This window comes from Heptranchias perlo, chromosome 1, assembly GCF_035084215.1.
Source record: "Heptranchias perlo isolate sHepPer1 chromosome 1, sHepPer1.hap1, whole genome shotgun sequence".
Lineage (NCBI taxonomy): Eukaryota > Metazoa > Chordata > Chondrichthyes > Hexanchiformes > Hexanchidae > Heptranchias > Heptranchias perlo.
The window spans coordinates 76,044,898-76,326,760 of NC_090325.1; the positions used below are offsets into that span (position 1 = coordinate 76,044,898).

Genomic DNA, 281,863 nt, shown 5'->3' on the forward strand with positions numbered 1-281,863 from the left:
TTTATCGGTATTAGTGTTAGATTAGAATTTTCCAGGTTTTACAGCCGCTACTTTCTAAGAGGGTGATTTCCATCCATTACATCAGAGCACTCAACAATGTGCCACATTGAAAGTTAATTTTGCTATAGACAAATACTGGAGCCAACCTAACCCAGACTTTATGTTTGGAGATGGGAGTTGAAAGTATGACTGTAAGCTGAAGGATCATTCCTTCATTTTGCTCTCATGGCATAAACTGTGAAAAAGTAAATGTAATTATTCCCAGTGAATGATACTTGTGATATTCCACTGGGTGGTAGTGTCTGCAGTATTTAAGCCACTGGCAGAATTTAAGCTACTGCTTATTTTCCGGACTAACAACCCAGAGGTAATGGGGTAAAAATTCATCAGGGTCCGGTTTCGGGCCCAGAATCAGCTTTGCGCAGGCAACACGCACCCCAACCGAGAGATCTGATGTCAGCCCCAAATTGGGCCTCTGATCTCATTTCAATAATTTCGGTGAGCTGCTGGTACTCGTTGCGCCTCCTCCTCTAAGGAAGGATATACTTGCCTTAGAGGGGGTGCAACAAAGGTTCACTAGATTCATTTCTGGGATGAGAGGGTTGTCCTATGAGGAAAGGTTGAATCGAATGCGCCTATAATCTCTGGAGTTTAGAGGAACGAGGGGTGATCTCATTGAAACATATAAGGTTCTGAGGGGGCTTGACAGGATAGATGCTGAGAGGTTGTTTCCCCTGGCTGGAAAGTCGAGAACTACGGGGTATAGTCGCAGGATAAGGGGTCGGCCATTTAAGACTGAGATGAGGAGAAATTTCTTCACTCGGAGGGTTGTGAATCTTTGGAATTCTCTACCCCAGAGGTCTGTGGATGCTGAGTCGTTGAGTATATTCAAGGCTGAGATAGATAGACTTTTGGACTCTAAGGGAATCAAGGGATATGGGGATTGGGCAGGAAAGTGGAGTTGAGGTTGAGGATCAACCATGATCTGATTGAATGGCGGAGCAGGCTTAATGGGCCATATGGCCTACCCCTGCTCCTATTTCTTATGTCTTATGTCACAGGCAGCTCGCCCATCGGTGAAAACAAATTTTGGGCCGCTCGCTTCACTGGCAGCGACACTCGGGTAAGTGCCAAGAGGAGAAAAGGGGTAGGACAGCAGGAGCAGGGCCGATTGTGACTGGCACCAGCTGTCAGGAGCACTTTGGAGCTGGGAGGAGCTTCTGCTCCCACTAGCTCCACATGAATTAAAACATTTTTTAACTTACCAGCAGTTGGTAAGATACATCGGGTCCTAGGTCACAAATTTCCATTGGAATCTCTTTGGGGCAACCGCTTTGTCTGCCCTAAACATGGCCTATGGTTTTGGAGAGGTCAGGGATGCAGGGAAGGAAATTTCACACAAGAATTTCCTCAGCCCTGGTGTCTCTATTTCCGAGTACCCCGCATGCTGGGATAAACCCAGCATACAGACGTTCTCCCTGGTGAACATGGGGCCCAGCTGGAGGTCCTGGGATGGACAAAGTCATTTCTGGGCTATTCGTTTTTAAGGCTACACCAGAGATAGATTTCCCTACGTTACTCTGAAATACAAATTGTCTGCACTAACATTAGTCAGCAAAATAAAATCTGTTTGGTACAATCTTGCACTGTATTTACATATTCTTAATCTAAGTTGATTTTGTGAAATGGTCATTCATTATTTTTTAGTATTCCTGTTTCTTAAACAATTTGTATTTTTCTTTGATTTTTGTAGATGTCACTCTGCTAACTTGAATGGGCATTATTACAATAATGGACCTTTCACATCAAGGACAGATAATGGAATTGTTTGGTACACTTGGCATGGATGGTGGTATTCACTAAAATCCACAGTCATGAAGATCAGACCTTCTGAATTTGTACCAAGCACACAATGAGTGTTCTAATCCTTCATGAAATTTGCCTCAATTTTTATTATTGTATACTATGCTTCCACTATGCAATACCTATTGCAGTATGTCGCCATTGTATGGAATTCTATTCCCCTCACTTTACTGCACAATTGTACCTCTGTCATGTTTTGTGGCGTGAACATAATTGGTAACAAACAATGCAGTCCATTAGCTCTTCCTCATTAGCAGCTGTACATAATGTTTGAATTATATCACAAAGTGAAGGTGAGGGCACCTGACTCACTACCATGACTATTTGATTTGATTTTGAGGGCTGGCTAGTTTCAATGCCTAGATGCATGTTACATTACTCCGTAGCAGGATGCAAATGGTATATTGTCACAATTTATCTGATATATTTTTTCTCAAATGTATTTGCAAACAAAACAGTTTTGGTGCCATTTTGATATTTAAACCGGGGATGAATTTGTATTCAATACTTAGGTTGCTGTTATGCCATTATTGTACTGTGAAGATTGAGGAAATTCTAGCGTGTTACGCCGCTTATACACCGTTATTGCGCTAAACGCAAATTTCCTCAATCTTACATCCATCAAAGCCACTCAGGGCTCATTTGCATAATTGCTATGTTAAAGTACATGAAAGTTTCCTGCCTCTAACCGATCCCCCGAGCACTTCAGACAAGTGTAAGTGAGGCATTGGTCAGCTGATGAGGGCACCAACTTCACGTACATGATTACAGGCTTCCAAGTAAGTTTTTTTTAACCCCTTCCTTTACATTTTTAAATCACTGACTCCTGTACTTCATTTTACTGTAGTGCTTTCCTCTTCTCCCAGAAAAAGATTTTGAGACCCCCCCCGACTTCCACCACTCCCAAACATTCCTCATGGGCATACATAGAAATACATAGAATCAACAGCACAGAAACTGGCCATTTGGCCCAACTTGTCTATGGCGGTTTATGCTCCATACGAGCCTCCTCCCACTCTAATTACCTCTTCCCACTCTATGCCATCATAATGGAGGAGGAGTTGCAGCAGCAGCAGCATGTGGAAGCCAGGAGAATCAAGCAGCGTGGCTGAGGATATAAGCCCACTGAATATGACCCTCCCCAACATGTGTACAGGCCACACAGGTCATACGAGGACCACACCGAGGAACAGTGCATCCAACAGCAGTGCCTCTCCAAGGAAGCCATTGGGCATCTGTCAACTTCATCATGAAGATTTGCAGATTTGTTCCAGTGCAACAATTGCTTTGTCCATGGCAATCAAAGTGACAACAGCCCTTAATTTTTTGCCTCCAGATCCTTCCAAGCTGCCACAGGGGATCTGTGTAACATTAACCAAGAAGCTGTCAGGGCATGCATCTGGCAGGTGACAGACGGACCTCTTTTATAGAGCAGTCAAATTCATCCACTTTGGCATCACCCTCATGAAGCAGAAACTGGATAGCTGGATTTCCCAGGCTGCAGGGTACCATGATGGCACATATGTAGTACTGAAGACACCAACCGAGCAGCTGCTGATGTATGTGAATAGGAAAAGCGGTTCCATTCCCAGGATGTCAAGTTCATCAGTGATGAAAACCAAGCCGTGTCCTCACTCGCCACTGCAGGGGGCATTGGAGGGCATATTCTGAAGGACAGCTTCAATGACTGATCGACCACAGTGGCAGCACCTCAACCACACATTCTGCTATGTACCCTACCAGATGACACCAAAAAGATCTTTTTGGTCCAGAAGGACCTTGCCAGGAATCCTCACTTGCGTGAAGATGTCCAAACCAGCTGAATGGTTTATTTCCTGATTTATTATAATGTTCATAAATAACAAATCACGAGACAAGTGCCTCATGCATTTCAAAGCTCCATCTTCTTGCTACCTTCCCTTTCTCAAATCTTCCAGTCTGAGCAATGCTGGATGCAGGGCTAACGTATACTACTTCTGGGCATCGTTGACAGAGGAAAAAGAGTTGGCAGGCACCATTACATCGCTGCCATCTCATTTACGTGAGTCGAGAGTGCTTGCGCCTGCTCCATGCACAAGCACACTACACCCCCCACCCAACATAGGGGGAATCCCAGGGAAATGCAAAGAGGATGGAGACCTAACATCATGGGTCTCCATCCTATTTTCCACTGCTTTGCACCTGACAACAGCATTTCCCAGGTGTAAAGTGGAGAAAAATCAGCACCAAAAGTCTTTTGACCATGGCACATGAGAGTGTTGACAGAGATATGCTGAAAATAAGTGACAATTGTGTTCAATAATAACTATCTTTAAAAGAAAAATTCAGCTTAGATATAACTTTCCATGATCTCAGCAGCTCAGGAACAATGGTTTGATCATCTTTATCTAGATTTCTTCTTTTAACCTTCAATCCTTTACTAACCTACTGTTTAGCCAGTTGTGTTTTTAAAATATTAATCGATAGAGCATTACATAGATGCCTTTTGGACATGTTCAATATAATTGAGGAAATACACTGTATTTAAGGAGTTATTAATGGTACTTCAGTAGCACAAGGTGTAGTATGGATCACAAAAACTCTTGCATGCAGCTGTCACATTTTTCCTTTATAGGTTATCACAACAATGTCTGTGGTTTTAACATTTCATGCACACACAAGGAAATGGATATACAATAAAAAATAAAAATCAAAAAATAATTCTGAGTGTGAAGATGGTTTTTAAAGAAGAATGCAATAATTTGTCCTTGCTTACATTAGAAGGTTATGCTAAGGTTCAGATAAAAAAATATTTCAGGCAACAGCCAGGAAAATCCCAAATAAAGTTTTGGTCAAGTATTTTTTAAAAAAATCAGAGCAAACAAAAGAAACTTAAGGTGCTTCTTTGGATTGCATAGCACAGATATATATTGGATGCTTTGGAAGTCTGCAGAGTAATTGGAAGGAACAGGCTGCACAGATCCCTGAAGGTAACAGGACAGGTAGATGAGGTGGTTAAGAAGGCATATGGAATAGTTTCCTTTATTAGCCGAGGCACAGAATACAAGAGCAGGGAGGTTATGCTGGAACTGTATAAAACACTAGTTAGGCCACAGCTTGAGCACTGTGTACAGTTCTGGTCACCACATTACAGGAAGGATGTAATTGCACTAGAGAGGGTGCAGAGGAGATTTACGAGGATGTTGCCAGGACTGGAGAATTTTAGCTATGAGGTAAGATTGGATAGGCTGGGGTTGTTTTCTTTGGAACAGAGGAGGCTGAGGGGAGATTTAATTGAGGTGTACAAAATTATGAGGGGCCTAGATAGGGTGGATAGGAAGGACCTATTTCCCTTAGCAGAGAGGTCAATAACCAGGGGACATAGATTTAAAGTGATTGGTAGAAGGATTAGAGGGGAGCTGGGGAGAAATGTTTTCACCCAGAGGGGGTCTGGAACTCACTGCCTGAGAGAATGGTAGAGGGAGAAACCCTCAACTCATTTAAAAAATACCTGGATGTGCACCTGAAGTGCTGGGACCTATAGGGCTATGGACCAAGTGCTGGAAAGTGGAATTAGGCTCATTTTTGGCCGGCGCGGACACGATGGGCCGAATGGTCTCCTGTGCCGTAAATTTTCTATGGATTCTATGATTCACTTTCATTTGGAACGTGTCGAGCAGGTTGTGACTTTATGCAAGATGATGGAACATCATATGGCTTGGTAAACCCACTTAAATTCTTTAATTGATTTTTGTAAGGTCATGCATTCGCCATGAAGAAGCTGGAAGCTATGGGAATTCACAGCCGAATCTTGGCCGAGATTTTCCACTTCTGCATCCGTTAGCCCACAATTTCCTCCCATTCATTTTAATGGGTGGAAAGTCACACACTGGTGAGAACAGAAACGGTGAATTTGAGCCCTTGGCTTTTATCCAGTATCTGTATTGAGACTGCATGCCCTCCAAGGTCCATGTAAGGTTGGAGGGCATGCAGTCTCAATACAGAAATATGTTGGGAGTGTGCTGCCTGGTATTTTTGTGCTGGGCAGCACTGGAGGAACAGGAGGCTGGTGCTGCTTCGGGGCTCAAGGTTATTTCAAATTGAAAAGGTTGTAAAAATTAATGCTGAGTTTTCCTGCCCTGCGTTTTCTGTTGGTTTGTTCCAGTAGTGCAATGCCATCAGTGAAAGCCTATATTAAACCAGGCTCCTAAACAACTAGACTTCAGGTTAAAATTTCTTTCATCTGTAATGTCCTTTGCTGTTACAAATGACAGAGAACCAATAGAAAATTTTTTTTTGCTGTGCTGTTAAGTAAGGATTCTGCAAGCTTCCTTTCAGTAGTTTCAGGCAAAGAAATCTTTTTCTACCCACCCTTCTGTCACAGACTACTTACCATTGGGTTCATTATGGGCATTTCCCTATATGAACATATAATGGTGGCAGAACAGAAACATGAGGAAGAAGAAATGAAAGAGGCGGGCAGGATAAGGCTGCACCAAAGGAGAAGGCCAACAATTAGGAAACACCCTTTCATTAGAGTCTATGGAGGTGAAATTGGCCGTGTAGCCCCCGTTTTTTAGGCCCAATGCGGACAACTAAGCCTCAAAAATGGAGTCCGAAGTGCAAGCACCTCCGATGGGAAGTGCGCAGGACACCATCTTGGTAAAGGGGTTTGCGCCCGCCGCCTAACGACCGCCAGCAGCATGCAGAGTAGGGAGATTATGATGCGAATCGGTGTGCAACACTGATTTGAAGGTACCGCTGTTATTTTGGAACTCCACACTCCAGCTAACACCCTGTCTTAATCTTGCACAGCTGAGCACAATGTTAAATGGCATGAATGACCCCCCCAGCAGGGCTATTTAAAGGGATCATGAAGTACTTAGGTTAGTTGCTGGATTATTTATTCTGGCTGCTGGTGCAATTGTACGTGTTTTTGGAGGTTTCCTATGCTTGGCTAAAGTTTAAGTGAATGGTCTAGCTGGTCTTGCAGTACTTTCAGTGTCATTTAAAATATTGAATAAAGTTGCTTCCAGACATGGGTGGCCTGGCAGGGCTCCCTCTGGGAATTGAACATGATTGGGAGAATGAAGAGAGGCCTCGTAGAGCAGGACAAGCTGCTAGAAGAGGCAGGAGGAGGAGCAGGGCACTCAGCAGGAGGTTATATACATGGAGGGTCTTCAAGGAGCAATTGTCTTACCTCAATTTCAGCGACAACCAGTGCATCAGATGTCTTCAGTTCACTAAAGAGGTCGTGACTGAAATTTGTCACCTGCTGCAGCCACAAAGCAGGGCAAGGACAGCATTGCCTGTGGCTGTCATGGTGACAGTGGCTCTTAATTTTTATGCTTCTGGTTCTTTTCAGACTGCTGCTGGAGATATAAGCAACATCTCAGTTTGCAATGCACTGCAGTATAAGGGAGGTCACTGAGGCTCTCTATACAATTAGAAATACATTCATCTCATTCCCTCTTGCCAGAGAAGAGTGAGCAGGAGGTTTTGCTTGGATTGCAGGCTTCTCATGGTGCAGGGTGCCATTGACTGCACGCATATTGCTATGCATGCTCCTCATCTGAACTCTGTCATATTCATCAACAGAAAGGGATTCTGCTCCCTCAATGTGCAGCTGATGTGCGACCACAGGCAGTGCATCACAAAGGTGAATGCCCGCTATCCTGGCAGCAGTCATGGTTCATTCATCCTGCGGCAGTCCTCTGTTCCACCTGTATTTGAACCAGCATGGCAAGTCAAAGGCTGGCAACTGGATGACAAGGGTTATCCCTTCATGAAATAGCTCATGACTCCGGTCAGGAATCCATGCACACATGCAGAGAAGGCCTACAGTTCGAGCCACGCTGCCACAAGGAACACCGTAGGCATTCTCGAGCAATGCTTCCACTGCCTGGACCGCTCTGGAGGAGCCCTGCAGTACTCATCTGAGCAGATATTGAGATTTGTGGTTGTATGCTGCATGCTGCACAACCTGGCCATCATGAGGGAACAGCACTTGCCACCGCCTATCAGGAGAGAACCTGAGCAAGAGGAGGAGGAGGAGGAGGAAGTGGAGGAGAAAGAAGCACAAGAGGAAGCAGAGGAAGAGGAAGGGAGGCTACAACAATAACAGGCCCATTCTGCCAGGGCTCTGAGTGATCAGATTATTAATGAGCGATACCAGTGTTCAGCAGCTGATGTCTCAGGTTACCTTCTGCAGCCCCTAGCCAACACCAGTAACCTCAACAACACCTCCCCATTCACCAACAGTCCCACACTCCTTACCTTTCTTCTCTCACATGATCATCAAATCGTCCTCTTTATGATTACACATTGCTTCCTCCTTCAGCTCACCTCAGAAATAAAAACCACCATCAAATGCAATTCAAACCCACATTTATAAATTAACTTATGAAATAATTTACACAAAATGAGACTATTCACCCTTGTGCATTCCCTTAGTGCTTGTCTTTACCTATCCTAGTGCTCCAATGAGATGCATCCCCAGTGGCTGCAGCATGGGTGGTGGAATCCTGCTGACCTTCAATTGAGGAGAGTGTAGATGGCCTTGGAGGACAACCTCGAGCAGTTCTGGGCCGAGAGACCCTGGCTTCAAACTGCACCATCTCGGCCTGGGCTGCTGCTGTCTGGGCTGGCTGGCTGATGGGCAACAGCAAGGGCACTGGCGGAGTGGCTGGGATGGGAGCAGGAATGCTGTCATCCTGAGAGAGGACAGCAGGTTTTTCTTCCATGGAGCCACTGCCACTCTCCTGGGGAAGCACCTCAGCAATCCTGGTGATCTGCTGGAGAACAGATTGCTGGACTACTTTGATGTCCTGGAAGCCCCTTTCAACAGTAGTACCCAGAGCCATGATAGCAGCAGTCTGATCTTCCAAGGCAGCAGCCTGAGATTCCAATGCAGCAGTCAGACTTTTGATGGAAGCTATTTGTGCTGCAATGGAAGTTAAGACCTTGGTCATCAGACACTGCATCATGGTGGGTTCTACATGTGTGTTGATGGAGGTGACTACCCGTTCCATGTGGGAAAGGATGGGCTCCAAGTTCTGTGCAAAACCCTGTGCCAAGTTGGAGCTGGACTCCTCCATGCTCCTTGACATTGTGCACAGGCTTTCTGGCAGGCTTTCCAGTGCACCAAGCATTTGGTGGTGTACGCCCATCAGTCTTCTTCGGTAGCCTAGCTCATCGAAGTCATCATCTGAATCCTCTGCAGCAGAACCAGTGTGCGACCTCACCCTCTGGCGAGCTGTCACCTCCAGTATCCTTCCCCCCCCCCCCCCGACTCCTGTGCACTTGTGCCCGGTGTCTCACCATGTGCAGATCCCTCCTCTAACCTAACCTCTAAAGTACGCGCAGAGTCAGTCTCTGAGCTGGTGGCTGCAAGCGTAAGATCAAGTAACGGTGTCTCTTCATCATCATTGTCTTTTTCCTTTTCCTCCTCTGACTGGGAAGATTCCAATTCTTGAGTATCTGAAATGACAAAGGGACACAGTTTGGGTTGTGGTGAGGGGAGAGGAGAAAGTAATAAGTGAGAGCTTATACCATCTGCAGCTTGTGAATCAGAAGGGATTGTGGGATGAGGGAGAAGTGGGAAGAGAGAAGCAGGATTCGGTAAGCAGAGACTCTCATCATCGATCCCTCCAGCGCCGCCAGTGGCCACGGCCTCAATAATGCCCCTTCACATGATGGCCAGCACTCTCTCCTCCATGGGGGTTAAAACGTATAGGCACGCCTGTCCTTCTCCAGTTTTTTGTTGCTGCCACCTGTTATGCGCCATCTTCTCCTGCAAGAAAGGTGGAAGTGTGTCAGTGAGTGACTGCAAATGTTTGGGTGATGTGGCTGTGTGTGTGACCTGTGAGTTTCTTTTTTTTTTAATTCGTTCATGGGATGTGGGCGTCGCTGGCAAGGCCAGTATTTATTGCCCATCCCTAATTGCCCTTGAGAAGGTGGTGGTGAGCCTCCTTCTTGAACCGCTGCAGTCCATGTGGTGAAGGTTCTCCCACAGTGCTGTTAGGAAGGGAGTTCCAGGATTTTGACCCAGCGACGATGAAGGAACGACGATATATTTCCAAGTCGGGATGGTGTGTGACTTGGAGGGGAATGTGCAAGTGGTGTTGTTCCCATGTGCCTGCTGCTCTTGTCCTTCTAGGTGATAGAGGTCGTGGGTTTGGGAGGTGCTGTCGATGCCTGTGCACAATGTCAAGGAGCATGGAGGAGTCCAGCTCAAACTTGGCACAGGGCTTTGCACAGAACTTGGAGCCCATCCTTTGTTGTGGGTTTGAGGCTTGCAACAGTGTGAGGGTGAGGTAAACCATATGAATTGAAGGGTTAAGTACCGATTGATGGAAATCTTTGGTAGGTGAGTGATGGAGGGATAGTGAATTGAGCAGTGGATGAGGCTAATGGTGCAGTTGGTAGGATATGCCACTTGAAAATTGAGCTCACTCACTCACCTTGACAACTCGTGTTGAATCATTGAACTTCTTCCTGCATTGCATCTATGTTCTTGGAGCTGCGCTCCTGGCATTGACTTCCTCCACTATTTCCTGCCGCTGCACCTTCAGCATATGTTCGGAGGGCCTCCCGCATCCCCCTCCCCCCACAGATGCAGGATGTCTGTCCTTCTCTCCACCTCTTGCACCAAGGCCTCCAGTGCATTATCAGAGAACCCTAGGTGCACGCTCTCTCGCAGGCTCAGCCATTCTTCAAAGTATTAGAGCACTGAATCACTTCACAAATTTAATGTACTGCCTGCATCGCCATGAACGGGCGTGGGTTAATCGCGTACCCCGCGATCCCCGCACCCATTTTCGGGGGTTATCCAATTTAACCCCCATTAGATCTTACCGTACCCTCAATGTTGACTCAGAAGAGGTCTGCTTAAGAAGACATCAATTCACTAGGAAGGCATAGAAGGAACTCTATCTTCCAATGCAAACTGACCTCCACACTAATTTCAGAACATTGGACTTCATGTGAGAAAATGGTTTTAGTCTGCACATATATTTTTATGGGTGCTTCTTTTTTCCACTGTGTCTACTCTGGTGCCTCTCTGGGCTGTCCTTAAACCTATCCTAGTACTGCAACGAGGTGATACCTGAGGGTCAGGAACACCAGTGGTACTTGGCTGCACTGTGGTATCCTGAGATTCTTGGGACTGAGATGGCCTTCATCTCAGGGTTTCTGAGTCTAGGGAGCCTGAGTCTAGCCGGCTGCAACACCACTGCAAGTGATGGGGCAGCCTGGTCCTGTATCCTGCCACCAACATGATCAGGCATCAGAAACGTCTGGCTAGAAAAGTCACATGAGCGGTCACCAGGAGAGGGAATGGTGTCATGAAGGTGGACTCCAGCCATGCCCACTTGAGTTGGATCCTATATCTGAGTGCCCACTGATCAGTGGGAGGGCAGATCTGATGGTATCAGTTAGACCCTGCAGATCCTGAGAGATGTCACCTGAAGCTCTCGGGAGCCACTTTCCAAACACAGTATTCAAGAAAACTGAAGGTTTATTTATAAATCATATTTCTATTATTTAACTTATCTGTATTAGGACTATGCACAGAATTGGTGTTGGTGCAGGAGGCTGGTGCATGTAATGGCAAATGCTGCACTCATTTCCATTTACCACTCTCAATCTCAATGGGGTGAATGCCTCCAGCACTTTGGCAGCCTCAGCCAGTGCACAGAACATCTTGCCATTCGTTTAAGGAGTTAAAAACAGATTAAATCTGTACCGTTGCACAAAAAAGCACTTCTTGCAGGTCAATCAGGGACAGGAGGAGCATTGGAAGGAACACAGGAATAGGAGTAGGCCATTCAGCCTCTTGAGCCTGTTCCGCCATTCAGTTAGATCATGGCTGATCTGTATCTTAACTCCATCGACCCACCTTGGTTCCAGAACTCTTAATACCCTTGCCTAACAAAAATCTATCAATCTCAGTTTTGAACATTTCAATTGACCTAGCCTCAACAGCTTTTTGAGGGACAGTATTCCAGATTTCCACTACCCTTTGTGTGGAAAAAATGCTTTCTGACATCACCCCTCAACAACCTAGCTCTAATTTTAAAGTTATGCCCCCTTGTTCTGGACTCTCCCACCAGAGGAAATAGTTTCTCTCTATCTACCCTATCAAATCCTTTAATCATCTTAAACACCTCAATTCGATCACCCCTTCTATATTCAAAGCAGTACAAGCCCTAGTCCATTCAGCCTGTCCTCATAATTTAACCCTTTTAGCCCTGGTATCATTCTGGTGAATCTGCGTTGCACCCTCTCCAAGGCCAATATGTCCTTTCTGTGGTACGGTGCCCAGAACTGAATGTAGTACTCCAGATGGGGTCTAACCAGAGCTCTGTGCAGCTGTAACATAACTTCCACCCCTTTGTATTCCAGCCCCCTTGAAATAAAGGCCAACGTTCTATTAGTCTTTTAAATTATTTTTGTACCTGTCCACTAGCTTTTAGTGATTTCTGTACTTGGACCCCTAAATCCCTCTGCTCATCCACAGTTCCTAGCCTTGCGCCTTTCAGAAAATACTCTGAACTGTCTTTCTTAGGTCCAAAGTGGATGACCTCATACTTTCTCACTTTGAACTCCATCTGCCACAGTTTTGCCCACTCACTTAATCTATCAATGTCCCTCTGCAACTTTCTCCTCCCATCTATAATATTTATTGTGCCACCTACCTTAGTGTCACCTGCAAACTGCTCTCTATTCCTTCATCCAAGTCATTTATAAAGTCATTCCCACTGTCTTCAAATATGTTGATGAGACCCGAGTGTTAAAATGGCCAGGTAAGTTTGTCCCACCCCCATCCCCACTCTGCATTCGTGCCCCAAGATAATATTGAGGTTTTAAATGATTTAGTTTTGTGGAGATTGCTAGTTTGTGACTGGCAGCTTTGCATACCTAGAATCATAGAATCATAGAAGTTTACAACATGGAAACAGACCCTTCGGCCCAACATGTCCATGTCACCCAGTTTATACCACCTATATTTATTTGGGCCAAATATACTTGAGACTTCAGCTGGTGCACTGTCTATAGGCTAAACACCGTACTTGTGATCAATCTCTGCTCTCTGTCCCCACACTCGTACCCCTGTGCATGCTCTGTGTGCTATGCGCCCCCTGTTCCCTCTACCGTGAAATTAAAGTTGAAGTAAACTAAACTAGATAGCTATGTACATACAAAGAGAACTTGATACCCGAGTAATGGTTACAAATTATTATTTGAGATTGTCTATATATTAATTGGTTGAATACCATTTAAAAAATATACTAATAAAACTTATTTTTCAAAGTAAGATTTAAACCCACACATCCTGTAGGAGATCAGAACCAGCTTACTGGTTCATAACCAATGATTTCTATTTTTGTCAAATTAGAAAAGAATGCTGCACATAATATAAAAATATTAAATGCACTGTAGACAGATAAAGGCAGTAACACAGTCTTGGCATTTAGGTGGCCCTCCGACCCTTATGTTATCTGATACCTTTGACTTTGGTTCTACCAACAACTTACTCCACTGGTTCTTCTGAGGCAAGTCAGCAGCGCCATCTGGCGTTTGTGCAAATGAAACATTTGAATTCCAACAGGGCAGTGCTGGTTTATGAAATGAATTTCGAGGGTGAAACTGCTTGAGATGTTGCATAGAAACGTAATCGATAAAATACACTCTCTCACAAATCTGAAGTTTTCTTCCTGTAAATTTTAAGTTAAAATATGTGGATATTTAACATGCAGGCTTTATTCATAAGGTTCCCGTTTGTCTCCCTCACTGGCTCCTGGTGTTTGGAAAGCAGTTAGACCAGTCACACTGTAGGCATTGATTTCTTCTTCCCCCACCAAGCTTGCTTTTTGAAATTTATTTGGACATAATTCTTGAGACCACTGTGCAGTCAAATACGATGAAACCTTGGGTGAAGTTTTCCCACTGGCAGCAATCGCAATTGTTTGCAAACATTCTGTCCTACGATCTAATAATCACACCAGTGATCTGAAATAATCTTCTATCACAGATATGATCAATAAGCAGCTTCTACTTTCCTGTCTCTAGTGCCAGTAACACTGCACAATTTCCGTGGCATTCTCCGTGCCCCGGTGGCCCTGGAGAAGGAGCACGCGGTGTCTGCCGGTACGCTTGAGACTTCCCGCGACCGGTGGGCACCGCAGGGACTGGAGTGCATCCTCCATCAGGAAAATAAAATTATTATTTGACTTTGTTTATTTGGTTCTGATTTGTTTTTTTAAAAATAAAGTTACACCCTAAACCCCCCCTTCTTAAAAACAAACTGCACAATAAAAGGAAAATGCAAATGGTGGGTTAGTATTTGTACCTACTCCCTGCTCCCTTGTGAATCAGATACCCCCAACCCCAGCCCCTGCTGCTCAGAGTCAGAAGCTGCTACCCACTGCCTGGGCTTGGAAAATGGGGAAAACAGCATGTTTGGAAATGCTGACTTTATTTTACCATTAACACCAAATATAAATTTAAGTTGTGATAAAAATAAAAAATATAATAGGCATCTGAAACAAAAAGCAGAAAAGGTCTGGAGGCCCACCAGTATCTGAGAAAGGAAAGATGCGTTAACATTTTGGGTGGAGACTGTTTGTTAGAATGTAAACTTAGGTTGTGATATGGTAATACTGCTGCCAGTGGGAATATTTCACCCCAGGTTTCATAACTATTGACCACATAGAAATCTCAAGAATCATGTCCATATAAGTTTTTGACAACACTTCTTTAAAAATCTTTGATTTTGATAGTCTTTGAAAAAAGAGGCAGTAGCATTGAGTGAGAAATAACTTGCATGGGAAGACTGTTGGTCTCACAAAGATAATAATTGTGCTGTGGAAAGAATCAACTGAATCTAGGTAACCTACAAATAAGGCAGGATGGGAAGGAATGTGAAGAAAGATACTATAGTCTAGTTCCAATAAAAAATACTTTTTTGGTTCTATATAACTATGTTTGTCAAGTGGCACCCTGCAGCAAAGAGGCAGTAGGTTTCATTTACACAATATGCAGACCAGGGGTTTACTGTTTTACCTTTAATTTTTTTCCTTCTCACATTTGTCAAATCCACTTTCCTTTTATAGCCTCGGTTTTGCAAGGCTCTATCGGTAGCATGGGCCTTCACTGGCAGCAGGCAAGGGCTGGAAAATGGGGCACTGGATCTCACGTAACCAATTCATGGGGTGCATGATTTATCCAGTGGCAATTATGGGTCAAAACTGAGGCCGCACTCGAGGGATGTGCAGCTTCATTTTAACATTAGAATCCACTGATTAATGATCCCTGGCTGAATTTCACATCTTCGGGCAAGACTCTACCCACCGTGTGAGTTTCACCCATAAAAATTGAGCGCAGGCGGTCTGAGGTCCTAGCCTGTTCAAGTAGGCCTCTTAAGCGGAGATGGTGATTTCCATTCACAGGTAATTTTTTGGGGGGTTTTGCTTCATTTTGCTGCACAGATTAGTTGGCTTTGCTCAGAAGTCATCCATTATTGCATTTTTATTTTTTCCTGTCAACACTTCTGCTTCATGACTTTTGCTGCTCCACACGTACTGGGATGTATCAGAGGAGAATTGCCTTCACAGCCTCTGCTTCACAAGACAGCCTTTCATAGAGTTGTATCATCTGCTGTCCAGTGACCTGCAGATAACAATTAGGAATGGCATTTTCTGTAGAAGTTAAGGCTAAGAATATGTGCAAAAGGGCAATGCTTTCTCACAATATTTCAAATAGGAATAACCAAAGGCTGACACAGTTCTCAGCTTAGGTTTGTCCCGCGTTTGATGGGCCCAAGAAATATGGGCACAAATGTGTAATTTTCTTCGTCTTGCTCCAGATATGAGAGACCTTTGCAACTGCACTAATTCAGTCATTGACCCCCAACCCTCCCACATTCAGCAGGCACCTGTTCTTTTACTGGAGGGTGGCCTTCTGCCCCAAGTAGCACCACCCTCCTTTGGCGCACTCCCTGCAGCAGAACCTCCAGCTCTTTACCATCTAAGGGAGCAGTGTTGCCCATATATCTCTACTGTGCCATTGTGAGCAATTAGTCCACTTTTCTGCCACCACAATTTCCCCTTTTATAGAATCATAGAAAGGTTACAGCACGGAAGGAGGCCATTCGGCCCATCGAGTCCATGCCGGCTCTATGCGCGAGTAATCCAGCAAGTCCCACTCCCCTGCACCATTCCCATAGCCCTGCACATTTTTTTTTTCACATACTTATCCAGTTCCCTTTTGAAGGCCATGATTGAATCTGCCTCCACCATCCCTGCGGGCAGCGCATTCCAGATCCTAACCACTCGCTGTGTAAAAAGGTTTTTCCTCATGTCACCTTTGGTTCTTTTGCCAATCACCTTAAATCTACGCCCTCTGGTTCTTGACCCTTCTGCCAATGGGAACAGTTTCTCTCTATCTTCTCTGTCTAGACCCTTCATGATCTATCAAATCTCCTCTCAACCTTCTCTGTTCCAAGGAGAACAATCCCAGCTTCTCCAGTCTACCCACGTAATTTAAGTCCCTCATCCCTGGAATCATTCAAGTAAATCTCCCCTGCACCCTCTCTAAGCCTTCACATCCTTCCTAAAGTGCGGTACCCGGAACTGGACACAATACTCCAGTTGTGGTTGAACTAGTGTTTTATAAAGGTTCATCATGACTTCCTTGCTTTTGTACTCTAAGCCTCTATTTATAAAGCCCAGGATCCCATATGCTTTTTTAACTGCTTTCTCAACCTGTCCTGCCACCTTCACCGATTTGTGTACATATACCCCCAGATCCCTCTGTTTCTCTACCCCTTTTAGAATTGTGCCCTCTAATTTATATAGCCTCTCCTCATTTTTCCTGTTGAAATGCATCACCTCGCATTTTTCCACGTTAAACTTCATCTGCCACGTGTCCACCCATGCCATCAGCATGTCGATATCCTCTTGAAGTCTATCACTATCCTCCTCACTGTTCACTACCCTTCCAAGTTTTGTGTCATCTGCAAATTTTGAAATTGTGCCCTGTACTCCCAAGTCCAAGTCATTAATATATATCAAGAAAAGCAATGGTCTCAGCACCAACCCCTGGGGAACACCACTGCACACCTCCCTCCAATCCGAAAAACAACCGTTCACCACTACTCTCTGTTTCCTGTCATTTAGCCAATTCTATATCCATGTTGCTATTGCCCCTTTTATTCCACGGGCCGCAATCTTAATAGCAAGCCTACCATGTGGCACTCTATCAAACGCTTTTTGAAAATCCATATACACCACATCATTTGCATTGCCCTCATCTACCCTCTCTGGTACCTCATCAAAAAACTCTACCAAGTTGGTTAAACACGATTTGCCTTTAACAAATCCATGCTGACTTCCCCTAATCAATCCATCCTCGTTCAAGTGACTGTTAATTCTGTCCCGGATTATCGTTTCCAAAAGTTTCCCCACCACTGAGGTTAAACTGACTGGCCTATAGTTGCTGGGTTTATCCTCACACCCTTTTTTGAACAAGCGTGTAACATTTGCAATTCTCCAGTCCTCTGGTACCACCCCCCTTATCTAAGGATATCTGGAAGATTATGGCCAGTACCTCTGCAATTTCCCCCCTTACTTCCCTCAGCACCATCGGGTGCATCCCATCTGGACCAGGTGACTTATCTATTTTAAGTACAGCTAGCCTTTTTATTACCTCTTCTTTCTCAATTTTTAGCCCATCCGGTATCTTAACTGTATCTTCCTTTACCGAGACTCTGGCAGCATCTTCTTCCTTGGTAAAGTCCGATGCAAAGTAGTCATTTAGTACCTCAGCCATGCCCAATGCTTCCATGAGTAGATTCCATTATAGTCCCTAAATCGATACCACCACCACCCCCCCCCCCCTCTTATTACCTGTTTACTGTTAACATGTCTGTAGAAGACTTTTGGATTTCCTTTTATGTTGTCTGCTGGTCTAGTCTCATACTCTCTCTTTGCCCCTCTTCTTTCCTTTTTCACTTCCCCTCTGAACTTTCTATATTCTCTCTGGTTGGCACTTGTGTTATCAACCTGACACCTGTCATACGCCGCTTTTTATCGCTTCATCTTACTCTTTATCGCCTTTGACATCCATAGAGCTCGGGCTTTAGTGCCCTACCTTTCTCCCTCATTGGAATGTATCTTGTCTGTACCCAAATCATCTCCTCTTTAAAAGCTGCCCACTGTTCAATTTTTGATTCCAATTTACCCGGGCCAGATCTGTTCTCATCCCACTGAAATTGGCCCTCCTCCAATTGAGTACTTTTACTTTAGAGTGGTCAGAGTCCTTTTCCATATCTACACTAAACCTTATGATACTATGATCGCTGCAACCTAAATACTCCCCCACTGACACTTGCTCCACTTGGCCCATTTGATTCCCTAGAGCTAAGTCCAGCAATGCCTCCTTCCTCGTTGGGTAGGAAACATACTGGTCGAGAAAGTTATCTTGAACACATTTCAAAAATTCCTCCCTTTCTTTGCCCCTTATATTATTGTTATTTCAGTCCATATTAGGATAGTTAAAATCCCCCGTTATCACTACTCTATGGCTTTTGCACCTCTCTGTAATTTCCCTGCAAATTTGCTCCTCTATACCTGAACTCTGAACCTTTAAAACTACCTGTCCACAAATACTGCTTTATGGTGCATTGCAGCTCTTGGAAAGTTGCTGACTCATTAGATTGTGTGCTCCCCAGCTAACTGTGCTGCATGTCACGCTCTTTGGGCAAGCTTTGCTTGTGCTATCACAAAATTCAGCACAGCTTGCCCCCTGCCCATGTTATCGTACAGTTGAGCCAGCACCATGGGCCAGTGTAAACCCATTTTTGAATAACTTGCAAAATCAGGGCTTAGGTATAATGAATTCAAAATAAGGGATAGCTATTCTGGTGTAACTAATTCATGCTGATTGTTGTAAGTAAACCAATCTTTAGCCTTTTGTTAAAAAAAAACTTCGGCAACAATGAAAAATAAACTGAGAATGGTCTTATGTTGTCCAATGCAAGTTCATGAAAAATTAAAAGTATAACTTTGCACTTTCCTTGTGAAATAAATTATCATTTGTACCATTACTTTAATAAAAATTTCCATTAAAAATTGTCAAAAGTAGAACAGAGGCCCAAATGTCCAGCTGGAAACCGGGTGCTTGCATTTCAAAATAGCATGCTCAAATTGTTAAGTGTGACATGTATTTAAACTGTTTAAGATAAGGAATTTATTTGTTATTATTATCAGAGACATGTAAAGAATTCAAAATATAGCAAATAGTTTTAAGCAGAAATAAACTAAGAATCAAATATAAAAAAGTATAGGATCATTACTATGCACATACAATGAACACAAACCTGCTGAACTCTGAACCTTTAAAACTACCAGCCCACAAATACTGCTTTTTAAAGATTACCTGTCGCACTATGTTCTTTAACCATGTTTGGGATCACAGGTCCATAAATCAAAGTCCAGGTTTTAAATACCCAATAACTGACTCCTCCCTCCAAATTGTTTATACCCATCCCTTACCTTCCCTCATCCCAATTATGATCTGATTGCTTTCCCTCCCACACGTTTAATAATTAAGCTATATCCCTTTGGCTTATTTAACCAAGCTTTGTTATTGTCTTCAGCAAGAATTCTTTCCCACCAAAGTGCACTGTCAGCTAGGAGTTTCCCATCATTTGATTAAATGGGTATAATATAGTCCACCATAGGGCAAATTGAACGTGGGCTCTGGAGGGAATGGTGTTGTTCAGTTGAAAAGGCTGTGCATCTTTCAAACTCTCTTATATTTTTACCCGACAACTTAAATTTTCCACATTTTCTATTTTATTGCTCCCTGAGTTTAATTGATAATATGTTATTCTCAACTGGGAGCACAGGGGTACCCTGAGCCTGAACTTTAAAATTCTCAGGCACAAACTTATAAATTACTATTAGTGATATTAACTGATGAATGCTCAACAAGCTCAAGTGAAATTCTTATGCCCTCTACTTTAGCAGAGGCATTAGCACATTTAAAATAAATAGGTTAGTGCTTAAATTAAAATAGTGGACAGAAAAATGCCATAAAAACAGGTTAAATACTTGTCTGGTAATGTTTCCATCACTAATTTCAATGCTGAAATGCCAATATAGCAGCTGATGGCAATCATTTGTAAACCTTATACAAAGTCTACCGGGTGAGATTGCTCAGACTAGCTTATGGACACGTTATTTGTTCTCAGTAATTGATGGATAGGTTTCCTTCTTTTCTTGTGACATAGACATTTTCCTAGTATGTTACTGCATGCTATTGTAATGTTATAATTGCCACTAAAGCAAACCACAGTACACTGTATTTATTAATGTAACAAATATTATAGGGATGAAGTATTTATTTAACTTTTCATAAATAGTTACCAATTTTGTTTGAAAAACATCATAATTATACTGTTATAAAAACAGAAAATGCTGGAAATACTCAACAAGTCAGTTAGCATCTGCGGAAAAAGAAACAGAGTTAACGTTTCAGGTCGATGACCTTTCATCAGAACTGGAAGAAGTTAAACATTTAACAGTTTTTAAACAAGTGCAGAGCTAGGGAAAGGGTGGGGGGAGAGAGGGGGGTGGGGGGAGTGGGGGGAGAGAGGGGGGTGGGGGGAGTGGGGGGAGAGGGGGGAGTGGGGGGAGAGGGGGGAGTGGGGGGAGTGGGGGGAGAGGGGGGAGTGGGGGGAGAGGGGGGAGTGGGGGGAGAGAGGGGGGTGGGGGGAGTGGGGGGAGAGAGGGGGGTGGGGGGAGTGGGGGGAGAGAGGGGGGTGGGGGGAGTGGGGGGAGAGAGGGGGGTGGGGGGAGAGGGGGGTGGGGGGAGAGGGGGGAGAGGGAAGGGGGGAAGGGGGGAAGGGGGGGAGGGGGGAAGGGGGGAAGGGGGGGAGGGGGGAAGGGGGGGAGAGAGAGGGAGGGGGGGGGAGAGAGGGAGGGGGGGGGGAGAGGGAGGGGGGGGGGGGGAGAGGGAGGGGGGGGGGGGGAGAGGGAGGGGGGGGGGGAGAGGGAGGGGGGTGGGGAGAGGGAGGGGGGTGGGGAGAGGGAGGGGGGTGGGGGGAGAGAGGGGGAGGGAGGGGGTTGGGGGGAGAGGGGGGGAGGGAGGGGGTTGGGGGGAGAGGGGGGGAGAGAGGGGGAGGGAGGGGGGTGGGGGGAGAGGGGGGGAGAGAGGGGGAGAGGGGGGGAGAGAGGGGGAGGGGAAGAGAGGAGGGGAAGAGAGGACAGGGGAGGGGAGGAGAGGAGAGAGGGAGAGGGGGGAGAGGGAGAGGGGGGAGAGGGAGAGGGGGGAGAGGGAGGGGGGGGAGAGGGGGGAGAGGGAGGGGGGGGAGAGGGAGGGGGGGGAGAGGGAGGGGGGGGAGAGGGAGGGGGGGAGAGGGAGGGGGGGAGAGGGAGGGGGGGGAGAGGGAGGGGGGGGAGAGGGAGGGGGGGGAGAGGGAGGGGGGGGAGGAGAGGGGGGAGAGAGGGGGGAGAGAGGGGGGGGGGGAAAGAGGGGGGGGGGGAAAGAGGGGGGGGGGGAAGAGGAGGGGGGGGGGAAGAGGAGGGGGGGGGAAGAGGAGAGGGGGGGGGGAAAGAGGAGTGGAGGCAAGAACAAAAAGGGAAGGTCTGTGATAGGGTGGAGGGCAGGAGTGATTCAATGACAAAAGGGATGATGGTAATGGGATAGGTTGAGAAACAAAAGATGGGTCTAGAGGGGCTGTAAATGGCAACAGCAGAACTATTACCAGCACCTGCTGTCTGAAAAAATGGGAGCAGTGGTTGTGATCTGAAGTGGAAGGTGGGATCGTCAGACCAGGTGCGACAGAGACGGAGAAACTGGGAGAATGGAATAGAGTTCTTATAGAAATTAGGGTAGGAGGAAGTGTAATCAAGGTCGCTGTGGGAGTTGCCAATAATTATACTGTTATTTGGGTTAAAGATAATGTATGTGTTATTATAATAAAGACTGTCAACATATTTATTGCACTGTTTTGGTAAAAACTTTAAGTTCAAACAATGTTAAGATTAGAAACCAGTTATTAACATATTTTGTTTTGAGACACCAGGTGTATGATATACTTGGATCAGTGACCAGAACATCACTTCCTAGACAATAAACCATTAAAAAAATCCCTGTAGAAAATGCTAGAAGAATATCAACGTTGCCTGCAATTAATGACAACAAGGCATAGGAATAGTACTTGAAAGTGATCTTCTTGTCCATGACTATCTGCTTGCATACTTATTATTCTATAGAGGTCACCTGATATTCCTGACACTATTAATGGCCACATTTACCTAGTTTATAGTGTCAGCTTTGAAAGGTTGAATGTGATCATAGGGACAATGGAAGAGTCTAGCCTAGGGAATGACAAACAAGGTGTCAAATGAAATAAAAACAAAGAAACTTGGAAAAACATAGTGGTTAATGGTAGGGCATTTTATCAAAACTTGCCTAGTGTCACCTACTCAACTAAAAGTCTTCGCCACAAATTTCTTTGAGTTCTACCGGGAGTTCCTGGTCAGCCTTGTAAAGAGCAGAACCTCTACCCATCCCTTACAAAGTCAATGATGTAAAGGTGACACAGCCAGGGGCAGTTCTCAGGATAGTGATTCCCTAGGCTGTGGGTTCCTGCTTCCCCATCACAGACCTGTGCAAGCAGGCCCCGCCGGGGAAGTAGACTAGACCTCAACGATAAAGTGAGAATTTTTAAAAAAAATTGTCTATTAGCCCCTTTGCACAAGGGGCTAAGGGGGTCTCCATGGGTTCTGGGGGGGGGGGGGAAGACAGATGTCTTATTTTCTGCTAATCTGAGACAGATAGGAGCCTGAGATGAGCCATTAGCAGCATGGGTGCCAGCTGGTCCCATGCTAAAGACATGCCCTCCCACTGATCTAACTAAATCCAGCAGGGCCAAGCGATGGGGCACTGGTGGGGGTGCACCCTACTGTAACTAACAGAATCACAACCCGTGGACTTTCAGGCCTATTGTCCAGTGTGCTTCCATTATATCACATCCTTCAAAGTATAGCTTCAGAGGTATCACATCTCAAAAGTGGCGTAATATATTTCAGTATCAGTAAAGTGTATAATTTTTTTACATCAAGTCAGTTGTATAATATGTTACTCAGTAAATGTATCACAGAAATGGATGAACCACTGCAACAGGATAGTAAACATCAGAAACTGCATTCCACATCCCAGCCTACCTGCATAGAAAGTCTACCAATTTATTTTAAAAAGTAACCTATTTTCATGTGCATCCCTCTGAGTTCTGATGACGTGTCCCAACTGAAATGTTGACTTACCTTTTCTCTTACAAACATTAACTAACCTGCAATAAAAACAGAAAATGCTGGAGAAGCTCAGCAATTCAGGCAGCATCTGTGGAGAAAGAAACAGAGTTAATGTTTCAGGTCGATGACTTTTCGTGAGAACTGAAAGATGTTAAAGTTTTTGAGCAAGTACAGAGTCAGGGAGAGGGGAGGGGAGGAAAGGGGGGCCTAATTTGGAGAAAAAAAGAAGAAAAAAGAGGGGAGGGGAGGAAATTACAAAAGGGAAAGTCTGTGATAGGGTAGAGGGCACGAGTGATTAAATGACAAAAGGGATGATGGTGCAAGGTAAGAAAGGTGGTAATGGGACAAGCAAAGAAACAAAAGATTGATCAGTAGCAGCTGATTTTGATTAACTAACCTGCTGTGTATTTCCAGCATTTTCTGTTTTTATTTCAGATTTTCAGCATTCATAATTTTTCTTTTTATCTCATGGTATCAAATGAACTGTGTTTTGAATGAGACTAACTGTTAATTATCTCAGAAAATTAAAAAGCTTAAAGGTATAAAAACAATCTTGGGGAACTCTTTAATGTATTACATGCATGGTAAATGTGGTTTTGGATACAGGCATAGTTATCTTTGAAATAAATGTTTGTTTACATAATTTTATGTTGATATAAGCTTTATGAAATTTTTGAATTACAGTTGGAAAGAGAATAAAGATGTGTGGGAGTGCACTGCCAGGCTGCAACAACTGGGCTGGTATCATAAAGGTGGTGAGCAACGCTGTTGTGGAGCTTTGCGTTTGGAGTTAGTAGTTTGGGTTGGTGTCCTGCATGATTCCATCGCCTTTATCACAATATTTGTAACTGTATTTGTCTTCCATCTGATAACACACCTGTCAACAGCGGGGAATGTTTGCAGTGATGTTTATCAGCAAAAGTTTTCAAATCATTTAAGCATATGGAACTGTGTATATTTTTAAGAGTGACATACATCAAAATAGATCACATTTTCAAACCAAAATAAATGATATCAGAGTTAACGTTTCAGGTCGAAGACTGAACTTCGACTTGAAATCTTAACTCTGTTTCTTTCCCCACAGATGCTGCCTGACTTGCTGAGCTTCTCCAGCATTTTCTGTTTTTAGTTCAGATTGCCAGTATCGGCAGTATTTTGCTTTTGATAAATGATATCACTTCTTTTGAGTGTTTTTAGTATGACCCCCCCCCGCGAAGGCTTATGAAAAAGTACTCTCAACAAATGCACTGCCATCTGAACAAAAACGTTATTGCTAAATTAGATTTTACACAATATTGTTTTTTTTTCATTGTCTTAATTTACTTTAACACTGTGAACAAGGAAGCATTACCGCGTTGGACAAATAAAGGTAGTCATATATGCCTCTTTTAATAACCCGTAAGGAAACATTGGGTTGCCCCAGTGTCACCATCAAAAATAATCGAACAAAAGTGCCCCCTTTTTAGATGGACACAACTAATAAACAAAGCCACGTATATAATTCAGCGTTTTACCAAAGGGAGGGAGGGACTCTCTGGGGCACACGTGAGGCGGTGGCCGCAGCGAGCTTTTATGTGACCGCAGGTGTAACCACTCCCGGGAGTGTCCAGGTTCGCCTTTAATAGGCGCTCTGAGTCGGACTTGGTGTTCGGGCTGAGAGGTTTGTTGGATTATGCTGGTTTCGATGTGCGTACATTTCTAATTGCACGTTCCAATGTGTTTTTAAGTATTGTGAACTTTTGATGTTTTGTATCGGCTTATTTCCTACTGGGTATTTAAACACCTAACATCAACACTAATGTCACTTTTTTTGCCTCCTGCCGTTCTGAGTCCAAATTGTAACCAGGGCGATCGTGGGTTGGGGGTGCTATGATACTTTGTGGATGATGTAGTTTCAGTCTCTGTCTCTTAAACGGGGGGATTGGTTAAAGAACTACAATTCCCAGAGATCACTTTCTTTTAATCGTCAGGTGCTGCTAACAAAGTTCTCTCACCACCAATGAAACGTATTAGAACTGCTATAATCAAAGTAGCCCCCTTTTTTTTGAAGGGGTCAGGACATGGTACTTGGATTTAACTTTCTGTCTACAAGTATACAAGTAGAGTGTAAATCAATTAATTTTGTGAATACTTGTAGTAATCTGGCCGTGCAAAACTTTTTGGAGTGTTCCACTGCTATCAAACGAACTCTTTTTTTTCCCTCCTCTCCTCCCTAACTTCGTATTCTTTTATGCAATTTCACTGAATGTATTTGGGTGAGAATCTAATTTTAAATCGTTGCGTTTCACCCACCAATCAATTTAAATGTTAACTATAAACTTTTTATTATTGTTGTCGGCTAAGCAACTATTTTTGCGTCGCACTTTTGTTTAACGAAGGTGCTGGATGAAACAGGAAGTCGAAGTTTTAAAACGTGAACCGAATGAAGTATTTATATTGCCAGTTTTGAAACTCTCAAGTTTTATGAATATTCTAGTTGTGTCTATAATTATATTATGGAACACGCCTTTTTAGAAGAACAAGAATAGTGATGTCTGGTGGTTAGCTATTAGTTATAGATGTGTATTTAATTGGATCACATTTCCACGAAAGGATTGGTTTTCAAACAGCTGCCAAAATTCCTCGGGGTTAAGGACTGGATGTTACAGGGCAACTGAACTTTGTGCCAGCTACTTATTAGTAAGTTGTCTAATAGGTTTTATTTATTTGGTTTGCCAAGCAATTAACTTTACATTACTAGGTCACCTTGTAACATAAGATTTTGTTTCAGGTCGTTACTGTAGCAACTGGCCTGTACCTATAGTGTAGGGTTGGTTCTGCAGTAATTAAATCACGTAGCAAGAACTGCACGAACACGTGGAATTTGTTACTTAGGGACCACTAACTAGCTTTCCCCAAAGCCGAGGCAAAATGCGTGTAGACTAACATAACTTTTTTTGGAGCGGGTGATTTGGCACATAGTATGGCAAGTTGCTGTGGATTTATACAGCTGTTTAGATGTGTGGGCCAAACTGTGCCCCTTCGTGTGCATTTTGTTTTTTTTCCATTCACTCACTTTTGGTTTGCTGCCTTAAAGCTGTTGGTAGTGATTCACAAACATAGGATTTATGCTGTTTGTGTCAAAATACTAGGAATGGATTGAAGGGAAAGGAGGGCAAACTCTCTTAAATCTTGATGTCAGTTAGGGGGTGGGGACATAGATGTATCAGCACTGACATAGTTGCTTGATGAGTCAACTCCATCTGTATTATGTCTGCAGTGGCTCAGTTGGTAGCACTCTGAACTTTGGTTGTGGGTTCAAGTCCCACTCCAGAGATTTGAGCACAAAATCTAGGCTGACACTCAGGGAACTGCTGCCTTTCAAGAGATGTTAAACTGAGTCCCTATCTGGCCCCTCAGGTGGATGTAAAATATCTTGTGCCACTATTTCAAAGAAGAGCAGGTTTGCCTGGCCAATATTTATCCCTCAACCAACTCCACTAAAACAGATTATCTGGCCATTATCGCATTGCTGTTGTGCTGCTGTGTTTCCTACATTACAACAGTGACTACTACGCTTCAAAAAGTACTTAATTGTTTCCAAAGCACTTTGGGGTGTCCTGAGGTCATGAAAGGTGCTACATAATTGCAAGTTTTTTTCCTTACCCACCGATATGGCTGAGCAGCAATTGATCAGTGCAGGTTAGAATTCTATGCAACATACTATTGCAAGTGTCAATAATTCTTTCAAAAGGCCATTTTGATGGTTGCTTGAGAAACTTGGAATATTACAGGATATGGGAAGTGAGTAAGAGAATGGCAATACCAATAATAGCAGATTATCAAGGGGCAAAGGGGAGGGAGGAATTAAAAATATTGCTTGAGGGGGGAAAAAAGTACTAGGTAAACTAATGGGTCAAAAGGCTGACCAGTCCCCTGGACCAGATGGCTTGCATCTGAGGGTCTTAAAGGAAGTGGCTACAGAGATAGTGGATGCATTGGTTGTAATCTTCCAGAATTCACTAGATTCTGGAAAGGTCCCAGCGGATTGGAAAACTGCAAATGTAACACCCCTATTCAAGAAGGGAGTGAGACAGAAAGCAGGTAACTATAGACCGGTTAGCCTAACATCTGTCATTGGGGAAAATGCTAGAATCCATTATTAAGGAAGCAGCAGCAGGACATTTGGAGACTCATAATACAATCAAGGAGAGTCAACATGGTTTTATGAGGGGGAAATCATGTCTGACAAATTTATTAGAGTTCGTTGAGGAAGTAATGGGCAGGGTGGATAAAGGGGAACCAATGGATGCAGTATATTTGGATTTCTAAAAGGCATTCGATAAGGTACCACATAAAAGATTACTGCACAAGATAAGAGCTCATGGTGTTGGGGGTAATCTATTGGCATGGATAGAGGATTGGCTAACTAACAGAAAGCAAAGAGTTGGGATAAAAGGGTCATTTTCAAAATGGCAATCTGTAACTAGAGGGGTGCCGCAGGGCTCAGTGCTGGGCCCTCAATTCTTTACAATATATATCAATGACTTGGATGAAGGAACAGAGTGTCTTGTGGTCAAATTTGCTGCTGATCAAAGATAGGTGGAAAAGCAAGTTACGATGAGGACAGTGTCTACAAAGGGATATTGACAGGTTAAGCAAATGGGCAAAAATTTGACAGATGGAATATAATGTGGGAAAATGTGAAGTCATCCACTTTGGGAGGAAAAATAAAAAAGCACAATATTATTTGAATGGAGAAATGCTGCAGTACAGAGAGATCTGGGTGTCCTCATACATGAAACACAAAAAGTAAACATACAGGTGCAGCAGGTAATCCGGAAGGCAAACAGAATATTGACCTTTATTTCTAGGGGGATGGAGTATAAAAGCAGGGAAGTCATGCTACAACTGTACAGGGTGCTGGTGAGACCACACCTGGAGTACTGCGTACAGTTCTGGTGCCCTTATTTAAGGAAGGACATACTTGCATTGGAGGCAGTTCAGAGAAGGTTCACTCGGTTGATTCTGGGTATGGAAGGATTGTGTTATGAGGAAAGATTAGACAGGTTGGGTCCATACTCATTGGAGTTTAGAAGAATGAGAGGAGATCTTATTGAAACATACAAGATTCTGAGGGGACTCGATAGGGTAGATGCTGAGAGGATGTTACCCCTCATGGGGGAATCCAAAACTAGGGCGCATAGTTTCAGAATAAGAGGTCGCCTGTTTAAGACGGAAATGAGGAGGAATTTCTTTTCCGAGTGTCGTGAATCTTTGGAATTCTTTACCCCAAAAAGCTGTGGAGGCTGAGTCATTGAATACATTTAAGGCTGAGTTAGACAAATTTTTGATCAGCAAGGGTGTCAAAGGATATGGGGTGGGGGGGGGGGGAGGAAAGTGGGAAAGTTGAGGTAAAAATTAGATCAGCCATGATCTCGTTAAATGGCGGAGCAGGGCCAAATGGCCTACTCCTGCTCCTTTCTCTAACTGTCTTAATAGATTGCGATTTGTAATGGAATAACACTCGTCTAAACTTGATGGGTTAAGTGGCTGGATTGAAAGCATTAAACTACATAGTTTTAAATATTTGCTTAACTTGAGCATAGGTGGATTCAATAAACAGGGCAATTAATGCTAATTGATTAATACACTGGTATTTTTTTGTAATGAGTAACATTTCACATTACCAAGAACAGACACCTCTCTGAATTAAATAGTTGATATGTTGAATATTGTTAGTATCTTGAGAATTAGGTTTCTTTTAGATCTAATTGGTACATATTGGACACTTAATGCAAAATTAACATGAATTTTGATATTTGCTGTGAACATTTGGAAATTTGATTTTTTTATTTTTGACTAAGCATGGGGCTTTTGGAGCTTAACTGTTGGGACTATGTAATAGCTTTTGAAAGTTACATTTCCAATTCCATAAGTAACTTCTTTGTAGTCTTTGCCTCTAATGTCAAAGTTGCTCCTCCCTTGTATGCATTCCACTTGCTGCAAAGAGAGGGTGGGGCAGGTACTGGTGTCCATCAGTGCCATTATTGATCCAAGCTTCTGCCCTTCAATTTATTCAATTTGGTTGGAGTACTGGGCAACAAGCTTTTGGAAAAGGAAGTATTTATGTGGCACGGCAAACTAGATAACTGTTGGCAACAATTTGGTTGACTATGGTGGGCACATAATTTGTTAAGTCTTGTTGAACATCTGTAAACGCTTTTCCATTATGTGTAGGCATAAATATATTCTAACAATTCTTGAGTTTTCTTGATTCACTTCAGTTGTTCATAAACTCAATATATTTCTCTGGACCTTTTTTAAATGTGTGGAGTTTCTTTGCCCCACTCTGTTTCACCCCAAATTCAAGTTTAATGCTAAATGCTGCTGACTTTGTGGTTAGTCATGTGTGTCAACCCACCCCAATCATGCCTTGATGGTTATTAGAAATGGTGAAATTTTATTCCCCAGCAGCTTTTTAGGGTTAAGGGCTTTTTTGTTTTTGGTAATTAGTGGTTAGTGTGATCCTAGACTTCTAAAGTGTCTCAACTGCTTCATTGTAGTTTAAAATTAAATTTATGGTTAGCAGTGCAAACTCTCTGGTCATGAGTATGAGTTTGCTTCTGAAGATTTTCACTTTTTGATATCTGATGAAAGTACTTAGATTTATGCAGCATCTTGCATGTCCTTGGGATGTCCCAAGGTACTTTATAACCAGTGAAATACTTGTGAAGTGTACTCACTGTAGGGAAATGTGACGGCCATTTCTCCAGTCCCACCAACAGCAGTGAGATAAATGATCAGATTTTTTTTTGGTGTTGGTTGGTTGAGGGGTGACTTAATTAGGACACTAGGATAACACTCCTTTGACTGCTGCCATGGGATATTTTACACCAATTTGAAATAGGCAGATGGGGACTCAGTTTAATGTCTTTTTTTATTTGTTTATGGGATGTGGATGTTGCTGGCAAGGCCAGCATTTATTGCCCATCCCTTTAGTGCCTTTTGAGAAGGTGGCGGTGAGCGGCCTTCTTGACCTGCTGCAGTCCATCTCTTGAAAGACACCACCTCTGACCATGGGACACTCCTACTCATCTGGACTGACTTCAGTGCAGTATAGGAGTTCAAATTCTGGAGTGGGACTTGTGACCATGACTTTCTAACCAAGGTGAGCCAAGCTGACTGGAATGTGGCAAATTAACTTGAACTTGTAAACTGCTGTAGCCCAGGTTTAAGATCATTTCAGTTACTGAAATGGCTCCTTTCACTTTGGTTTATAGCCACTTGACCTTTTGAATTTAGTGATTAACTCTAGATGGAAAATTCAATCCTAGATGAACTTGCGCATTCCCTATCCCCTTTGCCCCACCACTGGCAGCTGTACTTCCAGCTGTCTAGGCCCTAAGCTCCAGAATGCCCTTCCTAACAATCCTGCACCTTTTTAAGGACTTCTTTAAAACCTGCCTTTTTGCCCAAGCTTTTAGTCACACTTTTTTTCTAATATCCCTTTGGCATGGTGTCAATTTTTGTCTGATTGCACTTCTGTGAAGTGCCTTGGGACTATGTTCAAGGCACTACATAAATGCAAGTTGTACATTTTAAGACTCAGTAGAAATCCATTAAATTGTTGTGAAGTGTAGACTTGTAGCTGAGGACAGTTAGCGGTGATGCTGCTACTTTCTTTTCTCACCATGCTATTTGCTAATGTGGGGGTGGGTGGAGTAGCTATACTAATTAGTGATAACATAATGGCAGTAGTAAAAAGGGACATGACGTCAAACAGAATCCATATGGATTGAAATAAATGATTGATCACACTGAGGTTTACTCCAGGCCACCTAATTGTGGAAAAAAGGTGGAGGAAGAAATGAGTAAAGGACATAGTTAAAATCTCCCATGATTATTCTATCGCCAAATGAACTGGCAAGAGGCAGGTAAATAGGTACAAGGAATGGAGTTTTATAATGTGTACAGGGCTCTTTTCTCACGCAGTATGTAAAGCCGAACAAGAGAGGAAGCACTGCTGGATCTAGTAATGGGAAATTAACCAGAACAGATAAGAGAAGTAAGTGTAGGGGCTCAGAGTTGTTGAGCTGAAGTCTGAAGTACAGAGATTGTGATGCATCAGGGAGGGGGAGAGTTACCTGAACACTTCGACCCAGGAGGCAGTCACACCTCTTAGTGCTTTAGATTTGGTTCGTGGTCAGGGACGGGAGGAGGAGGCCCTGTTTTAAAAAAAAAAATAAAAAAAAAATCCCCAACAATGATGGCAGAGTCCAGCACGTGAGTGCAAAAGACAAGGCTGAAGCATCTGCGACCATCTTCAGCCAGAAGTGCCAAGTGGATGATCCATCTCTGCCTCCTCCCGATAACCCCACCATCACAGAAGCCAGTCTTCAGCCAATTCAATTCACTCCACGTGATTTCAAAGAAATGGCTGAGTGCACTGGATACAGCAAAGGCTATGGGCCCCAACAACATCCCGGCTGAAGACTTGTGCTCCAGAACTAGCCGCGCCTCTAGCCAAACTGTTCCAGTTCAGCTACAGCTCTGGCATCTACCCAACAATGTGGAAAATTGCCCAGGTATGTCCTGTCCACAAAAAGCAGGACAAACCCAATCCGGCCAATTACCGCCCCATCGTTCCGCTCTCAATCATCATCAAAGTGGTGGAAGGTATTGTCGACAGTGCTATCAAGCGGCACTTACTCACCAATAACCTGCTCGCTGATGCTCAGTTTGGGTTCTGCCAGGACCCAGACCTCATTACAGCCTTGGTCTAAACGTGGACAAGAGCTGACTTCCAGAGGTGAGGTGAGAGTGACTGCCCTTGACATCAAGGCAGCTTTTGACTGAGTGTGGCACCAAGGAGCCCTAGTAAAATTGAAGTCAATGGGAATCAGGGGAAAACTCTCCAGTGGCTGGAGTCATACCTAGCACAAAGGAAGATGGTAGTGGTTGTTGGAGGCCAATCATCTCAGCCCCAGGACATTGCTGCTGGAGTTCCTCAGGGCAGTGTCCTTGGCCCAACCATCTTCAGCTGCTTAATCAATGACCTTCCCTCCATCATAAGGTCAGAAATGGGGATGTTCGCTGATGATTGCACAGTGTTCAGTTCCATTCGCAACCCCTCAAATAATGAAGCAATCCGTGCCCGCATGCAGCAAGACCTGGACAACATCCAGGCTTGGGCTCATAAGTGGCGAGTAACATTCGCACCAGACAAGTGCCAGGCAATGACCATCTCCAACAAGAGAGAGTCTAATCACCTCCCCTTGACATTCAACGGTACTGCCGAATTCCCCCACCATCAACATCCTGGGGGTCACCATTGACCAGACACTTAACTGGACCAGCCATATAAATACTGTGGCTACAAGAGCAGGTCAGAGGCTGGGTATTCTGTGGCGAGTGACTCACCTCCTGACTCCCCAAAAACTTTCCACCATCTACAAGGCACAAGTCAGGAGTGTGATGGAATGCTGCACTCATCCAGGTGACACCATCCAGGACAAAGCAGCCCACTTGATTGGCACCCTAAACATTCACTCCCTTCACCACTGGCGCACTGTGGCTGCAATGTGTACCATCCACAGGATGCACTGCAGCAACTCGCCAAGGCTTCTTCGATAGCACCTCCCAAACCCGTGACCTCTACCACCTAGAAAGACACGAGCAGCAGGCACATGGGAACAACTCCACCTGCACGTTCCCCTCCAAGTCACACACCATCCCGACTTGGAAATATATTGCCGTTCCTTCATTGTCGCTGGGTCAAAATCCTGGAACTCCCTTCCTAACAGCACTGTGGGACAACCTTCACCACACGGACTGCAGTGGTTCAAAAAGGTGACTCACCACCACTTTCTCGAGGGCAATTAGGGATGGGCAATAAATGCTGGCCTCGCCAGTGATGCCCACATCCCATGAATGAATTTTTTTTTAAAAAGTGACTGAGTCAGGCAGGTAAGGCGACCTCAAATGCAGTGGTGGAGGAGCCTCAGCCTTTGCCCTTGTCCAAGTATGGTACTTGCTACTTGTGGATGAGAACAAAGACTGCAGGGACGATGGGCAAATTGACCATGGTACAGGAAGCCATTGAAGTGGAGGGAGTGAAAAAAGCAATGTGGTAAGGGATATCATAGTCGGGGGATAGATACTGTTCTCTGAAGCTGCGACTGGGAGTCCCGAAGGCTGTGTTGTGACTGCCCGATTAACCCAACAGGTTAAGGACATCTGGTGGGGGAGGATCAAGTTGTTTGGTTCCGATGAGGACCACATGATATAAGGTAGAACTAGGAATGAGGTTCTGCTGAGAGTTTGAGGAGCTAGGGTCCAAATTAAAAAGCAGAACCTCAAAGGTGATAATATCTGGGTTACTACCTGAGCCATGTGCAAATTGGCATAGGGACATACCGATTTTGGATGGTTAAATGTGTGGCTGAAAGAGTGGTTTGTGAAGCAAGGGTTTCAATTCATGAGGCACTGGGGTAAGAGGAACTGTTCCGTTGGGACGGGTTCCACTTAAACTGGGCTGGGACCAGTGTCCTGACAAATCGAATAATTAGGGCGGTAGTTACAGCTTTTAAACTGGAGTGTTGTTTGGGGGCGGGAGGGGGCGTGCGGTGGGTATGTCTGGACAAAGGGTTCAAGTAAGGGTAAATTTATATAAAGTCTATTGAGAAAATCAAAGCTGTAGAGCAGAGTAGCAATTTGGGTTTTAAAAAAACAAGCAGTGTCAGGAAGGGAAGAGAGTTTAACAAAGGTAATGGGTCACATTAGGGGAAAAATAGTAAAATTAAAGGTGTAATATCTGTGCACGAAGCATTCGTAACAAGATAGATGAATTAATGGCAGAGATAAATTGTTTTGATCTAGTAGCCATTACTGAGGTGTGGTTGCAGGGTGACCAAATATTCCAGGGTACTTGACTTTTTAGAAAAGATAGGCAAAATGGAAAAGGATAATGATGAGATGAAGCGAATTGGAGCATGTAAGAAGGGTGATGCAATAATTGTGGGGAACTTTAATCTTCATATAGACTAGGCAAATCAAATTGGCAAAAGTAGTTTGGAGGATGAGTTCATAGAATGCATTCAAGACAGTTTTCTAGAACAATATTTTAAGGAACCAACGAGGGAACAAGCTATTTTAGATCTTGTGTAATGACAGGGTTGAGTAGTAATCTTGTAGTTAAGGATCCTCTGGAAGAGTGATCATAATAAGATAGAATTTCATGTTACGTTTGAGTGATTTTTATAGTTGAGTCTGAAACTAGGGTCTTAAATTTAAACGGCAATTAGAGAGGTATGAAGGGTGAGTTGGCTAAAGTAGATTGGGGAAATTTAAATTTAAAAAATAAGATGGTAAACGAGCAATGGTGAACATTTTAAAGAAATAATTCATAATGCTAATGAATATACATTCCTTTTTTTGAGGGATTAAAAGCTCCATAGGAAAAGTGATCCAACTGTGGCTGACTAGAGAAGTTGAGGAGAGTATTAGATTAAAAGAGGCTTACAATCTTGCCTAAAGAATAATACGTCTGAGGATTGGGAGGGTTTTAGAAATCAGCAAAGGATGACTGAGAAAATGGAATGAATTTAATATTCCTACCTCACACAGATTCTAAGAGCTTGTACAGTATGTTAAAGGAAGAGAGTAGCAAAAGTAAACATGGGTCCCTTAGAGGCAGAGACAGGAGAAATTATAATGGGGAATGAGGAAATGGCAGACATGTTAAACAAATATTTTGTATCTGTCTTCACAGTAGAAGACACAAAAAAATACCAGAAATAGTGGGGAACCGAGGGTCTACTGAGTGCCTCACTTAAAGCAATTAATATTAGTCAAGAAAAAGTACTGGAGAAATTAATGGGACCTGATGGCCTACATCCTAGGGTCTGAAAAGAGGTGGCTGCAGAGATAGTGGATGCATTGGTTTTGATCTTCCAGAATTCCCTAGATTCTAGAATGGTCCCTGTGGATGGGAGGGTAGCAAATGTAACCCTGCTGTTCAAGGAAGGAGAGGGGGGGATAAAAACAGGGAACTATAATGCCAGTTAGCCTGACATCAGCAGTAGGGATAATGCTAGAATCTAGTAAGGACCTCGTAACAGGGCACTTAGAAAATCATATTCGGCAGAGTGAACATGGTTTTATGCAAGGGAAATTGTGTTGGACCCTCAAAAAAAAAACTAATAAATTTGTCAAACAAGCAGGGTTGATAAAGGGGAACCAGTGGATGTAGTATATTTGGACTTTCAAAAGGCATTCGATAAGGTGCCACACAAGGTTGTTGCACAAGGTTAGGGCTCATGGGTTTGGGGGTAATTTTTAGGATGGATTGGTGAATGGACAGAAAACTGGGAAATAACCCATTTATTCCTACTGTTGACAGGTTGTAACTAGTGAGGTGCTGCGAAGATCGGTACTTAGGCCTCAGCTGTTTACAATATATATCAATGACTGATTTGGATGAGGGGACCGATTGTAATGTATCCAAGTTTGCTGCTGATCCAAAGCTTGGTGGGAAGGTAAGCTGTGAGGAGGAGGTGACAAAAAGGCCGCAAAGGGATATAGACAGGTTAAAGTGAGTGGGTGAGAAGGTGGTAGATGGAGTATAATGTGGGGAAACATGAAATTATCCACTTTGGTAGGAAGACTAGAAAAGCATTTTTTTTCAAAGTGAAGCTGAGAAATATTGGCATTCAGAAGGATTTGGATGTCCTTCTATACATCACAAAGTAGTGACACACAAGTTAATAAGGCCTTTTTAAAAAAAAAAAGCAAACAAAACATGGGTTCATTTCTCTGGATAGAATTGAAAAGCAGAGGAATTATGTTAAACTTGTATAGGACCTTAGTTAGACCACCCTTGAAGTACTGTGAACTATTTTGGCCTCTTATAAAAAAAGATAGAGGTACTGGAGACAGTGCAACAAAGATTTACTTGGCTGATACCAGAACTGAGGATATACCTATCCGGAGAAGTTGAGATGGCTGAGGCTCTTTTCTCTAGGGGGAGGGAGGGGGGGGGGGGGGGAAGACCAAAGGGTGACCTGATAGAGGTCTTTTTAAGATTATAAAAGTTTGATAGGGTAGATGTAGGGATGATGTTTCCACTTGTGGAGGAGACCAGAACTAGAGGCCTTAAATGAGTTGCTAATAAATCCAACAGGAAATTCAGGAGACTCTTTACCCAGAGAGTGGCTAGAATGTGGAACTCACTACCACAAGGAGTAGTTGAGGCAACAAGTGTAGATGCATTTAAGGGGAAGCTAGACAAACACGAGAGAAAGGAATAGAAGGATATGCTGATAGGATTAGATGAGGGAGGGAGGAGGCTCGTGTGGAGCATAAACACCGGCATAGACCTTTTTGGGCCAAATGGCCTGTTTCTGTGCTGTTCATTCTGGTTAAGCATCTAGTTGAGATTTTTGCTTTCAGTAAGAGTTTCTTGTGTAATTGTTTATCAAGATTATGTACTTGCTGTTGTGTACTGGCCTGCTATAGTTTGACCCTTTTTTCATAATGGTTATAGTCCATGCCACTCCTGGCTTTTGAAATTTTCAGAACAAGTTATTAGGAAGTTTTATCCAGAGCAGTTCTTTTGTGCCTTTTACCACTTGCACAGGCTCAACATCATGTTGTTCCAGTTATCCTTGACATGTATGGCTATGCCACTTCCTTTTCTGTTTGAGCACTCGATAACCCCTGAATATCATTCATTTGCATCCTCTGGGTTTTGCCATGTTTCCTGACTGCTACAAATTCCCCCAGTTCTGTCATTTCTAATGCTTCTTGAGTTCACACCGTTCACCTGACGAAGGAGGAAGCCTCCGAAAGCTTGTGGAATTTAAAATAAATTTGTTGGACTATAACTTGGTGGTGTAAAATTGTTTACAATTGTCAACCCCAGTCCATCACTGGCATCTCCACATCTTGAGTTCATGTATAAGCATCATAATGTAATTTTGTTTTCAGGTCTCTCCAGTGTCAGCCTTTTCTGAGGTCCTATATCGGTCTGTTACTGGGTTCATACCCACCTGAAGACGATATATCCTGTGATTCATTTCCCATCCACCTAGTTTAAATGATCTGCAATTGCAGCTTCTTAATTCCTATTTAAGGCATAGCCTGTCTCTCCTGTACCAGTCCTTTTTTTAATTCTGATTTTTTTTTTAATGAAGGTAGCATTGTTTTGACAGGTTGCCAGCCATTTATTATTGAACTCTTGCTTTCTTGAACACGAAGTATGGTAGAGAACACTACTTTGCAGCCTCAATCTGAGTTTTGAGGCATTTAAGTTTTTAAGGTCCCTACACTGTTTCTCCCAATGTCATTAACCACCATCACAGAGCCTGGTCCTGACCCTTTTGGTATCCCTTCTAACTGTTCCTCAGTGTGTACCATTTGTAACTCTAGGTGGACAGCTTGCCATTCCATCAGTTTATCCTTATGGGACATAAGGCTATCCATCTTACTGAGCAAGAAACCCCCTTTTAGCAGTATTTCCGTGAGCTACAGACTGTATCTTTATCCATGTTGTCCCTTCTAGCTTTCCTTCCAGGGCCTTGTTGCCTTCTGCTGCAACATAACAAAGGAACCTCGTGTGTATAACTGAAAACCACTTTCCAAGTTACTAAGCCTAAATGGACATTGCAACTTCGCCTGTGAACAGGCCAGTGGACTGTTGTAAAATTTAAGTTTTATTTTTCAAAAATAAATTAGTTTTTATTTTCTAAGCAGCATTCTCTTAATCCTAGTGGTAATCCAGTTAAAATAAACTGGTTACTGCTGATAAAATAACATTGGAAAAATTCAGGCATGCTTTTCCACTCTAACCCCACAACCTTATTTCTGAACCCCTGGCAATTCTGCATAAGTAGTGAGAATGAACAAAACATGTTAATGTATTCACACCAAAGAATCTTCTCATTTAAGTAGCTGCAAACAGTGTTCAAGAAAATCTTTCACGTAAGGCAACAGCAAGATATGCCATTGAAAGTTCCTTTTTCTTAAAGCTGCATTTCAGCAGTTTATAGTGGACGGACATTAAATAAATGTGCACTATGCTTCAACTCTAACCCTTAATTAAATTTGGAAGCGGAAAAGTTAATAACCAGCAGTGGGAGAAATTGATGTCTGGTTCTGACTAACTCCGCTCCTGCCTTCCAGCTGATCTGGTTGATACTTCCAATCTCCAGAGGGAGAAAAAACTTAAAAATAATGAAGTGAAGTATGGGTTTTAAAAAAGCTGTGCATGTATGAGGCAGGGCCGTTTCAGGTTTAGTTGCTAACAGCTGCAAATGTAACACTAAACAAGTTAACTTGTGAACTAATACTTAAATGTTGAAAGTTTGCTTTGCAGTTTTAATCCTTTATGTTTTGCCATTGGAGCTTTTGACTTAGACTAGTTCTGTCATGTATTGATTCTGTAGTAATCAGCTTTTTTTCTTGTGTGGCCTAAGTGGTTGAAAGCAGTATACAGGTTTCTATTCATGCTGATCAAACAGATCAGAGGTATTTAGTCTACGGATTTGGAAGCTAATGGGTTATGTTTTTACGCAGTGAGCTGTTAGGATCTGGAATGTACTGCCTGAAAGGGTGGTGGAAGCAGATTTAATTCCAACTTTCTAAAGGAAATTGGATAAATACATGAAGGAAAATTTTGTAGGGCTATGGGGCAAGAGCAGGGGAATGGGACTAATAGGATAGCTCTTTGAAAGAGCAGGCACAATGGGCCCAATGGCTGCCTTCTGTGCTGTATTAGTCTATGTTTTGCCAAACTGGAATTCTTTGGGGGCAACTATTAAACAGTGGACAGGTGCCACCTTGTGGATGTTTTTTTCAGAGGACTTTTGCTATCATGGATTTAATAACAAATTAGCTACCTGGGTTTAAGACTGGGCTGGAAGTTGCTGAAAGGAGTGCTTTGTTGGCAATGGAGTGTCACCATGTGAAAAGCAGGGAATTTACAGCTGACCCTTTTTTCTATTAATAGATTTAAAGTTAAGTGGTCAAGTGACATGTGTAAAGTTGATGAACATCAAAGTTGTATTAGCTAATTTAATGAATGGGGTGTTGGCTGCAAGTTTATTCTTGCCTTACTGCCAAACTTTAAATAGTAACTCCCGTGCTCAGATGCTAGAAGAACAAAAGTAACTGCTTTTAATGCACACTACTGATTTTTTAAAAAAAGGTTTAAGTGCCAGTGAATGTGGGAAATGGTTGCAGATTGACAGAGGTAATCCTGTATTTGCAGGACAAGGCACACTGGATTTAAATATATAGCTTTTTTTCTTCGTTTAAATACGAGCTCCAGTGGAATAGCCCACATATAAACGTTTCTAAGTTTATATAGTTTGATGGCGAGCTCAATCTAAAAGGATAATTCTGAGACTTGGCTCTGAATTATGTGGAGAAATTTGCAGGCCAGCATGTTTCCATTTTTGAGAAAAAGAATACAATCCAGGCATGTACATCAAAAGCAACTCTAATGTATTGCCAGCAGAGATCAGAACAGGTTTGTTGAAGTGAGAACAGTGCTCATGTTTTCCCTTTTCTGAATATGTGCGACAGACTCCTTAGTAAAAGGAGTTGGTGTCATCTGATAGTGTCAGAAAGTAGCTGCCATTTACTAAGACGGTGTGATGAGGGTGTGCTTGTCCCCATCCAGCAAACTGTGGTTGTGCCTCTGGCTGGTTGTAAATCGGAGTTGCAATGCTTGGCATGTGGCTCCTCTGCTGGACTGCATTGGTAGGAGAGCGAGAGATTGTAAGGCATTGTCACCTTTTTGGAGATTTGTGTGTATTAATTCAGATTGAATAGATGGGGTGCATAAATTGTGGATTAATTGGTCTTGATGGGCTGAATGGCTGTTTGTTATTCCAAGGCTACCTGTGTAGCACGTTGAAGTTTTGAGCACACTGTGGATTGAGTTTTATACCTTAATTGACATTGGATGGCCATCTGCAATAGAAAAGCATATCTTGGTCTAGCTTTAGAGATTGTATCAAAGGGCTTTAAGTGCCATCTTTGCCCTGTTATGTTCCATTCTCAAGTTTGATCTCATGTTTTCCCTCCTGTTAAGTATCCTGAATTAATTGAGTTGCATAGCTAAATGACTCAGATTTTTATGTTAATAAAGGTGTTCGTGGCAGTTTGATTTTTCAACCATGTCGCTTTGCTGTCCATTGTTCACAATACTCTATTGCTTTTAATTATGAAAATTGTATATTGTAATCCATGCTCATTTCAAGCTATTCTCTATCTTCATGTGTAAATATGGCACTTGGACAGTGTTTCTTGCATTTCTTGGTTCAATTTTGAAAATTTTGCTTGTGGCTAATTTTTTTTTAATACCTAGTGAAGGTCTAATGGTGTCTGGTCAGTTTCATTTTGGGACTGAACAGGTTGGTAAATTTTAAATATTGAACGAGTGCACAGTAATTTTTTGTTGGCTTTGTTTCATGAAAATGTTCAATTTGTGTTTTGTGGCTAATGGGTGTTGCCTACTGCAGGAGGTTGAAAACTGCAGTGTGTTGCTGGTGTAAGAACAGTTCAAACTGTCACCTTTTTGGATTTCAACATTTGATATCAATCTTCAAGTCAGATTCACTACACAGGGCATTGTGGTAGTCAAGCACATTGGAACCTAGATATGCTTTAACTACCAATAATGGCACAAAGTTGCATCCTGATTTTTAAAAAATATACATGGGGAATCAATTTCAACTAACTGGAGGTCAGGTACCTTTTGCATATCTCTTAGCCGCCAGTGAGCTGTTGGAGGCCTTGACGCAGGTCTGCATCTGATGAAATGCCTTTTTATAGAGGAAGTTCTTTCTACACACGATCCATTGCAAGTATATAAATTGCAATTTCCCACAAATTGAAGAACAATGTTCAATAAAACAGACATGTTTATTTCAAGTGCAAGAAAACCATTGAAGTTAGGTGGATTGTAAGCTCGTACAATAGTGTCTATCTGTCTGTCCCTCCATGTCAGTACATCTTTGCACACAATGTTTGGTTGTTCCGGGCTAACCCCCACACGCTCGTTACATATTTAACGGGAATCTAGATTAAATGTTTGTAGTGTATATCAAGGTTATGCCAAGTTGAGATGAGCTCCGAATCCCTCTGTGGCTTGATTAAGTCCACTAGAATCTTGAATAGCGGGAGTAGGTGGTGGTTCAAGTTTGATTATTCTGACATTTTGGTACTATCGGGATAATAGTCTTAGTTGTTCATTAATACAGTAGTGCAGATATTTTCTGTCAAACAATATAAAATGGTGAGGAAGATTGCAACAGATTTACAGAAAAACAGTACATAATTTTATGCCTTGGAACCAACAGTTCCACAAAATGCATTAACGTGAATACATAATTTTCATGAATCTTGTGTTAATATTATTGTAAACCGCTTAAATCTCCTCATAACTGGGGGGAAAACTTGTCTAAGGGTAGCAGCCTTTCGCTTTAAAATCATTCTGCTGTAGTCTGCATTCTTGCTCATGTTGAAAGTAGACATACTGTGCAACGCTTAATGCTAATTTAGCTTGACAGATCAGACACTCCCATTTTCGTGACGAAAGCAACTAGTTGCTTACTGCTGGTGAATTTTGGCTCAGTTGTTCGATTGGACCTTGAACTGCCGCACAGGAATATTACTACGTTTAGGAAGGATCAGCCTACAGAGAGGTGTCTGCAGATTTTAGTGATGAAGTATTGCCAAGACTTAGCAAATTCCACACTGTCTGAGAAAGTGAATGCTTGCCCTTATTGCTGCATGGCTGAATTAGTCCACAAAAAAAAGAGCAGTCCCATGAGAGCGCCCTTAATGCAAGCTGATGGTTTGGTTTACAGTACACTCCATTTCCAGAATGCCGCAATCGACGGAGCAGCTAAAGTAAAGCTGCAGTATAATGAGTGCATTGAGTAAAGTACTGGCAGGCAAAGCAAGAAGTCAGTCTTTACACTATACATGGTAAGTTGCTTTTTATTCATTCTACCAATGTTGATTCTTCCCGGTTCTAAATTTTATTAGATATGCTGCTCTTGAGTCCGTCCCAGCAACCTTGGTTTTTAACTGCTTCCAGAAAACAGTCAACTGGAGAAACTTGTATATGGTGGATCATAAACTGTGACTGGGATCTTTTTAAGAAGTGCCGGGATATTTGAAGTAATATCATGGTCAGTTTTTTGACAATAGACTGTTGAAACTATTTAAAACCTTTTTTAAAAAAAAAATCAGAAATGGATTGGTGGAAGGGAGTGGTCTGGTTTTTGTAGAATTAATCTTAGATAATCTGAGGCCCCAGCCAGAGGCTAACATTGTTAAAAGAAAACCTTCAATAAACCTGTGTGGCTAGCTTTCTTCTCTCATTAGCAAACTGTTGCCTAAATTCAGCATGAAATGAATGATGGGCTCAGCCATATGTTTTTGTTGCTGTTTACCTTTTTAGCTTTCAGTCTGAAAACAACCATTGAGATGTGCTGCTCTTTTTTTCAGTGTCCTACTTCTAAACCACCTGGTTTATTTTTAGATGACCAGTCTTTCATTGCACTGATCTTGACCATTTAGCAAAGGTAGAATGACCTAATACTTTATGTAGTGGAGAGGAGAATTATTGTGAATTGTTGTTTACCATGCAAGTTGTTCTGTAGAGCCAAGCAACATAATATCCTGAAAGGTGTTCTGGAACATGCTGTAATGGTCAATACAGACTTGCTACTGGTTCATTTACAGCTCCAAGTTGGCAGGCAATGTCTTTTTATAGTATCATAGGTACAGCACAGAAGGAGGCCATTCGGCCCATTGTGCCTGTGCTGGCTCTTTGAAAGAGCTATTCAATTAGTCCCAGTCCCCTGCTCTTTCCCCACAGCCCTGTAAATTTTTTTCCCTTCAAGTATGTATCCATTTCCCTTTAAAAGTTAATATTGAATCTGCTTCCACAACCCTTTCTGGCAGTACATTCCAGATCATTACAACTTGTTGCATTTATAGAAAAAAAATGTTGCCTCTAGCTCTTTTGCCGATCATGTTCAAGCTATGTCCTCTGGTTACTGACCCTTCTACTGGAAATGGTTTCTCATTTACACTCGCTCATGATTTTGAACATCTCTATCAAATTTCCCCTTCTCTGCTCTAAAGAGAACAACTCTAACTGCTCCAGAATCTCCACACAACTGAAGCCCCTCATCCCTGGCACCATTCTAGTAAATCTCTTCTGCACCCTTTCTAAGGCCTTGACATCCTTCCTAAAGTGTGGTACCCAGAATTGAACACAATACTGCAGCTGAGGCCTAACCAGTGATTTTATAAAGGTTCAACATAACTTCCTTGCTTTTGTACTCTATGCCTGTATTAATAAAGCCCCAGATCCCCATGTGCTTTTTTAACAGCCTTCTCAACTTGCCCTGTCACCTTCCAAGATTTTTATGTGCACTGCCAAGTGCCTCTGTTCCTGCATCCCCCTTTAAAATTGTACCATTTAGTTTTATATCATGTCTCCTCATTTTTCCTACCAAAATGCATCACTTCACACTTCTGTTAAATTTCATCTGCTATGTGTCTGCCCATTTCACCAGTCTGTCTGTCCTCCTGAAGTCTGTTACTATCCTCCACATTGTTTACTACATTTGAGTTGTTATTTGTTACACAAAACTTCTTTTTTCTCAAGAACATATTTTAGTAAATGAGCATGACTTCAGTTTTTGGTACATATTTAGGTTAAAATGAATTGCAGCAACCTATCCTTGGTGCTTTTTTTTTGTCTTTTCAGGATGCCACGTGGTATCACCATTCTAATGGTTGCCAGATGCTCTGGTGAAGTATATGGTCTTGTGCTCATTTTAAAAACTGCCAGTGGCGTAAGGGAACCTGAATTTGTGTAAGCAAGGACTTGATGCATAATTGCAAGTACATCCCCGTGTAGAAGTGGATTATCACTCCTTGGGAGGTGTTTTTGACTGGTGCCACGAACTGCTGAGTCCTAGTGAAATATATATAACTATGGACACTGGTAGTGCTAAAGTTGGGTCCATTATTTTAGGTGTAGCTATGTGTGAGCTGAGCTTTTGGCATTGCTAGTTCATAGATCTTCTGTTAACATTGGTAAAGGTCTGAATGCAGATTGGCAAGATTGCAATCATGCTTTCAGAGGAATTGTTTGAACATAATCTGTTGTAGAAATGGTGTAGATTTGACGAATTATGTTATAGGAACAAGCAAAAAACATTTTATTAAGCTGATTTTTTTTTTGGGAACAATAGTGTTTCAAGCAGATTGTTGCAGAAACTTGGCCTGCCCAACATGGTAATTGCTGCCTTATATTCCGTAACAAATACATTTTAAAATTGGTCATTGTGACCTCTGACTCTCATTACAAAGCTTTTCTTGATGTCATTAAATTGTTAAATATATGAAGATAACCCATATGTAATGGGTTTTATTACAATTTATTGGGTTACATGTTACTCACTGTACACAATACATGGTAATAATGGATGGGTTTGTGATCAATAAACGCATTGAATTATGCAGTCCATTTAGTCAATTGCTGCAGAGCCATTAATCAATTAAAATTGCTCTTTATTCTGAGGAATTGAAAGCTTCCTGGTATCCATTGCTTGAGTGGAAGTTGATGTATTTTCCTTCAGCAATGCAGTTGAGTCATGGTTTAATATAATGTACTAAAAGCTCATCTTCAAAACTTAATTACAGCTACATTAAATTATTACAAGGTTGTTAACTGCATAGATTAACTTGGATATCGCTCTAAATGAATTACATAGAATTTACAATACAAAAACAGGCCATTTGGCCCACCTGGTCTTTACCATGTCAAGCTGTTGGAGTATAAACAGAATTGCCCATGAACTTTCTCAACTGCTTTGAAAATGTAATGGGTCTTTCAAATAATCCCATTGGATACTCTTGCAGCTTTTGGTACAAAATGCCTTTTGAGAGGAGCATTTTTATTGCGCCTTGATCTTGTGTAAATGTGAACTTGATACAGGGGAATTAAGACTAAGTGTAACATGACATTTTTATACTAAAATCATGTACAACATGAGATTTGTAGTGATTCATCTTGCTGAGTCGCATTTTGCTACAGTGGATTTCTCAGCACGAGATTTACTGTAGTGAAGTTTATTTAAACCGAGGCATGAAAAGGGAATCTTTCTATCTCAATCCTGAAATTGTCAGAGTTGCACAGGAGTATTGATGGAGCAAAGATTTTAATCTGTCTATACTGCTTTAAATAATTCATTATCTGAATATGGGTGTCACAGGCAAGGCCAGCAGTTATTGCCCATCCTAGTTTCCCTGAGAAAGTGGTGGAGGGCCTGTTTGATAAAGTGGCTTGCTAAGCTATTTGAGGACAGTTGAGTCAAGTATGTTGGTGTGGGACAGAGTCACATAGGATGGCAGGTGTCCTTTCCTAAAGGACATTAGTGTAACAACTGGATTTTTGTGACAATCTGACAGCTTTGTCACTTTTTACTGATACCAGCTTTTTATTTCAAGATTTTCTTAAAACTTAATTCAAAGTCTCAAACTGCCAATGTTGGGATTTGAACTCATGATATCTGGATTAGTAGTCCAGTAACATAATCACTACACTATCATACCCACTAACATGTATTATGTGAAAAGGGCAAATTTGAATTTGCTCTTGTGAAAAGATGCCTGGTTGATATGATGTCTAATGCTGAAAATCATTCCACATGTAGTATAGTTTTTCTTTTTCCTAAACATACTTTCTGACCACAGTTTAGTGATGCTATTAAATTTGTGATGTCACCAGTTGAAGTAATTCCACATTGCTCCTTTCATGCTATATACTGAGTCCACTTGCAGTAAGCCCCTTAAACTGGGGATCTCTTCAGTACCAAACTTGTTTCTAGGCTGCCTCCATTGTTCACTGCCAAAGTGGCATGTTGCTGTGGAGATGCAGGAAAAGCTACATACTAATGCAGACTAGTAAGAACTTTGCCCTGGATTTTGCCCATGCTATATATTAATTCTTGTCAAGTTTTCTTTTTTTCTTTGTTTTTGACCTACAGATGCAAGATACGTTTAGTCCCTTCTTTCAGAAAATGAACTCTTTCGTATGAGTACCATTAGAATGAAGTCCCTTAATCAGGGCTCAATAGAACATCTACATTTGACTTGAAGTAGTAAAGGTTGGTTATGAGCTTTCAAGTAAACACACTCAATCTTCATTGCCAACATATTGACGTGACAATTGTGTGGCAACTTGAAAATGCCAAGCTTTTTTGTTCAACTTCGGTAAAAACACTGATTTCACCCCACTACTGCAATCTGCTGTATGCAAGCTGTTTTTATAACTTTCCTGAATTTTAGCGTTTCAGCCAAACACTCCTTCCAGGTGAAGCAGCAGTTTACTTGTACTTTCAATTTTGTATACTGTATTCACCGCTCAATGCAATCTCCTACATTGGGGAGACCTAACACAGATTGGGTGATTTGCTTTGCTGAACACCTTTGCCCAGTCTGCAAGCATGACCCTGACCTGCCGATTGCTTGCCATTTTAATTCTCTGTCCTCTGCCTCTTTCACTGTTCCAATGAAGCTCGAGGAACAACATCTCTTTTATTTAGGCACTTCACAACCATAACCACTGCTCCCACTTTTTTTGTGTGACTGCAGCTGATGGTAATGGTTCTTCTGTTGCCACTTACAGCTCCCCAGACCCATCTCTTGATTCTTAACTTGTGTTACCACTCTCCTTGCCTTGCATCATCCCTTTTTGGTCGGTCTCTCTCTCTCTCTCTCTCTCTCTCTCTCTCTCTCTCTCTCTCTCTCTCTCTCTCTCTCTCTCTCTCTCTCTCTCTCTACAGACCTGACGTTTTTTTGTTCTTTCCTTTTCTCTTCCTCCCCACTCCCTGGCTCTACACAAGGAAGATGTTTTTGGCCTGGAACATTAACTGTTTGTTTCTTTCTCAACAGATGCTGCCTGACTTGCTAAGCTTCTCCAGCTTTTTCTGTTTTTATTTCAGATTTCCAGCACCTGCATTATTCTGCTTTTGATGTTAGTATTGAGTTAAATTTGAGATTAAATAGGACTTGCTGAAATGTAAAACTGTGAAATTTGTAATACTGACATTCTGTAACGGTGTACAGTTTATTCCGCTTAATGTGTTCAACAAAAATTGACTCGATTTCTCACTTGCACAAAAGTAACAAAAGAATTTCTTTGCTACAATTCTGGATAGCTTGAGATTTACTGCACAAGTCACATACCTTTCCAAAAAAATGCAAAGTATTTCATAAATGTGTAACAAGAAAAGGTCTTTCAACCCATCAAGTCCTCATTTCACAGATTTGTAGTTAACCTCACGTATTTTACCCTTTGTCTCTTTCTTCCCCCGCCCCCCCCACAAGCCCAGAACCCGCATTACATCTCACAACTTTGCCGATCATACCAAATGCAGTCGCAAAAATTTCAGTGTTTGATCTACCAGTTGTATAATATTGTTTAACAAGGATATAAGTTTAGAAGAATGAGAGGTGATCTCATTGAAACATATAAAATTCTGAGGGCTTGACAGGGTAGTTACAGAGAGGCTGTTTCCCCTGGCTGGAGTCCAGAACTAGGGGGCATAGCCTAAGGATAAGAGGTTGTCCATTCAAGACCGATGTGGAATTTCTTCACTGAGAGGGTTGTGAATCTTTGGAATTTTCTACCCCAGAGGGCTGTGGATGCTCAGTCGTTGAGTATATTGAAGGCTGAGACTGATTGATAGATAGATATTTGGAATCTCAGGGAATCCAGAGCTATGGGGATCGGGCAGGAAAGTGGAGTTGAGGTCGAAGATCAGCCATGATATTGACTGGCACAAAAGGCTCAAGGGGTAGTATGGCCTACTCCTGTTTCCATTTCTTATGAGCTATCAGTCTTATTTAAATAGCTAATGGGACGATGCCTGCAGCATCTAAAAACTTGCTAGCTAATAACTGAATTTTATGTAGTGTCTTAATACAGGAAAAATGGCCTTCATAAAATGTCACCCAAGTCAAAGGAGGTTTTAGGAGGGTGTCAGAAGCTTGATCAAATAGTTGACCTTTTAAGAAGGGTCTTGAAGGAGAAGCAAAGATTTAGGGAGGAATTTGAGTGCAGGGTCCCAGCAGTTGAAGGCACAGTTGCCAGTGGTGGGGAAGAAAGGCACAAAAGTCAGGACCAGAGTTTGGGGCTGTAGGAGGTTGGAGATGGGAAGGAGTGAAGCAGGATTTAAATGTGACTGAGAATTTTAAGAGACATTGGGGTTCCAGGAGCCAATGTAGGTTAGTAAGGAAAGGGATGATGGGCGAGCTGAACTTAGTGAGATAGGGTTCGGGCAGCAGTGTTTTGGATGGGAGGCTAGTCAGAGCATTGGAATAGTAGTCTGGCGATGACAAAAGCATGGATGAGGGTTTTGGCAGCAGATCAGCTGTGTTAGAGACAGGAGTGCATGTCATAGAGGTGGAAATAAGAGCATTTGAGGTCAAATGTGATGCCAAAGTTGTGAACAGTCTAGTTTAGCCTGGGGTGAGATTTGAGGTTCGTGGCAAGGCTCGAGTTTGTTGTAAAGGCCAAAGACCATGGCTTTGGTCTCCCCAGTGTTTAGGTAGAGGAAATTGTGGCTCATCCAAGACTGAATCAGATAAGCAGTCAACACTGAAGCAGTACAGTGAGGTGGGTGGAGCTAGCTGTCATCAGTGTACATGTGAAAGCTGACCAAATGTCTGAGGTTGATGGCGCTAAGGGGTAGCACCTAAATGAGGGTTGGTCCAAGAATAGATGTTTTGGGTACTGTCTGGTACAGTAGCATAGTGGTTACATGACTAGACTTGTAACCCAGAGGCCTGGACTAATAATCTTATAATCCAGAGTCATGAGTTCAAATCCTGCCACGGTAGTTGGTGAATTTAAATTCAATTAATTAAATAAAATTCTGGAATAAAAAAAAACTGTGATTGAGGTCATGAAATAACTGGATTGTCATAAAAACCCATTCGGTTCATTAATGTCCTTTTTTTAGGGAAGGAAAGCTGCCGTCCTTACCCGGTCTGGCCTTTGTGACTCCAGACCCACAGCAATGTGGTTGATTCTTAATCGCCCTCTGAAATGGCCTAGCAAGCCACTCAGTTGTAAAGTCTCGCTACGAAAAGTCATAAGAATAAAACCGGACAGACCACCCGGCATTAGACCACGAAGCATCGGACACGACAAAGGCACACCAAGCCCAGTCGACCCTGCAAAGTGATCCTCACTAACATCTGGGGATTTGTGCCAAAATTGGGAGAGCTGTCCCACAGTCTAGTCAAGCAACAATCTGACAGCCATACTCTCAGAATCATACCTTTCAGCCAACATCCCAGACCCTTCCATCCCTGGGTATGTCCTGTCCCACCAGCAGGACAGACCGACCAGAGGTGGCGGTAGTGATATACAGTCAGGAGGAAGTGACCCTGGGAGTCCTCAACATTGACTCTGGATCTCATGGCAACAGGTCAAACATGGGCAAGGAAACCTCCTGCTGATTACCACCTACCGCCCTCCCTCAGCTGATGAATCAGTCCTCCTCCATGTTGAGCACCACTTGGAGGAAGCACTGAGGGTAGCAAGGGCACAAAACGTACTCTGGGTGGGGGACTTCAATGTCCATCACCAAGAGTGGCTTGGTAGCACCACGACTGACCGAGCTGGCCGAGTCCTGAAGGACATAGCTGCTAGACTGGGCCTGCGGCAGGTGGTGAGGGAACCAACACTAAAGGATAAACCTACTTGACCTCGTCCTCACCAATCTACCTGTCGCAAATGCATCTGTCCATGACAGTATTGGTAGGAGTGACCACCGCACAGTCCTTGTGGAGACAAAGTCCTGTCTTTGCACTGAGGACACTATCCAACATGTGTGGCACTATCCCCTTGCTAAAGGGGATCAACCCTGGTTCAATGAGGAGTGTAGAAGAGCATGCCAGGAGCAGCACCAGGCATACCGAAAAACGAGATGCCAACCTGGTGAAGCTACAACACAGGACTACTTGCATGCTAAACAGCCGAAGCAACATGCTATAGACAGGTAAGCGATTCCACAACCAACGGATCAGATCAAATCTCTGTAGCCCTGCCACATCCAGTCGTGAATGGTGGTGGACAATTAAACAACTAACGGGAGGAGGAGGCGCTGCAAACATCCCCATCCTCAATGATGGCAGAGTCCAGCACGTGCATGCAAAAGACAAGGCTGAAGCGTTTGCAACCATCTTCAGCCGGAAGTGCTGAGTGGATTATCCATCTCTGCCTCCTCCCGATATCCCCACCATTACAGAAGCCAGTCTTCATTCCACGTAATATCAAGAAACTGCTGAGTGCACTGGATACAACAAAGGCTATGGGCCCCAACAACATCCCGGCTGTAGTTTGTGTTTATTCGTTCATGGGATGTGGGCGTCACTGGCGAGGCCAGCATTTGTTGCCCATCCCGAATTGCCTTTGAGAAGGTGGTGAGCCGCTGCAGTCCGTGTGGTGAAGGTTCTCTCTGTGCTGTTAGGAAGGGAGTTCCAGGATTTTGACCCAGGAACGGCGATATATTTCCACGTCGGGATGGTGTGTGACTTTGGGGGGAACATGCAGGTGGTGGTCCTATGTGCCTGCTGCCCTTATCCTTCCAGGTGGTAGAGGTGGTAGAGGTCACTGGTTTGGGAGTTGTTGCAGTGCATCCTGTGGATGGTACACACTGCTGAAGAGTTGTGCTCTGGAACTAGCTACGCTAATAGCCAAGCTGTTCCAGTACAGCTACAACACTGGGATCCACCCGACAATGTGGAAAATTGCCCAGGTATGTCCTGTCCACAAAAAGCAGGACAAATCCAATCTGGCCAATTACCGCCCCATCAGTCCACTCTCAATCATCAGCAAAGTGATGGAAGGTGTCGTTGAAAGTGCTATCAAGCAGCACTTACCAATAACCTGCTCACCGATGCTCAATTTGGGTTCTGCCATTACCACTCTGCTCCAGACCTCGTTACAGCCTTGGTCCAAACATGGATAAAAGAGCTGAATCGGTGAGGTGAGAGTGACTGCCCTTGACATCAAGGCAGCATTTGACAGTGTGGCACCAGGGAGTCCTAGTAAAATTGGAGTCAATGGGAATCAGGGGGAAAACTCTCCAGTGGCTGGAGTCATACTTAGCACAAAGGAAGATGGTAGTGGTTGTTGGAGGCCAATCATCTCAGCCCCAGGACATTGCTGCATGAATTCCTCAGGGTAGTGTCCTGGGCCCAACCATCTTCAGCTGCTTCATCATAAGGTCAGAAATGGGGATGTTCGCTGATTGCAGTGTTCCGTTCCATTTGCAACCCCTCTGATAATGAAGCAGTCCGTGCCTGCATGCAGCAAGACCTGGACAGCATCCAGGCTTGGGCTGATGTCTGGCACAAATGTTACTTGCCACCTAAGTGCCAGGCAATGACCATCTCCAACAAGAGAGTCAAACCACCTCTCCTTGACGATTCAACGGCGTTATCATCGCCGAATCCCCCACCATCAACATCCTGGGGGTCACCATTGACCAGAAACTTAACTGGACCAGCCATATAAATACTGTGGCTACAAGAGCAGGTCAGAGGCTGGGTATTCTGTGGCGAGTGACTAACCTCCTGACTCCCCAAAGCCTTTCCACCATCGTTACAGCCTTGGTCCAAACATGGATAAAAGAGCTGAATCGGTGAGGTGAGAGTGACTGCCCTTGACATCAAGTCAGGAGTGTGATGGAATACTCTCCACTTTCCTGGATGAGTGCAGCTCCAACAACACTCAAGAAGCTCGACACCATCCAGGACAAAGCAGCCTGCTTGATTGGCACCCCATCCACCACCCTAAACAGTCTCTCCCTTCACCACCGGCACACAGTGGCTGCAATGTGTACCATCCACAGGATGCACTGCAGTAACTCGCCAAGGCTTCTTCAACAGCACCTCCCAAACCCGTGACCTCTACCACCTAGGTACATGGGAATAACACCACCTGCACGTTCCCCTCCAAGTCACTCCCCATCCCTACTCGGAAATATATTGCCGTTCCTTCATCGTCACTGGGTCAAAATCCTGGCACGCCCTTCCTAACAGCACTGTGGGAGAACCTTCTCCACACGGACTGCAGCGGTTCAAGAAGTCGGCTCACCACCACCTTCTCGAGGGCAATTAGGGATGGGCAATAAATGCCGGCCTCGCCAGTGACGCCCACGTCCCATGAACAATTTTTTTTTTTTAAAAAGCAGATGCTGGTAAACTGAATATTATACATCCTTTAATCAGCCAACAATAAAACTTCTGATGGTGAGGGTGGCTGAGTTTCTTTTGAACATGGCTGGGACTGAGGATGTCTTAATTTCAAGGTGATGGGGTAACTAATGGATGAGATGAAATTTGTCTGTTATAATCTGGTCTAAGAAGTTGGCTGCCTGAGTGATGCGCCCCCCCCCCCCCCCCCCCCCCCCATGCCACCTTGTGTCGGGTTTGGACTCCAAGTGGTGAATGTATCTGAGAATTCCCCATTGAGCTATAATGGGTGGAGGGCTGATAGATATTGACACCGTTCCAGTGGTGCAATGGGCTATTTCTGGACTCCTTTGACCTACCCAGGTAAAAATTGTTGGTGGCATCTTTCTGTAAGATGATTTGAGTTGATTGCGTTGCACATGGTAAATCAAAGAACGTGGTCACTCTCTTGTATGTCTTTGTGTTGCTGTTTGTCTCTCCTGTTGCATTTGGGGGTGAGGGTTGTGGGGAAAATGTGTTCCTCAGCTGTTAGGTTTCCATCCACTTCCCCCAACTGATCATCCTTCATGTCTCCTAACATAATCTATCCCCTTTCCTGTTATAACCTTGCTCCCGTCACTGCCCTTTAATTGCTTCCCTCTTTTTTGTGCTACCCACGCAAAAGATATTTTTTATCTCTTGCACTGCTGTCACTCAACTTTTTATACCCCCACCTTTCCCCTGGGTAGGTAGCAAGAGGCCACCTTACCTCGTAATGTGCCTTATTATCTATTTTCCCTTTTTTTTTGTTTTAAAATTTAACTTTTTAAAAAGATTACAAAGCAAAGGCTACAATAGGTATAATTGGAAGTCTTTTTCTCTTTGCTTGTTTCCTGAAGCAAAAACTGAATTTTACCTTTTGGGTTTTGAAACTTGCTGTCTACCATTTTTACTCAGTAATTATGAAAAATATTTGAGCTGGAAGCTAAAGGATAAAGTATTCTTTGGGAAAGCTAGCTTGTACTGGTGCATCCTGGGAAATTGGGTACACTGCACATGCTCAGCATCTGCATTTCACCTTTAGCTCAGCTCTGGGTAAGTCCAAGCCCAGACTTTTGGAAGTTGATGAGGCCTTTAAGTAAAAATTCTAAATGAAGGCATTACAAGACAATTGTCTTTTTAAATATAAAATATCAATATAAAATGTGTAAGTTTTTCTTAATTTGGTGACCCTAATTTTGGACCTGCAGTTACTGGGGGTGGAGGAGGGGGAGAAATGTTCATAATTGAGAGAATTAAGGCAAATTGTGCAAATCAGTGAGTTTACAGTCATTTTGATTTACAACTTTTAGATACAGTAATATATGAAGGAAAACGTTGACTGTGTCAAAGATACTGGCAAGAAGTGTGCACAGATGCAAGATTTTTAGTATAGATTAGGTGAAGTGCATGGATTATCTGACTTGAAGCAAGATGGTGGCTGATTAAAAAAAATTTCAGTGTTTGGTTTGCTTTTTTTTTGGGTAGGGTTTCCCCCCCACATTTAGTAGTGTATCTGCCTGCTGTGGTTTGTTCAGTGGTAGATAATTTGTTTAATAAGGTATCAGACAATCAATATTTTTAATCAATATGCCAATTAGAAGGAAATATGATTAATTGACTTGTGTGGACATGTGCCAGATGCAAAGTTTTTAATTGGATAGAAGTTTCAAGCCAGTTAAAGCTTGTATAAGGGTGGAGGAGCAGATTTAAATTGGGTTGTTGGATAGAATAAGTTGGCCCAGAACCAAATATATAAGAACACCCCATCAACCTAATGCTACAATAAATGTGGCTTGCACAATTGCCACAGTGTTCCTGAGTTAATTTTTGTACATGACCTCGTGAGAAATTGGAGCCTATTCTTACAGCACAGCTAGCCTGTATCAATGAAATGTGTTGTGTGGTTTAAGTGGAGGGATAAGTAAGCAAATTCAGCCATAGCAATGAAATGTGACCCAAATAAATCAGTTAAATTCTATTGCAGAATTGTGTGCAAAATCTATTTGAGGTAATGGTGTCTGTTAATTCTACAGCTGATTTGCCATTGTCATTTCAAACTGCATTCAAACAACCTTAGTTGGAATTAAATTGAAGTTCATAAAACTATAAGGTCTGCCATACATACTCGTGAACTTTAATGGTACAGTATTAAAGTGTCTGCAGAATTTGGAAATCATAGTCCATGATTTTTTGAATGCCATTTAACATTTTGTCAGCCACATCTTTGTTCAGTGATTAATGTGGGTTTATTCTTGGTTCTCCACTCAAGTATTCCTCAACTTCCCTCATCCTCTGGATGGCAAAGAGGAACACCTGAAATTGGGGAGATAAAATTTGGAGGAGGATGATGATCCTCATTCTACTTGTATGTAGACCAAGAGTGGAATTCACATACTTGAGAGAAAATTAGGTGACTCACTCTAAAATTGTGAATTATTATGTATGTGTGCCTTACAATAAATCAGTGGAGGTGGGGTGTTTGGACTAATTTCCTAAGATGGCAATGGTCTGCTTGTTCCTTCAGGTTTTTGTGAATTAATTAACTTAATATTCTAGGCACAGTGTGACCTTAGGTATCCTGTATGTGCTTAGTAAATACTTGTAAGACAGTCTCCTACAAAGCATGCTTAATTAACCGTGCTGATTTTAAAAGATGGGCATTTTGCTTTGATTTTTTTTCTCTTTTAAAAAGTTTGTTGCTGAAGGGCAAATGTTATAATGCCTACTGTGAAAGTAATCAATTCTATGTGGTTCAGTCTCTAATAGGGTCTGTGACTTGGCTTATGCTTCCTTTTTTTTTATTAAAGGAAGAGTAGAGACCAATAATTGACTTGTGCAGCTTCTGATTTTAACTTTTTTTGTTTAGGATTATGGTTTCTGGAACTTGATAAACCCACTAACTGGTTTGCTGAACTTCAGGCTCACTGAACACTTGTATTCCAGAAGAGTTGAAGTGTACAAATGTGGGGTTTTTTCTTAAAATTTTTATGGGATTAAAGCCATATCTTAAGTGCAGTATTTGACAATCGTACAGCATGTTCCTGCCCTAAAATGCAATCTCCTTGAATGTGGATTCTTGTGCTGGGGTGCAGTTCCATGGGTGTTAGCAGCCCTTGTTATCTTGCCAAAGTGGTTATTAACAAGTCTATAGAGTGCATCTTGGCAAACTATTTGATGGAGGGTGAGAGGGGTATGTCACAGTTAAGCTCCACTATCCCCACTGCAACAACTTGATTTTGTAAAATGTCTTTGACATAGAGCATGTCCTGAAGTGCCTCACAGTAGGGCATTGTGAATAAATGCCAAACAAAGAAGAAATTAAATGAGGTGGAAAATTTTGGTTGAAGTTTTAAGATGCTGAGATAGACAGATGGGATTGAAGGCTTGATCACCAGAAGTGGGTGAAGGGGCATTAATTGGAGGCCAGAATTATGAAGAATGTTCAGTGGGGGTGGTGGAAGAGGGAGAAGAGCCAGTATCCTTTTAACTTCACCCTCAATAGACAGATGAGGAAAATTGAGAGGTTAAAATCACTTGCTGACAGAAGAGGACAAAATCTTGGGAAGGAAGTTGGCACTGGACTGGGGAGGGTAGTAAATGATTTTCACAGAAGGAGGAGATAACCGTGTAAGATGAGGAACCACTAAGACGTGGCAATGATGGCTACACCACCAGCACAGCCACTGAGGCAATGTAATGATGGAAAGTATCATATGGTGGAGAGGCTTGAGTGAGAGGTAAAATTGCTGACCATGAGCAATGTTGAGTGTGCTGATATTAATTGAATCCTCCCCTTAACTGATGAATGGCACGAGCTTCGGTCAATGTTCTGGACGGAAAATGCAGTAATGATTGACGTGGTGAAAAATGCAAAGGGAGCCACAGAAGGAAGCAGTGGGTTTGTTAAGGACTGAGCCTGAGAGGATGGCGGAAGACCAAGTGGGCTGCGGAGGAATAGTTGGGAATGTATTGTGCTGTAAAAATGGGAAGTGAAAGACACAATCAGATGAGTGGACACTTAATTGTCTTGGTTAAATAAACATGATTGCAAAATAGGGGGTTGAGGGATTGGTGAACTTACTTGCATAAACTAGGGTGAACTGTAGTAATTATTTTACGTTTATTTTCTAATTATTCTTACCACCGCCCCCCCTTCCCCCCACACCAAAGAACTTGTTAATGGCCATCAGCTGAAATTGGCTAATTTTTGCAGGGATGAAGGCTGGAATTTTCTTTGTAGTTCAACAACTTGGATTCATATAGCACCTTTTCTTGATGTAGTGAAGTGTACCAAGGTGCTTCACTGGAGCATACAGACAAAAATTGACACAGCCAATAATTTTCTTTTGAAACATGGGACTAAAAGCTTGATCAGAGGTAGGTTTTAAGGGGTTTTGAAAAGTGGTGGGTATTTTGAGAGGCAATTCCAGAGCTTAGCATGTAGACAGCTGAAGAAATGGCTGCCAATGGAGGGGTGAAACAAATTGGGGATGCACAAGAGACCAGAATTGGAGGGACGCAGAGTTCTTGAGGGTTGCAGGGCTGGAGGAGATTAGTGCTAGGTCGGGGTAAGGCAATGAAGGGGTTTCAGCAGAATGAGAATTTTAAAATAAAGATGTTGCTAGACCAGGAGCCAATGTAGGTCAGCGAGCACAAGGGTGATTGGTGAATGGGACTTAGTGCAAGTTAGGATAAAGGCAGCAGAATTTTGGATTCCAGTTTATGGAGGGTGAAAGCTAGGAGGCTGGCCAGGAGCACACTGGAATAGCCAAGTCTGGAGGTAACAAAGGCATGGATGAGGGTTTCAACAATAGATAGGCTGAGGCCAGGGCAATATCACATAAGCAAGAGTAGGCCACGTGGCCTCTTGAGCCTGCTCTGCCGTTCAATAAGATCATGGCTGATCTTTTACTTCAACTCCACTTTCTTGGCCTTTCCCTTAGTGTCCAAATATCCATCAATCTCAGTCTTGAATATACAACGACTGAGCATCCACAGCCCTCTGGGGTAGACTATGCCAAAGAGTCACAACCATCTGAGTGAAGAAATTCCTCCTCATTTTAGTCTTAAATGTCCAACCCCTTATCCTGAGATTATGTCCCCAAGAATCAACAGAATAATGAACGATGCTTGTGGAGTAAATTATGGAGCTAGAAGTAGACGGTCTTGGTGATGGGGAGGATATGGGGTCAGAAGCTCAGCTCTGATCAAATCGGACGCCGAGGTGTGATGTCTGGTTCAACCCGAGACAATAGCGAGTGTGGGGGATGGAATTGATAGCTGGGGAACTGAGTTTGTGCTGGGGGCCAACGACACTGGTTTTGGTCTTCCCAGTATTGGAGGAAATTTCTGCTCCTCTGGTACTGGATGTCAGACAAGCAGTGTGACAAATCGGATGCAGTGGAGAGGTGGTGGTGCAGTAGAGCTGTGTCATCAGCATACATGTGGAATCCGACACTTGTAATCAGAATGGATTTCTGAAACTTAACTAAAACTATCGTTAAATCAAAATAAATTTCACAGTTGCCAACCATTAGACTGTGAGGTCTGTAATGCCCAGTTACTCAATGAACATTGTTCATTATTCTGTTGATTCTCTAAGGAATTGGACTTTTTAATCCCAGGTATTTTCAGGATATCCTCTGACTAGTCTGTCTAACCTTTTCATGAACTGGCATCTAATTAGTGTGGTGGAACAATTTAAATATTTCACTTACACTGTTTGGTGAATAAACTTAATCTACCAGAGTGTCTGGTGTGGCTGTTGGAAGTGACTTGAGACACTACGCCTCAAATCTTCACCGATGGGGCCTTTGTGACGACGTGTCCTTGCGGACAAATACAAACTATGTCCCATGTCCTTGAATTAGATGCTAGCTCAACTATCTGATGGCCTATGCCATTTCATGCTGGTGATCACATCGCTCCAAGTTGGCTGAAATTTTATGCAGAGTCTGCTTACACTTGTGTTGCACATGAGCAAGTATGTGCAGTGAGCTGAAGGTGAAATCTCTGGCCAATTAATGTATAACATAGGTTTTGCCCAGAAGGACATTATCTCTTCCAATAAGCTATTAAAGATGCATCATAGGTACAGCACAGGAGGAGGCCATTTGGCCCATTCTGCCTGTGCCGGCACTCAAAGCGCTATCTAATTAGTCTCTTTCCCCATAGCCCTGTAAGTTTCTTGTCCTTCAAGTATTTATCCAATTCCCTTTTCGAAAGTTACCATTGAATCTGTTTCCACCACCCTTTCAGGCAGTGCATTCCAGATCATTACAACTTGCTGTGTGAAACAAAAGTTTCCTCGCTGCCTCTGGTTCTTTTGCCAATCACCTTAAATCTGTGTCCTTTGGTTACTGACCCTTTAGCCACTGGAAACAGCTTCTCATTTACTCTGTCAAAACTGATGATTTTGAACACCACTATCAAGCCTCCCCTTAACCTTCTCTGATTTAAGGAGAACAACTCCAGCTTCTCCAGAATCTCCACATAACTGAAGTCCCTCATCTGTGGCACCAATCGAGTAAATCTCTTCTGCACCCTCTCCAAGGCCTTGACATCCTTCCTAAAGTACAGTGCCCAGAATTGAACACAATACTCCAGCTGAGGCCAAACCAGTGTTTTATAAAGGTTTAGCATAACTTCCTTGCTTTTGTACTCTCTGCCTCTATTAATAAATGTAAACAATTTTACAACACCAAGTTATAGTCCAATAATTTTATTTGAAATTCACAAGCTTTCGGAGGCTTCCTCCTTCCTCAGGTGAATGTTGTGGAAACATTCACCTGAGGAAGGAGGAAGCCTCTGAAAGCTTGTGAATTTCAAATAAAATTGTTGGACGATAACTTGGTGTTGTAAAATTGTTTACAATTGTCAACCCCAGTCCATCACTGGCATCTCCACATCTATTAATAAAGCCCAGGATCCCATATGCTTTTTCAACATTGTGGCCAGAGTCTCCACAATTTCTACCCTTGCTTCCCTTAGTAACCTAGGATACATCCCATTTGGACCAGGCAACCTTTCTACCTTGAGTATTGCCAACCTTTTTAAGTACCTCCTTTTATCTATTTTTATCCGAACCAATGTTTCTACTACCACCTCCTTTACTGCTACAGTGGCAGCGTCCTCTTCTCTCGTGAAGACCAATGCAAAGTATTCATTTAGTACCTCAGCCATGCCATCTGCCTCCAAGATCTTGTCCCTAATTGGTCCCATCCTTTTTACTTTTATATGTTCTATAAAAGACTTCTGGGTTCCCTTTTATGTTAGCCACTAATCTATTTTCATACCCCTTTGCTACTCTTATTCCCTTTTTTAGATCTCCTCTATACTTTCTGTATTGAGCTTGGTTCTCTACTCTAATGAACCTTACATTTGTCATAAGCCTTTTTTGTTTCATTTTAATCTGTCTTTCGTCATCTAGGGAGGTCTAGCTTTGGATGCTCTTCCTTTTCCCCCTTGTAGGATGTCTACTCTACACCCAAACAATCTCCTCCATGAAGGCCTCCCATTGTTCAATTACTGTTGCCTGTAAATTTTTGATTCTAGCACCACTTCATTCCCCAGAACTAGATCCAGCTCTGTTTCCTTCCACATTGGGCTGGACACACACTGTTCCAGAAAGTTCTCTTGAAAACATTTCAGGAATTCCTCCCCTTTGTCCTTTATACTGTAACTGTCCCAGTCTATATTGGGATAATTGAAGCCCCCTATTATCACTGCTCTATAATTCTTGCATGTTTCTGTAATTTGTTCATCTATCGCCTTGCCACGATTTGGTGGCCTATAGTATACAGCCAGTAGTGTGATGGCTCCTCTTGCGTAGTTCTAACCAAATAGATTGTCTTTTGACCCCTCAACTACATCCCTTTTTCTGTGCTATAATTGTTTCTTCCCTTTTTTTCTTTCCTGAATACCTTGTAGAAAGAATATTTAGTACTCAATCCTTCCCATCTTTGAGCCAGGCCTCAGTTATTGCCACTAGATCATAGTCCCATGTGGCAAGTTGAGCTTGCAGCTCACCAACCTTATTTACTATCCAATGTGCATTTAAACTCATATGCTCTAAACTCATCTTAGACTGCCTCACTTTTGCCTCCTGTCTGATCCCTAAACTATTCTTTACTCCTAGTATTATGTCTATCCCAGTCCTCTGTGCACTTTGTTTCTCCCCTCATGTTTCATACTGGTACCCATCCTCCTGCCAAATTAGTTTAAACCCTCCCCCACAGCACTAGTTACCTGCCTCATTCAAACTGTTTAGGGATGGTAACCTTATTGGGAGGAGGGAGAAGCTGAAGTTTTGGTTTGAGCTGAACGTTCCTATTTTGGGAGGGAAATGTCTAGTTTGAAATGGGTGTCCAATTCACTCTTTTTTTCCTTGGGTAAAACTTGTTTTTAATTTTTTAATTCTATATGGTGACTTAAGATTTTTAAAATTCAGTTTGTTTGAGATTTTTTACACACGTGCTAATCTATTTTTTTCTGAAATGAAAGCTTTATGGAGGTGTTGAGTTTTAACACAGGTGAGCTGCATTAAATGCTGGCTGCTGATGAAAGTGCACTTGTATGTTCTAGCAACTATCTTTAGTGTTCTGCCAAAACATGAACTTTTGGAATTATTGAGTCATCAATTGCAGCTGCTTTTAAAATGCTTCATTCAGCACTAAGCAAAATTTTGTAGTCACTGTTTATGGTCTAGAGTTGACTAGATTGGAAAATGTGTTGAGCTGCATGGGATATTTCAACTGCCATTCTTTGGTTTAGGTGTGCTGGACCTGAAGTAAGTGCAGATGTAAAAGTTGGCTTGATCAGTTGCTGTTTTATTTGAATTTTGTGGTTTACTTTTCCAAAGTAACATCTGTTTGCTTAAATGGAGGAGTCAGGCTGTCCTGTTTATACTGGTTCCAAAGAATTCTGACCAGTACATTTAATTTTGTGATTAGGTGGAGGGCAGGACTGATGAAAGTTATGATGCTGCAAGGCAAATGGCATTAAAAATAATTATAGAAACAAAGATGGGTCCAGAGAATGTGTAAACGGTTACAGCAGGATAGCAGAGGGGGATGGAAGCATGGAAAATCTGGAAGGCTCATTCTGATAATATGAGCAATGCCACAGATCGAGTTACTGTGTTTCTCTCACTGATGGGACTGTGCTGAATTCACAAGGCTTTAAAAACTTAGTAACCAAGATACACTTTGTACCTGATGGGTTTAATTGACCTATGCTTCATATGATTCCAAGGTTTGTTCTTGCAGTGCACTACAATTGGTGTTCATTGTAGTTCCCTCATGGGAATGTTTTGAAATCTACACCAACTCATGCTGCTTGAGTGACTCCAAGCCAAACTACTGAAACCTTTTTTTGAAGAAATTTCTGATTTTGCTTCATGTGAAGTGTGCAGTTTTCTTCCTCTTTGTTGCTCCCCGACCTGCATAAGGTCACAATCCAATTAGTTAAAAACAATTTGGGAGGAGCTAATGCTTGTGGAGGACCAAAATGTGGTGGAAGCTTAACTTACTAAAATAATGCATCTTACTGTAACAGAACACTGGCATTCCTGCTTGTCCAGCCAGGCCCAGTTTACATATTGGGGTAGCCTTCCAGGGTTACCTGAAGCTAAGGTGGGGCAGTATCCCAGGTTCCATCCATGCAACATACTAGCTAATGAATAGTGTGTCCTGGAGTACTGCAGTTGGCAAGGCTTGGGATCTGTGGGTTAGTTAGTTAGTCAGTCAGTTCTAAGCATGACTCTGGTTACCAGGTAACAGCTACTTGGGACAACTGAGCAGAGCAATCATTACCAGAGATCACACTTGCCTCGACCCAGGAGGATTGATTGATTGTTCAAGCAATTTGGGTAGGGTTGTGAGCCTTGTTGGGAGGAAGATGACATGTGCCAGAAACTGTAAGTAGCATGGTCCACAACTTGCTGTAAATGGAAATAAATTGCCACTGTCCTCTGCATAATGTGGAAGCACACATCTATCCATATCTTTAATGAATAGTAGTTACACAAGTTGCAGATGTCAAGCTGCAACTTTTTTTATTCGTTCATGGGATGTGGGTGTCGCTGGCAAGGCCAGCATTTATTGCCCTTGAGAAGGTGGTGGTGAGCCGCCTTCTTGAACCGCCGCAGTCAGTGTGGTGAAGGTTCGCCCACAGTGCTGTTAGGAAGGGAGTTCCAGGACTTTGACCCAGCGACGATGAAGGAACGGCGATATATTTCCAAGTCGAGATGGGGTGTGACTTGGAGGGGAACGTGCAGGTGGTGTTCACATGTGCCTGCTGCTCTTGTCCTTCTAGGTGGTAGAGGTCACGGGTTTGGGAGGTGCTGTCGAAGAAGCCTTGGCGAGTTGCTGCACTGCATCCTGTGGATAGTACACACTGCAGCCACTGTGCGCCGATGGTGAAGGGAGTGAATGTTTAGGGTGGTGGATGGGGTGCCAATCAAGTGGGCTGCTTTGTCCTGGATGGTGTCGAGCTTCTTGAGTGTTGTTGGAGCTGCATTCATCCAGGCAAGTGGAGAGTATTCCATCACAATCCTGACTTGTGCCTTATGGATGGTGGAAAGGCTTTGGGGAGTCGGGAGGTGAGTCACTCGCCACAGAATACCCAGCCTCTGACCTGCTCTTGTAGCCATAGTATTTATATGGCTGGTCCAGTTAAGTTTCTGGTCAATGGTGACCCCCAGGATGTTGATGGTGGGGGTTTCGGCAATGGTAATGCTGTTGAATGTCAAGGGGAGGTGGTTACTCTGTCTTGTTGGAGATGGTTATTGTCTGGCACGAATGTTACTTGCCACTTATGAGCCCAAGCCTGGATATTGTCCAGGTCTTCCTGCATGCGGGCTCAGATTGCTTCATTATTTGAGGGGTTGCGAATGGAACTGATCACACTGTGCAATCATGAGCGAACATGCCCATTTCTGACCTTGTGATGGAGGGATGGTCATTGATGAAGCAGTTGAAGATGGTTGGGCCGAGGACACTGCCCTGAGCAACTCCTGCAGCAATGCCCTGGGGCTGAGATGATTGGCCTCCAACAACCACTACCATCTTCCTTTGTACTAGGTATGACTCCAGCCACTGGAGAGTTTTCCCCCTGATTCCCATTGACTTCAATTTTACAAGGGCTCCTTGGTGCCACACTCGGTCAAATGCTGTCTTGATGTCAAGGGCAGTCACTCTCACCTCACCTCTGGAATTCAGCTCTTTTGTCCATGTTTGGACCAAGGCTGTAATGAGGTCTGGAGCCGAGTGGTCCTGGCGGAACCCAAACTGAGCATCGGTGAGCAGGTTATTGGTGAGTGAGTGCCGTTCGATAGCACTGTCGACGACACCTTCCATCATTTTGCTGATGATTGAGAGTAGACTGATGGGGCGGTAATTGGCCGGATTGGATTGGTCCTGCTTTTTGTGGACAGGACATACCTGGGCAATTTTCCATTGTCTGGTAGATGCCAGTGTTGTAGCTGTACTGGAACAGCTTGGCTAGAGGTGCAGCTAGTTCTGGAGCACAAGCCTTCAGCACGACAGCCGGGATGTTGTCAGGGGCCCATAGCCTTTGCTGTATTTGGTGCACTCAGCCGTTTCTTGATATCACGAGGAGTGAATCGAATTGGCTGAAGACTGGCTTCTGTGATGGTGGGGATATCGGGAGGAGGCAGAGATGGATAATCCACTCGGCACTTCTAGCTGAAGATGGTTGCTAAAGCTTCAGCCTTGTCTTTTGCACTTGCGTGCTGGACTCCGCCATCATTGAGGATGGGTATGTTTGCAGAGCCTCCTCCTCCCGTTAGTTGTTTAATTGTCCACCACCATTCACGACTGGATGTGGCAGTACTGCAGACCTTTGATCTGATCCTTTGGTTGTGGAATCGCTTAGCTCTGTCCATAGCATGTTGCTTCCGATGTTTAGCTTGCATGTAGTCCTGAGTTGTGGATTCACCAGGTTGGCACCTCATTTTAGGTACGCCTGGTGCTGCTCCTGGCATGCTCTTCTGCACGCCTCATTGAACCAGGGTTGATCCCCTGACTTGTTAATGGTCGAGTGAGGAATATGCTGGGCGATGAGGTTAGATTGTGCTGGAATACAGTTCTGCTGCTGCTGATGGCCCACAGCGTCTCATTGATGCCCAGTTTTGAGCTGCTGGATCTGTTCTGAATCTATCCCATTTAGCACGGTGGTAGTGCCACACAACACGTTGGATTGTATCCTCAGTGCGAGGACTGGGCTTCGTCTCCATGAGGACTGTGCGGTGGTCACTCCTACCAATACTGTCATGGACAGATGCATTTGCGACCGGTAGATTGATGAGGACGAGGTCAAGTAGGTTTTTCCCTCGTGTTGGTTCGCTCACCGCCTGCCGCAGGCCCAGTCTGGCAGCTATGTCCTTCAGGGCTCGGTCAGTAGTGGTGCTACCGAGCCACTCTTGGTGATGGACGTTGAAGTCTCCCACCCAGATTACATTTTGTGCCCTTGCTGCCCTCTGTTTCCTCCAAGTGGTGCTCAACATGGAGGAGGACTGATTCATCAGCTGAGGGAGTGCAGTAGGTGGTAATTAGCAGGAGGTTTCCTTTCCCATGTTTGACCTGATGCCATGAGATTTCATGGGGTCCAGAGTCAATGTTGAGGACTCCCAGGGCCACGCCCTCCTGACTATCACTGTGGCACCACCTCTAGTAGGTCTGCCCTGCCGGTGGGACAGGACATACCCAGGGATGGTGATGGAAGAGTCTGGGACGTTGGCTGAAAGGTATGATTCTGTGAGTATGGCTATGTCAGGCTGTTGCTTGACTAGTCTGTAGGACAGCTCTCCCAATTTTGGCACAAGTCCCCAGATGTTAGTGAGGAGCACTTTGCAGGGTCGACTGGGCTTGGTTTGCTGTTGTCGTGTCTGGTGCCTAGTGGTGCGATGCAGGGTGGTCCGTCCGGTTTTATTCTTATGACTTTTCGTAGCGAGATTTTACAACTGAGTGGCTTGCTAGGCCATTTCAGAGGGCAATTAAGAATCAACCACATAGCTTGAATCTCTGCAACCCAGTCAAGGTCTGCACTGAATCCTGTGTATGAGCACGTGGTCCCATAACTGATCTTCAGCAACTGTAGCCCAAAGCAGTCATTATTTGTTTTTAATCTGCTTTCAGAATGGTGGAAGGGCTGATGCAGCACACTGTGATATGGCAGCATTCTTCACGTTCTAGATGTCCACTGTCATGTACCAGGCTTACTTGTCACCAACTGCTTTTAATCCAGGGCCTCATCTATGGCCTTTAGTAAAGAATCATGCCAGCAGTGAGGCTGGCTTTTTATTTATTTTCCTCCCCAAACCCCTTTTTGGGTGGCAGAGAAGGCTTGTGCTGCATGAGGTAGTAGATGGGTATTCCTTGCCTTCAACCTGTGCTATGTTCAAACTTAAACTCTAGATGTATTCTGTATTTGTGTTGCGTTCTGTATTTGAAATACATTAGATCTACAATGGTCACATCCTTGAATTTTAAAACTTAATGCAAAACATGTGGCTGGCTTCATTCACTACAGCATAAGGAACTTGGAGAAACCATGCACCTTGCATGATGGTTTGGGCCATCTTGATTTTGGGGGTGGGGGAAGGGAGAAGGGGGAAGAGGAAGAGGAGAAATATAACATCTCGCATAATCTTGTTTTTTGTTCTGGTGGCTGACAACACGTCTCTGATGCAAATTTGTCAATGTATAGAGCTATTCCCTGTACTAAAGAAACTGATCCAAAGTGTTACTGTTGTACATAAAGAATGACCTTTTGTTAATATCAAACCAGAGTATTCTCAAAATAGAACATGTACCAGTACATTTAGGAATGCAACTGGCAACCTCCTTGAACCTTCTGATATTTAATGAGTAACTTTTTTTGGTTTAATTAAATTGTAATTGAATAGAACACTTGTGAATGGAATTACCCACCTAGTAAATCATCAGTCTTGTTTTCTATGCAGGCCGTAACAAACAGTTGAATTGAGATTATTTCTGGAATCAAATTTTTGATCAAATACAACGTAGCTCAATTTCAGGATGCTGAATTGGAGAAAAATTCAGGATAATAGGCAATAACTTTTTTAACTTTTGGTAAGCCTCACCCTGTGGTCATGTGGTTGTTACTGGACTTGTAATCCAGAGGATGGAAGTTCAAATCATGGCATTTTAAGAATTTGAATTGTTCAAAACAAATCCATGGTCAGTAAAAGTGATTGTGTAGTTGTCTCATTGTCCTAAAAACCCAACTGGCTCACTAATGTCCTATTTGGGAAGGAAACCTGCTGTTATTACCCAGTCTGGCCTTCAATAACATGGTTGACTCAAGTGGTCGGATAAGCCAATTGTATCAAACCACAATGAAGAATACCAGCGTCGCAAGGACTGAAGCAGTTCAAGAAGATAGCCCACCACCATCTATCCAGGGAAACCAGGAATGGGCACTATATGCTGGGCTGAGCAGTGATGCCCACACTGAGATTTTTAGAAAAAAAAATTAGAGTACTGGTAAACCTTCTGACTCATTAGGACTTATAAGAACATAAATAGGAGCAGGAGTAGGCCATTCAGCCCCTCTAGTCTGCTCTGCCACTCAATAAGATCATGGCTGATCTTCGACCTCAATTTCACTTTCTGGCCTGATCCCCATAGCCCTCGACTCCCTTAATGTCTAAAAATCTATCTCTCAGCCTTGAAAATATTCAACGACTCAGCATTCACATCCCTCGGGTAGAGAATTCCAAAGATTCACAACTCTCCAATGAGGAAATTCCTCCTCATCTCAATCTTGAATGACCCCTTTATCCTGAGATTATGCTTCCTAGTTCTAGACTCTCCAGCCAGGGGAAACAAGCTCTCAGCATCTACCCTGTCAAGTCCTCTCCGAATCTTGTATGTTTCAATGGGATCACTTCATTCTTAACCCCAGAGAATATAGGCCCATTCTACTCAGTCTTTTCCTCGTTGGACAACCCTCTCATCCCAGGAATTAATCTCGTAATCTTCCATTGCACCACCTCTAAGGCAAGTATATTCTTGGGTAAGGAGAACAAAACTGTACACAGTATTCCAGATGGAGTCTCTCCATCGCCCTGTATAATTGTAGTAAGACTTCCTTACTCTTGTACTCCAACCCCCTTGCAATAAAGGCCATCATACCATTTGCCTTCCTAATTGCTTGCTGTACCTGCAAGCTAACTGTGTTTCTTGTATGAGGGCACTCAGATCTCTCTATACCAACATTTAATGGTTTCTCACCATTTAAAGAATATTCTGTTTTTCTAGTCTTCCTATCAGTGAATAACCCACATTATACTCCATCTGCTGCCATCTTGCCCACTCACCTAACCTTCTGTCCCTTTGTGGACTGTCCTCCTCACAGCTTACTTTCCCACCTAACTTTTTGTATCATCAGCAAACTTGGATACATTACACCCAGTCCCTTCATCTAAATCATTAATATAGATTGTAAATAGCTGAGGCCCAAGCATTGATCCTTATGGCACTCCACTAGTTACAGCCGGCTAACCTGTTTTATCCCTACTGTTTTTTCTGTCCATTAACCAATCCTCTATCCATGCTAATAGATTACTCCCAACCCTTATCTTGCATAACAACCTTTTTGTGTGGCACCTTATCGAATGCCTTTTTGAAAATCCAAATATACTACATCCACTGGTTCCCCTTTATCCACGACTTAAACGTCAAGGATGATTTGAAGTCAAGTGGCAAGAATCCCACCCCATATTGATCCACCTATTGATCCTTCCAGCTTTGATTATCCAGCCTTGGTCACTAATAAATCACTTAACTGTATCCCGAAGTATTGGGACCTACATGTTTAGTTATTGGATCAAAGAATTTGCTACAGGGGGTTTTTGTTCCAAATTTTGATAATGTATTCTGAAGCCACCTCACCCTTAGTTCTCCTTGATGGATAACGACTTATACAGTCAGTGTCTTTTTAATGTAATATATCCTGAGGTTTCATATTTGAGAACAAACTTAAACAAAGAATTGGAAGTGATCAAAAGCATGATGCAGAAGAATAACTTTACAGGATACTTTTATAAGTGGGAAGGGATGTGGTAAGACCTATTGATGGAGGGTAGGACTTGAATAGCTGAACCTTGCCAACAAGTGAGGATTGCTGAATGTGGATGTGCATTAATGCTGCATATAAACTGACAGCATACATTTCTTCACACAAAGGATCGTTTCTCTTTGGCTCTTTACTTGAGAGTTCCAAATTGAAGCTCAATGGCTGACTTGTTACAATCTGTATTAATGAAGTATGAACAGTGTGTTTCTCTTTCCTCCCTCCCCCATCCCATTGCTTTTGGGAGAATCTTTGGAGGATTTTGTGGTGCATAGTATTGTCTTCTCTATAAAACTTGGTTTTTTGCAAGGTCAATGGAGAAGACAGTATTATGCAAGGGGAGGATCATTTGGCTGTTTTGAGTGGTGAGGAATTTGGTTTCATTCGCAATAAGTCTACTTGTAGCCACCAATGCTCAGACAGTGGACATGCCAACTTTTAAGATGTAACTGCTAATTTAGTACTGTTTGTGGGGGAAAAGCTGTAGTGACTTGATTTTTAGATCAGTAGGAATAGTATATAGATTAATATGTGGCAGCATAAGCTGTCCAGGTCAGCTGTTCTGTCCCCAAGTGTAAGAGAATAAGCTAGTTGTGATTTTTTAAGACACTACATAAACAGACTGGTAACAAAATAAGGGAGTAACTGGTGCACAATACCTTGTCCATAGTAGGATTCTAGTTTTAAGCACATTCCCAAAGAGATGAGACCCATGCTGTGCTTCAGCAGTGGTTTGATTAAGGTTTTTAATTCAAGCTTTGGTTACGAAAGTTGTCTTTCCTTGCTTTTGCAGTGAAGTTTCTTTGGCAAGATCCAAACTTTTTTTTGGTAAATTTGAAGTATGTACTGAAAGATTTCCACAAATTTTGGTACTATTCCAGCTATGAATGTTGCTGAGTGGCTTTGTCCCATCAGATGGACCACCTCCATAATTGCAAAATCAGCCAATCCAACAAGAATACATTTTTTTATATAAAAATTAGAGATGCAATTAACCTAACCTTGTTTTCCTCTTCAGTTCTAGGAAAAAAAAAGTCACATTCAAATCTTGATTCGTCAAGCAAGTAAAGAAGCAAGAATTGCTATTTTGGAAAAATTCATATCATTTTATTATTCTGACTTGGGATTCAAATTCAATTTTCTATGTCCCTTGAAAGTGGTAGGTGCATTGCTTCTTGTCCAAGATCTATGCTTTTGAAGGGTTTTATTTAAATGGAAATCTGTAAAATGAGCTTTCAAGCCAACCACTCCAATGGGATGGAATCTTCAGACAATGAGATAAAAACCAGCTTTCATCTACCTGTTTTGATTGATGACCCAAATGGCAATGAAGTCCCCTGCAGTATAGGAATATCTCCTGAAACAATCAATGCTACAACACCATTGAGTAATGGAAACTGTATGAGCCCAGATGTGCAGATGTTTCCATTTAATATTGGTGTTGATGTCAGGAAAACCACATCAGACCAAGCATCTTGTCGGCTCCAGGGTATATGTGGACCTGAATTGGAAATGGCTAAAGACTATCTTTGTGAACATGCAGCATCTGTTGTCACTGATTCACTAAGTAGCTCTTCAGATGACCAATACATGACAGCAAATTTGAGTTGGAACTCAAAGAGTTCTGTCACAGATCCTGGGCAGTGTATGCTGGAACACAAACAAAACCACACCGTCAAAAGTCAGTTGCCTTGTATTGAAGCCTTAAGTGAGTATGATGCAACAGATGTTGAACACAAGTTGAATATTTCTGTTAAAAATGAAGCACATCTTCAGCAGAAGGTATTGGAACATCATGTTCCAGGTAACAGCTTGAAGCTGGGTATAACTGACCATCCTAATGACAAGGTTATAAGAATTACAACCAATATGGAAAGAAGCCTGGAATACTCAATATTACTTTCTGAATCTGAGTTGGAAATGAAGGGCAGCAATGTAAGCAGTACTGAGCATGAATCTCGTGTGCCTGTTCTTGAATCATCTGAATTTTCTAATAGTTCAAATGATCCAATTGTATTGACTGATCTGTCATCAGAAGCTTTTGAATCCCCAGGTGAGAGTGAACTGATGAATGATACAAAGATGACATATCAACTACCAGTGGCAACCAACTTTAATTCTAAAGAGTGTGCAGTAGGGGTTCCAAATCACAACTTCAGGGAGAGAGTAAGTCACAGTGTAACCACTTCTGCTGATGTTTATGAATGTGTGCCATATCAACCCAAAGAAACGGTAAGAGAGTTACCAATTATAAATGAACAGTGCTATGAAGAAATTGATATTGAAAGACCTAATATAGGAATGGCTGTAGCTGAAGATTACAAAAATTCAATGAATGCCACATTTATAGTGATAAGGGAAGTAGATAATGATTTAAAACCTGGATCTGAAATTATGAACTGGATGACTGAGGCACAGGAACTTGTACCCCAAGCAGGAACACCTATCCAAGGGAATGTGAATGAAACCTTTTTGGTTTCTAGTCCAACAATTCATGAACATTCTCAAACGTCAACTCCTTTGCCAGAGTCCAAAAAAATGGTGTTCAGCTCACCATTTCAAAATCTAACCCACTTACCTGATTGTGAGAGCTGTTCCACACCTGTGGTGGAAGAGTCTCCAACTAACTTGGTGCTGCAGTCAAATACAAGGGACCCTGTCGAGAAACCATGTTTCAAAATAAAATGCAACACTAATATGAAAGCAAAATTGACTAAAGTGGAGATCAAATGTTATCCTAAACCCAATTTTAACAATGTCAAACCAAAAGTTGTATCCAGAGCTCAGCAGATGTCTTCACCAAAAAGCAATCTGGCTCTTTCAGCAGAGGGTTCATCCAAATCCTTTCCAAGGTCCATCAGTTCCATCTCATCTAGCCAGTCTCCATGCTCTCCATCTCCTGCACCAAAACACGTGAAAAAGGAACCACTTTCAAAATCGGCATTGAAACCGAAGTCAGCAATCTTGAAATTCCAGAAGGTTGTATTTAGGAAACCTTTCCCTACAAACAAGCAATCTGCTTCTGCTCTGGCAGAAAACAAAATCTCAAAATTCAGTTGCAATAACAGCCCCCAAACCAGGCCACAGACAACACCAGCCTTTGCAAATGGAGCAGAAAGTCTAGTATGTGGCTCGTTGCACTGCTCCAAATCACCTCTTTCTTCTGTGGAAGCTACTACACGTGAACTTAATAAAACCTTTCACTATGATGGGACAGAGAGAACCAAACCATCAAAGCAGATTATTCCAGTTGTTGAAAAACCAAGGGCCCGATGTAAAAGCTTGGCAGGTGCATTAGATGACCACTGGATCAGTTTTAATCCAGTTTCTGCTACTGCTGCTGCTTTGAAGAAGGTTTACACCACTGAAGAAGTAAGTGTTAACTAATCCGTATGCAACTTGAAATGTACAGCTCCTTGTTTTTACTTGCTGTTGAAGGAAACCATCTCGCTGATTAGGTCAAATTTCTTTGCATTCCTATTATGTTGAGTCAAATCTGCGCCTTACATCCTTTTTAAAGGGTTTGGTATAATTTGGGTTGATCAGGGTGAGCATTTAAGCAGGACAATGTTCATTTTTTTGGGTTAATCACAAACATGTTAAATTTATGATGAGATGCCTGTGATGGACTGGGGTGGACAAATGTAAGGAATCTTACAACACCAGGTTATAGTCCAACAATTTTATTTGAAAATCACAAGCTTTCGGAGGCTTTCTCCTTCGTCAAGTGGGATTCCATGAAAGGTACCGCATATATAGTCAGAACAATGCCTAGTGATTACAGATAATCTTTCCAACTGCCCGTTGTCAAGGCAATCAAAGGAGTCAAATAGTGTTCAGACAGAGAGACATTACATACAGGACTACTAAATATACAAAACAGTCAGGACAGACAGACATCCGAAAGAAAGAGAATGACCAGTTGTATTAAAAACATATAACTTTTTTTCCCGCTGGTGGGGTTACGTGTAGCGTGACGTGAACCCAAGATCCCATTTGAGGCCGTCTTCATGGGTGCGGAACTTGGCTATCAATTTCTGCTCGACGATTTTGCGTTGTCGTGTGTCTCGAAGGCTGCCTTGGAGAACGCTTACCCGAGGCAACGGAACTACGCTGCCTACATGAAAACCAAGAGCAGGAAGCTTGAGAAACTCCATCACCACCATCATCAACCAAGCCTCCCTCGGTACCACGGTTGCAACCACAGGGAAGTCTATCGTCAATTTGTCCGACCACACCCTTCAACCAGACGAAATCGAAGTTCTCAGCCGAGGGCTCAATTTCTGCCCCACCACCAAAATGGACCCCATCGGTCTTGCGGCGGACACAGAGGAATTCATCAGGAGAATGAGACTCCGGGAATTCTTCCACAAATCCCAAGATTTCAGCAGCGAACCCAATGAGACCATCAATGATCCGGAACAGCAGACAGGGATCCACTGTACAGCAACCGAAGAAGAAAGTCAAATTGGACTCCTCCGGAGGGTTGCTGCCCTAAGCTTGACATGTATGCTCAAGCTGTCAGGAGATGCGTCAACGCCAGATTCATCAGCCGCACTCAGAAGACAGTCCAGAATGTCACCCGAGCACAACGCAACGCCATCAACGCTCAAGACCAACCGCAACATCGTCATCAAACCAGCGGACAAAGGAGGAGCCATTGTCAAACGGAACAGAACGGACTATTGCAAAGAAGCATACCGACAACTGGACAACCAGGAACACTACAGACTGTTACCCACAGATCTGACCAAAGAACACACACACCAGCTCAACAAACTGATCCAGACCTTCCATCCAGACCTTCAAAGCATCCTACGTGCTCTCATCCCACGTACTCCCCGTGTGGGAGACTTCTACTGCCTCCCAAAGATACACTAAGCCAACACACCCGGACGTCCTATTGTATCAGGCAACGGAACCCTGTGTGAGAACCTCTCTGGATACGTCGAGGGCATCCTGAAACCCATCATACAGGGAACCCCCAGCTTCTGTCGGGACACTACAGACTTCCTACAAAAACTCAGCACCCACGGACCAGTTGAACCAGGAACACTTCTCACCACGATGGACGTCTCGGCATTCTACACCAGTCTCCCCCACGATGACTGCATCGCTGCAACAGCATCAGTACTCTACACCAACAACAGCCAATCTCCGGACGCCATCCTACAACTCATCCGCTTCATCCTGGATCACAATGTCTTCACCTTCGATAACCAGTTCTTTACCCAAACACACGGGACAGCCATGGGGACCAAATTCGCACCCCAATACGCCAACATTTTCATGCACAAGTTCGAGCAGGACTTCTTCACTGCACAGGACCTCCAACCAACGCTATACACCAGATACATCGACATTTTGTTCCTATGGACCCACGGCGAAGAATCACTGAAGAGACTACACGACAACATCAACAAGTTCCATCCCACCATCAAACTCACCATGGACTACTCCTCAATCGGTTTCTTTCTTGGACGCACGAATCTCCATCAAAGACGGGCACCTCGCTCTACCGCAAGCCCACGGACAACCTCACAATTTTCCAGCTTCTACCCTAACCATGTCAAAGAGGCCATGCCCTATGGACAGGCCCTGCGAATACACAGGGTCTGCTCAGACAAGGAGGAACGCGATGGACACCTACAGACGCTGAAAGACGCCCTCGTAAGAACGGGATATGACGCTCGACTCGTTGATCGACAGTTCCGATGGGCCACAGCGAAAAATCGTATAGAAATCCTCAAGACTAACACGGGACGCAACCAACAGAGTACCCTTTGTCGTCCAGTACTGCCCCGGAGCGGAGAAACTGCGCCATGTTCTCCGCAGCCTTCAACATGTCATCGATGACTACGAGCGCCTCGCTATGGCCATCCCCACACCCCCACTACTCTCCTTCAAACAGACCATCGTTCGCAGCAAATTACCCAGCGCTCAGGAGAACAGCGTCCATGACACCACAAACCCTGCCACGGCAACCTCCAAAACATGCCAGATCATCGACACCGATACCACCATCACACGAGAGGACACCACCCACCAGGTACATGGTTCATACTCCTGTGACTCGGCCAACGTTGTCTACCTCAGACGTTGCAGGAAAGGATGCCCCGGAGCATGGTACATTGGCGAGACCATGCAGGCACTGCGACAACAGATGAACGGACACCGCGCAACAATCGCCAGACAGGAGGGTTCCCTCCCAGTCGGGGAACACTTCAGCAGTCAAGGACATTCAGCCTCCAATCTTCGCGTAAGTGTTCTCCAAGGCGGCCTTCGAGACACACGACAACGCAAAATCGTCGAGCAGAAATTGATAGCCAAGTTCCGCACCCATGAGGACGGCCTCAACCGGGATCTTGGGTTCATGTCACGCTACACGTAACCCCACCAGCGGAAAAAAGTTATGTTTTTAATTCAACGGGTCATTCTCTCTCTTTCTCTTCCTTTTCGGATGTCTGTCTGTCCTGACGACTGTTTTGTATATTCAGTAGTCCTGTCTGTCTGAACACTATTCGACTCCTTTGATTGCCTTGACAACGGGCAGTTGGAAAGATTATCTGTAATCACCAGGCATTGTTCTGACTATATATGCGGTACCTTTCATGGAATCCCACACTCACCTGACGAAGGAGAAAGCCTCTGAAAGCTTGTGATTTTCAAATAAAACTGTTGGACTATAACCTGGTGTTGTAAGATTCCTTATGTTAAATTTAAGGAATGGATCTAATCTTGGTAGTGTGGTTTTAATGCCACTCTCCCCCAGCTTAAATCCTACACAATGGTTACTGTCTAACACTTGATAGTGGAGCAGAAGGGGAAGATTTCAAATAATATGGCAGGGCATGGGGAAAGTCCAGGTTTGGGGTTAGAGAGAAGTGCAGTATTAATGAAGCTGCTGGAATAGAGGCAGAAATTTTAACTTCAGTAGTGAGAAAATATCAGAAGGGGTTAGAAAGATGCCACGAGGTAGTGACAAATGAACCGTTGTGGAAAGGGCAAGAAATATTGCAATTAAATGAGTACTAGAAAGAATATGGATCAAAGTTACCACTGAATCCTGACTGCAATTTTTTTGTATGTCTGAAGCATTAATAACTAAAGGGAATGACAGAGCTATAACTGATTTGGACAGGACTGGGAACTTTTCGAAGGAAGGAGAGAGTGGGTGGGTAGCATTGAAGGTTTCTAGAACAGTGCTCTATCATATGTTTTAGATTGTTAGTAGAATCCATACAGATTGATTGGTTCCATATACCACTGCTGACCCTCGTCAGAGCTAACTTTGGAAAAGCAATTTCTTTTAGAAAAAAGTTGAAACCTGGCAAGTCACTGGGCCCTGATGGCATGCACCCTTGACTATTGAAAGAAGTTGGAGCTTACATAGAAAATAGTAGTAAGAGTAGGCCCTTCGGGCCTGCTCCGCCATTCAAAGTGATCATGGCTGGCCGTCTAACTCAGTACCCTGTTCCTGCTTTTTCCCCATATCCCTTGAGCTCTGGCCGTATCATGCTTTAAGCAAATTGTGCCATGGGGCTGTAGAGTAGGTGCTCACACCCTTTTTATTAAAGTAGGGATAAAGATAAACCAGATAACAAACCATTTGGTCTAATTTCAACTGTGAACAAACCCTTAGAATTCATAATCTGATGACCTTTTTTGTCAAAACTGCATTTCTTTACACTTGGGTTAGAGAATGGAATGCTATGACAGTCTGAAGTAGAGACCATTACTTTTGAGGGAAAATTGGATAATGTTTCAAGTAGAGAAAGATGCAGGGCAATGAAAAGAACATGGAATTTGGGTTGTTTTGATAAAGGTTAGCAGAGACACAGTCCAAATGCCATCTTCTGTGCTATAAATTTCTGTTTCTATTTAGACAAGACCAAGTATTTACTAAAAGTTGTAGGACGCTATGTTTTGGAGCTAATAGCAAAGCCTCTGATTCTCCATTCACTAATTCAACTGGCAGACAATCTATTTAGACGACGACATCTTGCTGAATGCTCTGATCACGTGAAGCTTATTGCCAAGTCCATTTGACTATCAATGCAAAGGTTCAGTATGTGCCTTTTATGCTAAAATTTGTGAGGCTTTGCAATACAATCTTCCAAAATTTGGCTTCTTACCAGATTATCAATATTGGCTTTGGGCTAATGAAAATTGTGGCTTTTTTTTCCCACTGTGACCAAAAAAAATCTAGCTGCTTTTTTGTTGACTTTGTGGACTGCCAGTAAATTATGTGCTTGAGATTAGCAAACTCCAACTGTCTGACAGTAAATGCTACTTGTCATTTCCACGCTGGCTAATGAACTCATGATTTGGAAACTTACAAATGGGTGGGTCAGTTGAGTCAACCTTATCAAAATTCAGGCACGTGATGATTAAATTAAAAGAACGCTTGGCCCATTAACTTAGTTTCTTCCACCTGCTTCTGATACTTAAGAATTCTTGGCCTGAGGGATTTCATGTGCATTTCACCACTTGAGTGCACAGCAATGTTGTGACAGTTAAGACTGAACTGCACTAGTTTTGTTGTACAAGTGTCAGAACTTGGTATCAGGTGGGGCATTGATGCAAGACAGTGGAGCTATTGGTGTTGGAGGATGGATGTTCTTATAAGTTACTCATAATAGGGTTCACAGCATTACACATAGACATGCACAGATTTATTAAGCATATAATTATTGACAGTTAAACATACAAATAACAGCAGCACTTCCAGCAAAACCTTGAGTTTATTGGAGAATTCACACGTTAACAGTGAAGTTGTAGGTTAATCAGGCTTCAATGAATTCTGAGCATTCTATAATAGTTTTTCCCAATCCTGTTATGTTTTAGTATTACCTAATCTTCCTTTCATAGCCCATGTCAATGTCTTCAATTTTACACCATGATTGATCTATCAATCAAATCCTTAAGCTGAAGACCTGTTACAGAAATACATGAATTGTCAAAGGCCTACTAACACTCCCATGTGGGTGTTTATATTTTCTTCTTAGTCCATATTCCTTTTGACAGATGTGGCCTTTACATACAGCCGCTATGTATCAATACAACCGCCTTCAACTTTAGACACCCAACCATCATAAAATTCAGATTTCCTATATCCCTGTGATATTAAAAGACAAATAATCTACAAGATACTGTTCTGTCCAAATACCCATGCTCACAATTACAAGCTTCCCAAGGTCTCTTTGCAGGATCTGTCCGTATTAGAGATAATTAAACTGCTAGTGATCTGTTCCTACTAGAAAGTTAAATCAAAATAAATAGTCCCATTGCCATCAGCGCTCTCATCTGCGTCTTTCTCCCCCCCCCCCCCCCCCCCCCCGGGTTGGCGTCAAGGACGACGCTAATATTTTAGAATCAATCGCGATAAGTACATCTCAAATTTTTACACATTGATTAAAACAAATCATTGTGCATTGAATGGAGAGCAAGGCCTTAAACTCACTTCTCAATTACTCCCATATATCAAAAAGTCATCCCTTGGACTTAAGATCCTCCAGTACACTGACTGTTATCCATGTTATGGGTCATTTCAATTTTGGGGGTTCACCATGAATTGGATTTTCCAATTTTTTTGGCTGTCTCCGATCCTATCCTGATTGTTTCATTAAACAGTCAGTTTCTCTATGAAGCATGTCAGTGTCAGCATGCGTATACATTTTCATAACCGGCCACTGGATTGGGATAGAAACAAACTCTTACCCTTCTTTCTTACTTTTCCTCTTCCCCCATTCTCTGGTCCATGAATGCTGAAGTCAGCTGTAGCACTTATTTTTCTCTCCCTGCCCATTTTTTAATTTTTAAAAACTGTTACACTTGTGGAAATTAGCTAACTTGGTGCAAGCGAAGGATTGACTCTAGTATGGTTCAGTGGCGCACTGTGCCTTAGCATAGTTTTAAGATGTGTTGAGCAGTAGGTTACTTATTCTGATATTAGTTTTAGCATTCAATTATCAGTTGTACTTGCTAAACACCAATAATTTTTATTTTTCTGCTAGGCACACAGGTTTTACTTTTCAAAAATACAATTTCCATTTGCATAATGTAGAAATGAGTGCATTACCCTCGTCCAGTGTATGGCTTACACACAATGTAGAAAGTTACATATGGTTATTATGACTTGTAGGGGAATGCTGGATGTGCTTCAAGCAAAACAGAATCCTTAGTCAGTGGGTGTTTACGTATAAGGGAAGGAAATTGGGAATGTTGCCAATTTCTTAAAGCATAGTTTCACAGCAAAATTCAATAAATATATAATGAAACAAAATCTTAAATGGCTTGTAGTAGGAGAAAACTAGGATTCTCTTTTTGCAGAGAATGTGTTTGTCTTTTTCCCCAAAAATCTCTCTTTTATGCAGACTCCTTTAACTGAAGCCTCAGCACACAGCATCAGTGAAGTTCAAGTTGGACGAAGGCCACCTCTCGGCAATACTAGGAGCCTGACTATACAGTCTCCATCTGCAAAAGTAAGAGTGCCACCTTCCGTGTCTAAATCGCGATTGGGAAGTGCGAACAAAGATGGCCGCACTGGCATTATGCAGTGTCCAAATAAACAGCCTTTGATCCCTGGTAAGGATCTATACCGACTTTTTGTATGCTAATATAAACTTTATTAAATTCATTAAACTTAAAATGAGTGTAATGCTGTACTATTGCTTAAACTAATGATGCGAACATTACTGGCATGGCGCTGTGTAACATTCTTAGTTAAATTATGTGAATCTTTAAGGTAATGTCTCAGAACATCGGTTAAAAACAGTGCTTTCTAGGATTCTGTCACTACTTGACTGGAAGTAAGCCAAATGGGAACTGCAGATAAAGCTTTCAACCTGTAGCAGGCATCCTTCTAAAACAATCTGCTCCTGTACCTTGCAGAAGTCTTGAATCCTCTACACTAATACAGTTGCATCCTCTCCACCAATACTAACACATTCTTTACAACTTTGAATAAGGTGGAGTAGCTTTTATTTTGTTCAAAGCAAGTACAGTTAAGTGAAAGGTAAATGCTGCAAAGGTGGTTTTGAGAGTCTCTCCACTTATACTACAGCTGTGGCACAGGAAAGGACAATAACAAATTGCATTTATGTAGCGCCTTTAATGTAGGAAAACGTCACCAGGCACTTACTGGAGCGTTATTAAACAAAATTTGACACCGAGCCGCATGAGAGATTAAGACTGAGCCATTGTAGGTCAGCAAGCACAAGGGTGATGGGTGAACAGGATTTGGTGTGAGTTAGGATAAGGGCAGCAGAGTTTTGGATGAGCTCCAGTTTATGAAGGGTGGAAGATGGGAAGCTGACCAGGAAAGCATTGGAATAATCAAGTCGAGAAGTAACAAAGGCATGGATGAGGGTTTCAGCAGATGAGTTGAGTCAGGGACAGAGACGGGCAATGTTACGGAGGTGGAAGTAGGCGGCCTTGGTGATCACGTATCCGCTCCGAAAACTCTCTTCCGTCTGATAGGATGCCAAGGTTCAGTCTTGCTGGCCTGGGAGAGGAATGGAATTGATGGCTAAGGAACAGAACAGCAGTTACAATAACAATAGGAAGCCATCTGATTTGCTACAAACAATTGTTGGTGTTGATGTGCTCACTGGCAGTATAATGGTAACAAGATTCAAACAACATTGTTTTCTTAGGATTTGATCAAAAAATGCATTCTATAAATATTCTGTATAGCAATTTCTGAAGCCTAAAATAAGTTTTTTCCTGTTCATTTATAGGAAATTGTCCACTTTCTATGCAACATTTTTTGGAAGATATTTGTTTATTTGAAAGGCCACAAGAAATACAATGGTTACCAAAAATCAATTCTCAAATCCTAGTCATTGCTATTTTACATGCACTTGCATTAATGCATCTGATGTCTTTTTCAAAATAAGTATTAAGCAACTTGATTATTGAAATCTCAAATCTGGAGGGATCCATGAGATGTGCATTTTTTAATATCTGGTATGCAACATGGATATGCTTGCCATACTGTTTCATTGCAAACATTTACCATTTAACTTCATATTTAACATCACTCAGCCGTGACAACTCAACGGTGCACTGCTTTTGCTAAACACAGAAAATGCTGCAAACTCTCAGTAAGTCAGGCAGCATCTGTGGAATGTTGGGGATGCTGTCTGAGCTGCTCTGTTTCTAGCATTTTCTGTTTATTTTTGATTTCCAGCATTAATGTTTTTTGTGTTACTAAAGCATTTTTACGGATGTTTTGTGAGCATTTTATTTTTTTTGCCTTGTCTCCCAAGTTGCTGCATTATGAAGTTATCTAAATGCCTGAACTATTGCCAAGTGTGCTGTTTTTCTTCAATATGTATTTTTTTGGTGTTTGAAGAAATAATTATTAAAATCTTTCAGAAATTGGCTCTGGTGATTGAAACCTGTCTAATTGACACCAACACATGAATTAGGCCTTCTCTAGTAATTATGTTTGATTTATGCAAGTATACTTCTACCTTTTTTGAACAAGATACTGCAGTAACTTAAGCAAAGCTATTCTTCAAGGTATTTTTGGTTTCTGTCCTAGAATTGTTTAACAAAGAAGTTCTTGTCTACTTGGTAATTGAAACCAAATGAAATTCCTTGTTGAGACTGCAGCGCGAGTTACCAGAGCTGTGAGGTATGCGCACTTAAATTGTGACTTCATTTTGGAGAAAGTCTGTGCCTTGTGACTCCATGGTACTGCTGTCACTGTATTGACATACTTGCTGGGATTTTGTAGGAATGCTGTACTTTGTGGGCCAGTCGTTTTTAGATTTTTTTTTAGCTCCGACTGAGGCTGAAAAATTCCCCCTAATAAATGCCAAGGTGTTTTGAAGTATATTTATTAATGTTGCTAAAATCTTTTAAAATAAAAACCCAGCTTTATGCTCCTATGTTCAGTAACCTATTTTACTTTGGTTACAAAACCAAACTTATGAACTGACTGGGTGCTTTTTTAGGTTGGACCGAGCTATATTGGTGGTTAGCCTTCCCTTTTGTGAGCACAAAGCACTAGAGGACGCATTGGCCATGGGTAAGGAGTAATGGAGATCAGTTCCTTTTTTTGGAGCTGACTAAAACTGGAAAACTAGAAATTATGTTGAAAGCATAATTTGTAGTTTTCCATTGACCAGAAGCTTAACTGAACTAGCTAGTTATTATCAACACCATAACTACAACAGCAGGGCAGAGGCTGGTTCTGACGAGTGGCTCACCCCTCAAAACTTCTCCATCTAGAAGACTCCAGTCAGGATTATTCACTTGTATGGGTGCAGCTGCAACAGCACTCGATGCATGACACCATCTAGGTGAGAACAGTCTGCTTGGTCAGCATCCTTTCCCTGGGATTCAATATGCATCCCCTCCACTACTGGTGCACTTCAGCTGCATTATTTAAGAGGCATTGCAGCAACTCGTTGACAGCATTTCTTGCCCTGCGATCCATACCACAGAGGGACAAAAATAGCTATGTTGTATGAACACCTGCCCTGCAGTCATATACTAATTGCGTGTGTCCACCTGCCTGCCCTCTTCCAAGCACACTTAAGTCACCAATGTTGATGTGGGGCAGGGCTGTAGTTAGTTAAGCCAAACCCAGTCAGGACAGCAGATTTCTTTCCTTAAAGGAGATCAGTGTCATTTTAAAAAAAACAAAACTAGTTCAATCTGACAGCGTCAGTCACTTTTTCCTCATAACAGCTTTTTATTCACTGATTTTAAAAGAAAAATTGACATAAAATTCTCAAAACTGCCATGATGGGATTTGAACTCCGATTCTTTGGATTATTCATCTCGGCCTCTGAATTACTAGTCCAGTAATATAACCACTATACCCAATTACTTGGACATACCTTATTTCTTCATAGTCACTGGGTTAATACTTGTAGATAGGGAGTACCAGGAATATCACGGTGCACCCATCAGCACAAAAGGTTGCAGTGGTTCAGAAGAAGGCCTAGCTCCTTGCCAACAAATGATTGAATGAATGTGGCAATGCATTATCCGAAAACCAACAAAAAAGCTGCATGGGTGCAATGCACAGAATTGAGCTGTGACATGAAGTGAAATTAAGCATGTTGGAAGAAAATCTTGAATATGGAGAAATCTTTTAGGATGAGAAATTTAAGATGTCTACATTGTTAAGTGGTAGAGTATAGGATGATGTGTTCTTTTGGAGTCTATCACTTTCAAAAATTGGTTTGGTAGCCTACTGGCTATGGTATTGGGCTAATAACCCTGAAGTTGAGTTCAAATCCCACTTTGGAAGTTGTGAAATTGAGGACCATAAAAGCTGCTAATTACTGTCCACCACCACAACGCACACAACCCAACTAGTTCAATTATTGCCCTCAGGGAAGGCAACCTGCCATTAGCAGGTCTCGTCCACATGTGACTCCAGTCCCACACTACATGGTTGACTCTTGATGCCCTTGGCAACCGGGAATGGGCAATAAATACTTGTTTGCCAGTGTTGCCCACATTCCAAGAACCATTGGTTGGGAGGGTGGGGAGAAACTAGAAATTAGGTTGCATGTTTAAATCCTCATTACAAAATAGAATTGATCTTAGGGTACACATCAAAAGGGCTCCCAATCTGTCCATACATAGTTTTCTTGTAATATAAATTACTCATGCAATGGGGTAGGGAAACTGGTGGTTACACACTGCATTCAGTGGACCTTGATCATTTTGGACTGATCAATTTTACTCCTACCCTGTTTTTTTGTATCTTTCTGAACTAGAATGGAATTGTGTTAATCGACCAATTGTTAGGTTGTGTTCCTTACTTTTAAAACTTGTATTAAATTTTGTGATTCCTGACTTTGCTGATCTTACATAATATGCTCAAGGTGCTGCTCTTAAGTTGAACTAAACTCTGAAGGGGTTAAGATCACAGGTCAGCAGAGCTGGGAAATGTAAATTCTGATTCAGATGGGGTGTCTAAATAACATGCTTAACATGCTTATAATGTAATGGACATTTCAATGCCTCTTGTATTTTGGTTGAGATTTAATTCATTTGAGCCTAACAGGGGTAGTTGCCAGGGTATTCTGAGAATCTGCTTCCTGGGATCACAACTAACAGGTACAGTTTAATTTTTTTAAGTAGCTGTTGCTAGGGTAGGCTTTGGTCAGTCAGGTCCAAATAAAAACTGTTAGGATGCAGGGGAGTAGTTAGAAGTTAATTTGTTTGTCTATTGAGCTGTGGGGATGTCATCTTCATTTTGTATTAAGTGAAGACAGTGTACCAATTTGGATTGTGAGCCAGTCATAACTGCTGTGTATGTTCACTGGCTGTATGAAATAAAGCAGCCACCAATTCATATCCAGCATTGTCTTAGTGTTTTCTGCAGCCTTTAAAAAGGTTAAGAAGCACATGAGGGTATGTCCGAAAGATGAGATCTCCAGTTTCTGTCAAGGGGGGGATTTTTTTTGTATCCCAAAAGAAAGATACTGTACGTGCTAGAAATCTGAAATAAAAACAGAATATGCTGGAAACACTCAGCAGCTCAGGCAACTTCTGTGGAGAGAAATATAAATGTTTTTTGCATTCCTTGGGTAAACCTGTTGTACAATTTGGATATTAGGCAGTGAGTCAACTCCAGCATGTATAGATTCTGCTTATGGGAGTGACTGATACCACAGAGCAAGTGTGGCGTCAATTCCTTTGACCATTCTGGAGACGGGAGGAATTTCTCAGATTTGGTAAAAGCAAGTTCCAAGGCTCTTTTTCAATCAATGGAATGGAGATCCGCATATGCATACTCCTGTCTGAGAACAGTTTAGCAAGAAGCTTCCTTTCTCTTGCCCTACCTTGGAAAAATAAATCTTCACAGCCACTTGCATGTTTCATAAATTAGAAAACAACATTTTACCACAGGAGGCCATTCAGGCCCTTTTTTGCCTGTACTAAATTTAGGCTCTTGGACTGAGACTTAATTCGTACAATTTTTCCTGCTTTTCCCCCGTAACGTTTTGTTTAATTATCTTTTACTTATTTATGTGCTAACATAAAGCAAAAAAACTGCAGATGCCTAAAATCAGAATGTTGTATAAACACAGCAGGTCAGTCAATCTGTGAAGAGAACAGAAGTTCATATTTTAGGTATAGACCCTTTGTCAGAGCTGGAAGAAATTACAGATACACAGGGAAACATCATTTGATTTCAAGTACCTGTGATGTGCTTCAATGGAAAACTCGATGGGGTGGTCAACTCTTAGTATCCACTTTTTTTTCTTCCATGTTCCTGGGCCTCAACTATTCACCCATGCAATAAGTCTTGTGAATGCCTTAATTTCTTGCTTCCTTTTGTGTAATGTTCATAGCACGTCAGCCACTTAACTGTCTCCTGTTTCATATTTAAGCACTTTGCAGGTCACTCAACATCCATATGTATTTCCCCCTTAATGCTAGTGTTGGCTCAAAGATCTATCCATTTCCTACTCCCTTGCCTTTTCTGCATGCCCTACAAAACTGTTCTTCAAGATGTTCAGAACGATTTATCGCAACCTTTTAGTTGCTTGCCTTGTTGCCACACTTTTTTTATACCGGCACCTTTTTAAAATTTTCTTGCAGGATTTCTAATGTCTCACTTGTTCCAATGTATTTTGGATGTCTACATAATTTTCTATTTCCCCCCCCCCCACTCCCAGTTCAAAAATTCAGGTTCACAAATGTGTGGTGACCATCTGATCCGTCCATGTCATTCAAATTTTATCTCTGGTATCATGCAAAAAATGTAGGGCCAACCGTTTCCTGGCATATCGCTTGTGCAGCTTTCAAAAATGGATTACCACCTTCACTGCCCAATCCTCTAAACTTGGCCAGATAACCTGTTCTCACCACCTGGTTGGTTCAACATGCTTTGTGAAATTTTAAGCTGTTCTCATCCTGGCACTTCAGGATGCTGCAGAAGTGTGATCCACCTGGCTTGCCAGTTTACGCTCAGGAGCTTCCTGTGATTTGAAAGACTTAAATGGAACTTCAATCTGGAGGCTATCTGAGGAATGCCTAATGAAGTGAAAAATTGAAGCCTGCAACTGCAGACACTTGATGTATTTTAAACTGCCTTAAATGTCCTCAAACAAGCTGAAAGATCTGACTCCAAAAAAGATTGCTTTACCCAATGCCTGAAATGAAGGATGCTTGCTTGATTTATTTGAAAGCACACATTTTTTTGCAAATTTGGGTGTTTGAACATTTGAGATTTGTAACTCTTGACCTCATTTACCCAATCAGATTAGATACTGACAGGTGTTACACCACCCAAAGAGCTGGTTTCACACTAGTAATGGAGCATGTATTTAAAAAATACTGCTGCTGGTATTGCTAGTCAAAATCAGCCAGTCAGTGTAGATTTCTTGAACAATTCATCAAGACAAACTCCTACAAGGTGAGGCCTGAATAAAGGCATTAGGCAGACAGTCAGCCCCTGCCCAACCTTTCTGTTAGCAAAATTTTAATACAGGAGTCATTTCTTGCTCTTAGGAATCTAGAAGCTGCTTCCAAATTTGCCTGCAGTCAGCCTGTGGCCACAATACGTAACATGTAAATAATTAGGTTGGAGTATTGTGCTGATCTTGTCCAGTGGAGAGGGTTAATGGTTTTCAGTACTCCAAATGTCACTGGCACCCACTAATCAGGGTTCAATGAATGTCTTGGTATGAGAGTTCCTTTGGGGCTGTAATTTTGGGTTGAAGTCCTAAATGGTCAGATGTTCCAAAAAAGGGTATGGATGTGTTACAGTTGAGAAGATAAACAAACAAAAATGATACAAAGTGTGAAGGGATGAGCTGTAAGGAAAGAAGCTCAAACTCTATCTAGAGGTGGTTAATGGGGAAGTAAGTGCATTATCTCATTCAATTATAGGATATTAAATTATGTAGGGTAGGCCCAGATATTCATAGGACCAAAGGAAATAAACTGTTTCAAGAGGTTTAGAATAATTGCCTTTTTCCCCTTAAAGGTGATGTTTGTTTGAAATTTTCTGCGACTCAAGGTAGTGGGAACAGACGGGCATTCAAAATGCTTTTGGATGCTTGGCTAGGGCAGATGATTTATTTAGGGAGAAGAGTTTGGGACACGAACTTTTATAGCCATGAACTGTTAATATACTTCTGTGCCTGTTGTGGAAACATCAATGGGTTCCATTTCACTGAGCTTGAGGCTTGGCTGACCTTTGAGCAATGGGAATAGATGAGGGTTGTGCAGGGATAAGAAAAATACAACCTTGTAGATGCACTTTGTATTTCTGCTGATCAAGTTTAGCAGAGTAGAGTTCTAAACAAAACTGGGCAAAAAGCCAAATTTCCAGTGTATAGAAATGTGTACTTTTGAGTTGAACCTGTTTTCTGCATCCATTTATGTGAATACAAGTGACTGAGCTTTCTGATATATTGTACTAATTTTTGTGTAGCTACCTGGGATTTGGTTGACCTTTGTAGCTACAATTGAGTAAGCAGATGGATTTACATCTGGTGTGCATCATGGATGGACCTATGACTATTAAATTTGTGATGTGCAGTAAAGGAGAATGTGGGCCCATTAAGGATAGCTGCAGGTGAGACTATTATAGACAATAAGGAAATGGCAGAATTGTTACATGGTCACTTTGAAAATGGATACAAAGTAGAGGAAGAGGACAAAATGCAGTACAAGGGAGCCTAAAAATAAGTGGAGGGTATAACTTAGTGGATTTAACTGAAGTGAAAATAAAATGGTAATGGAGAAATTAATGGGACTTAAACAATTCTCCAGGACCTGGTGGTTTTTACCTCAGGGCATTTAAAACAAATAGGTGAAGAAATTACAGATCTTTTTCCAAAACACATTCAGGAATTGTGCTTTTCTGAATTGGAAAATTGCACAGAAACCAGTCAGTTTAGTATCAGCTGTGGGGAAGTTACTGGAAGCTATCATGGGACAGTGACTGAGCACTTTGACATGTGTGAGCTGATCAGTGTTAGCATGGATTTGTGATGGGTAGATCATGCTTGACTGACCTAGTTGAATTTGTTTAAGGCAGTAATGATCGATAGAGGAGTGCTTATGAATGTTGTCTATATGGACTTTCAGAAGGCATTTCATAAAGTTGCGCTCAAGATTATTTGCAAAAATGAAAGCGCATGGAATTAGGAGTGACATTGGTTGACAATTGATTGAAGATAGGAATAAAGGTAATGTTCCCTGGTGGGATGTCACAAGTGGTCCCCAGGGATCTGTACTAGGGCTTCAGCTTTGCACCATATATATCAACAACTTGCATTTATATAGTGCCTTTTAATGTAGTTTAAAAAGGTCCTTGGATGATAATTGTAGATGTGAATGTGCAGATGCAATTCAGTGTAAGGTAGTCCAGTTTGAATCTAAGCAAGACAGAGTATTTTCTAAATGGAGAGAGATCAGGTACTGTGGAGGAGTAAAGGGATTTGGGTATCCATACACACATTTCTAAAAGTTAGGGTATAAGTACAAAAAGTAATCACAAAAACTAATGGAACTTTTGGCCTTTGTCTCAAGGGGGCTAGAATATAAAGTGAAGGTTATGCTTCAGTTGTGCCGAGCATTGATGAGACCCCATCAGGGATACTGCGTTCAGTTCTGGGCACTACACTACGGGAAGGATATATTTGCTTTGGAGGGGGTACAGTGCAGAGTTATCAGAATATCTGGGATTAGTGTTAAATTGAGGGCAGATTACATAAAATTAGGCTTCCTGAGTGTTGAGGGGTGATCTAATCGAGGTGGTTAAAAATGAAAAAGGATTAGATAGAAAAATGATTTTTTTTCTTTGTAACAATGCAGAAGAGGGCTTAATAAAATTAGAGCTAGGCCATTTAGGAGTGAAATCAGGAAGTTTTTTGGACATGTGGAACACTTGCTTTTTCTTACCCCCACCACCACTGCTGGGGAAAAAGTGCTGGAGTCAAATGAAATTTTCAAGATCTATAGATCTTTGTTACTTAAGGGTGTCAAAGGATACAGATAAAAGGTGTGCAGAGCTATGCATCAGCCCTGATATGGCTCAACAGGCGAGAGGGGATAGATAACCTTTTCCTGTTCCTATTACTAAATTGACTGAGGAACTGTTTATCTGCATTGTTTTTGATCAGGTATTGGCCAAACTAGTAAGACAGGGAGGGATGTAATAGAAAAAATCTAGAAAACAAATATAAAAGAATAGTCAGCATAGATTTCAGAGATGGGGAAAGTCCCCAAGCTTGACCAACCTTATTGAATATTTAGAAGTAAGAGTAGACCAGGGTAATGTAGTAGGGGTAATATATTTGGATTTTCAGAAGTCCTTCGATAAGGTACCACATTTTAGACTCCTGTCTAAGGTCAGGGCATGTGGAGTCGGGACAGGTAGCAGAATGGATAGCAAGATGGCTACCAAACAATAAATGAAGAGTAGCAGCGAAGTATAGCTATTCAGACTGGAAAAAGGTGGGCAGTGGTGTTCCACAGGGATCGGTGCTGGGGCCATTACAATTTACATCAACTACTTGGACTCTGGAATCAGAAGTACATTGGACAAAACAAAATTGGGGGGTGTAGTTAATGCGAAGGAAGAATGCATCCAAATGTAAGAAGACATGAATAAACTTGCAGTGAAACAGAAAATGCTGGAAATGCTCTGAGGCAGCATCTGTGGAAGAAGAAACAGTTAATATTTCAGATCGCTGACCTTTCATCAGAACTGGAAGATTAACAGTTGACAAATGGAAATTGGTAAACTTGCAGGATGGGTGTGTATTTGGCAAATGAATTTCAATATAGATTAGTGTGAGGTGGTGCATTTTGGTAGGAAGAATGAGGCCACATATTGCTTGGACAGTAGTCCAAATGGGTTACAGGGGCCAAGGGATCTCTGTGTACAGATACATATCACTAAAAGTAGCGATGCAGGTTAATAAGGCAATCAAAAAAAGGTAAACACAGCACTGGGGTTCACTTCTAGAGGGATAAACTTGTAAAACAGAGAAGTTGTTAAATTTGTTTGGCACCTTGGTTAGACGACACTTGGAGTACTGTGTACAGTTCTAGTCTCCATATTGCAAAAAGGATAGAGGCACTGGAGAGGGTGCAAAAAAAAATTCACAAGGATGATACCAGAACTGAGGATATCTTTATCAGGAAAGACTGAACAGGCTGGGGCTTTTTTCTCTAGAAAAGAGAAGACTGAGGGGTGACCTGATGGAGGCCTTTTTTAAAAAAAATAGGGTTTGAAAGGTTAGATGTAGAGAAAATGTTTCCACTTGTGGGGGGAGTCCAAAACTAGAGGTAATCAATATAAGATGGTCACAAATAAATCCAATAGGAAATTCAGGAGAAACTTCTTTACCCAAAGAGTGGTAAGATTGTGGAACATGCTACCACAAGGAGTAGTTGAGGAAAATAATATAGATGCATTTAAGGGGAAGTTAGATAAATACATGAGAGCGGAAGGAATAGGCTATTGGGGTTAGATGAAGTAGGGAGGGAGGAGGCTCACGTAGAGCATAAACATCAACATAGACCAGTTGAGCAGAACAGCCTCTTTCTGTGCTGTAGACTTTAACTTTAAATTGGCGAGGTGGTGAGTTGGTATGCCAGCTTTCCTCCAATTCTCTACTCCTGAAGGCAGTGACCTGTTGTAAGTACCAATGGCTTTCAAATACCAGTTTTTCATTTGAGCCGAGACAGAGTATAATCTTACTGTAGGGTCATTGCAGCCATATCTGACCACCTCTTCAAACCAACATGTTCTGGTAGGGTTTTCTGGATTGTCAGCAAAAAAAAACTTAAACCTATTTAGAATCCATTCAGTTGTAGCACAGAAGGAGGCCATTTGGCCCATCAAGTCTCTGCCAGCTTTTTGTAACAGCAATCCAGTTAGTCCCTTTCCCCAGCTCTTTGATGTTCAGCTTTTAGTTTCTAGCTGCATGTCTATTCAACTTCTTGGATTCAAAATGCAATACAGTTGCTTACATGTACCAATTGCTTTTTTTTCTTTAGTGAACCACAAACTCTTCAGTAGGTGCTCTTTGAAAACAACTCCAAATGATTGCTTTACAAACCTTTCTCAATCTCTCGTGTGATGAAAGTTGGCAGTTCTGTTGGTGCTGAGGCATCAAAATTCTAGGGTAAACTTTAAAAAAAATCTTACTATATGTGGAGTGACTGCCAATTTTGTTCAGTACAACTGGGTTATAATTTACAAAATTATGATCTGGCAACAGCCTTCAATACTGATTAATGGCACTGTACCTTGCTGAAATGGCACTTGGCCTGTAGTCTGCATTTTGTGCTCAGTGGATAATCTCCCAGCAATTCATTTCTGGAAATTGGCAACTCTAGTTGCCTCTCATTCCTGTTGTTGTAATTTGAGCTCCAGTGACATAATAGCACTAGTTTGGTGACTTAAGCTGAAGATAAGTAGAGGATTTGCCAGGGTATGCAGGTATTTTCATTTGTTTTGATTATTCTTGTCCTGGAATTACCTGTACTGTTCAGGAAGATGAATGGAACTTAGTCCTTGAATGCAGTGTATTTCCACATATAAACCTAAAATACGCCTTTCAAGTAATTTATATTTAGAGCATCAATGCAGTTGGAAGTGTCATTTATAATCTCCCATAACTGAGTTTTGTGTATATGGTCTAAGATGTCAGCTGAACTAAAGGGAAATATTGCAGAGATGAACTGTTTCTGGGATCACAGCATCATAGTGGCAGGTAGGAATGTGTTCAGTTTGACTTGAAACTTAGAATTGGCTTACAAGGCATTTTGATTTTTTTTCCCCCCTCGTGTAATGTTAAGAGGGCAATTAGGGCTAGCTTTTTTGCTGATTGGGCAAATTTTACACAGCACTAAGTAAAAGTGGGACAGAAGAACAGGAACTTCTTTAAAGTTTGAAATTTCAGCTGTACTGGACTGAAATGTTCGGTAACTTGATGCACCAGAAAAAAATGTATCCTGTTGACTCGTATTTGAAGTTCAAGTTCCTATTAGGTTTATTCTGATTTTTATATTGAGAATTTCTTGAAAACCTTATTTACACGCCTGGGATATGTCTTTCAATTAGAGAGTCTTTTTTGCTCAAATTATCCAAACTCTCTTCTGTAATTATTCCATCTCCAAATTTACCTTTTTCTTTTCAGGCCTGGAATGCATTCAGGTATGTGTTCTGCTCTTTTTTCATGCTATGTGCCCAAGGCCATTCCTGAAAGTGAGCCCTTGCTATGCCCTATATCTGGTAATGCAGTGAGCCTGGGCGGGGGCGGGGGCAGGGCCGGTCACAAAAACTCTTCAGCTTGTTGAGTATGTTGTGAATGCTTGGGACCTTGGACATCCAGATGCAGCAGAATGAAGACTGTTTGACCATGGCTTACAAATGAGTGGTTTTATTCATGACAGTTGAACAGTAGCAAAGACAAAGTATATTACAGCATTTTACAGAACAACTTAACCTATCTTTTTTTCATTTATTCTCTGGATGTGGCATTACTGTCATGGCTGCCATTTTTTAAATTCATTCATGGGATGTAGGCGTCGCTGGCAAGGCCAGCATTTATTGCTCATCCCCAATTGCCCTTGAGAAGGTGGTGGTGAGCCGCCTTCTTGAACCGCTGCACTCCGTGTGGTGAAGGTTCTCCCACAGTGCTGTTAGGAAGGGAGTTTCAGGATTTTGACCCAGCAACGATGAAGGAACGGCGATATATTTCCAAGTTGGGATGGTGTGTGACTTGCAGGGGAACGTGCAGGTGGTGGTGTTCTCATGTACCTGCTGCTCTTGTCCTTCTAGGTGGTAGAGGTCGCAGGTTTGGGAGGTGCTGTCAAAGAAGCCTTGGCAAATTGCTGCACTGCATCCTGTGGATGGTACACACTGCAGCCACTGTGCGCCGGTGCTGAATGGAATGAATGTCTAGGGTGGTGGATGGGGTGCCAATCAAGCGGGCTGCTTTGTCCTGGATGGTGTCGAGCTTTTTGAGTAGTGTTGGAGCTGCACTCATCCAGGCAAGTGGAGAGTATTCCATCACACTCCTGACTTGTGCCTTGTAGATGGTGGAAAGGCTTTGGGGAGTCAGGAGGTGAGTCACTCGCTGCAGAATACCCAGCCTCTGACCTGCTCTTGTCGCCACAGTATTTATATGGCTGGTCCAGTTTAGTTTCTGGTCAATGGTGACCCCCAGGATGTTGATGGTGGGCAATTCAGCGATGGTAATGCCGTTGACTGTCAAGGGGAGGTGGTCAGACACACTCTTGTTGGAGATGGTCATTGCCTGGCACTTGCCTGGTATGAATGTTACTTGCCACTTGAGCCCAAGCCTGGATGTTGTCCAGGTCTTGCTGCATGCGGGCTCGGATTGCTTCATTATCTGAGGGTTTGCGAATGGAACTGAACACTCCAATCATCTGCAAACATCCCCATTTCTGATCTTTATGATGGAGGGAAGGTCATTGATGAAGCAGCTGAAGATGGTTGGCCATCCCCAGTTGCCCTGAAGGTGCTATTGAGCCAATGGAGTGGCTTCAAAAAGCTGTTGAGTCAACCATGTTGGTGTGGGACTGAAGGCCAGATTGGGTAAGAACAGCATTAGGAAAGGAATTTCATGGTATTTACCTAGTGATCATAAAGGAACAGTGATCTATAATCCAGGTCAGGATGGAGTGTGACTTGATGTTCTCATGGAGGTACTGCAGAAGACATAACACAAGAAGTAGGAGTAGGCCATTCGGCCCTTTAAGCCTGCTCCGCCATGCAATATGATCATGGCTGATCCTCTCTCTCTCAATACCATATACCTGCTCTCTCCCCATACCCCTTGATGCCTTTTTGTGTCTAGAAATCTATCTAGCTCCTTCTTAAATATATTCAGTGACTTGGCCTCCACAGCCTTCTGTATAGAGAATTTCACAGGTTCACCACCCTCAGTGAAGAAATTTCTCCATCTCAGTCCTAAATGTCCTACCCCATATCCTGAGACTGTGACCCCTCGTTCTGGACCCCCCCCCCCCCCCTTAGCCAGGGGAAACATCCTCCCTGCATCCAGTTTGTCTAGCCCTGTCATTTTTATGTTTCAATTAGATCACCTCTCCAACTCTAGAGAATACAGGCCTAGTCAACCCAATCTCTCCTCACGCAACAGTTACAGCCTGCCAACCTAAAAATGACCTGTTTATCCCTACTGTTTTCTGTCTGTTAACCAATTCTCTATCCATGCTAATGTTACCCCCAACCCCATGAGCCCTTATCTTGTGTAACAACCTCTTATGTGGCACTTATTGAATGCCTTTTGAAAATCCAAATATACTACATCTACGGGTTCCCCTTTATCTACCCTGCTAGTAACATCCTCAAAATTCTAATAGATTTGTCAAACACTATTTCCCTTTCATAAAGCCCTGTTGACTTTGCCTAAACATATTATGATTTTCCACTTCCTTAATAAAGGATTCCAGTATTTTCTCGCCGATTGATGTCTAGCTAACTGGCCTGTAGTTCCATGTTTTCTCTCCCTCCTTTTTCTTGAATAACGGGGTTACATTTGCTACCTTCCAATCTGCTGGGACCATTTTAGAATCTAGAGAATTTTGGAAGATCCTAACCAATGCATCCACTATCTCTGCTGCCACCTCTTTTAGAACCCCAGGATGTAGGTCATCAGGTCCAGGGGATTTGTAGGCTTTTAGTCCTTTTTTTCTCTACTGATAATTACTTTAAGTTCCTCACTCAGCCCCTTGATTCCCCACTATTTCTGGTATGCTTTTTGTGTCTTCTACTGTGAAGACAGATACAAAATATTTGTTTAACACACCTGTCATTTCCTGATTTCCCCATTACAGTTTCTCCTGTCTCAGCCTCTAGGGGACCAACATTTAGTTTTGCTACTCCTTGCTTTTTACATATTTGTAGAAGCTCTTACAATCTGTTTTTATATTTCTTGCTAGTTTACTTTCATATTCAATTTTCTCTCCTCCATTTGTTTTTTGGTCATCCTTTGGTTTCTAAAACTCTCCCAATCCTCAGGCTTACTACTCTTCACAACATTATAGGCTTTTTTTAAACTCATACTATTCTTTAGTTAGCCATGGGTGGATCACTTTTCCCGTGGAGTTTTTATTTCTCAATGGAGTGTATGTTTGTTGAGAATGTTGAAATATTTCTTTAAATCTTGGTGAGTTTCTATAGTGCACCCTGTAGATAGTACATACTGCAGCCCAAGTGTGCCAGTGGTGGAAGGGATATGTATTGACTCCAGTCGAAGGGACACTGACCAAACAATGTCTTAGGTGGTGTTGAGCTGCTTTCGTATTGTGGGTGCGCCCATCCATGTGAGTGAGTGAGTGGGTGTTCCATCGCTCTCCTGAGTTGAGCCTTCTAGATTCTAGAGAAGCTTTTAAATGTCAGGTGATAAGCCACCTCTGAGTACCCAGGATCTGCTGTCCTTTTTGTAACCACAGTGTTGATGTGGCTGGTCCAGCAAATCTTCTGGTTAGTTGTGGCCTCCAAGATGTCTAGGACTTGGTGCTGTTGAAAGTCAAGTGTTGGTGGCTGGGCTTTTTCTCATTCAAGATGGTCATTACCTGGCATGTGCTGTACAACAGTGAGTGAAACTGGTGAACTGGGAGCATACTACGATATATTTCCAGATGCCCTGTGAAGGTCAACCAGGAAGAATGGGATCAAAAATTTATTTTAAAGTTGAAGCTGCTAAATTATAGACACTAGGTGGCTTCCTAGAGTGTTGGCAGATTGCAGCTAATATGTCATCTAGTTCTAAAATTGTATTGGACTTGAACACACAATCTAGGCTGACACTTCAATGCAGCTTTGAGGCAGTGTTGCATTGATGGAGTGTCATATTTCAGAGATGTTAAACTAAGGTTCTGCCTGCCTTCCAGGTGGATATAAGATTCTGTAACACTTTTGAAGAACAGAGGGTTCTCCATGTCCTGGCCAACGTTCCTTGGTAAATGAAAACCACTGGTCATTTTATTTGCTATTTGTCAGACCTTGTTTGAAAATTAGCTGCTGTATTGGTCCAAGTGCCTGCATTTAAGTAATTCATGACTGCAAAGTGCCTTGGTGCATTCAGAGGATGTGAAACATGCTATCTTTTGCGCTCTCTTTCTCTCTTCGCCCTTGCTCTTGCGCTGTCACCCTCAAGTATATTCTCTTATGGCCACTTGGCCTGTTTGGTTGCTGCTTTTTAGAATTGAGATCTCAAGTATTCAGCAGTCACATCATCTCTCCAACCTGGAGGCCTGCGCATGCAGTGGTTGAAGTGGCAATTGACATACAACTGACGACGGATTGTTGTCTCCTCATCCTCTTGGTCTCTGACAGTCATCGTCCTCTATCTCTGCAGTCTATCTCCATGGCATTGTTTGGTTCTGTTTAAACCAGTCTCATTACACAAATTGGGGTTGTATTCTCTAGAGTTTAGAAGGTTAAGGGGTGATCTGATCGAAGTTTATAAGATATTAAGGGGAACGGATAGAGTGGAGAGAGAGAAACTATTTCCCCTGGTTGGGGATTCTAGGAGTGGGGGGGGGGGCACAGGCTAAAAATTAGAGCCAGACCTTTCAGGAGCGAGATTAGAAAACATTTCTACACACAAAGGGTTGTAGAAGTTTGGAACTCTCTTCCGCAAATGGCAATTGATACTAGCTCAATTGCTAAATTTAAATTTGAGATAGATAGCTTTTTGGCAACCAAAGGTATTACGGGATATGGGCCAAAGGCAGGTATATGGAGTTAGATCACAGATCAGCCATGATCTTATCAAATGGCAGAGCAGGCACAAGGGGCTGAATGGCCTACTCATGTCCCTATGTTCCTAAAATTTTCTGCTATGACTATATAGTAACCTCCAGTGTACTCTGAGCTTTATCCTTGGCCCTCCTCAGTTATATGCTAGCCCTTTTTGAAAAATCATTTAAGTTCACAAGGTCAGCTTCCACCTGCTTGCTGCTGATATCCAGCTTTATCTTTTTATTAATCTGAAGGCTGGTACAGACTTTAACTGTTCATCTCATGGAGGAACTGAAATTTCCTTTGTTTGTGGACAAAACCAAAGCCACCACCTATGTGCCTCCAGTCTTAACTCCATCAACCTCCTTACCTTGTCAACAAAACTACATCCAGAGGTACGGAGCCTTGGTGTACTGCTTATCCAGTAAAGCTGAGTTCCTTAACCCATCAGACTAGGTGCGGCAAAACTGCAAGGGTTTCAATTTGATGGGTTTCTGCTTTAAAAAGATGTGCAGGATTGTAATGATTGCTGCAAATTTTATCAACACAAAACCTTTTTATGGAAATGGGCTGAACTGGTTGATGAGGAAACAAAGATCAATCTTGGAGCATAAATATGGAATGTCCAAATTTTTGGAATGATAGAATTATTGGATTGTGTGAGTGAGCCAAAAGCAGGAAGTTTCAACATCCTTTTTACTTCTATTCCTAAAATTTTGTATCTAGCAATGAAAGCATTACATTTTGTTGATTTGGGCATGTTGGGTTTTGCTTGGGTAATTTGGAGTGAGTGAAATGCAAGTTCATGGTCACATGGTATATGCATATAATTGCTGTCTCATTGTAGTACTAGGCAGTTCCATAGGGTGGCATGGAACTATAGTAATAAATTAACATGGAAATGTGTTTTTCTCATGCCTCCCCGAAGGAGCGATTGCTAATGGTTTTGCATTTTCAAGATGTTAATTTTAAATGTGCTGCATTTTTTAAAACTAGTATCCTGCATAATTTAAATTGTGTTTTGAAGCTGCATACATTGTGCACTTAAATTGATTATGCATTAAACCTGTGCTGTGTAGTTGGCTGTAACACCTTTAGATATGATCTCAAACCTAGAGATCATTGCCATGGTTACCGACTTTATTGCTTGTTCCCTATGAATCCCTCAAGGACATAATGGCATCACTGAAAGCAGGGAAAGGCAAAAAACAATTAAAGGGGCACTGCCTTGGAAATGTTTGAATCTTTTGAGAACTAGAAGAGCACTGTCTTTTAAGCATGTCCTATACAAATAGTGGTGTAATTGTATCCTATATTCAAATTTGAATATATTAAACCGAATAATTTCATGTAAATTCCTTGTAAATCTGTCTGGTCTTAAACTACTTGTTCTCCAAGCTGTGCCATTCTGCATGGTCTGGATTGCTCAGAAGAAAGGGAAATCTAGTTTGCCCAACTTCATTTTGAAGTATTTAGAAACTGGCTTCCCTTTTTTGGTGCATTTTCAGAACTGGACACTGTGTTCAAGGTGCAGCCTAACCACAGCACTATAGGGTTTGATTGTTGACTCCCCAACTTGTATTCAACTGTTGCAGCTGTGTGGTTGAATCTAATGGTTTTTTGCTGCTCTACATTGTAGAGACATATTCACTGTAGAGTTGACTGAGCGTCTTAGCCAGGATGAAGTTGAAAAATCTATTTCAACACCATTTTATGGAGTACACATTTTTCCTTTGCACTAAATTTGACCTGCCATTGTTCTGCCCACTTGCATACCTTGTCTAACAACTCCTGTAATTTCTGAGTTGCCTCCTCTGATTCCATGGCCCTTTTGGAGTTTGATATCGTCTGCAAATGCGACCACTTTGTGTTGTGTATCTGAATCCAGGTCATACATGTAAATGAAAAACAGTTCAACTGTGGCAATCTTTCATTTCCTCAAGGAGATTGGTTAGACAAAATTTTCCTCTTAATCCATGCTGATGGCTGTTTGGTTATTGTTGTACAAATTATTCTCGTTGACTTCTGAGAATTAATTCCATTATTTTAGATGGAATGGGAGTAAAGCTGATGGGTTTGTAGTTGCCCCTGTCACTTTTTTTTGAATATGGGTACCACATTCGTCTGTTTCCAATCTAATGGTATTGCCGCAGTGTTCAATGACTCCCTCATAATGATTCAGTGCTTCACAGGTCTCCAAGTTTCTCTCAGCACTCTGGGATGCATACCACCTATTCCTGGGGATTTATTTGTTCAGAGCCATTTAGATTATCTAGAACTTCCATCTTATTTGTAATGTTGTCATGGATTATATTTAGGACATCTTTTTCTGGTGAGGGTGTGTTGCTCATATCTTCCCTTGTGTATACTTGGAGTTTCATGCCCATTTTGTGAGTGATTTTCACTGCTTCTCAGCCTGCCCTCCTGTGGTGCTGAGAATCTTTTTGTTGCTATGATTGGCTTCAGCTGCTATACCTCTTTCAAGGTATCACACTACCTTTAATCACTCTTAACATGTTTATACATTTTCATGTTTATCCCAGTGAATGCCATCTCCTTTCTCCCTGCAGGATTTATAAATGAAAGAACTTGCATTCATACAGTACCTTTTCACTTCCTCTGGCCATAAAGCACTTCACAGCTAATGAAGTCTTTTTTAAAGTTGTCATGGTGTAATGTTGGAAAACGTGACCACCAATTTGCACATAGCAAGGTCCCACAAACTCAAAGGTAAAAGACCAGATAATCTGTTTTAACTGATGTTTAATTTTGGCCAGGACACTGGGAGAAATCCCATTCTCTAAATAGAAATCAGGCAGATTCTCTAACTGGTGGGTAACCTGCACCACTAGATTACTGTGAAAGGCAGGATGAAAATCTACCTAATAATATCTATATTCTGGGGCTATTGTAGATTAAAACTAGCTAAGTCATTTCCTGAGCATGAACTTTGTATTTAAACTCTTTGTACAGTGATAGATGGAAAGAAAGATGCCAAGACAATGATGCCTTATAGACAAAAATCCTTCATTTATCACATAACTCACCCCTTTGAACTCACATGCAGAGTCCCAATGGAGTGCTATTGTGGGGATGAAGGTTATGTGGAAGAAGGCACTATCTTGGGAGTTTTCTGGGTGTACACAATTCTGGCTCTACTTGCAATGTTGTAAGTAATTAAACTGATGCCTTAGCTTACTGATCCGTTAGACTCATACTGATGTAGTTTATCAGAGTTCTAGAAGGCAATATGGGCAAATTTTTGGGCTTCATTTTAAAGGGAAAATGTTCCATCCATGAAGTCAAGCTGTGATTTTTTTTTTTCCCTGTTCTTGGCTTACTGCCAGCAACACTTGACAGAATCAACATTGTGTGCGTGCACTGGCTCAAGTGAGGGCCAAATGATTTTTTATAAAAAAAAAAATTTCCTTACCCTTTCCCTGGCAATGATTGTAAAAACATCGGAGTTATCCATAAGTTTAACATGTATTTTCAATAACAATACATTTTGGCAATTTAATGCAGTTTGGCCCAGGACAAATGCAAAATATTGGTCTAAATACAAAACACATCGCTAACAGGTAATGAATGATGTCACTAACAGTCCATCTGACTGGCAATTTTGACTTTTTTTTGAAGTGTAAGGAAGTTTTGGGGGGGGGAAAAAAGGAATTGGGACTGTTTTTGACAGATTAACCATATCAACCTTAAATAGAAGGATTTCAACTACATGGTGGGTAATGCTCAAAACTGGGAATGGTAATATTTTTCTCAGTATTTAGTACTGATGCAATATGTAAAGCTCACCTGGAACCACCCAACTACAGCAGTATGCACTTGTTAAAGCTTCGTTTGTAGTTAAAACATTGAACAGTATTATGAAAAATCTGCAGGAGCTTTATTGGGTGTGGAAAACTTGATTGCTTTTGGTGTGTACAGTACATGTCGTCTCTCTTTTGGTCACGAACTGGAAGAAAACTTTTCCTAGTTTAACTCCTGCCAGAAGAGCAATTTAAGGTTGAGTTTGCTTTTTAAAACTAAAATGTAATAAAATTGCCTTATTTCTTAGATGAACAAGAAGGAATTTCTATTAAAGCAAAACCAAGGCTTGCGTCAGTCAAAACTGCTTTGAACTTGGGAGTTAATACAGTAAAAAGCACACCCAGGTCCAAACTGCCAGTACCAGCTTTTGGGTTGCAACGAGTCAACAGCTCGTCATCAGTCAGCAGTTGTGTGTCGGTTCAGAGCACTTGCAGTAATAAATGTAAGTGTTCTTATTTGTTAGCCTTCCTGTTGAAAAGCTTTTAATAGAGTATAATTTGTTTAATGTTTAGTGATAACTGTAACTCCAGACATTTATGTTTCAAATCGGTAACATTTTAATGTGTGCCTTAGTCTTGCACTCTGTTTAAAACTTTTTTTTGGGTGCAAAAATTTAAAATGTATGTTTGCTGCCAAAGTGGTTGTGTATTCTGCAGAATTTTTTTTCTCTCAACTATGTCAACTGAGTCAAATACCTTCAAATCTGTTCTGAAACATAGTTTTTTTTTCCAACATGGTTATCACCATGAATTCTAATACATGCTGGCAAAAAATATTTAGTATATAGAACCAGAAATATTGGCCAGTAAAATCCTTACTCATCTAATCTAATTGTGGACAACTGGTGCCCTATTTCTCCTAAACTGGAAAAAGTATGCATTTTCTTTTATTTTCAGAATGTGCACTTGGCTGAGAAGTTAATTCAAATGGTTCCATCTTCACTCTTAATTTATCGCCTCAATGACAGCCATGCAACAGCTGTTATTTCTGATCTGGAATGCGCTGCCTGAAAGGGTGGTGGAAGCAAATTTGCAGGGCTGTGGGGAAAGAACAGAGCAGTGGGACTAACTGGATAGCTCTTTCAAAGAGCCTGCACAGTAACGATGGGCCCAATGTCCTCCTTTTGTACTTGATTATTCTAAGATTCAAGGTAATTTTGCAATAAGCTTGCAATACAGCAATGAATAGGTTAATGTGAATCTTCTACATTAAGCAGAGCCCACTAACCAGCATTTGGTGTTGGCACAGACTTTTACTTGTCTAACAAAACAAACTAGTATGGTTGAAGTGACAGTTTATGTAGTGTACATTGTGAGGTGGTATTTGCTCAAGCTTCACATGTTAAATAGCTTAATAACATCCAGCCAAAAAGAAATTGAAAGAAATGGTTTCATGAATTTGGTTGTGGTTTTTTTTGATGCAACTGTTTTTAATGTCTATCTGTCTCTAGTTTAAATGCTGAAGTGTAATGTGCTCCTAAGAAGAAATGAGCATTCCACAGCAACACCCAGGAACAAAAGCTACCTAGCAATAGGATTGTGTATAAGAATGATCCACTGTTCTGTAACAATAGCAGTGAATAAAAAAGATGTGCATGTAAATAACCATTATAGTAAAAACCCATTCAAAAAATTGAGGGTGTAATTTATACAAATTTGCTACAAATTTTAAAATTCAGGGTGTCTATGCAAATGTCTAAAGGATGCGGCACAAAAATGCCTGTTAATGCAGTTTTTAAATGAAGCTTGGATTCTATATGCTGCTGTTCTGTTCTTTGTTTCCTTTGATTGGCCATCTCTTTGTGCGTGTGTGTAGCTAGAGCACAGCACACATGCATGCCTAGCAAATTAGTTTATTTCCACTCTATTTCACTGAGGGTCAGCGTAGGAAATGGCAGCATGAACAAGGGTGAAATGTTCCGTCTGCGTCTGCTTGATTTTGGACCATTTCAATGACTGTACTAGGAGGACTTCGAAGCTGCACTCACACCACTTTTTCTCCACGTATTTTCTCCAATTCTACACTCGTGCCACCAAACACTTCAGGAAGTCGTAGTGATGTCATGTTTGTGACCTTTCTATTAATTGGATCTTATAGTTTCTGTATTGTTCCTTTGTTAGCAGTCTTCATTGCGCGACCTAAATACCAGCACTTAAAAAGTAAGTTATCAATGGTGTTGAAGCAAAGCTGTTTTCCTTGCAGATGAACTGTTTGTTGTCCTAATTGATTTTTAATAAATGGAAATTTTGTTGAATTATGAATTTTACTTGAGCTTGAAATCTAAAATTAAGGATCTGACATAGTTACAAGATGGGGAATGGCAGTGCAAAGGCAGTTGCATTTTTTTGTGATGGTGAAAAACATTACTACAGAAACAGATGGATTCCTCTGGGACCAGTTTATGCTGTGATCTCAATGGTTATGAATGAATTGTAACCCTAAAGGCAGATGAGCAAATGTACAATTTTATTTCTGATGGTTATTCTGTGCTTTGTATTTAACAAACCAAAGCAAATTGTAAACATGTGTGAAATGGTTATTGCATAGCTGCTTGGAATACAAAACCAAAGGGTAATTACTGCAGGTTAAACAAGATGATGTATTCTTGTTTCATTGGTAAAGCACTTAAGCTTTTTAGAGTAAATCTGTGCGGAGCTTTTGCCAAAAAAAAAATTGTCAAAGGCTAGCTTCAATTTCATGAGCAGGGGGAGGTACTTTGTGCGGCAGATCAATTGATCTGTGAAATTAAGTATGCTGTCAACCAAAACTGACGTCCTGCGGGTAAAACCTTGTCATGTGACTTCTATTCTTGCAATATAACTGCTTCTGTTTGTAGGACGAATACTTCAAATGTACATGACTAAAATGGAAATCTCGTACTTTCGTTTACTGTTCCATTTGTGTAAAGCATATAGCTAGCATAAATTGTTTTATACAAAAGGAGATGTTACTGAAATGAATTTGCATTAGATATAGTTTCGCAGTTGTGGGTTTGTTTGCTTGTTGAATTGGGGTAAACTGTAATGTGCTGTGGTGGACCAACAACACTCATAAATGAGAACACAAATGTGTATTGATCAGATTTTAGAATTAGTTCAGAGACGACTCCTGTTTGGGCAGGGAAGGGAGCAGATGTGCCAAATGTTCAACTGAAAAATTGCTTCCAAATGAGATCTCTTCAGAAATATTTAGGAACAGGTGTAGGCCATTCAGCCCCTCGAGCCTGTTCTGCCATTTGATAACATCATGGCTGATCTGTGCTCTAACTCCATATACCTGCCTTTGGCCCATATCCCTTAATACCTTTGGTTGCCAAAAAGCTATCTATCTCAGATTTAAAATTAGCAATTGAGCTAGTATCAATTGCCGTTTGCAGAAGAGAGTTCCAAACTTCTACCACCCTTTGTGTGTAGAAATGTTTTCTAATTTCGCTCCTGAAAGGTCTGGCTCTAATTTTTAGACTGTGCCCCCTACTCCTAGAATCCCCAACCAGCGGAAATAGACTCTCTATCCACCCTATCTGTTCCCCTTAATGTCTTATAAACTTTGATCAGATCACCCCTTAACCTTCAAAACTCCAGAGAATACAACCCCAATTTGTGTAATCTCTCCTCGTAACTTAACCCTTGAAGTCAGCGTATCATTCTAGTAAACCTACGCTGCACTCCCTCCAAGGCCAATGTGTCCTTCCGAAGGTGCGATGCCCAGAACTGCTCACAGTACTCCAGGTGCGGTCTAACCAGGGTTTTGTATAGCTGCAGCATAACTTCTGCCCCCTTGTACTCCAGTCCTCTAGATATAAAGGCCAGCATTCCATTAGCCTTATTGATTATTTTCTGCACCTGTTCATGACACTTCAATGATCTATGTACCTGAACCCCGAGGTCCCTTTGGACATCTACTGTTTTTAACTTGTTACCATTTGGAAAGTACCCTGTTCTATCCTTTTTTGATTCAAAATGGATGACCTCATATTTGCCTACATTGGATTCCATTTGCCACAGTTTTGCCCATAAGTCTGATTTTTACCCATTTCAATGCAAGGTATCTGGAGCAGCAGGAGATGGGTCACAGTTACATTATGAAGGAGGTAACGGCTGTTAATAGTCCAAAAGTATAATCTGCAAAGCTCGAGTGACTGCTATGGTTTGAAAAGGTTTGAGGCACCCAAAGTTCTGGCTCAGACCATTTCTTTCAGCTTACAGCTTTACTTGACATTATATCTTTTATAACAGTTGACTGGCACAGTATCTGGGGAAAGCACAAAGCCCCCGTATGCATGTCATTGGAGGATGGGCCTCTAATCTGTGTAGTGTACTATATGCCCATCTTCAGTAGATACTTAATGTTGTGTAATTTAAAACCAAGTGACTGGTTGCTATAACTGGAAGTGAAAACCTCTTTTTCCAGCTACAGTTGCTTCAACTAATCGGGGAGGAGATGGCCCTAGGAAATGTGTGCTGTCTGCATGCACTAGCAGTATTCGAACGCAATCCACAAAATCAATCCAGAAAAATAAGTCCGTTTCTGTGAAGACCCCATGCAGAGGTAGGTGTTCAATCAAACTGTGCGAAGAACAATGTGTAAAAACCTATGACTACAAATTTACTGTTCAATTTATATCCAACCAAATTTGTGAATAAAACTAATTTGGAAGATGACAGTTTTAAAACCAAACTATCAAATGGTGAAGCAGCACACTGTTTTTGGTAGTTTTCGACTTTCCTGGAAGACATTTGTATAATTGTGGAAGTGACATCAGTACATTTACTTTTAAGCTTTGTTACTGGAGAGGTTCTGGAACAGCCCTAATCGGCTAAAATGACTCTGCTCTGAGACAGTTATATTGACCATAATCTGACCGTGTCGATTTGCAAACCTGGAGCTCCGCAGATGACTTAGCCTGTGAGGAGTTCAACCTATAGCATAGACCTGGAATGTAACATGGGTCTTTCCTAACCTCACTTGGTTAATAATGTGGACAATGTTGAGTTTGATGCAGATGGTTTATAATGGAGGGGGTAAACATGTCTTTCCTGCGCACCAGTTCAAATTCTTCCACCACCCCCCCCCCCCCCCCCAAACTTTGGGGGCATGGGGCTAGAAATACTAGGGTGTGAACACTGAATACGTAACTAGCGTTGGCTATGATGCCCCTTTTTTCATTTCTCTTGCCCCTCCTCTCTCTGCTCCACCACTCCATTCCCACACACAAGTAGTCCACAGACAATCACTGTCACCTTCATGCATGAAGAATGGCCATTTTGGCGATGTTCTGGAGGATGACCAGCACCTGTCCATCCATAGTCCAACAAGGTCCCAATGCGTACTGGAGATAGGGAGGAAAGAACAGACCCCAACCAATAGATCACTCTTTGCTTTTCACACATTCTGTTGCAGTCACTGCCGACTATGCATTTTATACAAGCCCAAGATTCTGGTAGCCTATTTTCATGGCCACCATAAGGTGAAGCACTACAGCCAGAGCAAACTAATTCCAGGTTGCTATCTAAGTCAAGACAGCAAGTTTGAATTCATAACTTAGTTCTCTGCATCATTTGCAAATGGGCAAGCATTTCTGTTCTATCTGCCAGTTGAGCTTTTACAATGGCACAAGATGCTTTCCCACCTCTCCATATTTTCCCACCGTGGTGGATATTTATGTCTTGGTGGTGGAAGGTAAATCATGAAGCTGTTAGGTCAAATGTAGCTTTGTGTTTGAGAGAATATGATGCTGTTCTGCCCTTTGTGCCACATTATTAAATTGTGTGGCATCTGCAGATTTGGGAGAAATATTGGTCTGGAGTTTCTTTATATCCTGGTTTTCCTATAACAAGTAGGACTTTAAAATGAGAATCCAAGTAGCAAACTGGCCAAGTGCACTGATCAGCACATCTCTATAAATCACTTCTTTTGTATTCACTTTCTTCTAGTTCAAACATCTAGTATTTTAAAGCTATTTAAAATGGGACTGGAGCACAAGAACTCTTGCTTCAGCATTGAAAGGGATAATAAGTTATTCCCTTTTTTAGGTAGGGGAAGATCCCATACAACAGATGTCCAACCTTTTCGGAACAGGGGGCTGAGTACAGGTGCTACATCGTAACTGCGAAACCCCATATACAAACAATCTAAACCTGCCACTCCCATGCCCACCTAAACCCCTGATAAAAAAATTATCTGGCTTGTTGTACCTGTTTATATGGTCTTGCCAACTTGACCTGCTCCACCATCACCTGCTGCTCTGTCCTCCTTGGCTTGGTGTGATCTATCACTGTTTCCATTGTTTGTACTTGCTGCTGCCACCACTTCTGTAACATCCCAGGCCTGGAGGAATGATTTTAATCCTGATTGGTGTATAAAAAAGCCTATTCCATCCCCTTTCCTCCTCCCTCTTTTCCTCCCACCGCCCCCCCCCCCCCTCCTCAACCAAAAAAAAACTGGCCTAAGCCCACCAGGGAGCAGTCTTTTCTAATCCTTGTGGCCTGAGGTTTGAAGAGTTAAGTCAGATTGCCAGTGTACATGGAGAAGAAGAAACTGCAGGTTGGGTGAAGTATTGTGCAGGTTGGGTGAAGTATTGTGCAGGCTGGATTCAGCTTGTGGGTCATCAGATAACAGTATATCTGTTTAATCTGGCTTGGTTTAATAGTTGCACAAAATCAACCTTCCATTGAAGAATCATGTTTGGCCTCGAAGGGTCAGTTATTTTGTAGTTAGTGATCTCATTGGTAGCCATAGTATGCATTCACAGCCAAAAATACCTCATTTATGCTATCTGGCTGCAATTTGGACTGTCTGATCCAGGAGTAAGTTCTCTGCATGCTCTACTCTTAGAAGAAATAGGAGCAGGAGGAGGCCATATGGCCCCTCAAGCCTGCTCCACCATTCAATGGCTGATCTTTGACCTCAACTCCACTTTCCCGCCCGATCCCCATAATCCCTTGATTTCCCCTAGAGTCCAAAAATCTATCGATCTAAGCCTTGAATATATTCAATGACTCAACATCCACAGCCCTCTAGGGTAGAGAATTCCAAGGATTCACAACCCTCTGCATGAAGACATTCCTCCTTTATCCTGCGACTATGCACCCTAGCTCTCGACTCTCCAGCCATGGGAAACAATCCCTCAGCATCTACCTTGTCAAGCCCCCTCATTCTTGTGTTTCAATGAGATCACCTCTCATTCTTCTAAACTCGAGACTATAGGCCCATTTTACTCAACCTCTCTTACCCCAGGAATTAATCTAGTGAACCTTCTTTGGACTGCCTCTAAGGCAAGTATATCCTTCCGAGATAAGGAGACCAAAACAGTACACAGTGCTCCAGGTGAAATCTCACCAAAGCCCTGTACAACTGTAGTAAGACTTACTCTTTCCTAATTGCATGCTGTACCTGCATACTAACTTTTTTGTACAAGGATACCCAAGTCTCTCTGAACACCAACATTTAATAGTTTCTCAATTTAAAGAACATTCTGTTTCTATTCTTACTACTGAAGTGGATCACAATTCCCCCACATTATACTCCATCTGCTGCCACCTTGCCCACTTACTTAATCTGTCTATATCCCTTTGCAGACTGTGTCCTCCTCACAGCTTACCTTCCCACCTAGCTTTGCATGGTTAGCAAACTTGGATACATTATACTCGGTCCCTTCATCTTAGTCATTAATATAGATTGTAAATAGGTGAGGCCCAAGCACCATTCCTTGTGGCACCCAGCTAGAGTTACAGCCTGCCAACCTGAGAGTGGCTGTTAAAATTTGTATGGGAACACTAAGTATTTGTAAACCCAGGTTCACATGACACTAGACTTGTACTCCATGCCATGTCAAAGGATTTCATTTCACATCGTTCACCTGACGAAGGGGGAAGCCTCCGAAAGCTTGTGAATTTAAAATAAAATTGCTGGACTATAACTTGGTGTTGTAAAATTGTTTACAAAGCTCAAGTAGTGTGAGACTTCCTCTTAGTGGGAGGAGCAGTTCAAGACCCCATCAAGTTGAGAATCCAGTGTTTGTATTGCTACAAAGCAGTGTGACTGCATCCTGAAGAGATCAATCTGCACCTTTCAAATTCCAAGTTGTTGTTTGTATGAAAGGGGATTTCCTTACCAGCCCATGATTTTAAGGAATACCTTCCAAATTTTGTTTTCCCTTTTTTTGCCTGCTTGGAGTGGCCATTGTACTTGGAGTAAACTAATGAATACTAAATGCTCTTTGGTCACAGATCATTATTACTGTTCATTTCAAGTAACTTTAAATGTGTGTTTCCTATAAAATGTACAAGTTTTGAATATGGTGTTATTTTAAACAGGATTTCTGATTTTTGTTTTTTTAAGTTAGTGTGTAGAGTTTGAGATTCCAACCAATATTTTCCAGTTTCTGGATTAATCTGTACCAGCCAGGCTAATTTTTGCAAATTTTAATTTTTTAAAAAACAGGAGCATACAGAAATTTCTTATCAACTCCCAGTCAAATCCTTCCAGGATCTGCTTCAAAGTCTGCAAGACAGCTGGGCATTTCGGGTCACAAGTTGAAAGGTAACTGAAATTTGCTAAATTTTTTTTGGTTCAACAGCTAGATTTGGTGGTAGCTGTAAAATTAATTCTGTGTTTCTTCCCAAAACTCGAGCTTTTTGTTTGGGTGGGAAGGAGGCAGAAGAGGGACAAAAATTGGGTTCACAGATGCCACTATGAACTGGATGTGGATTTTAATATTCCCTCTTGCTTGGCTGACTTTGTAGTCAGTGTTTTTGACTACGTGCAGCATTTTAAGCACACATGCAGGTAGATGGGTTGTGATATGAATTATTTGCACAAGTTGATATGAGAATCGTGGCATAATTAATGTGTTGACTATCCAGGTGTGGACCAGTAATTTAATCAACCAGTTATGATTATAAAAATCCTATGGTTATTGCACCTGGAAAATGTTGGCCAAATGTGGAAAGAATTGCTGAGGTAAATTTAACACTTGATGGTTATATTCTACATCTGGAGTGCACATGACTGACAAACGAAAAAAAATTAGTACCGCTATGCTTTTGATATGAATTAATCTGCAACTCCAGCTGTAACATCATCTTCCCCTAATGCAAACATCTGGCATTTTAATATTGTAACGTAGTAACCACTATAAAAGGATTGTTTTTATTTTGCTGTTTTATTCAGCTGCTACCTCCTATTTTCCATTTACCTCCCTTCAATATTTAATGTACAAAAAATCTTTTTGGCAAAAATGACACTGCTTTTTTTCACTAGTGAATGCTAATTTTGCAACCGACATAATCATGTTTTGACTGATTAAAACAAGCTGTAGGGACTTCAACACCTAACCTGTAAAATGGTTGCTGTTTTCTTGTTTTTAAAGGCTGAAAATGTTAAGGACATAATGGATAATATAGGCTGCTAATCTGTTTGGACGAGAGTTTTGATTCCACTTCCTCAATGGCACCTGCCAATGCAACATATTTTGGATCAAAAAAAATGTATTTGAGAACAGTAGTAACTTGAGCTGAATATCTATGCTTGCAATGATTAAAATTATGTAGCATAAATGAAGCGGTTAACGTGCAAACTGACTTTTCAGCAAAGCCCTGATTCCAAGTTGGGATGCATTTATATAAGAAGGGAAGAACTTGCATTTATATAGCATCTTTCGTGACCTCAGGATGTCCCAAAGTGCGTTACCTCCAAACAAGTACTTCTAAAGTGTAGTCACTGATGTCATGTAGGATACGCGGCAGCCAATTTGCACACAGCAAGGTCTCTCAAACAGCAATGAGATAACCAGGTAATCTGTTTTTCAGAACTGTGGCGTCTGTGCCACAAAAAACTGCTTTGTACCAATGGTAGTGAGTGCAGTCTCCTTTCCTGTTTGTTTGCCATTCGAGGGGAATTCCCAAATTCTTCCCTCTACATTGGCCCAAAGTTTTGTCTCCAATGTCTGCCTTGGCTCGGTGGCAGCGCGCTCGCCTCTGAGTCAGAAGTCCCACTCCGAGACATGAGCACATAATCCAGGCTGATATTTCAGTGCAGTACTGAGGGAGTGCTGTACTGTCGGAGGAGCCATCTTCAGGTTGAGACAGTAAACCATCTGCCCCATCAGGTGGATGAAAAAGATCCCATTGCACTATTCGAAGAGCAAGAGAGTCCTCCTGGTGTCCTGGCCAATAGTTATCCTTCAACCAACATCCATTAAACAGATTATCTGGTCATGTATCTCACTGCTGTTTGTGGGACCTTGCTGTCTGCAAATTGGCTGCCACATTAGCTGACATTACAACAGTGACAACATCCTTCTGTCCAGAACAGTTATGAGAGTAGGTGTCTGAAGTGTTCAACTGCTGTGTCAGTGGTGCTGGTTCCATCTGTGGCATAGTGATCCATTTAATAGGTTCAAATACCTGGGTGCCCCAATGATTTCATAGGGACAGAAATAGGCCATTCAGTTTCTTGAGCCTGTTCCACCATTTCAATCCGATCATCGCTGATCTGTAAGTCAACTCCATTTAGGCACCTTTTTGATCCATGTCCCTTGATACCCTCTGAACAAAAATCTACCAATTTCAGTCCTGAAATTTCAATTGATCCAGCATCCACCGCCTTCTGGGGAGGGAAGGAAAGAATTCCAGATTTCCAGTACTGTTTGTGAGATGTTTCTCCTGATTTCACCCCTAAAATGGCCTAGCTTTAATTTGAAGATGATGTGTCCTTGTTCTGGATTCTTCCACTGGAGGAAATAATTGCTCTGTATGGACCCTATCCAATTCCTTTTATCATTTTATACACCTCAATCTTCTAAACTCAAAGGAATACAAGCTAAGTGTATGCAACATGTATTCATAATTTCACCCTTTTAAGACTTGGTATTAATCTGGTGAATCTGTACTGTATCCTCTTCAAGGCCAATATATCCTCCATTGAGGTAAGGTACCCAAAACTGAATGCAGTACTCCAGATGGGGTCTGACCAAGGCAATGTACAAATAAAGCATAACTTCCTCCTGTTTATATTCTAGCCCCATTGAGATAAAGGCCAACGTTCCATTAGCCTTTTTGATTACTTTTATAGCTCTGCATTTGCTTTTAGTGATGTGTACATGGACACCCACATCCCTTTGCTCTTTTACAGTTCCCAGTCTCTTGGCGTTAAGAAAATATTCTGATTTCTGTTTCTGATCTATAGTGGACAACCTCACACTTCCTCCACATTGAACTCCATCTACCGTTGTTTTACCAACTCACTCTGTCAATGTCCCTTTGTAACTTCCTGCTCCCATCTGCACTACTTATTGTGTCTCCTACATTACAACAGTGGCTAAATGTCAAAATACTTCATTGGTTGGAAAGTGCTTTAAGACATCCTGAGGTTGTGAAAGGCACTATCGATGCAAGCTTTTTTTCTTCTGCAAACTCAGACATAGAAATATCTCCTCCTTCGTCCAAATCCTTAATCTATATGGTTGAAAAGCTGAGGCCCCAGTGCAGATCACCGAGGGGCACCACTTGTCACATCCTGCCAATCAGAGAATGTTCCCTTTAACTCTACTTTGAATTTCTTACCGTCCAGTGAATTGCTTACCTGTGTCACAAGGTTACCTTCAATTCCATGAGCTTTTATTTTTGCTACAGCATAAGGTACATTTGCAAGGAAGTTATGCTAAACCTTTTTTATTCATTCATGGGATGTGGGTGTTGCTGGCAAGGCCAGCATTTATTGCCCATCCCATTTATAAATCAGTGGCTAGGCTGCAGCTGGTGCGTGGTGTTCCATTCTGGGCACCACACATTAGAAAGGGTGTTAAAGCTTTGGAGAGGGTGCAGAGATTTACTGAAATGGTACCAGGGACGAGGGGCTTCAGTTATATGGTGCAACTGGCGAAGCTAGGTTTGTTCTCCTTGGAGCAGAGAAGGTTAGTGCAGATTTAATAGAGGTCGTTCAAAATTATGGAAGATTTTTATAAATAAGGAGGAACTGTTTCCATTGGCAGGAGGGTCGATACCAGAAGAGAGATTTAAAATCATTGGTAAAAGAACCAGAGGGGAGATCAGAAAGAGTTATGCTCTGGTGCAAGTCGATTCAATAGTAACTTTCAAAAAGGACTTGGATATAAAATTGAAACGGAAGAATTTGCAGTGCTATGGGGAAAGAGCTAATTGGATAGCTCTTTCAAAGAGTTGGCACAGGCATGATTGGCTGAATGGCCTCCTTCTGTGCTTTATGATTCAATGATATGTTGTGTGGAATCTTATCCAATCCCTTCTGGAAGTCCATATAGGCAATAACACACCCTTCCCTGTCCACCATTGTTAGTCACCTCAAAAGATTGTTACATTAGTCAGACATGACTTACCCTTTGCATCCATGTTGACTCCCTTCAATCAGTTCATACATGTTCAAGTGCTCAGTCACGCTGTCACTGATAGACTAAATGAATAGGATTGTTGAGCAAATGGAGCTTGATGGAGTCAACTGTATATAGCACTGCTGGCTGTGCAAGAACCCTTTTGAAAGAATCTGTGCAGGATGTTGTAACTATTGCACTAGTGCCAAGTAGAACGTCAAGGTGACACCAAGCATGAATAGTCATACACATATGCTGTAATATTGCCTAAACTTAATTGCTGATGAGTGTTCAGCTGAGCTCTGTTTTGGGATTTTGGGCAAATAGGTCCAAGAAATTGAGAGAGGTATTTACCATGCAAGAAGTGTTGCCAAACAAAAGGTGGATTACTTTCAATTTAGTTACAGTAGTCATTCTCCAATTTAAGGTTGGGTTACATGCAGCATTTGCCCTTCTCTTCCCATATAGACTGGTTTGTGAGGTTTAACTAGATGTGAAGTTTTTGTCAGGTGTGGCCACATTTAATTTCAGGCATGCTCACAGGGTGATTATATACTTCATTTATTGTAAGAGATTTTAGACTTTTCAGATCTTGAATCTATGTAGTCTCTGCAAATTTCCAACCAGGAGAATTTTAATTGAGTATTCTAAGGAAGTTTCTTTTAATATGTATGTGGTGAATATCTAAAAGTTGTAATTGTTTGTCTAAATCCTTGGGCTAAGATGTTTTTGTCTGAGGCAAAAATGACTCTGCAAGGAGGAGAAAGAAGCCATTGAAGTTGTACTGAGGGATTGGTCCTATGATTCTTGCTCAAAAACTCTGGGCAAGTATCCCTTTTTTTCTGCTAGTTTTTTTGTCTGCTTATATGCTTGAGCATATCATGTCATAACTGTAGACCAGTACATGGTTACTAATTCTCATTTGAAGATGGCTACAGCATTTGGAGGTAAGTAATGATGTGTTTGTTGTACTTTTGGCTTCATCACTGTGTAATTGACTTTATTCCTGCAGAAATGGCATTGTGATTAAATGGTGTTTTGGATCTGACTAGTTTTGAGCATAGATGGAGAATTTTTCTTCAAAATGCACGACATATTTGTGGCCTTGTCCACGAGAATTAGTTTTGATTTTTAAGCTGAATATTTTTGCTTTTCTTTTTAAAAGAGGTGTTATAATTGAATTTGTCAATTAGCAAGAGTATGTACAAGGAGTAAGTAGTTTAGTTTATTCTACAATGAGCTGACTAGCTAATTATGAAGTTGCAAGTGAGTTATGATTGCAGCCTAAAATGCTATTTTGTATATCTATAGCTCAATCGTTTATTGTGTTCTTAATATACTGAAGGAACTTAAATTGAAATCACTATGGCATGCAGGTTATGGAATGATCTGGTGACATTGTGAACCTTAGTCAATACTTCTTTCTCCCCTATCCATTCTGTTTTAAATTGTGACATCACCTGTAGTTCAAACTGTTATGGAAGTTGATCTTTTTGCTGTGCATGAGGGATTCAATATGTGGATGTTTGGCAACATTCTTTGTCATGTATCATGACTGTTAGATGTTTAGTTTTGGCTGCCTTTGGGAGATTATTTAAGTAAAGTTTTTTTTAAAAAAAATAACTTAAACTTTCAAACCATTTTGCAGCTCTACTTAGTTTGAGATAGTAGTATTTCATTCAAATTTGACAACAAAAACCTGGAGATGCTGGAAATCTGTGAAAACAAAGAAAATGATGGTAATATATAGGTCCTTCATTAAAGAGAAAGTACACAATATTTTGGGCTACACCCCAAACCTTTTTCTCAACAAATGCAGTTGTGTTTTGTATTTCCAGCATATTGTTTCGGAATGCCAGGATCCATATCCACTTCTGTGAAAGTTGATCAGCAATGTACCGATCAAAGAAGTTAGCACAATGACTGTGCCTTATAGCTATGATATCTAATGTCTGTGCCCCAGCAAGCAATACAATTAGTGACAAATTTTGTGACCCTGTATTTGCAACTTTTTTTCTGTGTGCTGAGCACAACTCAGTTACTCAAGTTTCATCACCCAGGTATGTCTTGATATCAAACCAAAATAATATTGTCCATTACTATCTGTTTCTGGACTTGGAGAAATTTGCAGCATTTGTCACAGGATGTTTTTGAGACTTGAGGGAAGTATACAGTGCTGTCCCTCAGGGATCAGTATTAGAATCACTGGTCTTTTTGATAGAGAATTGTTATAGCACAGAAGGAGGCCATTTGAGCCTGTGCCAGCTCTTTGTAAGAGCAAGCCAGTTAGTCCCATTCCCCTGCTCTTTCCCCTTAGCCCTGCAAAATTTTTTTCCCCTCAAATATTTATCAATTACTTTTTAAAAGCCACGATTGAATCTGCTTCCACCACCCTTTCAGGCAGCACATTCCAGGTTTTTCTCATGTTGCTTTTGGTTCTTTTGCCAATCACCTTAAATCTGCTTCCTCTGGTTCTCGACCTTTCCATCAAAGGGAACAGTTACCCTTTATTTACTTTATCTAAACCCTTCATGATTTTGAACACTTCTATCAAATCTCCTCTCTCCACCTCTGCTCTAAGGAGAACAACCCCAGCTTCTTCAGTCTTTCCAAGTAACTGAAGTCCCTCATCCCTGCAACCATTCTAGTAAACCTTTTCTGCACCCTCTCTAAGGCCTTCACATCCTTCCTAAAGTGTGGTGCCCAGAATTGAACACAATACTCCAGTTGTATTCAAGTTGAACCAGTGTTTTATAAAGGTTCAACATAGGTTCCTTGCTTTTGTACTCGATGCCTCTATATTTGTAAAGCCCAGAATCCTGTGTGCTTTTTAACTACTTTCTCAACCTGTCTCGCCACCTTCAAAGATTTGTGCACATATGCACCCCCAGGTCTGTTCCTGCACCCCCTTTAGAATTGTATCCTTTAGTTTATATTGTGTCTCTGCATTCTTCCTGCCAAAATGTATCACTTTGCACTTGTGTTAAATTTCATCTGCAATGTGGCCGTCCATTCCATCAGCCTGTCTGTTCTCTTGAAGTCTATTACTGTCGTCCTCACTGCTACGCTTCCAAGTTTTGAGTCATCTGCATGAGTAGAATCTCCATAGAGTAGAATGTAAAATAAGTTGTGTACAAGGAGTAACAGTATTGTAGGTATATTTCTCAACTGCTTTACAAGGGTGTCGATTCCTTCCATTTTAAGAGGAAAACAAAACTAAAATCTACCCCATGTTGATCTGGACCCCTGAAGTTGATTGCTGAATTGACCAATGGTCACTGTTAACTTTCATTGTAACCTTTCTGTAACACGAGATCTGTTAGGATTCCAGAATTTGGTTGCTAAAATTGCACAAAACAAAATAGGATCTCCAACTCAACTTCTGACTTTTAAATGCCCTGTATTTTAAGGGAAAGTTGAAGGTCCCATTGTAAATTCAGGTTGTGGAAGGATTGGTCTGAAGCACTGACCCAAGTATCCCTCTAACTACAATGAACTTTGTTTCTTGTGCAAATAAGTATACCTCCCCTCATGCTAGAGAATCTTGTGTACAACTCCTTATTGTAACTACTTAAAGGTGCCATCATCTGATGGCGTCCCACCTTTCAGTGGAAAAAGTCATTAGCAAGTCTCCCCTCAGCCCAAATTTGCTTTCTTCAAGAAAGGGACATTACCAAAGTCTTGCTGTACTAGAAAGGGGTACTAATGCTGTCCATTATTAGCAACCACAGAAATTGAGTTCAATTGTGTACAGTTTTTGTAAGAGCGCATAAACTATTTTTGGAGCTTTTAAAATCATGTTTTTTATTGAAATAGTTATTGCTGGTCTCTTAATTACAAATAAGCCAAATGGACCCAGCCTTGTGTTTGGCACACTGAATTATTGTACCTCACTGTCTGCAATCTGGATTTGAATTCAAACTGGAATGGATGAGTTTCACATCTCTACAATCTTTATGGGTCTTATGTGAAATCCCTCTGATCAATTGTGGGAGACTTTGTACAAGTCCCTGGGGAACTGGCTAGATTGGCAAAATGAGATTACAAGAACAGCTGGTGCACAAACAAAAAAAAATTCCAGTACAGTGCTTAAGTGCAAGAACTTCTGAAGCTGTTTGATGCCCAAAATGAAATTGTTCCATTTCCTCAGCAAGAATATGTACTTGGAATTTGTGTAAATTTGCCACTATAAATCCAGTGAATTTAGATTTTTTTTTTATATATAGACTTTCTCAAATTGGAGTTTCCATCACAATGGCTGAACTCTGGAAAAAATTCTCAATGGCAAATTGACATTGCTGTCACTAGTGCTGCTTCTTGTGTTCTTTGTCTAAATTGACATTCGAGGCTTTTGATGGGACTTGAACTTCCCTCTCCTTTTTGACATTAATAAGGAGTGAAGAAAATGCTTGTTTTCTTTTACTAAACCGTGGTTTCTTTGATAATGCCCTGCTCGTCACTATAAATGCTTCATTCCAATGGGGAGGGGTGAATCTGAATGTTCATGGCTCTTTTGAATCGGACCAGACCCTGTATTGAGATTGTATCTTTGTTAATGTTGAAAACAACCTTGGATCAGAGTTTACACTGTGTACTTAATTCTTCAATACAAAAACTATGCCACAAGTGCAAATCCATATTTTATTGTGCAATGCATCAATATGCAAGAGTTATTTTTGAAAAGTTGGAATGTGATGTGAAAGGGAATTAATCTTTTCCAAAGCTACAGTTGTTAAAATATAAGAAAAGTTGAAATTTATAGATGGAAGCAATTTGGTTTCCTTCAAGCTGGCAATGTTGTGTTCAGGCCTGCTGACACACATTGATGTCTGTTGAAGACCATACCCTGTTTTAAGTTTTTAAAAAAAAAAAAATTGGGCATGTCAAACTTTGTGGGCTTGTTACCTTTTGTATTTAAAATAATAAGTTGAGATTACACCCATAAACCAATGGGCAAACATTCAATGTTAACCAGTTTTTGGGACTCAGTTGTTAATCCAAAAAACTTTAATGCAGCTAGGATGTTTATTTCGTCAAAGCTGTGTCATACTGTGTAGGTCTACTCTTAACACTTACTCAGTGTTTTGATGGTGACCTTAGCAACTGCAGTGATGTTGTTTATTGTGCGCAGCCTGTAGCATTCATGTACCTGAAATATATACATGCACTGTGAACAAATAGACTGCAATTTTTATTTATGCTTTAAAATCTGGAAAAAATATTTGGTACTCATCTGTTGCCCCTCTTTCAAAGCAATATAGTAGTTCAGCTTTTTAATTTAAATGTCAACAAAAATTTTAGTTCAACTCTGTGGAATTGAGCATTTTTATACTGCCCTGTTAAGACATTGGTAGTATTACTAGAGTATGGGCTTCCAATGCCATGTCCTCTCCATCACGAAGACCCCTTGCTTCTACCTTCATAATACCTCTCTTTGCCCCTGCCTCAACCGTCTGCTGACACCCTCATCCATGCTTTTGTTACTTCCAGATTCAACTACTCCAATGCTTACCTGGCCAGCCTTGCACCTTCCACCCTCTATAGAGCGCATCCAAAACTCTGGCCGTATCCTAACTCGTACCAAGTCTCATTTGATCCATCATATCTGTCCTCTCTGACCTACATTGGCTCCTGGTCCACCAACACCTTGAAGTTTTGTTCATATCCCTCCATAGCCTCGCCCCTCCCTATCTCAGAACTCTGTGTTCCATCAATTCTCGCCCCTTGTGCATTCCCGAACTCCTTTGCCCCACCATTGGCAGCTGTGCCTTCAGCTGTCTAGGCCCTAAGTTCTGGAATTTCCTCCCTAAAGTTCTGCATGCCTCCACCCCTCACCTTTAAAATGCACCTTTTTAAAACCTACCTCTTTGACCGTGATGTCGCCTCCTTTAGCTCGGTGTTAATTTTTATCTGATTACGCCCCTGCGCAGTGTCTTCGGACGTTTTACCTCATTAAAGGCACTGTATAAATGCAAGTTATTGTTCTCAAGTATCTAATAGAATTAGTAACCTAGTGCTCAATATTGGTTTACTGGAATATGTGGAACTGCATTTATGATTGCGCTTCACAGCCAATGAATTACTTTAAGTGTAGTTACTAATCTGTAGGCAAACATGGCAGCCAATTTGCATACAGCAAGGTGGTACAAATAGCACATAAGATGCACGGACAGTTCGTAATTTAGTTCAGGGCGAAGTGTTGGTCAGGATATCAAATAGTTCCATTGGATCTTTTATGTGCATTTGAAGAAGCTCTTCGTTTAACATCTCGTCTGAAATTACTTCTGAGAATGTAGTACTCCTTCAATACAGGCACTGAAGTGCCAGCTTAGTTTGTGCTATTCCTTCACTTGATTTTTGAATCCACTACCTTCTGATTTAAGCCAAGCTGACTACTTTAAAAGTGGAACAAAAACTGATTATTCTCATAATCTACTAATGACTTGGACTTGGGTATACAGGGCACAATTTCAAAATTTGCAGATGATGCAAAACTTGGAAGGGTGGTAGTGAGATAGTGATAGACTTCAAGAGGATATAGACAGGCTGGTGGCATGGGCAGACACATGGCAGATGAAGTTTAATGCAGAAAAATACGAAATGATACATTTCGGTAGGAAGAATGAGGAGAGGCAATATAAACTAGAAGGCATAACTCTAAAGGGGGACAGGAACAGGGAGATCTGGGGGTATATGTGCACAAATCGTTGAAGGTGGCACGGCAGGTTGAGAAAGGAGTTGAAGCATACATGATCCTGGGCTTTATAAATCGAGGCATAGAGTATGGAAGTATGAAATTAAGGATAGTATCCGACTAAAAACAAGGACATATAAGGTAGCCAAACTTAGTGGGAGGATAGAAGATTGGGAAGTCTTCAAAAGACAGCAAAAAGTAATGAAAGGATTGATTAAGAAAGGGAAGATAGATTATGAAAATAAATTAGCAAAAAATATAAAAACAGATAGCAAGAGTTTCTATAGTTATATAAAAAGAAAAAGGGTGGCTAAGGCAAACGTAGGTCCCTTAGAGGATGAGACCGGGAAATTAATGGTGGGAAACATGGAAATGGCAAAAATGCTGAACAAATATTTTGTTTCAGTCTTTACGGTAGAGGACACTAAGAATATCCCAACACTGGACAAACAGGGGGCTCTCGGGGGGGAGGAGCTAAATACAATTAAAATCACTAAGGAATTGGTACTCAGTAAATTAATGGGACTCGAGGCGGATAAATCCCCTGGACCTGATGGCTTACATCCTAGGGTCTTGAGGGAAGTGGCAGTAGGGATTGTGGATGCTTTGGTAATTTTCCAAAATTCTCTGGACTCAGCAAAGGTCCCGGCAGATTGGAAAACTGCCAATGTAACACCCTTATTTAAAAAGGGTAGTCGGCAGAAGGCTGGAAATTATAGACCAGTTAGCCTAACATCTGTGGTGGGTAAAATTTTGGAGTCTATTATTAAGGAGACAGTAGTGGAACATTTGGATAAACATAATTTAATAGGACAAAGTCAGCAAGGCTTTACGAAGGGGAAGTCATGTCTGACAAATTTGCTTGAGTTCTTTGAGGACATAACGTACAGGGTGGATAAAGGGGAACCAGTGGACATAGTGTATTTAGACTTCCAGAAGGCATTCGACAAGGTGCCACATAAAAGATTATTGCTCAAGATAAAGAATCACTGGATTGGGGGTAATATTCTGGCATGGGTGGAGGATTGGTTATCTAACAGGAAGCAGAGAGTTGGAATAAATGGTACATTCTTGGACTGGCAACCTGTAGCCAGTGGTGTTCCACAGGGGTCGGTGCTGGGTCCCCAACTCTTTCCGATCCATATTAACGATTTGGAGGAGGGGACCGAGTGTAACATATCAGTTTACAGATGATACAAAGATGGGAGGGAAAGTAGAGAGTGAGGAGGACATAAAAAACCTGCAGGGGGATATAGACAGGCTGGGTGAGTGGGCGGAGATTTGGCAGATGCAATACAATATTGGAAAATGTGAGGTTATGCACTTTGGCAGGAAAAATCGGAGAGCAAGTTATTATCTCAATGGCGAGAAACTGGAAAGTACTGCAGTACAAAGGGATCTGGGGGTTCTAGTGCAAGGAAATCAAAAAGTTAGTTTGCAGGTACAGCAGGTGATCAAGAAGGCCAACGGAATGTTGGCTTTTATTGCTCGGGGGATAGAATATAAAAACAAGGAGGTATTGCTGCAGTTATATAAGGTATTGGTGAGACCGCACCTGGAATACTGCATACAGTTTTGGTCTCCATACTTAAGAAAAGACATACTTGCTCTCGAGGCAGTACAAAGAAGGTTCACTCGGTTAATCCCGGGGATGAGGGGGTGGACATATGAGGAGAGGTTGAGTAGATTGGGACTCATTGGAGTTCAGAAGAATGAGAGGCGATCTTATTGAAACATATAAGATTGAGAAGGGGCATGATCGGGTGGATGAGGTAAGGATGTTCCCAAGGATGGGTGAAACTAGAACTAGGGGGCATAATCTTAGAATAAGGGGCTGCTCTTTCAAAACTGAGATGAGGAGAAACTTCTTCACTCAGAGGGTAGTAGGTCTGTGGAATTTGCTGCCCCAGGAAGCTGTGGAAGCTACATCATTAAATAAATTTAAAACAGAAATACAGTTTCCTAGAAGTAAAGGGAATTAGGGGTTACGGGGAGCGGGCAGGAAATTGGACATGAATTTAGATTTGAGGTTAGGATCCGATCAGCCATGATCTTATTGAATGGCGGAGCAGGCTCGAGGGGCCGATTGGCCTACTCCTGCTCCTATTTCTTATGTTCTTTAAGTCATGATAATCCTGTGTTGTTGGACCAGTAATCCAGAGGCCTGGACTAATAATCCAGAGTCATCAGTTCAAATCCTGCCATGGCAGCTGGGGAATTTAATTTCAATTAAGTAAATAAAAATCTGGAATTAAAAAACTAGTATCAGTAATGGTGGCCATGATTGTCGTAAAAACCCATCTGGTTCACTAATGTCCTTTTTAGGGAAGGAAACCTGCTGTCCTTACCCAGTCTGGCCTATGTGACTCCAGACTGACAGCAATGTGGTTGATTCTTAATTGCCCTCTGAAATGGCCTAGCAAGCCACTCAGTTGTACAATCTCGCTTTTTAAAAAAAAAAAGTTAGAATAAAACAGGACGGACCACCCGGCATCAGACCACGAAGCACTGGACACGACAAAGGCAAACCAAGCCCAATCGACCCTGCAAAGTCCTCCTCACTGACATCTGTGGACTTGTGTCAAAATTGGGAGAGCTGTCCCACAGACTAGTCAAGCAACAGCCTGACAGCCATACTCACAGAATCATACCTTTCAGCCAACGTCCCAGAATCTTCCATCACCATCCCTGGGTATGTCCTGTCCCATGACCAGAGGTGGTGATAGTGATATACGGTCAGGAGGGAGTGGCCCTGGGAGTCCTCAACATCGACTCTGGACCCCATGAAATCTCATGGCATCAGGTCAAACATGGGCAAGGAAACCTCCTGCTGATTACTGCCCTCCCTCAGCTGATTAATCTGTCCTCCTCCATGTTGAACACCACTTGGAGGAAGCACTGAGGGTAGCAAGGGCACAGAATGTACTCTGGGCGGGGCACTTCAATATCCATCACCAAGAGTGGCTCGGTAGCACCACGACTGACCGAGCTGGCCGAGTCCTGAAGGACATAGCTGCCAGACTGGGCCAGCGGCAGGTGGTGAGCGAACCAACACAAGGGAAAAACCGACTTGACCTTGTCCTCACCAATCTATCTGTGGCAGATGCATCTGTCCATGACAGTATTGGTAGGAGTGACCACCGCACAGTCCTCATGGAGACTAAGTCCAGTCTTCACACTGAGGACACCATCCAACATGTTGTGTGGTACTACCACAGTGTTAAATGGGATAGATTCAGAACAGATCTAGCAGCTCAAAACTGGGCATCCATGAGGCATTGTGGGCCATCAGCAGCAGCAGAATTGTATTCCAGCACAATCTGTAACCTCATGGACCGGCATATTCCTCACTCTACCATTACCAACAAGCCAGGGGATCAACCCTGGTTCAATGAGGAATGTGGAAGAGCATGCCAGGAGCAGCGTACCTTTATAAAAAAAAAAAAAAAGTGCCCCTGATGAAGCTACAACTCAGGATTACATGCATGCTAAACAGCAGAAGCAACATGCTATGGACAGAGCCAAGCGATTCCACAACCAATGGATCAGATCAAAGCTCTGCAGTCCTGCCATATCCTGTCGTGATGGACAATTAAACAACTAACGGGAGGAGGAGGAGGCTCTGTAAACATCCCCACCCTCAATGATGGCTGAGTCCAGCCGTGAGTGCAAAAGACAAGGCTGAAGCGTTTGCAACCATCTTCAGCCAGAAGTGCCGAGTGGATTATCCATCTCAGCCTCCTCCTGATATCCCCACTGTCACAGGAGCCAGTCTTCAGCCAATTCGATTCACTCCACATGATATCAAGGAACGGCTGAGTGCACTGGATACAGCAAAGGCTATGGGCCCCGACAACAGACTGGCTGTGGTGCTGAAGATGTGCTCTGGAACTAGCCGCGCCTCTAGCCAAACCGTTCCAGTACAGCTACAACACTGGCATCTACCCGACAATGTGGAAAATTGCCCAGGTATGTCCTGTCCACAAAAAGCAAGACAAATCCAATCCGGCCAATGACTGCCCCATCAGTCCACTCTCAATCATCAGCAAAGTGATGATGGAAGGTGTCGATGACACCTTCCATCAAGTGGTGCTTTATCATCAATAACCAACTCACCGATGCTCAGTTTGGGGTCCACCAGGACCACTCTGTTCCAAACCTCAGTACAGCCTTGGTCCAAACATGGACAAAAGAGCGGAATTCCAGAGGTGAGGTGAGAGTGACTGCCCTTGACATCAAGGCAGCATTTGACCGAGTGTGGCACCAAGGAGCCCGAGTAAAATTGAAGTCAATGGGAATCGGGGAAAACTCTCCAGTGGCTGGAGTCATACTTAGCACAAAGGAAGATGGTAGTGGCTGTTGGAGGCTAGTCATCTCAACCCCAGGACATTGCTGCAGGAGTTCCTCAGGGCAGTGTCCTCTGCCCAACCATCTTCAGCTGCTTCATCGAGGACCTTCCTTCCATCATAAGGTCAGAAATGGGGATGTTCGCTGATTGCACGGTGTTCAGTTCCATTCGCAACCCCTCAGATAATGAAGCAGTCCGTGCCCGTGTGCAGCAAGACCTGGACGATATCCAGGCTTGGACTGATAAGTGGCAAATAACATTTGCACCAGGCAATGACCATCTCCAACAAGAGTGAGTCTAACTACCTCCCCTTGACATTCAACTGCATTACCACCGCCGAATCCCCCACTGTTAACATCCTGGGGGTCACCATTGACCCTGGTTAGACCGCACCTGGCGTACTGTGAGCTGTTCTGGGCACCGCACCTTCAGAAGGACATATTGGCCTTGGAGGGAGTGCAGCATAGGTTTACTAGAATGATACCAGGACTTCAAGGGTTAAGATACGAGGAGAGATTACACAAATTGGGGTTGTATTCTCGAGTTTCGAAGGTTAAGGGGTGATCTGATCGAAGTTTATAAGATATTAAGGGGGGTGGATAGAGAAACTATTTCTGCTGGTTGGGGATTTTAGGAGTAGGGGGCACAGTCTAAAAATTAGAGCCAGACCTTTCAGAAGCGAGATTTGAAAACATTTCTACACACAAAGGGTTGTAGAAGTTTGGAACTCTTCTGCAAACGGCAATTGATACTAGCTCAATTGCTAAATTTAAATCTAAGATAGAAAGCTTTTTGGCAACCAAAGGTATTAAGGGATATGGGCCAAAGGCAGGTATATGGAGTTAGATCACAGATCAGCCATGATGTTATCAAATGGCGGAGCAGGCACGAGGGGCTGAATGGCCTACTCCTGTTCCTATGCAGAAACTTAACTGGACCAACCGTATAAATGCTGTGGCTACAAGAGGAGGTCAGAGGCTGGGTATTCTGCAGCGAGTGACTCCTTTCCTGACTTCCCCCAAAGCCTTTCCACCATCTACAAGGCACAAGTCAGGAGTGTGATGGAATACTCTCCACTTGCCTGGGTGAGTGCAGCTCCAACAACACTCAAGAAGCTCAATACCATCCAAGACAAAGCAACCTGCTTGATTGACACCCCATCCACCACCCTAAACATTCACTCCCTTCACCTCCGGAGCACCGTGGCTGCAGTGTGTACCATCCACAGGATGCACTGCAGCAACTCGCCAAGGCTTCTTCAACAGCGTCTCCCAACCTAGAAGGACAAGGGCAGCAGGCACATGGGAACAACACAACCTGTACCTTCCCTTCCAAGTCACACACCATCCTGACTTGGAAATATATCGTCGCTGGGTTAATATCCTAAGCTCCCTACCTAACAGTACTGGTGGGAGAGCCTTCACCGCACGGACTGCAGCGGTTCAAGAAGGTGGCTCACTGCCACCTTCTCGAGGGCCATGAAGGATGGGCAATAAATGCTGGCCTCACCAGCGACGCCCACATCCAATGAATTAATTTTTTTTTAAAAACACTGCTTCGACCACAACTGGAGTATTGTGTCTAGTCCTGGACACTACGGCTTTCACATCTTTCCTAAAGTGCAGAAAAGATTTACTAAAATGGTTCCAGGGATGAGTGATTTTAGTTACGTAGATAGACTGGAGAAGCTGGGGTTGTTCTCCTTGGAACAGAAGTTTGTGAGGAGATTTGATAGAGGTATTCAAAATCTTGAAGCATCTAGACAGAAGATAGAGAAACTGTTCCCATTGGCCGAATGGTCAAGGACCAGAAGACATAGATTTGAGGTGATTGGCAAAAGAACCAAAGGTGATAGGAACAATTTTCTTACAAAGCGAGTGGTTAGGATCTGGAATACACTGCCTGAGGGGGTGGTGGAGGCAGATTCAATGATGGCTTTCAAAAGGGGACTGGATAAGTACTTGAAAGAAAAACGTTTGCAGGCTACAGGCATAGGGCAGAGCAGTGGGACCAGCTGGATTGCTCTTGCATTGAGCTGGTGCGGACTCAATGGCCTCCTTCCTTGCTGGTAATCTCTCTGATTCGAATTGATCCCAGTGTTTTGAACAGGAAGTGTTGTTTCTGTTGGATGATACCTACCCCTGCCATGAGGTTTTGTTTTTGCATTGGCACTGGTCATCTCCAGCAAACATCTCTACAGATAGAAGATAGGTGGGTCATTGGGATTTGTCACTTAGTTATCATAGTCTCCTGGAGCTTGCTTGATTGCCTTCAAGGGTCAGAATGGAATTTACCAGAGCTTTTTCCTAAATTTTCCTAGAGTTTTTTGCCTTTCCTAAGACATTGTGTAATTAGTTGGGAGGAGGAAGAGAATGATGGTGTGTGGAAGTTGCACCATGGCAACAGGCAGCTGGTCTTCTATACCTTTTTGTATACTCACCTGGTACCAAAGTGGATGTTCTTTGTGCGAGCTAAACGGTAAGGCTATTTACTTATTTGCACTTTCAAGTTGGAGTTAGCAGATAGCAAACTGAAGAAAGCAGCTTCACTTCGGTATGTCAAGGTACTAATGCCAGTTCGAACATTGTCCCACATCAGCGAACTTTTTTTTGGTAACCTCTCATTTTTGTTTTTGAAAGAATCTGGAGGAGGCAGTTTATCTCTAGCCACTGAAGGAATATCATGTGGAAGCCTAGCAATTGATGTATTGCAATCTCAGGATGTCACGGCTGAGCCTAATCATGAAGTCCGTGTGCATTTCCCAGCATTGCTGTGAGGAATATGAACCCTGGTTAAAGGCTTGTTTTCCTTCCTAAAAATGGAACCAAAAACTTTCCCAATCGTTCCCTGTATCTGTTGGAACAGCTTACAAGGGAATTTGTTTTGATGGTTGGCCCTTCCCAATAACTAAGGGGAAGAATACTGAGAATTGCAAGGTCAGTATGTACTGCACCCCTTATAGTTTATGCAGCTATACGGAGAGGTATAACTGGTAAATTTCCTTCAGTGCACTTTCCTCAATATAGCATCTATCTGACTGTGTATCGTTCAGACAAATTCTGTCTTAAATCCGAATAGATCTTCTAACAAACAGCCAAAAAATCTTATTACTTAACTTTCATACTAGAACGTTCATGTAGAAGTCCAATAATGCAGACGGTTTTTTGCGTGGCATCAAAGGTTAGGTAGCTGGTAATTTGTACAGTAAGCTTTTGTATGGCAATTGGAAGGATAGCAAGAATTCCATCCCAATTGTTTGAAAAGACTGCATTGTTTTGCACATCCGTCTGCATGAATTATTCCTTTCACAATGAACCTTTTTAAGGATTTCAGTTTCTTGAAGTAACAATGAAAAAAAAACAGCCCATAGAAATGTTCCAAGTTTCTACTTCTATAATGGGCTTTTCTACAAACTGTACACAAATGGACACTTGCATTTCACAACAGTCTCAAATTTTTAAATTTAAATTTTAAAAACTAAATGTCATTGGCCCAGTTACCCAAGATGAAAATATTGTGTGGCCAAGTCCCAATTGAAGGAGCATGATTGGGTTTCTTGTGCTTAGTTGTCAACTGGTGTAGCTCGGAGGGGGAAATATATTCAAGAGCGGAGCAAAAAGTAGAAATGTTGACATCGAATGATTCAGTTATAGGTTTGGAGATCATGCACAAATTTAATTAAGTACTGTGCACAAATTGCAGCTTCACACAGACTTGTTAACCTGTAAGCTTGAAGGTGGAGCATGTACACTGTTAGTGCAATATTTTGCTTTCTGGCATTAAAAATAGTAAGTGTTAAATTTTACAGTTGAACACAAACTGCTTGTCTTCCCTTCCCGATCCATATACTTAATGCAATTCCTCATTCTACCAGTCCTGGCTATTACAGTTTTGCTCATGCAGTCCATGTTTTTAGGTAGATTGAGTCAGTGATTTCATTGTCTTAAGAAGACAAATGTAAAGCTACCAGAAAACTTTAATGTTTCAAAATATAGTAGACAAGTCTATTTGATTACAGTAAACTGTTGAGAAGTGGATAATGGCTTGAGTTCGTATGATTTTATAGAACTATATAACAGAATTGCTTTAAAATAGGCTCATGTTCACTCAGTATAGTTATGGAAAATATCGTTTTTCAAAAGTTAATAGAATATTTTACTAGTAACCACATGGCAGAAGTGCAACCCCTGTTTGTGCAAGTATTTTTATTCATTCATGGGATGTGGGCGTTGCTGGCAAGGCTGGCATTTATTGCCTGTCCCTAGTTGCCCTTGAGAAGGTGGTAGTGAGCCGCCTTGAACCGCTGCAGTCCATGTGAAGATTCTCCCACAGTGCTGTTTGGTAGGGAGTTCCAGGATTTTGACCCAACGACTATGAAGGAACGATGATATATTTCCAAGTCGGGATGGTGTGTGACTTGGAGGGGAATGTGCAGGTGGTGTTGTTCCCATGTGCCTGCTGCTCTTGTCCTTCTAGGTGGTAGAGGTCGTGGGTTTGGGAGGTGCTGTCGAAGCCTTGGCAAGTTGCTACAATGCATCCTGTAGATGGTACACACTGCAGCCACAGTGCACCGGTGGTGAAGGGAGTGAATGTTTAGGGTGGTGGATAGGGTGCCAATTAAGTGGGCTGCTTTGTCCTGGATGGTGTCGAGCTTCTTGTGTTGTTGGAGCTGCACTCATCCAGGCACGTGGAGAGTATTCCATCACACTCCTGACTTGTGCCTTGTAGATGGTGGAAAGACTTTGGGGAGTCAGGTGAGTCACTTGCTGCAGAAAACCCAGCCTCTGACCTGCTCTTGTCGCCACAGTATTTATGTGGCTGGTCCAGTTAAGTTTCTGGTCAATGGTGACCCCCAGGATGTTGATGGTGGGGGATTCGGCGATGGTAATGCCGTTGAATGTCAAGGGGAGGTGGTTAGACTCTCTTGTTGGAGATGGTCATTGCCTGGCACTTGTCTGGTGGAAATGTTACTTGCCACTTATAAGCCCAAGCCTGGATGTTGTCCAGGTCTTGCTGCATGCGGGCATGGACTCCTTCATTATCTGAGGGGTTGCGAATGGCACTGAACACTGTGCAATCAGCGACCATCCCCATTTCTGACCACATGATGGAGGGAAGGTCATTGATGAAGCAGCTGAAGATGGTTGGGCCAAGCACACTGCCCTGAGGAACTCCTGCAGCAATGTTCTGGGGCTTGAGATGATCAGCCTCCAACAATCACTACCATCTTCCTTTGTGCTAGGTATGACATCAGCCACTGGAGTTTTCCCCCTGATGCCCATTGACTTCAATTTTACTACAGCTCCTTGGTGCTACACTCGGGCAAATGCTGCCTTGATGTCAAGGGCAGTCACACTCACCTTTTGGAATTCAGCTGTTTTGTCCAAGTTTGGACTAAGGCTGTAATAAGGTATGGAGCAGAGTGGTCCTGGTGGAACCCAAACTGATTATCGGTGAGCAGGTTATTGGTGAGTAAGTGCTGCTTGATGGCAGTGTCGATGACACCTTCATCACTCTGCTGATGATTGAGAATAGACTGATGGGGTGGTAATTGGCTGGATTGGATTTGTCTGGCATTTTTGTAGACAGGCCGTACCTGGGCAATTTTCCACATTTTCGGGTAGATGCCAGTGTTGTAGCTGTGTTGGAACATAGAAAATAGGAGCAAGAGTAGGCCATTAGGTCCTTTGGGCCTGCTCTGCCATTCAAAATAATTGTGGCTGATCGTCTAACTCAGTACCCTATTCTACTAGTTACATCCTCAAAAAACTCCAGTAGATTTGTTAAGCATGATTTCCCTTTCATAAACCCATGCTTACTCTGTCCAATACTGTTAATGCCTTCCAAATGTTCTGTTATCACATCTTTTATAATACAACTGTAGCATTTTCCCACTACTGATGTTAAGCTGACTGGTCTGTAATTCGATTTTTTTTTTTCTCTTTTTAAATAGTGGGGTTACATTTGCCACCCTCTAATCTGTAGGAACTGTTCCAGACTCTCTAGAATTTTGGAAGATGACCACCAATGCATCCACTATTTCCAAGGCCACTTCCTTTAGTACTCTGGGATGTAGATTATTGGGCCCTGGGGATTTGTCAGCCTTCAGCCCCATTAATTTCCCTAGCACTTTTTGTTTACTAATACTGGTTTCCTTCAGTTCCTCCCTCTCACTAGACCCTTGGTTCCCTAATGTTTCTGGGAGGTTATTTGTGTCCTCCTTTGTGAAGACAGAACCAAAGTATATGTTTAATTGTTCTGCCATTTCTTTGTTCCCCATTATAATTTTCTCCATTTCTGACTGAGGGACCTAAATTTGTCTTCACTAATCTTTTTCTCGACATATTTTACAGTCAGTTTTTATGTTCCCTGCTAGTTTTCTCTCACACTCTCTTTTCCCCCTCTTAATCAATCTCTTTGTCCTCCTTTGCTGAATTCTGAACTGCTCCCAATCCTCAGGCTTGCAGCTTTTTCTGGCAATTTTATGTCTCCTCTTTGGATCTAATACTATCCCTAACTACTTTTGTGAGCCACAGTTGAACCACCTTTCCTGTTTTATTTTTGCACCAGACAGGAATGAATAATTGTTGTAATTCCTGCACACGTTCTTTAAATATTAGCCATTGCCTATCCACTGTCATTCCTTTTTAGTAAAGTTCCCCAATCTATCATAGCCATCTCGCACCTCATACTTTCGTAATTTCCTTTATTTAGATTCAAGACCCTAGTTTCGGATTCAACTACTTCACTCTCCGTCTTAAATGAGGAATTCTATCATGTTATGGTCGCTCTTCCCTAAGGGACCCTGCACAACAAGATTATTAATTAATCCTTTCTCATTGCACAATACCCAGTCTTGGATCACCTGTTCTCTAGTTGGTTCCTCAACGTATTAGTCTCAAACCATTACATACACACTCCGAGTTCCTCCCCCACAGTATTATTACTAATTTGGTTTGACCAATCTATATGTAGATTGAAGTCACCCATGATTATAGTTGTACCCTTGCATGCGTCTCTAATTTCCTGTTTAATGCCCTCCCCTACATCTCCACTACTGTTTGGGGGGCCTATAGACAGCCCCCACCAATGTTTTCTGCCCCTTGTGTTTCTTAGCTCCACCCATACAGATTCCACATAGTGATTTTCTGAGCCAATATCCTTCCTCGCTATTGCATTGATTTCCTCTTTTACTAACAACGCTACCCCACCTCCTTTCCCTTTTTGCCTGTCCTCCCTAAATATTGAATACCTCTGGATGTTCAGTTCGCATCCTTGGTCACCCTGCAGCCATATCTTCATAATCGCAACAATATCATAACCGTTAATATCTATCTGTGCTGTTAATTTATGTACTTTATTGCGAATGTTCCATGCATTAAGACACAATGCCTTTAGACTTGTCTTTTTAAGATTGCTAGTCATCTTAGTTTTATTTTGCACTATGGTCCTATTTGTTTTTCGCCCTTGTTTTCTCTGCCTTCCACTATTGCTTCTTCCCATTCTGTCTTTTGTTTCTATCCTTGTTTCCCCCTCCTTTGTCTCCCTGCTCAGGTTCCCATCCCCCTGCCATTCTAGTTTAAACCTTCCCCAACAGCACTAGCAAACACCCCCGTGAGGACATCGGTCCTGGTCCTGCTCTGGTGTAACCCATCCTGCTTGTACAGGTCCCACCTTCCCTCGAACTGGTCCCAATGTCCCAGGAATCTAAATCCCTGCAGCCACACATTCACCTGGTCTATTCTCCTGTTCCTATACTCATTAGCACGTGGTACTCGTAGTAATCCTGAGATCACTACCTTTTTGAGGTCCTGCTTTTTAATTTATCTCCTAACTCCTTAAGTTCACCTTGCAGGACCTCATCCCTTTTACCTTTATCATTGGTGCCAATATGGACCACGATTACTGGCTGTTCACCCTCCCCCTCCAGAACGCCCTGCAGCCGCCCCATGACATCCTTGACCCTTGCACCAGGGAGGCAACATACCATCCTGGAGTCACGTTTGCGGCCGCAGAAACCGTCTGTTCCATTTTACAATTGAATCCCCTATCAATATAGCCCTGCCACTCTTATTCCTCCCCTCCTGTGCAGCAGAGCCACCCGTGGTGCCACGAACTTGGCTCTTTCTACTTTCCCCTAATGAGCCATCTCCCCCAACGGTATCCAAAGCGGTATATCTGTTTGAGAGGGAGATGGCCCCAGGGGACTCCTGCTCTACCTGCCTAGTCCTTACTCTGCCTGGCGGTCACCCATTTCCTTTCTGCCTGCGTAATCTTTACCTGCGGTGTGACCACCTCACTGAACGTGCTATCCACGATAATCTCAGCATCGCGGATGCTCCACAGTGAATCCACCCGCAGCTCCTGCTCTGAAATGCGGTTCGCCTGTAGCTGCAGCTGGATACACTTCTTGCACACATGGTCGCCATGGACACCTGTAGTGTCTGACTTTCCATATAGTGCAGGAGGAGCATATCATGGGTGCGAACTCTGCTGCCATGACTTGCCATAGATTTACACTGTCTTCCTGCTCTTGGGACTGTCCTCCCGCCTCCAGCCAACAGTTTGACTCGAGGCACGGCTAGTTCTGAAGCACAAGTCTTCACTACAGCCGGGATGTTGTCAGGGCCCAAAGCCTTTGTTGTATCCAGTGCACTGAGCCATTTCTTTATCTCACGGAGTGAATCGAATTGGCTGAAGACTGGCTTCTGTGACAGTGGGGATATTGGGAGGAGGCCAAGATGGATCATCCACTTGGCACTTCTGGTTTGTCTTTTGTACTCAAGTGCTGGACTTTGCCATCATTGAGGATGTCTTTCCTAACTCTTGCAGCCTGGCATCTGTTTTTACTCTGAAGCACCATGGAGCATTTATACTTTCGAGGTTCTGTATAAGAACAAGTTGGCTTCTGAGATGATGTCAGGTATTAAGAGGTGGTCTTGCAGAAAGCTGACCCAAATGATCCTATAATGTGCACAGCAGTGTAGTTTTTGTTTTTCCCTGAAGCACATGTATATTTCAGAAGTCTGATTATAGTTTAGAAATGCAAGTTGTGGCCAATGTTATGGAATGGTTACAGCAAGGAAGGAGGCCATTTGGCCCATTGATTTTTGTGTGGGTTCTCTGCAAGCAACCCAGCTAGCCCCACTCCCACCTGTCCTTTCCCTGTAGTCCAGCAAATTTTTTCCTTTTTTTGAAAGCCACAATTGAGTTTGCTTCCACCACCCCCTCGGGCAGTACGTTCCAGATCATAACCACTTGTTGTGTTTCTTTTAAAAAAAAAGTTGTTCCTCATGTCATCTTTTTTGGTTCTTTTGCCAATCACCTTTAGGTTCTTGACCCTACTGCCAATGGGAATAGTTTCTCTATTGACTCTGTCTAGACCCTTCATCATTTTGAATACCTCCATCAAATCTCCTCTCAACATTATCTCTTCCAAAAACAACCCCAGCTTCTCCAGTCTATGTAACTGAAGTCCTTCATCCCTGGAACAACTGGACACAATACTCAAGTTGTGGCTGAACCAGTGTTCTATAAATGTTCATCATAACTTCCTTGCTTTTGTATTCTGACTCTTTATAAAGCCCAGGATATGTATGCTTTTTTAACTGGTTTCTCAACCTGCACTGCCACCTTCAATGATTTATGCATATATACCCCCAGATCTCTCTGTTCATGCCCCCCTTTTAGAACTGTACCCTTCAGTTTATATTGCCTCTCCCCATTCTTCCTGACAAAATGTATCACTTCACACTTGTGTTAAATTTCATCAATGTGTCTGCCCATTCCACCAGCCTGTCTGTCATCTTGAAGTCTATTACTATCCTCCTCACTGTTCACTACACTTCAAAATTTGAAGATGACAAAACTGGGATATTGTGCCCTCGACATCCAAGTCATTAATATATATCAAAAGCAGTGGCCCTCGTACCGACCCCTGGGGAACACCACTGTACACTTCCCTCCAGTCCGAGAAACAACCATTCACCACTACTCAGTTTCCTGTCACTTAGCCAATTTTGTATCCATGCTGCTGCTGCTCCTTTTATTCCATGGGCTTCAACTTCGACAAGCCTATTACGTGGCACTTTATCAAACCTCCTTTTGGAAGTCCATATACACATACAACCACATTGCCCTCATCAACTGTTTGAATTTTGTGATGAGGTAACAATCAAGTTAGTTAAACACAATTTGCCCTCAACAAATCCATGCTGGTTCTCAATTAATCCACACTTGTCCAGGTGACAGTTAATTTTGTCCTGGATTATCGTTGCTAAAAGTTTCCACACCACTGACGTTAAACTGACCTGGCCTACAGTTGCTAGGTTTATCCTTACACCCTTCAAAATGGGTGTAACATTTGCAGTTCTCCAGCCCTTTGGCACCACCCACGTATCTAAGGATGTTTGGGAGATTATGACCAATACCTCTGCAATTTCCACCCTTCCCTCAGCAACCTGGGATTCATACCATCCGGACCAGGTGACTTAGCTACTTTAAGTATATCTAGCCTTTCTTACCTCCATCAATTTTTAGCCCATCCAGTATCTCAACTACCTCTTTTACTGTGACTTTGGCAGCATCTTCGTAAAGACAGATGCAAAGTACTCATTTAGTACCTCAGCCATGCTCTCTGCCTCTGTGCATGATCTCATTTTTGGTCCCTAATCCGTCCCACCCCTCCTTTTACTACCAGTTTACTATTTATATGCCTGTAGAAGACTTTTGGATTCCCTTTTTATGTTAGCTGCCAGTCTATTCTCATACTCTGTCTTTGCTGTCCTTGTTTCTTTTTTCACTTACCCTCTGAACCTTCTATATTCAGCCTGGTTCTCACTTGTATTATCAACCTGACATCTGTCATACGCCCCCTTTTTCTGTTTTCGTGCTCTCGCGCTAGTCATCCATGGAGCTCTGGCTTTGTTTGCCCTACCTTTTCACCCTCATGGGAATGTACCTAGACTGTACCTGAACCATCTCCTCTTTAAAGGCCGCCCATTGTCTAATTACAGTTCCTCCTGCCAATCATTGATTCCAATTTACCCTCTGTTCTCATCCCACTGAAATTGGCCCTCCAATCGAGTATTTTTACTCGAGATTGCTCCTTGTCCTTTTCCATAATTAATCTAAACCTTTTGATTGTTCCCTAAATGTAGTCCAACTGACACTTGTGCCACCTCATTTCCCAGAACCAGATCCAGCAACGCCTCCTTCCTCATTGGGCCGGAAACGTACTGGTCAAGAAAGTTCTCGTGAACTCACTTCAAAAATTTCTTCCCCTCTTTGCCCTTTACACTATTACAAATTAGCAATGATACTGTGGAGGATGATTTCTTGGAGTGTGTACGAGATGGTTTTTTAGACCAGCACGTTGAGCCAACCAGGGAACAGGCTATCCTGGATTGGATATTGTGCAATAAGGAGGGGTTAATTAATGATCTTTTGCAGAGTCCTTTTAGGGAAGAGTGACCATAACATGATAGAATTCTTCGTGTGGAAAGTGAAGTAGTCCAATCCAAAACTAGGGTCCTAAATCTAAACAAAGGAAACTACGAAAGTATGAGGAGTGAGTTGGTTATGAAAGATTGGGAAGCTTCATTAAAAGGCATGACCGTGGATAGGCAATGGCTAACATTTAAGGAACAAGTGCATGAATTGCAACAATTATACATTCCTGTCTGGTGCAAAAACACAGAAGGAAAAGTGGCCCAACCACGGCTAACAAAATAAATTAAAGATAGTATTCGACCCAAAGAGGAGTCATATAAAGTTGCCAGAAAAAGTAGCAAGTCTGAGGATTGGGAGCAGTTTAGAATTCAGCAAAAAAGGACCAAGAGATTGATTAAGAGGGGGAAAATAGAGTATGAGAGTAAACTTGCAAGGAACATAAAAGTGGATTGTAAAAGCTTCTACAAGTATGTAAAAAGAAAAAGATTAGTGAAGACAAATGTAGGTCCCTTAATCAGAAATGGGAGAATTTATAATGGGGGAACAAGGAAATGGCAGAGCAATTAAACAAATACTTTGGTTCTATCTTCACTGAAGAGGACACAAATAACTTTCCAGAAATGCTAGGGAACCAAGGGACTAGTGAGGAGGAATTAAAGGAAATTAGTATTAGTAAAAAAAAAAGCTGGAGAAATTAATGGGACTGAGAGCAGATAAATCCCCAGGGCCTGATAATCGGCATCCCAGAGTACTAAAAGAGGTAGCCATGGAAATAGTGGATGCATTCGTTGTCATCTTCCAAAATTCTGTAGATTATGGAACAGTTCCTGCAGATTGGAGGGTGGCAAATTTTACCCCACTTTTTTTTTAAAAAAGAGAAAACTGGGTACTACAGACCGGTTAGCTTAACATCAGTCTACTCTCAATCATCAGCAAAGTGATGGAAGGTGTCATCGACAGCGCTATCAAGCGGCACTTACCCACCGATAACCTGCTCACCGATGCTCAGTTTGGGTTCTGCCAGGACCACTCGGCTCCAGACCTCATTACAGCCTTGGTCCAAACATGAGGTGAGAGTGACTGCCCTTGACATCAAGGCAGCATTTGACCGAGTGTGGCACCAAGGAGCCCTTGTAAAATTGAAGTCAATGGGAATCGGGAGGAAAACTCTCCGGTGGCTGGAGTCATACCTAGCGCAAAGGAAGATGGTAGTGGTTGTTGGAGGCCAATCATCTCAGCCCCAGGACATTGCTGCAGGAGTTCCTCAGGGCAGTGTCCTAGGCCCAACCATCTTCAGCTGCTTCATCAATGACCTTCCCTCCATCATAAGGTTCGCTGATGATTGCAGAGCATTCAGTTCCGTTTGCAACCTCTCTGGTAATGAAGCTGTCCGTGCCCGCGTGCAGCAAGACTCGGACAATATCCAGGCTTGGGCTCATAAGTGGCAAGTAACATTCGCGCCAGGCAATGACCATCTCCAACAAGAGAAAGTCTAACCACCGCCCCCCCTTGACATTCAACAGCATTACTATTGCCAAATCCCCCACCACAACATCCTGGGGGTCACCTTTGACCAGAAACTTAACTGGACCAGCCACATAAATACTATGGTTACAAAAGCAGTCAGAGGCTGGGTATTCTGTGGCGAGTGACTCACCTCCTGACTCCCCAAAGCCTTTCCACCATCTATACAAGGCACAAGTCAGGAGTGTGATGGAATACTCTCCACTTGCCTGGATGAGTGCAGCTCCACCAACACCAGAAGCTCAACACCATCCAGGACAAAGCAGCCTGCTTGATTAGCATACCACCCACCACCCTAAACGTTCACTCCCTTCACTGGTGCACTGTGGCTGCAGTGTGCACCATCCACAGGATGCAATGCAGCAACTCACCAAGGCTTCTTCGACAACACCTCCCAAACCGGCAACCTCTTCCACCTAGAAAGACAAGGGTAGCAGGTACATGGGAACAATACCTGCACGTTCCCCTTCAAGTCACACCATCCCGACTTGGAAATATATCGCCGTTCCTTCATTGTGGCTGGGTCAAAATCCTGGAACTCCCTTCCTAACAGCACTGTGGGAGAACCTTCACCACACGGACTGCAGCAGTTCAAGAAGGCGGCTCACCACCTTCTGAAGGGCAATTAAGGATGGGCAACAAATGCTGGCCTCGCCAGCGACTCCCATATCCCATGAACGAATTTTTAAAAAATAGTTGGGAAAATGCTAGAGTCTATTATAAAGGATGTGATAACAGGACACTTAGAAAATATCAGTGGGCTTAGACAAAGTCAACATGGATTTATGAAAGGGAAATCATGTTTGGCAAACCTACTGGAGTTTTTTTGAGGATGTAACTGGTAGAATAGATAAGGGAGCACCAGTGGATGTGGTTTATTTGCATTTTCAGAAGGCCTTTAATAAAGTCCCACACAAGAGGTTAGTGTGCAAAATTAAAGCACATGAGATTGGGGGTAATATACTGGCATGGATTGAAAATTTGTTAACAGACAGGAAACAGTGTAGGAATAAATGGGTCTTTTTCAGGGTTGGCAGGCAGTGACTAGTGGGGTACCGCAGGGATCAGTGCTTAAGCCCCAGCTATTCACTGTATATCAATGATTTGGATGAGGGAACCAAATGTAATATTTCCAAGTTTGCTGATGACACAAAACTAGGAGGGGTTGTGAGGAGGATGCAAAGAGGCTTCAAGGCGATTTAGACAAGTTGAGTGAGTGGACAAATACATGGCAGATGCAGTATAATGTGGATAAATGTGAAGTTATCCACTTTGGAAGGAAAAACAGAAAGGCAGAGTATTATTTAAATAGTGATTGATTGGAAAATGTTGATGTACAAAGGGACCTGGGTGTTCCTTGTACATCAGTCACTGAAACATGCAGGTGCAGCAAGCAGTTAGGAAGGCAAATGTTGGCCTTCATTGCAAGAGGATTTGAGTTTAGGAGCAAGGATGTCTTAGTGCAGTTATACAGGCCCTTGGTGAGACCACACCTGGAGTATTGTGTGCAGTTTTGGTCTCCTAACCTAAGAAAGGATACACTTGCCATACAGGGAGTGCAGCGAAGGTTCACCAGACTAATCCCTGGGATGGCAGGATTGTCGTATGAGGAGAGATTGGGTCGACTAGGCCTGTATTCACTCTAGTTTAGAAGAATGAGAGGGGATCTCATTGAAACATATAAAATTCTGATAGGGATGGAAAGACTGGATGCAGGGAGGATGTTTCCACTGGCTAGGGAGGTTCCAGAACGAGGGGTCATAGTCTCAGGATAAGGGGTAGGACATTTAGGACTGAGATGAGGAGAAATTTCTTCACTGAGAGGATGGTGAACCTGTGGAATTCTCTACCACAGAAGGCTGTGGAGGCCAAGTCACTGAATATATTTAAGAAGGAGCTGGATAGATTTCCAGACACAAAAGGCATCATGGAGTTTGTGGAGAGAGCGGGAATGTGGTATTGACATAGAGGATCAGCCATGATCATATTGAATGGCAGAACCGGCTTAAAGGGCCGAATGGCCTACTCCTGCTCCTATTTTCTTTTGTTTCTATATTACTATCCCGGTCTATTTGGATCGTTGAAGTCCCCTATCATCGCTACTCTGGCTCTTGCACCTCCCTGTAATTTCCCTGCAAATTTGCACCCCTTCTCCCCACTAGTTGGCCTATTGAATACACCCAGTAGTGTAATGGTGCCTCTATTGTTTCTTAACTCTGACCAAAGAGATTCTGTTTTTGGCCCTCCTCAAGGACATCCCTCTCCCGAGCACTGCAATGTTCTCCATCAATACTGTCAACACCCCCTGCCCCCGGCCCCTTCCTGCCACCTTTCTTCCCTACCTTTCCTGAACACCTTGTATCCAGGAATATTTAGTACCCAATCCTGCCCTCTTTTGAGCCTGGTCTGAATTATCGCCACAACATCATATTCGCATGTGGCTAATTGCACCTGCAGCTCACCAACCTCATTTATTACGCTTTGTGTGTTTACACTGAAACCTATTTTGGACCTCCTTGTATTTTTTTAGTATGGTATTAGATGGACTAGACTATTTCTTACTCTAGTGCTATCTGTTGCTCCCAATCCTTTATGCACCTTGCTTCTCCTTTCCAATGCTACCTCCTGGTGCCCACCCCCTTGTCAGATTAGTTGCAGGATAACTTTTAAAAAAAAAAACTAATTTCACCTATGATTAATGTATGCATGAGTAGTTCTGAAATGGTCTCAATTTTTTCTGAATATGCTTCTAACCATCAAGTGCATTAGTTTCTCTGCTGGTAACTCTTGTGTGGAATCCTTTGTTGAATCAGCAGACGGAAAAGCTAACTTACAGCATTTCAGAATGGCTTTCAGAGATGGAATTTGATAGAACAATCTTTATAAAATGGAAAACAGCCCACAAAGTAACTAGTAGAAAAGAAAAACTTAAATGCTGGAGGAGTCTTCACTTTTTTAGGATAATTCTGTAAATAAAATTGGGAAAAGAAACTGACACTTCTGCACCACTGCTCGTTTTGTTTGATTCTGGAGAAACAGCATCTATGAGCCTGCTGCTAAATATAACTCCTTTACCCCATAGGAAAATCGTAGATCCAGTTTTTCTTTAAGATTTTGCTGAGCTAAGGGAACTAAATTTAGTAATGTAAACAAAAGAAGCTAACTTATGAACAGTGATCTCCTGGAATCCTAACTAAACTGAGGGAGTACTGTATTGTCAGACAGAACATTAAAGTGAGGACTTGCCTGCTTATTCAACAACAACTTGTGTTTATATAAGCGCCTTTAACATAGAAAAGGATCCCAATGTGTTTCAGAGGCTTCATAAGTCAGAATATTTAGGTGGACATAAGATCCCATGGCACAGTTTGAGTAGGGAATTTTCCTGGATAATTTGCTGTGACAAATATCAAAAGCAATTAACTGGTCATTCATTTGAATTGCTGACCTGAATCATGCTATCTGCAATTTGGTTGCTGCATTAGTTTACAAAAAGGTGCCATGCAAATGTCATAGCACTTTTTTTCATATAAAAGCATGTTGTGTTTTTAAACTCTTTCAATTGCTTTAAGGTACAGAGAGGTAAAGATCGACCAAGGCTGGAAACTTTTTTCTAAGAAACTGGTTATATTGACATGAAAATATGTTCTACAGATCACGTGCTTACAACTTTAGTCAGTAGCACAACTCAACTCGATCAATTCTTCTGCTTTTGGAGACAGAGGGATTAATTCTTCATTGACAGCCTTCTTGGTCTCCTGGCCTGTCTCCTTGAACTTACTAAAATGGCTGTTTTTATATCGTTCCTGCTGTTGCAAAAGCAGTTTACTAATGTGAATGACAATTCCTCAATCTTCTAAGGTCTCATTTAGGTAGCTGTCTTGAACCTCATCCTTATCTCCACAGCAGTTAGTAAGCAACCATACTGTTCAAACTTGGGAAGGAGAGGATGCAGTTGAGCTGGTGGTCTCCATCTGTCTTTGAGATGAAAAAAATCCATGAAATCCTTTTGATAATTGTGAGGGAAGAAAGGAAGGGAAAGAAGCAGGATCTTGGTGGGGATGGGTGATGGCGAAGGAATTGAAGGAGTTCAAGGCAGGAGCAGGGAGTTGAGGTCATGGCAAGGGAAAATGGAGTTTTGGCCTCCTTACTTAAGGAAGGATATATTTGCCTTTCGAGGGGGTGCAATGAAGGTTCACTAGATTGATCACAGGGATGAGAGGATTGTCCTATGAGGCGAGATGGAGTAGAATGGGCCTATATTCTCTGGAGTTTAGAAGAATGCGAGGTGATCTCTTTGAAACATATATAAACGTTTGAGGGCTTGACAGGGTAGATGCTGAGGCTGTTTCCCCTGGCTGGAGAGTCTCGAACTAGGGGTCATAGCCTCAAGATAACAGGTCAGCATTTAGGACAGAGATAAGGAAGCATTTCTTCACTGATTCTTCTGAATCTTTGGAATTCTCTACCCCAGAGGGCTCTGAATGCTCAGTCATTGATTTCCATCTTCAATATACTCTATGTACTTTTGGACACTAAGGGAATCAAAGGACATGGGAATAGGGCGTTGAGTTAGAAGATCAGCCATGATTTTGAATGGTGGAGCAGGCTTTTGCAGCCATATGGCCTACTCCTATTTCTTATGTTCTAAGCTGGAATTTTATGCCTTATAGTAAAGGCCACATGGAGATAGCTTTTTCCAGGGGCTTTTATAATGCCTGTCCCTAACATGTTGAGGAAGGACAGTGCCTAGGCCGTTGTACAGGAGGGGAGGTCTCAACTAATGTCATGAGTCAAATCTATGCCATGAATGTGTATTTCCATTGTGTCAAAATAAGTAAATACAGCCTAATTCAGTGGAATCCAAATGCTGAATGTAACAAATTTTGAATAATTAAGTGGGAAAAATACAGAATCCTCCTTTGTTAAACCAATGTAGCATTTTCCTAGTACAAAGAAACTTTCATTTAGCCTGCAACCGTTCGCAAGTCGTCTTTGCAGTGATCATGTAATTTTGGAGGCAATAATACCTGCTTTTCAAAATACTGTACTTTGCACTGTAGCAATTGTATTCAGCCATCAGGATTGTAACATTTAGGATTATAGAAATGACAGCACAAGTGGTGGCTATTTGGCCCATTTTGCCTACACTAGCTTTTGGGCTACAGCTGTCCAGTTCCATTTAAAGATCTATGTATCTGCACCCTAAATCTTGCTTCACTCGGTTTTTTTAACCATTTTGGCTATACAGTATGTCCTTTCACTGTTCTTTGCAAAATGTACTGCTTCACATTACTACGTACTGAACAGAAAGTTCTATTAACCTGTATGTCCTCCTGCAGTCGCTTGTCTTCCTGACAGTTTGCCATGGCTCTAATTAGCACCCTTGGCTATATCGTGTCCCTCCATTCTGTGTCTCATGTCCACTAAAATTGAGGAACTAGTTTGTGGGCAATTTTTTTTTTTGCTAAGCAAAAGCATATGTTCAAACAAAAGCTGATTTTATATTAGGCATGCTTTATCAATGGAGTCTGATTTTTATACAAGTGCACACAGCTATTTTTTGGAAGAGGTGTCTCCTGCATCCAACTATTTAATAATGTGTGGTTGTAGTTTTTGTTTACAACGTCCAATAATTCATGCTTGACCATGTACAGAGGACAAGGTTTGACATAGAACTGAATAAGAGGCATGTTATAACCTAGGGTACAAGATTTTTTTCAATTCAATAAATTCCTCACTCTGCTATATTGCCCCTCTTCCCCTGTGAATCACTCCCCAAACATCAGATGAGCTTATGGTTTTTTTTAAATCTCAATGGTAGAGACCACTTGCTGAGCTTCAATTGCTTCCCCTTTCATTGTATGTTCACCCAAATTTTTGCCCTGACTCCAGATCACTTAATAAAGTGTGCGTGTGTCCCCTCACGTCCCCGGAATTACCTATAGCTCCCTCCCTTCAGTCGTATCTCTCTCTTTCTCCTTACCCCAAAATAACCCATCCTTGATCCCTCTGTTCCATCCAACCTCAGCTTCTTTGAGCATGTTGCTGCCAGTTGCTCTCGCTTAGAATCCTTTGAATGTAGTTTTCACACTGGTCAAAGTCACTAACATTCTCTGTGATTGGCTGCTGTCTGTTATCTTATCCTTCCTAATATTTGAATTAATGACATTCTATTCTCCTCCATCTCTTCTGTGCTGATGTCTTAGCTTAGTTCCACTCCTACTTGTCCTAGGCTACCTCGCAAGCAGTGTGAACAGGAGCTGGAAAACATGACCACCTGTGTCAAAAGCGAATAGTTGGCAATCATGTTCATTAACTCATCAATTCATTGAAAGGTTACGTGCTCTAGCAGTTTGCAGCTCTAGCAGTTTGCAACTCTAGGGATGACCTCCTGTGCCTTGTCTAATTTGTTTTTCTTTCCCACCCCGCCTCCAACATTAAAAAACTATGCCTGTTCTTTGTCATTATACTCCAAAAAAGGTGCATACAGGAACAGTGTTGAATGGTAAATAAATCCACAATATTACTAAATGCTTAGTTTGAATCAAGCAAATGGAATCTTTAGTTTCTTGGAGAAGTAATTCCGATTAGCTCAGTCGATAGCACTGTTGCCTCTGAGGCTGAAGATTTTGGGTTCAAATCATCCTGCAGACTTCCTTTTTTGTTTGTGCTTGATGTAGACAATGCTGAAAAGGCTGTATTTGCCTGTTCTTGCACATATCTAGGCTAATGCTTCAGTGTTGATGGCATCCATATTTAGATGAGACAATTCTAAAAGCAGTAAGTTCTTGTTGCCAATCTTCTCCCTCAACCAAAAAAGCATAATCTGTTCACTGCTGTTACAGGGACCTTGCTCTGCACAAATTGGCTGCCATGTTTGCCAACATAAAAGACTTACATTTATATAGGGCTTTTCACAACCTCACGATGTCCAAAAGCACTTTGCAACCAATTAAATTCATTGCTTGTGAAGTGCTTTGGAAGTCCTGCAGGCATAAGATTCTCCATCTTCCACCCCCTCACCCCCAAAGCAAGAAATGAAACTGAATTGCAGTGCAGGATCATAATGGCTGAAGTTGAACAAAGATGTTATGATGCTTTCAAGGTCACTTTGTGAAATTTTAAATGGCATCCGGTATTTAAAACTTTAGGTTGTAACAGCTTAATATATTGTTGACCTTTTACAGCACCATAAGTTTCAAAAGAGATCATTGTAGTTCATTTCTCTGTTGCACACTGGTTTTTATTAAATTTGCCTTGGTAATTATTTTCAGATTGTATGACTAATTCAACAAAAGGTCAGTTAAGTCCGTTTATTCCTCTCGATCTATTCAAATGACTTCTCAAAGGAGAATGGTAATTTGTTGCTCACCATATGACTTCACATAACTTCTCATCCATTGAGAACATGATTCCTGTCTTCCTGTAAAATGTACCCCAAGATTTCAATTCATTTTCTGCTAGAACTTTATTGGAATTAAGGATGCTCTTAATTTTTAATGTCCATTTAATATCATCATCCTCATGAAGATGAAATCAATGCCAGTGGTTAGAAATTTAATTTGGTTGGAGTGGAAGACAGAATGAACCTAGGTGGATGGAATGCACACCCCTGGCTTGCTTAAGTTTCCTATGTGTTTAATCCATACGATTGTAGCATTAACTAATGTAGTTAGTTTTAAAATGTTACGTTAAGCTATAGAATTGCAAGTAGCTATTTTACCTAAATAGATTCTATTAAGGCCTGAAGATACTACTTTTTAAAAAAAGAAATTCCTTAGCGTTTGAGCAGCATGGGCTGCATTCATAATTCATAGAATTATAGGTTACAGCACGGAAGGAGGCCATTTGGCCCAGCGAGTCCGCCCCGGCTCTATGCAAGCGCAATCCAGCTGGTCCTACTCCCCTGCCCTATCCCTGTAGCCCTGTAAATTTTTTTCCTTTTCAAGTACATATCCAGTTCCCTTTTTGAAGGCTGTGATTGAATCTGCCTCCACCACCCCTTTGGGCAGTGCATTCCAGATCCTAACCACTTGCTGTGTTTTTTTTAAAAAAAATTTTCCTCCGGTCACCTTTTTTTGGTTCTTTTGCCAATTGCCTTAAATCTTTGTCCTCTGGTCCTTGATCCTTCTGCCAATGGGAACAGATTCTCTCTCTCTACTCTACTATTGAATCTTCATGATTTTGAATATGTCTATGAAATCTCCTCACAACCATCTCTGTTCCAAGGAGAACAAACCCAGATTTGCTGGTTTATCCACATAACTAAAGTTCCTCATCCCTGGAATCATTTTAGTAAATCTCTTCTGCACCCTCCCTAAGGCCTTCACATCTTTACTAAAGTGTGGTGCCCAGAACTGGACACAACACTCCAGTTGTGGCTGAACCAGTGTTTTATAAATGTTCATCATGACTTCCATACTTTTGTACTCTCTGCCTCTTTTTCACTTCTCTGAACTTTCTATATTCTGCCTGGTTCTCACTTGTGTTATCAACCTGACATCTATCATCTGCCCTTTTTTTCCATTTCATCTTACTCACTCTTTTGTCATCCAGGGCATTCTGGTTTTAGTTGACCTACCTTTCTGCCTAGTGGGAATGTTCCCAGACTGTACCTGAACCATCTCCTTAAAGGCCGCCCACTGTTGAATTATAGTTTTGCCTGCCAATCTTTGATTCCAGTTTACCCGGGCCAGATGTGTTCTCATCCCACTGAAATTGGCCATCCTCCAATTTAGTATTTTTACTTCAGAGTGGTCAGTGTCCTTTCCCTAGCTATTCTAAACCTTTTATGATACTTTGATCGCTGCTCCCTAATACACCCCCACTGACACTTGGCCCGCCTCATTCCCTGGAACCAAGTCCAGCAGTGCTTCCTTCCTCGTTGGGCCAGAAACATACTGTTGTGCATATTTAAGTACATTTTTGGAGTAGTCACTTACACTAATTTCAATAGCTAATAACCAGTTGTAACACAGTTAACAAAGTAAATTGTGCACAAAAATACACATTTTCAATGTTGGAATATTTTCCATAACTCAGAACTTTCCATAGCTCAGAATTTGAGACTGGGCGTGGGACTGAACCTCAGGATTTGCAGCAGGAAACCTGTTTACAGAACAATAAGCTTAGAGGAGCCAGAATTCCTTTGAGGAATATAAGAAATCTCTTCCAAATATTGTGCAGTTATATATAATCCAGAGCCTTGTACTCAGACTAAGTATTTTTATGTAATAAACGGATTTTAGTGTACAAATTTTTAATGCAAAGTTGAAGATTAAATCTTTATTTAAACCCATAATAGATTGCTTTTCTTTCCAGTTTCAGTCCCCACCCCCCACCATGTTTGTTGTAACAGATTAAGCGTGAAACAGCAATGCAATTTAGGGGCTGGCTTGATGCTTTATGAATCAGTAGGAAGGTTTGCTGTCTGCTCGGTCTTTGACTGTCACAACTGTGAAGGAAAGCACTGCTAAATGGATGTTACCTCCTCCTCCTGCTCTGAATAATTCTCAGATTTGAAGAAACATTTTTATTCTGGAGTTGTAATTGCTTTTATTCTTGTGAAATAACATGGTTTGAATGGCTGGGCTATGATGGAACCTATGTTATACAGTACATGATTGTAGATGAGCATGATTTCTTCCTTCAGTCTTCCATTATTATCTTGAAGAAATGTTATGGAGTTCAAGATTCTCCCTAACCAGCATCCATGTGCGACTGACAGTAAAAGGATTACTCCAAAATCTTCAATTTCTATCAGTGTACAGCAACCGCAAGAATAGAATTGTTTTTCAAACAGGTTTGTGTTATGTAGCTGGAGTGGGGGAGGAGAAGGTCTTAATTGCTGCATGTGTATGTACAAATGTATAAATCTATTTCTTACAGCAATTTACATTGGAGTAAATAAGTGAGGGGCCACAGTTGAACATTTTTACCATTTCCTTGGTGCTTCATAAACTTCAACCGGTTTTGTTTCTCATAATTTGTAATGCAATATCGGCATTTTTTTGGTTAAAATTGTATGACTTCAATATACTTGGAGCAACCCAATAGCCTTTGAAAGCTGCAAAGTACTTTTGTATTTTAGCAATTTAGAGAAGTGAAATTTTTTTCACTAGGTAACTGTCCTTTGTATCTGGGTAATTGCTGCATAATGTAATACTCTAATCATATTCTCTAACAAGCATCTGCAGGAATGTATAGAAATGTTCTGTTGAAAACACAATTTGTGTCTACAGATGTGAAAACAGTTCCCCCTTTATAATCCAAAGAGCTAAATATATTGCTGGCAAAGTACCAGTAAATGCTGTTGTAACTTGAGATAAGAGTGATTATACCTGGAATTTTTTAAGCTAAGTTCAGCTCTTGTTTTTTTCTAATGCAGCGAGTGCAACTAAGTACCATTTTAAATTTGGTGCAAGTAGTAGTAATTTTCAGCTGTGATTTAGCAGCTCTAGTGAGCAATGTACTGTTGGAGACATCTTTGTTACCATTTTTAATAATTCTGTCACTTTTTTTCTTGAAATGAACAATGAAGTACAGCGAGCACCCATACCCTTAAGTTTGCCGTAGTACAGGAGTGGCCTTTGTAATTACTGACAGCAGAGTCGCTACTATTGTGACCTATTTAGTCAGTAAAGTAGTGTAATTCAGTGAGCAGATTTCTCCATCTTTTAGCACCAGGTGGCACAGTGTTGTTGCTGTTTGTATTCATAACAGCTGATTGCTTCTAAGTGAAACTGGCTCAGGGTGGCACAATGCAGCATATTGAAGCTTTGCTGTATGCCACAACATGGCATTAAATTTTTAAAATATTTTACGGATTAGCCGCGGCGGGTCTCTCAGCCGCACTGCTTCCCTCTTAAGTTAGCTGGAGTAATGGTGACAATTGTGAACAGTCTGGCTCAGTACTACATGTTGTTGTCTGGGGGATGGAGTCAGCCTTCAGCTGTGGCTTCTCAGCATTGTAAACAACTCTGGCAGGGTGGCCATAGTGCTACTCTAAACAAAAAAAAAAATCTAAATTACAAATAACATCAATTAGTGGCCTTGGCATTATATTAGTCATATCATAAATCCCATTTGAGGCATATTGCTGCTTTTAAAATAGGTCTGGAATGCTGGGTGGGGAGGACGAGAGAAGAAATAGTAAGCCAAGCTTAAAGATAGTGTCTGGTGGTTTGATGCATCAATATATCAATCTGGATCTGTGGTTGGATGTAGGTTTGTACTTGCTGTTGCTTGTTTGGTAATTTGCTGAGATTTTTGGCCAATTGGAGGATGTCATTCATCAGACAAAGACACCTGAGCTGTATTTGTGTGTTTTTTTCTCTCTCTCAATTGGTTAGAGCAACATGTCAGAGGCTCGGGAGTAGTTTTCTTCTCTTATTCTCAGCCAGGGACTGATTTGTAGAAGTGGAAAAATCTGATGCAGGAGAAAATTTTCCTATGTTTTGCATGATAAAACTGAATTCTGTTCATTTATTTACAGTGTTAAAAGGAAAGCTGACTTGTCTCTGGGCTATATCCAATAGCTGTATTAACCAAATTACTTGATATCTTTAATGCCTTTTTACAAGGAACATTGCCCATGAAATGTCAAATGTGTTGTCTTGTTAACTGCATTTGCCTTTGGGTCAGAAGGTGAAGGGTTCAAACTCCATACCAGATGTTGAGCTCATCTAGTCTGTCATTCCATGCAGTAAAGGAGTGTGGCATTGTTGGAAGTGCCCTCCTTCTGGATGGAATGTTAAACCCCAGGTACTATTTGCTTGTCATGTTTCAGGTGGACTTTGAGCATCTCATGATACATGAAAGCTACAGTGTTGTCCAGCGCTCCTCCCCAAGCAATACCAGCACAAAACTAGTCATCCATCTCTTCATACAATCATAGAACTTTACAACATAGGAGGCCATTCAATCCATCGTGCTTGTGCTGGCTCTTTGAGCTATCCAATTAATCCCACTCCCCTGCTATTTCCCCATAGCCCTGCAAATTTTTCTTTTTTCAATTCACTTTTGAAATTTACTATTGAATCTGCTTCCACCACCCTTTTCAGGCAGTGCATTGCAAATCATAACTTGCTATGTTTATTTTTTCTAAAAATTCATCTCCCCTCTGGTTCTCTTACCAATTATCTTTAAATCTGTGTCCTCTGGTTACCAACACTCCTGCCAGTGGATCTAATTTCTCCTTATTTACTCTATCAAAACTTCTCATAATTTTGTTAAATCTGCCCTTAACCTTCTCTGTTCTAAGGACAATCCCAGCTTCTGTAGTCTCCACATAACTGGTCTCTTTTCTCTTCTGCTTGGATGTTGGTGCTGAAAGACTGGCCTTTGCCTGGGAACATTCTGGAGTACCTGTGATACCTTAAAAGATGTAGTCCCCAGCGCTTATAGTGGGCGCATTGGTGCGAACGTGATTTGCCTGGTTTGGGTGCTGGACCATTTACATGATAAAGTTCTGACGCTAATTATATCTTGAAATTGACAAAAAAAATTCCTTTAGAGAACCAGAGCGCCATTGGTACTTCACATAGAAATGGCATACTCGGATTTTCTATATTGCTTGTTTGCTAGAAATGTCATCTTATGCAGGCAATCATTGAGAGAACAGCAGAGGCAGCAGCAGAGGAAATTCAACTCCACTGGAGCTTAGCAGGGGTAGCCAATGACAAACCAATACCATAGATAAAAAAATATCTATTTAAAAAGCTGATTGGATTATTTGTACCTGAATTGCTTGATTGGGGTATTGTCATGTAATTTACTGAACAGCTGTTTCTGCCCGAAATAGCCAGCGTGTGCAACACGCTACAAGTGGCAGCTTAGTAATTGACAGTGATGGTAATGGAAACTGGTTTGCACAATTTAAACCATTGCCTGATTTTAAATATCGGTAGTTCAAGTGGTGGGAACTGTATGCATTAGAGAGGGTTGAGAAGTGACCAGGCATATTTCCCACTTTGAGGACTAATTTATGAAAAGCTAGTGATGAGATCTAAGAAGACTGAGGAAAGATATGATATAAGTCTTTTAATGACTAGGTGCAAAAAAAGTTCAAGAAAGCAAGCTATTTAACTTGGAAAATGAGGTATAGAACTAATGAATACTAGTACAAAATTCATAAGCCTCCAGGTGAAAAGGGACCACTAGTGCAAATAGCTGATTTTGGGTTTTTTATTCTTTTTCCTGGGATGTGGGTGTTGCTGGCGAGGCAGGCATTTATTGCCCATCCCTAGTTTCCCTTGAAAGTGGTGGTGGGCCACCTTCTTGCACCACTGCAGTCCATGTGGTGAAGTTGCTCCCACAATGCTGTTCGATAGGGAATTTCAGAATTCTGACCCAGTGACAATGAAGAAATGACATGTCCAAGTCAGAATGGTCTGTGATTTGAAGGGAAACTTGGAGATGATGGTGTTCCAATGCACCTGCTGCCCTTGTCCTTCTAGGTGATGGAAATTGTGGATTTGAGATACTGCTGAAGACTCCTTTGCATCTTGCTGCAGTGCATCCTATAGATAGGCTACATTGTGGCCATTGTATGCCAGTGGTGGAGCCAGTGGATTGGGTTTTGATCAAGTGGACTACTTTGCCCTGGATAGTAGTGAGCTTTTTAGGTGTTGGTGCTGCATCCATCCAGGCAAGTGGACAGTTTTTCCATAATTGTTGGCATCCATTTGCCACTGGAGGATCGAGGTGCTCAATGGTCTAACCTACGTCGTTAATTGCCAAAAAGGGGGGAAGAGTGATAAACCCTCTAACTATCGGCCAGTCAGCCTTACATCAATGCGGGGGAAACTTTGAGACAATTTGTGACAAAATTAATTCACTTGGAAAAACATGGATTAATTAATGACAGCCAGCGCAGATTTGTTGAAGGTCAATCGTGTCTGACAAACTTGATAGAATGCTTTGAAGTAACGGAAAGGGTTGATGAGGGTAGTATGGCTGATCTTGTGTAAAATGGATTTGCAAAAGGCGTTTGATAAAGTACCACATAATAGATTTGTTGACAAAATGGAAGCCCATGGGATTAAAGGGGAAGTGGCAGCATGGATATGAAATTTGGCTAAGGGACAAAGTAGAGAGTAGTGGTGAATGTAGTCAGAGAATCACCTGCAATGGCTTCTCTTCCCACACAGTTACCTCTGGAGTCCCCCAAGGATGCATTCTTGGCCCTCTCCTATCGCTCATCCACATGCTGCCCCTCAGCAGTATCATACAAAAACATGTCAGGTTCCATGTGTATGCCAATGACACCCAGTTCTGTCTCACCGCCATCTATCGACCCCTTCACGGCTTCTGATTTGTCAGTATTTGACTGACATCCAGTAACAAGTGAGCATTTTCTTCAGTCCCTGCCACAAACTCTGTTCCCTCGCCACCAACCCCATCCCACGCCCTGGCCACTGTCTGAGGCTGAACCAGACTGTTCAAAACCTATTTGACCCTGAGATGACCGACCGACTACATATCTGCTCTGTCACCAAGACTGCGTACTTCCACTTCTAACGTTGCCCTTCTCCTCCCCTGCCTCAGCTCATCTGCTGAAACACTCATCCATGCCTTTGTTGGCTCCAGACTTGACTATTCTAATGCTCTGCTGGCTGGCCTCCCACCTTCCACTCCATAAAGTTGAACTCATCCAAAACACTGCTGCCCTTATCCTAACTTGCATCAAGTCCTGTAAATCCATTGCCCCTGTGCTTGCCTACATTGGTTCCCTGTCTGGCAACGCCTCAATTTTAAAATTCTCATCCTTATTTTCAAATCCCTTCATGGCCTCGCACCTCCCTATCTCTAACCTCCTCCAGGCCTACAACCCTCCACTATCTCTGCGCTCCTATAATTCTGACCTCTTGTGCATCCCCAATTTTAATTGCTCCACCATTGGTGGCCGTGCCGTCAGTGCTAGGCCCTAAGCTCTGGGATGCCCTCCATAAACCTCTCTGCGCCTCTCCTTTTTAAGACTATCCTTAAAACCTACCTCTTTAACCAAGCTTTTGGTCACCTGTTCTAAAATCTCCATGTAGGTCAGTGTCCAATTTTGTTAGCATTCCTATGAAGTGCCTTGGAAGGCACTATATAAACGCAAGTTATTTTTTTCGCCGAGAGGGAAATATACAGTGGTGTCCCCCATTGGTCAGTATTAGGACCACTGCTGTTTTTGATGTATATGACCTGGTCTTGGGTATGCAGGGAATAATTTCAAAGTTTGCAGATGACACCAAACTCTGAAATGTAGTAAACCAGTGAGGAAGATAGTTGCAGACTTCAGGAGGACATGGACAGATTGGAGAAATGGGCAGACACGGCAGTTGAAATCTAATGCAGAGAAATGTGAATCGAAGCATTTTAGTCGGAAGAATCAGACAATATAAACTAAATGGTACAATTTTAAAGGGGGTGCAGGAACAGAGACCTAGGAGTTCACGTACATATTTTTGAAGGTGGCTGGACAAGTTGTTAAGCTGTTAACAAAGCATATGGGATCCTGGGCTTTATTAATAGAGGCACAGGCTACAAAAGCAAGGAAGTTATGCTAAACCTTTATATAACACTGGTTAGACCTCAGCTGGAGTATTGTCCAATTCTGGGCACTTCACTTTCGGAAGCATGTCAAAGCCTTGGAGAGGGTGCAGAGGAAATTTACTAGAATGGTACCATGGATAAGGGACTTCAGTTAAGTGGACAGATGAGAGAAGCTGGGATTGTTCTCAAAGCAAAGAAGGTTAAGGGACAATTTAATAGGTGCTCAAAATTTTGAGGAGTTTTGATAGAGTAAATAGCGAGAAACTGCTCCCATTGGAGGAGGGTAGAGAATCAAAGGACACAGATTTAAGGTGATCGACAAAAGAACCAGAGGGAAGATGAGTTTTTTTACACAGTAAATTATGATCTGGCATGCACTACCTGAAAGGGTGGTGGGGCAGCTTCAGTAGTAACTTTCAAAAGGAAATTGGATAAATACTTGAAGCGGGGGGTGGGGGGGAATTGCAGGGCTGGGGGGAAAGAGCAGGGGTGTGAGATTAGTTGGACAGCTTTCAAAGTGCCAGGACAGATACGATGGGCTCACTGGCCTGCTTCTGTGCTATAAGATTCTAAGCTAGTAAAGCTAATCTTTTGGTTGTAGACTGTGCAAACTATCAAAAGTCCAGTCAGCAAAGATAAATGTTAAATGTGCACAACTTTTAGAAAGATGTGATCTTTAATTTCATGTGTAATTTTTTAATGAATCTTTATGCAAGAACATGCATTTAAGTTACACTGCCTATGGTTTTTGTTTCACAGCTGACAGAACTTTGGTGAAATCGAACACTTTGACTGAAAAGCCAGGTTCCCGAACCCCTCGTGCATCAACCCAGGCTCCACCAGATCTGCTTCCAGTTGAGAAGAAAGCCCCTGGGTTACCTCACTACAGAACAAAATGTGAGAAGCAGATTAAATGGATTGCGTGGCTGAAAGAATTATTGAAAACAAGTAACCAAAGATTTGAAGCTGTTGCAATAGTGGTTCAGTATCTTCAAGCCCAGGTGAGAATTTCTGTTTCTTTGCTTAAGGATGACTTCCTTGGCTTTTCCAACAGTAATGGTAAATAGGACTGCTTGAAAAATTGACTAGCTTTTGTCCTTTAGTTCTGGTCTGACTTGATTTTAATGAATGTGTCTAAATTGTTGAGGTAAAAATCCTGAATTGTACTAAATGGCTTAATTTTAATGTGTCCCACTTCAATACGAATTAATGTGGGTGAGCCTACATTCTCTGGTGCGGAGGGTTTGTGGTGGAATGTGCAGGTTCTGTGAGATTCACCCTTTACATGCACAAAAAATTAATTACTGGCATTTTACAGCATCTGGGACTTTGCACCATCTGTATTCCTACGGGTTAAAAATTAAGTGGAATTTGGTTTCTTAAAATGAACATCTATTATTGGAAGTGGGGGGTGCAAATGTGAGAGATTATCAAAAATTGGTTGGGTATTCAATTTTCTTTTGTTCCATTTGAATGCAAGTAACTTTTTTGGGTAGCTTTGTAATAGACTGCAACAGGACCTTTGCTGTGTATAGATCTGTTTGCATTTCTGGTACACACTTTGGGATTTTGTATCATGCTTACATTCTTCTCACCTTACAACTAAATTTTGTGTAAAACGGATACCTTGGAGGGAAGGTAAGTAGTGACATAGGTTAGCGCACTGGATTTGAATTTGAACCTGGGACCTACAGTTGAAGGACAGACTGATGAGATGGTGTCCTCTCGCCGGTCAGGTGTCACGCTCCAGGTGGAATGTTGCTGCTTATTCAGGTTTAAAGGGTGGTGTTGTGGGAAATGTAGGAAAAACAAAATGTACACCATAGTACTATTTTGGGTATATTGAAGTAGACTAAGAGGGAGGTTCCTCTACATCTGCCCAAAGCTGTACCAAGAGTATAGAAAAAAGATATCCTACTCCTTTGCATTGATGTGCCTCATTTTGGTACAGGTCTTCAGTGAAGTGTAAACTTAAACTGAAAGAAGTCTGACCTGGATGTGTTTATCCTCAACCTTTTTATATTGAGGGCCTAGCATGTTTGCAGCAACTCTTGTGGCTCTCCAATCTTCTGGCATTGCCATTTTCATAATTCTGATCTTCAGGATTTGTTCAGCTGCTTCTGTTAAAATAGGTTGGGGAAAGAGTAGGATGAGTTACAGTATAGGGTTTAATAAGTGGCCATTTTTAATCAATCGCAAACTATAAGGTTTGGATTTAAATGCCCTCGATTGCATATTATGTTATAATGACTACCATTGCATGCACTGAGCTACTAACTGATTGATTGATTGTTTAAAAATGATGCTAATTGTATTACCTTATAATTAGGACACTTAATTCTGTCTTTCCAAAGCAGTCATTTGTGAAATCGGAATCTTGTCCCCTAAATAGCTGTCTGTTCTGCTTCTCCCCAATTGCTCCCGCCTCTTCACTGGCTTGCTAACCCTAACTGCCTCCACCTGCCACGAAAACCTGCATCAGTTTCTCTTAAAGTTCCAACTATAGCAAATTGCATTTATAATTACCTTTAAATCTCTGTCCTCTAGTTATTGACCCTCCTGCCAGTAAAAAACGTTTCTCCCTATTTACTCTATCAAAACCCTTCATAACTTTGAATGCCTCCATTAAATCTCCCTTCTCTATTCTAAGGCGAACAATCCCAGCTCCTCTAGTCTCTCCACATAACTGAAGTCCCTAATCCCTGGAATAATTCTAGTAAATCTTTTTGGCACCCTCTCTAAGGCCTTGACATCCTTTCTAAAGTGTGGTGCCCAGAATTGGACTCAATACTCCAGCTGAGGCCTAACCTGTGCTTTATAAAGGTTTAGCATAACTTCTTTGCTTTTTTACACTCTGCCTCTATTTATAAAACCAAGGATCTTGTATGCCCTCAATAGTACCATTTTAGATTATACTGCCTCCATGTTGTTCCTCCCAAAGTGCATCACTTCACGTTATCCGCATTAATTTGAATCTGCCGTCTGTCTGCCCATTTCACCATCCGATCTAAGTCCTCCTCAAGTCTGCTACTATCCTCCTCACTATTCACTACATTGCCAAGTTTTGTATCATCTGCAAACTTCGAAATTGCATTCCCTATGCTCAAGTCCAAGTCATTTTATATATAACAAGAAAAACAATGGTCCTAATGCCAACTGCTCGGGACCACACTGCATACTTCTCCAGAAAAACATCCGTTCACCACTACTCTCTGCCTCTTATCCCTTAGCCAATTATGTACCCAAGTTACCACCGTCCCTTTAGTCCCATGTGCTTCTATTTTCCGAATACGTTTATTATGTGGTACTGTATCGTGGGCGGGGGGTTGTGGTACACTGGCACAGCGCAATTGGACCACGTGGCCTGGTTATGCTGTAACGTCTGTGGAATTATACTCCATCTGTTCAGTTGTATAACGTGTGCAACCCACCAGTCCTCTGGTACCATATACGGCTGGTAAAGGTTGTAGCGACAGGGTACGGCAAAGCTTTAAATTTTTACAAATTTGTTTTTTTCCATTACTACCCCCCCCACACCCTGGTATCACACGTTCTGCCTTGTACAAATGATCACTTGTTTAAAACTCAATTGTCCATATTCTAACTCCTAACGTCCAACTTTCCTGTCACCCTATCCTTGCTAACCTTCATGGGCTCTCCATCTCCCTGCCCTAAAATACATTTCCATCCATGAAAAACATACAAAAGTGGCAGACATGTTAAGACTAGCTGATTGATCAAGCCTGTTCCATATCCTGATGCACCAGGGTATCATGACCCCCACCCCCCAGCAGTTCCTGGCTCACCAGCTACACTTGCCTGGGACAGGTCAAAAACCCTAGGCCAATTCAGGGGGGGGGGGAGAAAACCTGAGATTGCTTTCTGACCCCAAAGGTGATTCCAAAAAAGTTCCAGGAAACCCATGACCATGATGCACATTGCTCAATGCCCCCCGTACGTTTTGTAAGCTGCGATATCAACCATGGCTAGTAATTTATCAAACTCCTTTTTGAACATTTGCAGTGAATTTGTACTCGCTGCACTAGCCAGCATCTTGTTCCAGAGATAGATGACCCTCTGCAAAAAGAAATAATCCTGCCATCTAACCTAGTACTATGCTTGCACGTGTTCCCTGTTTCTTTCCCCTCGTCCTTTCTCTTCGTTCTTTCTCTCTCCTCACAGTCCACACTTTTCTTAAGTAAAAGGCCCATTTCCCTGAGCCTATTGAGGTAATTAAGGGCCTTTTAAACTAGCAGTTTAGTGAACCCTCCTGATCCGTTCTGTGGTATGTGGGAGTCTGGACAGTGAGACTGTCCTGGATTGCCACATCCGCAAGAAATGTCTCCACCTTGAGTTACTCTGGCTCGGAGTCCTTGAGCTGGAGTACGAGTTAGAGAAACTCTGACACAGTTCAGCAGGGTAAGGGGAAACCAAGGGGAGATGGACAGGACCAGTGTCTGCGGGACCTCCTTCTCTAACAGGTACAATGTACTTCATACCTGTGAGGCTAAGGATGTAGGCTGTGGAGAGGACAGCTAGAATGCCAACCATGGCACCATGGAACAGGAGGCAGGATGTGGGGTAGAGGAACAGAATAGAAAGGTTGCAGTCTATGGGGATTCAATAATTAGGGGGATAGATAGTGCCCTCTGCAATCTCGACAGTGTCCAGGAGAGGGTGTTGCCTACCTGGTACAAGGGTAAAAGATATCGTGAATCAACTGGAGAGGAACTTGGAAAAGGAGGGGGAAGATCAAGTTGTCGTGGTCCATGTTGGGACCAATGACATAAGGAAGAAAAGGGAGGAGGTCCTGCTAAGACGATATCAGAAATTAGGAACTAAATTTTTTTTAAAAAAGGACCTCGCGTGTGGTAATCTCGGATTACGACCTGAGCCACGTGCTGATATGTCTATCCCAATGCCAATCAGGAAGGTGAATGCATGGCTGAAAGACTGGTGTGGGAAGGAGGCGTTCCATTTCATGGGACATTGGCACCAGTACTGGGACAGGAAGGAGCTGTACTGTTGGATGGGCTCCACCTGTCCCGGAATGGGACCAGTGTCCTAGCAGAAAGAATAAATAGGGCTGTCATAGAACTTTAAATCAGTAAGATGGGTGGAGGGATCTGGGGGAGATAAGTCTGAAGAAAGAAATGAGAGTAAAGGACACACCAAGTTAAGGAATATGGGGAACATAAACGGTCAGGGAACAAATACAATTATAGAACATAAGTACGAAATGACTTTTTAAACAAAGGGAGGGGAGGCAATTATTTAAACAAATTAAATTGCCTGTACAGCATCCAAAACTAAAGTAGGGATCTGGAGGCAATAATGCATAGCGGGGAGCCAGATGTAGCAAGGATACTGAAACATGGTTACATAAGGAACAGGACTGGCAGTTAAATATTGCAGAATATAATGTATTTAGAAAGGAGATAGGGAAGGTGGGGGGGGGAGGGGTGGTAGCTGTACTAATTAGAGACCATAATGGGACATAAGTAACATTAAGATAGAAACAGAATCCATATGGATTGAGACAAAGGATAAGGGATCGATCACATTAAGATACATTCTACAGACCACCTAATAGTGGAAGGGAAATGGAGGATGAAATGTGTAGACAAATCTATGAAATGAGTTTTGAAAAACATCAAAGAATAATCATGGGAGATTTCAACTACCCCTAAATAAACTTGCAAGAAGTAGGGAATAGAGTTTTTACAATGTGCACAGGACTCCTTTCTTACCCAGTATGTGAGAAGTCCAACAAGAAGAATCACAACTGGATCTAGTAATGGGAAATGAAACATTAGATGAGAAGTGTAGGGGAACATCTAGGCAATAGCGATCATAGTATAATGTTTAAAATGATTGAGAAAGACATAAGTAAGATAAAGACCAATATCATGGATTGGCAAAAGCTAATTTTGAGGGGGTGAGAATGGAACTAGGGCAGGTAAACTGGAAAAAAAAATTTGACTTAAAGAAATAGAACAGCAGTGAGTAATATTTAAAACGGTAATCAAATTCAGGAGAAATATTCCTCTAAAGCAAGAACAAACTAGCCAATGAAAAACCAATAAAGAGATACGGGTAACATTGATACTCAAGAAAAAGGCATACTCCATAAGTATATACACAATAAAGGAAAGGATGACAAAAGGGAATATGAAGAGGTTCGGAAGGATGTCAACAAAACAATTAGGAAATCAAAGGGGAACTACGAAATTAAATTATCATTTCTACGAACACATAAATAACAAGAAAAATCAGGATAGGGCTACTAAGGCATGCACAAGATAAACTCACAGGTAACAACAGCGAAATGGCAAAACTACTGAATAGTTACTTTGCTTCCGTATTTACCAGGGAGACTAACAAGATGGGCAGGACATTTGAGGCGATTGAAAAAGATATTAAAACATTTAAGATAGAAAGGGAGGAGATAATCAACTAATCAAACTTAAGGAGGATAAGACCCTGGTCTGGTGGATTGCATCCACGAATATTCAAAAAGTTAGGGAAGAGTTAGAGGCACTATCACATATCTATAAAAATTCACTAGAAAAGGGAACAGTGCCAGAGGACTGGCAGAGAACTAACGTTCCTGTATTTTAAAAAGGGAGCTAGACCAAGTCCTGGGAACTATAGACCAAATGGCTTAACATTTATCATAGGAAAGATAATGGAATCTTTACTCCAAGATGTAATAGACATCTAGAGAACAAAAATATAATGAATAGTCAGCACAGATTTCAGAAGGGAAAGCCATGCTAGTTATTGAATTCTTTAAAGAAGTAACAGAGTAGACAAGAGTGATGTAATATATTTGGATTTTCAAAAGGCCTTCAATAAGCTACCGCATTGTAGACTCATGGCTAAGGTCAGAGCATGTGGAGCTGGTGGACGGATAGCAAGTTGGCTACAAAAGAGTAAGGCTTAACGGTAGCTACTTTGGCAAAAAGTGGGAAGTGGTGTTCCACGGGGGTCAGTGTTGGGACCACTTGTTCACAATTTACATTAACAATTTGGATTTGGGAATCGAATACAATTTCAAAATTTGCGGACAACATTAAATTGGGGATGTAGTTAATACAAAGGCAGAATGTCAAAATGCAAGAGGACGTTAATGAACTTGCAGAATGGGTGGGTAATTGGCCAATGAATTTCAATATAGGTAAGTGTGAGATGGTGCATTTTGGTGGGAAGAATAAGGAGGCCACTTCTTCCTTGGATAAGAGTCTAAGCGGGATAGAGGAGCAAAGGGATCTAGGGGTTTAGATACACAAATCACAGTGGTGAAGCAGGCTAATAAGGCCATAAACAAGGGAAATCAAGCACTAGGGTTCATTTCTAGAGGGATAGAATTGAAAAGCAAAAGTTATGTTAAACCTGTATGGAGCCTTGGTTAGACCACACCGAGTATTGTGGACAATTCTGGTTTCCATGTTATAGAAAGGATATAGAGGTATTGGCAATGGTGTGAAAAAGATTCATAAGGATATCCTTTCAGTTCTAGTATCACCTTATCAGGAAAGGCTGAATAGGATGGGGCTCCTTTTTTCTCTGGACAAGAGAAGGCTGAGGGGTGACCTGATAGAGGTCTTTACGATAAGAGTTTGATAGAATAGACGTAGAGAAGATGTTTTCACTTGTGGGGGAGTCCAAAACTGAAGGTCATAAATATAAAATAGATGCTAATAAATCCAATAGGGAATTCAGGCGAAACTTTATTACCCAATGAGTGTTAAGAATGTGGAACCCGCTAACACAAGGAGTAGTTGAGGCAAATAACATAGATGCATTTAAGGGGATGCTAGATAAGCACATGAGGATGAAAGGAATAGAAGGGTTTCCTGATTGGGTTAGCTGAAGTAGGGAGGGAGGAGGCTTGTGCGGCTCATAAACGCCAACACAGACCAGTTGGGCCGAATGGCCTGTTTCTGTGCTGTATTTCGATGTAACTTGATGTTAATGTCTTACAACAAAAATCAAGCTGATGTGCTTGTAATTTTCAAGTTTTGCCTTGTTTTTAAAAAGCCATCAGTGCATGGGCCTCTCTCCAGTCCACGGGAATAATCCCAGACTGTAGCGAGTTATTCAGTATGAGCGAATGGCTCACTGCACAACTCCCATTTCTTTGAGCACTCTTGGGTGAGTGTTGTCAGGAGCAACAGCCCAATCTGTTTTGAGACTTATTCTATTAGCATCCACTTTGACCCTTCCAACTTTAGAGTAACTGTGCATGGCATTATTGGTACTGAAGTGAAGATTGATGCAAAGTAATCATTTAGAACCTCTGCCCTATCCTAGGAGTCCACCTGAATCTGTCCTGAGGATTCCTTCTATGACCTTATGCAATCCTTTGTGCCCTTGTGACTCCTAGCCTAGCTGAAAAAGATTTTACTATTGCTCCCACAATTTTCCATGATCTTCTCTAATGACCTTTTTGATTGCTCTGATGGCAGCTTTTGTTGCCTTTAGCTGAGCTCGATACCTATCCCTGCTCTCCTGAGAACTATTTTCTTTTGGTCTAAATGTTTTGCTCAAGTCTGATTTTGCTCTTGCACATGACTTCCTTTCTCATTAGAATAGTTTTAAAGCAGAGAGGCTTCAGTGAGGAGAAAGGTGATGACACCTGTAAGCCAGGTTTGTCAAAGCAATAATCATGTCAACCCAATCATCCATAATACTGTTGGAGATAGCAAGGACCTTGTTTGAGTGAATGGACATTCTGGAGGGAAATGCGGAGAGGGGTGTGATAGTTGATTTGCTGGCAGAGTCCAAGGGAGCAGCAGTGGGCCAGGTAAGCAGGACTGCAGGGAGTTTGGTAAGATTAACCCCCAGGGATCTGCTGGGTAGCAAGGTCAGTGAGAGGAGGATAGAACAGTTAGGGATCCTGCTTGTAAGGAGGCAGCGATGAGTCCCATCATGGGGCCCTTCAGAGAATGTCGTGAGGCACAGAGGGTAGCAGTGGACTTATGCAAGGGGTATTCAAGCCTGGGATAGCAGAGGAATTGTGAAGGGTTGAGAGATAAGGGTGAAGTTTGGTTGAAATGCTAAGCTGCTTTATTCTGCAGCAAGGTCAAAGAGAGCAACAGTTATGATCAGGAGCCCTCAAACCAATCGGTCGGTGCAACATGTGTTTGCATAATACATAATCACGCATTCCCACAACGGTGGGTCATCTTAACTGGAACAGAATAACTATTTTCTGCTCCTGCCTATAGCCCTAGGCAGAGGTATCTCTATCTGTGGTCTCTTCAACCTTGCACAGAATTTTTCACCACAAGAACAGGTCATTCAGCCAAACTGGTAGGTGCCACTGTTTATGCTCCACACGAGCCTCCTCCCACCTTACTTCATCTCACCCCATCAACATATCCTTCTATTCCTTTCACCCTCATGTACTTACCTAGCTTCCTCTTAAATGCATCTATGCTATTCACCTCAACCACTCCATGTGGTAGCAAATTCCACATTGTCGCAACTGAGAAAGAAGCTTCTCCTGAAATGTTTATGGGACTTATTAGTGACTATCTTATTTTCGTGGCCCTCGCAATACTTTGCGTAACTAACTTTTTTTTAATCTGTTCTGTTTTTTTAAAAGCCCCTTTCTGTCAGACCAGCAAATCAAAGGGTTTTCAACACAATTATTTGCGAATAACCAGACAAGGTAACAAACCTTAGGCAGGGTACCAACTTTTATTTAAGATATTAGCCACCTTTTCATCTTGGTGCCTTTTTTTAAATATATAAAACTAGAGAGTATGAATTGCTTTTAAAACCCCAACATTAAAAGTAATTTTCCAAATCCTTGGGAAAAATGGTCAGACAATCTAGAGATGTGTGACTACCTGACATGAAGGCTAAATCTGGCTAATGAGCATGTCCACATGTTTGGATGCAGCAGCTGAATCTTAAGCAGGGGGCAGGAGGGGTGAGGGAGAAGGACTAATGCCAAACCACGTGGCCAGGTGATGTCCTAAAACAATAGGGACTAATTTAAATGCATAGGCTCAAGAATGGCAGGTGGATTTTAATGCAAGTGAAGTGTTATGCACATTGCCATGTGATGTATTGAAATATACAGTAAGGGATGCCCATTAGCTAAGGTGAAAAAGTATTTAGGAGTCACTTGGAACCTTTAATAGCTTCAAACTGGATACATTATCAGCGAGACTAATTATATATTGGAATGCTGCTTAAGGGCATTTAATTATCATTTTGAAGTTAGTTATAACCTTGTGTAGATCACTGAGGCCATATTTGAAATATGATCACGTTGTAACTACTTTCAAAATACATTTAGATAAAAAGAAAAACTGCACCTTTTGGAAATATGAAATAAAATTAGAAAATGCTGAAATAGAGCAAATTTAGAGTTAACTGAGGTTGGGTTGATATTTCAGTATCGACTCATCAGTACTAGACGAAGGATCGACATGCAAATCCAGAACCTCAACCAATCTTCCCTCTTATGGCGGTTGAGACTGCCTGTATATTTGTAGTATCTTCTGTTTGTATTTGTGTGTAGTCCACTCCTGTTTGAAGATTTTTGATTGTAATAGGTTATACAGTAGTACAAATCAAGTCATTTAAATAAAATAAAGTACCAGGTTTTTTGCGCTCTTTTATTGAAATCAACAGATAATTTAAATTGGCAGCTTTGAATTAAAAGGCATAGACTGCATTGTAGATGTTCCAAGGGAACAAGAGTGTAACTTAGGATGTCCAATGATGAAGTGTTGCCTCAAGTCAAACACAGATCCTTGCTATATTTAGTTTGCTAGCTAGAACACTAGCCTTGATGGCTCAGAATTCAGGAAGTGGTAGAATTAACACTCAGACCACAGCTTAGGCTATAAACTACAGAATAGCTTTATTAAAAGCAGATAAACAGTAACAAATGGTGCTACAGATTACAGTAATTTCCAGGATATAACCATTCCACCATGGGTTTAGAAAATAATAAATACTCAATGCTTCAATAGTTCCTTTTTAAAGTTTGGACCTGCAATAGCTTCCCTTAGCAACTGCTGTATCAAGTCTCTGTCTTTCCTTTTGATTGTTGCCGCCTTGATGAACTGGGAGCACACTGAAGTTTGACCAAGAATAATGAAAATTCAAAATATATCTTCCAAAATCAGGTAAAGCTGCAGTCATACAGAACCTTAGATGCAAAGAAAGGAAAGGGCTTGCATTGATAGATCCTTTTATAACCTCTGTCTTAGTGCTCCCATGCCGATTAAGTACTTTTGATGTGTCGTCGCTGTTATAACGTAAGAAATGCAGCAGCCAATTTGCACGCAGCAAGGGCCCACAGACAGCAATGACATACGTGACGAGATAATCTGTTTGTGAAGTTGGTTGAGGGATGAATATTGGCCAGGATACTTTGAGAACTCCCCTGCTCTTCAAATAGTACCATGGGATCTCTTTTTGGCCACCCGAGGGGGTCGAGAGGGTCTCTGTTTAACGTCTCCTCTGAAAGGCAGCACCTCGGTCAATGCTGCAGTGTCAGCCTAGATTATGTGCTCATGTCTGACGTGGGACCTGAATCTGTGACTTTCTGACTTGGAGGCAAAAGTGCTACCACTATGCCAAGGCTGACGTGTTATGTAGTGGGGTATGAATTCATGACCTCTGACAAGCTAGAATGCCATGAGCCAAGTTGATGGCCATGTTTCAAAGCATCTGGAATAATTTACCTTCATTTGCCCAAAAGCTAAATACAGCTGATGCTGGAAATTTAAAATAAAACAGAAAACGCTGGTAACACTCAGCAGGTCAGGCAGCATCTGTGGAAAGAGAAACTAAGTTAACGTTTCAGGTCAATGAACTACCTTCATTTGTAGTTGCTTCTCCAGTCTTTGTTTTTCCTTAATTCTTTCTCCTCTTCCGCCACTCCCTAGATGCTGGCATTTTAAGCATATTTGATTTAGTACTATAATAGTCATATTACTGTGTGGATAAGATGTGTGAAATTTTTTAAAATTATAGTGCTTCACTGAAAATTCCGCATTGGTTTATTGCAATGGAAGAGAGCCCAAATCAACACTGCATTAGTTTGATATATCTAAATGCCACAAATGTGTGCATGCCTATTCGTGTTACCCAGTCTTATGTGAAGATAATTGTTTGCATATTGACTTTTTTAAAAAAAAGGGTGTTGTAATGGTGAAAGATAAAACTGTTTGAATTGTATATCAGTTTTTAGCTATACCTGTTTCACAGGTTTCTATTGTACTCTTGTGGAAAGTGAAAATATTAATTACCAACATTTTGCTGTGTAGGAAGAGTTTTTTTACCTATAATAGTGTCAGCTTGGCGCACTTTGGCCTGAGTGCATGGAATTGGAGGCAACCTATTGGCTTGGATCAGGAATTGGTTAGTAGGTAGGAGATACAGTAGGGGTAATGGGTATGTACTCAAATAGATGTGACTCCTGGTGTGGACTGGGGCCACAGCTATTCACTATATAAATGACTTAGATGAATAGAGAGCTGTATATCTAAATTTGCTGACAATTAGGTGGCACAGTAAATGGTGTAGATGGGAGCAGGAAGTTGCAAAGGGACATTGAGAGGACAAAACTCTGGCAGGTGAAGTTCAAAGTGGGGAAAATGTGAGGTCATCCACTTTGGACCCAAGAAAAAGAGATCATAGTATTTTCTAAAGTGATGAGAAGCTAGGAACTGTGGATGAGCAGAGATTTAGGGGTCCAAGTACAGAAATCACTAAAAGCTAGTGGACAGGTATAAAAAATAATTTAAAAGGCTAATGGGATGTTGGCCTTTATCTAAGGGCTGTGTTACAAAGGAGTGGAAGTTGTTACAGCTGCACAGAGCTATGGTTAGACCCCACCTGGAGTACTGCATTCAGTTCTGGGCACTGCATCTCAGGAAGGATATATTGGCCTTGGAGTTGGTGCAGCACAGATTCACCAGAATGACACCAGGGCTAAAAGGGTTAAGTTTTGAAGGCAGGTTGCATAGACTGGGCTTGTATTCCCTTCAATTACATCACCCCTTAATCTTCTATATTCAAGTGTTTAAAGATGATTTAAAGGATTTGATAGGGTAGATAGAGATAAACCAATTCCTCTAGTGGGAGAGTCCAGAACAAGGGGGCATAACCTTAAAATTAGAGTTAGGCCATTTAAGGGTGATGTTAGAAAGCAAAGGGTGGTGGCAATCTGGAACTCTCCCAAAAAGCTGTTGAGGCTAGGTAAATTGAAAATTTCAAAACTGAAATTGATAGATTTTTGTTCGGCAAGGGTATTAAGGGATATGGAGCCAAGGCGGGTAGATGGAGTTAAGATACAGATCAGCCATGATCTAACTGAATAGCAGAACAGGCTCGAGGCTGAATGGCCTCCTCCTGTTCCTATGAGTATGATCTTTGATTTGAAGACCCATTCCAGGACTTCAACTTCAATCGAGTGCTAAATTCATGGAGGCACTATTTGAATGAGATGTTCAGTTGATGTTCTATCTGCCTATTCTGGTGGTTCAGATGGACATCATAGATCCCACATAAGAAAAGCTCCCAGTGACTTGGCCAACATTTCTCTCAATTACCACCACTAAAAAAAAGTAACTGCTCATTCATCTTGCTGTTGGTGCAAAATGTGTGCTGTGTTTGCCAACCTGTACTTCAAAAGTAGTTTGAGACATGCTGAAGTGCTATTTAATGGTTGTCTCAAGTAACTGAAATTCATGGTGCAAATTTGAATACAGGTTTGCAGTGTGAAAACTTGACCTGTATTGTCTTCTCATTCTGTAGTTGTCTTTGCAAGTACAATAACAAACTGAGCAATCAATGGAAAAACTTGTTTTTGGCCATGCAAATTTGTTCCTTCATGTTGAAATCTGGAGGGTATAGTGCAATACCTTTTTAACCTAAATGTACAAAGTTGGACCTGGGAAAAATGCAAATGTGGTTGAGGCAGACATCGTATGCACTGATCTTAAGTGCACTTCAAATTTACAACATTTTTAATTATAGTTCAGTTCAGTTTCTCAAGGCTTTTTTTTTGTTTCCATAAATAGTCATTTAGAAGTCTTTCAGCTCATGATCTCTGAGGCACCTTAGATATAATTGCCGCCACTAGAAGTTTTTGTATACCTACATATCAGATATGTTTATCATCTTTGCATTTAAGCAAGGAGCCTCAATGTTTAATCTGCAGAGCTTGTTTTCCACCATTTGAAAATCAGCTGATAGGGAAAATGTTATCAGGAGTTGCTTTAAGAATTTCTGTTCTTGAGGTCAAATGTAAGTGAGGGGAAAAATACAAATTACAACATACGGCCCAATTTTCTAATCTTGCGTTACAAGAAAATTTAAAGCATTTTGGAGTGACAAGTTAAAGTCGTAGCACAGTGGGGCTTGATCAGTTTGAGCTACGTTGTTTAAACTGTAATGTTTTCTTCTAGAATAAAATTGGTTTATTAACTTATAGATTTAAAATTATAAATATACTTTCAAAGGGAACTATATGGTGCAGTGAGTTAGACACTGGCCTTTTCCCTCTGGGACCTGGGTTTAAATATAGGCCAGACTGATTGGATTGAAGTCTCCTCTGGTTGCTTGCTGTGAGGTTCCTATAAAATGAGTTTGGACAGCCTCAATCCAATTCATAGTGCACAGCCCTAAATGGCAATGGTAGGGGAAATGGGAGGGCAAATGCCATAATGATGCAGTGGAGGTATTCTTAAGATGTCTGGGTTAAACCACGTGCTGAGTGGAGCAAGCTTTAGAATCATAGAATCATAGAAGTTTACAACATGGAAACAGGCCCTTCGGCCCAACATGTCCATGTCGCCCAGTTTATACCACTAAGCTAGTCCCAATTGCCTGCACTTGGCCCATATCCCTCTATACCCATCTTACCCATGTAACTGTCCAAATGCTTTTTAAAAGGCAAAATTGTACCCGCCTCTACTACTGCCTCTGGCAGCTCATTCCAGACACTCACCACCCTTTGAGTGAAAAAATTGCCCCTCTGGACCCTTTTGTATATCTCCCCTCTCACCTTAAATCTATGTCCCCTCGTTATAGACTCCCCTACCTTTGGGAAAAGATTTTGACTATCTACCTTATCTATGCCCCTCATTATTTTATAGACTTCTATAAGATCACCCCTTAACCTCCTACTCTCCAGGGAAAAAAGTCCCAGTCTATCTAACCTCTCCCTATAAGTCAAACCATCAAGTCCCGGTAGCATCCTAGTAAATCTTTTCTGCACGCTTTCTAGTTTAATAATATCCTTTCTATAATAGGGTGACCAGAACTGTACACAGTATTCCAAGTGTGGCCTCACCAATGCCCTGTACAACTTCAACAAGACATCCCAACTCCTGCATTCAATGTTCTGACCAATGAAACCAAGCATGCCGAATGCCTTCTTCACCACCCTATCCACCTGTGACTCCACTTTCAAGGAGCTATGAACCTGTACTCCTAGATCTCTTTGTTCTATAACTCTCCCCAACGCCCTACCATTAACGGAGTAGGTCCTGGCCCGATTCGATCTACCAAAATGCATCACCTCACATTTATCTAAATTAAACTCCATCTGCCATTCATCGGCCCACTGGCCCAATTTATCAAGATCCCGTTGCAATCCTAGATAACCTTCTTCACTGTCCACAATACCACCAATCTTGGTGTCATCTGCAAACTTACTAACCATGCCTCCTAAATTCTCATCCAAATCATTAATATAAATAACAAATAACAGCGGACCCAGCACCGATCCCTGAGGCACACCGCTGGTCACAGGCCTCCAGTTTGAAAAACAACCCTCTACAACCACCCTCTGTCTTCTGTCGTCAATCCAATTTTGTATCCAATTCTGCATCTGGCCACAGTAAACCTAACCAAGGAATGCTGGATGCCGACACTAGGTGGCTGAAATGATGTGTTCTAGTCTCCAGTACTGGTATTTCTCACCTGGATGAGTGCAGAAACAGGTGAACAAAAATGGACAATATGCAGAGCTGCATTATTTGAACAAAATTGAACATGAGATATGCTTGATTAAATGATTTGATGGGGGTTGTGTGTCAAGTCACATCTAGGCATATTTGGGCTGCTGCTGTAAAGGGGTGCTGATCAATTTGCATGAGTTGATCACACAACTGCTCAACGCTACCACTCCAAATAGTGCTAGTTGTGTATTGGATGACTAGTTAACCTGAGATGAGCATCAACCTTTTATGAAACAATCATTATTTGGAGTGCAAGCTTTATAATTTTGGCAAACTTCATAGTTGATCTACCAACGACCACAAATATACTTGCATCGTCAAACTTTACCCATGTTATAAAGGCTTGGGAATGGGATACTTGTTGATGCATTTGGTGGAATTTTAAGACTATCACCTTTTTTAAACCTAGCATATGCAGTCAGTCTGTTGCAAGTTTCTTGGGGAAAGTGTTTTAAGTACATTGTGGTTGGCAATGTAAGCTTATTTTCCAAGGGAAAGATTTATTTTTCATACTTGGGACCACACCCTTTCACTGGCATGCTTTTCAGCGGAAACCTTTTTCCTTTTGAGAAGGAGCTAGCATTTTCTAGTTTAATACAATTATATAAAAGTGCTGCACATCCTGGGTAAAGTAGAATGTGGAATGTCACTGCTTGTACTCCAAACTGAAATGTAACCTTGTGCAGTGCTAGTGATAAATGGTGAAAGGTACTGTTGGCCTCTGATGATGAACATTGCTCAATGTGCTTCAGGCATCAGATCAAATTGAACTAATTTGAATAACATTTTTGAAGAGACGATTACAAATTTTGCAGCCTGTTCATTTTTGTCCACATCTGGCTAATGCTTTGAAATTCATTCACACTTAATGCATATGTTCTTCACTCAGGGGGTAGCATTGTGCATTATTCCAAATATCAATCTCCAAGACATGGGCTTTCTATGCCAAAAGCAGACAATCTTAAGTGCTTGTGTTCATGCATGTTTTTCTGCACTTGCCAAAGCTGCTACATTTTAGTGATTCTAAATAACTCTTCTCAATTTGGATTGTCCACCATCAAATTTGTGAAGTGCTAAAAGTATGTTTTCTTAAACTAGCTAACCAGTAATAGTTTCAACTTCAAAGATTTGCATTAAAAATTTGAATCTTCCAGTATTTGGAAGTAGTGATTTTGCTTTTTGATCATTGGGCTATCATGCTGCAATGTTGTAACTTTTGTTGACATAACTGAGTAAAAAGGCTTAATTTTGTACTGAAGGGTCATAAAGGTAGGAACATGTTTGTGAGCTTTTCACCACCTGTTGGCTGTCAGTGTGGTAATATCAACACTGCGATAGCAATTACCTTATTCTCCAGTGTACATGCTCACTTACATTTGTCTAATTCCATTCTGCTGTCCCTTGGACGTCAGTTTTTCCTGTTTGGAATTTGCTCAGGGTCTTTTTTTTAAAATACCCTTACAATATATACTTCTAAAATTCTTGCAGTATTTTACTGTAGCTGGGTTCTGAATTAGGATGCGTTGAATTGGAAATATGAGCAGTTTGACAGTAATACGAAACTGATCTGGGAGATTTTAGCAGTACGTTTCGTTTTGCAGCTGGCTTGACCTCCCCATTGGAGTTGCTTGATGGCATTACATATTAAGCTGAGCTATAAAAATAGAGCTTTTCCATTACTGTATTAGTTGGAAGATCAATGAGCGGCGTTCCAGTGCTCAGCTTTAGCTGCTGACATTTGAGTAAATTAACATTGATCAGCCGCCACCAACCACCAACCCCCCCACACGCACAATCTCCAGTTTGCAGACGCATAGGGCTGCGCCTCCTGTAATGAGTGATTCCTTCTGCTTTGCTTATGAATGCAGCTGTTTTTATTTCTTCAGGGCAGAGTACTGTAGGAAATATGGTACACATCCTGCACTGAAAGTTAGCTTGGAAGGCAAGGCCTAATGGATCTTTCCCTACAAGTATTTTAAATGTAGAAAGACCAGTTTGGGTTGTGGTGTGGCCACCTGTGCTTCTGCACGATACACACAAACAACCAGAAAAAGAGAGAATGGGCTGCAGCAGCAGCAAAATGTGCCTCTACGGTCCTTGTGCTGGAAAGAGGGTAACTGATGCATCCTTTTGTGATTTGCTGAGTGGAAATGTGAGGCTTTGGTGACTGACGCAAGTAGTTTCAACCAATTTTATTTCCAGCTGTTCCTCACTGTAGATTGTTTCTCCTCTTGCTACATAAAAGCTGAATAATTGTGGTGCATTGGGGAGTCAGATTATTAAGCAGGAGAGCTCGGAACATCCTACAACATTATATAGCCACATCCCGACTGCTTTAGGGATTAGAAAGCTTAAGTTCAATTTCCTTAGAATTATTGATTGGTGAATCAGATATCACTTTAATTTTGTCTGCCTAAGCTACTGAAGCTGATGCAAGGTCTGCATGTTTCCTTGTAGATTTTTATTTATAATTGTGCACTTGGTTTTTATATTTTTATCTTCCAATTTTCATTAAGTTGAACAGAAAAAGAATTGTTTCAAAACCTTGTTAAAGCCACTCTTGCAGGTTAATTTAGTTACCTTTTTTAATTTTAAAAAAAAATCCAGTGAGGACTGTGAACTAAGCATTAATATAAGTCTTATATTTGGTTAAAACAAAGTGAATTTTTGGAATGGCAGTGCATGCAGTCTGATATGTGTTGATCCCTGTAGGTGTGCAAAGTTCTCTGCTCATTTAAAAAAAAATCTTAAGTAGGTTAAAGCTGTAGTCACCTGTGCTTAGTCAGCTCTCTGCCTTGTAGCAGTTGAGACTTTATGGAAATACCAAGCAAAAAAGTGCTGTTTTGGATACTGGAGTTTTTTGTTTTTACTGAAGGTAAAGTTGTCTTGTTTGAGGCTTTGTCTGGAAGGTACACATGGCACTTTGTTCCTTTCCTTATACCACAATCCTTTAATGCAAAATAACATGATGCATCTTCAAATTTTGCTATTATCTCTTGATTTTTGTGCTAACTTCAGTGTACTGGTGATTCAGTCAAAATATTTCAATGTCAACAATTTGGAAAACTGCATATTCACTTAAGTTAACCGTTTTTAAAGTTAGTAGTTCAGTTTTGTTCCACTAAGGATATTTCCATAGTAACAAAATGCTTTTCTTTACAGCAGGCGGAAGTAGGCAAACAACACAATGAGTTGTCTCAGGAGCTGCTTACTCTGCATAGTGAACTAGGTAAGAATTATAGCAATGGGACTGTGTATCGAAATTTTTGTTGTTCAAAGCTCTTTCTAAAAAGAATTTGCATGGTGCGATCTGTCGCACTCAAATGTTTTTAGTAATATTTCTGCATCTGGCTCTTCCCTTAAAACTGTTAAAACACTTCTGCTTCAAATTTCCCTGGAGGCTGGCAGTTTGACCCAAGTTCATAAAATTCCTAGTATTTGCTGTACCAGGAACCGCCTTAGGATAAATGTGTTTCCCCCTTCTTTCATTGGAGTTTAAATCCAAAAAAATTGTTTTTCAGTTTGAAATATGCATGCTGAACATTTAAAAAAAAATAATTCCTATCTTTTTAATACACATTTTTTGCTTTAAAATGTATGTAAATATTGAAACAATTGAGGACTGGATGATGCAATGGTTTAGAAAGTCACCTTTTTATGTATGGCAGAAAGTGTTCAAATCCAGCCAGAAATTAAATAATTCTTGCTTTGGTTAATTGTAAGGAATTGAAATGAAATGCATGGTCCATTTCAGCCCAGTTCATAGTGGGCATAAATCTTAAACCGAAATGAGCCCATAATTGAGTGAGCAATCATTTGGTGCCAGGGTAGTGTAGCAAATAGAAAAACTTAATTGGTGGAGTTGAGAATGCAATTGAGATTGACTTAAGGCAACACAAAGGGATTGTTTCTCTGTTGCACCCATTCTATAAAAGACCTGGCATGTTTCATACTGACACAGGTTCAGAAGTGGAACAGCATTCTATCCCCCAGAAGTGACATCCTTCCCACTGAACACATCACTTCTAAAATAAAACCTCCTGGTACAGTTGTGTCTTAATATTTATGAATTGAATAGGTTTTTTTGTGAGCACTAATTATGGCCAGTCCCAAGGCAGTTTGTTGACTTGTGCTGTGATTCAATGAAGGGACATCTAGAAGTGCACTTGTTACTTACATCATCTGGTTTCATGCTTGTGGCTTATTGTGTCTTTATCAAAGGTTTTTTTTAAAAAATGAACTTTTCTAGGGTAACATTTTTAAATGAGTTTTTTAATGGAATTTCTTTTGTGCAGTGCCTCACTTTTCAGTATGTGGTTGAATATGTATTTATTGATTGTACTAAAGGTCTTTTCCTCTCAAATGGACTGCATACAGAAATAGTTTATATTCATGGCCTGTGTGAACTGATCTACCTAATTTTTTGTTGGAAGACTTAGAATGATATTCCAAATCCTCCAGGTTGGCCTGTGTATATGTCATGGAAGACATTGGGCCGGAACTTGCTGAAAAAATAACAGGAACAGGAGTCGGCCGTTCAGCCCCTCGTGCCTGCTCCGCCATTTGATAAGATCATGGCTGATCTGTGATCTAACTCCATATACTTGCCTTTGGCCCATATCCCTTAATACCTTTGGTTGCCAAAAAGCTATCTTATCTCAGATTTAAATTTAGCAATTGAGCTAGTATCAATTGCCGTTTGCGGAAGAGAGTTCCAAACTTCTACCACCCTTTGTGTGTAGAAATGTTTTCTGTTCTCGCTCCTGAAAGGTCTGGCTCTCATTTTTAGACTGTGCCCCCTACTCCTAAAATCCCCAACCAGCGGAAATAGTTTCTCTCTATCCACCCTATCTGTTCCCCTTAATATCTTATAAACTTCAATCAGATCACCCCTTAACTTTCGAAACTCCAGAGAATACAACCCCAATTTGTGTAATCGCTCCTCGTAACTTAACCCTTGAAGTCCAGGTATCATTCTAGAAAACCTACGCTGCACTCCCTCCAAGGCCAATATGTCCTTCCGAAGGTGCGGTGCCCAGAACTGCTCACAGTACTCCAGGTGTGGTCTAACCGGGGTTTTGCATAGCTGCAGCATAACTTCTGCCCCCTTGTACTCTAGTCCTCTAGATATAAAGGCCAGCATTCCGTTTGCTGCCTTGATTATTTTCTGCACCTGTTCATGACACTTCAATGATCTATGTACCTGAACCCCTAAGTCCCTTTGGACATCCACTGTTTTTAACTTTTTACCATTTGGAAAGTACCCTGTTCTATCCTTTTTTGATCCAAAGTGGATGACTTCACATTTGCCTACATTGAATTCCATTTGCCACAGTTTTGCCCATTCACCTAATCTATCAATATCGCTTTGTAATTTTATGTTTTCATCTACACTGCTTACAATGCCACCAATCTTTGTGTCATCGGCAAACTTAGATATGAGACTTTCTATGCCTTCATCTAAGTAGTTAATAAATATTGTGAATAATTGAGGCCCCAAGACAGATCCCTGCGGGACACCACTAGTCACATCCTGCCAATGTGAGTACCTTCCCATTATCCCTACACTCAGCCAACTTCCTAACCAAGTCCGTACTTTTCCCTCGATTCCTTGAGCTTCTATCTTAGCTCACAGTCTCTTATGTGGGACCTTATCAAATGCCTTCTGGAAGTCCATATAAATAACATCCATTGACATTCCCCTATCCACTACTTTAGTCACCTTCAAAACATTCAATCAGGTTTGTCAGGCACGACCTACCTTTCACAAATCCATGCTGGCTCTCCCTGATTAACTGAAAATTCTTGGTGTTCAGTCACCCTATCCTTAATTATAGACTCCAGCATTTTCCCCACAACAGATGTTAGGCTAACTGGTCTATAATAACCCGGTTTCCCGCTCTCTCCTTTCTTAAACGGAGTGACATGTGCAATTTTCCAATCTAGCGGGACAGTTCCTGAATCTAGAGAACTTTGAACGGTGTGTGAACGACGCCAATTGTCGATCATGTGCAAATCGGCCAGCAAATTCAGGGGATTGAGATACTGAGTTGTCAATCTCCAGATCTTGCCGGTTGATTTCTGCAGCTCTGCCATTTCGTTTTGCACACAGTGTCTTGACCTTGATCTCCTTGTTATTTTTAAGAACTTGCTGGATTTGCGCATTAATTGCCCATTAAACTCGCCACAAAGTTAAGTCTAGTAATTAAGTGTAAGTACCTTTTTAAATGACAATTATTAATGACTGTGTTAATCAATCCCCCTGGCCTAGAAAGTGAACATTTAAACTGGAGTCTCATTCCTTCAGGTAGTGAATTGTTGGAGATTTTAAAAATGTCAAATTTTAAGTTTCTTTTTCTCCCTCTCAATCTAATTTTTCTTTCCCTCCCTCTCTCTCAATCCAATCAATCTCTCTCCTCTCTGTCCAATCTTTCTTTCCCCCTGTTTTTCTTCCTCTATCTGTTTTGACTCTAATTCACCCACTCTAATTGACCCACCTTCTAAGTCATTCCTCTTATTTCTCAATCCTTAAATTTTATTGGTTAAGGAGATACACTGTTGGTCCCGCCGTTGACTAAGGTCCCAGATGTCCTGTTGTCCTCGCTGTGCTGTTATCAGCTCGTACTTCCAGCAAATTACGGTGCAAAATAATTAGTGAGCTGAATGACGCGGGAGAACGTCTAACGGTGTATGCCATGAGATGCCCCACTGCAAGATCCGTCCCATTATATTCATTAAGGTAGAAAAATGCATAGCTGTGACAAGTGCATTTTCTTTGAGCTGTGGTATCAAATAAATCATGATTAGTTTCCATTGACATCTAAAGTGGACTGATTTTAATGCAGTATTGTAGTTGACAACAGTTTTATACTATTGATTAAAACAATTAGATTTAAATTGGAGAATATTTTGATTAACTTCTTGTACACCCCTTTGAGCTAGAACACTCTACTGTCTCAAATTGAGTTCACTACAAGAGTTGTACTGTCACATTTGGCGTTAACTGCATGTTAAAGTACAGAGTGGTTTATATAAACTGTAAGATGATCTAAAATTTCCTGAAAGTATTTTTTTCTGGTGGGGCAGGGAGACATTGATGGGAAAAGAAAATGCTTCTGCCTTATGATTAGGGTTGGTGCTTGTTTCTGGCCAGACAGTTGCTTTTTTGACAGCTGTCATTTAATTTTTCATGTAAGCTGGACAGTAAATGTCCACTTTTCTGGAGCTTGGTCCTGTTATTCTGGTGAACATTTTTTTGATCTGGTATTGTGGGGTTTACTGTAAACAACCAAACCTGTGGGTCCAAAACCATAAGGACTGAATAAAGTTCAGAGCCACCAGCAAATAAAAGAACAGCTCTTCCTGGGGGTTTACAGCACTGCACCGAAATTGGCATCGTCTAAATGAAGATCTGGCAAATGGCTGTAATACAAATGGTACTAAAGTAAATCTGCCCCTTTAGCAGTTGAATGTTGGGGCCATGCAACAGTTGTAAATTGTATTGAAGAAAATTTCAAGTTTCTTCCTAAGCTATGCCTCAGGATTTGTCCCCAGTCGCACTGTCCATTTTGGACCTGGCAAAAAGTGGCATCCGTACTTCAAATGTGTAATCTATGGATGTTACTTTTAAAGGGCGAAAGAAATATGTCACTAAATGGTTTTGAGTTGATTTTTAAAAAAAATTTAGCTGTGTAACTGTAGATAATGTTGGGATGAATGAGATTATTGGCATTAACTGAGCAAAGGTAAACTGAAAATTTAATGAAATGGAGGATTGTACAGATTTAACCAAATAATATTAGCATGGATTGGTTGACGGACAGAAAAGAGTAGGAATAAAGGGTCGTATTTGGCTTGGCAGGTTGTAACTAGTGGGGTGCTACAAAGATCAGTGCTTGGGCCTCAGTTATGTACAATATATATCAATGACTTAGATGAGGGGACAGAGTGTAATGTATCATGACGATACAAAGCTAGGTGGGAAAGTAAGCTGTGAGGAGGACACGGAGAGGGCAAGAAAGTGGTAGATGGAGTATAATGTGGGGAAATGTGAAATTATCCACTTTGGTAGGAAGAATCGAAAAGCAGTTTTTTAAAAGGTGAGAGACTAAGAAATGGTGGCAGTCAGAGGGATTTGGGTGTCTTTGTACATAAATCACCAGTTAACGTGCAGGTACAGCAAGCAATTAGGAAGGCAAATGGTACGTGAGCCTTTATTGAAAGAGGGTTGGAGTATAAGAGTAAGGGGTCTTGCTGCAATTATATAGTGCACTAGTGAGACCACATCTGGAATACTGTGTATAGCTTTGGGCTCTTTACCTAAGGAAGGATATGCTTAGAGGGAGTGCAACAAAGGTTCACCATATTGATTCCTAGGATGAGAGGGTTGTCCTATGAGGAGAGATTGAGTAGAATGGGCCTATATTCACTGGAGTTGGGAAGAATGAGAGGTGATCTCATTGAATCATGTAAGATTCTGAGGGGGCTTGACAGCGTAAATGCTGAGAGGCTGTTTCCCCTGGCTGGAGAGTCTAGAACTAGGGGGCATGGTCGCAGGATAAGGGGCTGGCCATTTAAAACTGAGATGAGGAGGACTTTCTTCACTCAAAGTTGTGAATCTTTGGAATTCTCTACCCCAGAGGGCTGTGGATGCTCAGTCATTGAGTATATTCAAGGCTGAGATCAATAGATTTTTCGATTCCAGGGGAATCGAGGGATAGGGCAGGAAAGTGGAGTTGAGGTAGAAGATCAGCCATAATCTTATTGAATGGTGGAGCAGGCTCGAGGGGCCATATGGCTTACTCCTCCTATTTGTTATGTTAATAGCTTTGCTGTGGCTGGGGTGGGGAAGTCTTAGGATAATCAGGCTGTTGCAAGTTTTGATTTTTGCCTTGGATATTCTTGAGTACAGTGGTCACTCTTGTAAGAGGTCTGACCATTTGTTTAGGGTGTGACTGTTCTGCCATTCTATGATGGCATATCCCAGGGGTGTAACGATGGGACCACCTTGTGAACTGAACTGGATATCGTGTCTTTCATACATGCATCATGCTGTCCTTTGATCTTTTTGAAGGTGGATTGAGAAACGCTTGGTAAAATGAGGCTAGATCCAAATGATTCAGCTACTTTATTTTACAGACAGTAAGTGAACATGGAGTAATCGTCTAGGAAAAGTCCACTTAGTTCAACCTCACTTACCCCTTAAACATGGAGGAAAATTAATTAACCTCATGTCCTTTCCTTTCAAGAGCTTACTTGTTTTTGGCATTATCTTTCTTTCAGAGCACTTCAAGCTGTAAAAACTAACATCCTTTTTAATTTTTATCTCCATGCTCCAGGTCAAGGGCTATGTGTCGCAGCCCTCAGGGCAAAAGGGATAATAGGGACAGGTGCAGTCAGATTTGGAACAGTTAGCTTTGGTCCAAGGAAGTAGATGGACACTATCTCAGCCAACTTTTCCATGGAGCGGTTTATCAACAGACCTGTCAACCAAACTGCAATTTTTTTTTTTTTAAAAGCTCAAAGCTTAAACCTAACTCTCTCCCAAAACCCTTTCCGTGAAGAAAAAATGAGCAAAAATCCTGAAATGTGACCGGCATAAACTCTCACATATGCCACCATGTCCTTGATGTATGATAACATCCTCCTCTTTTCCTGGTTGTTCTCCATCTTGTTTCATTTGTGGATGCCTATGGTTGCAGTCAAGCTTGTATACTATCTGATTTTTTTAGAACTAAAAGATTTTACGTGATGTACAGTTGCAGTACAGGGAATCATTAATCAAATGCAGGAAGTAAATATACAGAGTTGTACTGAAGGTATTTCCACTTTTCCAGATGAGATTTTATTATCTGGTCCTCTGTGCATCTTAGAATAGTGCTTATGGGGTCAAACATCCACCTGAACCAGTGGAACAGTGTCCTCTTGGTGTCCTGACCTCCCTCAACCAGAACCTCCAGTAATTGATTGAATAGTCATTCACTTTGTTGCTGCTTGTGGCATCTTCCTCTGTGCAAAATGGCTTCTAAAGTAACTTGTCTGTGAGGCACTAAGATGTGGTGAAACACTATATAAATACAAATCTTTGCAACTGTCAGCCCACTGGCACAGGATGAGCTTTCTTCCTATTTCTTGTGCACCTTGCCATAGTAGAGATCAGGATTCAGTGGGAGGCTGAACTTGTGTTCCTCAACAACTAGGTGCAATTTTTCTTTTGAAGTTTTACATAGTTTATACATATCAAGTCATATTTTGTTCAATCACGTGCACATTGATACATTGAGTCTATTTTAATTGTATATCAGGATGTTGCAAACTTGAGGGCCAGGATAGAGCAGTATGTGGTTGTGGGGTATTTGAAACCATTGATATCTAAAGAATAGTGTTGAACTGGATGGTTTCTGTGGTACCTGATACTGTCTAGCCAGTCTGTCTGTCGTACTCCCCGTGTTTCTTTTGACTTCCTGTTGGGTATTTGAGGATGAAGTCTTGTGTTCGGCTTTAGGAAGATGGTCCAGACTGCTTGATAAACTTTTCCGCTTAGGTTGGCAAATGTGCTACAGCTGTCTTGCTCTAAACCACAGTGTAGGGGTTCTTGACACTAGCAGTTAGCTGTGATTACTTGTAGTTCAAGGGAGATTATCTGTGTCCCCTCTCGGCAAATAATGGGTGAGAGGAGTTCACAAGGTCGGTGTGTGGTGTCTTAAACTGCTATCCTCAACGAATGGATCAGTAAAAGTTTCTCACTCCAACCTCTAGCATTAGTCTAGGAGGGTTGCAATTCATGAAATTTGTATTGGGTGCTTAAATAGTGACTCAATGCAGTCTGTTCTTCCTGAATCCAGTACCACCATCTATAATAAAAAATCTTCATCTGCACCCACTTCTATTCAACTGTTATAAATTCCTATGTTGAACTTATAATGGAAATTGCTCATGTAAACTTGTCATACTGTAATTACACCATCTGTCTGGGGCTACTGCATCTTAGCTTTGTCCGAGTTCCTCGGCCTGCACTGCAGAGAAACTCCAATGCTGCAACTGACTCTACTTTTCAACTTTCCAAATTGCTGTAGTTTGGCTGTCTAGCTATAAATATAAAACTGAACCATTAAAAATAGTGTATGACTTCAAAATGGGGTCTGAATTAAATCTCTGCGCCCCACTTTACTTGAAGATGACACTTAATATTTTTTTAAACAAAATAACAAAAGAAGACTGCTTGATCCATCAAACTTGTTCCATCCTGACCAATTTAGCATGCGCATAACCTGGTACTAGCATTACATTTTCAGCGATATTAATCTGGCTAATCAAGTTGAATGCATTATTATGGTTGTTGCCTAGGTATTAACCCACATGAAGGTCTGATACTGCATTGGATCACTACACAGAACTGGATCTAGTATGCATTTTCTACTGATATATTCTCTAACACTCAGTGTCTTCACAATCATTTAAAAAATCTACAGATAGTTCAGTGCTCTTCTTTCCTCCCGCCCCCCGTACCAAATATTTGGTAGGTCAATGTTGGACCACAGGATACCTGGGAAATTGAAAACTCAACGCAAGCACCACCTAAAAGTCTCGTTAATCTCCTAGGAGAGGCAAGAAACCTAGGGCCAAAAAGGGGGGGCAATCTGAAAAATTCCTCTCCAACCCCCTCAGGTAATTGAAACCAATCCAGGAGAGCACGTTAATTGTTAATCCACTTACATTTTATAAGATGGTCCAAGCCAAGAACCAGTCCAGCTCCCTTTTGAAGGCGTGCAGAGAGTCCGCACAAGCTGGCAACATCTTTCTAAGGTTCACTACTCTCTGGGAAAAGAAGATCCACTTAACATTTCGCCTATTCCTACTCAATTCCTTTGTAATTTAAATGCATGAAGCCTGGTTTTGCCCAATTTGTCAAACTAGGTATGCAATCTGGCCCTTTCGTTATTTTATATACCTCCTATCAAGTCGTCTCGAAGTTTCTGCTGCTCTAAAGTAAATGGACCCAGCTCTTCAAGCCTACAACTACAAATTTCTGCCAGTGGGGTTGGAGCCAATTCGTAAACCAGTATATCAAATTCCCACTGGCACCACAAGATTTTATCTTGAGCAGTAAACTAGTGAGGGTTACCTTATCAAAGGCTTTCTGAGAATCCAGGCAGACAATGTCAGATGGATTACCCTCATCCACTAAACTAGGTACCATGTTGTAGACTCATCACTAAGGTCAGGGCATGTGGAGTCATGGGACAGGTAGCAGAATGGATACCAAATTGGCTACAAAACAGGAGAGTAGCGATTAAGGGTAGCTACTCTGATCACCAAAAGGTGGGAAGTGGTGTTCCACAGGGATCGGTGCTGGGACCACTGTTGTTCACAATTTACATTAACTATTTGGATTCAGGAATCGGAAGCACAATTTCAAAATTTGCAGCCGACACCAAATTGGTGAGTGCTAGTAACACAAGGGAAGAATGTGTCAAAATGCAGGAGGACGTTAATAAACTTGTAGAATGGGTGTGCAATTGGCAAATGAATTTCAATAGATCAGTGTGAGGTGATGCATTTTGGTAGGAAGAATGAGGCCACAAATTGCTTGGAGGATAATCTAAACAGGATAGAGAAGCAAAAGGATTAGGGGTACAGATACACATCACTCAAAGTAGTGATGCAGGTTAGTGCCATTTTTTTTTTTAAAAAGGCAAACCAAGCACTGGGGTTCATTTCTAGAGGGATAGAATTGAAAAGCAAAGAAGTTATGTTAAACTTGTATAGAACCTTGGTTAGATCACACTTGGAATATTGTGCACAGTTCTGGTCTCCATCTAATAGAAAGGATATAGAGGCATTGGATTCACAAGGATGATACCAGAACTGAGAGGATATCCTCATCAGGAAAGGCTGAACAGGCTGGGGCTCTTTTCTCTAGAAAAGGGAAGACTGAGGGGTGACCTGATAAAGGTCTTTAAGATAATAGGATTTGATGGGGCAGACAGAGAAAATGTTTCCACTTGTGGGGAGTCCAAAATCAGAGGTCATAAATATAAAATCATCACATAACTCCAACAGGGAATTCAGGAGAAACTTCTTTACCCGTAGTGGTAAGAACGTGAAACGTGCTACCACAAGGAGTAGCTGAGGCAAATAGCAGAGATGCATTTAAGGGGAAGCTAGATAAGTGCACTAAGGAGAAAGGAATAGAAGGGTACGTTGAAAGAGTTAGATAAGTATGGAGGGAGGAGACTTGTGTGGAGCATAAATGCCGGCGTAGACCAGTTAGGCTGAATGGCCTGTTTCTGTGCTATAGTTTAGATGTAACCTGGTTAAAGTAAAAAAACTCACACGTTGGTAAGACATGACCTTTTATGAAAGCCTTGTTGAGTATCTCTAATGGCCCCTTCTCTTTCCCAGTGATCATAAAGGTCATCTAAGATCCCTTCAAGCATGTTCCTTATGATCAGTCAGACTGATGGGCCTGCAGTTCCCTGAGTCTGATTTTATCCCTTTTTTTGAAAATCTGAGCTACATTCCAATTTAAGGGAACAATCCTGGGCTCTACTTGGCTCACAGAGCCCCTGTCATTTCTCTTTAATCATTCTTGGATGGATGTCATATGGACTTAAAAGCTGATCTATTTTGAGATGAGATTTTCTATTCTATCCAAGATGACATCCCTATATTTTAATAATTTTGTTGTCTACAGTACATTCTGCATTCTGCTGTAGATAAACATGGGCTGCTTCAGTAATGGAATTGTAAATGCAGCTGATCAGCAAGCAGCCCCAACCTGATGGAGGGAAGGTCATTGAAGTAGCTGAAGATGGGCTGAGGAACTCCAGCCATTTTGTGGGGCTGCGATGATTGACTTCATACCACCTCAACCGCCTTGTGTCGGATAAAACTCCAGCGATTGGGGGGGGTTTTCCCACTGATCCCAGTTATGCTAGGGTTTGTTGGTGCCATTCTTGGTCAAATGCTGCCTTGATGTAGTTACTCATATCTCTCCACTTGCACTCACTGGACCAAGGTTGTGATGAGGCCTGGAGTCAAGTGATTGAACATTGGTGACTCGGTGCTGCTTGATGTCACTTTTGACTCCTTCGATCACTTTGGGAGGAAGCTGATAGGGAGTTAATTGATCGGGTTAGATTTGGGTATGAGATTCACCCACAGGCAGTTGTTGTAAGTCATAAGCATATAATTGTGCATGTACAAGCTGCTTGTGTGCACAATTAGTAGAATTGAATTTCTGCCTCCAGGCTGTGATATTACCAGTAGGGGAGGGGAAGAAAGAGGACCAGCAATGTTGAGACTGCATTTGGGTGGACTGGGAAATCAAACTATCTCCAGCCAGGCCCAAAATGTTGAATCCCAAAGTACTATTTAAGGTTGCCTTAATAGTACTTTTGTTGCGGTATTGCTCTATGTTTGGCTACTGTGTCCTGGAAATACTTTACGTTAATACTGGGTGATGAAATTATTTCATTCCCCAGCATTAGTCTCCTTCAGCTTTGTTATTCTATTTCACTGTTGAATTTATGCATTCATTCCATTTGACTAAGTATATCTGGCTTAGTAGAACTGTTAATATGGAACAAAAATTCAAAATATTAATTTTTGGTCATAAGTTGTTTACATAATGTTTCAGTGGGTGTATCTTGCTTTAAGTTTCTTCACTTGTGAAGCTTTCCTTCAACTAAAGACAAAATATTTGTGAAGTGTTTGGTGAATCAGATGTATTTTTGACGTGAACTTTGTGTGTAGTCAAACCACATCTGCCAATTAACCTGCTTGAATACAAGGGCATCACACAGCCCTTGGAGCTGTTGTGTACATGTTTTAGAGCAAAGGACTGGGGGGGATTTGAACTGGAAGTACTTAGCTACATCACTTGCCTCCATGATAGATGATTGCTCTGAATAATGTAAACAGCTGTGATGTCACTGGGATTCATGCCAGCAGCGCTCAGTGGAGCCAAGCATTGCAGTGTCTAGAGGCTGATGGCCTTTCAGACTGCAGTCTACTGCATTAACGGTAGTAAATGCAGACTCTGATATTGTAACTTGATTTGTAAATTATGATATTCCTAGTAAGCATGTTGATTTGAATGTGTAATTATGGAGTTGCTGTAGCAAACACATTTTTGCTCAGTTACAAATGTTCCTAAGCTCAACCAAAAGCACGTGCAAGATTTTTTTTCTGATATTCAGATTGTGAAAATGTCTGTCTGAAAAGATAAATTGTACTCATTTCCCCCTTCACCAAATTAATTCACAAATGTGGTTTGAGTCTGTGGCAGAGCCAAAAGTTGTATTTAAAGCTCGTGCTAACATTTTCAATGTAAATTACAGCAAAAATACCTTTGTTTTTTTTTTCGAGGGTGTAATTAGCAGGGTAGATAAGGGGGAACGAGTGGATGTAGTATATTTGGATTTTCAAATGGCATTCGATAAGGTGCCACACAAGGTTGTTACACAGGATTGGGGATTGGGGGGTAATATATTAACATGGATTGAGGATCAGTTGATGGACAGAAAAGTGGGTAGGAATAAACGGGTCATTTTTGGGTTGGTAGGTTGTAACTAGTGGGGTGCCACAGGGATCTGTGTTTGAGCCTCAGCTGTTTACAATATATATCAATGACTTAGATGATGGGAGTGTGTGATGTATTATGACGATACAAAGATAGGTGGGAAAGTAAGCTGTGAGGATAACGCAAAGAGGCTGCAAAGGGATATAGTTAAGTGAGTGGGCAAGAAGCTGGCAGATGGAGTATAATGTGGGAAAATGTGAAATTATCCACTTTGGTAGGAAGAATAGAAAAGCAGAATATTTTTTAAAAGGTGAGAGACTAAGAAATGTTGGCAGTCAGGAATTTGGGTATCCTTGTACACAAATCAGTTAACACGCAGGTACAGCAAGCAATTAGGAAGGCAAATGGTATGTTAGCTTTTATTGCAAAGGGGTTGGAGTATGAGAGTAAGGGGGTCTTGCTGCAATTATATAGGGTTCTGGTGCAACCACATCTCGAGTACAGTGTACAGTTTTGGTCTCCTTACCTAAGGAAGGATATACTTGCCTTAGAGGGGGTGCAACGAAGGTTTACTGGACTGATTCCTGGGATGAGGGTTGTCCTGAGGAGAGGTTGAGTAGAATGGGCCTATATTGGATAGGCTGGGGTTGTTTTCTTTGGAACAGAGCAGTATGAGGAGATTTAATTGAGGGGCCTAGATAGTGGATAGGAAGGATCTATTCCCTTTAGCAGGGGTCAATAACCAGGGGTCATAAATTTAAAGTAATTGGGAGAAGGATTAGTGGGGAGTTGAGATTTTTTTTCACCCAGGGGGTGGTGGGGGTTTGGAACTTGCTGCCTGAAAGAGCAGTAGAGGCAGAAACCCTCATCACGTTTAAAAGGTGCTTGGATGTGCACTTGAAATGCTGCGACCTACAAGGCTACAGACCAAGAGCTGGAAAGTGGATATGGCTGGATAGCTCCTTTTTGACCGGCACGGACATGATGGGCTGAATGGCCGCCTTCTGTGACAATAAATTTCTATAATTTTATGATTGATATTCTCTGGAGTTTAGAAGAATGAGAGGTGATCTCATTGAAACATATAAGATTGAGAGGGGTAGATGCTGAGAGGCTGTTTCCCCTGGCTGGAGAGTCCAGAACTAGGGGTTGTAGTCTCAAGTTAAGGGATTGGCCATTTAGACACTTAGGGAATTGAGGGATAGGGCGGGAAAGTGGAGTTGAGGTAGATCAACCATGATCTTACTGAATGGCGGAGCAGGCTCGAGGGGCCATATGGCCTACTCCTGCTCCTATTTCTTATGTTCTTATGGGATGTTGGTTTCAGATTCCTTTGGCTAAATTATAGAAGAGTTAGTGTATGAAGTTTGAGTATTCTTAAAATTATCCCGTTCCAAGTGGGCGCTCTTCTCCCTCCCTTCTCTTTCCTCCCACCCCACCCCACCCCAAAAGAATTCCAGCTGTGGATTAATCAAGTTTAGATTGAGATTACAGTTCCTAGTGCTGTGAAATGTGCTATGTTTGTACTCCATGTCTGTTACATAACTCAGCCATGCTGTAATAGGGAATACTGAGTGAAAGTCAAGTGTTTCCATAAAAGAAGAGAAAGCGGAGTAGCCTAGGACATATTAATTCTAATAGTGAAATTGTGAAGAATGGCAGTGGTGGAGAGTCAGAAACTTTGCCCACCATCCTTTTTAGTAAGGTTGATGCACAGATACAAATTTTTTTTTTTGTTTTGCGTTTATAATACCTCCAGAGGCCACCGTTTGCCACTTGATTGCTTTATGCACAGTTTTTGAAAAGGTAATTGCTCCTTAGCAATGCACGAGAGTGGCATAACTTTTGTAGGAAAATCAAGGACCATAAACCTATCTCTCTTCCATCCTCTTGATGGATGCAAAAAGTGGGCTACTTTCTCCCAACTCTAGATTATTGACCAGAAAGCTTCCTCGAGTCTCGAGACCAAGTAGGCAATTAGCTCTTAGTTAAATAGTGTGTATTGCAGGTTATAGTTTTGCAACCTGTCCAAAGCAGCAGGCTTTACTTTTCTGAATAAATACTATTTTGAAAATAATGCAAAAGGAACCGAATCAATTTGAAGCAATCTGGAACTCCAAGCAGATTTTTGAAGTCTTCAAAATTTTCCAATTAAATCAATAGTACTACAGTTTGCTTTTAAAAAGACATCCTTTTGATATTTTGTGTGTGAAACTTCTAAAATCCTAGAATCAGACCACCACATAGCCAGAATCCATTTTTTTACAAAATTAACTGCCACAAGTTACCTTTTGTAAAGAAACATTTGGTGTATTTGGGATCCATTATGTTGAATTGATAAACTACTATTGAGTTACATCTTTAGAAATTTTGCCTAAGGCACAAGAAAAACCCCTTGATTTGCAAGGTTTACTGCTAAGAAATGTTTAAGCTGGGAATTGTGCGAAAACGCACACAAACCCATAGCCGAAATCAGGAAAGTTTTAAAATTTGTCTTCCTATCTCACTCTCTTCTCTCAATTCTGCTTTTGCCAGAGACGAGGAATTTGACTTGTGTTAAGTTAGAGAAGGATGGAGAGGAACTGCAAAACAAATATGAAGGATTGATTCAGAAGCTATCTGAAGAACACCAGACTGAAATTAAAGGTTTGGAAGAAAGACTCGAACAGCTCTTCACTGCAGAGAAGGAGCATCTACAGCAAACCTTTAAAGATGAAGTGGGAAATCTGCAAGCACAGCTGCAAAAGGAGGTCTGTATCTTTAGATGAACTTTTTTCTCTTCCTTTTGAGGGGATAAAATATAATCTCGCCTCTACTCCTTTTTACACCAGCTAGGCATGTGGTTTGATCTAATTGTTCGTTTGTTTTGTCTAATTATGCATACTTTGAGTGGGGTAAGTTTCTTTTGACTTATTTTTCCTCCTTTCTTTCTCAAACTGCCACATTTGCCAATTGCTGTCCAAAAAACAAATCAAACTGACACTCCCAACGTAAACACTAGAACTACTTATCCTGCTCAGAGGCTTGACCTGTCCTTTACAGTTCTTAATAGATTTACATTCAATATGAAAATGTTAATTCTGCTTCAATGAGCATGAAGTTAAATAATCAAAGTCCCCTCAAACAGCATTAATTTATTAAGGTTCCATTCAGTATCTCAAGGCTACATTTTGCATGGACTGGAAATCAATGTAAAATAGCAATTTATGGTGACTTACTGATTCTTTATGTCAAAACTATTCAGACTATGAAGTATTGCCGCTAACCTAGCTTCAAACCCTGGATAGGCTATCAAATGTACATGCTTTTTAATACTTCAGTTTGGATAGGAATCGTTCTGGTCTATAAATATATTTTTAAAATTTGTTCTTGGGATGCAGGCCAAGCCGCCTTTATTGTCCATCTCCATTTGCGTTGAGAATGTGATGGTAGTTCTGATCTCTAGTCCTTGTGGCAATGGTGTACTCAATGGTATAGTATTAGGCAGGGAATTTTAGTATTCTGAAGGAGTTGAATATCTCATGTTAAATATACCCATTCAGTACCTTGTTTTAAAAATACAGTGCTTCAATCAAGTGTTTGCTTGGATCAGACTTTTAAAAGCTGACAATTTAAATCGTAAAGATCATCTTTACATAAGAACCTAAATAAGAACAGGAGTAGGCCATCCCGCCCCTGGAGCCTGCTCTGCCATTCAATAGATCATGGCTGTTCTTCCACCTCCACTGCACTTTCCCGCCATATCCCTTGATTCCCTTCGTGTCCAAAAATCTATTGATCTCAGTCTTGAATATACTCAATGAGCATCCACAGCCCTCGGGTAGAGAATTCCAAAGATTCACAACCCTCTGAGTGAAGAAATTTTTCCTCATCTTAGTCTCAAGATAAGGAGTTGGCTATTTAGGACCAAGGCTCCTAGTTCGAGACTCTCCAGCCAGGGGAAACGACCTCTCAGCATCTACCCTGTCGAGGACACCCAAATGCCTCTGACGGTCAACCTTTCTTAGTCTCTCACCTGTTATATAAAAAAAATTCTGCTTTTATATTCTTAACTACTAAAGTGGGTCATTTCACATTTCTCCACATTATACCCCATCTGCCACCTTCTTGCCCACTCACTTAACCTGTCTATATCCCTTTGCATCCTCCTCACAGCTTACTTTCCCACCTAGCTTTGTATTGTCAGCAAACTTGGGTACATTACACTCTGTCCCCTCATCTAAGTCATTAATATAGATTGTAAACAGCTGAGGCCCAAGCACTGATCCTTGCGGCACCCCACTAGTTACAACCTGCCAACTCGAAAATGACCCATTTATTCCTGTTCTGTTTTCTGTCCGTTAACCAATCCTCAATCCATACTAATATTACCCCAATCCCATGAGCCCTTATCTTGTGTGGCACCTTATCAAATGCCTTTTGAAAATCCAAATATATTACATCCATTGTTTCTCACTTATCTACCCTGCTAGTTACACCCTCAAATTCTAATAGATTTGTCAAACACTCTTTCATAAAACCATGTTGACTCTGCCTAATCATATGATTTTTCTAAGTGCCTGTTACTACATCCTTAATAGTAGATTCTACCATTTTCCCTACTACTGTTGCCAATGCAAAAACATTACTGACCAAATTGTTGGTGTAGCTCCAATTGCAACTATAGATTTTTTTTAAAAAAAATTTTTGTTGAATCTCCTTTCATTACAGCATGGTACATTTGCTTTAAGGCATTTTTAAGTTTTCCTACCTGTTTAGTGACTGAATCCGTAAAATTAAGAAATGTTGACTCCTATCCAATATTTTTAAAAAATTATACTCTTTTAACCAGGCAGTTTGTAAGCATTGAATTTTAAAATTTGTTTTAAGCCCAGTACCCTATCCCCAATCATGTCAGCTTGGCTAAGTTGTTGCACACTTAGCTCTTGTGAAGGTTGTAGGTTCAAGTCCCACTCTGGAGATTTGAGTGTGTAATCTGGGCTGACATTTCAGTGCAATACTGAGGGAGTGCTGTATTATTGGAGGTGTCGTCTTTCAGATGAGATGTTAAACTGAGATACCATCCATCTGTTCAGATGGATGTAAAAGGTCCCATAGCACTCTTTCAAGAAGAGCAGAGATCTCCCAGTGTACTGGCCAACATGTATCCCTCAATCAATACCAAAAGCAGATTAACTGGTCTGTGTGCAAATTGGCTACTATGTTTGTCTACAAAACTGTCACATTTCAAAAGTAATTCACTGTAAAGAGGATGCATATGGTGCTATACAAATGCAATTATTTTCTAACACATGCCCAAAGAAACCCCAGTAAGCCGATCTTACTGTCAAATGTACCCTTCTATCTTGATTTTTATCTTCTGTCTGATGATGTTAACTGCATGTATTAGCATGGATTTTGCTTGGGTTGCCTGAGTTTAATTTTTAAAAAACATTTCTGTAGTCCCAGATTCAGTATGTCAGGGTTTTTTCTAAAACAGTAAGCCAGCATGACTTTCCTCAAGATGCAAGTTAATTTATGGATTCAATAGTGGGCTGAAGTGCTAATTAGTTAGACATGCCGGCATCGATTTTCCCTTGTTTGCTCGGGTTGTTGAAGCTGGGTCTAGGAAACTTCATCACCTGGAATAGCCAGACTCATTGACTAGCATTTAAGCCACCAACAAAAAATCTATTCATTCACTATTGATGAATATCCTTTCTAGGTTAATTAAATAACAAGGTATATTGTTTACCCACAGTTGTAAGAGGACGTCTAGTCTGATGTCCTCTATGATCGACAGCTCAGTGGGTAGGGTTCCCCTCCCTCTGACTGCAGCAAAGGAACAGCTAAGAAAGGCACGGGCAAACTTTTGCATTCACTGTCCCACACAGAAGGTGTCCTATGTTCTAGTAGACAGCAACAGGAATTTACCTGTGCTTTAAAATAAGCCAGCTAGTTTAAGAAGCTTAGCTGAATATGGTATGCCCATGTTCAGAGCTGGTAAGGTAGCTATGTTTATTTTCATAATGAAGATGCACAGAAAATTGACCACTCTCTCTGTGCAATTTGTATACTGTTCATTGATTTGTGAAATAAATTAGTTGTTGACTTGACGTGCGTTACTTTGCTCTGTAGAGTGCTTTTGGTCCACCTTCCATAAATAGAGAACACATGGTGGCATGTGCAATATTTCAGTGGCCAGTGTATGGAAGAATTTTCTGTTACAATCCCTGGGTCATGTGATAAGATAACTCAAGATGTTGAGTTTTGAAAGGTGCACTCCAAACCATTGAGATTGAGTAGAATGGGCCTATACTCTCTGGAGTTTAGAAGAATGAGAGGTGATCTCATTGAAACATATAAGATTCTGAGAGGGCCTGACAGGGTAGATGCTGAGAGGCTGTTTCCCCTGGCTGGAAAGTCTAGAACTAGGGGGCATAGTCTCAGGATAAGGGGTCAGCCATTTAAGACTGAGATGAGGAGGCATTTCTTCACTGAGGGTTGTGAATCTTTGGAATTCTCTACCCCAGAGGGCTGTGAATGCTGAGTCATTGAGTATATTCAAGGCTGAGATGGATAGATTTTTGGAATCAAGGGATATGGAGATCGGGCAGGAAAGTGGAGTTGAGGTAGAAGATCAGCCATCATCTCATTGAATGGCAGAGCAGGCTCGAGGGGTCATATGGCCGCCTCCTCTTTTTTTTAATGTTCTTGTGGGGGAGTGAGGTTCACTTACCTGAGTAATCAAATTGTGATGCTGGCTATAAAGAAGTGATTGGGCTTGAAGGGGATTTTTTTGTTGCATGTTGAGATGAAGAATGATGATGCTGGGACAAAATTATTTCTTTTTGCATCCAAGATGTGTAAAATAAAGGGTGGGGAAATCAGCACTAAAAGGACAGTAATGTGGCTAACAAAACATTGGAGCAGGCCTGATGGGCAGAATGATCTACTGTTCCTACATTCCAAAGTACCAGCGTTCACTTAAACTGCTGAAAAATTAACATCTCTCTTGTATTTAGATTGAAGGCTTAACCTCTAAACATGAAGCTTATAAACTGGAGCTTGTTGCAACTCATTCAAAGAAACTAGAGTGTCTCGAGAGAGAATATGAACAGAACCTGGCAGGTAATCAATGCTGATTTATCTGTATTTTATCAGTAAAATTACTTTGAAAGTAATAAATCTAATGCTTTGTAACACAGCTGACAAACATTTATCACTCCCCAGTATAATGTGTTGCTTAATCACAAATGATTATCACAGCAGATGGGCTTTATTTTATGTTCATTGCAGAACTGACCAGATCTCACGAGTTGGATCAGAAGACACTTGAAGAGAGCTTTAAAGAGAGACAATCACTGTTTCAGGTTAGTCCAACCTTTACATTGAATGAATTCTACTGTGGGCAGCTATTTGGTACACAATAGTACCACCAAACACCAATGAAGTATATGACCAGGCAGTCATTTTGGCAGTAGTCCAGGGCAAAACATTTGAAGGGCACTGGGAGAACTCCTGCACTTCGAATACTGCCATGGGACTTTTTAATGTCTGCCGGTGACAGCTCTTCGAGCAGACAGTCTTGGTTTAACATCTCATCTGCAGGATGGCGCCGCCAACAATATAGTACTCCTTCAGTAATGCATTGAAGTGGCAGCCTGGAGTCAAGTCGCGATAGGGACTGAAACCAAAACTTAAGAGTCTGAGGTGGGAGTGTGAACAAATTTGTTGAAGTACACTTAGCAAGCATTACAAAAAAAAATGGAAGTACAGAAAAGTCATGAGACTGTAGTTTCAAGATAAATATGGATGAGGCTTTTACACACAATGGATGAACTAAAATGGGACAAGAGTTCAAAAGTAAAGTTAACCATTAGAGAAATCTGACTTCCCATTGATACCCCATCCAATTTCTCCAGCATGCTGTGCTCCTAGAAACCACAAGTATCAAATTTGAGATACCTAACCTTTTTCCAGTTGTACCTGCCATTGTACTATCTAGTATTAGAACTGTTGGTTAAAATTAAGTAAAGGACAATGGGTATGGTTGTCTAGTGGGTACACTAGCCTAGCTGTTATGGTACCAGACTAGCAGCCTAACACAGTGAGTTGAAATAACATGTTGTGAAATTGAATTCAATAAATCTGGTCATTTGTTGGCTGGCACCAAAAAATGACCATGAAAGCTACTGGATTGTTATTAAAAACTCAACTGTTTCCCTAACATCTTTCAGGAAAGGAAGCCTGCCATTCCTATTAAGTTTGGCCCACACCTTTATGGTTGATGTTTGAATCCCTCAGGGCAATTAAAGATGGGCAATAAAGACCACCTTGCTAGTATTGCTATTATCCAAAGAACAAATATGTGGCAAAAAAAAAACTTGCCATAAAACATCAAATGTTGCATGATGATTCCAAACCAAGTGTAAATGTTTACGGGTGCATGTCCAATCATTTTTTTAATCTTCAGGACCAAATTGCAGAACTGAATAAGGAAAATGATTCTTTAAAAGAGGAAATTAAAATCAAGGAGGAAGTCACAAAAGCACAGGGGCAGAAAGATCAAGTAAGTCCCACCTTATTCCCAAGGAATACTTTTTTGGCTTTGGACTGCGTCTTTTGATTGCACTATTAATCATTAAATGCTGAATTAAATTGGGTGTGCATTATTTGTGTTGGCATTCTTGATATGTTTTTACACTTTTTTCTTTATTATTCAATCACATTTTAATTTGGGGTGTTTGGCTTATGCACTGTTCAAAAGCATATTCTATAAAATAAAAAGCTTTTTTTCTAAGGGAGGTTTTGTTCATGAAACCTTATTTGAATAAATTTGTAAAATAATTGGCACTAAGTAACTTGTGCAAACATTTAAATGTACTGCAAATAAGATGGTGAAACATTGTAAACAAGGTAGTCAAACATGGATACAAATTGTTTTTCTCATCATTGGATTTCTGCAGTAAATACAGTTTGCAGTTGTACATTTGATATCTGGCACGAGTTGCACTATTCATTTACCTTTTTGACCTTGTGCATGGCCATACCTCTACCAAATTTGTAAAACTATTTGTTCAGTCTCCTGTGGCTCCGCTATATGCTTTTTCTGTACATCTGACTAACTTGTAGGATTGAATCTCCTATTATGCTTCCTGTGGGTAATGCCATAGAATAACGGATCTTGACCTAAGAGGGGAACTGTATTAACACAAACTTTGTATGGCCTAGCCAAAATAATAGATTTTCTTCCATTTCCTCTAGAGGAATTGAATTGTTCATAATGTTGAGAATAATCCCAAAGAAACTTGGAGATATTTTTGATATCATTGAGGATCTGCAGTTTTGGCTGTTTTGCAAAACAATGTCCTGTCATTTTAAGTTTTTTTTTCAAAAGTTCAGAAGGCACAAACTTTCAATCAGAAATGTTTACTTTGTACTGTAGGAGGGCCTTCAGAATACATTGAGCTACAATGTAAAACTGGTGCTGATATTAACCTACTAACCAAAAATATTGTCTGTTTCAAACCTACACTTATAAACACGAAGCATATGCTTTTCTGAGGACTAGTTATCTTAACTAATGGTTGTGCTACTGGACTAGTAATTTAGAGGTCTAGACAACTAATCCAGGAAGATGGTAGTGGTTGTTGGAGGCCAATCATCTCAGCCCCAGGACATTGCTGCAGGAGTTCCTCAGGGCAGTGTTCTAGGCCCAACCATCTTCAGCTGCTTCATCAATGACCTTCCCTCCATCATAAGGTCAGAAATGGGGATGTTCGCTGATGATTGCAGTGTTCAGTTCCATTCGCAACCCCTCCAAATAATGAAGCAGTCTGAGCCAGCATGCAGCAAGACCTGGACAACATCCAGGCTTGGGCTCATAAGTGGCAAGTAACATTTGTGCCAGATAAGTGCCAGGCAATGACCATCTCCAACAAGAGAGTCTAACCACCTCCCCGTGACATTCAACGGCATTACCATCGCCGAATCCCCCACCATCAACATCCTGGGGGTCACCATTGACCAGAAACTTAACTGGACCAGCCATATAAATACTGTGGCTACGAGAGCAGGTCAGAGGCTGGGCATTCTGCAGCGAGTGACACACCTCCTGACTCCCCAAAGCCTTTCCATCATCTACAAGGCACAAATCAGGAGTGTGATGGAATACTCTCCACTTGCTTGGATTAGTGCAACTCCAACAACACTCAAGAAGCTCGACACCATCCAAGATAAAGCAGCCCGCTTGATTGGCACCCCATCCACCACCCTAAACATTCACTCCCTTCACCACCGGCGCACTGCGGCTGCAGTGTGTACCATCAACAGGATGCACTGCAGCAACTCGCCAAGGCTTCTTCAACAGCACCTCCCAAACCCGCGGCCTCTACCACCTAGGAGGACAAGAGCAGCAGGCGCATGGGAACAACACCACCTGCACGTTCCCCTCCAAGTCACACACCATCCTGACTTGGAAATATATCGCCTTTCCTTCATAGTCGCTGGGTCAAAATCCTGGAACTCCCTTCCTAACAGCACTGTGGGAGAACCGTCACCACACGGACTGCAGTGGTTCAAGAAGGCGGCTCACCACCACCTTCTCGAGGGCAATTAGGGATGGGCAATAAATGCTGGCCTCGCCAGCGACGCCCACATCCCATGAACGAATAAAAAAAAATCCAGGGAATGAGTTCAAATCCCACCATGGGTAGTTTGAGGTTTTTGAATTAAGTTTTGAAAAGAATCTGGAAATTTAAAAAAAAACTTATCAGTAAAACTAACCATGAAACTGTCAGATTTTCATTTTTTGAAAAAAACTTTTCCTGAATGCTGCCTTCCTTATCCAGTCTGGCCCATGTGACACCAGTCGCAGGCCCATGTGACACCAGTCGCACACCAATGTGGATGACTCTTAACTGCCCTATGTAGTGGCCTAGTAAGCCACTTAGTTTAGGGATGGGCAATAAATGTTGACCTTGCCAGCGATGCCTACATCCCAAGAATTATTTTTTTAAACCCAGAACAGTATGATTGGTAACAAATATCCACAGTAACAACTACTACTTCCATTTTATATAGCTCCTTTAACATAGGACAATGTCTCCAAGTGCTTCACAGAAGTGTAATCAGCAAAAATTGACATCCAACCAAAGATGATAGGGGTGACTCAAATCAATGTCAAGAGGTAGGTTTTAAGGAGGGTCTTGAAGGAGGAGAGTGACTAGGAGAGTCTGAGATTAAGGGAAGTAATTCCAGAGCTTAGGGCCTACTCTAAAGGCAGTGCTACCGATGGCGGGGCAAAGGAAGAGGGGGGATGCACAAGAGTCCGGAGTTGGAGGAATGCAGGGTTGTCGGGCCAGATGAGGTTTGAGTTAGGGAAGGACACGGTCATGAGATTTGAACACCAGGATGCTTTTAAATTGGATGTGTTGGGAGACCGGAAGTTAATGTAGGTCAACATGTATAGGGGTGATCAGTGAGTGGGACTTGGTGCGAGTTAGGATACAGGCAGTAGAGTTTTGAATGAGCAAGTTTATGTGGGGGAGGACAAGAGGCTGGCCAGGAGAGCATTGGAATAGTCAAGTCTGGAGGTGACGACTAAAGCATGAATGAGGGTTTTAGCAGCAGTTGGGCTAAGGCAGGGGCAGAGACGGGCGATGTTAGAGGTGGAAGTAGGGTGTTCATTGTGATGGAGGAGATGCAGGGTTAGAAGCTAATCTTGGAATCAGATAGGACACGGAGATTGCGAACAGCGTGGTTCAGCCTGAGAAGGGGTGGGGGATGAAATCAGTGGCTAGGGAACTGAGTTTGTCAGGAGTGGGGGGATTGCAAAGACAATGGCTTCAGTCTTCCCAATGTTTCATTGGAGGAAATTGCGGCTCATCCAGGACTGTCGGAAAAGCCAGCTGACATCACGAGGCAGTCGAGGTGGTGGAGGGTTAGAGCTGGATGTCGTAGTCAGTGAATCATTTGTGGAAATAAAAAAAAAAAATCATTAACTTGGTTTGAACCCAATGGGAAAAGCTCCAAATATCCATTGTTTACATGGAGCCTGTTTACAGCAAGCAATGGCATATGGAAACAACTGTTTTGGTTATGTATTTCTAAAATGACATTTTGAAATATTCTATTTGTTAAATTCATTTTGCGTCAAACATAAATTCAGTTATAGGACGTTTCACCTGGTGTATCTATCCAGTTATTTTAATTCCTTCCACATTACACTAAACTGATTCTTGTCTCCAGATGTATTGTAACAAATAACCCCAGAACACACACATTAGAACTCTCAAACCTTTTTAAACATAAAACAAGGCAGCTCAAGCATTGCTGGCTCAAATATAATAGCACCATTTGAGAAATCTTTCTAGTTTAAGATTGTTCTTTGTTCTTTATTTCTAGAAAATTGACCCCCAGAGTCTTTATCTGGAACAAGAACTAGAAAGTCTAAAGGCAGTGTTGGAAATAAAAAATGAGAAAATACATCATCAGGAAAAAAAGCTGATGCAGATGGAAAAGCTGGTAAGTAGTCTTGGGCAGGGGTGGCTGAATCCAGCACAGGATGTCCAGTATTCAGAATAGGCTCTGATTCTTGCATCAGAGATGGTTGTTGAGTCATTGACGTAAGTAACTTCTGTTACCATTTTTATCAAACTTGATATCAAAGTGACACACGTGGGTTATCAAAACAGTCATTAAACTTGGATAAGAAATCCTAAAAGTGCATTGGATATTGTGGTTCAGTTCCTAGAACAGTGATCTGAAATTTCCACTTTAGCATGATATGCTAACTGCAGTAAGTTCACACTATACTTTACTGAAATGCATTTTTAAATTATTTTCCATATAATTGTCCTACATCTCCAGCTCGTCATACCTGATGTGTACGTTACACCTAGCATATTTGTAGCATCAAATCATCTGTCACGCTTGAACTGCTATCTGTTGAGTCAACAATGTTGGTTTGCTCCGATATCTTAATGGCACTCATGAGTAGGAAAAGCTACCAATCTGGAATCAGCAGCTATCACAAAACGAAGCAAAAGATTGATTTTTGTGTGTGCCTCCCTGCTGTCGTTTGCCCCCAGAAGGCTGCCTACTCTCACTCCTGGAGCTTCAGTTGTGCTCCTTTCCTGGAGCTGAGTTCATTCAGCTCAGCTTTTCCTTTGATACTATTCATGTCTTCACAGGACTCTATGTAACCTCAGTGCACAACACCTTTTGTTACTCCCCATGTGCTCCTTTCTGATAGAGGCACATGCAATTGTCTGGTCCATCAAAATTAGCAAACTTGTCGCACCAGATGAAGTGGCTTCTGCTGTACACAGTAAAATGTCTTGCATAGAAATTAGAATATGGAAACAGGCCATTTAGCCCAACCAGTCCATGTTGGTGTTTATGCTCCATGCAAGCAGTAGCCCTAATCCCACATACCCGCTCTGTTTCCTTATTCCCTTTACCTGTAGTCACCCATTTAACCAATTCTTAAATATTGACATAGTCTCTGCTTCAGTCATTAACTCTGGTGCATTCCACAGTATCACAACCCTCTGTTTTTAAAAAAAAGTTTCTCTTGCTTTCTACCCTAAACCTCATGCCTTGTATCTCTGCCCTTTGTTCTAGACCTCAACCACTAGAAACAATGTTTTCATCTTCTGTCCCATCCCTTGATTTTAAACGCCTATCAAGTCACCCCTTCTCTGTTAACAAAAATACTCAATTTTCCAAGTGTTTCTATGTATCTGATTTCCTCATACCAGGCAACTTCCTTATGAATCTGCGCTGTACCCTTTCTAAAGCCTCAACATCCTTACAATAACACGGAGCCCATAAAGTGTCTCAGTACTCCAACTGTGGTCTTGGAGGCATAGAGGGTAATTGTGCGCTTAATACAAAAGGGATTCAAGCCTGGAACGGTGGCAGGAGAGTTGGCTGGTAGAGGAGTGGTGATTTGGGATAGGGATGAGAGGGGCCAAGTTGTTGAGAGGGATGAAAGAGAGACAACTTAACTCTAATCTAAACGGAAGTTTTTTTTTTAAGATGGAAAAGCATATTGTGCTGGATGAAAAGCTTAAAATTGTGCTGCAAGAAAATGAAGACTTAAAAGCTCGAATGGACAAACACATTGCTGTGTCTAGGTAAGTGAATAAAATACTGTTGAGTATATTAACTAGAAAATCACTGATCAGTCACAGAATTCTTTTGGTCTATTTGTACTGTAAGCTTGCACAGTTTCACCAGAATTAGATAAAAATGAAATTTGAGTACTGATATTTATGATCAACTAAGTTATTTGAACTCTCTATGATGCTTGTAGCTCCACAGTAAATGCTGGGAGGTGGCGAGAAACCTCGAAATAATTCTGGTGGAAGGAAGTTAAGGCAGCAGAGACTTGAGGAAGCTAAAGCCCATCATAATGGTTAAAGGGATAAAGGAATTTGGGTTTTTAAACAAAACCTGTGAAAGGCATGCATGTGTCGAGGAATTTTAGATTTGAATAAGTATTTTTGAAAAATTTGCATTGCAACATGTTTACAAGATGATCAATTTCTAGAAAAATTGCTCTACATTTGAGTAATGAGACCGAAGTGGTTGGTTAAAGGTTACACATGGGGTGAGTCCCCTTTCACACATCCCACTTTAATCACTGGCCATACATAATGATAAATCTTAATGTGTTATTTGCACATGTCATCTACACACATGACTGTGTTCCAAATAATCTCAATATGATGCCCTTCTAATATTGATGTTTCCTGTATTGAATTAGAAAGTATACTAGTGTAAATAAGTCAGATCAAGGCAAGATATATGCCAATTGTTTTCGAAGTAGTAAACTTGAATTACTATGGTCCTGACTAATTTATGTGGTGGAACATTTAAACTGGTTGGATACATTAATGCTCTTACTGTCTGGCTTAGAGTTGAGGCAGTTTGGGTAATGTAGTCCTTTATCAGCCTTCATTGTAGCACTGTACGCTTACAGAATTGGTTCTGACGTGCAGAGTATTGTTTGTACTACCTATCAACATGAATTTCCCCATAGCCATGAAATGGCCATGAGGAGGGCAATTGGGGCCGGTGCTTTGTGGTGTGGTTGCATATGAGAGCAACTCTTTAATAATCCGTTTTTTTTTAAATCGGGTTTCAATTACCCAGATATTGGCTATGAAAACAGCAGTGTCAAATCTATAGTGTGTTTCTAAATCTAGTATAGGTTTGCTTCCTTAATTTGTCAAATAACCAACATAGTCTTTGGCTTTTTTGGATCTAACTAATGAGTAATGATCCAGCATGGATACAGAATTGGCTAAGTAGCAGGAAACAGTAGTGACAGGTTGTTTTTTGGACTGGAGGGAGGTGTACAGTGGTGTCCCTAAGGGGTGAATACTGGGACCACTGCTTTTCTTAATATATATTAATAATTTGGACTTGGGTGCACAGGGCACAATTTGCAGATGACACAAAACTTGGTAGTGTAGTGAACAGTGAGGAGGATAGTGATAGAATTCAAGAGGATATAGACAGGCTGATTGTATAGGTGGACAGATGAAATTTAACGCAGATGTGATGTACATTTTGGTAGGAAGAATGAGGAGAGGTGATATAAACTGAAGGGGGTACAGGAACAGAGATCTGGGGGTATATGTACACAAACCATTGAAGGTGCCAGGGCAGGTTGAGAAAGCTGTTAAAAAAGCATACGGGATCCTAGGCTTTATAAGTAGAGGCATAGAGTAGAAAAGCAAGGATTTCATGATGATGAACCTTTTATAAAACACTGGTTTGGCCACAACTGGATTATTGTGTCCAGTTCTGGACACTGCACTTTAGGAAAAATGTGAAGGCCTTAGAGAGGGTGCAGAAGAGATTTACTAGAATGATTCCAGGGATGAGGGACTTTATAGTTACATGAATAGACTGGAGACACTGGGGTTGTTCTCCTTGGAACAGAGAAGATTGGATAGAGGTATTCAAGATCATGAAGGGTCTGGACAGAGTAGATGGAGAGAAACTGTTCCCATTAGCATAAGGGTCAAGAACCAGAGGATATATATTTAAGGTGATTGGCAAAAGAACCAAAGGCGACATGAGGAAAAACTTGATTACACAGTGAGTGGTTAGGATCAGGAATGCACTGCCAGAGCGGGTGGTGGAGGCAGATTCATTCATGGCCTTCAAAAGGGAATTAGATAAGTACTTGAAAGGAAAAACAATTGCAGGGCTACGGAGATAGGACAGGGGAGTGGGAGTAACTGGAATCCCCTTGCATAGAGCCAGCACAGACTTGATGGGCCAAATGGCCGCCTTCCGTGCTGTAACCATTCTGAGTCTATGATTTGGTAAATAAGGTATTAGAGCATCAAAGATGTAACAGCATTAGTATTGCAACGTTCATATGGGTATGATTAAAAGGACAATGGCTCAAAAAATTGGAGTTTTTAAAAATATTGGCCTCCTTCCTCCTTATCTACATGTTGCACCTTCATCTGGAAACACTAATCTAGCTTCCACATGTACATCCATGTACAATGACATCCCGTTCTACCTCTCCTCCACTTCTCTCAACCCTCAACTGCCTTTGTCCTGTCATTACTTGTCTGACGTCCCTTGTCTCATCATCTTGGGTGAGTTTTCATCCAGGTCAAAATTGGAAAGAGCACCACCACAAACTCTACTCCCTTTCACTGATTGCATCCCCCTCCTCAGTCAATCTCCTTGGGCTGAACGAAACCGGTCGCAATTTGTGCCCTGTTCAATCCTGAGTTGTCAGAACCCATACCCCTCCTTTATGAAAACCACTTGTATCCACCTCCCAACATTGCCTTCCTCTGCCTCAGCCCCTTTGCAGCTGAAACCATTATGCATTCTTTTGGTGCCCCAGATTTGACTACTCTAATTCTGTCTTTGGCCTTCCATCCTTCACCCTCCATAAACTTCAACTTGTCCAAAAATCTGCTGCTGTACACATAACCTCCATCTTGCTCACCTATCAGCTCTAATCTGTATTGGCATCCCATTCCCAATACCTCTGGTTAAATTCCTCTATGGCTTTGGCCCAGTCTATCTGCAATATTCTCCAGCCCTATATTTATCTCCTCACTTCCCCTCCCCCCCCCCCCCCCCCCCTGCCCCCTGCCACCCACCCAAAACACTCTTCCACTGACTTGTGTTGTGCATTTCCCCCACCCCCATCCTATCTTGTGCATTTCCCCCACCCCCATCCTATCTTGTGCATTTCCCCCACCCCCATCCTATCCTATCACTGGCAGAAAAGCCTTCAGTCATCTGAATATGAATATTTGGAATTCCTCCCCTTAACCCCTCTGCCTTTTTTTTTGAAGATCACATACACCTGTATCTCTTCAAGCTGTTAGTCACCCCTCTGAACTTCACGTTTGCTGGCTCAGTGTCACATTTCCATATGCTTGTGTGAAGTGCCTTGGAATGTTTTTTTACATTGTAGGTACTATAAATAAATGCAAATTGTTGGAACATGTAGATGTAATACAAAATTAGGAATTCAGTAGGAACTTTGTGTAATTTTAAGACCAAGAAATGTAAGTTGAGGTGAGAGGTAGGGAAGAGTCTTGAGCAGCCAAGCAACACTGAAGGTAAGATTGCTGTAAATCAAAGAATTTTTCAAATGTCTGCAGTAAGCTAAAGGTGACATGGTCTTGGTCCATTTTTAAAAATGATGAGAAGCTGGAATCTAAAGACTTTAGACAAGTTCCCTTTTTTATTTTCCTGGTTAATGACATCAAATAATAGACTTCTATGGATAAGTAGAGATTAAAACTAAACAATTTTCGAAGGAAGGCACTGGGTAAAACTAGGGGTGACGATGCTAAAGAATATCATGACTATAATAAGTAGTGGGAGAGATGAAAGGGAGATGAGGAGCAGTAAAAGGGATTGTGAAAAAACTTAGCCATTCATATCAAATAGCAAAGTCTTGCCTAGGCACATTAAAAAAAAATTAGGAGGGTGTGGCCACTCAGCAATGAAGAATGGAGTCTAATTAAGGAGAATGAATGTAAGATATTAAATATCTTGCATTGGTTTTTAGAAATGGTGCAAGTGAGAATGTAGCTGTACTAGGGCAGGATATGGAACAATTGTTAGCAATAACTATATAGAAAATGAATTGGTGTTGAAGAAAATGAGCAGAACTCGGTTAACATGCACCCTAGGCTTTTGACAAAAATCAGAAGGTAAAATAAGAGCTTTAAATATAATCTTTCAGTGCTCCTTAGATATACAACTTGTGCCACAAGGCTGGAGGTTGGCCAATTTAACACTCGAAGGATAGGTAGTAGGTTTTGGGCAAACTCTTGGAATCCATAATGAGAGATTAAATTAGTGAGTATTTAGAAATGCATGGGATAACTAAGAACACTCAGCATGGATTTGTTAAAGACGTGTTGTCTGGGGAAAAAAAAGTAATAGTTTTTTGAATGTGATTTATAAAGATAAAGGAAATGCAATAGATAGTGTATACGGATTTCCAGAAGACATTTGATGTGGGGCATTACTAAAAATAGGTGTGTGTTATAAGAGGAAATGTACAGCATGGAAGGGAAGTTGGTTTATGGACAGGAAACAAAGGGTTATATTTCATGGGTATAAGGAATCTGATATTGAAACTTTCTGACTACACAAAAGTAGGATGTTTGAGGAGGACTGTGGAAGACTTCAAGAAGATAGAGGTTAGCAGAATGGATGGCCACATTGCAGATGCAATGTAATATAGAGAAGTGTGTGCTTTTTGAGGAAAAGCAACAAATGGAGTATACATTCAATGAAAAGATGCTGAAGGATATGATGGAACAGAGACATAATTCTCAGTGAATGTGCAGGCAGATAGTCATAAAGACTAATAGTATTTGGGGTTTTATAAATATGGACTGGTGTAGAAGAGTAAAAGAGGTTATTAGAAATTTATACAAGGCAGTGTTAGGCTACAGTTGAAGTACCGTGTGCTGTTTTGGGTGCCCCATTATAGGAAGGGGTGTTCAAGGCCGTAGTGCCCTTTTTAATTACTGTCTGTTTTATTCACATCAGCTTTTAGGATGCAACTCATTTTATATGATATTAGATAACATAAACCCTCAAATCTCTATGAAGTCAAACAATTGAGTACATTGGGGTCTCCAATGTATCTTTTGTGAGAATTAATGCAGGGATTTTCCAAATAAAAGTATAGGTACTTGAGGCTGCACAGTGTAAATGCTGCATTTGCAGCAAATCCTTTACATGATTTTCTATATCTACATATGAAAGCAGGATTCTGAAGTGAAATTTTCACTTGCCAGCTAGCCATGAATTAATTCTACCTTTTTTTTCTCCTTTTGATAATAATCTGGCCTTTTAATAAATTGATTGTGAAACAGATTTTAAAAAGTACAGTTTTAAGGGTTATGTAATTCCAGTGCAGACATGAAAAGGTCTGTTTTGGAGGTGGCACTGAGAAACTGAAGGTATGGATCTGATGGACATCCTGCCCAATTACAAAGTTTGAAGGATGATGAAAGAAATTTGCACTTTGTGGATCAAACTAATTGAAAATGGCCAAATCTGATGGATGTAAAATTTCAGGGTGGCTATTTATTTTGTGTCCCTAATTTAAATGTAATGTTACAGTTGAGGGAATCATTTTCCTTTTGATACTTGCATAATTTATTCAAACCAGTGGTAAATTTTATAATTCTAGTCCATTTTCTGCATTTTGAAATATTATTTGCTTTCCCCTTCTGTGTAATTTACATTTTTTTCACTACCTCTTAAACGTGTAGTGTTTTCTAGCTTTTTCCTTCCATTTGTAGTGCATTTCATTAGCATAATGAGTATTATGGAAAAATAAATGACTTGCCTTTTGCAGTCATAGCAACATTTCGCGCCCTTATATGCATTTACAAGAACAGCTATTCTGAGCCCTTTGATCCATTTTTAATCTGTTCTACGTCTGAATATAGAGTACAGAGAAGAACTGGCTTCTCAAATATTAGTAGGCTAGAAATTCCAAAGATTGAGGGCCACAAACTTCCCCCGAGTCCTGGCAACCTGGCTGTCAAAGTCCAGGCTGGTCCGTCTTATTTGCACTTGTTTGTTCCTATTTGAATTAAACTTTATACGTGGCCCCTCAAAGCTCCATGAGGTGCATTTATGGGCCCCGCAAAGACAAAAACTTCAACGCCCCTGCAATACAGTTGTGTGGTGCTCTTGGCTATCACCCTCGTCTGTTATAGAAAATTTGTCACTCGTGTTTGTCATTATCTTTGCATAATTGGTGAGTAGTTCAGTTCTTGGTAAGATATTTCTGTATGAAGGCCCCACAATTTGCACTTGGGATTGATTTTAATGTTGGGGCTCCTGAGAGTCTGTCACTGAACAATTTTATCCCTTTAATTTCAAGCCCATTCCTCTCCTCCTCATTTGTCCCCCTCCTTCCACCCATAAGCTGAGCATTTCAAATGTTAAACACTACCAGAGGAGGGGAAACTTGCAAGCTGTCTTTCCTAGCTAAGCTTAAGGAGAGCATACATTCTCTGGTTTGGCACAATTTTGCCATGGCCAATTTGCTTGATCCACAACAGATACTGGATTCCATTTTGGTATTTTTTTCAAATTCTCATTCTGGAGGAATCTGCGGCTGTTATGTGGCCTTGTTGCATTATAAGTACCAATGCTTTTAATTATCAAAATCCACTCTAATTTCTGTATCTTTGCAGGCAACTCTCCAGTGAACAGGTTGTTTTACAAGAGTCGTTACACAAAGAATCAAAAGTCAACAAGCGCCTATCTATGGAAAATGAAGAACTTCTGTGGAAACTACAAAATGGAGATGTTCTTAGCCCTAAGAAGCTGTCACCAACCTCTTCTTTCTCCTGTCAGCCTTCCAGAAATTCAATGTCCTCTAGCCCTGCACCATCACCAAGGTGACGCATTCCAAATGATTGCCATTCAAAATTACCTGTTTTTATGCTGCTGGCTATTATCACAACCAAGGAAGGGCTATTGGATGTTGATTCTGACATACAAAATACTGTTCTATTATATGGCATAAGAATATGGAAAAGCATTCTGTTCCCCCTTGAAGTGTTTTTAATTGTATATGATAGACTGTATATAGAAAATGTTGCACAAGAGCACTTAATTTACACAGCAAGAATCTTGCTTTTGCCTTTTTGCCTATTAAAAGAAAACTCAGGGCATGTAGATTATGTTTGACAAATTTGAATTTTCCTCATTCATTTGTGAGGAGGATTTGTGTTTGCTAAACTGAGCATTTAAGATTGAGCTGAAGTATTGAGGATTACCTTCACTATTAGCTAGCAGGATGCTGATAGAATTTTTTTTTCCAGTAAATAGAATGAGAATCTTGTGTTGCAGTCTGAAGTTGCACAACATATGGCATAAAGGAACTAGGACAAATCTAGGTAACAAAAGATTCTCTAGGTTTCATAAAGTATGCCAGGAGGATGCTTGTGCAGCATGAGGTCCTTGATCTGTTAAATTTATTCAGATACCTGTATGTACAAATTTAAAATCTATTGAAAGCTGATAGCCAGAAAATCTAGCATTGTGAAGTTTAACAATGGGTGTTTTTATTTTAGAATGCAAAAAGATGCTGTCAATTTATCTAAGCACTTAAGCAATATTAAAGTAACAGTTTACATTAGACTGGTGCAAATGGAGCACTTAAATCCTGATCCCAAGATCACAGAGCTAGCCACCATTTGCTTACATGTGTTCTGTTGGGTGAAATTTGTATGTGTTTCTTGGCAAGGTGAGAAAGGGTCTGTCTGCTCTACAGTGCTGCAGGGAAGCAAATCATTCCACCTTGGAGGGAATTGAAATGGTTCCTCAGTTGGTTTTAAATATGTCTCCACACACAGACGGATGTTGGTTGTGAAGAAGGCTGCAGCCTTGAGCACCCAACTATCCAGAAAGGGGTGGAGAATGTTTTTTGTTTTGGTCGAAAATACTTGGTTTCAATTAAAGTTGTATAAGGTCTTTTTTGTAATGTGTAAATCTCTTGAACTAAGGTTAACCTGAGAGACATTGCAGTGGAACTTTAGGAGATTGTGTTTCAAAGTTATTACTCTTGTTTATTGACTCATTGCAGTATAAACCCATCTTGATATTTCTAGTTTTTGTCCCTCTCTGTTTCACACCTTTTAACTGTGCTGTCCTCCAGTTGAGAAGGAGGGAGGTAAGACATGTAACCTTTCTGAAGCTTCTGTTAATGCTTCTGTTGTACTAGTTGCTAGAACAGTCTGGGTGACCTGTCCTCATTATTTTGATCTCTTCTCCACTTCCCAATGTCTTCAATGCCATGTCACCCTAGGGCCCCATGTAGATCCCTGAGCTCTAGCAGTCTGCCCTCAAAAAGTGGTCCTTTTTGCATTTGTATTGTTGATTTGTTTGAAATTTGTGGGCCTGGAAGTTGTAAGGAGCTGTTTAGTATTGCTTCATTGGTGGATTAATCTTAAATCCAAACTCGAAGATCTGTTACCATCAGCAATTTCAGGCACATGCAAATTAATGAACATTAATTTTAAAATTTACATGGTCCTGGCAGCTCCGTGGTACACGTGGCCCACATGGACAAAAGCTTGAACATCCTTGGCATATGTCTACTTCTGTGCCTCTTTTTGTGAACCTCAGTGAAGAAAATTTGTGCAAACTTATAATTACTGTAGTTTTTGAACATTATAATCACTTTCTATCGAGATCACTTAGTCCTTAAGTTACTATTCGATCTTGAAGATTGCATTCTATTAGTAGCAGGTGAGTTCCAAACCAATCCAGATTAAGCCAGTTCAGTCAAAATTTACATTTAGCCCCGCTGAAATAATTTAGATTCAAGTAGATCTTTTCTTTTGCTAGAATGGTGCATGTGTAAATGGACCTCTTTGCTATTATCCATTCACATGTTGCTAATGGTAAAAGATTTGTACATAGTTTTTGGGGTTCATGATTGCAAATTGGCACTCTCCTCCAGCAAGGGATTCTTTCTTACCTGCAATGTTGTAATATACACTAGTTTCCATTTCTCTTTTCAAAATCACTATGGGCTCCATATAAACTGTGCAAGGCCAAGCAACATTGAAGATTTCCATGCAAGATATTATCAGACTTAGAATTCCTATTGCATGATATAAAAAGCTGCAGTTTCTCAGGATAATCTTGGTGAAAGCAAGATATAATTTTTTTTAAGTGAAAGGTGATATAGCTTTAAGTTGCCAGTCTTTGTACTGTTTCTTTGTTTTTCTTCCGTTTAAACCAGTGTACAATCTGCTTGATCTGTTATAAATTCTGTGTTGTAAATTAATTTAACCTATAAATAGTTGAAGTAGGGAGTGCCAAGAACTCCATCAGGCAATTGGGTTTATTGGTGAGTTCCACACGCTTAATTTCTATGCAATTTTACGGCACTTGCCGACAAATATGCTGATGTGAAACTGCAATTTTTTTTAAAATGTCATCTATCTAATAACATTCCCATATTCATACTGATTATCAAGTAACTTGCCCAATGATCCCTTTACTAATTTATCATCCAGTGTTGCTACTGTAAAGTTTGGTTTAGTCAAATTATGTAGAAATCTATTTAAAATGCTATTCCTATGCTTAACTTTAGTTGAACTTTAGAAATTTACAAGGTCTTTACTTATACTTTGTCACCGAGCTATAAACCAAGACTGTGATTTCAAATGGACATGCTAGCAGTTGGCAAGCCAATGGTTACCTGAGCAGCTCATTGTGAGTCAGCATTTACTTCAGTGCAGACATCTTATTTGTTAAAACTGATTTATGCATGTTGGAAGAGTCTCTAAGTCCCTTGCTGGAGAGGGTTTCTAATTAATGGATTAATAGAAGCATTATTTGGGTATTTTAGCAAAAAAAAAGCTTCCTAATGGGTGAACCAATTTACGGTGCATAATTGAGAAATCTTCCCTTATAGTGATGCTTGTTATACCGTTTTAGGTATTTGTTGCAATATTTTAACAACTAGTATATCCCATAGAAGCTCAGTTCTATTTTTTTGTAGTTAATACCCAAACTATATAAAACCTCCACCCTTGAAATCAAAATGAGCATCACATTTCACAACATTTTTGATAAAAATAAATTTATAATGTATTGCTTTAGGGGTCTATGACAAAAGGGCCAGTCAAGTTAATTGAAATATTGTGCAACAAAGGTCTCAAACATTTTGATTTCATTTTATGTGTGCTTTGTCAATTGGTGACCATTTTTAATCTTGATGCGTTGTAAATGTACTTATCACATGTTGCTTCCTTGTCAAATAAAGTCATTGCTGTTTTCTCTATTCAAACATTTTCTGCTCTGATTTCCTGATGTACAAGCTAGGTGTATATCAACATCACATTTGCTGTATCACTGTGATGACTGTTGGTTGCATATCAAACATTTCAGGATTTTTGATGGAATGAATGATTTTGGGAGTGAACTATATTTGTGTTTTTAAAAGTGAATTCAGACAGCACTTTTTTTTTAAAGACGTTGCAGGCATTTAAGCTAGATGGGCCAGTTTATGGAATGTCATAGCTCAGTCTATTCCAACCTGATTCAATGAGGGTCAATTTACTAATCCCAGACCTATAAACTAGACTGGCTGCCAATTCATTGAGAGCAGCAGATGTTCTCTTTAAACTCTCACCCCAAGGAGTGGAAGAAAGGTAGCTGGTATTACTGTCTGGTCTGTTGGTGAATCACTGACCAGATAGGAAGTTTATCTCTGTCTCTGCCTGTGTGTCTGTCTCTCTTGGGCATCAGTGAGGCTTCTAAAGACTGCAGGCTAAAGTTAAAATGCTGGCAGTCAGGTCAGCTCATGGAAGGGAGAGTGCATGTGTTTTCTTTCCCCCCCCACTTTTGAGAAATTAGATTGATTGAAGTATTGGTTAGAAGTATGAAAATGGGTGTGCATATGGCTTCATTACTGAAATAACCTTCTCAAAACTTACTTTTTCTATTCTGGAACAACAGATTGTTGCAGATAAACTTGATTACTGCAAAATCGGGACTTGGTATATTGAGTTTGCAAATGGAGAAAATTGTTTTCAAAGTCTATGGGGTGATGTTCACCTTTGCTGCTTGGCCAAAGTGGATCACCCATCCACCGGAATCTGCCTGATCTTCATTCTATTGATTTCAATGGAAATCGGGCAGGTTCTATAATGGGCAGGCAATTTGCTTTGCGACTGTACCACCCAAACGGTCACAATTGCCCCGACCGTGCCTTTACTTGAATGTCAGCTGTGGCTCAGTTTGTAGCACTTGAACCCACAACCTTCTGACTCTGGTTCAAGTCCCACTCCAGAGACTTGAGCACAAAATCTAGGCTGACACTCCAGTGCAGTACTGAGGTAGTGCTGCATTGTTGGAGGTGCAGTCTTTGGATAAAACATTAAACCGAGGCCCAGTCTGCCCCCTCAGGTGGATGTAAAAGATCCCACGGCACTATTTTGAAGAGCAGGGGAGTTATCCCCAGTGTCTTGGTCAATATTTATCCCTCAACCAACATCACTAAAAACAGATTATCTAGTCATTTATCACATTCCTGATTTAGGAGCTCACTGTGTGCAACTTGGCTGCTACGTTTCCTACATTGCAACAGTAACTACACTTCAAAAATACATTATTGACTGTAAAGTACTTTGGGATGTATTGAGGTCATGAAGTGCTAGATAAATGCAAGTCTGATGTCTTGAAGGTTCTGGAATGAAGTGCATTTTTGAAAGGGCATTACTTTACATGACTCATGAATGCTGATTTTTGTTATAGGATGGTATTAATGCAAGGGGTTGTGCTATTTGAATAACATTCCAGCAAAACAATCCAATGTTGATTTACTTTTTAAAAAAAAACTTTCTGGGATCAAGCTGTTCACGCATCCTGTATCCACGCATGTGCTGGTTCTGTTGAATGTTAACCATGTGCAATGACTTACAGTTTGGTAGCATAGTGGTTATGTTACTGGACTAATAATCATGAGTTTAAATTTAATTAACTAAATAAAATTTTGGAATAAAAAAAACAGTATCAGTAATGGTGGCCATGAAACTACCGGATTGTCGTTAAAAACCCATCTGGTTCACTAATGCCCTTTTAGGGAAGGAAACTTGCCATCCTTACCCAGTCTGGCCTATGTTACTCCAGACCCACAGCAATGTATTTGATCACTCTCTGAAATGGCTGAGCAAGCCACTCTGTTCTACAAACTCGCTACGAAAAGTCATAAAAATAAAACTGGACAGACCACCCGACATGGACCATTAGGCTCCGGACACGACAAAGGCAAACTAAGCCCAGTCGACCCTGCAAAGTCATCCTCACTAACATCTGGGGGCTTGTTCCAAAATTGGCAGAGCTGTCCCACAGACTAGTCAAGCAGCAGCCTGACATAGCAATACTCACAGAATCATACCTTTCAGCCAACGTCCCAGACTCTTCCATCACCATCCCTGGATATGTCCTGTCCCACCGACAGGACAGACCGACCAGAGGTGGCGGTACAGTGATATACAGTCAGGAGGGAGTGGCCGTGGGAGTCCTTAACATGGACACCGGACCCCATGAAATCTCATGGCATCAGGTCAAACATGGGCAAGGAAACCTCCTGTGATTACCACCCACCGTCCTCCCTCAGCTGATGAATCAGTCCTCCTCCATGTTGCGCACCACTTGGAGGAAGCACTGAGGGTAGCAAGGGCACAGAATGTACTCTGGGTGGGGGACTTCAATGTCCATCACCAAGAGTGGCTCGGTAGCACCACTACTGACAGAGCTGGCCGAGTCCTGAAGGACATAGCTGCTAGACTGGGCCTGCGGCAGGTGGTGCGTGAACCAACACGAGGGGGAAAAACCTACTTCGTCCTCACCAGTCTACCTGTCGCAGATGCATCTGTCCATGACAGTATTGGTAGGAGTGACCACTGCACAGTCCTCGTGGAGATGAAGTCCCGTCTTCGCGCTGAGGACACCATCCAACATGTTGTGTGGCACTACCACCGTGCTAAATTGGATAGAATCAGAACAGATCTAACATCTAAAAACTGGGTACCCATGAGGCGCTGTGGGCTATCAGCAGATTTGTATTCCAGCACAATCTGTAACCTCATGGCCCGGCATATTCCTCACTCTACCATTACCAACGAGCCAGGGGATCAACCCTGTTTCAAGGAGTGTAGAAGAGCATGACATGAGCAGCACCAGGTGTACCTAAAAATGAGGTGTCAACCTGGTGAAGCTACAACACTGGTCTACGTGCACGCTAAACAGCAGAAGCAACGTGCTATAGGCAGAGCTAAGCGATTCTACAACCAATGGATCAAATCAAAGTTCTGCAGTCCTGTCACATCCAGTCGTAAATGGTGGTGGACAGTTAAACTAACGGGAGGAGGAGGCTCTGTGAACATCCCCATCCTCAATGATGGCAGAGTCCAGACCATGAGTGCAAAAGACAAGGCTGAAGCGTTTGCAACCATCTTCAGCCAGCAGGGCCGAGTAGATGATCCATCTCAGCCTCCTCCTGATATCTCCACCATCACAGAAGCCAATCTTCAGCCAATTCGATTCACTCCACATGATATCAAGAAACAGCTGAGTGCACTGGATACAACAAAGGCTATGGGCCCCGACAACATCCCGGCTGTAGTGCTGAAGAATTGTGGTCCAGAACTAGCTGCGCCTCGAGCCAGACTGTTCCAGTACAGCTACAACACTGGCATCTACCCGACAATGTGGAAAATTGCCCAGGTATGTCCTGTCCACAAAAAGCAGAACAAATCCAATCTGGCCAATTACCGCCCCATCAGTCCACTCTCAATCATCAGCAAAGTATGGAAGGTGTCGTCGGCAGTGCTATCAAGCGGCACTTACTCACCAATAACCTGCTCACTGATACTCAGTTTGGGTTCCGCCAGGACCACTTGGCTCCAGACCTCATTATAGCCTTGGTCCAAACATGGACAAAAGAGCTGAATTCCAGAGGTGAGGTGAGAGTGACTGCCCTTGACGTCAAGGTAGTATTTGACCGAGTGTGGCACCAAGGAGCCCTAGTAAAATTGAAGTCAATGGGAATCAGGGAAAACTCTCCAGTGGCTGGAGTCATATCTAGCACAAAGGAAGATGGTAGTGGTTGTTGGAGGCCAGTCATCTCAGCCCTGGGACATTGCTGCATGAGTTCCTCAGTGCAGTGTCCCAGGCCCGACCATCTTCAGCTGCTTCATCAATGACCATCCCTCCATCATAAGGTCAGAAATGGGGATGTTCGCTGATGATTGCACAGTGTTCAGTTCCATTCGCAACTCCTTAGACAATGAAGCAGTCCGTACCCGTATGCAGCAAGACCTGGACAACATCCAGGCTTGGGCTGATAAGTGGCAAGTAACATTCGTGCCAGGCAATGACCATCTTCAACAAAAGAGAATCCAACCACCTCCCCTTGACATTCAATGATATTACCATCACCGAATCCCCCATCAACATCCTGGGGGTCATCATTGACCAGAAACTTAACTGGACCAGCCATATAAATACTGTGGCTACGAGAGCAGGTCAGAGGCTGGGTATTCTGCGGCGAGTGACTCACCTCCTGACTCCCCAAAGCCTTTCCACCATCTACAAGGCACAAGTCAGGAGTGTGATGGAATACTCTCTACTTGCCTGGATGAGTGCAGCTCCAACAACACTATAGAAGCTCGAGACCATCCAGGACAAAGCAGCCTGCTTGATTGCGCCCCATCCACCACCCTAAACATTCACTCCCTTCACCGGCGCACAGTGGCTGCAGTGTGTACCATCCACAGGATGCATTGCAGTAACTCGCCAAGGCTTCTTCTACAACACCTCCCCAACCCACGACCTCTACCACCTAGAAGGACAAGGGCAGCAGGCACATGGGAACAACACCACCTGCACATTCCCCTCCAAGTCACACACCATCCCGACTTGGAAATATATCGTCGTTCCTTCATCGCTGGGTCAAAATCCTGGAACTCCCTTCTTAACAGCACTGTGGGAGAACCTTCACCACACGGACCGCAGCAGTTCAAGAAGGCGGCTAACCACCATTTTCTCAAGGGCAATTAGGGATGGGCAATAAATGCTGGCCTCGCCAGCGACGCCCACATCCCATGAACGAATATTTTTTTTAAAATTCCCCTCCCTCTTTTCAAGTAGAGTTCAGATTCAATTTGGTTCCTTTTAGTGTAAAATCACAGGTGCAGCTAATGAAAGCATAGTCAAATAGCTTGGGTCTAAGAGTAGAAAGGGTATCAACTGGTGATTATTTAGTGGAAACCTTTTTTTTAATTCCACTATTCAGACTGATCACAATGATTACCTGGAACAGTTGTATTTTTGCAGCAAGTTTCAGTACCTGACCATTCATTTGACGCAGCCATTTGCCAATCCACTTCAATAACTACCCACCAATTCTGTGCCTTTATATCTTGTGGACAAATGTCCTATTGAGTCTTGATAAAGGCTCGATAGACAATATCTATGGATTTCCCTTTCTCCATGAGCTCTGATACTTAAAGGAGGATGTGTGATTTGTTCCTCCATAAAGCCATGATGACTTGTCCTTTATGACCTCCTGCTCCTCTACGCTTTTCACCATTTCCTTCTTCAGGATAGCTTCTATCATATACCCAAGTCATAATTTAAGCTTCAATCCTTTTCCACAACTCTCGGTTTGTGAGATTCCTTAAAGATCCCTGTCAAAATGTGACCAGTTTTGTTGAACGTTTCCTTAAGTTCCCTTGTGTGCAGGTTATCTGTCACTAGGACCCTTATCCTCAGTGCTTTGTTGTTTTTGTTACTTCCTTATCAGTAATTACTATTAACATATAGAAACATAGAAAATAGGAGCAAGAGTAGGTCATTCGGCCCTTCGGGCCTGCTCCGCCATTCAAAATGATCATGGCTGATCGTCTAAGTCGGTACCCTGTTCCTGCTTTTTCCCCATATCCCTTGATCCCTTTAGCATTAAGAAATATATCTACCTCCTTCTTGAATACATCTAATGACTTGGCCTCCACAGCCTTCTGTGGTAGAGAATTCCACAGGTTCACCACCCTCTGAGGGAAGAAAGTTCTCCTCATCTGGGTTCTAAATGGCATACCCCGTATCCTGAGACTGTGACCCCTGGTTCTGGACCCCCCCCCCCCCCCCCATCCAGCCATCGGGAACATCCACCCTGCATCTTGTCTGTCTATTCCTGTTAGAATTTTATGTTTCAATGAGATCACCTCTCATTCTTCTAACCTCTAGTGATTATAGGCCTAGTCGACCCAATCTCTCCTCATACGTCAGTCCTGCCATCCCAGGAATCAGTCTGGTAAACCTTCATTGCACTCTCTCCATTCCAAGGACATCCTTCCTCAGATAAGGAGACCAAAACTGCACACAATACTCCATTTGGTCTCACCAAAGCCCTGTATAACTGCAGTAAAATTTCCTTCTCACTTCTGGGACAAGTCAGCAGCATCTGTGAACACCGATACATGGAAATTGTTTGGGATATCTGAAGTTTCCATTTGCCCGAGGCCTTTTATATTATATCTTGTGCTCCTTTCAATCCTAATTTCATTAACTATTTTTCTGTCTAACCAGGTTTTTAATAGTCTTTACCCTAACCTTATATTTCTCTGCCTACAACTGAACCTGAAGATATATATTTGAGAAACTCCCTTTTTTCTGTCATTATTTACTGTATTACCTTCCTTGTTGCCCAAATAGGTTTCCTTTTATTCCTATTGTTTCTTACCCAGTAGTATCAATTGACTTTGTAATTCCTGCATTGTACATTTAAAAGTATCGTCCTTCTGCAACCTTTCTCCCCCTAACACTGTTCTAGTCCAGCTCTATTAACTGCTTCTTCATTCCTCCAAAGTCTGCCTTCCTAAAATTGAGTTTTCATTGTACTCTTTATTTCTGGTGAGTCTGACACCAGACTCAATTATGTTATGGTCACTTTTCAAGATGTTCCCTAACCTTGTTACACGAACTCCATCTAGAGTTGCTTTCCTTCTCGTGTGCTCCTTAAGCATCTGGGTCAAAAAGCAGACCTTGATCATTACCAAGAAATATATTTCTATGCTCATGCTCCCACTCATAGTCCTGCCAGTTAATTCCTAGTAGATTAAAATCTTCTGTGACAATTGTATTCTAAACATATCTCCCTAAACCCTTTGAATAATTTAGCATGTGTAGCCTCTCTTTGATTCAGTGAACTGGAATAGATTCCAGCAACATTTTTCTCTCATTATCCCTTATCTTAATTCATAATGCTCTACCTTGTCCAAGCTGATCCAAATTTAATCACTGATTTCTGGCCTTGCAAAAAGTGAATTCAGAGCTTTTGTTTATCTTATTTAATTATTTCTGCCAACATTTCCCAGAGGAGCTCTGTCGTAAATCCCTTGTCAGGGAGAGCAGCTGTTTGTATTTTTTTACATCCATTGACCTGCCATAACTTGAGCAGGATGGGCTTTGCTACCACGTGAGCAATGTTCTGATTTATTCTGGTCAAAGCAGGACCTCCTAAGCCTTTTTCATTGTATTTCTTTGTGCTCAAATGTCCCTTGTGGAGTTTTTGGATGTAAGTTTTTTTTCAGCATTACAATCTTATTCCCTTTATAATTATTCCACCTATTACTGTTAATTTTTCTTTACAGTTCTAATCTTGACTATCTGGAAAGCAACCTTAATGCACTTTTGACCTTTCCTCCATTATTGGGGCAGAAATTGCTTATGAAATAACAGTGAGCTCAATAGCGCTCACCGTTATTCGTGACGAAAGGGAGGAGCAAGTTCCAGCGTTCACACATGCGCAGTGAAACTTGGAAATCTGGAACTTGCTTCTACTGGTTCGCTGACTATATGACAGCTGCGAATTAAAGGGATATCGTCTGCTACAATCAGAGAAATCATTGAAAAAACGCAAACTTGCTCATCTGCCCAGCCAGAAAGTAACTAATATCGCCACAAAACAGGTATGCTTAAAAATACCAGGTGTGAACTAAGTTTTAACAGCGCAGCAATTTTTAATGACTGCCAAACAACTAAAAATTAACTTTCAAAAATGTGAAGTCTCATTACTCATTTTGGTCATTAAAATTTTTTTTTACTTCTCAATTAATTTAATTATTTCTTACTTTTGTTGCTGTATAACTTTTTACAATGATTTTAATGTCCCTTTCACTTCCTGGTTTTAACGTTCCACACCTGAAGAGACAGCGCAGCTTATCAAAAATGGTCGAGAGGAGAGTGTGATCTTCCCGTTTCTCCCATGGGTCCAAGCTTCGCTGGAACTGATGCTGGGATCTTTCCGCTTCCTATTTGAGCAAGTGCCCGAAGTAAAGATGTGGTGAGTTAGCGGGTTAGTATAAATCTATGGAGCAGCAAACACTGTTGGTTTGTCTCTCCGAGCAATTTCTGCCCCATGGTTTCTGAGGATAGCGGAGGTCTCATTCACCTTGGAGGAAAAGTCAAGAGGCTCTTTTCATATGAACATACGTATGCAGTCATGTAGGAATTGAATATCATGATCACCAAACCCCCTCCTCGCTGCCTCTCCCACCAAACCAACAGCAGCCACATAATTTCCTGGGAGAGGCTAAAAAAAACAGTTGCAAAACCCTAGGCCAATTCGGGGGGAGGGAAAAATAGAGTAAATTACTCTGATCCCTGAAGTCAAGGGTCAATCAGAACGAGCTCCAGGAGACCACAGTGAGCATGAGATGCATTAGCCAGTACTCCTTTTGTATGCTGTGATATCAGCCACAGCCAGCAACTCATCCAACTCCCTTGTGAAAGTTTGAAGCAAATCCACACTCACCACACAAGCCGAAGGTCAGTGACCATCTGAAGAAAGAAATACCTCCTGGCCTCTAACCTAGTTCTATGCTTACGTAACTTATTTGCATGTCCCCTGGTTCTCCCTAAGCTAATAATTCAAATAGTTGGTCCACATGGATACAGTCTAGTCCCTTCATTATTTTGAAGACCTAAGAGTTATAGAATGTTACAGAACATCAAGTGAGAACTCTGGTGTGTTTATATGTAATGTATGGTCAGGAAGATGGGTTTTGCATTGGCTTTTAAAGATGGGGAAGAGGGGTTGAAATTTTGGAGAGTGTTCCAGAGAGAAGAGCTGAGATGGCTGCCAATTAAGGATGTGCAGCGGAATGGAGCATTGCACAGGGAGCCAGAGTCTGAAGACCAGAGAGTGTAATCTAGGACATATGAGTGACATAAGGATTTGTAAATGAGGGCAAGGGTTTTAAATTTAATGTGTTAGGGGACAGGGAGCCAGTGGAGGTGGGCAAGGACTAAATGTAGGGCAGGACATTAGTAGCAGTTTTGGATAAGTTAAAATTTATGTAGGTTGCATTTTAAGGTGTGAACTAATTGAGATGTTTAAGATGATTAAAGGATTTGATAGGGTAGATAGAGAGAAACTATTACCTCTGGTATGGGAGTCCAGAATAAGGGGGCATAACCTTAAAATTAGAGCTAGGTCATTCAGGGGTGATGTCAGAAAGCATTTCTTCACACAAAGGGTAGTGGAAATCTGGAACTTTCGCTCTTATTTTTTTTTAAAAAGCTGTCGAAGCTCGGTTAATTGAAAATTTCAAAATTGAGATTGATGGATTTTAGTTAGGCAAGAGTATTAGAAGTTATGGAACTAAGGCGAGTAAATGGAGTTAAGATACAGATCAGCCATGGTCCAATTGAAGGGTGGAACAGGCTCGAGGGGCTGAATGGCCTGCTCCTGTTCCTATGTTCCTATGCCAGGAAAGGTGGTGGGCTTTTTCCTGGAACTGCTGTGATCCTTGTGATGGTGCTCCCATGATGTTGTTAGCCAGGGAATTCCAGTCTACCAATCCAGAAACCACGAAGGGTGATATATGTCCATGTTAGGCTGGTGCAAGTCTTGATGGGGAACTCGGAGGTGATGGTGTTTGCACAACATTGCTTCTCATGTCCTTGTTGCTACAGATCGCAGGGCAGAGAGATGCTGTTGAAGTAACCTTAAGCTGCTGTAGTGCATTTTGTAGATCATACATACTACAGCCACCGTGTGCCATTGATGGTGAGGGTGGATATTCAATTCAATGACAGGGATGCTAATCAAGAAAACTACCATCCTGGATGATTACTGATTAAGTAACACTTAGCAAAGTGCAATTGCACAAATGAAATATTCTTCATGATCCCAATTTAACAGGCAACTTTGACCACCCATTCAGATCTGTGGAAATAAAAGTCATGAGCCGAATGCATGTAAATTATTTAGACCAGCCTTGATTTTGAACATCTTAATGGAGAAAGAAAAATCAGTGCTGGAATCCATGCATAAAGGAAAGGGCTGTGTTTTAAAAATCTGGTAAGTAATACAGTAATGTTTTTATTGGTACTCATCCATTAATTCCTCAATTGAAATTCCACCCACTTCCTTCCACCTATTATACTTTAAGTGGAGCCTGTCATCTTTCAGAATTGTCTGAACAATATTACAATGATAAGGTTTGTTTCCTGGATGATGTAATGTGATTTGCTCTGTTTTAGTAATTATAAAAATGGAAAAAGCACCAGTATAGCTGCAAACCATGCCAATTGCACCCTGTTAGGCTAGTGTACCTTAAAGTCAACATTTAATCCTTATGAAATGGTAGATAACCCACACTGAAGCAGAAAAAAAAACCTTTGATTTATAAATATTGTACATTTTGTTTGGCCAGCAGGGTGTTAGTGATGCATATCACTAACATCACATACAATGTAGCCCTTGTAGCTGAATCCTTTGCTCAATGTAGCAAATGGAACACCCTTTTCTCTGTCCAGATTAATAAAAGGGTTATGAAAAATTCAGGAACCATTTGTATGTCAAAGCCTGATCTAAAATTTGTTAAATTAACCTTTGAAAACGCTGTCTGATTCATCTCTAAAGTCAAAATATCTTTGATGATAAATGAGAGATTCTCAGCATTTTGATTATTGCTCAACCACCCAGCTGTAAACACCAGGTGCCTTTCTCTCAATCCTCCACTAATTCAATTCTGAACCATCTGTTAGGTTCAAGTAGCTTGGTGGTGACTTTTCCTCTGGCATTTGTTCCATAGTTATACAGCTGAGATTGGGAACTCAGCAATAACACGGATTAAAGGCAAGAACAATAATCCATCATGGTAGTGTAGTGGTTATGTTACTGGACCAATAATCCAAAGGCCTGAACTAATAATCCAGGAAACATGAGTTCAAATCTCACCATGCCAGTTTGAGAATTTGCATTCAGTTTTTTAAAAAATAAATCAGTAAAAGTGACCATGAAGCTGTCAGATTGTTGTGAAAACCCAATTAGTTCATAGTCCTTTTAGGGAAGGAAACCTGCTATCCTTACCCAGTGTGGCCTATGTGACTCCAGTCCCAAATTGACTCTTAACTGCTGTCTGCAAGCCAATTAATTGAAACAAACGTTACATAGAATAACAAGACTGCAGTGGTTCACGAAGGTGGCCCACCACCACCACCACCTCAGGGCAATTAGAGGTGGGCAATAAATGCTAGCCTTGCCAGTGACACCCACATCCCAAGAATGATTTTTTAAAAAAATGTTGATGCTCCAAACAAGAGGGGGAGTGAACATGTCCTTATCAACAAAGAATTTGACTTCTCCTTGGACTTATACAGATAGAGAAAATTCTGTTTAATGAAGAAGGATGATGAAGTTCAGAGCAGACTCCATAAACCAGTCTCCATTTCAATGAATGCTGGATTGATTCAGACAGTATGGACTCCTCTAATGCCAGCAATTAAACCAATCAATCAGAAGTAAGAGTTCTCCTTTTTTAGAATCTTTGGAATTTCAGGCAGTCTCAACAAATTCAGCCAGTCAGCCTGTTAATACGGGACTCCTCCTTGCAAACTCTTGCCTTCAAAGAGTAGGTCTTTGTCCTGAAGCAAGGTTATTTGAGTGGTGTGGTGGCACACTGCACCGGTGTGTTCCCTGCTTGCTCTGGAAACAATTAGGTGACTGGTTTATACCCATTACTCCCCACAATGCAAATTTCAGACCTCATTTGTGTGGTATGGAAAAAGTGCAGAGTAGTGACCAGATAATTCCTCACAGTAAGGGAGTAAAACTTAGAAATCTCCCAAGATGGTTTTCATGTTCTGGTTGGTTGCCTGCTCAACCGCAGTACGCCAAAGGGTTAGGAACAGTTCTCTTGCCTGCCCTTGTGTTGAACCTAAAAGGATAAGAAAATAAAAAGCCGACAAGGGGGAAGGGTGCTGAATTATTGTGATTATGTGTGGTCATTCATACTACTGAGTAATTAAGGTCTTTGGTTTTTTTCTCCTTGCTCCTCCTGCCCCAATTTTCACACATTTGAAATGAAATAGTGGCTTATGCAGTTCACTGGAATATCACCCAAATGACCATTCTTCACATGAGTGTCAGTAAGATTTTTTTAATCATGAAGGGATATCATAGCCAAGATCAATTCTATCCTTGTCCAACATGTACTGTTTCCAGCTGGGATCATGGAATAGTAATCAGAAGTGAAAACCCTGGCTGCTTTTTTTGTTATCCTCTTGCTAGCCCAGGGATGCTGAAGCAAGTTGCAATGCCCATTGCAGCCTCAGGTATAATTAACTACAATTATCCTCAGTGCAGACTGAGGATTAAATCTGGGATCTTTCTGGTATATCTAACCCAGGACTGCACAGTGCAGTGCATTTACCAGCAGCACTATTGGATCCTTCAGACAAGATCCTTAATGATTACCTGTTGAGTATAGAATTTACTGAGGTAAACCCGCTATATAGAATCCCCTCGTGAAGTAAATTTCATATTTACCATTGAGGGTTCCAGATATTCTGTGTGTAAATTAATTAGTTTTCTTTTTAATGAAACACTGACAGGACTTTCATAGTTCCTGTTTGATATGTGTGTATCTTTATTTGGAAAAGATTAGAAATTAGTGGCAAGTACAGGCTTAATGCACATTTTGCCATAGAACTAATTAACATTCCTCACTGTGAAAGTCATTGGCACAATAAATATAGAAATAGAACTACATTTTATCATGTCATTATCATTAAAAACACTTGCCTAGAATGAATAACCCACTGAAGATCAGTTTTAGGAATGCAGTGCTGAAGTGGGGAGTGCTTCACTGCTGGTGGTGCTTGTCTGCAAGACTGTGATATGGAAATGTATTTATAACTTTATAATATTAACAATGCCAGTGGGTTACGGAGGCAGCATTTTAATTAGCACCATAATGACATATTACTAGAACACATCATCTTTAGAATGATGACTCAAGTACTTATAGGGGAATATGTTTAAAGCTGAAATGATTATGGAAATAAGGAAGAACAATTACTTGCATTTATATAGCTTTTAACTTAGTGAAATGTCCCCAAGGTGCTTCACATGAGCGTTACCAAACCAAATTTGACACTGAGCCACATGAGATATTAGGACAGATGAAAGAGAGAGGTTCTAAGGAGCGTCTTAAAGGAAGAAATTGAATGTAAGAAATAGGAGCCGGTATTGGCCATCCGGCCCCTCGAGCCTGCTCCCCAGACGTAGAAAGGTAGTGAGGTTTAAAGAGGGAATTCCACAGCACAGGGCTTAGGCAGCTGAAGGCATGGCCGCCATTGGTGGAGCAATTAAAATGGGTGAATTTTATCATCTTGGCCTGGATTATAACTGCCATCAGGTTTCCGATGGGAAACTGTGCTGGCAAGTCCATTTCCTGCCCACCCGTGGCAGAATGAGACCCGGTCAATCTCAACAGCCTGGCCTCATTTTAATCCTGACAGTAAGCAATGGGAAATCTGAAGCCACTCGCCGACAGCTGGTAACTGATGGGACTGGCTGGCGGGCTGGCCTTTGGGGGTCCTGAAATCAACGGGTGGGCGGTGGGGGGGGGGGGTGCGAGATCGCAGCAGGGAAGGTCTAAACTTTCCGGGACCCAGAGAAGCACGTAAACGTGAACTTGGCCTTGCCAGTAAGGAACATAATTTTAATTGAAATTGCTCTTAACAGAAATTCACCTGTTGCCAATTAATCTAAGAATTCTGTGCAGGATGGCTGGATGTATTCTTGATGAATTGCTCCTAGGTCACTTGCTTTTAATTAAAATCATCTGTATAACTCATTACAGTGAAATTCAGAAAAACAAAAGAGCAAATTTGTCGGGTGATACTTTTGACACCTCATTACGAGAAATCAAGGCAGACTGATTTTTAGCAAATGTTCGACTACTCTGCTTTCAAGAATAGGCTATTAACATATTCTGGGGTTTTTACTATATATATGTATATAAATGGATCACATATAGGGACAAACCACAGCAAAAGGTCACCTTTTAAATCATGCAGTTTAAAAATGCTTACTTTTGAACTAAATTGCTTGTGGTTCTACATTTTTGAGCTATGTGAATGAATGTTGGAATGCTCTGGGTATGGATCAAACTTGTTCTGAGGTGCAACATATGTATATACATGACACATTAAATTATACTTCCTCTCCAGAGATGCTGATTGATATGAACATATGAATTAAAAGCAGGAGTAGGCCATTCGGCCCCTCGAGCCTGCTCTGCCATTTGATAAGATCATGGCTGATCTGATTGTGACCTCAACCCTACTTTCCCTTCTACCTATTATAACCTTTGACTCACTTGTTAATCAGGAATCTATCTAACTCAGCCTTAAAAATATTCAATGACCCTGCCTCTACCGCTCTCTGGGGAAGGGAGTTCCACAGACTCACGACCCTCAGAGAAAAAATTTCTCCTCATCTCCGTCTTAAATGGGAGACCCCTTATTTTTAAACTGTGGCCCATAGTTCTAGTCTCTCCCACAAGGGGAAACATCCTCTCAGCATCTACCCCTTCTAGTCCCCTCAGGATCTTATATGTTTCAACAAGATCACCTCTCATTCTTCTAAACTACAGTGTTTACAGGCCCAACTTGTCCAACCTTTCCTCATAAGATAACCCCCTCATCCCAGGAATCAGTCAAGTGAACCTTCTCTGATCTGCCTCTAAAGCAATTATGTCCTTTCTTAAATAAGGAGATCAAAACTACACACAGTATTCTAGATGTGGTCTCACCAATGCCCTATACAACTGTGGCAAAACATCTCTACTTTTATATTCCATTCCCCTTGCAATAAAGGACAACATTCCATTTGCCTTCCTAATCACTTGCTGTACCTGCATACTAACTTTTTGTGATTCATGTACTAGGACACCCAGATCCTTCTGTACCTCAGAGTTCTGCAATCTCTCTCCATTTAAATAATATTCTGCTTTTCTATCCTCCTGCCAAAGCGGACAAGTTCACATTTTCCCACATTATACTCTATCGGCCAAATTTTTGCCCACTCACTTAACCTACCTATATCTCTTTGCAGGCTCCTTATGTCCTCTTCACAACTTACTTTCCTACCTACCTTTGTGTTATCAACCATACATTCGGTCCCTTCATCCAAGTCATTGATATAGATTGTAAATAGTTGAGGCCCAAGCACTGATCCCTGTGGCACTCCACTCGTTACATCTTGCCAACCTGAAAATTACCCATTTATGCCTACTCTCTGTTTCCTGTTAGCTAACCAATCCTTTATCCATGCTAATATGTTACCCCCTACACCATGAGCTCTTATTTTGTGTAGTAGCCTTTGATGTGACACCTTGTCAAAGGCCTTCTGGAAATCCAAGTACACCACATCCACAGGATCCCCTTTATCCACGTTGCTTGTTACTTCCTCAAAGAACTCTAGTAAATTAGTCAAACACGATTTCCCTTTCACAAAGCCGTATTGACTCTGCCTGATTGCATTGAGATTTTCTAAGTGCCCTGCTATAACCTTCTTAATAGATTCTAGCATTTTCCCTATGACAGATGTTAAGCTAACTGGCCTGTAGTTTCCTGTTTTCTGTCTCCCTCATTTCTTGAATAGAGGAGTTACATTTGCTATTTTCCAATCTGATGGGACCCTTCCAGAATCTAGGGAATTTTGAAAAATTAATACCAATGCATCTATTATCTCTGCAGCCACTTCTTTTAAGACCCTAGGATGAAGTCCGTCAGGACCTGGGGACTTGTCAGCTTTTAGTTCTAATCATTTTTTCAAAACCCTTTCCCTGGTGATTGTAATTTTTTTTAAGTTCCTCCCTCCCTTTCACCTCTTGATTCACAATTATTTCTGGCATGCTATTTGTATCCTCTACAGTGAAGACGGACGCAAAATATCTGTTCAATTCATCCGCCATTTCTTTATTCTCCATTATTAATTCCCCACACTCAATCTCCAGAGGACCAATCCTCACTTTACTTACTCTTTTCCTTTTTAAATACCTGTAAAAACTCTTTCTATCCGTTTTTATATTTCTAGCTAGCTTTCTCTCTCACTCTAATTTTTTCCTCCTCGTTATTATTTTAGTCATTCTTTGCTGTTTTTTATATTCTGACCAATCTCCTGACCTGCCACTAATCTTCGCGGAATTGTATGCTTTTTCTTTCAATTTGATACTATCTTTAACTCCCTTAGTTAGCCGCGGATGGTACTTCCTTCCCCTAGAGTCTTTCTTTCTCACTGGAATGTGTCTTTGCTGAGTGTTATGAAATATCTCATTAAATGTCTGCCACTGCATCTCTACTGACATATCACTTAACCTAAGTTCCCAGTTCACTTTAGCCAGCTCTGTCTTCATGCCCTCTTAATTGCCCTTATTTAAGTTTAAAACACTAGTCTTAGACTTACTCTTCTCTCCCTCAAACTGAATGTGAAATTCAATCATATTGTGATCACTGCTACCTAGAGGCTCCTTTACAATGAGGTCATTAATTAATCCTATCTCATTACACATTACCAGATCTAGAATAGCCTGCTCTCTGGCTCTTGAACATGCTGCTCTAAGAAACTGTCCTGAAAGCAGTCTATGAACTCATCTTCCAGGCTACCTTTGCCAATCAGATTCTTCCAATCTATACGTAGATTAAAATTACCCATGATTATCGCTGTTCCTTTCTCACAAGCCCCCATTATTTCTTCCTGTATACCCTGACCTACAGTGTGGTTACTGTTAGGGGGCCTATAAACTACTCCCACAAGTAATTTCTTGCCTTCACTATTTCTTATTTCTACCCAAACTGATTCTACATCTTGGTCTTTAGAACTAAGTTCATTTCTCTCTATTATACTCATGTCATCCTTAATTAACAGAGCTACCCCTCCACCTTTTCCTAGCTTCCTGTCCTTCCGAAATGTCTGTATGTTTCCAGCATTTTCTCTTTTTGTTTCAGATTTCCAATAATTGCAGCTTTTAGATTTTGTTCTAGATAGAGGGTCTCTGCAGTTTATATAGTTTCATCGAAACAACAGCACAGAAACAGGCCATTTGGCCCAACTGATCATTGTCGGTGTTTATGCTCCACACGCGCCTCCTCCCTCCCTACTTCATCTGACCCTATCAGGATACCCTTCTATTCCTTTCTCCCTTGTACTTATCTAGCGTCCCCTTAAACGCATCTGTGCTATTTGCCTCAACTGCTGCTTGTGGTAGGGAGTTCCATATTCTCACCACTCTCCAAGTAAAGAAATTTCTCTTGAATTCCCTATTGGATTTATTAATGACTATTTTATATTTATGGCCCCTAGTTTTGGATTCCCTGCAAGTGGAAACATTTTCTCTACGTCTACCCTATCATTATCTTAAAGACCTCTACCAAGTCACCCCTCAGCCTTCTCTTTTTTCGAGAAAGGGGTCCCAGCCTGTTCAGCCTTTCATGTTAAGGATATCCCCTCAGTCCTGGTATCTTGTGAATCTTTTTTGCACCCTCTCCAATGTCTCTATACCCTTTTTATAATATGGGGACCAGAACTGTGCACAATACACGAAGTGTGGTCTAACCAAGGTTTTATACAAGTTTAACATAACTTCTTTGCTTTTCAATTCTATCCCTCTAGAAATGAACCCTAGTGCTTGATTTCCCTTGTTTATGGCCTTATTAGCCTGCTTCGCTACTTTTAGTGATTTGTGTATCTGTATCCCGAGATCCCTTTGCTCCTCTATCCCGTTTAGACTCTTATTATCCAAGCAGTATGTGGCCTCCTTATTCTTCCGACCAAAATGCTCCACCTCACACTTATCTATATTGAAATTTATTTGCCAATTAATCACCCATTCTGCAAGTGTATTAATGTCCTCTTGCATTTTGATGCATTCATCTTTTGTATTAATTACACCCCCCAATTTGGTGTCGTCCGCAAATTTTGAAATTGTACTTCTGATTCCTGAATCCAAATCGTTAATATAAATTGTGAACAACATTGGTCCCAGCACCAATCCCTGTGGAACACCATTTCCCACCTTTTGCCAGTCTGAGTAGCAACCTTTAACCCCTAATCTCTTTTCTATTTTGTAGCCAACATGCTATCCATTCTGCTACCTGTCCCCGAACTCCACATGCTCTGACCTTAGCCATGAGTCTACAATGCGGTACCTTATCAAACACCTTTTGAAAATCGAAATATATTACATCTACTACGTTACCCTTGTCTACTCTTTCTGTTACTTCTTCAAAGAATTCAATAAGGTTGGTCAAGCATAACTTTCCCTTCTGAAATCTGTGCTGACTACTCATTATTATCTTTTCTACCACCAATGTTAAGCTAACTGGTCTATAGTTCCCTGGACTTGTTCTATCTCCTTTTTAAATACAGGAATGACATTAGTTGTCTGCCAGTCCTCTGGCACTATTCCCTTTCTAGTGAATTTTTATATATTCGTAATAGTGCCTCTGCTATCTCCTCCCTAACTTTTAATAATTGCAGTTTATTCTATTCTCTATCGAACACGCCGACTTCCATGTGTTCCTTCTCACCAGCACAGTTAAATGGCTGCTTCTGCGTCCCCCACCGCTGCTGGACAAATTCAGGTTTCTCCTTAAGGTAATTCATTCTGCGCTGACTTTCACCATTGTCCTATTGTATGGCCCAATATAAACTGAGTTCCATTGCTGACCTGCACCCAAAGTCTTCAAGTCCCAATAGTGTGTAGGATGTTTTCTATCTGATTGTTTTAAAAAGCATCCTGTTTAGTATCTTAAAAATAAAAGAAAAAGTCTCATATCAACTCTGGTTTATGGATTTGCAACAATGTGTGTCATTGAGCATTTAAATCAGGTAATCTATAACTTACAAGACTTCAACAATGTTTTGACTAATTTTACTTTTCTGTTTTTAACATAATGGAATCTCCTTTGTTCTTGTCACATCTGTGAAAGCATTTCTATTCTCTGCTCCCATGTTTTTATTTAAAAATGCACTCCTGAGCTCCCCCGATGGGTTAGCTGGTAAATGCACTACCCATTGTGCAACTCAACCGTACAAATTGGGAAGGCCCTAGGTTCAATCAGCAGTCAGTGCTGGTCTCAATTAGGGCAGTAGTTAGGCTTTTACAATTGTATCAGCACCCTAAGCTAATGAGGGGATAATTAAGGCAGGGCTCCTGCCCAGGCACTATCCATTGATCTCAGGAGCACAAGTGGGATGGGAGAGTTACAATTTGATTCATGACAAGAAAACTCAGCTAAGGTTCCTGCTCCCTTGATTATTATACAATGAAATCTGTTGTAAAGTATGTGTGAAAATATCAGAAGAGGATTAGATCAAACTGTTGGAAAGTGTATATGTGTGGACATAAGCTGAGCAAGAGATCCAGTGTTGTTCCCATAGTGGGACAGTCTGATGATGACCACTTGAGCAAAATACTGGAAGAATATCAATGCCTGTGAGATCATGGCTCAACATAAATCAGTGCCTTTATTTTGTAAAAAGTATATAATTTATTTAGTGAGCTGTTAAACTGCTTCCCAGAACATCTGCTAAGTGGTATCTAAGGTCTAGATTTAATGCCCATTTATGATCAATGGGTTGAAAATCTAGTCTAATATATTTCAGCACACTAATACCAAGCAGCTCATCCCATACAGATTGCCCAGGTTCGGGTACTCTGGCAGATTACAAACTATTAGGAACAATATATTTGATTTGTCTTAATCGGGGGAAATTCTGGAAGATATTAATACTATTCCAGACATGCTCGCTGGTAGTCATCCAGATGTGCTCACTGTATAGTGTAGCCATACAAGATTTAGATGTGTACCCTACTATAACTGCCCCCTTTTCTGTTTGTTTCTTTCTTATTCTCTTCATGTGTTGCAGGCAGCTCGAGATTATATATAGTAAATAACGGTGTTAAATGAACTTGAACTTTGACCTTTTAAATTGTACTAATTGGTCTGTTAATGACCAATAATTGCATTTGTGAAACCTCCATGTACAATTTTTCTTGTATGTTACTTTGTCATTTCAAAAACCCTAAAAATAAAACATTAAAAGATGTATTTTTAATTAAGGAGGTTATTTTTCAAAAATCGACCATTTTCTCTGCCCCAGTGGCTCAAAACTGAGCATTCAAAATCAGTAAATTTATGACCTGGCATATCTCTCACTCCTTCATCACCATCATGCCAGATGACTAAATCTGTTTCAATAAGGAGTGTAAAAGAATATGCTGAGAGCAGCACCAGGTGTACCTGAAAATGAGGTGCTAACCCAGTGAAGCTGCAATACAGGACTACATCCATGTTAAACAGGTGGCAGCAGCATGCTATAGACAGAGCTAATCGTTCCCACAACCAACTGATCAGGTCAAAGCTGTTCGCTGATGATTGCACAGTGTTCAGCTCCTGGTAATTCCTCAGAGAATGAGGCAGTCCATGTTTGCATGCAGCAAGACCTGGACAACATCCAGGCTTCAACTGATAAGTAGCAAGTAACATTCGTGCCATACAAATGCCAGACAATAACCATCTCCATCAAGAGAGCCGAACCACCAGCTCCCCATCACATTCACTGGCATTACTATTGCCGAACCTCCATCATCAACATCCTGAGGGTCATCATTGACCAGAAGCTCAACTGGACCAGTCACATAAAGCCATGCCTATTAGATTAGGTCGGAGGCTGGGTATTGTGCGGTGAGTGACTCATTTCCTGGCTCCTCAGAGTACTCTCCACCATCTACAAGGCACAAGTCAGGAGTGTGATGGAATGCTCTCAACTTGCCTAGATGGGTGCAGTTGCAACAACACTCAAGAAGCTTGATGCTATCCAAAACAAAGCAGTCTGCTTGATCGGCACCTATCCATCAATTTAAACATCCATCATCGGTGTACCGTGGCTGCAGTGGCTGCATCTACAACTCCCAAACCCGCATCCTCCACCACCGAGACAAGGGCGGCATGTGAATGGGAATATCATTAACTCCACGTTCCCCTCCAAGGCACACACCATCCCGTTCCCCTCCAAGGCACACACCATCCCGTTCCCCTCCAAGGCACACACCATCCCGTTCCCCTCCAAGGCACACACCATCCCGTTCCCCTCCAAGGCACACACCATCCCGTTCCCCTCCAAGGCACACACCATCCCGTTCCTTCTATGTTGTTGGGTCAAAATCCTGGAACATATATTGCTGTTCCTTTGACATTGATGGGTCAAAATCCCAGAACTCCTGACCTAACAGCATTGTGGGAGTACTTTCACCACACCAACTGCAGCAGTTCTCCAAAGGACAAGGAGCATTCTAGAGTAAAAATACTTAATTGGAGGAGGACCAATTTCAGTGGGTTGAGAACGGATCTGACCCAGGTAAATTGGAATCAAAGGTTGGCAGGCAAAAAAAAACGGTAATCGCACAATGGGCGGCCTTTAAAGAGGAGATGGTTCGGGTACAGTTTAGCTGCATTCCCACGAAGGGCAAAGGTAGGGCAACCAAAGCCAGAGCTCCCTGGATCACAAAAGAGATAGAGAGTAAGATGAAGCAGAAAAAGGGGGGCTTATGACAGATGTCAGGTTGATAATACAAGTGAGAACTAGGCTGAATATAGAAAGTACAGAGGGGAAGTGAAAAAGGAAATAAGAGGGCAAAAAGAGAGATGAGAATAGACTGACAGCTAACATAAAAGGGAATCCAAAAGTCTTCTATAAGCATATAAATAGTAAACAGGTAGTAAGAGGGGGGATGGGTCGATTAGGGACCAAAAAGGAGATCTACGCATGGAGGCAGAGGGCATAGCTGAGGTACTAAATGAGTACTTTGCATCTGTCTTTACCAAGGAAGAAGATGCTGCCACAGTCACAGTAAAAGAAGAGGTAGTTGAGATACTGGATGGGCTTAAAGTAGATAAGTCACCTGGTCCAGATGGGATGCATCCTAGCTTGCTGAGGGAAGTAAGGGTGGAGATTGTGGAGGTACTGGCCATAATCTTCCAATCCTCCTTAGATATGGGGGTGGTGCCAGAGGACTGGGCAATTGCAAATGTTACACCCTTTTTTGAACAAGGGTGTAAGGATAAACCCGACAACGAAAGGTCAGTCAGTTTAGCCTTGGTGGTGGGGAAGCTTTTAGAAACGATAATCCGGGACAAAAATAATAGTCACTATGACAAGTGTGGATTAATAAAGGCAAGCCAGCACAGATTTATAGAATCGTAGAAAGGTCTCAGCACGGAAGGAGGCCATTCGGCCCATCGAGTCCACACCGGCTCTATGCAAAGCAATCCAGCTAGTCCCACTCCCCCACCCCTTCCCCTTGGCCCTGCAAATTTTTTTCTTTCAAGTACTTATCCAGTTCCTTTTTGAAGGCCATGATTGAATCTGCCTCCAACACCCCTTCGGGCAGTGAATTCCAGATCCCAACCACTCGCTGTGTAAAAAAAGTTTTTCCTCTTTCACCTTCGGTTCTTTTGCCAATCACCTTAAATCTGTCTTCTGGTCCTTAACCATTCCACCAGTGGGAACAGTTTCTCTCTATCTACTCTGTCTAGACCCTTCATGATTTTGAATACCTCTATCAAATCTCCTTGCAACCGTCTCTTCCAAGGAGAACAACCTCAGCTTCTCCAGTCTATCCAAGTAACTAAAGTCCCTCATCCCTGGAATCATTCTAGTAAATCTTTTCTGCACCCTTTCTAAGGCCTTCACATCTTTCCTAAAGTGCAGTGCCCAGAACTGGACACAATACTCCAATTGTGGCTGCACCAGTGTTTTATAAAGGTTCATCATGACTTCCATACTTTTGTACTCTAAGCCTCTATTTATAAAGCCCAGGATCCTGTATGCTTTTTTAACCACTTTCTCAACCTGCCCTGCCACCTTCAACGATTTGTGCACATATACCCCCAGATCCCTCTGTTCCTGTACCCCTTTTAGAGTTGTGCCCTCTAGTTTACATTGCCTCTCCTCGTTCTTCCTACCGAAATGTATCACTTTGCATTTTTCCGCGTTAAATTTCATCTGCCATATGTCTGCCCATGCCACCAGCCTGTCTATATCCTCTTGAAGTCTATCACTATCCTCCTCACTGTTTACCACCCTTCCAAGTTTTGTGTCATCTGCAAATTTTGAAATTGTGCCCTGTACACCCAAGTCCAAGTCATTAATATATATATCAAGAAAAGCAATGGTCCCAGCACCGATCCCTGGGGAACACCACTGTACACCTCCCTCCAGTTCGAAAAACAAGCGTTCACCACTACTCTCTGTTTCCTGTCTCTTAACCAATTTTGTATCCATGTTGCTACTGCCCCCTTTATTCCATGGACTGCTGTGCAGCACTTTATCAAACGCCTTTTGAAAATCCATATACACCACATCAACTGCATTGCCCTCATCCACCCTCTCTGTTACCTCATCAAAAAATTCTACCAGGCTAAACACAATTTGCCTTTAACAAATCTGTGCTGGCTTTCCCTAATTAATCCATCCAAGTGACTGTTAATTCTGTCCCAGATTATAATTTCTAAAGGTTTCCCCACCACTGAGGTTAAACTGACTGGCCTACAGTTGCTGGGTTTATCCTTGCACCCTTTTTTGAACAAGGGTGTAACATTTGCAATTCTCCAGTCCTCTGGCACCACCCCCATATCTAAGGATGTTTGGAAGATTGTGGCCAGTCCCTCCGCAATTTCCACCCTTACTTCCCTCAGCAGCCTAAGATGCATCCTATCCGGACCGGGTGACTTATCTACTTTAAGTACAGCTTGCCTTTCAAATATCTCTATCAATTTTTAGCCCATCCAGTATCTCAATTATATCTTCCTTTACTGAGACTGTGGCAGCATCTTCTTCCTTGGTAAAGACAGATGCAAAGTATTCATTTAGTACCTTGGCCATCCCCTCTGCCTCCATGAGCAGATCTCCTTTATGGTCCCTGATCAGCCCCACCCCTCCTCTTACTACCCATTTACTGTTTACATGCCTGTAGAAGACTTTTGGATTCCCTGTTACGTTGGCTGCCAGTCTATTCTCATACTCTCTCTTTGACCCTCTTATTTCCATTTTCAGTTCCCCTCTGAACTTTCTATATTCTGCTTGGTTGTCATTTGTGTTATCAACCTGACATCATAGACCCCTTTTCTCGGTTTCATCTTACTCACTATCTCCATTGATGTGGAGATGCCGGTGATGGACTGGGGTTGACAATTGTAAACAATTTTACAACACCAAGTTATAGTCCAGCAATTTTATTTGAAATTCACAAGCTTTCGGAGGCTTCCTCCTTCCTCAGGTGAATGAGGAAGGAGGAAGCCTCCGAAAGCTTGTGAATTTCAAATAAAATTGCTGGACTATAACTTGGTGTTGTAAAATTTTTTACAACTATCTCCTTTGTCATCCAGGGAGCTCTGGCTTTAGTTGCCCTACCTTTCTGCCTCGTGGGAATGTGCCTAGACTGTAACCGAACCATCTCCTCCTTAAAGGTCGCCCACTGTTCTTGTATAGTTCTGCCGGCCAACCTTTGATTCCAATTTACCCAGGCCAGATCTGTTCTCATCCCATTGAAATTGGCCCTCCTCCAATTGAGTATTTTTACTTCAGAGTGGTCCATGTCCTTTTCCATTGCTATTCTAAACCTCATGATACTATAATTGCTGCCCCCTAAATGCTCTCCCACTGACACTTGCTCCACTTTGCCCACCTCATTCCCTAGAACCAAGTCCAGCAATGCCTCCTTCCTCGTTGGGCCGGAAATGTACTGGTTAAGAAAGTTATCCTAGACACATTTCAAAAATTTCTCCCCCTCTGTGCCCCTTATATTATTGTTATCCCAGTCTATATTAGGATAGTTGAAGTCCCCGGTTATCAATACTCTATAGCTTTTGCACCTTTTGCACCTCTCTGTAATTTCCCTGCAAATTTGCTCCTCTGTCTCCTTCCCACTAGTTGGTGGCCTATAGAATACACCCAGAAGTGTAATGGTTTCTTCTATTTCTTAACTCTAACCAAATAGATTCTGTCCTGACCTCTCCAGGACATCCTCTCTCTCCAGTACTGCGATATTCTCCTTAATCAATACTGCCACTGCCCCCCCGCCCCCCTCATTTCTTTCCTTCCCTATCTTTCCAGGAATATTTAGTACCCAATCTTGCCCTTTTTTGAGCCAGATCTCTGTTATCGCCATAACACCAGATTCCCATGTGGCTATTTGTGCCTGCAGCTCACCAACCTTGTTCACCACACTTCCTGCATTTACACACATGCACTGCAAACCAGTCTTAGACTTTCTTTTACTCTCTCTTAGTCTGATCCCACCTAATACTGTACTATTACTTGCTTTAGTGCTATTTTTCTCCCCCGATCCTTTGTGCCTCTTGTTTCTCCTTTCCATTGCTACATCCTGGTGCTTACCCCCTGCCAAATCAGTTTAAACCCTCCCCCACAGCACTAGCAAACCTCCCCGCGAGGACATTGGTCCCAGCTCTGTTGAGGTGCAACCCGTCCAGCCTGTACAGGTCCCACCTTCCTCAGAACTGGTCCCAATGCCCCAGAAATCTAAAGCCCTCCCTCCTGTACCATCTCTCCAGCCACGCATTCATCTGCTCTATCCTCCTATTTCTATACTTGCTAGCGCCGGGAGTAATCCGGAGACTCCTCCCTTTGAGGTCCTGCTTCTTAATCTCTTTCCTAACTCCTTAAAATCTGCCTGCAGGACCTCATCCCTCTTTATACCTATGTCGTTGGTGCCAATATGGACCACGACCTCTGGCTGTTCACCCTACCCCCACAGAATGTTCTGGAGCCGCTCAGTGACATCCTTGACTCTGGCACCAGGGAGGCAACATACCATCCTGGAATCACGTCTGCGACCACAGAAACACTTGTCCGTTCCCCTAATTAGAGAATCCCCTATCACTATTGCTCTCCTGACCTTTCTCCTCTCCCCCAACCTCCCCCCCCCCCCCCCACCCCGTACAGCTGAGCCATCCATGGTACTGTGGACTTGGCTTTGGCTGCACTCCCCAGGGGAACCTTTTCCCCCACCATTATTCAGAACTGAATACTGTTGGTTAGAGAGTGAGATGCCCTCAGGGAACTCCTACACTACCTGCCTGGTCCTCCTTGTTTGGCGGTCACCCAGTCCCTCTTTGCCTGCATTCTCTTAAGCTGCGGGGTGACCACCTCCTGAAACATGCTATCCACGTAGCTCTCAGCCTCGCGGATGCACTGCAGTGACACCAGCTGCTGCTCAAGCTCCGAAACCCGGAGCTCAAGCTCCTCCTGCACCTGTAGTTATCCAGGACACGGGAAGCGTCCTGGAGTTCCTACATGGCACAAGATGTGCAATCGATGGGTCTGAGGTGCCCTGCCATGCCTCAATTTATTAGATTGTTTACTAACCTTATCAAAAATAAATTAAGCCTTAAAAGACACACAACAGAAAAACAAACGCTCACCAGATACCAGCCACTCAGCTCCTTCCCCTGTTTATTTAGTTTTATTAGTCTAGTTAATAAACTAGTTCAAGTTATTAAATTTAATAAATTAACAACAATTTTACGCTCCCAGCTTTTACTTTAATTTTACCCACTTCCCTAACTCAGAGGAAAAAAGAAGCTGTAAAACTTACCAGCCAATTACCTGCCTGCTGTCCTGTGACATCACTCCTTGTTTTAGTCAATAATAGAGAGGGTTGATGAGGGCAATGGGGTCGATGTTGTTTATATGGACTTTCAATCAAAAGGCGTTTGATAAAGTGCCACGTAATAGGTTTGTCAGCAAAATTGAGCCCATGGGATAAAAGGGGCAGTGGCAGCACGGATACGAAAGTGGCTAAATGACAGGAAACAGAGAGTAGTGGTGAACGGTTGTTTTACGGACTGGAGGAAGGTGTACAGTGGTGTTCCCCAGGGGTCGGTACTAGGTGCACAGGGAACAATTTCAAAATTTGCAGATGACACAAAAGTGTAGTAAACAGTGAGGAGGATAGTAATAGATTTCAAGAGGACATTGACAGGCTGTAGAATGGGCGGACACATGTCAGGTGAAATTTAACGCAGAGAAGTGTGTCGTGATACATTTTGGCAGGAAGAGTGAGGAGAGGCAATATAAACTAAATGGTACAATTTTAAAGGTGGGTACAAGAATAGAGAGACCTGGGGGTATATGTGCACAAATCTTTGAAGGTGGCAGAAGAGATTGAGAAAGTGGTTAAAAAAGCATATGGGATCCTGGGCTTTATAAATAGAGGCATAGAATACAAAAGCAAGGAAATTATGTTGAACCTTTTTAAAACACTGGTTCGGCCACAACTGGAGTATTGTGTCCAATTCTGAGCACCGCATGTTAGGAAGGATGTGAAGGCCTTCGAGAGGGTACAGAAAAGATTTACTGGAATGGGTCCAAGGATGAGGGACTTCCGTTACGTGGATAGACTGGAGAAGCTGGAGTTATTCTCCTCAGAGCAGAGAAGGTTAAGAGGAGATTTGATAGAAGTGTTCAAAATCATGATGGGTTTAGATAAAGTAAATAAAGAGAAACTGCCCCCATTGGCTGAAGGGTTGAGAACCAGAGGACACAGATTTAAGGTGATTGGCAAAAGAACCAAAGGCGACATGAGGAAAAGTTTTTTTATGCAGCGAGTAATTATGATCAGGAATGTGCTGCCTGAAAGGGTGATGGAAGCAGATTCAATCGTGGCTTTCAAAAACAAATTGGTTAAACACTTGAAGGGAAAAAATTTGCAGGGCTACGGGGAAAGAGCGGGAGATTAGGACTAACTGGATTGCTCTTACAAAGAGCCGGCACGGGCTCGATGGGCCGAATGGCCTCCTGTAACCATTCTATGATTTTTTGATTCTAGATCAAGAAGAAGGCTGAGCACCACTTTCTCAAGGGCAAGTTGGAATGAGCAATAAATCCTTGACAGCAATGCCCATATCGCAAGAATGAATTAATAAAATCTTCAATGATCATGGCCGAATCATAAGCATAACTAGAATTTATCTGTACCTTTCTGTTATTGGTTCAACATCTCTCATGGTAAATCCAAGATTAATTCTGAAACCTGAATAGTGATTACTTGCAAAGCCCACTGTTTCCAGTGACTTGGTTGGCCATCCATTTCCGTGATGGATCCAACGGGGGCGATGCTAATATCCCAGCAAATTATGCCATTGCTATAACACTGGCGTTATTCACTGATGCCATAATTTCCTGGGACCTTAGTGATGATAGTAATGGCGTTTGCCGTTATTTCGCCATTGGTGTGGCGCAACGGCCCAGCAAATTCCGGGCCAAACACTGACTGCCATATTTCTGACAGAGCATCTGCTCAGCGATCTTTTACGTGGTAAATTCTGTGCCATGGCATGAAATGGCCACATGGGGGCAGATGAACCTATTTGGTACTAAAGGCTATGGATAGGATAAATGTATATGTTGTACTACATGTGTATAATCAACAATATTTTGTTCCAGAAATTTCAAGGTGATAATGCAGAAATTATCAGATGAATGTCTAATATATATTGAGGGATTATCATGAAATCGAATTTGGACACGCAGAGCAGGAAGGTCCCAGTTTCGCTCCCTGGTCTATGCTGTGCCAGCTGATCTCAGCCAGAATGACAGTGGTACACTTCAAATGGCTTTACATTCTCAGGGTTCCTGCTCCTGGTTACAATCTTCTGGCCTTTGTTGGAAAATTTGCATGTGTGGATATTGAATGACGAAAGGATCATGCTGGGCAATGATTCCTACCATCATGGTTGAATAGCCTGCCTGACACAGTCTGCCTGGGCTCACACATTAGAAATTAGTGAGATATTGGAGGGCTGTCAGCACCCAGAATTTCAGAGACTCCGTTCCCAGCGTGGAGTCAACAACAACGTACATTTATATAGCGCCTTTAGAAAAAGTGTCAAGACACTTAAATTGAGTCTTGCTCAATGGGATGGTGGATCAGAGAATCAGGTGCCAAAATCAGCACACCCGATTTGCAGCATTCCCAATTTTCCAAATGTTATAATGAATGATCATAAAATCAGGAATGCTGTGAATCGGGATTGTTGACCTCAACTCCCAAGTCTTTGATCTGCACTCTCATCTAGCAAGACTCTGATTTAATTATAATGACCGGAAAATGAAGAACGCCTCAAACCAGGCATGCTGACCTCTGTACTCAATTCTTTAAATCACACTCCTGTCAAGCGGGACTGTGTGCCAGGAGCAGAGCCTCCAAAAGTTTACCCCTTTTCCTCAGCATGCATCATGTCTTCAAAACAGAAGAAAAAAAATAAAAAAACAAATCCAACTTGGTAGCTTTTTTATCATTAACTTTAATAACAAAAGTGCATAATATAATCATATTCTGAATGATGCTATTTGTTAGTATCATGTATTGGGGATTAGTTCATCAATTTTTAAAAAATATTTACCAATATTATTTCTTTAAAAATGTGATTATCTCAACAGAAATAAAACAATCAATGTTACATTACAAGGTAATATGGTACCAAGTTGCTTTGAATCCCTGTGAGAACGCTCTAAAAATATTTCACAATGAAATGATTAATGGTTGCTACATGGAACAGAACAAAGTATGTAAACAATAATTACTAACAGGATAACTACCAAACCTTATCATTAGCATTTAATAACTAAGCTATTCTCTGCAGAGCAAAACTAAAATCATTTGATTATTCATCTGGCTGAGGCTTATTTAGTAAAAGAAACATTTTGTACCTGGAATAATAGGCTTCAGCAAGGTGAACTGTCAAATAATTATTAGCCCAGGTCTGCAGAGAATAACATTCATTAAGTTTGTTTGCTATATACTGGTCTTCTTTAAACTATTTTGTAACACAATAAATAATGTTCTGCTACTCTGATATAAACTGTTGTTATTCATACAAAAGCAATGACTAATGGAAACACAAATATTGCTGGAAGGGTGGGTCTGACAAGCAGATTCCTTCAGATCACTCTGTTTAATACTATAAAGTGATGTGTGCAAGACAGAGCAGCAGTCTGCCAAAAGCTGTGAATTGCTTTACATATTCATGCATCATTTATAATTTGTAATTCGGTTATAACTCAGATTTTATAAAAGTACAATCCTACTATTTAAATTATTCAAAAGTGTAATTATCTCCCCTCCAAATGTGATAATGTCTTTTCCAAAATATCACATTAATTAATCGCTTTAGATTTTTTAGAGGAGAAGCTTTTCCTTCAATGTATGTTTTCCTTTTCTCAGATCCTGGACAGATGGTAAAGGTTAAGTAAGTAATGGAAAGGTTTATTAGTAAAAACTTATGTAGGTTTCTTTCCATTCTTTATGAATTTTGTGAGCCAGTGGTGAGATGTTAATGCTCAGAAATGGAACACTCTCATTTCAGCCAGATCAAACACTCTGAGGTCAGGTGTAACCAGCTGCAGACTTTGGCTCCCTTACACACAATCCTGCACCTAGAATATTTCAAGTCCTGCAGCAAGAGAAGAAACAAACATTCCACATAAGAATTCACTTAAGAAACAGGATACAGCTCTCTGTCTGGCATGCAGCCATTCTTCACATAGAGTATGGTTAAAGCTGGTTTAAATGTTCCACTGGGGAACACATCATCAGATACGGGTTCCATTAATAATGAAAAAACAATCGTGTGGCCACTGTAGTCTCTCCTATTGAATTTCGAGCCATGCAGATGTAATCCCCTACATCAATAGTTTCAACATCATCAATATATAGCATACTCTTCGACAGTCTGACAGTGTATCCATTGTTTTGATCTATTAGTCTCCATTTTTCCGTGATGATCACTGGCCTTTCATCCTGTTAAAGTAAAATTATCAGACATTCCTTGATTTCTAGTACATCAAAGTCGCAGCAGTGATAGATTTAATGGAAAGAAACCAATCTAAAAACACATTGGCACACCTTTAATATGTATCTTTGAAAATGACTACAATTACACCCTTTTCTCACTTTCTTTCCAAAACCCAGTGCCGTGTACCATTTCACAGCTAAGTGAACAAGCAGGCCTCTGCCAATGATCCTCCTTCACTGGCTACCAGACGTATATGGTAGTGACCTGTGTTTGTCACAATATGAGAGTGGCCTGTGTATGTGAGACTGGCTCTCTTTTCCTACCTGTGCTAAATGACTGCTTCTCCTTTGCTTTTTCGCTTTGATAGCACATTTCAGATCGAGACCTGCCCCTGACTGAGGAGTCACATGCGTGAACCTGTATCCATCCATGCTGTGGTACACCATGTTGACACCAGCTTACTGCTTCACTTTTAGATTTATAAATGTAGAGTTATGAAGATTTAGAGAATATACATCAGAGATCTATTGAATACAGAAAATATCATCTGTATCGTATCCAAATACAAAACCTAGTATGGGTTATATCAGTCAGGTCACATTAGATATTTTTAAAAAATGTTTATTTGAGGGTCTGGTGCTGAGCTGTAAAGATGGGGCAGATCTCAGAATCTCTCCTCTCCACTGAGTTAGATGATCACAGCCAGGGCAGCAGTGGGGAAACTACAACTCACCTCAGCATCACTGAGCTAAGTAGGTGAAAAAGTCCTATTAGACAAAACATTATTACTAACTCCCTCTGTCAGAGGAAAAGACTGTTGAGTAAATGTTAAGTTTGTACGTTCAATGCCTTAAATGTAATGCCAATCTCTTCAGATCTTTGAACATAGGAACATAGGAACAGGAGTAGGCCATTCAGCCCCTCTTGCCTGCTCCGCCATTTGATAAGATCATGGCTGATCTGTGATCTAACTCCATATACCTGCCTTTGGCCCATATCCCTTAATACCTTTGGTTGCCAAAAAAGCTATCTATCTCAGATTTAAATTTAGCAATTGAGCTAGTATCAATTGCAGTTTGCGGAAGAGAGTTCCAAACTTCTACAACCCTTTGTGTGTAGAAATGTTTTATAATCTTGCTTCTGAAAGGTCTGGCTCTAATTTTTAGACTGTGCCCCCTAGTCCTAAAATCCCCAACCAGCGGAAATAGTTTCTTTCTATCCACCCTATCTGTTCCCCTTAATATCTTATAAACTTCGATCAGATCACCCCTTAACCTTCTAAACTCCAGAGAATACAACCCAATTTGTGTAATCTCTCCTCGTAACTTAACCCTTGAAGTCCGGGTATCATTCTAGTAAACCTACGCTGCACTCCCTCCAAGGCCAATATGTCCTTCCGAAGGTGCGGTGCCCAGAACTGCTCACAGTACTCCAGGTGCGGTCTAACCAGGGTTTTGTATAGCTGCAGCATAACTTCTGCCCCCTTGTATTCCAGTCCTCTAGATATAAAGGCCAGCATTCCATTTGCCGCCTTGATTATTTTCTGCACCTGTTCATGACACTTCAATGATCTATGTACCTGAACCCCTAAGTCCCTTTGGACATCTACTGTTTTTAACTTTTTACCATTTAGAAAGTACCCTGTTCTATCCTTTTTTGATCCAAAGTGGATGACCTCACATTTGTCTACATTGAATTCCATTTGCCACAGTTTTGCCCATTCACCTAATCTATCAATATCGCTTTGTAATTTTATGTTTTCGTCTACACTGCTTACAATGCCACCAATCTTTGTGTCATCGGCAAACTTAGATATGAGACTTTCTATGCCTTCATCTAAGTCGTTAATAAATATTGTGAATAATTGAGGCCTCAAGACAGATCCCTGTGGGACTCCACTAGTCACATCCTGCCAATGTGAGTACCTTCCCATTATCCCTACTCTCTGTCGCCTTTCGCTCAGCCAACTTCCTAACCAAGTCCGTACTTTTCCCTTGATTTGCAAAAACTATTTTGACAAATCTCACTGGTCAACAGAGAAAGGCCCTAATGCTCATGGTTTTCAGTTTTGTGACTTTTTCCCAGAAAACCATACAGGACTGTCTTGGAATGATGTATCTCTATTTATCTAAGTCATATACATCTACATTGGGACCAGGGATGGAAAATTCCATTCAGCAAGTCAGCAGGATGATTTATGTTCTGGTTTTACCTTAAAAAAAACGAAGCAACTTGCTAGCATACAAGTAAACATCAGTGTGCTTATCCTTCATTGATGGTTTCTTTCCTCTCTCCCATATCTGATCCTTTGTGGTATGCTGTATTTTTAATTAAGAGGCTAGAACACAGCAAAACACTGATAAATTGTATCAGGATCCAACAGGAAGACCAGATATTTCCTGCAGTGATGCCTGCTCCAGCAACTCTAATATATACAAGGTCAATATTATCTGATCAAAAGCAAAATACTGCGGATGCTGGAAATATTACACGATGACTATTTGGCAAAGAATTCTACAAGCAGGGGAAGCAGTGTATGAAGCTTTGTTGAATGTATACTATGTCTAGTCCACTGACTATCTCCATGTTTCTATTAAAGAATGATTTTTTCCCCTTTTTTAGATTTCCTTAAACCTTTAGTAATTTTTGTGAAAAATTAATTTAACCAAATCCAAAATTTGCTCTCCAAATGATACCCTACTTTTAACAATATCAACAATACTGGAATTTTTTTAAAAATGTTTTGAAACTGAAAGACCAGCTCATTGTAAACTCCTCATTTCAGTATGGCATAGAATTCACATTACTCCATCAGTGACCAGGTCCTTACCAGGAATGCCTCACAATCATAGAAGATATTGGAAAGGATGTGTCTTTTCAGTGTGAAAATACACTTAAGATCCAGACTAATGTGTAAATATTAGACCATCCAGTGCTAATCTGACCCTTCACATAATACTTTATCACTATTTACGATATAGTTTAGAGAAATATATGGGGACCTTGACTCCCATTCTGGTGTGTGGAAATCTGTTTAATAGAGAATAAAATGAATTAGAAATTGAGCAATTAAAAACATATTACTTGCTGTCCTGGATATTTCCAAGTGAAGTCCACCTGTAGGTCTGGGTCTCCCAGCACTGTGCAGGTCATGTTGACTTGATCGCCACCACTTACTGCGTTTGATGAAGCTGCAATGGTTGTAGATGGAGGGCCCCTGGGAGCTGCACACATATAACACAGTTCATTACTCGGTTAATGCCAGGTTTCTTGAAATATGAATCACATTTCACAAAGTAAGCTGATTAGTTCCTGGGTAAAATTCTTATAGCAAAACACCAGTTTAAGAAAATTTAATAAAAAATTTATGTATAAAATGTGAAGTGAAAATGTTCTCATTTCATACCATAAAGCAAATCTCATTTGTACAGAAATGTTATTTTCAGGTTCTTTGATAATCACTTTGTGGTATAGAACTACTATTGGAAATTATTTTGAATTACTTTCCCTCACTTACCCCTTTCCTCAATTGTAAACAATTTTACAACACCAAGTTATAGTCCAGCAATTTTATTTTAAATTCACAAGCTTTCGGAGGCTATCTCCTTCCTCAGGTGAACGATGAATAGCCTCCGAAAGCTTGTGAATTTAAAATAAAATTGCTGGACTATAACTTGGTGTTGTAAAATTGTTTACAATTGTCAACCCCAGTCCATCACCGGCATCTCCACATCACCCTTTCCTCAAGACATTGACTCATGTTAGGGTGCAGTTTCACATATACTGGAAACCTTACTGTAATGTACCCAAGTGGCCATTTTTCATGCGTGAGCTTAGACAGTGAATGTTGGTATGCTATTCTGCCACAATGGGTGAAGAGGAGGTACCAGCCAATTCTGATACAGGTCCTAGACACACACTTTGCATCATGACTCTCTGCATAAAGATCAGATAAAGGGCCGCTGGCTGATTTTTTTCCAATCCCTAATTCAGGGATACAAACTAATTATAGCAGCCCATATTGCAGGTCTGGTTGGTCTGTAAGATTGGGTATCACACCACACTTAATCATTAAATTACTTCTTATAAAGTCTGCCACTATATCTGTATATAAAACAAGATTAAGCAGATATGAAACCATTGCAACGCAGCTACTCCAGGCACAATCTCACTTCATATTCGATTTATGTCTGATTTCTCTGAATATTTCTCTGCACGTCATTATCACAGATTGTAACAGAGAAAGTGACAGTATCTGATGAGATCAGGGAATGAAATCTGTGATTATTCAGCTACAATGCCTCTTAGAATTGAAGTGGTGTAGCTTTAAGAAAGTTCAGATTAATTAAACATTGGATCCTCTAAATGGGTCTTCTGACTCAAATAGGAAAAAGATCCCGTGATACTTCAGAATGAGTTCAGGCCTGGGTAAAAGGTTATATATCAGACAAAGCAAAGTTGTACCACTCCAGGTCTGATAGATCTCAATTGTTTCTGATAATGATACGATTGTTAGGTAAAAGTGCAACCCTTTTTCAGCGTGCCTCATTCTTTAACAGAGACGGTTCTGTTCGTTTGAATGGATTAACAATCTATGCCACTTTTAAAAAAAAATTCTCACTGTTTCCAGTTCTCTGCCCTTGGTAATACAGTTAATGTATGAATGGAAAATGAAGTTTCAGTGAGGGTTATTGCATAAATTTATTGATAAACAATTCAATTGGATGCAACGATTCATCTGTGTTCTGTCTTCAGTATATATGCACTACGAAGGAATGAGTCCTACTTGGGAATCACAGAGTGAACAAAAGTATTTGAAACATTCAAGAAATGAATGGCAATAAATACAGTACTCATTGTGGAAAGAATAAGCTGTCAAATACCACTCTGTACGGCCTTATGAGATGAAGCTTGACCATCACCTCGCTATATAGTTATTAATGTGCAGCCAAACTGAGACGATGATATTACCGTTCCTTGGTTGAGCAGCTTCTCCTATCTTATCAGGACGACTTCAGTCAAGTTCGGTATCAATTATGAAGTAGTGAATACCAAAAGGTTCTATGGTGACATTTGAATTGGATGTCTCAGTTTACTACTGCTTTCATAAAAGGAACAGCTGATTCATATTCTGTTGGATTGTTACTTAAACTTGAAATAACATTTGAAATATTTTACATTTCTACTTTTAGCTCTCCCAAAATTAATATTTAAGGCAACATAGTGTCTGAATTGCAAGATATCTTTTTTTAAGGCCATGTTTTCCTAACCAGAGTTTTATCTGAGAGAATATGTGACTCATGTTGTAATGTAGGCAAAGGTGTATTTGTCCAAAAGATATGATTCACTCCCACCACTTGATTACATTCTTTTGACTCTCTGACAGCAATGCCTTGTCATCGACAATACAACAGAAAGTGATGATGCCGAACAAGTGCTGTTGAGACCTGGGTGCTGCAATGACCTTTGACCTCTGGATCCTGGGTTGAAATGCAGGCAAGATTAATGGGATGAAAGTGTCCTTGCTCTCTCCAGTAAAAGGCCAACAAAAGATGTGTTTGGAAAGTCTTAACCAATTCCTAGTGGGTTCATTGATGCTGTATTTATTTAGACACAAAAGGTATGAGAGGCAATCCTGAAACGCAAACAAAGTAATGTGTCATCACCACTTCCACCACCGTGCAAATTATTGACCTGGTTAGGAAATTGGCTGAGTGGTAGGAGCAGAGAGAAGGGATAATGGGCAGGTACTCAAATTGGCAGGATGTGACTAGTGTTGTCCCACAGGGATCTGTTTTGAGGCCTCAACTATTCACTGTATTTATTAACGACTTAGATGACGGGATAGAGAGCCACATATCCGAGTTTGCCGATGACATAAAGATAGGCAGCATTGTAAGCAGTGTAGATGGAAGCATAAAATTACAGAGAGATATTAATAGATTAAGTGAATGGGTAAAACTGTGGCAAATGAATTTCAATGTTGGCAAGTGTGAGGTCATCCACTTTAGACCTAAAAAGGATAGATCAGAGTACTTTCTAAATGGTGAAAAGCTCAAAACAGTGGAGGTCCAAAGAGACTTAGGGGACACAGATCATTAAAATGTCATGGACAGGTGCAGAAAATAATCAAAAAGGCTAATGGAATACTGGCATTATATCCAGAGGACTAGAATACAAAGGGATAGAAGTTATGCTACAGCTATACAAAGCCCTGGTTAGACCACACCTGGAGTACTGTGTCCAGTTCTAAGCACCATACCTTAGGAAGGATATATTGGCCTTGGAGGGAGTGCAGCGTAGATTTACCAGAATGATACCTGGACTCCAAAGGTTAAATTACGAGGCGAGATTACACAAACTAAGATTGTATTCCCTGGAATTTAAAAAATTAACGGGTGATTTGATTGAAGTTTTCAAGATATTAAGGGGAACTGATAGGGTAGATAGAGAGAAACTATTTCTGCTGGTTGGGGAGTCCAGGACTAGGGGACATAGTCTAAAAATTAGAGCCAGGACTTTCAGGAGTGAAGTTAGGAAACATTTCTACATGCAAAGGGTAGTAGAAGTTTGGAACTCTCTTCCGCAAACAGCAGTTGATGCTACCTCAATTGTTAATTTTAAATCTGAGATTAATAGATTTTTGTTAACCAAAGGTATTAAGAGATATGGGGCTAAGGCGGGCATTTGGAGTTAGGTCACAGATCAGCCATGATCTCATCGAATGGCGGAACAGACTCGAGGGGCTAAATGGCCTACTCCTGTTCCTATGTTCCTAACTAGCATTTATATAGCACCTATAACTTAGTAAAACTTGTGCTCCAGAACTAGGTGTGCCTCTAGCCAAGCTGTTCCAGTGCAGCTACAACACTGGCATCTATCCGACAAAGTGGAAAATTGCTCAGGTATGTCCTGTCCACAAAAACCAGGACAAATCCAATCCAGCCAATTACTGCCCCATCAGTCTACTCTCAATCATCATCAAAGTGATGGAAGGTGTCGTCGACAGTGCTATCAAGCAGCACTTACTCACCAATAACCTGCTTACCATTGCTCAATTTGGGTTCCACCAGGACCTCTCTGCTCCAGACCTCATTACAGCCTTGGTCCAAACATGGACAAAAGAGCTGAATTCCAGAGGTGATGTGAGAGTGACTGCCCTTGACATCAAGGCAGCATTTGACCGAATGTGGTATCAAGGAGCCCTAGTAAAATTGAAGTCAATGGGAATCAGTGGGAAAATTCTCCACAAAGGAAGGTGGTAGTGGCTGTTGGAGGCCAATCCTCTCAGCCCCAGGACATCGCTGCAGGAGTTCTTCAGGGTAGTGTCCTGGGTTCAACCATCTTCAGCTGCTTCATCAATGACCTTCCCTCCATCATAAGGTCAGAAGTGGAGATGGTTGCTGATGATCGCACAGTGTTTGGTTCCATTCGCAACCCCTCAGATAATGAAGCAGTCCGTGCCCACATGCAGCAAGACCTGGACAACATCCAGGCTTGGGCTGATAAGTGGCAAGTAACATTCGCACCAGACAAGTGCCAGGCAATGACCATCTCCAAAAAGAGAGAGTCTAACCACCTCCCCTTGACATTCAACGGCATTACCAACACTGAATCCTCCACCATCAACATCCTGGGGGTCACCAATGACCAGAAACTTAACTGGACCAGCCACATAAATACTGTGGCTACAAGAGCAGGTCAGAGGCTGGGTATTCTGTGGCGAGTGACTCACCTCCTGACTCCCCAAAGCCTTTCCACCATCTACAAGGCACAAGTCTTGGAATACTCTCCACTTGCCTGGATGAGCGCCACTCCAACAATACTCAAGAGGCTCGACACCATCCAGGTCAAAGCAGCCCGCTTGATTAGCACCCATCCACCATCTTAAACATTCACTCCCTCTACCACCGTTGCACCGTGGCTGCAGTGTGTACCATCCACAGGATGCATTGCAGCAACTCGCCAAGGCTTCTTTGACAGCACCTCCCAAACCTGCGACCTCTACCACCTAGAAGGACAAGAGCAGCAGGCGCATGGGAACACCACCACCTGCACGTTCCCCTCCAAGTCACACACCATCCTGACTTGGAAATATATCGCCGTTCCTTCATTGTCGCTGGGTCAAAATCCTGGAACTCCCTTCCTAATAGCACTGTGGGAGAACCTTCACCACATGGTCTGCAGCGGTTCAAGAAGGCGACTCATCACCACCTTCACAAGGGCAATTAGGGATGGGCAATAAATGCTGGCCTTGTCAGCGACGCCCACATCCCATAAATTTGACACCAAGCCATATAAGGAGATATTAGGACAGGTGACCAAAAGCTTGGTCAAAGAGGTATAGATTTTAAAGAGTGTCTTAAAGGAGGAGAGAGAGTTAGAGAGGTGGAGAGGTTTAGGAAGGGAATTCCAGAGCTTAGGGCTGAGGCAGCTGAAGGTATGCCACCAATGGTGGAGCGATTAAAATCGGGGAATGCGCAAGAGGCAAGAATTGGAGGAGCGCAGAGATCTCGGAGGGTTGAAGGGCTGGAGGAGGTTACAGAGATAGATAGGGACGAGGCCGTAGAGGGATTTGAAAACAAGGATGAGAATTTTAAAATCAAGGACCGGGAGTCAATATAAGTCAGTGAACACAGAGGTGATGGGTGAATGGGACTTGGTGTGAGTTAGGATATGGGCAGCATAGTTTTGGATGAGCTCAAGTTTATGGGAGGCCAGCCAAGATAGCATTGGAATAGTCAAGTCTAGAGGTAACAAAGGCACGGATGAAAGTTTCAGCAGCAAATGAGCTGAGGCAGGGAGTGAAGGGTTGTTCAGGTGACGTGTAAGAAGCATTTATTTTAAATGGCTAAACAACCTCTCTAAAATGCCACACAAAAGGATTTTATGCAAATGTATTAACTAGTAGAATGGAGATATTGCACAGAGGAATTTCAACTCTGAAAATATGTTGTTATGCTGCATGATACCTTTTAGAAAAAAAAACTCAATAAAATATGATGCACAAAAATTATCTCTCAAGCACAGTTGGGTAAATGCATTGGAGGAGTGATGAGTCATACTGATCGGAGAGGTCCAGGTTTAACCCCTGATCTGTGTTAAGTCAGCTGATCTCATTCATTAACAATTATTCAGTGACTTTTGCAGGAAAGTTCACAGATGCAGATGTTGGTTGAGGACAGGATTGCTTGGTTGGGATGCCCCCTTATGGTTAAATGGCCTCCCAGCACTCACTGTTCCGGTCCGCAGGTAAAGAATGGCCAATTGGGCAAGATGTTGGTGGACTGCTGTTGTCTATGGAACTGTATTGTCACCATCTTCAGGACAGAAGGGAAAATTTGAAAGCGAAATCTCGCTTCCATGTTGTCATAGCAACCTTGCGATCTGTTTCCTGTAATTATGAACAACAACTTCCATTTATATAGCACCTTTAATGTAGAAAAACGTCCTGAGGTGCTTCACAGAGGCCTAAGGAAAACAAACACCGAGTCAAACAAGCAGAAACTGGGAGGGTGGGAAGTTGGAGGGGGGGGGCAAAAGTTTGGTTAAAGAGGAAGTTCTTAAAGCAGGCGAGGGTGTTGAAGAGGTGAAGGAGTTAAGGGAGGGAAATACAGAGATTGAAACTTAAGACCTAGGCAGCTGAAGGCATGGCTGCCAATGGTAGGGAGAAAGGAGGAGGGACGCACAACAGGCCAGAGTTTGACGAATGGAGAGTTCAGGCGAGAGGGTTGTAGGGCAGAAGGAAGAGGAGGATACAGAGATAGTGAGGGGTGAGGCCATAGAGGGATTTGAATACAAGGTTGAGAATTTTAAATTTGAGATGTTGGAGGACCGGGATTCAATGTAGATAAACTGGGATGGGTGTGATGGGCAAGCTTGACTTGATGTCGGTAAGATATGGGTAACTGAATTTTGGATGAGCTGAAGTTTATGGAGGACAGATGATGGGAGACCAGCCAGGAGATCATTGGACGAATTAATTCTGCAAGTGACGAAGATATGAATGAAGGTTTCAGCAGCAGATGGGATGAAGTAAGAGTGGAGGCAAGTGATAGAGCGGATGTGGGGTCAAAAGTTCAGCTCAGGGTTGAACAGGACACCAAGGTTGCAAACAGTTTGATTGAGCTTGAGACAGTAGTGAAGGACGAGGATGGAGTTAATGGAAAGGGTGCAGAGTTTGTGCCAGGGGCTAAAGACAATGGCTTCAATCTTCCCAATGTTTAGCCGGAGGAAGATACAGTTCATCTAAGATTAAGTGTCGGACAAACAGTCTGACAGCAAAGAGGTAGTAGAGAGGTTGAGAGGGCTGTGGAGAGGTAGATCCAGGTGTCATCAGTGTACATGTGGAAGCTGGTCCTATGGCTTTGAATGATGTCACCAAGGGGCAGCATGTAGATGAGGAAGAAAAGGGGATCAAGGATTGATCCTTGGGGATCCCTGAAGTGACAGTGCAGGGGTGGGAAGAGAAGCCACTGCTGCAGATGCTCTGGCTACGATCAGATAGGTAAGAGTGGAATGTAGCAAGGGCAGACCCACTGAGGTGAACAACGGAGGAGAGGCGTTGGAGGAGAATTGTGTGATTGACCATGTTGAAGGCTACAGAGAGGTCAAGGAGGTCAGGGAGCAATAATGCACCACACTCACAGAGAAGAGAACTTTCATGGATTAATTGGCTGTATTGGCCAAAGTGTAACAACGGGTTACTTTACTGTACCCCATTTTAATTCATCATACAAGAGAAGAGAAGAAAAGAAATGAAATAAAAATGTGAGGTTTCATTTTTCCAGACTCTGGGGGTAATTTAAACCTATTAAAATTACACCCTCTATCCCTGGCACGGAATTTTGCTTGACAGAGCACAGATGGGAGAATCAGGTGCAGAGGTCAGCGCGTGATTCCCTGATCTGCACTCCCGCTGAGTGAGACATCACTCAAGAGCGGAGTCTCCAAAGGTTTACCGAGTGCTCTTTTGTGTCATATGGAGAAAAACAAGTTAATTCGACATTTTCAATTTAATTAGGGTAATAAATAGAAAGCTTAATTTTAAATTTGGATTAAATTAATCTTAAATTTGGAATCTGTATTAATATTTTTCTGCTTTTAGACAAATAGGAATATTTCAACAAAGAAAGTGAAGAAAAATAATAATAACGTGAAGTTATTTTAAAAAACTGAACATATAACAATGTTTCCTGCTAATGGGCTGAATGAATAGTTTGTCTATTTATAGTAAGATATTTAATATTACCTTCAGTGTACAGAAGAAGATAATTGCTTGATATCTGTGGAGTTCCCTGTAGGCTTGCCATGCAGTGCACAACCCCCTTCTGTTTAAGATTAGGCTGCCGAATAATAAATCCTTTCTTTGCATCATAGCTAATGAGTGATCCATCGACAGGAAGTTCTTGAGGGGGGATTTCTCGATGCAGTGTGACATTGGCCAAAGGTGTGCTCACTCGACAAGGGATAATAGAAGGTCCATCAGATCGAAGGTAGATAATATCAAAGTAATTTGTTGATGGCACAAATAATTCAGCTGGATCTGGGAAAATTAAATAAATATAAACAAACTGATTTCAGTGGAAGATGTAAAATTAACTAACTTCTTAATATCTATTATAATTGCTCTAAACCCTAACACGGGACAAACATCTGTTTAAAAATCCTTACATTGTTTGACAAATTGCTGTTTTTAATCCTGAAAAAGGAAAGATTAGACAAATGTAAGTAAAACATTAATATTAAGTGTCTCTAGGTAAAAATACTGAACATAGGTCTCAACATCCTTTAAAGACCTCACCCATACAGCAGAGGTTAGAGTGTAGATGCCTTAACAGGACAATTTTGGAGAAATCAAACAGTGCTCCTGACCCAGATCATACTAAAACTGGAGACTTAGAGTTGTTACTGACTGGATGTAAAATAGAAAAACATTTACTAGACGTAATTACCATACTTACATTTTGAATATGAAGCTGATTTTACCTTTTCAATTAAGTTTATTTTAATGAGCGACAGGTTCAGTGGTTATGTCACTGTATAAAGTTAGATAGGCATAAGTTCAACCTTGTATATATTTCATGTTCCCTGTACAAGTTAAAAGCTAAGGCAGGTTTTGTCTTGTGTCCAGAAACCAGGCCAGCAACTGCCAACTCGTCTGGTCTGATGTAAATGCTCTTTTTTGCTTGATGCTCTGACTGCTAATCAAGCCAGGGAAAACACATCTTCAACACCCATTCTTATGTCTGCTTTGTGATCTCTGGGCAAATCAAAGAGAAAATAGGATATATAAACTTGTGCTAAGGGACTGCTGGGGGAGTGTGATAAGAAAGAATGTACAAACATATGAAAAGAAGGGCAAGAAAAGACCATCAGAACCATCAAACCCACCCCATCCAGACTAGGAGAAGCAAAATGGGAAATAAAACTCTCCAACTCCCTAAGGCAATCAAACAAGTCTCTGGGACATTATGTTAGCCTGTAATTTCTAATAATCCCAGCTAACAATTTATTCTCTGTAACTGGAAATGTCTTTTTCCCTCAAGAACTTTCCAAATTCTCTTTTAAAGAATGTAGTGACTCCTTACCCACCGCATATTTAGGCAGTTTGTTCCAGAGGTTGATAACTCCTCCTAAACGAAACACTTCCTAACATCTAACCTAACTCTTCTCTACGAATTTTATGTGCATACCTCCTAGTTCTCTTATCCCTATCCATCTCAAATAACCTACTCAACCAGACTGATTTAAATTCCTTCAATATTTTCAAGACCTCAATCATATGCCCCCTAAGCTGGCATTTATTCAAAGTAAATAGATCTAACTCTTGAAGCTTATCCTGATAATTAAGAGCTCTAAAGTTAGGTGTAATCCCAGTGAATGATCAACTATTACTCCCAGGTCTCTTTCTTGGACCATTATCTTTAACAGGCATCCTTGCATGGTATAAACCTGCCTGGAGTTTCCTAAAAATGAGGTGCCAACCTGATGAAGCTACAACACAGGACTACATGCATGCTAAACAGCAGAAGCAACATGCTAAGCGATTCCACAACCAACGGATCAGATCAAAGCTCTGCAGTCCTGCCACATCCAGGTGAATGGTGGTGGACAATTAAACAACTAACGGGAACAGGGGTCCCCATCCTCAATGATGGCAGAGTCCAGCTCATGAGTGCAAAAGACAAGGCTGAAGCGTTTGCAACCATCTTCAGCCAGAAGTGCCGAGTAGATGATCCATCTCGGCCTCCTCTCGATATCCCCACCATCACAGAAGCCAGTCTTCAGCCTTTCCATCATCTACAAGGCACAAGTCAGGAGTGTGATGGAATACTCTCCACTTGCCTAGATGAGTGCAGCTCCAACAACACTCAAGAAGCTCGACATCATCCAGGACAAAGCAGCCCGCTTGATTGGCATCCCATCCACCACCCTAAACATTCACTCCCTTTCACCACTGGCGCACCGTGGCTACACAACTCGCCAAGGCTTCTTCAACAGCACCTCCCAAACCCACGAACTCTACCACCTAGAAGGACAAGGACAGCAGGCACATGGGAACAACACCACCTGCACGTTCTCCTCTAAGTCACACACCATCCCGACTTGGAAATATATCGCTGTTCTTTCATCGTCGCTGGGTCAAAATCCTGGAACTCCCTATCTAACAGCACTGTGGGAGAACCTTCACCACACGGACTGCAGCGGTTCAAGAAAGCAGCTCACCAACACCTTCTCAAGGGCAATTAGGGATGGGCAATAAATGCTGGCCTTGCCAGCAATGCCCACATTCCATGAATGAATAATAAAAAAAAATCCAAATGCACAACATTGCAATCGTCTACACTAAAGAACATCTGTCATCCATGGGCCGTTCACCTAACAGGAGATTTTGAGGCCTCCCGCCCGGCAGAAATGGAGCAGTCGCACCTTGAAAATGGTGGATATGACTTATCGCCCCATTTCCACTGACAGTGTGACCGACACTAACTTCCCCAGGGCCTACCGCTGGGCGGCCGGAGCGGCTGACAGAGTCAGGTGGTAGGCCCTTCTAATATGCAAATTGGGGTCCTATGACATAAATAGGACCCCAGTTGCAGTTTTAAGGCTCAACTGGGCGGAGTACATGCTGTGCATACTCCGTACTCCGCACAGTTTCAGCTGGGAGTCTAGGCGAAGGGGAGCCCCGAAGGTAAGTTTTAATTTATTTTTCAGGGGCTTAAGGAATAGGTGTGCTCCTTTGGGTTCCACCAAAACAACCTGGGCCACTGATACACAGGGTCCTCCCCCTTCTTGAGAACGGCGCTTCCCCCCAGGCTTACCTTTTTTTCGGGCCTGGAGGCGGGCTGGGCACCCGATATTGCTGAGCGAGCGCTCGTTTCCACCTGTAGCCCCTGGCAGTCTGTTAAGGAGGCTTGGCCCTCAAAACGGACTGGGTCTCCCTCCGGCATCTTCGACTAGTCGGTCAGCGTGCTCCGCCAGCTGGCCACCCGAAAAACGCTTAAGGGGATATCCACCCCAACATGTCTAACATTGGCCTGCAATGATTGATTTGGTTTGACTTACTAATCCTCATACATATTTTCATGTCATAGGCGAATGTAAGAATGCTTCCATTTAAGCCTCCATCTAAATCATTAATGAAATGATCAACAACAATGGTCTCAATGCAGTCTTGAGAAGAAGGAGTTGACAGAAAGCATCTCTTAGAATGGTTTTGAAGTTTGCACTGGTACAAAAAACTATAAGGTAAATTTTCCAATTGCATACTCCCAGTGCAGAGCCTCAATCTCTGGTCGTGCATATCAGGAAATCACATGTGCATAGCCCTTGATTTCAATGTCATAGGTTTCCCCCACATGATTTCCCAATATGTGATCCCAGCAGGTGAGTCTTTGTGCCTGGAGCACGCAATTGGAAACTTTACTCTTGTATAGTGTTTACCAGAGCAAATCTTCTAAGGTCTGGGAGTTTAGTAAACTATTTGTTGTGTAGAATTGTGCTGTTCTGCATGTGCTTTACTTTTTAAATTTACTGTAAATAAAAGCTGGTAACTTAATTTGGAGCCTCCTGGAATGATTAGGATTGAAGCAAGAGCGCAGAACGCACAGTTGAGCTAGGATCTACGTGAGTCCGAAGGGCACGGGATCTCTGCAGGGGCAGAAACCTAAGAGCCTGCAACTTCTGGATCACTGGGGGCGTGAGGCCTGCTTAGAAGAAGCACGCCAATTCCACTGAGAGGCAGAAAGGCTCATTAAAGTACTGCAAACCCTAATCCCAAAGGGCATAAATGATCATTCTACAGCCAGGAAATATGAGAATTAACTGCAGTGAAAATAAAAACAATAGATAACATCGAAATGATCACTTGCTAATCTCCCATAGAATCAGTAGAATAACACACTACAATTGGCCTCAGCACCCTTAGGATAGGGATAGGAAAGGGAAACTCGGCCACATTTCCCACGGCTGATTGCTATCCAGTGATTCCTGCTGGAAGTGGGTACGTGTGGATATCAGAACAGGATCAGGCTCAGCTGTGATACCCTCCAGGGTCAAATTGCCTGCCATAGCTCACTGTGAGGGCTCATATATGAGTAATGGCTAGCTGGGCAAGATACCAAAGTGTGGCTAGCATCCATAGAACATACTCTAGTATGTCTTCTGAAGAGGAGGAGAGAGGAGAAAATTAGTAAGGAAAGACAACTCACCACGCAGCACATTGAATATCATAAATCACCATCATAACTCATTTGTATCTGCAGCATGTGTGACTTCATAACTCAACAACAATAACAACTTGCATTTATATAGTAAAACATCCCAAGGCAATTCACAGGAGCCTTATCAGCTAAAAAATGACACCGAGCCAAAGGCGATATTAGGATAGGTGACCAAAAGCTTGGTCAAAGAGGTGGGTTCTAAGAAGCGTCTTAATGGAGGAGAGAGGTAGAGAGGCGGAGAGGTTTAGGGAGAGGTTTGACTCCCATAATACAGTCGCAGGTGCAGTCTTCTAGATAAGTTATTGTTTAATGTTTTTAGGCCTTTTTTTGATGATGATGATGATCTAAAGAATAAGGCAGAACTTTAATTTCTAAAACAGAGGCTTCAACAGGGACAAGTTACCTGCGAAGAAGATATATGTTTTGCCCATTTTCAGGTCATCTTTACTGCACTCCAGCCCATCACAGAGTATCACCCAGCAGCTGTATTCTCCAGTGTCTGCTGCCCTTGTGTTGGTAAGTGTTAACTGACTGTATTTTTGCTGTTGTATAATACTAAGGGGGAAAAAACAGGTTTTACTATTACATTATGCAGTTTTTTAATACTGCCTTTATTAGTGTTGTTAATACATAAAAGAATAGGCTTTGCACAATTTATACTGAACATCCTTTTTTTTTTCTATATTTACAGTGTAAGAAAAGATAAAACCAGCCACAAAACTATCCTTTCATTTAAAATTTGTGCTGTCATATATTCTCACGATTTAGTTAATCTCCTGTGAGTTGTGACTAACCATAGGTAAAACTTCCAAGAAAATGAAATTTTAGAAAAGTTTGTTCTGACCACCCAAAGTTAATCTTGTGAAATACCAGGAATTCAGTTGAGCATTACAACCTACATATTCAACTTCAACCAACTACATTGCACATAAGACATTCCAACATTTCAACAGGACTGACACCAGCATTCCAGACAAGATTTGATAATCTTTGTCTTTACTTATCTTTGTAACCTTTGATCCCTAGAATGAATAGATATGTAGCCACATCTTTTTTTGAAAATGGGTTAATCAAAATGTTATTAACTATTTTTGATAGGAGTCTACTGCGTATGTCAACCACTTTGTGTCTGGGGGAGAGGAATAATCTTCGAGTCCCTAATCTCAGTTGAGGTTTGCAAATTCGGTGTTCATCCTCTAGGATAATACGGTGATTTATTTTTCTCCATGGCGAACTTGAGTCAACACGCTGTTAACATAAGAACATAAGAAATTGGAGCAGGAGTAGGCCAATCGGCCCCTCGAGCCTGCTCTGCCATTCAATAAGATCATGGCTGATCTGATCCCAACCACAAATCTAAAGAACACAAGAAGTAGGAGCAGGACCCGGCCACACAGCCCCTGGGCCCTCTGCGCCACCCACAGGGCATTGACCGATCCGAACTCAGCTTCATGTCCAATTTCCTGCCCGCTCCCCATAACCCCTAATTCCCTTTACTTCTAGGAAACTGTCTATTTCTGTTTTAAATTTATCTAATGATGTAGCTTCCACAGCTTCCTGGGGCAGCAAATTCCACAGACCTACCACCCTCTGAGTGAAGAAGTTTCTCCTCATCTCAGTTTTGAAAGAGCAGCCCCTTATTCTAAGATTATGCCCCCTAGTTCTAGTTTCACCCATCTTTGGGAACATCCTTACTGCATCCACCCGATCAAGACCCTTCACAATCTTATATGTTTCAATAAGATCGCCTCTCATTCTTCTGAACTCCAATGAGTAGAGTCCCAATCTACTCAACCTCTCCTCATATGTCCGCCCCCTCATCCCCGGGATTAACCGAGTGAACCTTCTTTGTACTGCCTCGAGAGCAAGTATGTCTTTTCTTAAGTATGGAGACCAAAACTGTATGCAGTATTCCAGGTGCAGTCTCACCAATACCTTATATAACTGCAGCAATACCTCCCTGTTTTTATATTCTATCCCCCTAGCAATAAAAGCCAACATTCCGTTGGCTAAAAGTTATTGTCAGAAGTGGGATTCGAACCCACGCCTCCAGTTGGAGACCAGAACACCCGCCCCGCAATGGGAAGGAACCGACTCCTTGAGTCTGGCGCCTTAGACCACTCGGCCATCCTGACAACTATTGTCAAAGAATCAAGTTGTTCACTTAGGTTTTGTTGCCTCTCTTCCTTAAAGCTATCCCAGGAAAGGTGCCATGGGTCACTTCCTCTTTTGGAAACAATCAAACTGTTGAATTATTTTGAGTTGTTGAATTTTGTTGCTTTTTTTGTCCACACCAATTGGACAAATAATGTAGATCATAAAACCTGAAAACTTAATCTTAATAAAGGACTAGGTTTTCAGAAGACACACTAGCAGTGGGACAACATATCCAATTCTGTGTCAACACACCAAGGTGAGACTCTGGGAGTAATTTCACCTAATCATCCCAACAGGAAACTGACCGAGTTGGCCGCCCATTTTACGCCCCGCTCAATTTTAAAATTGGGCGGGGCATAAAACAGACCATCAATCTGATGCAGTCAGTTTGAAATTACCCTTAATTAATGGTGAGACAGGTGAACAGATTAAAGGAAAAAAAAGACATTGATTCTATTATTACACACTAATTTAAGAGTGGCAAGCACTTTTATTATTTACTGTTATTTGCGAAAGCAGGTTACCTTAGCCTGGAATTGTTTAGGTTGTTGAAGTAAGATGGGTAAGCCCAACCAATATTATTCCCTTTACAGCGCAGTTCAATAGACTGTCCTATGGTTAGGTTCAATGTCTCGGCTGGTTTCTGGAACCGGCCTTTATCCAAAACCTGCGTCATGATGAAAGTGGCCTTTAGTTCTTTGTCCAGGAAAATTCTCTCCTTTCTCAGCTTTGGAACTTTTAGCTTCATTTTCTTATCCGTTGCTCTGATTTTATTCTGACCAGCTGCTTTTTGTTTACTTTTTTCATTCCGTTGTGGGATCCTTTTCTCCTTCTTGTGACAGTCACCTAATAAAAAATATTTAATATCTGTATAAGGAAGTCAGAGCAACAAAATCTTACTGATATTGTTACAAGAACATTCATACAGTTCCAGAAACCAGTGAAGTGCTTCAGTAATATCAATAAGTGTAGTACAATGTTAATGGTTTAATTACAGCATATCATACGCACCAGACCAATGAAGTGCAATTACAAAAGGAGGAAGTGCTTTTTTCCCACCATCAATGGTAATAATCTATGTTCCTATTCCCTGAAAAACCACTAACCTCGACACCTATCATCTACAATAATGTCCTTAATGTCCACCAGGACAGGATGGTTGGATGGGTGGCTTAAAATGGGTACAGGTTGTTACCTGAATGCTGGGCACTGACACTTTCTGTTGTACTTATAATGCTCACTCCTCCCTGCTGTCTTTAACAATAGTGTTGCAATTTCTTCTGTCCACAATTAATCTCATTGAGATATGTGCATCTCTGTTTAGATCCCTCTTGCCCCAGAACTCCCTGGGAGGGGAGGGGCACATGTTTACGATGGCTAATCAGTGTTACTGATAAGGACTCTGATTTTCAGACCATTGACAATTAGTACCATAGGTCATTTTGATAAATAATATTCATTTTGACACAGGTTGGGTCTGTATACACTGGAGTTTAGAAGAATGAGAGGTGACCTTATTGAAACATATAAGATCCTGAGGGGAAGTAAAAGGGGTAGATGCTGAGAGGATGTTTCCCCTTGTGGGAGAGACTAGAACTAGGGGCCACAGTTTAAAAATAAGAGGTCTCCCATTTAAGACGGAAATGAGGAGAAATTTTTTCTCTCAGAGGGTCATGAGTCTGTGGAACTCCTTCCCCAGAGAGCGGTGGAGGAAGGGTCATTGAATATTTTTAAGGCTGAGTTAGATAGATTCCTAATTAACAAGGGCGTCAAAGGTTATAGTAGGTAGATGGGAAAGTAGGGTTGAGGTCACAATCAGATCAGCCATGATCTTATCAAATGGCAGAGCAGGCTCGAGGGGCCGAATGGCCTACTCCTGCTCTTAATTCGTATGTTCGTATTTTGAAGGGGGCAGAAGAAGTGGGCCTTAGATCCTTTGCCCACCCCCCTCCAATCGTAGAATCAGAAAATAATAGGCAGAAAAGATTGTTCGTATGTTCGTACGTTAGGTCATCTACCCATGCTCCTGGATACATTTCCCCATCTCCTTTGAGCGTGGTTGCAAAACCTATGATTGTCTGTCCTGCTCATATCAGGCCTGAATAGGCCTGTTACGATTCTCCTTGGCTTAGTCTTTGCTGAGACTCGCACAATATCTCTTGTCTTGATTTACATGCTTTTTAATTGTTAATGTTGATTTGCTGAATCTTGTATATTTGTTTGTTCTTAAGTTTGTTTCAAAATTTGTATTATGATGCATATAGTGTGATGCTGACCTTTTTTTCTCTCTTTTTCTTGGAATTTGGAACTAACATCTTCACCAGGAATCTCTACTCCTGACCCCACTGAAGTATCTGGTACTATGGGGACACCTTGGTTGCCCACCAGAGTAGAGGCACAAAAAGTGGAGGGGACCCTATTTGGACCGGATAGAGGTTCCACCCCAAACTAGACCCAGCAGGAAGTTGCATCACAGACTAGGATCAGGCATATCCACATTCCGGCCCAATTAACTGTCCTTCTGCTATACTCCCACTTGACGAATGACGGGACTGCGCCAGAAATTCGGTGATTATTGGAGCTTTTGTCCTTATTTGTATTTGTGCTTGTTTTTTCACCCCCTCAGATATTGTAGCTGCATATTATTTTTTTGATTTGTTCTCAGGATGTGGGTGATGCTGATACGGCTGCATTTATTGCCCATTTCTAGTTGCCTTCTCCATGAATCGCTGCACTACTTCTGGTGATGGTGCTCCCACTATGGTGTTGGGTAGGGAATTCCAAGATTCTGACCCAGCGAAAACAGATTAACTAGTCATTTATCTCACTGCTGTTTGTGGGATTTTGCTGTGTGTAATTTAGCTATAGCATAGAAACATAAAAAAATAGGAGCAGGAGTAGGCCATTCGATCCTTCGAGCCTGCTTCACCATTCAATATGATCATGGCTGATCCTCTATCTCAATACCATATTCCCACTCTCTCCCCATACCCCTTGATGCCTTTTGTGTCTAGAAATCTATCTAGCTCCTTCATTACAATAATGACTACACCCAAAAAAAGGATGTGAAGCACTTTGGATGTCTCAAGGGTATGAAAGGCACTATATAAGCGCAAGTTCTTTCTTCCTGCTTATGCTGACTGGATAAATCACACACCATCCCAACTTGGAAATATATCACCGTTCCTTCATCATCGCTGGGTCAAAATCCTGGAACTCTCTACCTAACAACGCTGTGGGAGAACCTTCACCACACGGACTGCAGCGGTTCAAGAAGGCGGCTCACCACCACCTTCCCAAGGGTAATTCGGGATGGGCAATAAATGCTGGCCTGGCCAGCGACGCCCACATCCCATGAACAAATAAAAAGATCCTGACTGGAATGGCAATTCTTCTGCCCAAGAGAGCGCTCTGAATGTGTGGTCATACACATATTTCTCTCGTTGGGAATAAAATGTAAATATCTAGAGTGCATGGGCAGCAGTGTCCACAATATATAAGTTTTAAAGTAACTCTGAGTAGGCTTAAGGAGTGTCCAGGAGGTCCATTGGACTTCTGGAGCACATTGTCAATCAGATTTGACACCAAATTGGAGACCACCACATTTGGACACCTTATGGAGGAGTCAAGCCCAAAGCCACCTCCTCCAAAGGGTATTTGCCTCCAAAGTCAGGATTTATACCACAACTTTAGTGTGCTGTGAAGCAGAAACCACTTCACATTGACACTAAAGACCTTTACACATGCATAACATCATCTGAAGTCCTCCACTGGATTACTCTTGCAATTGGTCGTGAAATATCTATTCTCTTCCATGCATCTAATGCTAGATGCAGGGCTGCATTATACAATAGATCATAAATCATCATCTGTTTCTGAACTTCAAATATGAGCGGTATTCCAGTTTCAATGGTCGTCTATATCACTGACTAAATTCTTGATGTCCGAGTTCACACACACGTACGTGCAAAATAATATTTAAACGCATTTGGAGAATGTTCATTGAATAACATTGATTCAATAAGAGACAGCTCAGCTCACCAAGTAACAATCAAACTTAAATCAGTTGTGAGGAAATTCAGACAAAAAAACACTGTCCAAGAGATCCAAAGTCAAATTTAAACACGTCAGCACCTTTGCGCAGCTGAAATTGTAAGTGTGTCACTTACCCATCTGTAAAAGTAATTCGCCGAAGAAGACAAACAGCAAGACGACGAAGAACTTCATTTTACAACTTTTCTCAGTAGCGTGTGGTCTTTCAGAAATGGATATTCATAAATATGTATTTCTTTCGGAGCTGGTAACTTTACTGTAAGAAGTTAGCGGGCTGCCCTCGGAGAACTTAGCTGTTGCTAAAAGTCTGGAAATGGTTGTCTGGGATTTTCAGAGGAATTAAAATACATGATCAATGACAGGTCGGCTGAATTGGAATAAGTTGATTTTCAAGACTGAGCAAAATATTTCCTAGTCTGCAAGAAGGCTGACCCCTGCGGGTAACACATCGCTACAGCTTGATGAGACCGCAGCATTAACTGGAAACACAGCTATAGTTATATACAGCCCTATAATATGCACAGCTTTAATTATAATATACAGTCGCTACACATTTAACGTGCAGATCATAGAAATGTAATATATAATCCTTATGAATACACAGCTCCTAAATAAATATAGCATTTATATAAATATATTGTATAACCTATAACTACAATATACAGCTCATTTCAATATAACTTACAGCTCATATAAATACAATATATATGTTCTATAACTGTAATAACTACAATATACAGTCCCTATATATGTAACGTTATCGCTGGGACAAAATCTTGGAACTCCTTACTTAACAGCATTGTGGAATCACTATCACCACACGGACAGCAGCGGTTCAAGAAGACCATCCACCACCACCTTCTCAAGGACAACTAGGGCAATAAATGCCGACCATGCCAGCAACACCCACATCCTGAGAATTAATTTTAAAAATAACTGAATTACACGACTCCTATAAATATAAGATAGCTGCTATAAGTACTGCAAATAATGCATGTAACTCCTGTAATTATAATCTACAGCTCATATCAAAAACAAGATTCATGTAATACAATGTATAGCTTATATACATATAAAATTCAACTCCTATAGTTATAACAACCATAATAAACAGGTGCTATAACATAGAGTTTATAAGCTGATAGCAATAATATACAATAAGTATTGCTGCCATAGCTACCATAGTTAAAACTAGTCATACCACTTTAAGCCATAGGATGCTACAGCAAAGAAACAGGCCAACTTGCCCATTGCATCTGTGCTAGTATTTTCCTCTGCATAAATCACCTAGTCCTGGCCAATATTTATCCCTCAACCAACATCACTAAAACAGATTATCTGGTCATTATCACATTGCTGTTTGTGGGACCTTGCTGTGTGCAAATTGGCTGCTGCATTTCCTACAACAGTGTCTACACTTCAAAAGTATTTCATTGGCTATAAAGCACTTTGGAATATCCTGAGGCCGTGAAAGGCGCTATATAAATACAAGTTCTTTCTTTTAGTCTAATCCCACTCTCCTGCTGAGTCCTCATATTCTCGATATTCCTCTTTTTCAAGCAACTATCTAATTCCCTTTTAAAAGAGTTCATGGACTCTGCTTCAACAATGGCTTGTGGCAGAGAATTCCACATTCAAACTATTCTCTGCATAAAGAATTTTTCTCTAACATCCCCTTTAATTCGTTTTGTGGGCATCTTAAAATTTGTGCCCTCTCATTACCATCTCACTGAGCATTGGAAACAATCTACCACTATTTTATCATAAACATTCATAATCTTGGAGACCTCTATCAAGTCACCCCTTAAACTTCTCAGCTGTAGCGAAAAAGGCCTAACTTCCCAAGTCTCCCTTACAAACTACAGCAACAACAATTTACATTTCCTTAGCATTTTCAATGTAGAAAACATTCCAAAGAACTTTACAAGGAGGGAGGGGGAGGGGAGAGGAAAAATAAAAATACTTAACAGAATGGACACCTCACCCTGGTAACATCCTGGTAAGTCTACACTGCACATTTTCCATTGCTTTTGGTATCCTTCCTAAAACTGCACATGATACTCAAACATGACTAAGGTCTTGTATAAATTTGTGATGTGGAGATGCCGGTGATGGACTGGGGTTGACAATTGTAAACAATTTTACAACACCAAGTTATAGTCCAGCAATTTTATTTTAAATTCTGGACTATAACTTGGTGTTGTAAAATTGTTTACAATTGTCAACCCCAGTCCATCACCGGCATCTCCACATCATGACTACCATCGACACCACAAACTGCCGGCTCACAGTGGAAAGGATATCCAAGAAGATCGCGCATTTAGACACAGACATCAAGTTTTTACAGAGCTGCAAGAAAGCAGACAAGATCCCGAAAGGACTCCAGATCACGAACCCACTCAAGTCCACATACAACTCGGATTACGCTGAGAGACTCTGCCGCCGTACCTCTCGCACACTCCGCAACCATCTCATACACCAACTCTACAGCAGACGCCACAACCTCGAAACCAAGATAGAGTCCATACTCTCAACCTGTACTCAGGACACAGCAGACCAGCTACGTTATACCGCCAAACAGACGAGGCAACGGAACTACGCTGCCTACATGAAAACCAAGAGCAGGAAGCTTGAGAAACTCGGCATCACCACCAGCAACGACCAAGCTTCCCCTGGTACCACGGTTGCAACCACAGGGAAGTCTATTGTCAATTTATCCGACCACACCCTTCAACCAGACGAAATCGAAGTTCTCAGCCGAGGGCTCAATTTCTGCCCCACTACCAAAATGGACCCCACTAGTCTCGCGGCGGACACAGAGGAATTCATCAGGAGAATGAGGCTCCGGGAATTCTACCACAAACCCCAAGATTTCAGCAGCGAACCCAATGAGACAATCGACGATCCGGAACAGCAGACAGAGGGATCCGCGGTACAGCAACCGAAGAGGAAAGAGTCAAACTGGACTCCTCCGGAGGGTCGCTGCCCTCAGCTGGACATGTATGCTCAAGCTGTCAGGAAATGCGTCAATGCCAGATTCATCAGCCGCACTCAGAAGACAGTCCAGAATGTCACCCGAGCACAACGCAACGCCATCAACGCTCTCAAGACCAACCGCAACATCGTCATCAAACCAGCGGACAAAGGAGGAGCCATAGTCATACAGAACAGAACAGACTATTGCAAAGAAGCATACCGACAACTGGACAACCAGGAACACTACAGACGGTTACCCGCAGATCCGACCAAAGAACACACCCACCAGCTCAACAAACTGATCAAGACCTTCGATCCAGACCTTCAAAGCATCCTACGCATTCTCATCCCACGTAATCCCCGCGTGGGAGACTTCTACTGCCTCCCAAAGATACACAAAGCCAACACACCCGGACGTCCCATCGTATCAGGCAACGGAACCCTGTGTGAGAACCTCTCTGGATACATCGAGGGCATCCTGAAACCCATCGTACAGGGAACCCCCAGCTTCTGTCGCGACACTACAGACTTCCTACAAAAACTCAGTACCCACGGACCAGTTGAACCAGGAACACTTCTCACCACGATGGACGTCTCGGCACTATACACCAGTATCCCCCACGATGACGGCATCGCTGCGACAGCATCAATACTCAACACCAACAACAGCCAATCTCCGGAAGCCATCCTACAACTCATCCGCTTCATCCTGGATCACAATGTCTTCACCTTCGATAACCAGTTCTTTACCCAAACACACGGAACAGCCATGGGGACCAAATTCGCACCCCAATACGCCAACATTTTCATGCACAAGTTCGAGCAGGACTTCTTCACTGCACAAGACCTCCAACCAACACTATACACCAGATACATCGACGACATTTTCTTTCTATGGACCCACGGCAAGGAATCACTAAAGAGACTACACGATAACATCAACAAGTTCCATCCCACCATCAAGCTCACCATGGACTACTCCTCAGAATCAGTTTCTTTCTTGGACACACGAATCTCCATCAAAGACGGGCACCTCAGCACCTCACTCTACCGCAAGCCCACGGACAACCTCACGATGCTCCACTTTTCCAGCTTCCACCCTAACCACGTCAAAGAGGCCATCCCCTATGGACAGGCCCTGCGAATACACAGGGTCTGCTCAGACGAGGAGGAACGCGATGGACACCTACAGACGCTGAAAGACGCCCTAGTAAGAACGGGATATGACGCTCGACTCATCGATCGACAGTTCCGACGGGCCACAGCAAAAAATCGCATAGACCTCCTCAGGAGACTAACACGGGACGCAACCAACAGAGTACCCTTTGTCGTCCAGTACTTCCCCGGAGCGGAGAAACTACGCCATGTTCTCCGCAGCCTTCAACATGTCATCAATGAGGACAAACACCTCGCTATGGCCATCCCCACACCTCCACTACTCGCCTTTAAACAGCCACCCAACCTCAAACAGACCATCGTTCGCAGCAAACTACCTAGCTTTCAAGAGAACAGCGTCCACGACGCCACACAACCCTGCCACGGTAACCTCTGCAAGACATGCCAGATCATCGACACAGATACCACCATCACACGAGAGGACACCACCCACCAGGTGCATGGTTCATACTCCTGTGACTCAGCCAACGTTGTCTACCTCATACGTTGCAGGAAAGGATGCCCCAGAGCATGGTACATTGGCGAGACCATGCAGACGCTGCGACAACGGATGAACGGACACCGCGCAACAATCGCCAAACAGGAGGGTTCCCTCCCAGTCGGGGAACACTTCAGCAGTCATGGACATTCATCCACCGACCTTTGGGTAAGCGTACTCCAAGGCGGCCTTCGAGACACATGACAACGCAAAATCGTCGAGCAGAAATTGATAGCCAAGTTCCGCACCCATGAGGACGGCCTCAACCGGGATCTTGGGTTCATGTCACGCTACACGTTACCCCACCAGCGAACAAATGTTATCTGTTTTTAATATAATGGGTCATTTGCTGGCTCTCTGCCTTCCGGATGTTTCTGCCTCTCTCTGTTTTTTTTCTCTGGTTTTTTTCCCTGTTTGTTTTTTTGTTGAATGTGTATTCGGGGGTTCTGCAGGTGACACCTCTCTGTCTGAACACGGTGATTGCCTTGGCAACGGGCAGTTGCAGGGGCAGTCTGTAAACACCATGTATTGTTCAATATGTATAAATGCGTAGGCTTCAAGGAGCTCTTGAAACATTTGCCTGAGGAAGGAGGAAATCTCCGAAAGCTTGTGAATTTAAAATAAAATTGCTGGACTATAACTTGGTGTTGTAAAATTGTTTACAATTGTATAAATTCAGCATTGCCTCCCTGCTTTTGTATTCCATGCCTTTAGAAGCAAAACCTTAGGGTTCCATTTATTGAACTAAATGCAGATGTTGTTCCCTAGACAACATGCAATATAGGAAGTGTTGAACTTTGCTTAAAGTAGCTCCTCTTTGTATTTGTTCTTTTGTCATGGTTGCATCACATCGCCAGACTGTATCCTTTTAAACTCCAGGGAAATTTGGGCATTTTTTTTTCAGACTGCAGAAGTGACTGAAAATAATATAAAGATCATAGCTACTAACTGTTTTTGGTACCTACACTATCCATAACATCAAAGAAGTTTAAAGTACAGAAGGCTATTTGGCCCATAATTTTTGTATTGAATCTTTGTTAAGAGTAATCAAAAACTAACTCCACTGTTCTTGCTCTCCCCCTACAGCCCTGTATTGTTTTCTGCTTTAAATATTGATCCACTTTCCCCTTATATATCCACTTTACCCAGAACATTACCATTGACAGGGGTATTCACCCATGGCAGAGATTTTTTATTTCACATTTTTTTCCTTTTTTTTTAAAGGTTTCTAACATATGGGCTGAAATGCTGGCAGTTTGTTACTGGTTGTGACATTGTATTGCTGTTTACCACGCAAAATTGAAGATTAAATCTTCTCATTATATTAGTTTTGAACACCAGTTCAGTCTAATATAATACTTGCAATCATATCCCTCATGGTCTAGGTGAACCGTCTCAAAAAATCAATGTAGTTTTGAAGTGCAGTGACTGTTTCAATTCAGGTAAATGCCAACGGGGTGTCTATTATCATAACATTTCATTTATGAAGAGTAAGTCAGAGAAAAGGTGGGTTCGGTGCAGTTTCTGACAAAAAGGATTTGTCCCACTAACACATTATAACCTCCATCAGTCTGTGAGGATGATAAGGCCCCGCAGCCGCCTCACTGAGCATGCTCACCGCGGCTGCTACGACCGGGTGGTACTGAGCATGCGCGGCGCCACACTCAGCATGGCGGCTCACCGAGCGCATCGTTAGAAAGCGCCACACTAAACATGGCGGCGCCCCCCCCCCCCCCCCCTCTCTCTAAGCATGCGCGCGGCACAGCGCAGAGGCCGCGGCAATCGGTTAGAAATAATTCGGGGCAAAATCGGCGACCAGAAAATTCCCGAGAGAAATAAAAAATAAAAGCCACGGTCCGCAGAAAGCGCCGGCAGCCGGTGCCAATCGGCAGGGGAAGGGAACAGGACTGAGCACAGAATCGGGGATTTGTGGCTCGCTGCCGCTGTCGTTGCCAGTTGTCAGGATGGCCGAGTGGTCTAAGGCGCCAGACTCAAGGACTCGGTTCCTTCCCATTGCGGGGCGGGTGTTCTGGTCTCCGACTGGAGGCGTGGGTTCGAATCCCACTTCTGACAATAACTTTTCGCAGCGCTGGGCTTCTTCAGTGGAGAAGATGTCTCAGGCTCTGGGATGTCGAGAGCATGGGGCTTATTTTATTGAATTAACAATCCTGACATTTTACACTGTTAGAAGCCGAATGTGAGCAGCGTGATCCTGACACTCACCTTGCTTTAAAGATTTTTATTTTTGATCAATGAAGTTGTTAATAACCCAGATTGTGCCTTTACTGCAGAGGTCTATTTAACTTAATTTAAGAAAATGTATTTTAGTTTGCAAAATAAACCTTTACAATTCTTGGCAGTACATTCTGTTTTTTCGACTTTGTTGGCAGGTGCACTTTTCTTTCTCCCCCTATAGCCCAGAATTTCCTGGATCACTTATGCAAAAATTATGCCGACGTTTAGGTTGGTTAGTGGAGCTGTGTAAATGAGTGGCAGAGGGTTTCACGGGACGTATCTCAGAAATGGCGCAAACGATCAAGGATATTTGAGCATAGTAATGTTTCAGTTTAAAACCGCCGTAAATTTCTTCGGAAAAATACGGCGCGACGCCGCTCTTATGCCATAGTTAAGCTCAAACTTTCCAGGAAAATCCAGGCCATTGTTTTTATTACATCCCAGCTGCCTCATTTCCTAGTGTTAAATTCACAGCCACTCCTTTATTTCAGTCCATCACCTTCCTATTATGCCAATGTAGTGTGTAGCCTCTTTTTTAATGCATACCAGTTCATTTCTTGTGGCTTGCTCACGGACAAATTACATAGAATTACATAGAATTTACAGCACAGAAACAAGCCATTCGGTCTATACTGGTGTTCATGCTCCACACGAGCCTCCTCCCACACTATTTGTCTCACCCGATCAACATATCCTTCCATTCCATTATCCCTTATGTACTTATCTAGCTTCCCATTAACTGCATCTATGCTATTCGCCTCAACTTCTCCATGTGATAGTGAGTTCCACATTCTCACCACTCTCTGAGTAAAGAAGTTTCTCCTGAATTCCTTATTGGATTTATTAGTGACAATCTTATATTTATGGCCCCTAGTTTTGGACTCCTGCACAAGTGGAAATATCTTCTCTACATCTACTCTATCGAACCCCTTCATAATTTTAATAACCTCTATCAGGTCACCTGTCAGTCTTCGCTTTTCTAGAGAAATGAGACCCAGCCTGTTCAGACTTTCCTTATGGGCAGGGACTAATTATTGGTAATTGTTATAGACCTCCAGGTCAGACACCTGAACATGATGAGTTACTATGGAGTTACTATGGAAACAGATTTCTAAAGCCTCAAAGTCGGTCACCTTTGTTTGATGGGTGTCTTTAATTTGCCTGGAATTCAATGGCACGATGGTTTACCCTCTGTTATGGTGGGAGGTGCAGCTGAAAAATTTGTTGAAAATATACACGACTGTTTCCTGACTCAACGTGTCGATGAAGGAAACAGGGATGATAATATATTAGATGTAGTATTTAGTAGTTAGCCTGACCTTGTATCAAGCCTCCATGTGGGGGAGTATCTGGACAACAGTGACCACAACATTATACTGTTTCAATTGGCTGGTAGAATCAAAGGTACGGAAAATTTACAACTCGTTTCAGATTCCAGAAGGGCAAACTTTGCTAAAATGGCAGACGATTTGGAATGGGTTAAATGTATTCTGGGTGGGGGACTTCAATGTCCATCACCAAGAGTGGCTCGGTAGCACCACTACTGACCGAGCTGGCCGAATCCTGAAGGACATAGCTGCCAAACTGGGCCTGCGGCAGGTGGTGAGCGAACCAACACGTGGGAAAAACCTACTTGACCTTGTCATCACCAATCTACCTGTTGCAGATGCACCTGTCCATGACAGTATTGGTAGGAGTGACCACCGCACAGTCCTTGTGGAGACGAAGTCCCATCTTCACACGAGGACACCATCCAACGTGTTGTGTGACACTACCACCGTGCTAAATGGGATAGATTCAGAACAGATCTGGCAGCTCAAAACTGGGCATCCATGAGGCGCTGTGGGCCAGTGGGCATAGACAGAGCTAAGTGATTCCACAACCAACGGATCAGATCAAAGCTCTGCAGTCCTGCAACATCCAGTCGTGAATGGTGGTGGACAATTAAACAACCAACAGGAGGAGGAGGCTCCGTGAACATCCCATGATGGCAGAGTCCAGCACGTGAGCACAGAAGACAAGGCTGAAGCGTTTGCAACCATCTTCAGCCAGAAGCGCAGAGTAGATGATCCATCTCGGCTTCCTCCTGATATCCCCACCATCATAGAAACCAGTCTTCAGCCAATTCGATTCACTCCACATGATATCAAGAAATGGCTGAGTGCACTGGATACAGCAAAGGCCATGGGCCCCGACAGCATCCCGGCTGTAGTGCTGAAGACTTGTGCTCCAGAACTTGTCGCGCCTCTAGCCAAGTTGTTCAAGTACAGCTATTGGCATCTACCCGACAATGTGGAAAATTGCCCAGGTATGTCCTGTCCACAAAAAGCAGGACAAATCCAACCCGGCCAATTACGGCCCCATCAGTCTACTCTCAATCATCAGCAAAGTGATGGAAGGTGTTGTCGACAGTGCTATCAAGCGGCACTTACTCACCAATAACCTGCTCACCGATGCTCAGTTTGGGTTCCGCCAGGACCACTCAGCTCCAGACCTCTTTACAGCCTTGGTCCAAATGTGGACAAAAGAGCTGAATTCTAGAGGTGAGGTGAGAGTAACTGCCCTTGACATCAAGGCAGCATTTGACCGAGTGTGGCACCAAGGAGCCCTAGTAAAATTGAAGTCAATGGGAATCAGGGGGAAAACTCTCCAGTGGCTGGAGTCATACCGAGCGCAAAGGAAGATGGTAGTGGTTGTTGGAGGCTATTGCTGCAGGAGTTCCTCAGGGCAGTGTCCTAGGCCCAAACATCTTCAGCTACTTCAATGACCTTTCCTCCATCACAAAGTCAGAAATGGGGATGTTCGCTGATGATTGTGCAGTGTTCAGTTCCATTTGCAATCCCTCAGATAATGAAGCAGCCCGTGCCTGCATGCAGCAAGACCTGGACAACATCCAGGCTTGGGCTCAAAAGTGGCAAGTAACATTTGCGCCAGACAAGTGCCAGGCAATGACCATCTCCAACAAGAGAGAGTCTAACCATCTCCCCTTGACATTCAACGGCATTACCATCGCCGAAACCCCCACCATCAACATTCTGGGGGTCACCACTGACCAGAAACATAACTGGACCAGCCACATAAATATTGCGGCTACAAGAGCAGGTCAGAGGCTTGGTATTCTGCGGCGAGTGACTCACCTTCTGACTCCCCAAAGCCTTTCCACCATCTACAAGTCAGGAGTGTAATGGAATACTCTCCACTTGCCTGGATAAGTGCAGCTCCAACAACACTCAAGAAACTCGACACCATCCAGGACAAAGCAGCCCGCTTGATTGGCACCCCATCCACCACCCTAAACATTCACTCCCTTCACCACCGGCACACCATGGCTGCACTGCAGCAACTCACCAAGGTTTCTTCGACAGCACCTCCCAAACCTGCGACCTCAACCACCTAGAAGGACAAGGGCAGCAGGTACATGGGAACAACACCTGCATGTTCCCCTCCAAGTCACACACCATCCCGACTGCTGCTGCTCCTTCATCATCGCTGTGTCAAAATCCTGGAACTCCCTATCTAACAGCATTGTGGGAGAACCTTCACCACATGGACTGCAGCGGTTGAAGAAGGCAGCTCACCACCACCTTCTCGAGGGCAATTAGGGATGGGCAATAAATGCTGGTCTTGCCAGCGACACCCACATCCCATGAACGAATAAAACAAAACTGGCTAATCCTTCTGGGTGGTGATGAGACTGATGTAGAATACAAAAGGAAGTTTTTAAGAACATGATAAGGAATGTGAAAGACAAATATGTACCCAAAGTCAAAAGAAGGGAATGTGGTAAGAAAAAGTCACGGTCATGTATGAAGACAAATAAGGTGTAAACAAAAATGTTTCCACAATCTTAAGGCATAGTCACCAAAACAGAATTGAGTACAATGAACAGCTAAAGAAAATAAAGGCTGCTATTAGATCAGATAAAAGGTTAATGGAAAAGAGGATTGTAGACAATTGTGGAAATAATGGGAGAAGCTTTTTTAGTTATGTGAGGAGTCAGAGGACTGGCAAAGATTGTGTTGGGCCATTGAAGGATGCTCAAGGACAGGTTACGAAAGACTCACTGGGTATGGCAGAAATATTAAGTGAGTACTTTGCATCGGTCTTTACTCTTGAAGATGATGCTCAACTGTTACAATTTAACAATGTTAATAATAAAATTAGTAATATTAACATAGATGAACATGTTGTTTTTGATAGAATGAAGAACCTAAAAATAGATAGAGCAGCCGGGACAGAAGATATCCACCTGAGGGTCCTCGGAGGGATGGGACATGTGCTGTGTGAGTCCCTTGCCCATATTTTTAATAGCTCATTGCACTCTGGGATGGTTCCCGTAGACTGGAAGGTGACCAATGTAGTCCCCATCTTTAAAAAAGAAGACAAGACAGACCCAGGTGACTATAGGCCCATTAGTTTGACATCATTAATAGGAAAGCTGCTTGAAAGAATCATTAGGGATGTAATATATGATCATTAGGGATGTAATATATGATTACTTGGATAGAGAGGGACATACTGGGGACACCCAAAATGGCTTCAAAAAAAGGTCATGTCTAACAAATTTGATTATATTTTTTGAAGAAGTCACCAAGATGGTGGCTGAGGGAAGCCCAGTAGACATTGTCTACTTAGACTTCCAAAAAGCTTTCGACAATGTACCGCACAAGAGGCTTCTCCAGCTGGATTGATAACTGGCTGGAAGAATGTAGGCTGAAAGTAGTTATAGATGTATCTGGATTTGTTTAGAGACTGGTCACCAGTGGTGTCCCACAGGGATTGGTGTTGGGACCTTTGCACTTTACTATTTTTATTAATGACCTAGATCTAGGTGTTGGGGGTATGATCTGCAAATTTGCGGATGATACCAAGATCTGTGTGAGTGTCAGGACTGTTGACGATGCTCAACTGCTTCAGGCAGATGTTGATGTGTTGGGGGACTGGTCTCGTGACTGGCAAATGATGTTTAATTTGGAGAAGTGCAGTGTTATTGCATGTGGGCAGGCCAAATGCTCAACATACATACACCTTTTAGGGAAAAACATTAAAGCAGGTGGAGAAAGAAAGAGATCTGGGCATTCTAGTGTATAGGTCTCTAAAGGTTCATGAACAATGCCGTGAGGCGATAGCTAGAGCAAATAGGGTGTTGGGGTGCATTTATAGAACAACTGACTATAAGACAAATCATAATATTTTGTCCTTCTACAAGACCTTGGTCAGGCCTCAGTTGGAATACTGTGTCCAGTTTTGGTCTCCTCACATGGTGGGTGAGATTGAGGCTTTGGAAAGGGTGCAGAGGAGGGCCACTAGATTAATTCCCATCTTAAAGCATCTTAGCTGTCAAGATAGGCTAAAAGTGCTGGGATTCTACACTTCAGAGAAACGTTGACTTGCGGTGATCTGGTTGAGGTTTATAAGATGATAAAAGGAATAGATTGTGTTCCAGTTAACAGTTTGTTCCAATTAAATATGTTAGAGAAGACCAGAGGTCACAATTTTAAGTTGAACAACGCCAGGAGGTCAGGAGGTGGTTCGTTTCCCAGAGGATAGTGGACCTCTGGAACAGACTGCCAGCTCATGCTGTGGACGTCAATTCGCTGAATTCCTTCAAGTGAGAGCTGGACCTGTTTCTGGCTGAGGCAGAAATCTCCTCTTACAAAAGGTAGGTAATGTAATGAATAGAATTCAGGGCCAGAATGATCACCTGGACTAGTTTCGATCGCCAAAGGGGTTGGAGAGGAATTTCCCAGAATTTTTCCTCCAAATTGGCCGGGTTTCTCATCTCTCCCAGAAGATCATATGGTGTGGAGTGGGCATTCTCGATATTGTGCTACACAAGGTATCATGATTGTGTGGGACAGGCTGGATGGACCAGAGGTTTTTTTTCTGTCTGTCATTGTTCAAATGTTCGTATGATAGTTATAATCTCTCAGTTGTGGTATCATCCTTGTGAATCAAGGCTGTAGTTCATGTTTAACTGACTTGATTGTGTTTTTTGATGAGGTAACAAAGAGGGTTGATGAGGGCAATGCCGTTGATGTTATAGATATGGACTTTCAAATAGGCTTCAAATGATAAATAGGCTTGTCAGCAAAATTGAAGCCCATGGAATAAAAGGGGCAATGGCAGCATGGATACAAAATTGGCTAAGTGACAGGAAACTGAGAGTAGTGGTGAATGGTTGTTTTTCGGACTGGGGGAAGGTACACAGTGGTGTTTCCCAGGGGTCGGTACTAGGACCACTGCTTTTTTTGATATATATTAATGACTTGGACTTGGGTGTACAGGACACAATTTCAAAATTTGCAGATGACACAAAACGTAGTAAACAGTGAGGAGGATAGTAACAGACTTCAGGAGGACATAGACAGGCTGATGGAATGGGCGGAACTCAGCCACATCATTGCATTTTAGAACCTAAGGAATGGGAGAGGATAAATTCTAAAAAGGAGATAAATATTGTTTTCATTAAATGTTTCTATTGAACCAATTCTAAGTTACACTTAATAGCTTTATGCATTTAATAATTAGGGAATTAGGGGTTATGGGGAGCGGGCAGGAAATTGGACATGAATTTAGATTTGAGGTTAGGATCAGATCAGCCATGATCTTATCAAATGGCGGAGCAGGCACGAGGGGCTGAATGGCCTACTCCTATCTGTTCAATTATCTCTTGAACGTTTCAACTCATTTGATATTTACTGTGAAAAATGACAGTTTATTCCACAAATTAACAGCTTTAAGTGTAAAGAAATTACTTTTGGCTTTTAATTCTAAATCCACCTTATCAATTCATTATCAATCTATCTGTATATAAGCCTTGCATTTAGTGTATCGGGGGTAGAGTTTCCGCTTTGGAAATTGCGCTGGTTAGGTTATGCTTCAAGTTTCCACTAAAATTAAGTTGCATAATCACAAACGAAAAATCTTCCATGAACCAGCGCAATTGAGCAGGGTAATAAAACGGAATCATTTCTTTTTCTTTCCTTTCCATTAAAAAATATTCCTTGATATATTTAAGAGTGGTGACCTGGTGCAGTTTTATTAATGCAGCTGAAAATGGGTTTATCACAAAAATAAGGATTTTTAATAAGGTGTCCAGTCCTCCACCTTGATTTAAAATCACTGAAAATGACTTTAAAAAACTACACTGAACTATTTAATAGTTTAATTGGTATACACTAGTCAGGTTCTTAGTAAATTAAATATTTTTTGATATGAAAAAGCTTTTAAAATGTGCCTAATGGTGCCTGTGCACCTAAGAAATTCAGCACAATTTGAAGAGCCTTCCTGAACCAGCACAATCGTCGGAATCTCGCAATTTTGACCTGGGGCTGTGGCCAGTTTTGTGGGCAGGCCCTGATTCGGGTGAATTAGATCTTGAACCATTGAAATAGATTGCGGAAAACACAAGCGTAAGTAGTTTGTGGTGTAACTCACCTATGTTTTAAATTCCCTGATCTTTTGCATTGGTTTGCGCGATTCTGCACAGATTGCGCTGGAATCTGGGCACAAAATTAATGGAAGCACTTGGCATAAAACAACAACAATAAATCACATATATATAGGGCCTTTAACATAGAAAAAGCTCTCAAGAAGCTTCACAGGGGCATAATCAGACAAAAATGGACGCTAAGCCAAAGGAGGAGGTATTAGGTGGAATCATAGAACCTTACATCACAGAAGCTTGGTGAAAGAGGTAAGTTTTAAGGAGGGTCCAAAAGGAGGAAAGGGAGGTTGGGAAATGGAGGGGTTTAGGGATGGAATTCCTGAAACTGGGGCCTAAGTGGCTGAAGGCATAACCATCAATGGCAGGGGAGGGGGTGGATGCCCAAAAGACCAGAGTCAGAGGAACAGAGAGTTCGGAGGGTGGGGGTGGTGCTCATATGGCTGGAGGAGATTACACCTATAGGGAGGGTAAGTCTGTGAAGGGATTTAAACACAAGGGTGAGAATGTTATGTAGGTCAGCGAGCACAGGGTGATGGATAGTATACGAGCAGCAGAGGTTTGGTCGAACTGAAGTTTACAAAGAGTGGAGGATGGGAGACTGGTCGGGAGAGCATTAGAATAGATGAGTCTGGAGGTGGCAAAGGGTTGGATAAGATGAGCTGAGGCAGGGGTGTAGACCAGCGATGTTATGGAGGAGGAAATAGATGGTGTTTGTGGTGGAGAATATATGGTATCAGTAGTTTAGTTCAGGGTTGAATAGGATGCTGAGGTTGCAAAATCTAGTTCAACCTTAGACAGTAGCTGGACAGAGGGATGGAATCAGTGGCAAGGGTACGGAGTTTGTGATGTAGCCCGAAGATGATCGCTTGGTCTTCCTAATGTTTAACTGGAGGAAATTGAGGCTCATCCAGGGCTGGATGTTGGACAAGCAATGGAAGGGTTGTGAGAGGTGATGGAGAGGTAGAGCTGGGTGTTGTCAGCATACATGTGAAAGCTCAATCCATGTTTTTGGATGATGTCACTAAGGGCAGCATGTAGATGAGGAAAAGGGGAGGGCCAATGTTAGATCTATGGATGACTCGAGAAGATGGGAAGATAAGCCATTGCTGGAGATGCTCTGGCTATGGTTTGATAGGTAAGAGTGGAACCAAGCGAGGGCAGTGCCAGAGAGCTGGACAGTGAAGGAGAAGTATTGAAGGAAGATGGTGTGGTCGACCATGTCAAAGGCTGCGGTGAGGTCAAGAAGGCCAAAGAGGGATAGTGCACCATGATCACTGTCACAGTGGATGTCATTTGATAAGGGCTGTTTCAGTGCTGTGGCAGGGGTGGGAACCTGATTGGAGAAATTCAAACATAGAGTTGCGGGAAAGATGGGCATGAATTCGGCAGGTTAGAGATGGGGTGGTAGTTTGCAAGGACAGAAGGGTCGCAGGTGCGATTTTTGAGGAAGGGGTACTGATGGCAGTTTTAAAAGGGCAGGGACAATATCTGAGGAAAGGAAACCATTTATAACCTTAGCATGGGAAGTTGGGTGGTCAGCAGTTTAGTAGACATGGGATCAAAGGAGCAGGAAGTGGGTCCATTGGAAATAATGAGAACATAAGAACATAAGAGATAGGAGCAGGAGTAGGCCATTTGGCCCTTCGAGCCTGTTCTGCCATTCAATGAGATCATGGCTGATTTGATTCTGGCCTCAACTCCACTTTCCCGCCTGTTCCCCATATCCTGATTCCCTTGCTGATCAAAAATTCATCTAACTCAGCCTTGAATATATTCATTGACTCAGCTTCCACCGTTCTTTGGAGCAAAGAATTCCAAAGGTTCACAACCCTCTGGGAGAAGAAATTTCTCCTCATCTCCATCTTAAATGGGCAACCCCTTATTCTGCGACTATGCCCCCTAGTTCTAGATTCCCCTATGAGGGGAAACATCCCCTCAGCATTTACCCTGTCAAGCCCCCTCAGAATCTTATATGTTTCAATAAGATCTCCTCTCATTCTTCTAAACTCTAGTGAGTATAGGCCCAACCTGCTCAATCTTTCCTCATAAGAAAACCTTTCCATACCCGGTCAACCTAGTGAACCTTCTCTGAACCGCCTCCAATGTAAGTGTACCCTTCCTTAAATAAGGGGACCAAGTCTGTACGCAGTACTCCAGCTGTGGTCTCAGAAAGGACATGAGGGGAGATGGGAGAGAAACTCGAAACAATGCATGTTCAGGGCTAGGGCAAGGGTCAACCTTGGGGGAGGTTTGGCTCGCTGGGCAAGGGGAAGGGGGAATGTGGCAGAGGCAGGTGCACAGATTGTCTAAATCTTAGTGACAAGGAAGTCCATGAGCAACTTGTACTTATTTTTGGAGGTGAGGGTGAAGGGGGCAGGGAGAGGAGTTTAAAGAGATGGTTGGTACTGGAGAAAAGGAGCTGGGGGTTATCTTTGCTTTCCAGGATGATCCTGGTCTGGTAAAAAGAATCATAGAAAATAGATCACAGAAGGCCATCTGGCCTATCTTGCCTGAGCTAATGTAGATCTTCAGCTGATGTTGTTTACTCTAATCCCATTCCCTGCCATTTCTCCGTATAAGTATGACCACTAAAGTGAGGGCCTCCAATGGCCAGAACTTTCCATCAACAAATTAACTATGTGGGCTGAGTGGAAAGGTGTGGAGTGCACCAAATCTATGGAAGGAACAGAAATGTTGCCTTGAGTTTTTCATGTTTCTGGCTTTCATCAATACTTAGAAAGTTGATAACAGGACTGAACCAGCTTGCTGTTTGCAAAATGTTATTGTGTATATGCGGGTGGGGTGAAGGAAGAGAAACAAAATGATCTTGTGAGGGTGAAGGCAAATGATCTAGCTTGATAGTACTGCTGCAATCAGACTACAGGACTAAACTCTGAAAATTGTTGCTTCTATAACACAAGGACTTTTTATTTATGGGATGTAAAGAGGGCAATTTTTATATTTCAAACATTGCTAACTTTTTTAGTTTATGCTCCTGGTGTTTCCCATTAATTTTCATTTGGTTATGATCAGAGAATTATAAATCTGCAGCTCACCACCAAATATTATTAGCCCTTCCCCGGCATCTGTTTCTGCTGATACTGATGTGAGTCTCCATGGCAACATCTTAGTCTCCAGTATCCCTCTTACACAGTGTCTGAGATGCAATGATCTGAATGTTACTGAGTGTCTGTTGAAAATACCCAATGCAGAATCAGGAACTGTAGCAACATTTGGACATTTTAAGATTTGTTGAAAATAAATGACTACCTCTCATGGCAACCCTCACTGTGAACTTCACACAGGTTTTTGATTACAGCAGCTACAGAATAAAAAATCATCTTAATAAAGTTTGTGTAAAATACAAATCCCAAATTGATTGTAAAAATTGTATCAGAGCTGGATTACCTCAACGACCTTTTTAAGAGTGAGTGGTGTATTTAATGTAGAGTTGGCTAAAGCCTAATAGAAAGGAATCAAAGAATTAAGACTTCAGATAACCTTTTATAATAGCTGTGTATCCCACTACCAATGCTAGGGGGTAGGGGAATCTAAACTAGGCACAACTGAATGATGTACAAGGTATTTTTTTACCAGACCAGTGTTTATTTGTATAATATTTCAAACTCTTTGGTGTCTTCTAAATGTAAAATGTATGAATTATATTTTCTAATATTTAACTGATGTATTGAAAGGTTTTGCTCATGAAATTGTTCAGTTGCTCATAACTCAATATCAACCGCATTTTTATCAATGGATTTAATAGGACATTCATCTTCAGTTTTCATTAGTGCACGATTGAGTCAACATTTGCAAATGTGGGGTGATTGCATGGACTGAGGTGCTTTTAAAAAAATAAAACAAATATGCATCAAAGTCATTTTTCCATTGTTACTATATTAGAAATACAGGATGCTAATTTTGTAACAGAACAAAGCACTATACATTTGGTAAGTAGTAGCCCAATTTTACAAGAATATACAAATTCTTCAAAGCACAACTGATTGAACCTATTCAATTTTACATTATCTGCACCACAGGTGTATTATTTTTTAATGTCTTTATTAGGGAAGTAATTTCATCCTTAATGCCATCATTACAGCTAAACTTTATAAATTATAAAAATAAATTATCTCATTAGCTTATCTCTACCGGTAAATGTAAAAATGTAAATGGTTCAAACATTAAGTTAGTTTTTAAAAGAAACTTTGCAAGATAGCCAGCAAATGAAGCCATTTCATTTATTTAATCAACAATTACCCTTTCTGTCTCCTGAAGGTATTGACTCTACTGAGGGACAATATCACAGGTGCTGCGCACCCTCAGAAACTATGCCCAAAAATAGCCATTCTTCATAGAATAGTGCTGGAAATAAATAGCAAATTCATCAGCTTCTGCGAAAAGAATACAGGAACTACACCGAAAACTGTAACCTATCTTTTCTCTTTGCCAGTGCTGACAGGCCTGCTGCATACTTCCAGCATTTTGTTCTTATTTCAGATTTCCAACAGTTCCTTTTTATCTCAGGCTATTCTTCCTGTGTGAGGCCGACAGCCAATATCAAGCCTCACAGTGTCGGCAAGCTATTTGACCACAGGGGCATCGCAGCTGAGTCCTATTGAGTTCTCACCTGACAGATACACAGAAACAATTCCAGCAGGGGGCATTAGACGGTGATCAGCAATGGGAACCCTGGCCAATTTTTCTCTTCCAAACTCAGGTACTGAGACCAATTGTAGCAGTTGCTCTTTCCCCGGCTGATACCAGCGAACAGCATCGGCTGGGATTGAGCCTGGGATCTCAATTTGATTTACAATTGCAGGTGTCAGGCTTGGCTCAGTGATAGCACTCTCATCTCTGGGTCAGAAGGTTGTCGGTTCAGGTCCCACTCCAGAGACTTCAGCACATAATCCAGCCTGACACTTTGGTGAAGTATTAAGGGAGTGTTGCACTGTGTTGTCTTTGGGATGAGATGTTAAACTGAGGCCCAGTCAGGTAGATGTAAAAGATACCATAGCACTATTCGAAGAAGAGCAGGGGTGTTCTCCTGGTATCCTGGCCAATATTCATCCCACAATCACTAAAACAAATTATTTGGTCACGTATCTCATTGCTGTTTGAGGGACCTTGCTGTACGCAAATTGGCTGCTTCGTTTCCCTACACTTTAAAAATTCTTCATTAGCTGTTCCATTCGCAACCCCTCAGATAATGAAGCAGTCCATGCCCGCATGCAGCAAGACCTGGACAACAGCCAGCTTTGGGCTCATAAGTGGCAAGTAACATTCGTGCCAGACAAGTGCCATGCAATGACCAACTCCAACAAGAGAGAATCTAACCACTTTCCCTTGACATTCAACAGCATTACCATCGCCGAATCCCCCACCATCAACATCCTGGGAGTCATTATTGACCAGAAACTTAACTGGACCAGCCACATAAATACTGTGGCTACAAGAGCAGGTCAGAGGCTGGGTATTCTGCGACGAGTGATTCACCTCCTGACTCCCCAAAGCCTTTCCATCATCCACAAGGCACAAGTCAGGAGTGTGATGGAATACTCTCCACTTACCTGGATGAGTGAAGCTCCAACAACACTCAAGAAGCTCGACACCATCCAGGACAAAGCAGCCCGCTTGATTGGCACACCATCCACCACCCTAAACATTCACTCCCTCCACCACCGGCGCACAGTGGCTGCAGTGTGTACCATCCACAGGATGCAATGCAGCAACTCGCCAAGGCTTCTTCGACAGCACCTCCCAAACCCACGACCTCTACCACCTAGAAGGACAAGGGCAGCAGACACATGGGAACAACACCACCTGCACGTTCCCCTCCAAGTCACACACCATCTCGACTTGGAAATATATCGCCGTTCCTTCATCGTCGCTGGGTCAAAATCCTGGAACTCCCTTCCTAACAGCACTGTGGGAGAACCTTCACCACACGGACTGCAGCAGTTCAAGAAGGCGGCTCACCGCCACCTTCTTAAGAGCAATTAGGAATGGGCAATAAATGCTGGCTTTGCCAGCGACGCCCACATCCCATTAACAAATAAAAAAAGCATTTTAGGACGTCCTGAGGTCATGAAAGGCACTATGTAAATACAAGTCCTTTCCTTTCCTATTTCCCTCTTCCCTCCTATAGGTACCTCTCCACCAGTATGCCTTTTCCTTCTGTTAGGAGAACCTGTACTGATTTCTCTCAGTTAATATCCCTCAACTATTGACTACATTATATAGTGGATGGATCTGGTCCTGCCAGACATTTTCCCCTAACAGATGGACCACATCATGATAGTGCTCTGATGAACACACCCAATTAGGGAGAGTTTCAAGCTCAACTAAGGTCTAGATCATAACACACAGCCCTCTGCCAGAAATTATGTGCTGTATATGGTTTCTATATGGACCCATTTCATTATAGGATTCTCTAAAAAAAACATAATTATGAATTCCCCCCGCCCCACAAATGTTTTTCATTCCCGAAGGTACCAACTCATGTTGGTTTCTGACCCCAGAGATGCAGCTCGTCAGGTGGAGAGGTGGAGGGTTTAGGGAGAGAGTTCCAAAAATAAGGCTGAGGCGACCGAAGGCTCTGCCACCGATCGCAGCTCTCCATTTAGAGATGAAGAAATCCATAAACTGCTGTCATTTGGTTTTGGAGGTGAGGGTGGAGGGAAAGTGTATGAGGAAGCATTTAACCATGGAGAAGAGGAGACTAGAGTTTTCCTTGCCCTCCAGGATTACCCACATTGTCTTCTGAGCATCAGTTGCGAGGAAATGTTGGTTAAA

General features: G+C 41.8%; 3 protein-coding genes and 2 non-coding genes across 12 annotated transcripts in view; 3 read left to right on the forward strand and 2 right to left on the reverse strand.

The window, feature by feature from the left end:
* Window positions 1-4,563, forward strand: part of fgl1 (fibrinogen-like 1) — a 20,861-nt gene extending 16,298 nt beyond the window's left edge. The window contains exon 8 of the mRNA XM_067986878.1: window positions 1,754-4,563. Within this exon, the coding sequence (XP_067842979.1) occupies window positions 1,754-1,916 (163 nt within the window). The 3' untranslated portion in view covers window positions 1,917-4,563. The remainder of the gene's footprint in view (window positions 1-1,753) is intronic.
* An 18,835-nt stretch (window positions 4,564-23,398) lies between these two features.
* Window positions 23,399-207,922, forward strand: mtus1b (microtubule associated tumor suppressor 1b). 8 transcript variants are annotated; one of them, XM_067986894.1, is made up of 16 exons: window positions 23,415-23,489; window positions 23,520-24,534; window positions 69,610-71,963; window positions 78,968-79,178; window positions 100,406-100,600; window positions 104,569-104,706; window positions 108,601-108,699; window positions 152,824-153,065; window positions 171,228-171,294; window positions 186,127-186,341; window positions 190,596-190,701; window positions 190,870-190,943; window positions 192,047-192,142; window positions 195,979-196,098; window positions 197,617-197,714; window positions 204,309-207,922. In XM_067986894.1, exons 3-16 carry the CDS (start codon window positions 69,804-69,806, stop codon window positions 204,517-204,519), a joined length of 4,032 nt encoding a protein of 1,343 aa, XP_067842995.1. In that variant the 5' UTR covers window positions 23,415-23,489; window positions 23,520-24,534; window positions 69,610-69,803; the 3' UTR covers window positions 204,520-207,922. The 8 variants fall into 8 exon arrangements, with proteins under 8 accessions (XP_067843004.1, XP_067842995.1, XP_067843027.1 ...); XM_067986888.1 differs by lacking the exons at window positions 23,415-23,489; window positions 23,520-24,534 and adding exons at window positions 41,567-42,143; window positions 43,942-44,049; XM_067986898.1 differs by lacking the exons at window positions 23,415-23,489; window positions 23,520-24,534 and adding exons at window positions 46,154-46,348; window positions 47,136-47,217.
* Window positions 207,923-237,345: 29,423 nt separating this feature from the next.
* On the reverse strand, window positions 237,346-261,135 carry pdgfrl (platelet-derived growth factor receptor-like). Its single transcript, XM_067995917.1, has 6 exons — window positions 260,870-261,135; window positions 257,225-257,546; window positions 254,947-255,098; window positions 250,070-250,363; window positions 241,903-242,042; window positions 237,346-238,823 (listed from the first exon to the last, which is right to left on the reverse strand). Exons 1-6 carry the CDS (start codon window positions 260,925-260,927, stop codon window positions 238,632-238,634), a joined length of 1,158 nt encoding a protein of 385 aa, XP_067852018.1. The 5' UTR covers window positions 260,928-261,135; the 3' UTR covers window positions 237,346-238,631.
* On the reverse strand, window positions 256,564-256,678 carry trnal-caa (transfer RNA leucine (anticodon CAA)). The gene is made up of 2 exons: window positions 256,641-256,678; window positions 256,564-256,609 (listed from the first exon to the last, which is right to left on the reverse strand). It is a non-coding gene; the product is annotated as a tRNA-Leu (tRNA).
* A 6,206-nt stretch (window positions 261,136-267,341) lies between the features above and the next one.
* Window positions 267,342-267,456, forward strand: trnal-caa (transfer RNA leucine (anticodon CAA)). The gene is made up of 2 exons: window positions 267,342-267,379; window positions 267,411-267,456. It is a non-coding gene; the product is annotated as a tRNA-Leu (tRNA).
* Window positions 267,457-281,863: the final 14,407 nt, after the last annotated feature.

Excerpts from the sequence above, each read along its gene's own strand:
- pdgfrl (XM_067995917.1), bottom strand. The coding sequence starts at position 260,927 with ATGAAGTTCTTCGTCGTCTTGCTGTTTGTCTTCTTCGGCGAATTACTT. Across the intron at positions 257,547-260,869 it reads CGAATTACTTTTACAGATGG|GTGACTGTCACAAGAAGGAG; the intron begins GTAAGTGACACA and ends ATTTTTTATTAG. Across the intron at positions 255,099-257,224 it reads CTAAACAATTCCAGGCTAAG|TATTATACAACAGCAAAAAT; the intron begins GTAACCTGCTTT and ends TTTCCCCCTTAG.
- mtus1b (XM_067986903.1), top strand. The coding sequence starts at position 69,804 with ATGGAAATCTGTAAAATGAGCTTTCAAGCCAACCACTCCAATGGGATG. Across the intron at positions 104,707-108,600 it reads TGTGAAGACCCCATGCAGAG|GAGCATACAGAAATTTCTTA; the intron begins GTAGGTGTTCAA and ends TTTAAAAAACAG. Across the intron at positions 108,700-152,823 it reads TTCGGGTCACAAGTTGAAAG|CTGACAGAACTTTGGTGAAA; the intron begins GTAACTGAAATT and ends TTTGTTTCACAG.